The sequence below is a fragment of the Leucopleurus acutus genome (genome assembly GCF_964270905.1).
Source record: "Leucopleurus acutus genome assembly, chromosome: 16".
Taxonomy (NCBI): Eukaryota; Metazoa; Chordata; class Mammalia; order Artiodactyla; family Delphinidae; genus Leucopleurus; species Leucopleurus acutus.
In genome coordinates this window covers 545,969-748,468 of record NC_139158.1, presented here as the reverse complement: position 1 = coordinate 748,468, position 202,500 = coordinate 545,969, and the positions used below count along the sequence as shown (strand labels likewise).

The 202,500-nt window shown below is 57.2% G+C and overlaps 6 protein-coding genes and 1 pseudogene across 12 annotated transcripts; 3 read left to right on the top strand and 4 right to left on the bottom strand.

Annotated features, from left to right (window-relative positions):
- The first annotated feature begins 55,041 nt into the window (after positions 1-55,041).
- Positions 55,042-63,031, top strand: ZFAND2A (zinc finger AN1-type containing 2A). 2 transcript variants are annotated; one of them, XM_082857173.1, is made up of 7 exons: positions 55,042-55,238; positions 56,435-56,533; positions 56,993-57,087; positions 58,709-58,840; positions 61,254-61,405; positions 62,111-62,194; positions 62,519-63,031. In XM_082857173.1, exons 2-7 carry the CDS (start codon positions 56,479-56,481, stop codon positions 62,535-62,537), a joined length of 537 nt encoding a protein of 178 aa, XP_082713299.1. In that variant the 5' UTR covers positions 55,042-55,238; positions 56,435-56,478; the 3' UTR covers positions 62,538-63,031. The 2 variants fall into 2 exon arrangements, with proteins under 2 accessions (XP_082713299.1, XP_082713300.1); XM_082857174.1 differs by lacking the exon at positions 55,042-55,238 and adding an exon at positions 55,468-55,855.
- An 11,261-nt stretch (positions 63,032-74,292) lies between these two features.
- Positions 74,293-172,432, top strand: CHLSN (cholesin). 4 transcript variants are annotated; one of them, XM_082857663.1, is made up of 5 exons: positions 74,293-74,333; positions 84,510-84,639; positions 165,097-165,257; positions 169,341-169,422; positions 171,644-172,432. In XM_082857663.1, exons 2-5 carry the CDS (start codon positions 84,511-84,513, stop codon positions 171,827-171,829), a joined length of 558 nt encoding a protein of 185 aa, XP_082713789.1. In that variant the 5' UTR covers positions 74,293-74,333; position 84,510; the 3' UTR covers positions 171,830-172,432. The 4 variants fall into 4 exon arrangements, with proteins under 4 accessions (XP_082713789.1, XP_082713790.1, XP_082713791.1 ...); XM_082857664.1 differs by lacking the exon at positions 74,293-74,333 and adding an exon at positions 74,366-74,370; XM_082857665.1 differs by lacking the exon at positions 74,293-74,333 and adding an exon at positions 76,932-77,096.
- Positions 112,927-113,991, bottom strand: GPER1 (G protein-coupled estrogen receptor 1; the record flags this gene model as incomplete). The annotated part of the gene is made up of 1 exon (XM_082857661.1): positions 112,927-113,991. One exon carries the CDS (start codon positions 113,989-113,991, stop codon positions 112,927-112,929), a length of 1,065 nt encoding a protein of 354 aa, XP_082713787.1.
- Positions 124,585-125,450, bottom strand: LOC309973420 (homeobox protein OTX2-like; annotated as a pseudogene). The gene has a single exon. The product of its transcript is annotated as a homeobox protein OTX2-like (transcript).
- On the bottom strand, positions 132,906-143,730 carry GPR146 (G protein-coupled receptor 146). Of its 2 annotated transcripts, none has more exons than XM_082857662.1 (2): positions 143,538-143,730; positions 132,906-134,007 (listed from the first exon to the last, which is right to left on the bottom strand). In XM_082857662.1, exon 2 carries the CDS (start codon positions 133,999-134,001, stop codon positions 133,006-133,008), a length of 996 nt encoding a protein of 331 aa, XP_082713788.1. In that variant the 5' UTR covers positions 134,002-134,007; positions 143,538-143,730; the 3' UTR covers positions 132,906-133,005. The 2 variants fall into 2 exon arrangements, 1 of the variants encoding a protein (XP_082713788.1); XR_014326821.1 differs by lacking the exon at positions 132,906-134,007 and adding an exon at positions 140,837-141,192.
- Positions 172,433-178,842: 6,410 nt separating the features above from the next.
- On the bottom strand, positions 178,843-183,802 carry CYP2W1 (cytochrome P450 family 2 subfamily W member 1; the record flags this gene model as incomplete). Its single annotated transcript, XM_082856823.1, is given in 11 exon segments — positions 178,843-179,039; positions 179,167-179,248; positions 179,251-179,310; positions 179,647-179,849; positions 179,896-180,034; positions 180,454-180,627; positions 181,893-182,050; positions 182,118-182,267; positions 182,582-182,744; positions 183,646-183,747; positions 183,749-183,802. Coding segments are annotated over 11 exon segments (1,482 nt in total).
- A 7,629-nt stretch (positions 183,803-191,431) lies between these two features.
- On the top strand, positions 191,432-196,167 carry COX19 (cytochrome c oxidase assembly factor COX19). The gene is made up of 3 exons (XM_082856984.1): positions 191,432-191,536; positions 192,193-192,308; positions 195,223-196,167. The coding sequence occupies exons 1-3, from the start codon at positions 191,455-191,457 to the stop codon at positions 195,301-195,303; spliced, it is 279 nt and encodes a 92-aa protein (XP_082713110.1). The 5' UTR covers positions 191,432-191,454; the 3' UTR covers positions 195,304-196,167.
- Positions 196,168-202,500: the final 6,333 nt, after the last annotated feature.

Here is a 202,500-nt window from a genome sequence, read left to right as displayed (position 1 = left end):
CTTTAGTTGCAGCCCTCGGAAGGCTGTGGCATGGGTGCCGCCTGGACCTAGCTTTGTCTCTGGTGCTGGCGCCCTTGAAGGCTTAGTGGGGGGACATTCTGTGCCTCAGGTGGCCTTTCAGACTACACCGGACTTTTTCAGGGAGGCTGGCTCCCAGGGTCCCTCAGCCCCTGTTCTCCAGGCCTAGCTGGCTGTCCAGGCCTGGGCCCTGGGCCTCGGGAGCCCTTCCCTTAGGAGAGCAGTCTCTGTGAGCAGAAGGTCGAGGGCCCACACTGACAGTCCCCCACAGCTGCAGGGTCTCCTCCCCACACCGAGTGGAGGGCCCTGGAGAACAGGGCCGTGCCGAGCCCCAGCGACATAGGAAAGTCCAATGGTCTGCTGGGCCCAGGCAGGCCGTCCATGCCCGGACGGGGCTCAGGCACGAGGACCAGGACCTGAGGCTGGAAGGAGGTGGACGCTTGGGGACTCGGGCTGTGCTGGGCAGATGGCTGGACGGCCAGGCAGTGGCCGGCCGTCCAGAAGGGAAGTCTGGAGGTGGCCACCTCCCTGCACCCTGCCCAGCAGGTGGCACGGCAGACAGTGTCCCTCCCTCCCTCTCCCTGGACTCTTCCCTCCTAAGGAGACATCCCAGTGACCACTGCCCCGGCCACCCTTGTCCCCTCTCCTGCCCAGGGCTCCTGTGGTCAGGGACTGCCAGGCCAGGGGCAGCCCCTCCCTCGGAGTCTCGGGCACGGAGTGGGGAGACCGGGAAGGGTTAACACGCTTTGTTATCCCTCCTTTGAATCCTCAGATGGGCCAGCGGCTCACGTTGTTCGGATCTGGTAGAGAGAAAGCGTTAACTATTATCTGCTTCTAGCTGACCATCTGCTGTTGCAGAAAATTCAAAACCCTGGAGATCTACTTATATCCACATCGTAAACGAGAAAAGATGTTTTAATTAAGGGAAATCAGGTTAACTTAGCTCTAATTTACAAGCCGCCTGCCTAATGAATTGTCTGGGCTGCTCTCTCTTTGTAGAGAGTAAATCTGAGGGTCCTTTCCCTCCGCAGTTCAGACACTAATTAACTAACCAAGAATTTTAGTAGCACACCCGCCTGTCGCCTAATAGTTTTACCTAAAGCCAGCCCGGTCGCTGCTTGTACAAATTGCCAATTAAATGTGATTGATATAATGAAATTGGATCGTACTTTTCACTTACCTCCTTCCGTCCCCCTCATCCCGCATCATCCTACCCCTCTGTCGAGGGTGGCGGGCACGTGCGTGTGCACACACGCACCCCCCTCGCCACCAGGTTAAACAGAACCGGCCCCCAAGCGGTGTCGGCGCCAGGTCGGAGCAAGTCCCTGTTAAGGCAACATTTCTATTAGTTGAAGTTAACAGGCGTAATCTTGTTTCCAGATATTTATCCACATACCAAGGGCTGTAGTTACATGTTTGAAGTTCGGGGGGGAAAAGTGAAAGATCTAAGCAGTCATTCTAAAAATACATTAACAGTTTCCAAAATCTATATCGCTGCTTAATTAAATATGTTATCCTGTTTATAGGATCTGTGGCTAATTATTTAGAGTCGTTTAATCTACTCAATTTGCACGTTAATTAAACAGCATCGGGTTGCCGAGCCGGCCGCGGCCGGGCGGGAAGCAGCGCCGCCTGGCGGGCCCGGCTCGCACCCGCGGACCGGTCCTCGCGCTGGTTCTGCGAGGCGGGCCGGGGACGCTGATAGTGCGGCGGCCCCGGAGCTGCGCTGTCCCCGCGAAGCGTTCCCAGGCCGTCCTGCTGGAAACTGAGGGTGGCCGGCCGGCCGCCCAGGACCTGCTCTGCGGCTGCTTATGGGGAGGGGATTCCTCCCGCCCTCCGTCCCTCCATCCCTCCGTCCTCCCCGGGCGCAGGGGCGGCGCCGGCCGGGCCTGGTTAACCGCAGAATGATGGAGCCGCGCCCACCCCGCGCTCGCCGCCTAATTGTTCCCGCCGCCCGTCCCCATCTGTCCCTCTCCGCCCTTGTGTGTTTTGGCCTTTGTCTCGCTGCCCTGCGCTGACACCCTCTTTCAAAGCCCACTTCTGTCGCCCTTCACCGATCGCTTCTGCCCCATTAACCCATCGGCACGAGGCTCCGGCAACAAAGGGCCGGAGTCGGGCGGACGCGCGCGCGTCTCCGCATTGTCCGCCGCTGACCCCACGGCCCGCAGCCTGGCCCGGCCTGCCCGACGGGACGGGGATGGGGCTGGCCTTGCAGATAAACAGAGGAGGCGTCCTGCCGGGGCCGAGCTCCGCCCTCAGTAAACGGGGACGGCCATGGGGACACGGACCAGGACGCCCGCCTTGGCAGGGCCGGCGAGCAGCTGCCGCCGCGGGAACCGCGCGCCCGCCCGCCCGCCGGGCAGCTAATCCGCCGCAGGCCCCTTTGTCCCTCGCTGGACGTGAAGCTGGCAGAGAGAACGGCTGGGGAGAGAGGCAGGCCTGCCTTGTGGCCTGGTAAACAAAGACCAAGAACTGTGGCTAAGCGGGGTGGCGGGTTGTCCGGATTCCCCGTGCTGCCCCGGGAAGGAGAGCAGGCCCCCCAGAGCGGGCAGGGGCACTTGGGCTCCTCCGGGGGTGCAGCTGCAGCACCCGCCACTACCTTGGCCTTCCCCGCACAGCCAGGAGCCGGCCCGGGGGCCTGAGGCCGCGCGTAATGCTCACTCCCTCCCACCTGGCCTTCAGGGGGGCCGCACCCGGAAACGCTGCCGAGGTTTCCACTCGCTCGCTACGCCCTAGAGATGAGGGGCGTTAGCTGGAACCTACTGGCAGCTCCTGGGAGGGCGCTGGCATGTGCCACTGGTGTCTCTGCAGCTGTGGTCCCTCTTGGCTCTTCTGGAAGCACTCTGTCTGGCCCAGGGTTCCTTATTCTGACCAGCGAGGCAGGAGGGAGGGGGATCATGGCCCAGGGGCATCCAGAAGGTCGCCCTTCTCTGCAGTGAGTATTGGGGCGACCCCAGGAAGTGGGTGGGCCCAGGCGGTGCTGAGATGCGCGAGGACGCTGATAAACAGTCTACAGTGAGCATTGGGGCGACCCCAGGAGGTGGGTGGGCCCAGGCGGTGCTGAGATGCGCGAGGACGCTGATAAACAGTCTGGTCTTGGCATCAGGCTCCTGGAGACCCCTGCTTTTTTCACCTGGAACCTGCCTGCTTTCATGTGCTATCCCACAAATGCTGCTCAGGGAGCTCAGCAGTGGCCCTTTGCAAGGCCGTCTGCAAGCCACCGAATGTCTCCCCTGGAGACGTCACATGTCGAGGCTAGGTGAAAGGGGTTCCAGTTTCTAAGTCTGCCTAGACTACCTTCTTGTTTTTAAAATTCATTTAACGTTTAAAATAAAGAGACTGCAAGAGAAACAAGAAAGGGCACGGGAAGATCGCCCTAGGTTGCCATGACACCTCTGGCAGGAACTGGCCTCTCCCTGTCCACGCCCCAGCCCTGGTGCTCGTGAACCAAAGGCCTGATTCTGGGCAGCTCTGCTCTTTTCTGCTGCTGACCTAGTGACGGGGAAAGCACGACTCCTTTCAGAGGGTCTGGTGGTTGTCAAGAGTCCAGAAGGAAGGGACCTCCTTGTCTCCTTCCGCTCCTTTGCCTGGAGCCCAAGCCGCGCTCCAGTTTTGCTCCTACAGGGATTTTCCATGTCAGCTTTACAACGTGGCGGAAGCCCAGGCCCTCTCTCTGCTTCAGGTGCAGCTTGGAATACTGACCCAAGGTGGGTCCTGAAGGGCTTCGCACGCGACGATTTGTGTAAATGTTTAGGCAAAAGCAAAGGCTGGCGCGGACAGAGTTCGGTGTGGCCCGCAGGACTGGCAGAGCCACCTCCCGGGCGTTTGCCACTGTGGCCACAGGGACTCGAGGCCCAGGAGCTGGCGCTAGGCCAGCATCGAGAGGCAAGGGCAACTTAAACAGCGGCCTTATTGAGATGTCACTGCCACACCAGCAAATGCACCCTTTGGAGTGTGCAGTGCCCTATTTTTAGTGCATTCACAGAGCCAAGCGGCCATTGCCACTGATTCCAGAACACCAGTCATCACCCCCGAAAGAAACCCGCACCCGTTAGCAATCACTCCCCTTCCTCCGCCCCTCCCCCCCCAGCCCCTGGCAACCACTAATCCACTTTCCGTCTCTATGGATTAGACAAGGATAATTTTGCAAAAAAGAAATTCTACCAGTCTGGGAAGGAGTGTATAAATGAGGAATGTGAGGGTCAGGCCTGAAAACTCTCTCTGTGGAGCAACAAGGCACTTGTCCCCACCCAGGACATCTGTTTTAAACATCAGCTTTTTTTTTTTTCAGTTTACAGATACGTTCTTTTTAAAAATTATGTTGAAGTACAGTTGATTTACAATGTTGTGTTCGTTTCTGCTGTACAGCAAAGGGATTCAGTTGCACACCCATGTATATATATATATTCTTTTCCATTATGGTTTATCGCAGGTTATTGAGTATAGTTCCCTGTGCTCTACAGTAGGACCTTGTGTTTATCCATCCTATATATACTAGTTTGCATCTGCTGACCCCAAACTCCCAATTCTTTCCTCCCCCACGCCCTCTCCTTTGGTAACCACAAGTGTGTTCTCTACGTCTGTGAGTTATAGATATGTTCTTAAAATCACCTCTGGCCCCCTCTGTTTTCTGTCTGCTTCTGTGAGTGCCAGGTGGCTCCAGTGGTGGAGACCACACCTTTCCCTCGGGCCAGTGAGATGCTAACACTGGGGCTGGTTGGGCACCCAGAGTGGCCTCGGGGAGGGTCCTCACAGCCGTCCCTACCTCCTTCCTCCCCAGCCTTGAGGTCAATGTGACATTCAACGGCCATGGTGCTTTGTCAACTATGATTTCGATTTTAATGCACTTAAGAGGTTATTCAGTTCAGAAACTGCCGTTCTGTTTTCCCTAAGCAGAAACTTATTTTTGAATTTAGCCCATTTTTAGCACCAAATCTTGCCATCATCCCATTCTTTACAAGCCTAAACTCCTAGCAATCACAGCATCGGATTTCTAATGAGCATTTTCTTGATCTACAGCAGAAATGAGCAGTTATCTGCTAATAACCCCCGAGTCTGAAATTAAAAGGGCTGAGAAAATAAACCAAATTGCCAAGATCAGCTCTTGTTAAATAAAGGCATCGTGAAAAGACGTAGCACAACATTCTCATGTATCGGATCGACGACACGATGGCTCCTCATTTGAGGCTGTAATTAGTACCACTTAGTAGCTGCAGAGCACTCGCCCTACGAACGTTTAATGGACATTTGTGAATTAGTTCTCAGCAGAGCCCGTCCAGCTACTCTGTACAAGAGAAACTGAGGCAGGCGTTGGAGGTGACAGAACGGAAGTTCCACACAAGAGCGCAGATGCAGGTGGCCCCCTCCCTCCTCCCACCTGCTCCTGACGACTCAGGGCCCCCCCGCCCCCCCCACCCCCGCCCCCGTCTGAGCTCGTTCCTGCCCAGTGATTTATGGCAGCCGCGGCGGGTGACAGGGGGAAGTCTAAATGGCTCTGAAGAAATTCATAAACAAAGGCAGAGTTAAAGGAATTATGTTCCTGCTGCCTTTGACTTAGCTATAGAGTCAGATGTCAGCTTTACTCCACCCACCAGGAGAAAAAACGAGAACAGCTGACAGTCGGAATTAACTACAGTTAAAGGCTACAGAAACCGTGAGTTCGGAGCTGCTAGAGTAGAAATCCGGGGAGAGGCGGCAGGTTCACAAGAAGGAACCACACACCCGCCAGAGTCACTGGCACAAGCCGGGACTCACGCGTATCCTCGCGGATGGCAGCTGAGATGGCAGAGAGACGCCCAAGTTTAAACTTAAGTCACCGTGGGCTTCCTAGTCCTGCCTTCCCACCTGGCCACCGGGGGTGTCCCCAGGCCCCCTCGGGAGCGCGGGAGATTGCTCTCTGCGGCTGTCCTCATTGCAAGAAAGCTGTCCTTCCAGAGACACAAGCAGCGGCAAGCGAGGAGAGAGCCTGGGAGACCCCGGGAGAGGACTTCGGTCCCTAAAGCCGGTGGGGCTGCAGGGACCCCTCCCCGGGCTCACTCCCAGACCCCTCGTTACCGTCCCTGGCTCGGGCATGACTGTCACACGCTCCCCTGCTCCGAGCAGGCCGCTCTGGAGACAGGAGGCCAGGCCGTGGTCCATCTACCCTGACTGGTCTGATTCGAGGATATAGGACCTATCTGATTCCTGGACCTACAAGGAGGAGGACGAGTGCGAGCTGCGGGGCTGCGGGAACCAGCCACCCCCCTTCTCTGGCCAGTCCGATGGGCCCAAGGGTCCAGGGGTCAGGGGCCCAGTGTGTTCCACACGGCGGCTGAACTGTGTCCGCTCTCAAGGTGGCCTTCATCACTGAAGTGCCCTCCTTTGCTTTCATCAACGCGATGGAATCAAAGCGCGGGCAGGACGGTGGCTGCGGGGAGGGCTCCAGCCGCCCCCGAGCTGCAGGGGTGTTTCACGGTCATTTGCCCAGTTTCCCCCCGAAGTCACTGAGAATGACCTTGTGGCCAGGGAGGCTTTGTGTGATGGGTGACGAACGACAGACCTCAAAACAGAGGAGACTCAACGCCCAGATTCAACACCCAGAACTGACCCGACACAGAGAAGAGACCGGAAGTCCAGCGGGTGCCAACCGGAAGGGGCGGGGCCGCCGACCGAGGCGCCGGGACGCCCGTGACCAAGGCCCGGCGCGTGGGGCGCGACCTGAGCCCTCGGCCCCAGGCCTGGCTCCAGGCTGTGACCTGGCACAGCTGCCCTGCTCGCCAGCCGAGGCCACCAGGACCCAGGTGCGCAGGGGTGGCTCAGTGCTCGTGGCCGGGGGAGAGGGCACGCCTGCGACTCGGGGGGCAGAAAGCTGGGGAGCCAGGTGGGCTGCGGGCCTCGGAGGGGCTGGGGCAGGCGCGGGGGCTGCCTGGCTTCGGGCTGGGGGCCGTCAGGAAGCAGGGCTCATTCTGTAACCGGGTGTCTTAGAGAAGCTCAGTGCATCTGCAGACCCAGGAGCCGCTGGATGGGTCGTTTCAGCCAGGAGAGGTCTAGTCCGCTGTGCCTTGCACCGTGGTACCGTTTTTGCCTTAGGCGCGATGACGTGTTTCCCCTCATGTCTTCCCAGAGGGTGACTTTGGCGCTGCTGCTCTGAGAAGCAGTTGACGCCCAACAGGACAGCACAGGGGCTCCTGGGGGTGCTGTCCCTGGATGTCGAGGTGGCTTGTCTTTCCCCCCCAAGAGAAGAAAGCCCTCTGGACTCAGTGTCTCCCAAATTTCAGGTGTTCAGGTCTTGCCGTATCCTCCTATCCACATACCATGATATACTTTCTATTTCTCTTTAAATCTACTTGAAACAGAATAGCCTTTTGTGTGTGTGTGTGTGTTTTCCTTTTTTTATTTTGATCTGTTTCACATATTAGATTTGTTTGAAGAGCAGCTTCCCTTTTTTTTTGGCTGCACGGCGAGGCCTGTGGGATCTCAGTTCCCTGACCAGGGATTGAACCCCAGCCCACGGCAGTGAGAGTGCTGAATCCTAACCACGGGACGGCCAAGGGATTCCCCAGAATCGCCCTTTGACTCAGTCCCATCCTCAACCAAATCTATGACATCCTAAGTTCAATGTGCCTGTTGCTTTCTGTCGTCCGTGTTTTGAGATAAGTGATGGTTATTCAACTAAAAAGTGCTTGTTTGTGTGCCCCCATGGTCATCTCGCAGGCCACCAGGAGCTTGCTGTCCTCCGTTTTGGAAAGTCCTGGACCAGATGACCGAACGACTGATTCTGCATCTTCCTGTGTGAGGCAACAAGGGTCCCAGGGACGGAGGCTGCGCAGGAGCCCTCGGCGTCCCGTCTACCGTCTGAGCGACGCTGGAACAGCCTCCCCTCCTCTCTGAGCCCCACGTGCCCAGCTCCGCCGCAGGGTGAGCTGGCTGTGAGGTCCAAGTGAGTCTAAATCGGGAGCGGGTTGGGAAAAGTGTTGTTATTGTTCTAAAGGACAGTGAAGGCGGTTGCAGCTTGGGCTGAGTATTGGGTTTCTCTGGGGATTCAAGATTTCTTGAGTCTGAAAACAGTGGAGGGGTTGATGATTCTTGAGGACATGATGCTCAGTGAAATAAGCCAGATGCAGAAGGACAGACACTGTGTGATCCCACTTCTACGAGGTCCCTGGGGGAGTCAGGTTCACAGAGACAGGAAGTAGGGGGTGGGGGCCAGAGGCCGGGGAAGGGGGACTCAGTGTGTAACGGGGGCAGAGCCTCAGTTCGGGAAGATGAAAGAGTTCTGGAGATGATGGTGGTGATGGCGGCACGACAGTGTGAATGTACTTGATGCCCCTGAACTGCACACTTTAAAATGATTAAAATGGTAAATTTTATGCTGTGTACGTTTTACTACAATAAAGAAAAAAAGAGTACAGGGGAGAGAGGAACACGCTGGTGATGGGTACTTGGGGAATCCATGCTATTAAGTCTCTCCACTTTTGTTCACGGTTAAAATTTTCCATAATTTTTAAAAGATTTCTCAAGTTTTCCCCCAGGAGGGCTGTCCCCCAGGAGCAGGGTCTCAGAGCTCATGCAGGTGCAGCCTCCCTGGAGGGTCCGCGTCCTGAGGGAAAGTCTGCTGAGGCATTTCTGTGCCTTCCTCCGTGCCTTTCCTCCTAACGCGCTTATTTCTGGGTTTTTTGTTTGTTTGTTTGTTTTGCGGTACACGGGCCTCTCACTGCTGTGGCCTCTCCCGTTGCGGAGCACGGGCTCCGGACGCGCAGGCTCAGCGGCCATGGCTCACGGGCCCAGCCACTCCGCGGCATGTGGGATCCTCCCGGACCGGGGCACGAACCCGTGTCCCCTGCATCGGCAGGCGGACTCTCAACCACTGCGCCACCAGGGAGGCCCTAAGGTGCTTATTTCTAAAGCAGCCTTTCTTTTTCTTCTCCCCCACTCTGAGGGGACAGTAAAGGTGGCCCAGGAAGGACCCACAACTCCCATTTAAGCAGGTGCCAGCGCCTGGGGATGGCGGAGGACAGCCCTGCTCGCCCTCCTGTGGCCACGGGTGCAGGCGGGCGGGGAGGGCCGGGGACCACTCCCTCTGGAGGCCTCAGTTTACTGCCTCTAGCCCCTCGTGGGCCTTGCAGGTCACACTTTGTCTAGCCCTCCCGTGTGTGCCCAGCACAGCGAGCACCGCTCTGTGGCAACGTCGCTCCCCTGTGTGCCCAGCACAGCGAGCACCGCTCTGTGGCAACGTCGCTCCCCTGTGTGCCCAGCACAGCGAGCACCGCTCTGTGGCAACGTTCAGATTCGTTCATATTCCGGCTCTGGCATGTAGCGAAGAAAGCTGACTCAGTTACAACCAACTAAAAGGACTTCCCTGGCGGTCCAGTGGTTGGAACTCTGAGCTTCCACTGCAGGGGGCACGGGTTGGATGCCTGGTCGGGGAACTAAGATCCTGCGTGCTCTGCAGCACTGTCAAAAAAAAAGAAAAAGAAAGCACCTAAAAAAAGGCTTTCCTTTTCCCTATGACTTTCGTTTCCATGCTTCCATCACCTTTTAAAATTTTCTACCAGGGCTTCCCTGGTGGCGCAGTGGTTGAGAGTCCGCCTGCCGATGCAGGGGACACGGGTTCGTGCCCCGGTCCGGGAGGATCCCACGTGCCGCGGAGCGGCTGGGCCCGTGAGCCATGGCCGCTGAGCCTGCGCGTCCGGAGCCTGTGCTCCGCAACGGGAGGGGCCACAGCAGTGAGAGGCCCGCGTACGGCAAAAAAAAAAAAAAAAAAAAATTTCTACCTGACCCCAAACATTGCCATTTGATTTTCCCCCGGAGGCCTGGCCAGCGGAGATGTTCTGAACTGGTGGATGTTACTGGAACCCCTGGGCCATGACACACACTTCTTTAAAAGGATTTCCCCAAGAAGCTGCCTTTCGGGTGAACCCCCATCACGCCTGCAGTCTCCCTACCCACCTTGAGGACCAGGCTGATGTGAGGCCCTGGGAGAGGCCCCCGGGAGAGACACGGCGGTCTTCCGGTCCTGGAAAATGAAGCCTGTTTTTGTTTCCCCTGAGGTCAGTGGTGTCCTCCATCCTTAAGCTCCTGTCACAGTATTGGAAAGAAAAACCAATCTGACAAACAACATTTACTACTAGGAAACCACCCAGAGACTCGGGCCTCTGCTTTCCCTGTGCTCACAGCCGAGTGTCTGGGTTTTCCCAAAAACCTCCCCCTACCTAGTTTCTCTGTGCATATATCACTGTATTTTGGACACTTGGCTCTTAAAATTGTCTCCAAGCCTCTTTGGCATTGGATTAAAATGTCTTCATAATTAGAAATAAGCCAGCAAACAAGGAGCATTCGTTAAGTGTTTGAGAACATTTCCAATGCACAGTGTGAAACGAGAGGTGCGCTCTGAGGGCACCCCTCTCTGCTCCGTCGTCAGGAGCTGAGCGCAGGCTGCGTCCCGTTGTTTGAGCTTTGTGGTCCCGAGCCACTGCTGTTTTATTAATTTTTTTATCTATAATTTTAAACTACTATTGCATTTATTAGAACAATAGGGAAGCTTATTGAGGTGGTATTTTTATTAAAAATTCTATTAACTTTTGCTATCGGTACAGTTGTAGATTAATTAATTTTTACTACTTTTCTAAAGCAAAAAATATTAGAGCTGATCCCAAGTCATTTCAAACGTGAAACAGGCCAAGTCAGAGAAAGAGCAGCTCGGCGCGAGAGGTCTCACTGGTTTAGATGAGGAAGAAGGTTACGGTCGCCGGGGAGTCTGCAGAGCGGATGTCGTCACCTGGGGGCGGTTCAGGCCGAGCTCTGCTTCGTTCTGTCCGTGTTGATTCTCACAGAGAGACGCGTACAGATTTACTCTTTTAGTTTAGTGGCGGGGGTGGGGGGTGTGTTTTGTTTTGTTTTTGGAGTGGGTGCACACTTCTATGAAGTTTTTTTTGGGTGAAATTCACATAATATGAAATTCACCGTATAAAGTGGACATCATTAGTACAGTCCCAATACTGTGCAACCACCGCCTCTACTCGAAGGTCTCTCCTCATCCCCAAGGAAAGCCCGGATCCATTAGCGGTCACTTTCTGATTCCGCCTCTCTCAGCCCCTGGCCTCCACGAATCTTTGTCTCTGTGGAGTTGCCTACTCTGGAAGGTTCACGTAAATGGAATCATACACCGCGGGGCCTTGGGTTTCTGGCTTCTTTCACTGAGCGTCGTGTTTTCCGCGTTCATCCAGGTTGCAGCCTGTGCCAGGGCTTCGCTCCTTTTTACGGGCAGGTCATTGTCCGGTGTGCACAGCATGCCTGTTTAGCCATCACCTGTCGTGGACACTTGTTTCCACCTTTTGACCGTCGTGCTTGGCGCTGCTGTGAACGCGTGTGAATGTGTGTGTGTTTGAGGCCTTGTTTTCAGCTCTTCCGGCTGCAGACCTGCTAGTGGAGCCGCCGGATCACGCGATCACTCTATGCGTTTTCTACTCTCCTGCTCTTGCTAGTGAATTTCCCTCCTCCCCCTCCCCGTTAGGCAGCTGTAGAGTGACACACGGGGTGGTGATGGTGACGAGAGTCAGCTGCCCTGGCGGGGACGGCTCCCCTGAAGGCTGCGGGGGACGGAGACGGGAGAGTCCTCTGCGGCTCTTCGTGTGGCTCCGTATTTCCTGAGATACCCGTGCGTGGGTCTCAGGATGAGCGTCAGGCCCCTCCGGTGTTTTCTGGAAGAGAACGGATACCACTGTCAGCCACATCCATTTCTTCCCCCTAAACTTGCTTCATTTTATTTTTTATTTTTTTAATAAATTTATTTTTATTTATTTGTGGCTGCGTTGGGTCTCCGCTGCTGTGCGCGGGCTCCCTCTAGTTGTGATGAGCGGGGGCCACTCTTCACTGCAGTGCGTGGCCTTCTCATTGTGGTGGCTTCTCTTGTTTCGGAGCATGGGCTCTAGGCGCGGGCTTCAGTAGTTGTGGTGCACAGGCTTAGTTGCTCCACGGCATGTGGGATCGTCCCGGACCAGGGCTCGAACTCGGGTCCCCTGCGTCGGCAGGCGGATTCTCAACCACTGCGCCACCAGGGAAGTCCCTTGCTTCATTTAAAAATGAAATATGTTAAAATCTTCCAACACTCCAAGCAGCAGTACCCGGCCAAGGGGACAGGCGAGGGGGGCGCGCCAGCCTGTGCTGAGCCCCTCGCTGCATCCGGCTCTGCGCTGGGCCCTGCTTCCATTCCGCTCCGTACCCTGGAAAGATGGGTTTGGCCGTCCCTTATTTTCACAGATAGCGATTAGGTGACATGCCCAGAGCTGGCAAGGGTGGAAGAGTCAGACATGCCTGTCCTCCAGACCTGTTACCCTGAGAGGGAGACGGTCAGGCACAGACCCCCAAAGGAAGGAAGGAGGACCCTCCCTGCGAGTTCCCCCGTCGGAGAGAGGCAGGTGCTCCGTGAAGCAGAGCAGATGCAAGGTGGCTTTCACTTTCCATGTCATCCTGGCCTGGGGAACTCCGACGGTGTGGGCACTGCCACGGCAGCCCTGACTTTCCAGAAGTGGCTGTTGGTTAGGGCAGCGTGGCCAGCCGGTGGCTTCTTCACTTACCTCTCTGTGGCTGCGGCGTGGACCACCAGTGTACCCAGCAGCGGCGAGCCCCTCCAGCGAATGTTCACAGAGACAGCAAGGTGTGAACCAGGTGAACAAGCGCCTAGGTCTGGTGTTGGACATCCCAGGCTGATGTCCGGCCACAGCCAACAGGCAGCACGGGAGCCGTGGCCTGCAGGTGGGAGAGAAGGGGGACGGCAGGAAGGCGCTGGCTGCGGACGCCTGTCTTCTGTGCCCCAGCCAAGCAGAGCAGCCCTGGGTGGAATGTGCAGCCCACCGGTCAACGGCAGGCCTCACGCATGAGGCACATCTGGTGCCCAGGTGTTCGGGCTTCTCTCTGGCAGCCAGCCAGCCACAAGGACTCTCTCCCCATCCTCTGGCCGCCCCGCCCTCAGCATTACCCCGGGCGCACTCTGGGGTTGCTGCATTTGGAGAACGAAGCCCAGGGCACTGACTGGCTTCCGTCTGCAAACTGAGGCTTGCTCCTCAGCCCTTGACCCGCTCTCCGCTGGCTGTCCTCTGCTCGGGCTGGGATCTTCAGGACGAAGGGCCAGGGGCATTGGAGCTGATGCCCCCAGTGCTTTGAAAGCCAGTGTGTTGCCTAATTAGACCATCTGGATATGAGAGGTATCCAGATTCATGGAAATGCAAACCCAGTGGTAGGTGGAGACTTCCTTGGGAGTGCTGTGTAGGGAGCCGCCTTCCAGCTTTGGGTGTGTTCCCAGGCTCCGGGACAGAAGCTTCCCTCCAGGCCGCAGACCAGGATGTGCAGGAGGGCCCTACAGGCTGGTGAGGCAGCTGGAAGCCGTGGCCGCCCCATGTCCCCTCCACCTGCCCTTCTGCTTAGAGGGGAGCTTGGGGTTTAGGAAGGGCGTTCACACGCTGCACTTGAAGTTTCTTCTCTCTGGAGAGAGTCATCCTGGAGAACTGATTGCCCGAGGGTGGCGAGGTCCGCCTTCCTGCAGGAGGGCGGTGGACACTGGTGGCCACCAGGGAGCTGGGGTGATGACTTGTCTATCAAAGTGTGGAAGCGTCAGTACACTTATCAGAATAAGTGCTGGCTCATATGCATGGGGCCAAAAATAGATGAGGCCAGGCCTGAACGAGATCAGGCTGACTGCTAAAGGAGAATACAGGACGCCTATGAGAGAGTCTATAGACGTGACCCTGTTTGTTTTATGAGGTTCTCGGGGGAAACGTTTTTAAAAAGTTGAATTCTGGGGCTTCCCTGGTGGCGCAGTGGTTGGGAGTCCGCCTGCCGATGCAGGGGACACAGGTTCGTGCCCCGGTCCGGGAAGATCCCACATGCCGCGGAGCGGCTGGGCCCGTGAGCCATGGCCGCTGAGCCTGCGCGTCCGGAGCCTGTGCTCCGCAACGGGAGAGGCCACAGCAGTGAGAGGCCCGCGTACCGCAAAAAAAAAACAAAAAAAAAAGTTGAATTCTGGGTGTTTGTTCCTGATGTTTCTTTCTTTTGTTTTTTTTTAAACATCTACTTGGTTGTGGATTTCTTTTTAAAATTTTATTTATTTATTTGGCTACGTTGGGTCTTCATTGCTGCGTGTGTGCTTTCTCTAGTTGTGGCGAGTGGGGGCTATTCTTCGTTGCGGTGCACGGGCTTCTCATCGCGGTGGCTTCTCTTGTTGCGGAGCATGGGCTCTAGGCACGCGGGCTTCAGTAGTTGTGGCGCGTGGGCTTCAGTAGTTGTGGCACATGGGCTTCAGTAGTTGTGGCGCATGGGCTTCAGTAGTTGTGGCTCGTGGGCTCTAGAGTGCAGGCTCAGTAGTTGTGGCGCACGGACTTAGTTGCTCCGCGGCATGTGGGATCTTCCCGGACCAGGGCTCGAACCCGTGTCCCCTGCATTGGCAGGCAGATTCTCAACCACTGCGCCACCAGGGAAGTCCCCCTGACGTTTCTTAAAACTAAGTCAAATAGCCAAATGCTTACTGCAACTCTGTGATGAGCGAGGTGTTGTTCTGGAAGCAATAAAGGAATAAAGGGAACTAGGAATAAAACTGAGGTCCCAGTGATTTCTGTGCATGGAGCCCAAGTGGAGACAGGGAGGGTAGGTGGAGGGCAGGGGACTAGGAGGCTGATAATAGGATAATAGGGAAAAGGTGACAGGATGGAGGCCACCAAGGGGACCCAACACCACCTGACAGGTGTCCCAGGAAAGGGCAGGGAAGTGGCGCAGAGACCACATGCAGAGGTAATGCCTGGGGATTTCACAGAAGTGATTAAAGAAATAGCGTCTTGGATTCAGAAGACTAAGTCCCAAGCAGGAGACATGAAAGGAAATCCATGCCTAAGTGCTCTGCGTGAGAAATCACAGGTTACCACAGGCAGAGAGACAATCCTGCAACGGGGCCAGCAAGAAACACGGGCTCTCTGCAGACAAGTGACGGTGACGGCAGACTTCTCAACTGCAAAGTCGAGTCAAAGATACAATGGAATGATGTCTTCAGAATGCTGGTAGAACATGGACTTCAACACAGGACTGTTCAGTCCTTGCTAAACCATCTTAAGGTGAAATAACGACATACAGACACATTCAAACAGACCCTGGCTGAAAGAACTACTAAGGAAATAAGGAAAATCCAGGAGGAAGAATGACGTGCAAGAGGCATCAGCGAAATTTCTTTAAAAAGTTAAACATGAATAAACCTCAATAAACCACATTGACTTCACAACATGTAATAATAAGAAGGGCTTATTGGCGGGTTTAAAAACAAGATGAAAACAAATTCTGGGTGACAGTAACGTGTAACACGACACCTCATTGCAGGGGAAGCAATCTCAGATCCTGGCTCGGTCTAGAGAAGAGTAAAGATTCTGATTAATTTTAGACTTCGTTAATGCAAGCGTGCATGTTAAAAATGGAGTACTCCTAAGATACTTAAGAATAATTTTATAGTAGTGATATCCAGTCTCATTTTAAATAAATTTATTTAAGCTAAAATTAATTTGGTTTAGAGAAACATAAGCAAGTTATAGTTGATAGCAGGACAGGTGATCTGAGGATGTGGCCACAGCAGTGAAGGTGGGATGGGAAGGCCTGAAATTTGGGAAACGCTGCTACAAGTGGTACATGATAGAGCTTGATTTTCATTGGAGAAAGACATGGAAAATATTCTCATTCAGGTGTTTGGGATTTTTTTTTTCTGTGCAACCCTTGAACCCTAGGTCCACTAATGCTATGAATACCCATAATTCTCCAGATATTCAAGTGACACTGAAATCTGTGGGCATATTTAAAACAAAGCGACTGTCTAGTGTCCTAGAGACCAGCTTGTTTCCTTAAATCAAAGTGCACAGCTGAGTGCTCCTGCCTGTGCTGTTCTCTCATCGATGCCACAGATCATCTTTTCAAGTGAGCACAGACCACAGGGGACGGAACCCAGGGGCTCCCACCCAGCCCAGCTGAGGCTGACAGTATACCTGGGAATTCATAACAGCGCTCGTTCCTTTTGAGCTTGCAGAAATGAACACTGAGCTCGTCACACAGCCCAGCAAGACACCTGCTCCCTGCCTGCCAGCAGCTTTCATCTTTCTGGTGAATCAGAGATAGGAGGGAACTTCGTGGTCTTCTGACTCGTCCAGCCAAGGGTGTCTCTCTCTCTCTCTCTCTCTCACACACACGCACACAGCCCAGTGGCTGCCAGGTTGGGGGTGAAACACACACGTGTTGTCCCAGGACCATTGGTCCAGCTCTCCCCGGCCGTGAAGGCTGGTGTCTGAAGTAGAAACAGCAGAGGCCCGCTCTGGGTGTAAATACCACCCCCCCCTCAGCCTCTGGCCGGCCTCATGCCATTTACTTCACTTTTATATGTATTATTTGGGAGTTCAGAGCAAATTACTTGACAAGTCTGAACGTTAAAGTGAATTAGGCTAACGTTCAATCAGCCTAAATCGCTATCGGAATTTCATCCACTGCTCTCTTCCCTCCATCCTGTGGCGTCAGAAAGAGGCGATACGCATCGCTAAAATCTGAGTTTGGCCGTGTTCTCTGTGCATCTGTTCTTTGCTGCTATAACTTACTCACATTTCACGGTCCCCCCACCCCCATAAGCCTGAAGAATATGCCTTCAAACCTTGGAGAGAATTCATTGCTGCCCCTTTCGGTTAAATAGACTCTACTCCTTTCTGTTGTGGCACCCCTTCTGCACAAGTGTGTCTAATTTAAAGTTTCACATATTAATTAACTACGTTCAGGGGCTTCTCAAGCCGACTTTCAGTAAACACGAAGACCGTTTTACTTCGACAAGTGCAAGGTGTAAACCCTGTTCCTCCTGTTCCACAGATTCGAGTTAATGAAGTTCAGTTCTTTTCTCATTAGGGCTAAGGGTAAGAAAAGTAGGGACCCTCCGTTCTAACTGTGTTTTGCGTGATGCCACCGTTTGGGGGAGAAGGAGGGCAGAAGTTGTTAGCTTCTGGCCCCAGAGCCCACTTACCAGCCAGGCCTGTACACGTGGCTTGATGGTGGCAATGGAGGTGGCAGCAGTGGCAGGTCAGTTGCCAAGAGAGCACATGTGGAGTCCCCGTGCCACGTTGCGTGGCCGCCTCCAGTGACAAACAGGGCTGGAGAAGCCATCGCGGACGTCCTGCCGCGTGTGGCTCTGGCGGCAGTAAAGACACACCCACCCGACGGGGCAGTCCACGGTCCGCAGCAGTTCCCAGACGAGAGATGGCGGATGTGGGCTCTGCCAGTAGCAGCTGCAAAGCTTCTGCCTCGTCTTTGCACAGAAGCGCTTCTGCTTTTTGTCGGCTGATGTTAAAAAGCAACAACACAGACTGACTCTGGAGAGTGGGCGCCTCCCTGGGCAGGGAGCCTGGCAGATCGCAGCCCTCGGGGACTAGCCACTCTGCAGCTCTGCTTTAATTGCTTCCACGTGCCATATGCACGGGTGCGCTGTGGAAACAACAACCCCAAACAACAGGAGGTGAGACTGGGCTGCTTGCAGGGGATTCCGTGGCAAGTGGGAAAACTGGCAGCCGGGCACACGCCCGCCCGGGCTGCCGGCCAAGGAGGAGCCAGGGGTGGGCGGGCCCGGCTCCCCGGCCTGCACCCTCCCCCAGGACAGGAGGGGACACGGGGGTCGTCTCCTGGTGGGAGACAGCAGAGGACCAGGATTTGGGGCAGGGAGCTGCTTCTGAGAACTTCGAGCCTGGCGGTTTTGGTAGGTGAGGAATTTAGAAGGAGATAAGCCCCTCGACCCGCGCTTCACTTTAAAAATGGGACTTTCCTTCGTAAACAGTCAACACGCTATCTGAGGCTACGCGCTGAAGCATCCGGTCTGTGTTTCGGCTTCGGTGGCAGATGTCCTGTGTGTGACGCCTGGGAAACCCTGCTCCCCCATAAATATTTACGGGGAGCCGTAATCCTCCACGTTACAAGGGTTTCTGTACTCATGTTACCACCCCAGTCATGCTGGAGTTGGGCTGGGAGGTCGTTTTACCAAATGCGTGTTTCTCACGCTCGGGAAGCCCCTCCCAGAGTGAGGAACAAGGGAGCTGCCAGGGCTGCAGGAGAAGTGGCGAAGCCTCCGGCCGCTGGGCTGCCAGTGAACACGGCTGTCGGCCGGGGGCCCGATTCAGGCCCCGGGCAGCCTTTCTCTGTTGCTGAGATCTTTATAAGAAAGTTTGGGATTTCTGGCTCCATCCAGACGGGCCGCAGATCTGACTGTAGGAAAAATCAAACTGTTCGCCGTGTAGTCTCGCCGCATCGTGAAAGGACTCTCAGTGTGCGCTGGAATTTTAGCTATTTTAAAGCCCTCAGTGTCTCTGCTCTTCTTTGCAAGATGTGAGGGCTTCCCTGTGTTTTCACCAAGGATTTGAGAATAGCTAATTTAATAGTTCATTTAACAGGTTCCTACTGGCTCGAGGATTAGGACCACGTTTCCGATCACGTGGAACTTACATTTTAGGAAAGGAGAATATCCGACAGTACGAAGTGTGAAGGGAATTCAAGTAGGGTGCTCCCAGCTGGAAAGGAGAAGGTGGCGAGTGCAGCCTCGGTGGAGGTGACCTTAAATCTGACGTGTGCACGAAGGGGGCGGTGTCCTGGAGGCACAGCACCCCAGGGAGCAGATGAGAGAGGTGGACAGAGGGGAGAGGGACAACCCAAGTGTGTGAAGGCACTTTGTAAGCTTCCGTGCGTCCCCCCCTACCTTGGGCTTTTGCACTCCCCCGACCCCTGCCGACACACACTCACACGCACACTGTCCCCTTCCTCGGTTCTCCAGCCCAGGAGGGGTAGCCTCAGGACAAGGTGGGTCAGGGAATGACAACCGCAGTGTGGTGACACGACAGCCGTGCATGGGAGGGGTGCAGAGTGGCGAGCAGGGAGGGCAGTTCCCCTCCGGGCGACAGGAACTTTGGGTTGGCGGAGCCCTGACCCCTGGGTGGGATTCTGGCTCCATCGCTTCCTGGACTGGACTCCTGGGGCCCAGCGCTCAGCACCTTCGCCGGCAAATGGCACTGACGGCTCGAGGAGGCTGGATAGGGTGAGGGTTTGGAACTTGGGAGAGGGAGTTAGTGGATGTTTAATAAAAGGAAGGAATTGTTATTACACGTGTGTCAACAATTCCCCAACCAGACAGATTTCTTCCCGAAAGGTATTTAATGTACAGACCGCGTACCCAGGCTGGATTCCTAAGCCCCGGGGGTCAGGGTGCCCTGATCCCGCGTCCACAGGGCTGGCGAGAAGCGCGGGGGAGCCTGGCTGCGCAGGGAGCTGCGTCCGAGAGCTCGGTCCAGGCAGTCCTGGTCTCACCACGTTCTGTGCATTTTCAAAACCCAGATCAGGGAAACCGACGACACGACCAAGGATTTCCAGATCTCTTCTACAGCCAATCCGGTTCCTGGAAGCAGTTCCCAAAGTGCGTGGGCAACCAGCACAGTGCGGTTTGTAGATGTGAAAATCTGTGCTGCCTGCAGTCGGCAAAGCCGCCCTTGGTAGAGGCGGCCTGCGTGCAGGTAGAGCCGCGCTGCCGAGGCCAACGGCTAGCGAAGAGCGCCACCCCATGGCCCCAGCTCTGAAGCGCGCGGCCCAGCGCTGCGGAGCCGCAGCCGGAGCGCCGGCAGACGGTGGCCCCCAGGGCACGAGCCGACTCTCTCTGTCCAGCTCACACTCTTCCACGCCTGCAGCAGCTCGGGGAGCCCCAGGCCTGCAGCAGAGCCTAGAGACTGGCCCCCTTGGGGACCCCTCACCAGCCCTATGAGGAGCCGTCAGTGTTACGATCCCTCTCCTACCGACGAGAAGCAGAAGCAGAGGCAGGATCCGAATCCAGGCCAGTCGGACACCAGCGGCCAGACTCTGACGTGAAAGCTATGCTTTCCCGGGCAGAGATCCAGGCGGGGAGGGCCACTGCCCAAGGAAAGCCCAGTGCAGCTGTCGTGCCCCCGCCGGCCCCTTGCGAATGGATGCAGGTGTCTGGAAGGGGGTGGCAAGTGGGAAAGCCGATTCACTCCCTCATGCATCCGTCCACCCGCCCATCCGTCCATCCATCCGTCCACCCGCCCATCCGTCCATCCATCCTTCCGACAGACAAGCATTTACTGAGTGCCGACCCGCTGGGCACTGCTCCAGGTCCCGTGGCTGCAGGGGCCACAGCAGGGAATTTCCATCGTCCTCAGTGGCCCATACTCCCCCCTCCCCCCTCATCCCTCTGGCCTAGAGGTGGCAGTGGATTCCGGTGGTGTTACCTGCGTGGCCTGTTGATTGCCTCACCTCCGTGTAAGCAACTCCCTGCCTTAAATCCCTTGGCTATACACGCTTGAGTTTGGATCTGTTTGGTTAGACCTTGACTGATATAAAGCTGCTAGGAGTTTCAAACAGGCAAGTGACACGCTCGTGTTTCTGGTTTGGGGGCTGCTGTGTGAAGATGGACTTTACTAAGTACAAGCATGAGGTCCAGTGAGAAGGCTTAGGAGAGAGGATGGTGGCCTAGACTAGGGTGTTACCATGGTGACAGAGATGGCGAGTGGCCAAGAAGTGTGGGATGTTGTCAGTAGGACACGTTGATGGATGGAATTGGAGGGCTGGTGAGGAGAATTGAGGAGTCGATGTCTCCAGGGTGTTGGCCAGTGCAGGTGGGCACGTGGGACTGCCATTTACTGGTGTGGGTAAGAATGGGAAGTGGCAGCTTTCAGGAGGAAAATGGAGGTTTCTAGCTGGGACAGGCTTAGTCCAGGATGTCAAGGAAGTAGCTGGGTGCTCAGTTACTGACCACCAAGGGGAGGGACCACCAGAGGCAACCTTCCCACCTTTGTCTGGGGCTAAGGTTGACCCCACCGTGAAATGCACTTCTGAAGGTTATGGGCAGAATTAGTCCTTCCCAAAAGGCTCACTCCCTAAATCATTCCAGGAAAGCTACACAAGGCGGGGGTTGAGGGCGGGTGTAGTCACCGTCTCTGGTGAATATTAAATTTGTCAGATAGCAGAGCCCTTGGGAGTCCTGCTGATTTTGTTGAACACCTAGAACTACGAATATATTTTATTCCATCATAGGTACCCGGAACAATTTTACAGGCAGAAAAGACTCCTATCTCATATGCATATAGTTCCCTGCACCTAAAAATTACAGTATTTCAAGAAACCACATTTTAGCGGGACAGAAATAAAGTTCGTAAGCCTATGTGCTAAACTTGGTGTGCTGGAGGGGAGATGTGGAACACGGCAGAGACTGCGCGGGGTTGTCGTCTGAGTGTCTGCACCCTCACGGGCAGCAAGGGGGTGGGCAGCATCCCGGGACTCAGGCAGCACTCGGGGGAAGACCTTAAATTACACGCATTCTACCCACTAACTTAGGCTTCCTGCCCCCCGGGATCTGTCCTCTCTGATTTGGGAGCAGCATGTCCGGCGTTCATCCTGGATCGCAGAGAATGGCCGGCCAGTGGGTCCCCCCCTCCCGTGGACAGGTGAGGGAGTCAGAAGGGCAGCCCAGGCCCCCCAAGACCAGAAGCATCTCTGGCAAACACTGTAACCCACTTCTTCTGCACAGAGGAGAAAGACGAGCCTTGCTACCTTTCTGTAAAGTACGGAGATTTATCCCCTGTGACTTCCTAGACTGAATTGAAGGCATCTTTTCCCGTATTTTTATTCGAAGTAGCATATTCACGAGGTAAAAATATAAAAGGTCACAGAAGAGCTTGTAACGAGAAACGGCAGTTCTCCCCCCTCCCCCCTCCCCCGACTTCCCACCTCAGCCATGGACGTGCTCTGTCCCCGTTCTTCGGGGTCCTGGTCGACCCGACGGCAAGGCCCACGGCCTCTCCTGACAGTTTGAAGAAGCACAAAATCCTGGGTGGACTCACAGGTGTCAGGTGAGACACAGGTGCCAAGAGACGGTGAAGAAATACCTTTTTCAAAGCAGGTAGAGCTCAGATGCAAGACATTCATCTCCCTGCAGACCCCTAATTTCACTGCATAAAACCAAGCCGAGCGGGGGCGATGAGAGTCAAACTTTTATTCCCCTGGCGAGTCTGCTCGTGTGCTTGGGAAGCAAGCAGGTTCCTCGGGCCATTTTCCTTCCTTTGTAAGGTTGTGCTTCTTAGAGAGAAAGGGACACCTCTGAGCAGGACTGATACCTGGCGGTGCCTCCAGGAGCAAAAGCCCCGATGGGGGAGTGGCGGGGGCGGCCAGTGCGGCCACGGCAGCGGCACCACGGCATTGCACACCTTCTTCTTAGTTTGGTCGTGGAGCAACAGTCATACTGTAATCTGAACTGGGAAATGTGGGAATCAAAACAGAACATTGCACTCCCCGCCCACCACCCCAGGAGAGTGGCATGTGTGGTCTCCTGCCACTTGAGGGACGGCAGTGTCGCAGGGACACCCCCCCACCCTCGTGTGCACCAGGAGTGGCACCCAGGGATCCGTCTCGCCCCCATCTTACCCGGGACAGCCGACCCACGTAGGTGCCCAAGAGGGCTGGACTCTAAGGGGCTTTTTGATGTGGATATACTTTTGATGTGGATACACTGTATGAACATTGATACAGTTTCCCTGGTTGTGCGTCAGCTCACTTGTGCGCGCCGTGTGCCCGGTGTGTATGAGTTTAGACCCGTGGATTTCGCCCCGTGTGCAGGCCCCTGTATCACCACCACAGTCACGACACAGAGCATCCCCCCACAGGGATTCCCCCTCTTACAGCCACGCCTACCTCCCTCCAGCCCTCCCCCCCAAGTCCCTAACCCCTGACCACTCATCTGTTCCCCATCTCCGTAAATTTCCATTTCGAGAATGTTCTATAAGTGGAATCGTATGGTGTGTAACCTTTGGGGATTGGCTTTTCTTTTATTCAGCTTAATTTTTTTTTTTTTTCTTTTTTGCGGTACGCGGGCCTCTCCCTGCTGTGGCCTCTCCCGTCGCGGAGCACAGGCTCCGGACGCGCAGGCTCAGCGGCCATGGCTCACGGGCCCAGCCGCTCCGCGGCACGTGGGATCCTCCCGGACCGGGGCACGAACCGGCGTCCTCTGCATCGGCAAGCGGACTCGCAACCACTGCGCCGCCGGGGAAGCCCTGTTTGATGGGATTTTAAAGGGAGTTTTAAAGTTTTAACCATCACTGGCCACCTCTCAGAGGAACGGAGATTTGCCCTGCTGAAATTGGTGACACTCAAACGAAGAGAAATTTTGCGTATCTCCAGAATCTTAGAAATCCTGTGAAATGACACATTGCCATTGAGTCCTCAAGAAACTAACGTAATCCTGTATATGGTGCAAAACTTCAGCCAGACTTACCACCTCTTATTTTGCTGCAATTAAATAACGTCTCCCCAAATACCTTAAAGTTACAGAAGTCATCTTTATTATGTCTCGCGGAAGTTATTTGCCCACAGAATATAACTCACACTTGTTGCTACTTCGTTTTCCTTTTCCCTTGGCTAAAATACTGCTCATTTGTCTCTTATATTGGCTTGTCTTTTATTGTGCTACTGCTATAACATATGATCTTTAGCTTATAAGTTTATGCCTTATATTAAATTATCTTCATATAAGATTTGCAAGAAAAATGGCTTTTCAGCTTACTTGGCAATTTGGGTGACTTAAGCTGGCGAAGGTGATTCTAAAGAAAGAAATTACAGACTGAAAAGTAAAGTGTGAGAGGAAAGCGCGGGGTCTTTGAGGAGGCGAAGCAGATGCGCCGCGAGCGCCTGCCGCCCTCTTGGTCTGCAGGTCAGAGGCGCCTGAAGACAGGGTTTTTATCCAAAACGAGGATGTGGTCGAGGCAGCGCTAGAGGAGGGGGTAGGGACCCCCGGGCAGGAGCAGGTGCGGACCCCAGGCCCAGGGGACACTGTGTCTCCCCGAGGATCTCGGGGGCTCTGTCCCGAGGTCTCGTCCGTGCCTCACCGGCTGGGTCAGCCCCCCAGCAGACCCCAGCACTGGGAACCGAGTTGCCTCTGCCCCTCTGCTGGAGCCCCTGTGGATCCGCCCGGCTTGTAGCCTGGCTCAGGTGCCCCCTGCCCGGCCAGCTTGCTGTGCTGGGGCCGAGGGCGGTGAGGAGAGTCAAGGCCACCAGCCACCACGTGCAGCAGACCCCCGCGACAGGGCTGTGGAGGGGTTCCAGGCTTCACCTTGGTAAAGGGCACCACGCTGAGAAGTGGCAGGGAGGGAACCAGAGGCAACGGTGGCGCTCCGAGGGCTCCCTGCATCCTCAGCTGCTACTCCAGCAACTACTGACGGGAGGTCCCACCTGCGTCGACCTGCAGCGCGTCCCGTGAGCCATGTGGAAGGAGGGCGCCGGTGGACGCGGGACCCAGTCCCACGGCTCAGCCGCCGCCCCACCCCGCATGGGCGTGAGAGGACGTGACAGCAAAGGCAGCACAGTCAGAGCAGCTCCTCAGAGGAGTTGCTGTGGAGCCCACCCAGACGCCCATCTGTCTGTAGGAGCAGGCGAGTGACCCGTGATCCTGTACAGAGCAGGATGAGACGAAGCTCGAAGGCACAGCATTGGGGGAAGCGGCCAGGCTCTGAGCTTCCTAGACGCCCTGACAAGTCCGTGGCGTGGAGTCCAGAGCGGGCGGCGGGTCCTCCATCAGCCAGCTTTGCAGAAGCAGTCTGCGTGTAAACCGTGTCACCTGTCCACCAACAGATGAGCGGACAGACTCGGTCCAGCCACACAGTGGACATCACTCAGCCTCTAAAAGGAACGAAGCACTGACACACACTGCTGTGTGGGTGAACCTGGAAAACGTGATGCTCAGCGAGAGAAGCCAGACGCGGAAGGACACAGGGTGTGACTCCATTTCTGTGAGACGTCCGGAGCAGGCAGATCCCCGGAGACAGAACGTGGGTGACTGGTTGCCAGGGGCTGCAGGGAGGGGGCCATGGGGAGCGGCTGCTCATGGGGCGGGGGGTGATGGAAATGTTTTGGAACTACTAGGTAAAAGTGGTGGGCGCACACGTGCTAAACGCCACCGAATCGCTCCCCTTAAAATGGTGAATTTTGTTATGTGAATTTCACCCCAATTTAAAAACAGCTTTACTACGTTCAGCCACGCCCTCGTTCACTCCATCCTCGTGGGTTTTCACGTGCTGGGCCGGCAGGAGCGGACACCACGGGCGTGCGCCAGGGGTTCGTGATCAGCGCACTGGTTCTTAACCTGCGGAGATTTTAAAAATACAGTCGCAACCCCGGAGCTTCTGATTCTACAGGCCTAGATGGGGCCCTGGCAGCTACACTTTTAAGGCATTCTGATGATTGATTCTGATGACTAGCCTGGTCTCTAAGTGGCAGAGACAACCTCTGACCAAGCCACAGAAGGCCCAGCTCTGGGCTTTGAAATATCCTCAGTAGCAGCTGGCCGGCCACACTCTGGAGGGCAGGCCAAATCCTGGCACTTGGCACAGGAGCGGCAGAGCCTGGCTTCTCAGCCGCCTGCGGTCTGGTCCTGTTCGAATCGGCGTCATGCTTGTCTCTGACCACGTGGTGGCAGGAGTGAGATGGGTTTGACTTCCAGGGGCTCCCCAGTGTCTCTGGGAGCAAGTCAAATGGAAAAGCACCCCTAGTAAAAGAAAACTAGGAATGAGCGTCTTCGGAGAATAAGGAGTTTAGCCCTTAAGGTTTATTGAGAGAGTTGGCCATCAGCGGCAGGCCAGTGTCTGTTTCTGAAACAGAGATGTGGTTCTGCTCTGGACGCCTTGGACTTTGGTGCTTTGAGTCTGGGAAGATTACCCAAGGAGGTGAAATTCAAGCCACGTTGGATGAAAGATGGTGTGCAGAACCAAATGGCAACGTGAGAAAGAAAGCACTGATACGGGCTATGTGAAAGAACTTTGAAAATATTGTGCTTAATATAAAAGAAGCCAAAAGACTGTATGATGGTGCTGTGTGGTTCCATTTATACGTATCTGTAGAGATAGGAAGTAGATTTGTGGTTGCCTACGGCTGGAGGACTTGGGGGGATGTGGGAGTGACTGCTCATGGGCAGGGGGTTTCTTTTTGACATAATACAGATGTTCTGGAATTAACGGTGATGCTTGTAGCATCTTGTGAGGATACTAAAGCTCATTGAATGGTACACTTCAAATGAGTGGATTGCATGGTATGTGACATACCTCAGCAGAACTATTTTTTAACTTTTAGTTTTATTTATTTTTTGTTGAAGTACAGTTGATTTACAATGTTGTGTTAGGTTCAGGCATACAGCAAAGTAATTCTGTTATATCAATACATACATATGTATATATTTTTATTTTTCAGATTCTTTCCTTTATAGGTTATTACAAGATATTGTATATAGTTCCCTACGCTATACAGTAGGTCCTTGTTTATCTGTTTTATATATAGCAGTGTGTGTCTGTCAATCCCAAACTCCTAATTTATCCCTCCCCCTTTCCTGTCTGGTAACCATAAATTTGTTTTCTGTGTCTGAGGGTCTATTTCTGTTTTCGAAAATGAGTTCACTTGTATCATTTTTTTTCTTTTTAGATTCCACAAATAAGTGATATATGATATATGTCTTTCTCTGTCTGACTTACTTCACTTAGTATGAATGCTAATGCAAGAGGCATTATTTCATTCTTTTTAATGGCCGAGTAGTATTCTCTTGTGTATATATACTACATCTTTATCCATTCATCTGTCAATGGACATTTAAGTTGCTTCCATGTCTTGGCTATTGTGAATAGTGCTGCTGTGAACATTGGGGTGCGTGTATCTTTTCGAATTATGGTCTTCTCTGGGAACAGGGCTATTTTAAACAAATATTTGAACATTTCTACATACCAGGGTGTTCAAGGGGCTGGGGATACAGCCATGAGCCAAACAAATGATAATCCTTGTCCCACATTCTGGTGGAAAACACATCGAGTCTACAAGGTAAATAGGTAAAGAGATGGTGTGTTAAAGGGTAAGAATTCCTGGAGATGGACATAGGGATACAGGGAATACCGTGAGGGGGTGAGTCTAGGTACGTAGGGCAAGGAAGGTCAGCCTCACTGAGAAGACAGACTTTTTTATTGTGGTAAAATACATGTAACATAAAATTTACCGTCTTAACCATTTTTTAAAATAAATTTATTTATTTATTTATTTATTTATTTATTTTTGGCTGCATTGGGTCTTCGTTGCTGTGCGTGGGCTTTCTCTAGTTGCAGCAAGCGGGGGCTACTCTTCGTAGAAGCGCAGGCTTCTCATTGTGGTGGCTTCTCTTTTTGCAGAGCACGGGCTCTAGGCGTGCGAGCTTCAGTAGTTGTGGCACGTGGGCTCAGTAGTTGTGGCACATGAGCTCAGTAGTTGTGGCTCATGGGCTCTAGAGCGCAGGCTCAGTAGTTGTGGCGCACGGGCTTAGTTCCTCCGCAGCATGTGGGATCTTCCCGGACCAGGGCTCGAACCCATGTCCCCTGCATTGGCAGGCGGATTCTTAACCACTTCGCCACCAGGGAAGTCCCATAACCATTTTTAAGTGTACAGTTCTGTGGTATTATATATTTATACATTCATAATGTCGTGCAGCCGTCACCACCGTCCACCTCCAGAACTCTTTCCATCTTGCAAAACTAACTCTGTCCCTGTTGAGTGTTAACCTTCCCCTCCCCCTCCCCCAGCACCTGGCAACCATGCTACTTTCTGTCTCTCTGTTCCAACTTCTCTAAGTACTTGTAAGTACTCATATAAGTGGAATCATGCCATATTTGTCTTTTGTGACTGGCTTATTTCACTTAGTGAAATGCCCTCAAGATTCATCCATGCTGTAGCACGTGTCAGAATTCCCTTCCTTTTTAAAGGCTGAATAATATTCCATCGTATGGATGGACCATGTTTTACTTATCCATTCATCCGTTGATAGATACTTGTGTTGCTTCCACCTTTTAGCAATTGTGAATAACGCTGCTATGAACATGGGTGTACAAGTGTATCGTTGAGACCCTGCTTTCAATTCTTTTGAGTATATAGCCAGGGGTGGAATTTCTGGATTATATGGTAATTCTATTTTTAATTTTTTGAGGAACCCCCATATTGTTTTCCACAGTGGTTGCATTATGTTACATTCCCACGAACAGTGTACAAGGGTTCAGGTTTCTCCATGTCCTTGCCAACATCTGTGATTTTCTTTTTCTTTTTAAAATTTTGTTTATTTATTGGCCGCGCCTCGAGGCTTGCAGAATTTTTGTTCCCTGACCAGGGATCAAACCTGGGCCCTGGCAGAGAAAGCTCCGAGTCTTAACCACCCCGCCCCCGCCTCCAAGGAATTCGCATTCTTTTTCTTTTTTTTAACAATAGCCGTTCTAATAGGTGTGAGGTGGCATCTCATTGTAGCTTTGATTTGCATTTCCCTAATGATTAGTGATGTTGAGCATCCTTTCATCTTTTTGTGTGCTTATGGCCATTCATGTATTTTCTTTGGAGAAATATCTATTCATGTTTTTTGCCCATTTTAAAATCAGGTTGTTTGTTTTTTTCTTGTTGAGTTTTAGATCTCTATATATTCCAGATATTAATCCCTTATCAGATATATGGCTTGCAAATTTTTCTCCCATTCTCTGAGTTGCCTTATTACTTTGTTGATAGTGTATTTTGATGCACAAAATTGTAATTTTCCTGAAGTCCAATTTGCCTATTTTTTCTTTTTTTTGTTTGCGCCTTTGGTAGCATATCCACAGATTGATTGCCAAATCCAATGTTGTGAAGCCTTTGTCCTCTGTTCTTCTAACAGTTTTATAGTTTTAGGTCTTACATTCAAATCTTTGATCCATTTTGAATTAATGTTTGTGTATGGCATTATATGAGTCCAACTTCACTCTTTTGCACGTGGATATCCAGTGTTCCCAGCACCATTTCTTGAAAAAACTGTCCTTTCCCCATTGAATGGTCTTTACATCCTTGTCACAAATCATTTGACCATATGTGTGAGAACTTATTTATGAGCTCTCTATTCTATTTTATTTCATTGTTCTATATGTCCCTTTATGCCAGTATACACTATTTTGATCAACGTAGCTTCGTAGTAAGTTTTGAAATCAGGAAGTATGAGTCCTCCAGCTTTGTTCTTTTTCAAGATTGTTTTGGCTCTTTGGGGCCTGTTGAGATACCATATGAATTTTAAGTTGAATTTTTCTGTTTTTACAAAAAAAAAAAAACCTTCATTGGGATCTTGAAAAGGATTGTGTTGAATCTGCAGATTACCTCAAATCATATTGACACTTTAATTTTGTCTTCCAATCCGTGAACGTAGGATGTGTTTCCATTTATTTACGTCTTCTTTCATTTCCTTCAGCAATATTTTGTAATTTTCATTGTACAGCCCTTTCAATTTTTTTCTTTTTTTAAATTAATTTTTATTAGATTATAGTTGATTTACAATGTTATGTTAGTTTCTGCTGCACAGCAAAGTGAGTCAGTTATACAAATACATGTATCCACTCTTTTTTAGGTTCTATTCCCACATAGGTCATTACAGAGTATTGAGTAGAGTTCCCTATGCTATACAGTAGGCTCTTATTAGTTATCTATTCTATATATTATAGTGTGTGTATGTCAATCCCAATCTCCCAATTTGTCCCTCCTCCCCGCCCTTTCCCCCTTGGTAGCCATAATTTTGTTTTCTCCATCTGTGACTCTATTTCTATGTTGTAATTAAGTTCATTTGTACTTTTAGATTCCAAGTCTTGCATCTTTTGATTAACTTCATTCATAAGTGTTTTATTCTTTTTGATGCTTTTGTAAATGGAATTGTTTTTGTAATTTCCTTTTCAGACAAAGGTGTATAAGTAGGCGTATCGTGATTTTATTTGTTGACTTTGTATCCTACTATTTTGCTGAATTCGTTTTTTTTTGTAGAGTCCTAGTTGACAGTGTTTTATTTCTTTTAGTACTTTGAATATATTGGCCCACTGTCTTCTGGCCTCCAAAGTTTCTGATGAGAAATCTGCTTATAATCTTATTGAGGATCCCTTGTATGGAACACGTCACTTCTCTCTTGCTGCTTTCAAGACTCTTTGCCTTTTGAAAGTTTGATCGTAATGTGTCTCGGTGTGGGTTTCTTGGAGTTCATTGAGCTTCTTGTTTATTTATATTCATGTCTTTCATCAAATTTGTGAAGTTTTCAGCATTATTTCTTCAAATATTCTCTCTGCCGCACTCTCTCTCTCTTTTCCCCCGGGGACTCCTGTAATGCATATGTTGGTGTGTTTGCTGGTATCCCACACGTCCCTTAGGCTCCATTTGCTTTTCTTCAGTCTTTTTACTTCCTGTCCCTCAGACTCAATAATTCCATTGTCCTATCTTCTAGTTAGCAGATTCTTCTGCCTGCTCAAACCTGCCTTTGAATCCCTCTAGTGAATTTTTTATTTCAGTTACCATGATTTTCAGGTCCAGAATTTCTTTTTTGTTTTGTTTGGTTTGGGTTTGGGTTGTGGTTTTTTAGGTTTACTATTTCTTTATTGATGTTTCCATTTTGTTTATACATTATTTTCTCAACTCTCTCAACATCTTCCTTTAGTTCTTTGAGCATCTTTAAGACAGTTGTTTTAAAGTCTTTGTCTAACAGGTCTTTTATCAGGTCTTTTTTAGGAACAGTTTCCATTGATTATTTTTCTCTTTGATTGGGCCATACTTTCTTGTTTCTTTGTATACTTTGTGTTTTTTGTTGTTGTTGAAAACTGGTTATTTGAGTCTAGTAATGTGGTAACTCTGTAAATTAGGTTCTTTCCCCTCCCCAGGGTTTGCTGCATTTTGATGTTGTTGTTATAGCCTGTCGCTGTGCCAAGGATCACCCTGGGAATATAAACCGAATGTCTTCACAGGTCTTTTCTGAGGCTGTGCCTTTCCCGGGGCATGCACAGTAATGTTCTAATTTCCCCTGTATGTGCAGTTGCTTCTGCATGTCCTTGTCTTTAATGTCTGGCTCCCAAAAGGAGAAAAAATGAAGGAGAGGAGGAAGTGTGCCCTCACTTTAAATCCCCCGGAAGTCCCTTCAGCTAGAAGGGGAGGGGCTTGCAACAGTTGGGAGGGGGAGGTGCAACAAGAGTGACTGCCCTCCTCTTTCTACATCTGTGATCAGAAGCAGCAGTTAGCCACCCGAGGACAGATCCTCGACATTTGGTGGATAGCCACCCTGGCTCCCACGAGCTGCATGCAGGCTTCTCCAGAAACCCATGCACAGGTGCCTGCCACTGGACTAGTGGTGGGGAATGTGTGGCTGATGCCATGTTAGGAGCTGAACTTGACCCAAATGAACTGCAGTTCACTGTCTATGCGTTCTCCTGGAAGTTGCAAGCCTTAAGTAGACTCCAGAGTTCCAAAATAGTTCCGTCAGACAGATTCTGCCAGTGCTGTTGTTGTCTAGGTGGGGAGACAGATCCCTGGTGCTTCCTACTCTGCAATCTTCCCAGAATCCTGCAAGAAGAGAGCTTTTTGAGAGAAGATTTGAAGGATGTGAAGGAGTGAGTCATGTGGGCACTTGGGAAAAAAATGTCTTCCAGGTAGAGAAAACAACAAATGCAAAGGCTTAAGGTGGGAATTCCAGGTTCAGCTGCATGGTTCACTTTGTAAATGGTATTGCACTTTTTTTTTTATTTTATTTTTTTAACGTCTTTATTGGAGTATAATTGCTTTACAATGGTGTGTTAGTTTCTACTGTATAACAAAGTGAACCAGCTGTACATATACATACATCCCCATATCTCCTCCCTCTGGCGTCTCCCTCCCACCCTCCCTATCCCACCCCTCTAGGTGGTCACAAAGCACCGAGCTGATCTCCCTGTGCTCTGCGGCTGCTTCCCACTAGCTATCTATTTTACATTTGGTAGTGTATATATGTCCATGCCTCTCTCCCACTTCGTCCAGCTTACCCTTCCCCTCCCCGTGTCCTCAAGTCCATTCTCTACATCTGCATCTTTATTCCTGTCCTGCCCCTAGGTTCTTCAGAACAATTTTTTTTTTTAGATTTCATACCTATGTGTTAACATACAGTATTTGTTTTTCTTTTTCTGACTTACTTCACTCTGTATGACAGACAGTATTGCACTTTTAACTTCAAACTCTGCTATATAGGAAAGGAATGAACTTTTGTATATTAATCGTACATCCTTCAACCTTGTTATAATTGCTTATTAGTTCCACGAAGGTTTTTTTTTTTTGTCATTTTGGGGGGATTCCTGTAATCATCTGCAAACAAAGACAGTTTTATTTCTTCCTTCCCAAACTGTATACCCTATATTTCCTTTTCCTGTCTTATTGCATTAGCTAGGACTTCTAGTATGATGCTGAATGGGAGTTGTGGGGGGCGACGTTCTGTTCTTTCTGACCATGGTTCATCTGGGTTATATTCATTTATTCTGTGGTTCTTCACTCCTGACAGATAGGCCACCTGACCATGCTCACCTGGAAATCTGGATCTGCTCCTGGGCCCCATATGCCCCTAACAGAACCACAGAGCACTGGATTTGTAGGTCAGAGGACCTCCCACCACACCTGTCTTATTGGCAACCCCGCCCGGATGTCCTGACTTATGGACTCCTGAGCACGTGCTGGGTCTCTGACCTCCTGAAAACCCAGATCCTTAGTGGCTGTCCCCATTTGCCCCTAGGGCCACATTCCCACCTCCTTCCACCTCACCCCTGACTGATGGGAATCTTCATGTGCTCCTGGATGAAGGTTCCCATTGCCCATCAGTGCCTCTGTCTGCCCAGGGGATATTCACCAGCTGTCTCTTCAGAGGACCTCATCCACAGGGAAAGTCTTCACCAGGGACTCTGCGAAGCTGGTTACCTTCATGGAAAGAAGCCCTTGCCTTTTCCAGTTAAAAGGAAGGGGAAAGCGACTCGTTTTAGCAGCACGTAGGAGTCATTCCTCACTGCTTACTTAGGCCTCCTGTTTAGAGAGGTATTGGTGACGCAAGAATAATCCGTCTACTCATGCACATATTAATCCACAAGCACGGCCCTGCTCTGTGTTAGGCTCCACGCACGGCAAGGGGGATAATGGACAAATCATTCTTACTTTGCCACCAATGTAGCAGGAGTGAGCGTCTGCATGAAGATGCAGTGCTTTGGAAATGCAGTATTTCTTTTTACATCTTTTCCCACTTCTTACCTTCAGAATAAATCTTTAAGTAGAACATTATCAAATTCTTCACAGAGGCAGGCTGCACAAAGCATCCTCATTGTCTGTCATAAATATAATATCTTTTAAAATCTCCAGCACAACTTACGGGCGTGTTTCCTCTCATAAATCTAGGCTGCCTGTCTCAGATCAAATTCCACTTTGCAAACAGTTTTACAGCTAAATCCTCCCACATAATTTGTAATAGTTTCTTTACGAAGGACATGAGGCTAACTGTGATCCTTTACTGACTTACGTAGCATTTACCATTTTCCTGTTTTTAGAATCCTTATCCCTTTCAAGTGGAATTCTAAAAATATCAGTTTAAGCCACCAACTAATTTCTAATCCTTGCCTGTATTCATATTGACAGATGAGCAGTTCATCTCCTGGCCTTTGTCCTTACTTGATTAGGCAATTCTAATCTTTTCCTGACAATTTGATTATTGACAATATGACCAAGTCTGACTGAGCACCGGGCAAGAAGGTATTCTTGCAGACGGAGGTCCTGAGACCAGCTTAGCTATAGAAAGCCCTTCAGGTAACTCCTCTATATTTTTTCCTCCCCTTTCCATTCTCTCCTTGGACAAGAAATCACAATTCCTATCCTAAGTGCTGGGTTAATATTTCAAAATGCAGATTAGTTTTCAATTCTCCATTGTTAGGACCCTTCATGATGCAGAGGCGGGCATCCAGATTGTGTTATTGTCTTAAAAGCTCTAACAGCAGGTGGTCTGGGCAAACCACAGAAGCTCAGCCTCATCTGTGAACGGAGAGGGATTCTCTGGTGAGCGACGTTTCTGCCGAGGTGGTGGTGGATGCTGTGTGGCGCGGTCCAGAGCCCTCAAGGTGGAGGGTCGTTGCTCAGCTGCGTCGCTCTCCAAGGGAACTGCCCTGGGCTAAGCAGAACCTCCTCACCCATGCCTCCTCCTCCCGGAAGCCCACGTTGAATGACCAGTTGCTGCAGAGGTGCGGTGGCCCAGCCCCTTTGCCTCACTTGGGACTCCTCTGAGGGGCATCCCAGCTCCAGAACTTCTCGTGTGCTCACTGCTGCACCCAAATTGTGCTTGGACTTCGCCCTCTGCCCTCCCCCACTTCCCTCATGTCCTTTTATAGGTGCTGTTCATGAGTGCATCTCTCAATCAGCCCCTACACACCACTCTCCACTTCGGAATCTGTGTCCAGGGAACCGCAGTTGGCACCAGAGTGATCCTGGGAAGTCGACTCTAAAATGGGCCTTTTGAGGCTTCCCTGGTGGCGCAGTGGTTGAGAGTCCGCCTGCTGATGCAGGGGACGCGAGTTCGTGCCCCGGTCCGGGAGGATCCCACGTGCCACGGAGCGGCTGGGCCCGTGAGCCATGGCCGCTGAGCCTGCGCGTCCGGAGCCTGTGCTCCGCAACGGGAGAGGCCACAACAGTGAGAGGCCTGCGTACTGCAAAAAAAATAAAAATAAAAATAAAATAAAATGGGCCTTTTGAACCAGATCACCTGCCAGCTGGTGATGAGGACCCCTCACTGGAGGTCGTGGGTTGAACCCTGATCATCCCTGGCTTGTGCAGGGAAGCAGTTGTTAAAGTTCTTAATGCTGTCTGACTTCAAGGCTCACTATAAAGCTACGGTAATCATGACAGCGTGGTATTAGCAAAAGATTAGACAAATAGGCCAGTGGAACAGCATAGAGAGCCCAGAATAGACTCACACAAATACAGTCAGCTGACCTCTGACACAGGAACGAGGGCAATTTAATGGTGGGAGAAGAGTTTTTACCACAAACAGTGCTGGAACCATTGGACATCCACAAACCAAAAGAAAAACATCTAGACATAGACTTTACACCTTTCACAAAAATGAACAAGCAAAATGGATCACAACTTAAAACCACATAACTGTAAAATGCAAAACTATAAACTTCTAGAATATAACATAGGAGAAAATCTAGGTGACCTTGGGTTTGGCGATGAAGTTTTATTTACTTTTATTTTTTTAATTTAACTATAGCTGATTTACAATATTGTGTCAGTTTCAGGTGTACAGCTTAAGATTCTTTTCCATTATGGTTTATTACAAGATACTGAGTGTAGTTCCCTGTGCTCTACAGTAGGTCCTTGTTGGTAATCTATTTTATATGTAGTGGTGTGTATCTGCTAATCCCAAGCTCCTAATTGATCCCTCCCCCTGCCTTCCCCCTTTGGTAGCCATAAGTTTGTTTCCTATATCTGGGAGTCTGTTTCTTTTTACAAATAAGTTCATTTGTTGTTTTTTTGTTTGTTTAGATTCCACATGTAAGTGATATCACATGGTATTTGTCTTTCTCTGTCTGACTTACTTCACTTAGTATGACAATCTCTAGGTCCATCCATGTTGCTGCAAATGGCATTATTTCATTCTTTTTTATGACTGAGTAGCATTCCATTGTATATATGTACCACATCTTCCTTATCCATTCATCTGTCGATGGACATTTAGGTTGCTTCCATGTCTTGGCTATAGTGAATAGTGCTGCTGTGAACATAGGGGTGTATGTATCTTTTCGTATTATGGTTTTCTCTGGGTATATGCCCAATAGTGGGATTGCTGGGTCGTATGGTAGTTCTGTTTTTAGTTTCTTAAGGAACCTCCATATTGTTCTCCATAGTGGCTGCACCAATTTACATTCCCACCAACAGTGTAGGGTTCCCTTTTCTCCATACCCTCTCCAGCATTTGTTGTTTATAGATTTTTTGATGATGACCATTCTGACCAGTGTGAGGTGATAGCTCATTATAGTTTTGATTTGCATTTCTCTAATAATTAGCGATATTGAGCATCTTTTCATGTGCCTGTTGGCCATGTGTATGTCTTCTTTGGAGAAATGTCTATTTAGGTCCTCTGCCCATTTTTTGATTGGGTTGTATTTTTTGTTTGTTTGTTTTGCAGTACGCAGGCCTCTCACTGTTGTGGCCTCTCCCGTTGCAGAGCACAGGCTCCGGACGCGCAGGCTCAGCGGCCATGGCTCAGGGGCCCAGCCGCTCCGCGGCTTGTGGGATCTTCCCGGACCGGGGCACGAACCTGCGTCCCCTGCATTGACAGGCAGACTCTCAACCACTGCGCCACCAGGGAAGCCCCGATTGGGTTGTATTTTTATATTGAGTTGTATGAGCTGCGTGTATATTTTTTCAGTCACATCATTTGCAAATATTTTCTTCCAGTCCATAGTTTGTCTTTTCATTTTGTTTATGGATTCCTTTGCTGTGGAAAAGCTTATAGGTTTGATTAGGTCCCATTTGTTTATTTTTGCTTTTATTTCTTTTGCCTTGGGAGACTGATCTAAGAAACTATTTCTCTGATTTATGTCCAAGAATGTTTTGCCTGTGTTCTCTTTTACGAGCTTTTTGGTGTCATGTCTTATATTTAGGTCTTTAAGCCATTTTGAGTTTATTCTTGTGTATGGTGAGAGGGTGTGTTCTAATTCATTGATTTGCATGTGACTGTCCAACTTTCCAAACACCACTTGCTAAAGAGACTGTCTTTTCCCCATTGTATATTCTTGCCCCCTTTGTCGAAGATTAAATGCCTGTAGGTGTGTGGTTTTATTTCTGGGCTCTCTATTCGGTTCCGTTGATCTATGTATCTGTTTTTGTTGGCGATGACATTTAAATACAACACCAAAAACCTGATCTATGAAAGGAAATATTGATAAGTTGGACTTTATTAAAATTAAAATTGTCTGCTCTGTGAATAACATACTAAAGGAATGAAAAGACAAGCCACCGTCTGGGAGAAAATATTTAGAAAGCAAGTGTCTGATAAAGGACTTGCATCCAGATAGACACGGACTCTTAAAGTGCAACAGGAAGGGCTTCCCTGGTGGCGCAGTGGTTGAGAGTCCGCCTGCCGATGCAGGGGACACGGGTTCGTGCCCTGGTCCGGGAAGATCCCACATGCCGCGGAGCGGCTGGGCCCGTGAGCCATGGCCGCTGAGCCTGCGCGTCCGGAGCCTGTGCTTCGCGACGGGAGAGGCTGCAACAGTGAGAGGCCCGCGTAATGCAAAAAAAAAAAAAAAAAAAAGTGCAACAGGAAGACAACCAACCCAACTGAAAACCGGGTGGAAGATCCGAACAGACACCTCGGCAAGAAGATACACAGATGGCAAGGAAGCACGTGGCGAGATGCTCCGCGTCGTACGTCGTTAGGGAAATGCAAGTTAAAACAACAGTGAGACACCACTAGACACCCATTAGAACGGCTAAAATCCAAAACTCGGGCAACACCAAATGCTGTTGAGGAGAGGGAGCGACAGGAACTCCAGTCATTGCTGGTGGAAGACAGGGTGGTGGCTTCTTACAAAGCTGAACGTACTCCTACGGCACGATCCAGTAGTCACGTTCCTCAGCGCCCACCCAACTGAACCGGAAACGCGTGTCCGCGCAAACACCTGCACGTGAATGTTTACAGCAGCTTCAGTAATAATTGCAAAACCTGGAAGCAACCCAGATGTCCCTCAGCAGGAGACGGATAAACAAACTGTGGTCCATCCAGACAATGGAGTATTATTCAGCGCTAAAAAGAAATGAGCTGTCAGTGCCTGAAAAGACATGGAGGAGCGCTAAATGCACATCACGTGAAGGAAGCCAGTCTGAAAAGGCTGCAGACTACGTGATTCCAACTCTGTGACCTTGTGGAGAAGGCAGAGCTCTGGAGACAGTGAAAAGATCAGGGGTTTGAGGGGCAAGGATGCGCAGGTGGGCACAGCGCTTTTTAGGGCAGTGAACCTCTTCTGAATGATCATGTGATTGTGGATACAGGACATTATCCATTGGTCAAAACCCGTAGAACCGGAAAACACAGAGAGAGAGCTTGAACATAAACTATGGACGTTAGTTAATAATAGTGTATCAATACTGATTCACCAACTGTTGCAAATCTACCTCACTAAGGCCAGACGGTGATAATCAGGGGATTGTGCGGGAGGAGGGGAGGGTATGGGAGATCTCTAATCAGGGGGTTGTGCGGGAGGAGGGGAGGATATGGGAGATCTCTAATCAGGGGATTGTGCGGGAGGAGGGGAGGGTATGGGAGATCTCTAATCAGGGGATTGTGTGGGAGGAGGGGAGGGTATGGGAGATCTCTAATCAGGGGAATTGTGCGGGAGGAGGGGAGGATATGGGAGATCTCTAATCAGGGGATTGTGTGGGAGGAGGGGAGGATATGGGAGAGCTCTGCTCAAGTTTTCTGGGACCTGAACTGTGTTAGAAAATGAAATCTAGGGACTTCCCTGGTGGTCCAGCAGTTAAAACTCTGCACTCCTAATGCAGGGGGCCCAGGTTCGATCCCTGGTCAGGGAACTAGATCCCACATGCTACAACTAAAGATCCTGCATGCGGCAACTAAGACCCAGTACAGCCAAATAAATAAATAAATTTTTTTTAAAAAAGAGAAGAAAACAGGGCTTCCCCGGTGGCGCAGTGGTTAAGAATCTGCCTGCCAATGCAGGGGACACGGGTTCGAGCCCTGATGCGGAAAGATCCCACGTGCTGTGAAGCAACTAGGCCCATGCGCCACAACTACTGAGCCACAACTACTGAGCCTGCGCTCTAGAGCCCGTGAGCCACAACTACTGAGCCACAGCTACTGAAGCCTGCACGCCTAGAGCCCGTGCTCCATAACAAGAGAAGCCACCGCAATGAGAAGCCCACGCACTGCAACAAAGAGTAGCCCCCGCTCATCACAACTAGAGAAAGCCCGCGCGCAGCAACGAAGACCCAACACAGCCAAAAATAAAATAAATAATAAAAATTCTTTAAAAAGAAGAAAATGAAATCTATTAATTAAAAAAGCAACTTTTAACAGTGGTAAAGTGGGAAGGGACACAGGTAGAATGGATTACACCAGCTGGTGCGATGTCTCGGGCATCTGGGAGGCATGGGGGAGGGGTCAGTGCAGGGACACGGGCTCTGGTGGCTGCTGCTGGGTATTCCCGGTGGGGGAAGATAAGGAAAGGCTTAGGTTGGCTAATCACCAACTTAGGTGACGTGTGAACCCCCCGGGCTTCTCTGGCAGCCCAGAGAGACCCCACACCTTGCAGGAAGAACTGAGTCAGGCCCAGGACTTAATGATAAGGACAGCAGAGCTCCAGAGAAGTCTGCCTTCTCAGCCCCAGCTGGTCTCCTCTGCCAAAGTCAGGACCACGACTGGAAGGAGTGAGGCCCTGAGACTTGGGATGGGAACAGCTAGGGTGAGGCACCCAAATCTTCCAACCCCAGTCCCCTCTGAACGCTCTGGGCTTGCATGTGTGGTCCATTCCCCCCTGCTGAAGGCTAGCAGTCCTCACCTTCCCTCCTGGCCACCAAGCTGAGAAGCAAATCACTGTATGACCCAGTCAAGGAAGTGCTGGGCCTGGCAAAGAAGAAAGAACTCATGTCCCAAAGGAGCCATAAGACCCAGCCAAGAGATGCCATCAGGATGTGCTGGATCAAGGGGCAGAATATCAGTTGGGGCAAGGGAGGGTTTATCACCATGGAAACGCCTGCCAGCTCGCAGGATTCAACAGCTGGGGCGACAGTGCTGATTTGCTCCTAGGATGGTTTTTGGAAGTTTGGAAAAGGCAATGACCCACACTGATGGAAACATACATGTCGTAACTGCTGTGGCAATGGTGGAGGAAGGAATCAGAAAACTCAGAGAAGTGGATACGCCTACGTGGCCCCCTTAATACTTGGAGATTGAAAATCTCATCATGCCAGTGGGTCATCTGGTCTCAGCCAGTAGTCGTTTCCCCAAATACATAACTGTAGGTGCAGACCTGGTAACCGGAAGAGCCCTAACTTTGGTTCCTTGGCATGTGTGGAACTGTCGTAGGACAAAAAGCCCAGGAGATGCCCTTGACACTGTAGCGCCCTTGCCAAGATAGTGCATCCAAATAATGACGCATTCCTGCAAGACTGCAGAGGTGAGTGCCGTCCTTCAGGGTTTAAAGGGTAAAGGGGGTGGTTAGCAGTCCTCATTGTGTGCCCATTTAAATAATTATTCTGGAACTTCCCTGCTGGTGCAGTGGTTAAGAATCCGCCTGCCAATGCAGGGGTCATGGGTTTGAGCCCTGGTCTGGGAAGATCCCACATGCCGCAGGGCAGCTAAGCCCATGCGCCACAACTACTGAGACTGCACTCGAGAGCCCGCGAGCCACAACTACTGAGCCCGTGTGCCACAACTACTGAAGCCTGTGCGCCTAGGGCCCGTGCTCCGTGACAAGAGAAGCCACCATAATGAGAAGCCCACGCACTGCACAGAAGAGTAGCCCCCGCTTGCTGCAACTAGAGAAAGCCTGCGCACAGCAACGAAGACCCAACACAGCCAAAAATTAACGAATTAAAAATAATTATTCTGGCCCTATGAAAAGAAAATCAACGGTGAAAGCTGGCAGTGGTGTACAGCAAACCTAACTCAGGAGAAGCCCCCAATACAGCTTGGTAACAGACGTGTCTTTGCTGGAGAAGAGTCACTCAGTCTCGGTGCATGATTTCAGCCATCGCGCCGGTGAATGCATTCTCCTCCATCCCTGTCTGCAGGGAGGGTCACACGTGGTCCACACTCGTGTGGTGAGGACAGCAGCCTTGCATCTGAAGTGTGGCACCAGGGCGGTGCTAACTCTCCCATCTTTATAAAGGAGGCCAAGGGGATCTGGGCCAGCAGGACCCTCTGCAGACCATCCCACTGGTCCACTGTATCAAAAGCATCGTGTGACCAGGGCCAGATAAGCAAGAAGTGGCAAGTGTACTGGAGGCCTTGGCAAGACCCCTGCTCTGCAGAGGGTGGGAGAGAAGCCCTGTGACAATTCAGAGGGTCAGAAGAGCAGGGAGATTTTCAGACCTCTCTTAGTCTAGAGCATGTTGAAGAGGCCTTCCAAAGTCAGGTCTTGCACCTGGTTCCAGAGGGAGCATATTTTGTGCTCCTTCCCGTATTGGGGTGACACCGAATGTTGCCAGCTTTGAGCGCCCAGAGCAGCAAAGGGCTGCAGCAGCCCTGCCACTGGAGCCGCACAACCTGGCGGAGCCTAGAGCCCTGGGTATCTGGGGTCAGAAAGGACATCGTCTGGAATTCACGACTCGCCCGATAGGAGAATCACAGTGCAGACTCCCAGGGTTCTGCAGCGAGGCTGGTCGCGCCCCTGCTTCCACGTCACCTGCAGCAGAGACCCCCGCCAACAGCCCTGACAGAGAGGGGACTTCCCACCAGGGACACACAGCGCCTGCAGCCAGAGCTTCCCTCACGGGATGGATTCTGTGGGACCCAACAAGTCAGAGGTCAGAGGGCCCAGCAGTGGTCCTTTCCAGGGTGGGGGGTCCGCATGGGACAGGCTCCCGCAGGCTCCAGCGGCCGTGCCTCTTCCCCAGCCCCCACCTGGGGTCATGTGAGGGACCTCTGTGACCAGCTGATGGAGGATGAAAAGGCTACCCCTTGGTCCACGGACCGCCACTCAGTACCAGGTGCAAGTGAACGTGGGTGGCTGCCACGCTCCAGTCCACTCACAGGCGGCCTGGAAAGGTGAGGGGATCTCCCCGTGGACAGTCTCAGGCAGCAGAGCTGGTCATCCAGGTGGCGGGTGGGTGTCAGTGGCGTGGTCCGGTCAGGGTCCCGGCAGGACAGACTGGAGGCTCAGGTCAAGGTCTGAGAAGAGGCACGTGGCGGACCGCTGGAGGGGTCACAGACACAGGTCACGCGTGGTCCCCCGCGGACGGCATCCCCCACAGAGGAGGCCTGACAGCCAGGAGCAGAGCGGCTTGGCCGGCAGGTAGCCCGCGGACAGAGCGCGTGGAACAGGGTGGAAGGCTCGCGGCCCCCAGCGCGGGCTCCCTCTGCACGGCTGCTCCCCGTGGAGCCCCGACACCACGCCTCCTGCGAGAGGCCGCCCGCTCATCTCTGGGAGGGGGTGGGCACGTGTTCCTGGGGGTCTCACCTTTCCTGTGGTAGAGCCTCGGTGCCACTGCTCAAGGGGTTGCAGGCGTTTGAGCCACTGACACAGGAACACCACAGCACCTAAGAGGAGGGGCCCGTGGCCACCAAGGCACCGCAGGACACACGGGTCCTGTCGCGAGGCTCATTTCCCTGAAGCCCCTGCCCTGACAGTGGCGGAACGGCCTGGTAAGTTACCACTACAACTAGTGTCTGTTTTGTAGTTTCAGCTGCTGGCGCAGAAGGACGCGGGAGCGCTTTCCAAAGAACCGCCCAGGGGTTGCCGGTGCTGCTGGGGCCTTGGTGGGGGGCTGGCAGGGGCTGCTGCCCAGCGGGCTCGCACCTGCTTCCACTGCCCCCCTCCTGAGCACACGTTTTCACCCATCCCCCGCTGCTTCTTCCCCTCAGGCAGAATTCTCTAGATGGAATCCCAGTGTCATGAAATGGTCAGATCAACGCGGTTCAGCTTGGCATGGGCTTGGCTGTCAGCAACAGAGAGACAGGACGATCCCTGATCTCAAAGGAGCAAAGTCTGTGTAAGTAACACTGGGGGTGAACCTGAGTCCCTCTGGGGAAAATGTTGAGGGTCAGGACCTTCCTTCAGATCTCAGACCCATGAAGACTATTTCCCTCCATGACTGTGACACCCAGGGCAGACGGGCACCACCGGCAGTGGCCACTGACCGCTGGCATCGCTGGGATCTGCTCCAGGAGTCTTGCATGCTCTTGGAGGGTCCACATGCTCTCCCTCTGTTCATGCTGCGTCCACAATAGTGACCCTCCTTCCCTGCACCTTTGTCAAAGTCCTACATCCCTCCCCAAGGTCCACCTCATCCCACCACCTCCCAAGGCAGCTCCCTGGATGGCTCCAGCCAGGGACGTGTTCCCCTAGACGTGACATCCTGGGCGCTGGTCTCTGTCATGCATCCTCTCTGCACCAGGCGCTGCTTTGGGTTGGACTGTCTTTTTTTTTTCTTTTTTTTAATGTACATGTTTTCACTCTCCATGAAGCTTACAAGCTCAAATCTTATGCTTTTCCCCACCTCCGACAGCACCCACCAAAGTATGTTGTATGAGCAGGTCTTCAGCAGACCCCTGGCTGGGGTGGCCTGAATGTCCCAGCTAGGTTAAAGGGTAATGTACAGCCCTCCCTTAGGTGTGGCAACCGGAACAAATGACAACCCTCCTCTTTCTCCAGGCTGCACTGGAGATCGGGTCTCTCTCAATTTCAGACTAATATTTGTGGAAAAAAGAAACAATACTGCAGTCCTAGCCAATATGCATAGATTAAAATAATGAAAAAGTCTAGCAGCCAGCCAGCCAGGGTTATTCCACAGAAACTTGGCCGCTGCCTTCAGAATGGAGCTGCCAGGGCTCAGGCAGCTTTAATATTTAATGCAGTGATTTGGGGGTATCAGAGGGGCCAGGCCCGGAAGGGAATGGTGCATTACTGGGAAACCAGGCTGGTTATTACGCATTCAGAACCCACTCAGGACCCAACACAGGGGCGAAGACAAAAGGATGTCTTTGCGCCATTGCTCTTGGTCCTGGGCTTTACCCTGTGTGTTCGTGGGCTTCAGACCGGGAATCCTGAGGCAGTGATTTGTAGTGGCTCAGACTGGAGCGGCGTTTAAACATCAAGGACAACACTGTTGATGTGGAATACCATCAGTGATATAAGGTGAATATTGAAACTGTCAATGAAAAAAATTAATCAGTAGTTGATTTAAGAAATAGAAAATTCTGGGAATTCCCTGGGGGTGCAGTGTTCAGGACTCGGTGCCCTCACTGCCATGGCTCTGGGTTCAATCCCTGGTCAGGGAACTAAGATCCTGCAGCGTGGCAAAAACAAAAACAAAAAGGGAGAGAGAGAGGGAGAGAATGGTATCTCCTCAGGAGGTCTGGTTACTGCAGATGCACAATACACACTGACGGGGAGGGAGGAGGCCCAAACGGGCAAAGGAAACCTTTTAATTTCTATTGTCTTGCATAAACTATGATTTTGTTTCATTAATTCCCCCCCATCTATCACTAATCTTTCGATATAAAGCACAGGTGATCAAATGTTTGGTACCTCGATGCTACGGTGCTTGTTTACCTGCCCTGGTCCATCATGTCCCTTGATGTCAGATCTTTCTTTCCTTTTAAGGGGTTGTGCTAGTAAGATGTCTGGCAGGGACTAATGGTCAATTCCAAGTTGTCCAGTAGGATTTATGCCAATTTTATCTTGGATGTACATTGTACATGTTCATTAATTTATAGAGAACTAGAGATGTGATCCAACTTGACAGTAGGAGTAATGATGTCATCAGTAAAGGTTCAAGCCAAGATTCTCCTAAACCAAACCATTTTCCTGGTATTTTTCCTAAACTGGGAAGAGGATCATTCAGAGCAGAAATCTGATTCTTCACGTGTCTTAAGATGAGTTAACAAATACTGCAGCCAAATGGTCGTACCATTGGAAAATTCATAGAAAGCAGTGTGCGCACATTAAAGGCAGACTGACAGGGGCTGTTTCCAAGGCTATTTGTGGGTGACCTTGAGCCCAAGGGAAACCAATCGTGCATCTTCCTAAGCAACCTGGGTAAAGCCAAGACCATTAACTTGCTCCATAGGTCAACTGGGTCCTGTTAAGTGTCATCCAATATTCAACATCTAGTGAAAGAGTATTTACGGCCAAGTTCAGAACGGGTGTCATTAAATTGGCCAGGTAAGAGGGTCTCACATAGTGATATTGGTGGTAATGTTAGCTTGCATGGTGCTAGAGTTTCTTTCTCTTAAAATAAAATTTCAGGGCTTCCCTGGTGGCGCAGTGGTTGAGGGTCCGCCTGCCGATGCAGGGGACACGGGTTCGTGCCCCGGTCCGGGAGGATCCCACGTGCCGCGGGGCCGCTGGGCCCGTGAGCCATGGCCGCTGAGCCTGTGCGTCTGGAGCCTGTGCTCCACAACGGGAGAGGCCACAACAGTGAGAGGCCCGCGTACCGCAAAAAGAAATAAAATATAAAATAAAATTTCATCCAATTAGAGCCTTGGGGAGGAGAAACCCACCAAGGCAACCTGGGAGTACTGGGCATAGGTAATTGGCCACAAACCCAGCAATCGGATTGATTTGTTGAAACTTGCAGATGATTGAGGCCAAGGAAGAAATACATTTGGTTCATAAGGGAGAGGTGTGAGCCGTTGTCAAAGTAAGTAGCATAAAGGCCTGGTCCAGCATCTCGGGTCAGTTGTCTATTCAGATGTCATCTTCTTCTTGTCCTAGTCTGGCAGTGCTGGTCTTAGTTGAAGTCAGATGTCAGAAACAGGAATTGGAGTTCATTCAGGAGAGACCTGATATGGTACTTTCCAGCATGGCTGTAAAGAGTCCTTTATCTGATGTCTTTTTCCAGTATAAATAATCTCCTGGTTGTCAGTCACGGGGCATCTGATCTTCATCCAAAGACAGATTACTGTGATCAGCTTCAGAAACAAACTTAAAGTGGATTTTAATAATTCAATCAAATTTTACAATGATATAACATGACAGCAAGGAGCTATCTGGGAAAGTAAGTCCCAGGCAGTAAATACAGACCTCAATTAACAAAACTAGGATTTAATAGCCACTGAAACATAATCTTTTTCTCTTTAAAATTACCCTCATTTCTACCAAATATAGCCATATTAAGACTAATTTGTTTCCAAAATAAGTCTGGTTAATTGACCACATAGGCTCTTTTAAACTGGCTGTGCTGGAACTTTTCATAAGAAATCTCAGACTGAACTTTTAAAAGGTCTCTCAAGTCCAGAAAAGCCACACCAAGGGCTTGTCACAGATTCCACCTGTGACATCTATAGATTTGGGTGAATTCCTCTCTTTTTGAGGTCCCCAAATTGCCTTGAGATTCCTGTACCTATTAGGAGGTGGCCTTCCTTATTTACCTGATAAAACTGCTGGGAATCTAAGAGTTTCCAGTTTCTGGAGGGATCAGGTAAAGGGAAAAGATAAATGTTTCAATTCTACTTACAAAGGTACAATTCACCAAATTGCTGTAGGTCATAATTATCTTGAGGGGAAGGGTTTCCTTATATCTGGAAAACACAGATTAAAACCCAGTAATATTTCAGACAAAACCCAAAAAGTTATAAACATATTCATCAGTTTGATCAGTCCTACGTGACTAATCCTTGATTTTAATCTTCTGTTGACAGTTTTATGAAGCCATCAGGTTTTCCATTAGAATTCTTTAATATCACCCAGTTCAGCAGTATGATCTGAAAGTTATCATAAACTTGTACTTGTCAAAAAGTCCTTTCGGGCTTCCCTGGTGGCGCAGTGGTTGAGAGTCCGCCTGCCGATGCAGGGGACACGGGTTCGTGCCCCGGTCCGGGAAGATCCCACATGCCGTGGAGTGGCTGGGCCCGTGAGCCATGGCCGCTGAGCCTGCGCGTCCGGAGCCTGTGCTCCGCAACGGGAGAGGCCACAACAGTGAGAGGCCCGCGTACAGCAAAAAAAAAAAAAAAAAAAAAAAAAGGCCTTTCTATGAATCTTTTTGAAGATGAAGCTTTTTTTTTTTTTTTCTGCAAAAGCATCAGAGTACAATAATTGCCTGTAATTGTGATCAAGATGTTTTTAGCTGCAGTTACAAAAGTTGCAGAATGTTGAAGTTTCGGGTTGACCTATACAGTTCACAAGGTGCTCCCATGTCTCCCCCCAGTAGTTACGAGGGGAAATACAGTCTCACTTCCCACCAAGTAGAAGGGGCAGCTGCCCTTCCTGCTCGGCTCCAGGATACAGTGACTGGGTGCTTTTTCAACAGGCAGGCTTGCAAAAGAAACAAGTTTTATTATCTGCAGACAGAGGCAGCTTCGTTTTCAACTTTTCACACTGAAATCATTTCAGATTGCCAGGATGTTGTTCAGACAGCTCGGAGGATCCCGAATCCCGCCCCGCGACAGCTTCCCCAGTGTCAGCATTTCTGAAAACTAGGAGGTAACACTGGTGGTACCAGTGGTACTAGTGGTAACACTGCTAACAGAACTGCAGGTCCCGTCTGGGCTTCCCACTTGTCCACTCGTGCACGGCGGCCCAAGACTCCCCTGCCTGTCTTCCATGGGCAGCAGGTAGAGGAGGCACACACAGCCCACATCAAGGTCTGCAGGGGCTGGGACTGGGCCCAAGACTCGTCTTGGTGGGAAGAGGAGAATTTCGATCCACTCCCATCACATGAGTGACCACCAGATGGAAAGGATGTGATCCCTGAGCAGCCTTGGTTGTTCAGTCAATGGACGACTGACTCTGAAAGGAGGTTTAAGAAGTCCTTACAAGGGTGAGTGTCTTGACCCCGCTCTCAACGCTCTATCGTTCTTCTCTCTTCTAACATTGTATCGGCATTTCCGCTCATATGCAGAATGTACTGAGCAGCCCCCCACCCCTTACTGTTGGGGACTCGATAGGCACTGAACAAAGGCTTCTGCAGCTCGTCTTCCCTGACAATACTTGGAGGATATTGGAACTGAAGCCCTTGCACCGGTTTATTATCGAATAATGGAGTAGGCAAGAATCATGTGACCCAGATTCCGGGATAAAAGGGGTCCCATAAGCTGGATAACATCACATCACAAAATTAGGGGTTAGAAAAAGAAAACATTGGGTCACCTCTGCTGCATTCAGCGGCTTCCTGCTCGCTTGGGAGCCTGAACGAGTTTATTCTTACTCCACGGGGCTCTGCTTTCTTAAAAACGTGTCGTGAGGCAAATCATGTGCTGCATCTCCTGCATTTATCATACAATCACTTTCCAGAATTAAATTCTCGGTCTAGCTGACTGTGTCTATGAAATATTGGTGCTCCGCACCGAGTCTAGGGGGTACAGAGGTTGGCTTCTGTTGGCAATTCTATCCACGTAGCAATCCCCCCTGAGACTCTCAGGTTTCCTAGGAGGATGTCAGGGAGAGGTCAGAGCACCTCCACTGTCCGAGGCCACAGCCCAGAGCTGCAGGGGTAGCATGCCCCCAACCCCCAAAGCACGCATTCTTCACTAGGAAACCAGGGCTCCCAGGACAGGCTCCAGTAGGAGAACCGGCCTCATTCGGGCTATCCTCATCACTACATCCGTTATGAGGCCGTAAAACGCAGACGTATATGTGGCTACTCAGAATTTCAGAGACACCTTCCTTCCCGGGGAGCCCGTGCCGAGACCCTCCCCGAGGCCTTATGGGAAAGTCCTAAATCATCAGAGCGTCTCTCCCTGGTTTTGCCACCTGACGGCACCTGGTTACCACAGCGAGGTGCGTAAGCGTCACCTGCAAGGGGTTAAAGGGCACAGGAGGCTTGTGGTCTGACCTGAAGAATAGTGTCGAAGGGAGTTCCCTGGTGGTCCAGCGGGTAAGGCTCCCTGCTCCCAATGCAGGGGGCCTGGGTTCGATCCCTGGTCGGGGAGCTAGATCCCACATGGCACAACTAAGAGCCCACATGCTGCAGCGAAGATCCCATGTGCCGCAGCTAAGACCCAGTGCAGCCAAAACAAATAAATATTAAAAAAAAAAAAAAAGTGTCTCTGAGAGAGCAGGCGCCACCCCACCCCACCCCACCCCCACCCCACCCCCGCAGCCTGGCCTCCGCCTCCGCTACTTTCTGGCGGGTCGTTTCCTCTCAACAGCTATTTGCGTTCCTGCCCCAGGCACGTGGGGCCTGCACGCCTGGCCCCTGCGGTTGGCTGGGGCCACTGAGTTGGGAGGCTCGCCTGCAGGAGGACCTGATGGCCAGCGTGAGGCCCCAGCGCCGTGGCTTCCTTTCTGCCGAAGCAGCTAGCGATGAGGCTTCCGACAGCGACGGCTCCATCCTCCCGGGGTGAGGGCGGCGTGGAGCAGAGCCTGTCTGAACACTGAGGACGCGAAGCCTGAGCGAGACATGAGCCTTGATGTTTTCAGTGACGTCTGTTCCAGTGTGACCCAGCCTGTCCCGAGAGCTGCACCAGTGCAAGGAATGACTTTCCCAAAGGTCATCGATGTCCTTCTGGCCAAACGCCTGGAAGGAGCTCCAGTCCCCCTGGATTTCAGCCAAGCGTTTGGCGCTCGGTCCCCTCCCCTCCCCCCGAATCTCCCACGGCTTCTTTCTGTTTCCTCTCCCTCCCGTGGCCTGTCTGCCACTCGCCTCACACTCAACTCCGGCCATTTCTCACTCTCTTTTCTGGAGACTTTATCCATTGTCTTGGCTTCAAGTCAGATTCCAACTCTAATTCCGTGTTCTCTCTATTCATACAACTTCTCCACAGATCAGGGTGACCCGAAGCAGACTTATCTCGTCTGCAAACTGCTACTCTCGGTCACCGCCCTGTTCCTGCCGGCTCCTCTGCTTCCCGAAGCCTGAAACTCGGGGCGCCCTCCTCCTTCCGTCCTCCTTGCCCATCAGCCAGGAAGTTCTGCTGAGAATAGACCCCTTTCCTTCCACCTCCTGCGCACTAGTACCCGCAACGGCTCAGGACGAACTAACAGACCTGAGCTCCCCTCTGAGCCTCTCGAAACGTCCTGCACCTCAGCCCCAGCCTTGTCTCCCGAGCATCGGTCTCACCTATCGATCTCCTGGACCACGTCCTGCCTTTCTCCCCCGTCAGGTGGGGCTCAGGTGTCTCTGTCTGTGTCCGCTTAGCTCCACGTCAAGCACTGAGCTTCCCTCTCCAGTCTTCTCGCCCTCTCCCTGAATCGCCACCTCGCTGTGAATGGTGGACGCGTTCACTTCACGATCCCAGCCTCCTGGCCCATCCTTCATCTGTTATCGGCACCATTACGCTGGAGGAAGGTCCCTCCCCACTGTGTGTGATTCTGGTGGGGTGTCTACCAGGGGCGGCAGTGGCCACGTCAATTACATGTGATACAGGACACTTCGTCTTCTAGTTTTCCTAGCAGAGTCCCTGGGTGTGCCTGTTGTCCCAGCGGAATCACCAACAGCGCCCCATTTTCACTCTTAAAAGCGTCTCAGCATCACGTGTTGCCACCTCACACGTGACCCACGAAGGCACGTCAGCGTCCACCCTAGGACTCTGGCACGGATGCTGGGAGACAGTCGCTCACCCTGCTGGCAGCTCCGTCCCCACCACACAGAGTGGAGGGGCTTTCGGAGGCGAGGGCGTCCAGGGCCCCATCTGAGTTCCTGGATCCGAGCACATCTCGAGGCCAGGAGCCTGTAGACTCCCCTTTGGGGAAAGTCTGTTTTGAGGGGTTCCCCGTCACCCGCAGTCAGGAGTCCTGCTGACACGGCTCTGGCTTGGGCAGCCCTCCCCTCCCCAGCCCACCACCCCACCTCCGAGGGCCAGCAGGAGCCCTTCCTAGACACCTGGCCTCACTCTTCCAGGCTCTCCCTGCGGCTGGTCACCCTGAGTCCCAGTGATGACTGCCTGTGGCCTGCAAGCTCGCAAACACAGTGTTTAGACTTAATGCCCCATTGTTTCAGGAGGGGCGTCTTCTTTTCCTCCAAGATTGAGACTGTAAGCTCATGGGAAGAGACAGGGACCCAGCTGAATCGTTCTTATATTTTCCTGAGGCCAAACAGGGTGCTGTGCACAGAGCAGGCACCCAATAAATATTTGTTGAGGATACGAATTATAAACGTAAGGGTAATATTGACTGTGTCCAGGCCGAGGAGAGAGAGTCCTGGGGGAAACGGGCAGCGGAGAGTCACCTGTTTAAGCAGCTGGACACGCAGGCGGGCAGGGAACAGGTTTCATCCTTTCTTCAGTCACAATGGCTTCTCCTGCCTGTACCCCGCTTCCTTACCACAGACACCATTCTGTCCCCTCTGCTCCTCACCCCGCTTCAGCCTGCCTCGTGCCCCTACCTCTGGGGCCGCTCTAAAGGCAACAGTGACCAACGTGTGACCGACATGTCACAGAACACAGACACGCAGGCTTCCCTCTGTCCCCCAGCAGCAGGAGGCAGGTGACCCATGCTCCCTCCCAGCCTCTCTCTCCTCCCTCGGCTTCCACGAGGCCTTCCTCTTGTTCCCGGTCAGCTAGGCCTGCGCGTCTTTCTCCGATCTCTAAACGCTGGATTCTGCTAAGGCGGACCCTCTCCTCCTCCACGGGTGCCCTTTCCCAGGGCGATCTCGGCACTTATGGATTTAATTGCCATCTTTATGCTGTCGATTTCCAATGTTGTTTCTCCAGGCCAGACCTCTTCTCCGACTTCCACTCATGTATCCAAGTGCTTATTTGCCAACTCTCCCCTTTTGTCCCATAGCAGATACCGATACATCTTAAATTGAAACATTTTTTCCCAAGTGTGAGTAAGAATGCTTTGGCTACAAAAAAAAATTGTCTCAGGTTACAAGAAGCCCAGAGGCGGGGAAACTGATGGTCAGCACAACGATGTAATCAACCGCCCAGGTTCTCTCCACTTTCTGCGCCGCTGTCTGTTTGACTAGATCCTTAAGCTTTGCCCTTCGTGTTAACGAGAGGCCACTATTTTCAAGCAACACAAAAGATTCTTCTAGAAGAGGCCTATGTCCTAATGGACGTCTCTCTTTTATTAGGAAGGAAATCTTTTCCCAGAAGCCCCTCTCCCTGGACCACACGCTGATCCCCTGCCTACAAGGGGAGCAGTGAAGGTGGGTGAGGCTTCTGTGTTTCCATGGTTTCCATGGTGACTGTCCTCTCTGTCCCCTGGACTGCAGCCACAGCCTCTTACCTGCTTGCCCAGCTTCTGCTCCGGCCTCTCCCCCATCTGCCTGTCTGCCACAAACTGGATGAACACGTTTTAAAGTACAGTGTGTGCAGCCAGTATAACGTCAATGTGTTTCCTCTTCTCCATCAGGACTAGGCCCTGGGACTTCCCTGGTGGCTCAGTGGTTAAGACTACATGTTCCCAATGCGGGGGGCTTGGGTTCAATCCCTGGTCAGGGAACTAGATCCCACATGCATGCTGCAACTAAGAGTTCGCACGCCACAACTAAGGAGCCCGCGAGCCGCAACTAAAGACCCAGTGCAACCAAATAAATAAATAAATAAATTTAAAAAACACAAAAAAGGCTACGCCCTGCAGTGACACTCATGGCTGCATGGAAGGGTCCATCTAGACCAAAGAAGTCGTTGCTCAGATTTGAGTTTTAAACCTAAACTTTTAAGAGCTCATAGCAAGCCTTAGTCTTAGAAGCAAGGCTTTCAAGAGAGAGGGAAGGGAACCATGAACCAAAGTTTGTGAGATTCTCCCTTAGAGCAAGAAACCCCAGGCGATGATGTGAGAGAAATGCCCCGCAGCATAAGGAGAACATTACTTCCAGGGCTGGGGAGAGATCTGACGGGCTTTGAAAGGGAGACGCCAAGCTTGTCATGCTGCCTGGGTCCCTGAAAATGGACCCCGGCTCATCCTGCAGCCCTCAGATGTGGGACTTGCAACGATAAACAACCTGGGCTTGGACGGGGTGCTCTGAAGGCGTGGGGCTCCCACCTGTACCTCTGGGAGAGGCACACACCTTCTCTGTGCCAGCACAGGGAGGGTGCAGTGGGTGATGCCTGGGGTGCAGCCAGGCAGGGAGAGGACCTCAGCTGGTGCCCCAGAGCCACAGTCCCCGCACACAAGCTAGAGGGGTCCCCAGCCCTGCGTGCCCTGGCGTGGAGGGCGGACAGGGTCACTGGACCTGAAACCGGGGGTCAGGACAGTGCACGTGATGAGCTTGGGGTCAGAGGTCACGATGGAAGTCCTGACACCGGCAGCAGGTGCCAGCCCCTGACCAAAGGCTGTGGACAGGGCATCACCTGCAGAGGCCAGAGCCTCCACCCTTCACTGCCACGGGGTTATATGCGCACGTCCGAGCCCCGGCGCCACGGAAGGAGACGGGAACGAGGGATTGTACGAAGAAGGCTTGAAATGACTGCGGTTTGAGCGGGACAGTGACCAAGGTCACCAAAGGAACCGGATCTGAACAGACTGGTGACGGGACAGGGCCCGTGTCTGCCGGCGGCAGGCGTCTGGGGCTGCAAAGGAAAGTGGAGGTCAATTTTAGAAAACTGAAAAAGTTGCAAGTATTTTTCGTTCAGCTGTGTAAAGTGTGTGTACTTTATACATATTGTCTCCTGCCCACCCTCAAGGTCATGCTTAAAGCTTTTCGGCAATACCCCTTTGCACTCAAAATAAAGCCCCGGATCTTTTCATGACGCTCTGGGTCCTATGACCTGGCACCTGGCTGCGTCTCCGTCTCCACCCCTGGCTGGTGAAGGTAGCAGAGGGGAGTTAGGAATGTGGACTTGGGGTGGGGTCTGAATGCTGGCTCCTCTTGGGCGTGTCCCTTGTCACCTCTGTGCCTCAGTCTCCTTGCAGGTAAAACAGGGATCACAACAGTGAGCTGTTGGTGAAGGGCATTGTGGTCTCTTGATAGAGAATCACGTGTCTGGACACGCACTCTGGCCTCTTCTCTCAAGTAGAACTTCCTGAGGTTTGCTAACTAAGGCTCCGAGGTCCGCCTCCCCTCCCATCCCCCGGGTCACAGTGGTACAAGGTCCTTGCTCCCCTTTATCGTGATGTGGTAAATTACTTAGGTGGATGGTGGTCACCTAACTTAACGCTTTGGGCATCTCTCTTTGTATGAAGGCAGATGTTCAGTTAGTGACAAAAACACTGCATTTAAAAATTCTGACTGATGGTCTTTTGCTCTCAAGACAGTCTGGTGTCATCTTGGCTGCATCAGGAACAGCAGAGGTGGGCCAAGTGCTCACCTGTGACACCCCCGGGGTGTCCGCTCTCACACCTTCTCCTGACCTTCCCTGATGCTGGGTGTGAATTCTGGTTCTTCGGGTTATAAAGTCAGGGTTAAAAAATAAATGGAGAAGGCAAATCATTCCCTTCTAGCGGAACGCCAACTAATAAATGTAGAGGAAATGATGGCAATTTTCAAAAGCACTGTTTGGCAATGATCATAGGGATCCAGGCAGAAGCGACTGACGGAGTCAAGGTTGTCAGAGGTTCACGAAGAATAACAATGGTGGAATCTCGGAATCGCTCCCTACGAGATACTAATTAATGCACAAATGAAAAAGTGGAGAAACGTAGCAAACAACGGGATGACGATGTCGTCAAGATTAACGTCACCCACGCTAGGAGCGGTTGCAATCCTGTGCCGGCGATGCGCGCAGGACCATTTCTGTGATGTAACCACCAAGAAAGTATGACCCGAGTCTGCTCCTGAGGAAACGTGGATGTACACTGCCTGAGGGTCACGTTATATGAATGAAAGTCTGTGATCTTTAATAAAAAACTGTCGGGGACAGGAAGACACTGAACGGGTAACTGGTGACGGGCTCCTGGAGCACAGAGGAAAGAGACATCGACGACACGGTTGGCAGAAACCTAAATGGGGTCTGCGGGTCGGACCTTAACATAGTGTCACCACTGATTTCCGTGCTGGGTGGCTGGAGTGGTCACGTAGGGAGTATTGGGGGCGGGGGGGGGAGGTGATGGGGCATCGTGTCCACACCACGCTCTCACGTGGTCCAGAACAAGGGTAAGGAAAATGCGCACATACACGTACACACACACGGTCGATCCTTCATGGCTGTGGTTTCCACATCTGTGAACTTGCCCACCCGCTAAAGTTCATCTGTAACTGCAAAATCAGTGCCTGTGTGCGTGAGCCGGCTGGACGCACTTCCAGCGGAGCCTCGCGCCGGGTACCGGCCGCCCGCGCCCCCAGCCTCCGTGGCGCCCAGCGCGGGGTATCCTGCCCCCGCACCCCGGCCCAGCCCGCCCTGACTCAGCGCCCCGCTCCGGGTGCCGGCCCAGTGCGCCTGCGCAGAGCTGCCTCACCCTCACTCCTCAGCCCGAGAAGCCGCCGGACTGTTCGAGAAGAGGCGAGGAGTGGGCGGGCCGACGGGGCCGCGGAGGGCGCGATTGGCCGGCCTAGCGGTGACGTCTAGGGGCGCGCCGGGAATGCCTGGCCGCGGAGGACGCGATTGGTCGGCTCGGCGGAGACGTCGTCGGGGGCGCGCCGGGGACGCGCGGAGGGCGGTGGCTCTCTGACCCGGCGGCTACGAATAAATGGCCGGGAGGTGCTGGCGGCGCGATGCTGGGCTCTCCCGCGGACTCGGACCGGCCTCGGCCGTCGCTCGGATCCTGTTTTCCTCGTCCCTTTGGCCTTGTCCCCCGCGGCTGACCGCGGACAGGGAGACAGCTCTTGGTCTCTGCCACCTTCCGCTCCCCTCTGCGGCTGCGCAGGCCTCAGACGAGGGCCAGGTACGGGGTCGGCCTGGGGGTGCCGGGCGGGGGTCGGACGGGGCCGCGAACCTCGGACTGGCAGGGCGTTAGTGTCCTAGCAGAGCGGGGCTCTCCCACCGCGGCTGCGGCGCCGAGAGCGCGACCACGTCGGGGTTGAGTTCGGCTTCCCGTCGGTCCTCGATCGATTGATTCCCGAACGTCCGCTGGGTGTTGCTGATCCAGGATGGGCAGACCCGACCTGGGCCCTGCGCTTCGCGGAGCCGAGAGTAGGGAACGAAGCTGCAGTGGGGAGCCGAGCGAGCGGGTCCCGGGAAAGGAATTACAGAGTAGAGGACACGCGATTTGGGTGGGGCCAGGTGAGGGTGTTAGGAAAGGCCCCGAGTGACGCTTTAAACCGGGCCCTGAGGGCATGAGCGGGTGTCAGCTGTGGCCGGAGTATCCCAGGCCTCCCGGCAGCGGGAGAGCTGATGGGCAGGTCCGGAAAAGGCCCCGGGGACGTGAATTCTGGGAGGGACAAGAGTTCTGAGAGGTTTGGTGGGTGCCAGATCACGGAGGGGCCCCTGTGAGGCGTGCCGTGGACTTCAGTTTTCTCTCAAGTGCAGTGGCATCACCGTTTGTCCACCTGTTTTCCACTGGTGAGTTAACGACTTCCCCTTCCCCTGGTCAACTCCAGGTTGATTGTCATTAAGGAATAAATTCTGAGTAAAACTCAATGCAAAAGGGAGTTAAAGACAGCAACAGGGGACCGAGTCGAGTGTAGTTAAGTAACGTGACTTAGCACCTGGTAACAGAGTTTTGTTTGTCAAGTATATTCAGTAGATGAAGTTGCGATTTAAAGTTCACCGAGGCTGTAACTTTCCCTAGAAGCTGTGTAGTTGAATATGGGACGTCCCTGTCAATATGCGTCAAAATATGGATTAATGAAAACTTAAATTCGGGTTGAGCTTGATAAACTAGGAATTAAAAGAACTGAAAAACAATCTGTCTGCGAAAGGGTTTGATTCTGAAGGAGCTTTTCTACTTGCGCTAAAAGTCCCATTTTCTGTTTGCTGAAAGACAAGAATTTGTGACACTTAGGCCCCTGCAGGAGCCCAGATGACTTGGGCATTTGATGCTCCCTGCATGTTTACTTATATCAGCTGTGCAGTATAAACCCTGGTGACTGAAATTCGGACCATCCTTGCTTTCCTCCTAATTATTTCTAATTCTTGCAGGTTACATTTCACTCTCTCATCTGTGTTTTGGACATTTTCTCACAATGGAGTTCCCTGATTTGGGGAAGCATTGTTCAGAAAAAACCTGCAATCAGCTAGGTAAGCACTTCTAGGAGAACGTTAACAGGAAATGGGTGTCTTGTCATCTATCTGGGAGAAGAACTGGCCACTGTCTTCATTAGCTGTTGTTCTCTGGGCCTTGGCCTTTCCGGCTTTTCAGTAATGAGATGCTGGCCTGAGTTTTTGGTTCTGTACAGCTAGGTACAAGGCTGGCTGCCAGCACGGAGTGGATTTAAATGCTCTGCTTAAATACGTGGTACGCCGTGAGGTGGGGTCTCTTTGGAAAGGATAGCTATGCCGGTTCTTCAGTGTTGCTGGCATTGTCAAATTCATGGCCCCCAATTTTTTTCTCATGTGGTACCTCGAGGATGTATTTGATAGGCATAATATGAACTCAGCAAAGGTAAATACCTGTTTAATACGATCTATGATTCTTCTGTTCTAGTCTTTCGAACACTTTACTGTTTTTTGTGTGTTTTTTGTTCTTTTTTTTTTTAGATTTTCTTCCGTTAGAATGTGATGCATGTAAACAAGATTTCTGTAAAGATCACTTTACCTATGCTGCACATAAATGTCCCTTTGCATTCAAGAAGGTAATTGGTCATACTCCCTTCTAAAGATTCTCATCCTCACTCTCCAAAACTGCGCTGCGCACGATAGTGGGCACTAGCCACATGTAGAGAAAACTTAATTAAAATTAAATAAATCCTAAAAGTCCTGTTTCTCAGCGATGCCAGCCACGTTTCAGGTTTCCGGGAGCCGTGTGTGGACAGAGCAGCTGTGGAGCTTCTCCATCGTTGCAGAAAGCTCTGGACGGCACAGCTCTAAAGCCACAGATTATTTTCCTGGAATGAAATTGTTGTACCTAAACCTTCAGAGCTTACTTTACATGTTAAAACGCTTAGTTCCTTTTATTCGACACACAAGGAGAAACAGCTCTGTCTTCATGGGGCACAAGAAACGCAGCGCAGCGCTTGATGGGAGCTCTGGTCTGGGCAGAATTGTAAATGCTTGCTTGTCTGGGCAACTTTGCAGCCTTGGCATCCTCCCTGGGTGATTCAGACAGTTCATGGTGGAAGCTGGAGGGTGGCTGTAAGGAAACAGACTTGCCTAAGTCCAGAGGTTTAAGACATTGGTTACTGACTTTTCAGGTGGTCCCAGCCTGAACTCACTTTGTTTTGGGTGCTTCAGGGAGCATTTTCGTGAGCTCTTCAGTCAGCACTCTGCTGCTTCCCCAGGGTGGCAGTTAGCAGTGCGGGTGACAGTGCTACACCCTTTGACCAGTGTCGGCTGGGGTCTGGCCCTTTGCTGATTCATGGGGGCGGGGGAGGGTGACTCATGTTCACCCGGCACCGATGACCAGGCCAAACTACCTGGTCTGTTGCCTTGACCTTCCTGTGTCCCTGGATAGGGAGAGTCTGCCTAGAGGTGACTGAATGATGCTTTATTTCTTAACTTGGCCAGCTTGCCAGCTGCAGGAGCACCCCTGGGTGGCTTTCCAGCTCAGTTCCCAGACAGCTGGCATCGTGATTCTGTGATTACCTGTTACTCGTCCACATGTCACTTCAGTGTTCTTGAGCTAAATTAGCTCAGCTCCTGCCCTGCCCCAGAGGGATTTTAACCATGCTGGGCGTTCCCTCCAGAGCCCCCCAGTGCTGGGCTTGGATGGTGGTTCTGAGCCTGAGAGCTCAGCCTGGCCACGTGCGCCCTTGACTGATGAGCTAGTCTGCCTGCGTGGCCGCGGCGGAAGCTACAAGGAGCATCGGGGAGGCCGTTGGCAGGCGAAGGAGCTGAGGCTCTTCACGGCTGGTGTTTCTTCCTGGCAGCCCCACCCTCGAGGTGTTTGGGCAGCTTCACTGCTCACTACATGGTGCTGGACAGATAGCCCTGCCGCCCTGAGACTGTCCTTCTGGATCGGTTCACCAGCTGCCTTCCTGGGCTGCACTTGACCTCTGTCTCAGGGTCATTTCTGCGGGTGGTTAATAGTCTGTTTCTTCAGTTCTCCTGGGTTCCACTTCAGGCAACTGTCTGCAAGCCCTAGGGATGCCTTGCTGCCGATCCCCTGTGCCAACCACACTCTCCTCTCGTAGGGGGCAGATGTCAGTGTTTGTACTCTGTTTGCTTTTCAGTGTGCTGTACCACTGTGCCTTTGTGTGTGTGTGTGAGGTTTGATTGTCTGAATCTGGAATATCATCTTATATTTGTTATTTTTAGGATGTTCAGGTCCCAGTGTGCCCACTTTGTAACAGCCCCATCCCAGTAAAAACGGGAGCGGTCCCAGACGTGGTGGTCGGTGAGCACATGGATGGAGCTTGTAAGCACCACCCTGGGAAGAAGAAAGAGAAGGTGAGGACAGAGTCTGTGTCAGCCTTCTGGGGGCTGGTTTCTCCTCAGAGGAAAGGTCAGTTATCCAACGAGGCTAATTAGTTTTAATAGTTTTTGTACAGAATAAAACCCTAACAGTTGATCGGTGTTTTCCTGGCTTGTGAACAGCATGGGTTTTTACAGTCACATGAGCATATTTCCTAAATATTAGGGCCTATGTTAGGATTTGCTTTCGTTACAGGAATTCCTCCCAAGATGGAAAGTTAATGTGGTTTTCTAGAATCCTTCTGTTAGTGCGTGGTTTTTCCCAAGCTCCGCCTGGGAAATGTCAGCGATGTAGAATCAAACATGGGCGTTCCTGCTCTGGTCGTCTTGGTGCTCGTTCTGAAGTCCCGCGTCTGTCCGTTTGGGGTCGGCTGTGGTGGAAGGAGCGGCCACCTGCCTCTCCTTAAATACGTGGTGCCATGTGCTTAAGCAGAGCATTGCAATCCAGCTCGCGTTTGTCTCGCTCACCCTGTAGTGCTGGGTGGCGCCCGGTCCCCGCGGCGCGCCGGCCGCTGGGCCGCGGCGCCCTCGCCGCGGCTCGCCGGGGCGGTCGCTGGCGTCGGGGCTTTTCCCGCTTCTGCTGCTGCTCAGGGAGTTCCCGCGAGGGGCCGGCTGTCCTCCTTGTCCCCGGGTGCGGCAGCTTCCCCCTGGCTGACCCTGTCGCCGTCTCCTCTGGACTCCCGCTCCGTGGGGCTGGACCTCCTTTTTCCCCTCAAGTTCCCTTTTCTCTGTGTGACCCACGTACAGGTGGTCTTTCCTACGTCGTGGTCAGTCGTCCCCACGCGCCAGGTGCGCAGCTGACCGCGCGCGCGCGCCGGGCACAGGGCGGCTCTGCCGTGCGGGCGGGGGTCCTCCCAGACGCGCGGCCTCCTCCCGGGCCCCGCGTCACCCGCGCTGCCTCTGCTGCTGTCGATTTCTGAGCCTTCGGGGATCTGTGTCACACGTACGCTGCTTCTTGACCCTCCCTGCCGGCTCATAGTTCAGCTTTTTCATGTCTGCTGAGTCCGTTACTGCTCGTCCACGTGCTTTTTCTAAAATCTTGTGGCTGTTTTGGGCTTCCCTGGCGGTCCAGTGGTTAAGACTCCGCACTTCCACTGCAGGGGGCTCTATCCCCTGGTCAGGGAACTAAGATCCCGCATGCCGCGTGGCACAGGCAAAAAAAAAAAAAAAAGAAAGAAATGAAAATCTCATGGCTGTTTTCTTTTTATCTTTTGCCCTTTGGGGTTCATCCATCCTTTTTCAGAACATCTCTTTGTGGTCACTTTTATAGAACTTCAGGCGGAATCGGAGCCGCCACCTGTGGTCACTTCTCCATCCTCAACTAGAGTCTAAGGAGACTCGGGTTGGACATGGCCCGTGGCAGCTGGTCCACTCCTCGGACTGGAGACTCGCAGCCCTGCACGCGTCCCCAGGCCCAGCCCAGCACTGCACGCTCCCTGGGGCCTCCGGGTTTATTTGGGTGGTTTCCCTAGGATGCGGGCTGCGCTGCCCCCTGCTGTCTTGGCCTTTAGAGCTTATCTCCAGGGCACTGGCTTCTGGCCACCTTACCTCACGGTTTCTATATGTTACACTAAATACAGAACAAATGCAATTATGACAAATAACCTGGAACAGGAGAGGGTGAAGTCTGTCCCTGAGCTTCTATCCCAGACCCTCTGATTGGAGCCCCCCCTCCCCCGACCCCTTCCTGACCTGTCTCCTCCAGCCCGTTGCTGCTGCTCGTGTTTGCCATGCCTCCGAGCCTTCCGGAAGCTTCGGTGACCAGGCCCTCCTCCCTCCTGGCTCCACCCTCACTTCCCCACCGCGCGCTGCCCCTCCTCGTCTTCCGGGCCCCACTGGCACCTGCACTGTTTCCACGCACCCGGGTCACTCGCCCTTCTTGGCCAGAGGGCTGCCCCCAGGCTGCCGGACCCCTCCTCCCTGACACTGTCACCCACACAGAGTCGCAAGTGCCCGGGAGTTTATATCACCGCAAAGACCCCGCAGTAACTAACGGCTGTGCCGGCTCCCCTGCCCCTGGTGGGACACAGCCTGCGCCAGCTGCCTCTAGGGCTGTGCGCCACACCTCGGGCCTGGCCTCCTTCCCTCCCGTGTCCCCGTCCCCTGCCCCCCATCTTGTTCTTTTCCTGCAGTACCCCCCAAGCATCTCACATGAGACCCCAACTTAAAATGCCGCTTTTGTATTTACCACTTGTTAAAACTTTTTTGTCTCCTAAACTAGTATTTCCTTGTTTACCTGACAGAAAGGCATCTCAGTGAAACCCCGGCGCCTTCATTGTGTTTAGCTGGGGGCCGCTTCTAGTTTAAATGCCGATGGTCTTAGGGGGGGCTTGTCGAATGATTGCTTGGTGAGGCTGCTGGGACATTGAAGCAACTTGTACCTTCTCAGATTTTCACGCGCCGCTGCTCAAAAGAGGGCTGCAGGCGGAAAGAGATGCTGCGGGTGGCTTGCGCCGAGTGTCGCGGCAGCTTCTGCATTCAGCACAGACACCCTCAGGACCACGGCTGCACCCGCGGACGCCCCGCTGCCAGCACGGCGGGGTGAGGAGAGGCCCGGCTCGGCCTGCATGGCGTTGGGACAACCTGGACCCGTGCTGCACGCTCAGCTCTTGGTGTTGACCATTCGCTGTAGGGGTTTGGGTGAATATGATCTTAATTAAAAGCGGATTCCAAATCGAAGCCGGATTCTAGTCGTTGTTTGCTGGGACTGCAGTTCTGGAGCCAGAAATGCCTGCTCACCGTGCGGGGCCGTGGGGAGGGTCTCCCCCGACCTCCCTCTCGCGAGGGTGCTTCCCGTAGGCTCGGGGTTCTCTGGCTTGTGGACGCGTCACCCTGGCTTTTCACCTTCCTGTGGCGTTCTCCCTGTGCACGGTGCTGTCCAAGCGTCCCCTTTGCGTGAGGACACTGGTCTGTGGGGTCAGCGCACTGTGAGCTCACCCCCCCTAACCTCCAGCGACCCTCCCTCCAAATAGGTCCTGGGTGTCGGACCCCACCCCACCTTCTGATGGGGGCAGTTCAGCCCCTTCACCGGTTATTTACAGGGAGAACCTTCCTCGGGTCAGTGGAAAGGTCTGCCCCCACCTTCCGTGGGTAGAAATGGAAGCCCGAGTCACCTGTCACTTCCACTCGGCCGTTTCTCATGGTGTCTGTGCCCGAGCAGGGCTGGAGGGTGACCTCGTCCCTGCGTGCGTGGCTCTCGGCACCGGTGAGGGGTTGGCTGAGCTCTGACCTGACCCTTCCGCGCAGGTGCTCGGCAGCAAGGGACTCGGAACCTGGGCCGTCGGGGGCTTCACGCGAGGGGCCTGGTGGCTGGCTGGCTCGGCGCTTCAGGTACTGGTCGGGGGCGCGCGGTGTTGCTGCCCTCGTGTCGGGCGGGGCGGTTCTCCGTCCCGCCGGGGAGTGCTCAGCGCTCATGACTGGCCACCTGGAGCTCCGCGCTCCGTCACAGCTGGATGGGATGGAGGGGGACGCACGCCCGGCCTTGGGCTTTGTCAACCCCGGTGCACACGCAGGTCCCGCCAGCACGGGGTGACGAGAGGAACACTTTGTAGCTGGTTTCTGAAGCACTGTGTTTGGCGAATGTCTTTTGTACGATCACCCGCTTCTGGTTAATCAAGACAAACCTAAGAACATAGTTGTTTTCTTCTCTTTCAGGTGGAGAGTAAAGCGTTGACGTGACTGTATCTGTTCAAACTGGCCTCTTTCCGTCCATGATTTGCACTTTGTGGACACTTTTATGCTCTAGCACTTCCATACTTCCCACCGCGAGCAGCTCTGCCCTGAGCCGAGCTGGTCAGGGGCTTCTGTCACTTAAACCACCGACAGTGGATCTCACTGTGTCTTCCTCACGTGGCATCTGAGCCCAGGCACGGGGGCAGGACTACACCTACCCTGTTAGGGGTCCTTGTCCAGAGGTGGCCCCCAGCCCACCGCTCCTGTTTGACTGAGAGAACAGCCTGTGACCCTCTGACTGCAAGCATTGGGGTGACACCGAGGGCTTTGGGGCCTGTCAGGAGCGCCGTCATCTCCTGGGACCTCAGGGAACCGGATGAAGAGAAATGCCATCCCAGGCATAGCCCCAGGGGCACCCAGCCATGCGCTCCAGACATCCCACTGCTTGCGGATTAACAAAAATCCAAGCAGTTTCTCTTCCTTGTTTGGTTTCATAGCCTCAAAATATAATGGTTGTGACCAGCTAGAGGGGTAGGATAGGGAGGGTGGGAGCGAGGTGCAAGAGGGAGGGGATGTGGGGATATATGTATACACATAGCTGATTCACTTGGTTGTATGGCAGCAGCTAACACACCATTGTAAAGCAGTCATACTCCAATAACGATGTTTTACATATATATATATATATATACATATATATATATATATATATATATATATATAGTGGTTGGGGGGTGTATTCAGTTCCCATCCCACGGGCGGGTTATCCAGCTCTTTCTACGCCCTGTCCTGTTGGTGGCGTTAGATCTGGACCCGTGGTTGTCCAGGTGCACCAGAATCGTGCGGGGCCTGGTAGAGCAGTGCCACCGCCCCCCACCCCACCCCAGCGGAGTTCCTGACGCTGTGGGTCTGGGGACTACGTGGACGGAGCCCTTTCTGCGGTCCAGGGCCAGTGCAGCGGCCACTGGCCGCTAGGGAGCACGTGGAGCCGGCGTCCAGCGTAGCCGCAGAGCTGTCACCTGCATTCAGTCATTAGGAAGCCGTGTTGAGTATGTCAGGAACATGAATATGTGAATCTGGTTTTTCAGCTGTAAATTTTATAAAATCTAAGTACAGATCAGGTCTTTCTCAAGTGAGGTTAATGTCCAAATTGAGACACTGGGTTTGGAAGTCAATGCCAAAAAAAAAGTGAAATATCTCATTGTTAAAAATATTTACAGGTCGAAATAGTATTTTGGATATGATAGATTAAACAAAACATTAAAGTGAGTTTTACCTGGTTTTGTTTTGTTTTTTAATTGTGGGTACTAGAAATTTTAAAAGTAGGTAGACGGGGCCTTCCCTGGTGGCTCAGTGGTTGAGAGTCCGCCTGCCGATGCAGGGGACGCGGGTTCGTGCCCCGGTCCAGGAAGATCCCACATGCCGCGGAGCGGCTGGGCCCGTGAGCCATGGCCGCTGAGCCTGCGCGTCCGGAGCCTGCGCTCCGCAACGGGAGAGGCCACGGCAGTGAGAGGCCCGCGTACCGCAAAAAAAAAAAAAAAAAAAAAAAAGGCGGGGCTCACGTCATACTTTTTAGCGCCATTCTTGATCATCCAAACTAAAGGACAAAAGACGTGCACGTTTTGTCAGGAATTATCAACTTAGGAGTCCACTCGTGTTTCTTAACTGTGATTGGAGTATTTAAGTGTATTTAAGAGTTTTCTGAGAAGTTAGTATTTTCCTTAAGGACCTGTGTGAATAGACACTGAAGTGGCGCAGAGGGTGGAAGGTCAGGAAAGCAGTCAAGGTCACAGGCATCCTTACGGCTGCTGCGTGGTCTCCCAGGACCTGGGCGTGTCATCGCTCCTCTGCCCGGCTGCTCAGAGAGGGTTTCCTGGACGGACGGCCTTGCTGTGCGCGAGGGGGCGTGTTCCAGAGTCCGGCGGAAGGTGCCAAGTTGCCACCCAGAAGCCGTGCCAGCTTCCTCTCCATCAGTTTCCCCACACCCTCAGCAGGCGTTTCATTGGCTTAGTGTTTTCTTAATGTGATGAAAACATGGTGTCACCGTGCTTTAAATGGGTACGTCTTGTATTAGTAAAGTTAAGCATTTTCTGAGAATTGCCCATTCGAGGAGTTTAAGGGCGTCAGTGGGCGTGGCCGAGGGACCGGGAAGCCACAAGTGTATTTTAAATTTTCGTAGAGAGTGCTAACATGAGAAAGTTCAGAGAATTCCTTTGAGTGTCACAGTTTGCATGCATTTTTGAGAGAAGGCTTGGCAGGAAGTCGTGTGGTTTGTGGTCACCCGTCGGGCGGGAAGGGCTCACTTCCTTAGCTGCTGGGGCGCTTCAGTGGAAATGTTTGCAAGACGTGGGATGATGAGGTCGTGGCGCGGCCACTTGATGAGTGATCTTGAGCATGTTGTGTAACCTCGGCTGTAGTTTCTTCACCTACAAATGGCAGCCTCAGGTGGGATGGGGCGAGGCTAACAGGCACTCTAACAGTGCCCGAGGCACAGGGCTCTCCAGGTGTGCAGGCTCTGTCTAGGCCTCGGTGCCCGGCGGTGGGCCCACCACTGCCCTACTGGACGAGTGGGCGTCAGGTCGGCCTTTTCAGGGAGTCCATCGCGTCTCTGGAGAGGGTCTGGCTCGTGGGGAGGGAGAGCCAGGGAGCAGCTGAGCGTTTTCTCCCACTGGCTGGGGTCTTCACCCACGTGCGGCCGCGCCCTCCCTGCCGAGGCTGCGGTCCTGCCTCTCAGTTCCGAGCAGGGCGAGGGGCCAGGCTGCCTGCCCAGTGTCCGGTGACTGGTCCCCCGGCCGAGGTGGTGCGCGGCTGCGGTATCAGAAGTGCCCACAAGGTGTCACTAGAGGGCCTCCCGAGAACTGAGAGCTGGTGGACTAGGTAGGACCTTAGTTCTTGCTGGAAACTGGGCCCAGGATCCTGGGAAGGACAGACACGATCAGCCCGTCAGCCCCAAGTCAGTGTTTGCAGGTCATTCATGTTAAAAGTGATCGGGGGTGTTTTTAAATGTATCTTTAATCCGGCTTCCCCATTCATTCTTGGCAGTAATGCTATGACCAAATCTGAAAGGTAGGTTCTGAAACGAGTTCCTGAAATGTTCGTAGTTTTCCAAGTTTTAAGCTTGAGAATGAGGACCGTGGACACTTACTCACCTTTGCAAATGAGTAAATAAATGTTCATTGGTTTGCTTTATTTCACTGAAAGGCTGTAAGAACAGCAATCAGTTTGCTGTACGAGGTGAGTAGATGCCCTGGAAGAGCCGAGAGGAGAGCGTCGGTGCTGCAGGAGGGGTTAAATGTTGTGTGAAGAGCGTGTTTGCTGTTTGCCTCAGTTTCTTCTCCTTTGAGTTCTCCCTCCCTGTCGTTAGGGCGTCTGGGGGCTCCCCTAAAACCCACGTTTGTAGAATTCACACACATCCCTATCTACGTGACGAGCCGTCCTTAGAATGCGTTAAAAGCTAAGATCTTCTTGCGACAAATGCTACACAAATTACCTTTACAAATGGTCTTTTTCAAATCCCATGCCGATGGCAGAGCAGCTGGTTACTTTCACGTTCTGGAGAGTTCTTCGTCGTTCTGAACTAAACTGAAGCTACTTGTACATTTATGCAGACATTGCCTGGAGAAAGAGCTATTAGCAAGGTCACTGTGCCCGTCACGGTCAAGGAGAAGCTTATGGGACCCCAGGGAGAGGGAGAGCCGCCAGGCGTTGGCATACACCGTGCCCAGTTGTAAATCATTTGCTGGGTGGTGATTGGCTGCCGTTAGCTGAGTGTTTGCTTCCTCACGTCCGCCTACGCTGTGCCACCTGCACTGCCCACGACAGACACGGGCCGGGCAGGCAGCCTGCTTCCCAGGAACCAATAGCCTTCATTCCTGCAAATGATAATCAGAAGATAGAATGGGGGGCTTCCCTGGTGGCGCAGTGGTTGAGAATCCGCCTGCCAATGCAGGAGACACGAGTTCAAGCCCTGGTCCCGGAAGTTCCCACGTGCCGCATCTACTGAAGCCTGTGCGCCTAGAGCCCTGCTCCGCAACAAGAGAAGCCACTGCAATAAGAAGCCCGCGCACCACAACAGAGACCCAACACAGCCAAAAATAATAAATAAAAATAAAATTTATTAAAAAAAAGATAGAATGGAAGAGGAAAATCCAATTTACAAGGGCAGTAAAGATTAAATACTTAGGGGGCTTCCCTGGTGGCGCAGTGGTTGAGAATCTGCCTGCTAATGCAGGGGACACGGGTTCGAGCCCTGGTCTGGGAGGATCCCACATGCCGCGGAGCAACTAGGCCCGTGAGCCACAACTACTGAGCCTGCGCGTCTGGAGCCCGTGCTCCGCAACAAGAGAGGCCGCGACAGTGAGAGGCCCGCGCACCGCAATGAAGAGTGGCCCCCGCTTGCCACAACTAGAGAAAACCCTCGCACAGAAACGAAGACCCAACACAGCAAAAATAAATAAATAAACTAAAGAATTTCATTTCTTAACAACAGAAAAAAGATTAAATACTTAGGAATAAACAAGATATATGCAAGACCTAGATGAGATAAAACTTTAAGACACTCATGAAAGACACAAAAGTAGACACAAATCAGTGGAAAAAGTCCTTGTTCTTAGGAAGAGTCAACCTTATAAGGTGTCTGTTTTGCCTAAATTAATTTTAAGTCTAAGATGATCCCAATAAAAATACCAACAGGCTGTTTTCTGGAACTAGACCAGTCAATACTCAAGTTTACAGGGAAAGTCAACGTGATAGGACAGCAAAGGCAGCCCTGGAAAGGGGGCCGTGAGGGCCCCTGTGGCCTCCGTGATCACGACAGCGTCCTGCTGGTGCAGGAGGCAGGAGGGAGCGCAGAGCCCGGCTGGGTGCGTCAGGACAGAGTGTGTGAGAGGAGGCCTGTCTCAGAGCACTGGGGCCAACATGGATTTTTTCAAAGTTGGTGTTGGTTCAACTGGACAGCCATTTAGAAAAAGGTAAAATTAGACATATACCTTACATCACCCACCAAAAAGGACTCATATCAGAAATCTGAATGTAAAAAATGAAGCCAAGCCAGCCCTAGAAGAAAACACGGGTGGTCTCTCCGAACCTGGGGGTGGGAGGGCTTTCTCACTCAGGTTCGGAAGTCAGGTGAGGGGAAGGGAGGCCTTCACGGGACGCAGAACGCTCGCCTCAGGAGATGGTGTTTCCAGCGCACATCGCAGATAAAGGTGGATTTCTCTAACACATAAAGGACTGGAACATTGAGGGGGAAGGATCAGAAGCCAGATAGAACGATGGGTGAAGGACGTGAACTGACCGGAAAGGGTGGATCCTTAAAGGGGTGTCTGACCTCACACGTGTTGGGAGATGTGAACGGAAACCACACCGGGTTCCTGTTCCTCAGGTTAGATTAGCAAACGTGCTGGCCAGGCTGGGAGGCGGCAGGCGCTTCCACACCCTGCTGGTGGGGATGCCAGATGGCACAACCGCTACAGAGGAAAAGTTGGCAAAATCTGGCAAAATGAATGGTCCCACGTAGTGGTCCCACTTCTAGGAACCCAACCTGGTTTACCACCAGCAATCTTCAGAGGCACGTGCACTGCAGCCTGGTTTACCGTTGCAGAATTGGAGACGATCTCCACGTTTGCCCTCACGTGGACAGTGGTTAAGTGATGGTGGCAGCCCCCCCCCGCCCCACGGGGCACTGTGAGGCCGTAGGAAAGGACGGAGAGGATGTCGGTAAACCGACCAAGATTTCCATGATGTACTGGTGGTGTAAAGGGGTGCGTAGCATGCTACTTTTTTGGGCAAGACAGAGGGGATAAACACCCGAATACCTGCTTACTTTTGCCGGGAGAAACACAGGATAAAGCAGAAACGAATGAAACTGGGTACCTGAGTCGGAGGCGGGGGAGGGACCGATACCCTCCGGTGAGCTTTTTCTGTATTCAACAAAATCAACAAAGGCGCAGAGGGCCGGAGGCGCCTAGAACTGGAGACGAACAGAAACAGATGAACACCGGTCTCTTTCACATGAACAACAAAACCACATTAAAGGAGGAACAAACACTTCTTATTGTAAACACATGAAACTCACCGCTCTAAACATCCTAAAGGGGGTCATTTAGCGCCATTTCGCACATTCACAATGTTGCAGCGCCACCATCTGGTTCCAGAACATTCTCAACCCCCAAAGGAGACACTGTACCCGTTAGCCTTCGCTCCGTTCTCCCCGTCCCCCCTGCCCCCCGCGGCCACCTCCGGTCTCCTTCTCGCCTCCGTGGATTCGCCTGTTCCGGACGCCTCCTAGGGACAGGATCGTACTCTGTCTGGTCCTCAGGACTGGCTTTCTTGGCGGTGTCACCCGTTCCTGGTTCATCCTCGGGGTGACGCGTAGCAGAAGGTCATGCCTTCCGTGGCCCAGTAACAGCCCGTCGGGCGGATGGGGCACGTTTCGTCCCTCCGTTCACCCGCTGGCGGGCGTCTGTGTGCACTCGCCCCTCCCCGCGGGCACCGACGCCTTGAGGCACCGCCGGGTGGAGCAGGGCGTGGCCCAGAGCTGCTGGCTGGTGGACACAGGGTTGGAGTTGACACTGGTCCCAGTGACCTGACAGGGTCCAGGTGGCAAGTAGGGTCCTGGCCCGAGCCTGTCTCACGGTAGGTCCTGTGGCCGCACAGACCCCCTCGGGTCACCCGTCTCTAAATGCCGGTTGATGGGGGGAGTGCTTGCGTAATAGCCGACAGAAGCTTCCCGTCAGCGCTCCGGTCTGCGGAGCAAAGGCCACACGGCAGCCACTCGGATCTGCCCTCCGGCCGGGCGCGTCCGTTAGAAGCGGTACCTGGTCCTAGGTGGAGCTGAGAGGTTGGGCCCCTCAGGTACGAGTGATTTCCAGATGGGTCGTGGTGGGTGGCAGTCAGCTCTGTCAGGCGGCTAAGCGGCAGCCCCAAACCACAGCTGCCACGATTATAAGCTGTGCTGTGTCTGTCCAGACAGAGCACAGCACTGGGCACCCGGTCTGTCCCTGTCTGGGTTCCCGTGGGAGGGACGGAGCCCATGCGTGTGGGTCGGCTCAGGGCCATGGTAAGTCTCTGCTCCCTGTTGGGTCTAATGGACGGGACCTCACCTTCCTCTGGTCACTGTGTTGATGGCGTCAGGCTGGGCGGAGCTGGTGGGGCATGAGTGGTGTGAGCTGTGGATGCTCCCTGAGACGTGTGCATCGGAGCCCCGAGCTTTGCGTCTGCCACATCACTGACGTTTTAGGGGACTGGTGGTCTGGGGGAGTTAGAACACCCCTACAAGGCCAGGCCCCTGCTACTGCACCTTCCACCCCCTAGCTAGGAAGCCTCTCGATACCCCCATGACCTGCCCACTCTTCTGCAACCTCCTCCCTTGCTGCTAGTGAACCAAATGCAGCAAAATGATGGGGTGTCCCCTCTGAGGTTAGGTTACGAGACTGGGACTCCATCGTCTCTGGGCCCCTCTTGCTCGCTTGCCCCGGGGGAAGCCCATGCCGTGCTCCAAGCCTCCCTGTGGGGAGGCCCACGGGGCAGGCGACTCAGGGAGGCCTCTGGCTGACGGCCAGCGAGGAGGTGACCCTCGGCCCCACGAGCTTCGAGGGGCAAATCCTCCCGGTAGCGACGTCCCCCAGGCCAGCCTGCCCAGGAGGCTGTAGGAAAGGATGGAGAGGATGGAAAAATCCCAGTTTTTTCCAATCACCTCTGCCCACAGACCTGGCGGCCGCCTTGACCCCACCTTTGTGGGAGCCCTTCTGGCCAAGGCACAGAGCTAAGTCGCGCCCGTATGCCTGCCCTGCGGAGACTGTGAGCTAATAAATGTTTGTAGTTTTCAGCTGCTAAATTTTGTGCAGAAACAGAGAACAACGCAATCTTCCGTCACGAAGAAAGAGCCCTGCTGCCCATGCTTGGCCCCTTCGGGTTGCAGGCAGCATAGACCACATTTAATATGACCACCACCCATTTATGGGCTGGTTTTGAGTGGGGCCCAAAGCAAGAGATCCAGTTTGTAGTACAAGTGGTCCCGCACTTGGGTCACATAACCTGGAAGATCCAACAGTGCTAGAGGCACACGCGGTGAGTGAGACCCTGGCAGGGGGCGGGGTGGTGTCTGGCACAGGCCCCCAGAGTGTGGAGCAAAGCCAGGCCTCTGCTGCAGAGAATCACACGTCAGGCTAAGAAGCTCCAGGGCTTAGTAGAGACGGAGCCCCTGACCGGGGGCGTCATGTTAGCACGTGACTGTGAGGCCCTGGGTCAGATCCATTTTACCTGCTTCACTGGTCAAGGTCGTCTTTAGACTGCATGTCCTCCAAGCGGCATGGACCCTAAACGATGAGATGCTCGCCTGCGTTGTTTTTCAGGAACTTGGAGTCAGTTGTGTCTGGTTCCAGCTGAGCTGGTTAAGAATGGATGGGAGGACCACCGACCCTCCAATGGCCATGGTCCTCTCCGTGACCTTTTGACGTCAGAGAGCTGAAAACTCCACCCTCAAGTCCGTGCTCCCATCTTTGAACGTGCAGAGGCCTGTGGCTCAGCTCCACCTTTGCGGAACGAGGTTATCCCAGGTTTTTCCAGTCGCCTCTGCCCCCGCCCCCCGCCCTTCCCAGGCCTCAGACCGCCCTGCTTCTTTATCCCGTAAATACCCTGAGCCCCTTGCCTTCAGGGAGGTGGAGCTGAGGCTTGTTCTCCCACCTCCTTGCTTGGCTGATTTCCTGCAAACCGCAGCATCTCAGCGTTTCGGCTTGCTGCGCTTCGGGCAAAATGCACCTGGTCCAGTAGTGACTGGGGCGGTCTGCCTTCGGATCCATGAAGCCACGTTGGGTGGGTGTGTCAGCGATCCCGTGCATGCTGACAGTGGTGGTTTTTCTTGGTTTTCTATCACATTGTCTCCTCGTGTACATAGCTATTTTCTACTGAGCACGGGTCATGCTATATGAGCAATTATAATTTGGGGTATAGGACATTATGGTCTTCTACAAAGACTTTAACTTTTCTTCTTTCAGCAGGCTAGAGGCACCGACAGTAAACCCTGACTCACTTAAATACAGTTTCAGAAATGGAAATGAATTCGGAATGGATTTGATGAAGTTCCTGCAAGGGCTGGTCTCTGTTCATATTCACACCGACATTGTAGCCTTTCAGGGTTTCGACCCAAAGATGGGACAATTACAAGAACCCTCCCCCTTGGCAGCCCTAAGCCCGCAAAGCTGACCAAATTTTGTTCAGGTTCTCAGCCTTTCAGCTGCTTCTTCCGGATTGACTGACCCTTGAGGGAAGAACGGCCCCAACTGGAAGGCTCACTTCTCTGGGCTCCTCTTTCTTCCCGTGTTATTGGCCCCATAATATTTCACTGTCAAATTAGCACTCTGATGTCATCAATATATATGTATTTGTTACATAGATTTTTTTTTTTTTTTTGCGGTACGCGGGCCTCTCACTGTTGTGGCCTCTCCCGTTGCGGAGCACAGGCTCCGGACACGCAGGCTCAGCGGCCATGGCTCACGGGCCCAGCCGCTCTGCGGCACGTGGGATCCTCCCAGACCGGGGCACGAACCCGTGTCCCCTGCATTGGCAGGCGGACTCTCAACCACTGCGCCACCAGGGAAGCCCTGTTACATAGAGTTTTGAACATTTTTGTAAGCTGTTCTCAATGGAAGGCTGACCTGAGTCACCTCTCCCTTTTACTGAACCAAACTTGGGTCCTCTTGCCCCGGGGGGGGGGCGGGCAGCAAAGCCAGGCTACTGACACCGGGTCGTGGTGAAGGAAGAAGCAGGACTCGTTGTACCAAGCAAGGGGCCTGGGAGCTAGTGTTTAAAAGACCTGAACTCTCCAAGTTCTTTCAGGGAAAGGTTTTTCTTGTTTTTTCTTTAACATCTTTATTGGCGTATAATTGCTTTACAATGGTGTGTTAGTTTCTGCTGTATAACAAAGTGAATCAGTTATACATATAGATATGTTCCCCTATCTCTTCCCTCTTGCGTCTCCCTCCCTCCCACCCTCCCTATCCCACCCCTCCAGGCGGTCACAGAGCACCGAGCTGATCTCCCTGTGCTGTGCGGCTGCTTCCCACTAGCTATCTATTTTACATTCGGTAGTGTATATATGTCCATGCCACTCTCTCTTCGTCCCAGCTTACCCTTCCCCCTCCCCGTGTCCTCAAGTCCATTCTGTAGTAGGTCTGTGTCTTGATTCCCATCCTGCCCCTAGGTTCTTCCTGACTTTATTTTTTTTCCCTTAGATTCCATATATATGTGTCAGCATACGGTATTTGTTTTTCTCTTTCTGACTTACTTCACTCTGTATGACAGACTCTAGGCCCATCCACCTCACTACAAATCAGGGAAAGGTTTTTAAAAACAGGGTGAGGGAGAGGGTTGTGGGGTGCATGACCAGCTCGTGGACATTCTTCTGATTGGTTGGTGGTGAGGTCATCGGGAGTCAACATCATCAGCCTTCTGGTTCCAACCGGTCTGGGCTCTACGTGCTCACGGGCAGCATGCAGTTACCTTCTTCCACCTGGTGGGGTTTCAGTATCGGCAAAACAGCTCAAAGGACGTGGCTCAGAATATTATCCATAGCCCTTGAGGAGGAACCAAAGGTCCGTGACTTTAGTGGCTAAACTATTATTATTTTGTCTTGCTTGACTGTTTTCCTTTCTGCCCTTTCTCACTTCTCAGATTAAACTTATTCTTCGACTAAAGCTTTTCTACAGACAAGAGGCAGGCAGAGGACATTGGGCGAGTGGGGTCTGTTCCCTTCCAGGAAGGCTCCATAGAGCCCTGCTTGGTTACATCCCTGCGTCACCAGAGCCAAAACTAAAAGCAAACGTAAGCAATAGAAGGTAAACACTTTTATATTTTATATTCTATATTAGTTAGGCCTAGGCGTGGGTGAGGACTTTCTATTTCAGTGCTCACGGAGCCAGTTGGAGCAGTTTGAAAACGGAATGGTTTTTCCTGGAGTTGGTGAAGTTGGACATGCTTATACCTGTGGCCCAGTCTCCATGTGCCTTTCAGAGACTCTCACGTATGTGCCCAAGAGAAAAGCAGGGTGTCTGTTACTCGATTAGAATCAAGTTAGTTGTCCGTAGAGAGTGGAACTAGAGAATCCTGGCTTGCTGTCGTATCTCCCACCCCCAGAACCTCCCCTCTATGGTACAACCCCGTCCAGCTGTCCCCAGATTCAAAGTCCGCCGCACCCGCTCTCCCTTCTCTCCCGTTTTCGGTGTCGAGACTATAAAATATTTCTAAGAACCGAACAACGATTTAACTCGTGGTTACTTTCACCGGCGTGGCGTAGCCTCCGACCCCAGACACCCTCCGCGGTTGGGCCCGTGTCTGCCTTCATCCCCTCCCCAGGTGACCTAACCTGGGTCTACAGGTGCCTGCAGACACACCGCTGCATTGGCAAACTTGCGCGCAGGTGTAACGCTGGCGACCTCGCAACACTGCGCCCACTTTTTAAGTGACAGCAGTTATAATCTACATCCTGTTTGAGACCAATCCCCGTGGACGGACAGGCGTCGTCCGCTTTGAGTCCCGGGAACCTTGGGGAAAAACCCGCTTAGCCCGCGACCGGAGGGTTGCCTGGCAACCGGCGGCTCCCGGCGCCCAGCGGCGCCCAGCGATGACGCCACAGGCCCGCGCCCGGCCCCGCCTCACCCCCCTCGTGTCCGCCGCTCGCCATTGGTCGGCGGGGAGACGGAGGCGGGCCCCGGCCAATAGGCGGTGCCGCTCCGGTGGGCGGGACCGCGTTACCTGGGCGCCGCGTCTGCCGGAAGCCGGCGTCGGCAGCCACGCGCAGGTAGGCGAGGGCGGCGGGTCTGGGGTGTCCTGCTTGGGTACGAGGCCTGCCGGGCAACCGGGGGCGCGCGGGGGGCTTGGCTGTCCTCCCATCGGCGGCCTGAGGAGGACGCAGGGCCCCGAGCGCCGGCCGCGCCGGACCTCCCCACAGCCCCATGGGTGCCTCCCGCGCGTCCGCGCGACCGGCAGCCCCGAGCCAGTGAGCTCGCCTGGGGTTGGGGGGAGTGGTCCTGATGAGGAAAGGAGACGTTGCTGAGCATGGCGGAGAGAAGTGAAGCGGGGCGGGGCTCCGACCGGGGGAGGGGAGGAGAGCCCTGGGGGAGGGTCCCAGAACTGGTGGGACCTAACCGGCTTAGGTATTTCACAAGCCCTTCAGGATGCTGAGTCGGAAAATGGCCTGGAGGGGCTAGGGGCGGGGCGGAGGCCAGAGGCCAGTTGGAGACTTTCGAATGATCCAGGTGGGAGACGTGGTTGGACCAGGATGCTCGCGGTAGGGGCAGTGAAGGTCCACGTCTGGATGTACTTTGGGGGTGGGGCCCCCGGGGTTTACTGTGGGATGGACGGGTGTTTGAGAAAGAGGAGTTGTGGGTGACACTACGGTTTTTAACTTGAGCTGAAATACGCATTTCACCAGCTGGTCTTTTATTGAGGGGACAGACCCTGCAGGAAGATCAGGTTTGTGGAGGATGATGGGGAGTGTGGACTTGACACGTTTTAGTTTGAGACGATGTGTGTGTAGGTGATACACATGAGTTGACAGTGTAGTTGTGCAGTTCAGGGAGAAATGGGGACGTCATCAGCCTATGGTTGGTGTTTAAAGCCACACGACTAGGTGAGATCTCGGGGGAGTGCTGAGCTCAGGGCCCTTCTGTGTCCAGGGGGCGGGGAGGTGAAGAGGTGGGAGGAAAGCGGGAGAGCGGGGTGTGTCTGGGAAGCGGAGCGGAAAGGGCAGAGTCAAGAGGAGGGACCAGCTGTGGCAGATGCTGCTGGGAGGTCAGTTATGTCCAGTCAGTGATGAACAGAGATGAGCAGAGCCGGACTGGAGGTGGTGTAAGCGGTGAGGTCGCATTTTAATCAGGGGTAACTACTGCAGCGGGGGCCTTGGGCTTGTGCAGGGGAGAGGGCGTTTTAAAGGGAGGGTGAGGGAGTGGCGGGGGGCGGGGGTGGCACTCTGTAGAGTTGGCAACTGGATAATTACAGTGAGCAGAAGGGGGTCGGTGGTGTGAAACCCTTCGGGGCTTGCTGACCTGGGGGGGGCGGTGCTTCGGGAAGTTAGGCTCCTGCCCTCCCACAGGGGTGGGGCTGAGGATGGGGCTGTGTCTTCAGGTGTTGGCTGGATCCTCTTGGTAGCCTTGAGTTTTCTCAGGCAGGAGCTTTTTAGGGGGGCTAGAGTCACTGTAAAGATGTGGCCTTGAGCTGCTAGAAACTTTTCAAGTCTGTACAGGCCCAGGTTGAGGCCTGTTGAAGGAGGGCTTAGAGGGGCCCCGACCAGGCTGTGATCAGAGAGTCTGTCGTTAGCAGACGGGTGTCCTTGGTGGTCGTTGGTGGTTTCAGTAAGAACCATCTGGCCAAGTCAGATGGCAGCCTAATGGGAGAGTGGCTGGAAAGGAGGTAGGGACCGTGCCAGTGGACAGCTCCTGAGGGTTTTCGTGCAGAAAGCACCAGAAACGGGGTGGAGAGCACGTGGAATCAGGGTTTTTAGTTGTGGGACCTTGTAGTTGACTCTGTAGAAGGACAGCTGATGGGGAAGGGGAATTGCTTAGAGCCATGCATGCCCCTGGGACCAGAGCGCGGCAGAGGCTCAGCCCTGCTCGGAACAGGCACGGTTCTGCACTGTCGCACGAGGGAACGGTGGGAGGGTCTGAGGGGAGCTTCTGGAAGCTCAGTGATCAGGAATGAACGGAGGAGGCGAGGATGTGTTGGAGGTCGGAGAGCTTGAGAGGCAAGAGGAAGAGCTGGTCGTCTGGGCGAGTGGCCGGAGTCGGGCCGCGGGGCTTGCTGGGCACCCCTCGAGGCTGGGGCTGTGCCATGTGCAGTGAGACCAACCGCGTGGCCCTGGGGACTTCCCGGCCAGGCCGGAACCAGAGCTAGAGTTGGGGCTTTGCCAGGTGAGGGGCTGAGAGTGTTTGTAAAGGCACGATTGTAATGATGGACCGTGGAAATGAAGTTGTAGGAACGGGAACATGAGAGGTGAGGGGCATTGAAATGTGTAGGGTCAGTGGACTGCGGGTCCTGGTGAGGCTGGAGGATCGCTGAGCCCCAGGGCACCGAGGGGGGCCAGCTGGCAAGATGGGAGGTGGGCTCAGTGGGTGGGATGCTTGGTGTTACGGGGTTTAGGCCACAGGAGGGAGGGTGTGGGGTCAGATAGCAGAAGAGCAGAAGCTGGAGGCCGTTCATCCGAGTGGGAACTTTGAATAGTCCTGGGTCAGGGTGGACAGGAGCATGGCCGTGTCCTGGGCGCCCGAGCTGGGGCTCCAGGCACTGATTCCTGTGGATTCCTTCAGGGGGCCTTCCCTGGACCTGCCGGCTCACATCAGAGGTGACTTAGATGCACCGGGTGAGAGGGGATGTTAGGGGCTACGAGTGATACTTTCAGATTTTAAAAAAGATGTTTTCCCCGAGGCTGATTTCTGGTTTGGGTCCCGCGGAGCCCGGGCGGCCTCCGCCTGTGGGTGCTCACTGTCCTGATCGGTGACCCCAGCCCAGCCCGGCGCTTTGCTGTCTTCCTCCTGTCGGTCTGACCTGGGTTAGCACCTTTCTGCTGGTGAGCTTATTTTGCTTCACTGAACACTTCTGAGCTCACATCTTAAAATGGCTTTTCTTTCTTTCCTTTTTTGGCTGTGCCACATGGCTTGCGGGATCTTAGTTCCCTGACCAGGGATTGAACCTGCGGTCTTGGCAGTAAGAGCGCGGAGTGCTAACCACTGGACCACCAAGGAATTCCCCAAAATGTCTTTTCTTTTATTGTAGAAATTGCTGGAAAGTATAAAGGAAAAAAAGAATACTTATAATTCTACCCCCTAAAATGTTGATGTTTAATGTATTACCTTCTAGTTTTCTCCTTTGTGCATATCTGCATATAATTGTTCTTAAAGACGAGGGTCGTGTTGCACGTACACAGGTTTATAGTCCATCCTTCCACTTTACGTTGTGTCGTGAGCGCCCACTCGAGTGATGGAACAGTTGAGATCACAGTTGTTGATGGGTATATGGGCCCGTCCCCCGGCACGAAGGAGTCAGCCGTTCCTCAGCCTGCTGCTGGACAATTACAGTGTTTTCCACTTTTTAATATTAGAGGTAGTATCATCCTTTATATCACGTCATTATCATCCTTACATAAATCTCTGTCTGTGATTATTTCATGAGGGTAAGTTCCTTGACATGGAACCACTGGGCCAAAGCACTTGATTAAATGTTATCGAATTACCTTGAGAACGGCTGTACCGATTTATTCTCCATCAGCAGGGCATGGTCATGTCCTTTTCATCATCCTCTGGCTAACGCTGAATAATGTAATTTTTAAAAATCTTTGTAAAAGACATTTGATCTGTCAAATTAACTAAGTGATGTGTGCATATGGCTAAGAAACTCAGTGGTCCTGGAACTTACCACAAACCAGCAGGCAGACTGCTCCTCAGAGGCGAGCACAGTTTCATCTTTCCACTGTTTCTACTGGAATTGCTTCCATATTTCTGAATAATAGGCAAATTGGGTGACTTTTTTTGATTTACCAATTTTAGGCCCAATCTGTTGATTTCCCCTGAGACGTGTGCCTCCGTGACCTCACCTGTGTGCCTGCCTCGTCAGTCACAAGAAGTACACGAGCTAACACATGGAAAGCACCAGGAACAGGGCCTGGCACACGGGAAGCTCTCAGTCAAGGCCAGTTTTAGTGATGGTTATGATGCCGACCAGTTCTAATTCCTGCCCCCCAGGTCCTCCTGACCACCAGGGAAATCTTAAGTTGGTGTTGCTCATAGAAGTTAACCTGAGTCACTGGGACTTTTGCAGAAAGGCCGGTAAGGAAAGAAAACACAATAAAGGTCTCAATGCTGTGACACAGCAACGCCAGGCCACCCATGACGGCCAGTGGACAGAGTGAGGGTGGCGAGGTCCCAACAGGCCGGGGGACGCAAGGAACGCCTTTGACGGCGTATGTACATTCGCTGAAGTGGTGGTGGTAGGAAACCGTATTTTTCGCTGTTTATTTTTACAAACAGTATTGGGGCATTATGTGTGTTAATTTACAGCAAATAATTTGGGATTAGAGGTTTTTTTTTTTTTTTTTTTTTTAGCGGTACGCGGGCCTCTCACTGTTGTGGCCTCTCCCGTTGCGGAGCACAGGCTCCGAACGCGCAGGCTCGGTGGCCATGGCTCACGGGCCCAGCTGCTCCACGGCATGTGGTATCTTCCCGGACCGGGGCACGAACCCGCGTCCCCTACATCGACAGGCGGACTCTCAACCACTGTGCCACTAATGAAGCCCTAGAGGGGTTTTTTTAAAGTATATTCACAGGGTGTGCAACCATTACCAAAAGCTAATTTTAGAACATGTTTCTTTTCCCAGAAGAAACCTGGTACCAACCAGTCACTGCCACTCCTCCCCTTGCCCAGCCCTAAGCAAACACTAATCTGCTTCTGCCTCTGTAATTTGCTTATTCTGAACATTTCATATAAATGGAATTATACAGTCTGTAATATTTTGTGACTGGCTTCTCTCTCTTAGCGTGTTTTCAAAACGGTTCATCCATGTTGTAGCAGCTGTCAGTGCTTCCTTCCTTTTTGGCTGAATAATCTGTTGTGTGGATAGAATTCAGTTGTTCATCAGTTGATAGACATTTAGGTTGTTTCCCCCTTATGGATGTTATGACTTACACTGCTGGGAACAACCAAGTTCAGAGTTTATGTGGGTCTGTTCATTTCACTGATTATTTACATCTGTAGGTAGTACTGCGTCACATAACTGTTTGACTTCTTTTTTAAAAAAATATTTATTTATTTATTTATTTGGTTGTGCTGGGTCTTAGTTGTGGCAGGTGGGCTCCTTAGTTGTGGCATGCAAACTTTTAGTTGCATCATGCACGTGGGATCTAGTTCTCTGACCAGGGATTGAACCCAGGCCCCCTGCATTGGGAGCGTGGAATGTTATCCACGGCGCCACCAGGGAAGTCCCAACTGTTTGACCTTTTGAGGAACTGCCAGACTGTTCTGCAAAGTGGCCGCACCGTATTCTGTCCCACCCGCAGCGATGAGCGCTCCAATTCCTCCACATTTTCACCAACGTTCCCTATTATGTGTCTGATTTCAGCCATCCTCGTGTGTGTGAAGTGTGTCATTTGACTTGCGTTTCCCTAATGAGGACCAATGTTGAGCTCCTTCATGGCTTCCTGGCCATTTGTATCTCTTCTTTGCGGAATTGTCTGTTCAAGTCCTTTGTCCATTTTTTGTAAATTTTTTATTTATTTTTAAAGATTTATTTATTTTTATTTATTTATTTTTGACTGTGTTGGGTCTTTAGTCGTGGCACATGGGATCTTCCTTGAGGCATGTGGGATCTTTTCTTGCAGTATGTGGGCTCTTCACTGCGGTGCATGGGCTTCTCTCTAGTTGTGGTGCTCTGGCTTCTCTCTAGTTGTGGCATGCGGGTTTTCTCTCTCTAGTTGTGGCGCGCAGGCTCTAGGGCACGTGGGCTCTGTAGCTGTGGCACGCGGGTTCCAGAGCGCATGGGCTCTGTACTTTGAGGCACGCAGGCTCTCTAGTTGGGGCACGGGAGCTCAGTAGTTGTGGCACGCGGGCTTAGTTGCCCCACAGCATGTGGGATCTTAGTTCCCTGACCAGGGCTTGAACCCACGTCTCCTGTGTCGTAAGGCAGATTCTTTGCCACTGGACCACCAGGGAAGTCCCTGTCCATTTTTAAAGTGAGTTGTTGGCCTTTTTTGTTGAGTTATGGGTTCCTCATACATTCTAGATACAAGTCTCATGTCAGATATGACTTGCAAACATTTTCTCCACTCCTGTTGATTGTCTTTTTACTTTCTTGCTGGCATCACTTACAGCACAAAATTTTCGATTTTCATAAATCCAATTTATCTTTTTTTCTTCTCCTTATGTTTTTGGTGTCGTAATGAAGAAACTGTTGCCTAATCCAAGGTCATAAAGATTTACTCCTATGTTTTCTGAGAGTTTTGTAGCTTTAGCTCTACATTTAGGTTTTTGCTCCATTTTGAATAATTCTTCTGAGTAGTGTGAGGTAGGGGGTCCAGTTTCATTCTTCTGCATGTGGATATCCAATTGTCCCAGCACCACCTGGTAAAAAGACTGTTCTTCCCCATTGAATTGTTGTGGCCCCCTTGTTGAAGACCAGCTGACCGTAAATGTAAGGAAATGTCTTTCCTACAACAAACACTCCTTGTCTCAAAGGTATGAATCACTGTCTCTTGGGACTAAAAAAGAAAGCTTTTTTTTTTTTTTTTTTGGTACGTGGGCCTCTCACTGTTGTGGCCTCTCCCGTTGTGGAGCACAGGCTCCAGATGCGCAGGCTCAGCGGCCATGGCTCACGGGCCCAGCCGTTCCGCGGCGTGTGGGATCTTCCCGGACCAGGGCACGAACCCGTGTCCCCTGCATCAGCAGGCGGACTGTCAACCACTGCGCCACCAGGGAAGCCCAAAAGCTTTTTATAATATGGAAAAGTTTCTCCCCCCTTTTTAGCAAATAGACTTAGTGATTAAACTTTATTTATTTATTTATTTACTTATGGCTGCGTTGGGTCTTCGTTGCTGCGCGTGGGCTTTCTCTAGTTGCGGCGAGCGGGGGCTACTCTTCGTTGTGGTGCATGGGCTTCTCACTGCGGTGGCTTCTCTTGCTGTGGAGCATGAGCTCTAGTTGCACGGGCTTCAGTAGTTGTGGCACATGGGCTCAGTAGTTGTGGCTCGCGGTTCTAGAGCGCAGGCTCAGTAGTTGCGGTGCACGGGCTTAGTTGCTCCGCGGCATGTGGGATCTTCCCAGACCAGGGCTCGATCCCATGTCCCCTGCATTGGCGGGTGGATTCTTAAGCACTGCGCCACCAGGGAAGCCCCCTGATTAAACTTTTTAACGATAACTCTCAGAATGAATGTAGATTTAACTTTTATGGTAACCGGTGTGTAAATATTTGCTAAACTTTTCTTACTCTCCAACAAGGTAATTGGCTGGCAGAGCCCTTTGTCTTTTCAAAACCCTGTGTCAACAGTCTAATTCTTTCAAGATTTCTTATTACACTGCTAATTGAAGCTTGGAGCCTCTGGCTTGGGATACTTTCTTAAGATAAGGCTTAATTAAAGACCTTGGGCGCCTGGCAGTTTTCTGATTGCACAGTAGTGATATTCCTTCGGTGTGCTGTAATCAGTCATGGCCCCAAAGGGGGCAGAGGGGCCCTTCACCCTGGCTCCGTGTCCTTTTCGCCGTGGCCCTGTGATTGCCTGGCCTGGTTTGTGGTGCAGCTTGATACGCTGGTTCACCTTACACGTTCCTTGCTCCAGACGGGAATCTTAAGGCAGTCTGGCTCTTTTTTATAGAGAATGGTATTTAGAACTCAAATCTGGGTTCTGGGCCCTTTCCGCTATGATCACCCTTTTCATGATCACCGTTTCCCATAGCCCTTTCCTTCATTCCTTTTTTTTTTGCCTAGCATCATTCTCATTTTCTGACATGTTTGTCTCCCCCATCAGAATGTGAGCTGCATGTGGGTGGGCACTCTGGACCGCGTGGTCCAGCCTGGAGCCGCTCCTGCACGTGGCCAGCACTCTGCGGTGGAGACGGTGACCGACAAGTGACGAAGTGCAGGGGCCTGTGGGGTGGGGCTGCTGGTGACTTGAGCGCGCTTCCCCTCCCCCCCATGTTGATGTCATTTGTCCGTCTGTCCCTGTGGAAAGTTTTGCTTTGGGGGAAGTTAAGGTCTCAGTAAGTGGTTCAGTGAGACTGATGCCTGGGTGAGAGACCTGAGGGCAGGCAGCTCTGCTCCGGACGCCCCTCCTCCACCTGCGGGCCTTGCTCCTCGGGACGCTACCTGGCCCAGGGCCTCCTCCAGCTCTTCACACGCTGCCTCCTCTGTCTGCCTCTGGCCCCTCAGAGGCCCCTGAGCCGCTCCCGTGGCTGCCAGCCTCGGGGGCGCCTGCTCACTCAGCCCGGTTCTCCTTTCTCGGCAGTGTTTATCTCTGTGTGAAAGCACTGGCTCGTTCACTTAAATAGGTCTGGATCTCACACCAGAAGGAGGCTTCTCGAGATCAAGGCTCTTCCTTCCCTTGCTGTTTGCTCTGTGTCCAGCGTGCAGCAGTGCCTGGCACAGAACTGGCTCTCGATAAACACTTGTGGAGTGAATGAGTTGCATTTTCGAGCATTTGTGGATGGAGTCCAAAATGAATTCTGGTGTCAGAGGAAGAAGGTATCGGGTTTGTGTGTCCATTCCCGTGCAGACAGCCTGGGACAGCGTGTCCGAAGTGAAAACACCTGTATTATAGCGACATGAGCGTGAATATTGTGGGTGTGTGTAACATACATGTTACATGCTTGTGTCTGTATAATACATACAGTACACATACATGCAGATGCAGCCAGTGGAGTGACTTTAGGATAAATAAAACAAAATACATTCTTGTAATTTGTTAGAATAAAAGCTGATACTAGCAGTCCTTGTAGATAGAGTTTTAAAGGACTAGTATTAAAAAAATGAGACTGAGCTGTGGGTGTGGGGGAGTCCCTCGCAGTCCCGTCCCGAGACAGAAAGGGAGAGCTTTGACTTATATCCTTCAGACATTTGCCCGTAAGTACGTGCATAGCTTTCTCTGTTGTTATTTTCTTAAACAAATACAAAAGTGTGATACTACTCGTCGTGTTCTGTTCCATCCTGTACATGTAGCGCTGCCTCATTGATCTCAGTTATTGAGTGATATTCCTTTTCCAGGTTTATGCTGACTTACTCACCCCCAGCTTGATTGACGGGTGACGAGAAGTGCGCGCGCGCGCGTGCGCGCGCGCATGTGGCTTGTACAAGCTGGCCATGGCCTCTGTGCCAAAGCGCCTTCTACCCTGCACCTCGGGGTGCTCACGCTGTAGCTGCTGGGACTCCGAAACTTTCCTGTGTTTTCAGCTCCTTTTGGGCTCCATCCAAAGGGGGCGGGGTGGGGAGGATCCGGTCAGTTCCCGCATCCCCCTCGGGGTGGGCCTGGGGCCCTGCGGGCGGCCTCCCCCCATCCCCAGCCCTCATGACGCCCCTCGGAGGTCCCCGCAGCCAGTGACCCTCGGGTGGAGGCCTCTCCCCCGGCCCCTGCCTAGTTTCTGGTGCCGTGACCGTTTCCCTTGGCTCCCATCATCTGGCCCCACAGGGGAAGCTGGGTTTGCAGTTCATGTTCACGGGCGTTCTTCTGTCCTTGTGCGTGGAGTTCTAGATACTGCTGTGCTTGAGGAGGGAGATGTAATCAGAGCCTCTTGGACCTGTGTCACTCCTTCAATGCGGCCCCGGTTGGGGCTGCTTCCACAGTCCAAGGAGGCCACCCCAGACTCATCATGGCCACCTCCAGCCACAGGTGACCGAGGGCCTAGTGACTGCATGGTGGTCACTGCCAGCCCGTGTGGGGCTGCAGCATCCCTAGTTGATGGGGAAGTGAGTTACTCCATAATAGTAGAAAATGAAAATAATCCCAGATAGTCATCAATTAGGGAATAGACAAATGCAGTTTTCACTTTTGGAAAATTTGGATACTGTCACTAAAAATGCTATTTCTTTTCCTCTTTTTTTTGGTGAGGGGGCCTGCACTGCATGGCATGCAGGGTCTTAGTTCCTCGACCAGGGATCAAACCCGTACCCCCTGCAGTGGAAGCGTGGAGTCCCAACCACTGGACCGCCATGGAAGTCCCTTCTTTTACTCTTAAAAGCTTATGTTCATGTTGAGTTAGAAACAGAGTATATAATCTGTGTGTGATGGCAGCTATGTTAAATAAAACACTCAGAAGAAAGACAGGAAATCCACCACAATGGTTAAGTTGTCCAGAGGTGATGAAACGAGAGCTGGAATTTGTAACAGTGACTGTATGTTTCCCACACTTTCTGAAATAGCTTTGTGTCTGTTATAATGCCCTCCCCTCTCTGTTAATTGAGAATTTTTATTTCCTGTGTCTTTATAGTTTACTTTCTCTGTTGCAGGATGGCAAAACAGAAGAGAAAAGATAGCCAAGTGACAAAGAAAAAGAACAAAAAACTGAAGAAGGCGGTAGCAAGAGAGATGCCTCTGGCACCTGCGGCCCCGCCGGCCACTGAGGGGGCCCCAGCCGAGGTAGGTGACGTGGGCGCGCTGGCCTCGCCTTGTTTCTGGACCTGGAGGGGGACTCAGTGGTCACGTGGCAGGCGTCAGGGGGTGGACAGGCCCCCATGGACATGCCCAGTGCCTTTTAGAGGCAGTTGTAGGGCAAATAAGACTTGCAGTAAACTGTAGGTTGGAACCGCACAACGGCCATTCTTCAGTTACCAGACCTCAGGTTGCTGTTGGTGTCCCCGGTGTGACAGGGTTTCGATGGCATGGTGGCCTGGTGGAGGCCTCTGTTGGCCTGGCCGCAGCCGGGCCTTTGAGCCCGTCAGACAAGGGAGGGCCCTTCACATGGCACTGCGTGGGCCGTGGCCTGGGGTCTGTATTTCCGAGATCACAGCTAAAAGTGGTCAGGCTCCACCACAGAAACACGTGTCTATGTTTGAATTTGTTTGCTGTTACCTCTCAGGTTCTGAGTGTTCATGTTCTTCTGTATTGAGCTGACTCTGCAATTCCTAGTGTGTAGTTGATCAAAACGGCATAAGATGTTACAAATCTTGACAAGTTATTCAACATGAAGTGAAAGTTGGTGGGCGACTCATGTCATGAGGGGCGGCTTTGCTGGGCCCTGAGCAGTGGGTGAAGGTGCTGACCGTGCATGAGGCTTGCCTGGTGTGGCCTCGAGCCCGCATCCCACGTGAGCACCCAGTGACCCTGTGCTCATCCTTGGTCCACGGGGAGGGAAGTGTCGTCGGAGCTGCGCCGCATAGCGTGTCGAGTGACTTGGGGCCATTGTCAGACTTGCCTGTGAGTATCTACCATTAATCGGCGACTAGATCAGGTCCTCGTTTGGGTCTTTCTGAAAGGAAGCGATGGAAATCCCCGACAGGATGGGTGGCGTGTGGCTGGTGGGTTTCATCACTCTTTTTTTTTTTTTTTTGGCTGCGTGGGTCTTGGTTGCTGCGCGTGGGCTTTCTCTAGTTGCAGCGAGCAGGGGCTGCTCTGTTGCAGTGCGCGGGCTTCTCATGGCGGTCGGTGGCTTCTCTTGCTATGGAGCACGGGCTTTAGGCACGTGGGCTTCAGTAGTTGTGGCTCACGGGCTCTAGGCGCGTGGGCTTCAGTAGTTGTGGCTCACGGGCTCTAGGCGCACGGGCTTCAGTAGTTGTGGCTCATGGGCTGTAGGTGCGTGGGCTTCAGTAGTTGTGGCTCATGGGCTGTAGGTGCGTGGGCTTCAGTAGTTGTGGCTCACGGGCTGTAGGCGCGTGGGCTTCAGTAGTTGTGGCTCATGGGCTCTAGGCACGTGGGCTTCAGTAGTTGTGGCTCATGGGCTCTAGGCGCGTGGGCTTCAGTAGTTGTGGCTCACGGGCTCTAGGCGCACGGGCTTCAGTAGTTGTGGCTCATGGGCTGTAGGTGCGTGGGCTTCAGTAGTTGTGGCTCACGGGCTTTAGGCACGTGGGCTTCAGTAGTTGTGGCTCACGGGCTCTAGGCGCGTGGGCTTCAGTAGTTGTGGCTCATGGGCTCTAGGCACGTGGGCTTCAGTAGTTGTGGCTCATGGGCTCTAGGCGCACGGGCTTCAGTAGTTGTGGCTCACGGGCTGTAGGTGTGTGGGCTTCAGTAGTTGTGGCTCATGGGCTCTAGGTTCACGGGCTTCAGTAGATGTGGCTCACAGGCTCAGTAGCTGTGGCTCACGGGCTTAGTTGCTCCGCAGCATGTGGGATCTTCCCAGACCAAGGCTCGAACCCATGTCCCCTGCACTGGCAGGTGGATTCTTAACCACTGCACCATCAGGGAAGTCCCGGTTTGGTCACTCCTACGCCCTAGTGTTTCCAGCTCTGCCTTTGTTTCAAGCCTGGGCCGTGCACGCTGCTGAGACTTGGGGCGCATGTACCCCTTTCATATAGCGGAGGGGCTGGGGCAGGAGGGCCTACCCGTTGGCCAGCACCTCCTCGACTGCAGGCCCAGCCGGGCCCTGGGGTGGATCCCAGGCCACTGTGCTGCGGGCTCCGTGCAGGACTGCTGGTCCGACCCCCAGGACACCGGCTGGCTGGGCAGTTCTGTGCCAGGGGGACGCGTGATGGCACTTTTCCTCCGTGGTGGGTGGGCAGGTGCAGGGCCTGTGCCGACAGAGAGCGGCTCCATTGGGTCCGGGGTCGTCTCCCAGCTGCCACCTCTGGGTGTCGGGGAGGAAGCCAGGCCAGCACTCAGGCCCGTACCTGTCCTGGGTGCCCCTTTCTCTGCCTTCTCTCCGGCTGAGAACCTCAGGTCTGGCGCCACCCGAGCCCGGGCGCCTCTCCCTGCACAGAAGGCCTGCGCTTACAGGACCCAGGTCAGCCAGCCGGACCGCATCGCTGGCCCCCACGTCCTGCTCTCACCCGGGCTCGTAGCCAGTCCCATGTGCCCTGGGCCCCTTCTCGTCGTCCTCGCCTTCTGTGCCACTGGAGCCCCAGTTTTGTCAGGCCTTTTTGGTTTCTAGACCCTGGAGGGAAACTGTTTTTTTAGAGCTATTCCAGTTCCCATTCGGTGGTCTGGCCCCCAATCCCTGCAGAACCTCCAGTACATGTGAATTTCTTGGGCCTTTCCTGGACAGTTTCCTACTTTTTCTAGACTCCTCCAATTTCTTTAAAACGAACTCCAAGTGACTCCAAGTGACAAGTCCTGGTGACCTGTAATTTTGTTATAAATCTCTAGCTTTCTGAGTGGTCTCTGCTTGCCGGCTGCTGGTCACTGGCAGGACCCCCCAGACTGTGTGGGTTTATGATAAGTAATGGCAGAGCTTAAAGGTTCTGCCTGAGAGGGGTAATGATTCTTAAATTCAGGCAATTTTTTTAAAAGTGATTTTTTTTTGTTATTTAAGTACATGTTGATTAAAATAAATTTGGAAAACAAAAGCAGGAAGAAGAATTTGGGTATGTTTCCTTCCAGTGTCTCTTGCTGCCTCGGTTTCTGGTTGGTTGGTTAGTAACTTGTGCACATGGTCCCCATGGGGTCTGTGCTCTGCCGCTTCGCCTTGGTCCCCAGGGGTGCTGGGGGAGCTCGGGTGGGTCCCTGCGCGGTCAGTGCTGGGCGCGGGGCTGGTGTCCTGAGGAAATGGAGTCTGTGCTTCCTCGAGACCACATCCTGGTCTCTGCTCATCAAAATCCTCTTCACCCGCTCTCTCTCCGGTTCTCGGTTCTCGTGGGAAGCTGGGGAGCTGCTGTGTTAGGCCTTTTTAAAGGAGGGACCCTTCCGTCTGCAGAGGGTGTGTGGCCAGAGCCTGGAGAGAGCGTTCCCGTCACTGGGAGCCCATGGAAAAGTACTGCACCGTCCCCGCCCCAGCTCCTGCGCCAACCCCCGCAAGGAGCCCCAAGGAGCCTCTGCCCCCTCTTGGGCCATGGTGCTGTCCTCCCGGAAATGCCCGTCCAGGGACCCTCAGGTCCCTGTGCAGTCACTTCCCACAGCCCAGGCCCTGAGCCTGCGCCAGGAGGGCTGAAGGATCCCCCAGGGGGGATGCTTCACGCACTGGGAGCCCCATGGGGGGGGGGGCTCGGCGGGGGGGCCCCATCCCTCTCCTGTCCTGTCCAGTCCCCGCTGCCCTGGTGCCCTTGTCCACAGCATGTGACATCTGTGTGGCTGAGCCCCCCGTCCACCTCTTGCCCCTGCCGTTGACCCGAGGCGCGTGGGCTGGGACAGTGGAGGAGGGGTGGCCTGTGGTGCCGCCGAGGCGGGGACAAGTCCTCCCGGCGCTGGTTCTGTGGTGCCGGCTGCTGCTCCCGGGAGGCCCTGCCCCGCTCCTGTCCTCTTCCCTGTCCTGCTGGAGGGGCTTGCGAGGTGGGGGGTTCGAGGGTCTTCCCTCTTCCGAGGGTGGTGCTCGAGCACAGGGTTCTCGGAGTTGGCCCATGTCTACCCGTCTGGTAGCTTCTTAACCCTCCCCGTGAGCTGGGCTTAGGGCTGGGCAGATGGGGTCCGGTTCTGTCTTCACGTCCCTGGACCCCTTCCAGAGGAGGCTCCGGCTTGACAGGGTCGGGTGGACTGGTTTAGCGAGCACGGCTGTGTGGTGGTGAGGGGTCTGCAGGCCTCAGCCCCCCCACCCCGCCCTCCCTGGGGAGGTACCGCCCCAGACGCTGAGCCAGACCTGGGGGGTGGGGAGACACACCAGAGCAGCGGTCACCCTTGGAGCCAGTGACTGCCGCCTTGGACGGGCACCTAGGCTGAGCTGGCTGCCTCCTGCTGCTGTAAATACACTCAGGCTGTCTGCAGATTGGGGGGGGCGGAGTGGGGGGATCTTGGGGGGTGTGAGGGGAGCTTGGGGGGAGTGGGGGAGCTGGGGGGAGTGGGGGAGCTGGGGTGTGTGTGGGGAGCTGGGGGGAGTACTGGGGGGAGCTGGGGGTGTGGGGGGGAGCTGGGGGAGTGGGGGATCTGGGGGGTGTGTGTGGGAGCTGGGGGGAGTGGGGGGGAGTGGGGGAGCTGGGGGGAGTGGGAGGAACTGGGGGTGGAGCGGGAGGGGGAGTGGGGGGAGCCAGGGGCTGGTTAGCTCAGCTCTTGGCTCCGGGTCTCACTAAGAAGAACCTCTCATGTCTGCAGAGCACGCTTCCATTCACAGAAGCACTTTGACCTTGGGTTCTGGCAGCCCTGAGATGCCAGGGGCGGAGGTGTGGGTGCGCTGCCGCTTCACAGGGGAGTTGGCCCGAGAGGCCGGGTCACGGTCATGGTCCCTGGGCAGCTGGTGGAGAGGAGAGGCCCTTGCTTGGGTTTCCTGACTGTGGTTGTATAAGGACACGGGCTGAGGTGTCACTGCCCTCCCCGGCCGCCTGGCCCAGACCGTGTGGGGAGTGTGTCCGGCTCGCCCTTGGCTGTAAGCGCTGACGTCCAGGGAGGAAGAGCTCGCACGTGTTGACCAGATGGCCCTCCGTTGGTTGGAGTGACCCTCTGGAGTGGGGAGTGACGCGTACTTTTGGAGGAATGGGCGCCACTTCGTGCCTTTGGAACACGATGTGCGCCACCCCCAAGCCCCTGGCTCCCGAGGGCCCAGCGCAGCCATGTGTGTCTTTCGTGTCCTCGTGGGTCCTGCTGACACGTGACAGGGGCAGCTGGGCTGTAGGAGGCCACGCCGTGTCCTTTGTGTGGAAAGGAAGCAAAGCTCAACATGGGGCATCTTTTCTCCTTCCTTTTCAACCTGGGAAAATCAGAGGAGTTACGTGGGCATTAAGCCCACAAGTGCTTGAAAACCATCAGCCGAGGCTGTGAACTCCATGGCCTTGAGAATTTGCTCAGCAACAGGGCTGCACACCAGTGGCATTTTGCCTCAAGAAACGCTTCTGGTCTGGCGGCAGACTCCTGGCCGCTAAACTAGCCGGGAGGGGCGATCTTTACAGACAGCCCCCTGGGAGCCTGCCTTGTTTTCCTTTAGCAGAAATTCCCTTGTTCCACTGTTTTCCTTTCCTACTTTGTGAGCACTGAGTGCTCGGTGGTCAGCCCGTGGGAGCTGTGAGCTGTGGGCTTGCGGGGCTAAGAGGGGTTCCGAGACTGGGACCCTGAGACCAAAGAGGCTCTGTGATGCCCCGAGGCCCCGTTCCTGCCTGGGGGAGCCAGCCTGCTAGCCCACCCCCTCCCGCCCCGCTCCCGTGTCCCCCTTTCCTTTGGACTCATCACACTGCTCTCTCCATCACCTGGTCTAGACATTTGGGTTGTTGCCAGTGTGGGGCCGTTTTGAGTGTGCTGTGTACAAGGGCCTCTGTTTTCATTTTTCTTGGGTAGATTCCTAGGACTGGGAGGGATCGTATGGAAGTGTGTGTTTACCTTACAAAACTGCTAAGCTGTCCTCTAAGGAGGCTGCGCCACTGTGCACCCCGCCAGCCACATGGAGGGTTCTCGGTGCTGCGCACGTTTGCCACCACTCGGTGTTGTCGGCCTCTCTTGTGGGTGTAGTTGTGTCTTACTGTGTGTGTGGTTTTTCAAAACAGCTTGATTGAGGTGTAATTGACAGAGTAGACTGTATATATTTATTTATTTTTCAGTTTTATTGAGGTATACGATGTTGTATTAGTTTCTGCTGTATAGCAAAGTGATTCAGTTATACATTCTTTTTCATATACTTTTCCATGCTGGTTTATCCCGGGATATTGAATATAGTTCCCTGTGCTCTACAGTAGGACCTTGTTGTTTATCCATTCTATTTATAATAGTTTGCATCTGCTCATCCCAAACTCCCGCTCTATCCCTCCCCCACCTCCCCTCCCCCTTGGCAACCACAAGTCTGTTCTCTATGTCTGTGAGTCTGTTTCTGTTTTGTAGATAAGTACATTTGTGTCATATTTCAGATTCCACATAGAAGTGATATCATATGGTATTTGTCTTTCTCTGTCTGACTTACTTCACTTAGTATGATAATCTCTAGGTCTTCGTGTTGCTGCAAATGGCATTATTTCATTCTTTTTTATGGCTGAGTAGTATTCCACTGTATATATGCACCACATCTTTATCCATTCATCTGTCGATGGACATTTAGGTTGTTTCCGTGTCTTGGCTGTTGTGAATAGTGCTGCTGTGAACATAGGGGTGCGTGTATCTTTTTGAATTAGTGTTTTTCCAGATATATGCCCAGGACTGGGATTGCTGGATCATAGGGCAGCTCTATTTTTAGTTTTCTGAGGAACCTCCGTACTGCCCTCCACAGTGGCCGCACCCATTTGCATTCCCGCCCACAGTGCAGGAGGGCTCCCTGTCCCCACGCCTCCCCAGCATTTGCTGTCTGTAGACTTTTTAATGATGGCCTTCTGACCGCTGTGAGGCGGCGCCTCGTTGTGGTTTTCATTTGCGTTTCTCTAATAGTAGTGGTGTTGAGCATCTTTTCACGTGCCTGTCGGCCATCTGTGTGTCTTCTTGGAGAGAGGCCCACTTAGGTCTGTTTGCCTGTGTGACGCTTCTCTTGGAGACGCAGCATTTGAAACCTGATACATGATGCCTCAGGGCCCCAGAATTCATGTCCTGGCATTATAGCGTGCACTGGGTACCTTCCATCTTTTATTCTTACCAATCTGGTGGGTGAAGAGTAGAATCTGTTCTTAATTTATATTTTCCTGATCCTTGGTGAGATGGACATTTTTCGATTAGTTATTAATCATTTGTCTTCTATGAATTTCCTCATCACCTTTCGCTTGTTTTTCTGTTGAATTGATCACCTTTTGTAAAAAAGGACTTTTTGTGTGTCTAATACATGGACTTTCTCCCCACGTGTCTTTTGTCTCCTGAATTTGATGTTTCCGTGGGGCTTTCAGTAGTGCAGGCGAGTGTCTGTCAGTTTTGCTTTGTGGTGTCTGTTTTTGTTCCCTTAAAAAGCCCTCTCTTGCACAGTTACAAACGTTTTCTTATATTTTTCTCCACTTTTTGTAGTTTTTTTTTTTTTTTTTTTTGCGGTACGCGGGCCTCTCACTGCTGTGGCCTCTCCCATTGCGGAGCACAGGCTCCGGACGCGCAGGCTCAGCGGCCAGGTCTCACGGGCCCAGCCGCTCCATGGCATGTGGGATTTTCCCGGACCGGGGCACGAACCCGCGTCCCCTGCATTGGCAGGCAGACTCTCAACCACTGTGCCACCAGGGAAGCCCTGTAGTTTTTTAAATGAATTGAAATTTGTGTTATGTGAGGCAGGGATCCGACATTTTTTTTCTTAAAGATTCAGTTGTCCCATATCATTGACTGAATATTCTGTCCTTTTGATAGAACATGTTCGACCCTCCAAATTTTCTAGGGTCTACATTGTGTTCTACTAATCTGTTTTTCTTTTCTTGTTTTTTTCTATAGTGCTTTAAAAACAATATTTATGTTTTTATTAGGTAATGCAGGACATGATACAAAATTCAAAACATTCTCCCACTAGGCCAGACTTGCATCAGTTTCTTCTGTTTCCTCGCACTTTTATGGGTGTTAGTCTCTTTCCAGACATTTTTTTGTGCATAGCCGTGTCTGTGCACGTGTTTACACAAATGGTAGCATGTTGTCTGTCCCGTCCTCTTTCTCACTTTATATGTTATGGGTGATGCTGCTATGAACACATGTTTTTGTGAGACGTATATTTTCTTTCTTTCTTTCTCTTTTTTTTACCATCTTTATTGGAGTATAACTGCTTTACAATGGTGTGTTACTTTCTGCTGTATAACAAAGTGAATCAGCCATATGTATACATACATCCCCACATCTCCTCCCTCTTGAGCCTCCCTCCCACCCTCCCTATCCCACCCCTCTAGGAGGTCACAGAGCACCGAGCTGATCTCCCTGTGCTATGCGGCTGCTTCCCACTAGCTATCTGTTTTACATTTGGTAGTGTACATATGTCAGTGCCACTCTCTCACTTCATCCCAGCTTCCCCTTTCCACCCTGTGTCCTCAAGTCTGTTCTCTATATGAGACATGTATTTTCATATTTATATTTCCAGGAGTACAGTTTTTGTGTCGCATTTTCCCCACCTCTCTGCCAAGCCCTGCTGTCCATGGTTGATTTTGGCTATGGTCCCTCTGCTGGGCGTGGGGTGTGTCCCTGGGCTTTGATTGGCGTTTCCCTTGTGACTGATGTTGGGCATCTTTTAAGCTGCTCATTGGCTGTCATCTCTCTCTGGAGAAACGTCTGTTCAGACCCGTTGTCCATTTTTGAACTGGGTCCTTTGTCTTTTTATTGCTGATTTGTAAGATCAGAAGTGTCTTAGTTTCTTTTGAATCTCTCATCCGTCTGTTTATCCAAACTGATCCTGTGGAGGCTTTTTCTAAGCAGACAGTCACGTGTCCTTTTTAGGGTAGTTCTGTTTTATAAAGTGCTGGTTGCCAGGATATTCAATGCATATATTTAAGAATTGAAATGGGGATTGTTGGTGCACAGAGACGGACACAGCAACACTAACATAGGTGGAGCTCAGGAGGGTGTGGTGACTGAATTAAACGTCCAGGATTGTGATGGGAGCTGACAGGCCGGATATAAAGCTAACCATTTTACAGCAACACTTTAGTACACGAACGTGTGACCGTCCCTCTGTCTAGCCACACAACATCGTCCTCACCTGGAGGGAGACCCTGAACTTGCGGGGCGCTCCCTCCTGACCCTGTGCCCAGCCCCGGTTCCCCCACGTTCTGTCTCCCTGGGTTACCTATTCCTGTACAGGGAGCGTACAGTATGTGACCTGTGTCACACATCGTGTCTGAGTCCCCTCACTTAGCATCAGGTTTTCGAGGTTCAGCCATGTGGTCGTGTGTGTCAGAGCTTCACTCTTGAATTTTCGTGGCTGGATAACATTCCTTTATGTGAATACGCTGCATTCTGTTTCGTTACTGGTCAGGCTGTGTCCACCTGTGGCTGCTGTCAACAGTGCTTCTGGGAACATTCGTGTGCCCATTGTTGTTTAAATACCTGTTTTCAATTCCTGGGCTCTAGACCCAGGAGTGAAATTGCTGGACCGTATGGTAGTTCTGTACTTAACGCCTAACCACCAGACTTCTCTGCAGCATCTGCCCTGTTTTACGTCTCGTTCCGCTACCAGCCTCGTGTAAGAATTCCACTTTCTCCACGTCCTTGCCAGCACTGTTCTCTATCTGATTCTCACCATCCTGCTGGGTGTGAAGTGGTGTCTTCTTGTGGGTTTGACTTGCATTTCCTCAGTGGTCAATAGCGTTGGGCATCTTTTCATGTGCTGCTTGGCCATTTGTATATTTTCTTGGGGCAAAGGGTTTGAATAGACATTTCTCCATTTAAAAAATTGTCACATTTGGGGCTTCCCTGGTGGCGCAGTGGTTGAGAGTCTGCCTGCCGATGCAGGGGACACGGGTTCGTGCCCCGGTCCGGGAGGATCCCACGTGCCGCGGAGCGGCTGGGCCCGTGAGCCATGGCCGCTGAGCCTGCGCGTCCAAAGCCTGTGCTCTGCAACGGGAGAGGCCACAACAGTGAGAGGCCCGCGTATCGCAAAAAAAAAAAAAAAAAAAAAAACTGTCTCATTTATTGAGTTTTAAGAGTTCTTTATGATTGCTAGGTACAATTCTTTTATCAGATATGTGGGTTGCAGACATTTTCTTCTGTCCGTTGCCTTTCTACTTTCTCTCTGTTTTGCTTTTTTGTTGTTGTTTCTTTTTTTTTTTTTTGGCTGCACGTCTTGGGGGATCTTAGTTCCCCGACCAGGGATCGAACCCAGGCCCCTGGCGGTGAAATCGCCAAGTCCTAACCACTGGACCCCCCAGGGAATTCCCATCTTTTTACTTTCTTGTCCTTCGAAACACAGACATTTTAAGTTTCGATGAGTCTAATTAATCTGTTTTTTCTTTTGTTGCCCGTGCTTTTGGTGTCATATATATCTAAGAAACCATTGCCAAATCCAGGATCGGGGAGATTTATAGGAGAAGATGTACCTTCTTCTGTGTTTTATAGTCTTAGCTCTTACATTTTAGTCTTTGATGCATTTTGAGTTAACTTTTGTGTATGGTGTGAAGTAAGGGTCCAGCTTCATTCCTTTGCATACGGGTGTCCGGTTGTCCCAACACCATTTGTTGAAAATACTATTCTTATTGAATTGTCTTAGAATTCTTGTTGGAATAGCCTATATCCTCTTAAAAAGTTGTATAATATTCTGTTATCTTGTTGTACCATAATTTAACTTGCTCCTTGCCACACTGTTTAATACTTTAGTTCTTAAAAATACGTTTTAATATCTAATACACTAAGTACTGATTGTTTTTTGGGACAGGGTTCTGGGCCTTTGTCATATTTTCTTTTTGGTTTGAATTTTGCAATCCACTTTCAGATTTCCTGAGAAATCTTTCATGCTTTATTGAGGCTGTTTTTTATGTCATTCAGGAAGGTTTTATGGTTTTCTCTGGAGAGATCTAACGTGTTTCTCAGTGAGTACGTGACCTGGGCAGTGTCCCTATAGCACACCTGGTGTAGACTTCGTTTGTCTGTTTTCTGTGTAACATACCATTAAAATGCACCATTGTGGGGAAGGCGGGTCTGTGCAGGACTGCACGCCTGTTGTGATCCAGGGTGGAAGATGTCCTGGGGTTCTCGGTACCCCCCCTTCTTCCCGTCAGTCCTGACTCAGCCACGTGCTGTGCTCCTCCACCTTCCGGCACATTCCCTCTGCCCCAGTTCCTTTCTGGAATTGATCCTCTTGGCCTGGCCAACCTTCTGATTTTTCTTCTTCTCCGTTTTCTCACATTCTCCATGTTGACCCTTAACCTAACTTTTCTTTAACCAATAAAACTTAGCAGCAGCTCCCTGAGATCAAATTGGGACACGTGTTCAGCAAATACATATTAAAAATTGGGATTTTTGTGCTGCTAAAAACAGATTTTATTTAATGTTGCATTAATTTATATGTAATATAAATGTAATAGGTTGTGGGAGTGTTAATTATTACATCTTTTTTTCAACGAATTCTGATAACCTGCTGAGAGTTTTCTAAAGGCAGGGAATAAGGTGAGGTGGGGAGTGGGGTAGAGGTTAGGGAGCTTCAGGGTGTCCTCCTAGTGATAGTGATTTGCAGTGGCTTTTTCAGCCTATACTTGTAAGCCAAAAAATAGCAGGTATGTCAGATTCTATTCGTTTTTAGATGGAGCTGTGGTTAACTTACCACGTCGCTTAATGTCGGGTTTACAAGCACGTTGGTTCCTGTTTGGGTGGGAAAATCTCACGCAACACAGAAAATCTGACAGCGAGTGGCTTCCGACCGCGGAAGTAGTGGCTGTTTTTCACCAGTTGCCTCTGATTTGCACTAAGTAGCCGACAGCGGGTGGGTGGCTTTGGGAAGCTGAGCCTGGCCACCGGTAGCCCTTAGGTCGGACATGTCCGCGAGGATGGTGGCAGGCTTTTCTGTCCCCACACACGCCTGGGGAGCACGGGGTAAGATTCAAGCTACCAACGCGATGGAAAACACACAACCCCTCCCCTCAATAAAAACCTCTCCCCAAAGAACCAGTTACGGCTTATAAAGTCAGACACATCTTTTCGCATCTTTTTTATCTCAAAAGGTGAGCATTTCTCAAGAAACCAGAGACTTCAGTGTGATTCCGCCAGATCATTCACTCTGAAACGCTGACCGTTGACCGCAGCCCAGCGTGAGACACGTGTCTTACACGTGCGCGCAGTGACACAGGGGCGACACAGGAGCCAGAAGGCATAGCTGGGGCTGGGTGCTTGCAGCCGGTCGGGAGGCATGAGGTGGCTCCAGGGGCCCTCCCGGATCAGTCCCGCCCTCTGACCCTCCACCCGGGGGCCCTGAGCTGCACTTCCGGCCCCTCACCACTGCCGGAGGCCACCTGAGCCCAAGGGCAAACTCCCGGCCCTGCGAATCGCTCAGGCTGGAGCAGCCCCGTGGCGGCCCGTGGTTCCTGGGCTCCAGAAGCCTCCCCTCCTGCCGGCTCTTCGCTTTCCAGAAATGGTTGGTTTTGTACTTCTGTCCATGGTTTTGGTTGCCGTTCCCTCTCCCCCCTCGTCAGAGTCAGTCTAAATCAGCTCAGGATCTGGGGAGCCCCTCCTGGGGGGCATCTGGGGCTCGGCGGCCCGGGGTCTCTGTCGCAGCCAAGCGCTGCCTCCGGGGCAGGAGCCCCCAGGGGCAGGCTGGCGGTGCCAGGCGTGGGGATGACGTTGACGCCCCCAGATTGGCGGTGGAGGGGCCCTGGTCTGACCGGAGTACCCCCCACAGCCGGGAGGACACCCCCTCCCGGGCACCCCGAGTCTGAGCTGCTCCCCGGCTGCAGAGCAGCCCCTCCCCAGCCGAGGTTGCTCAGGCACTAGATCTTTCTGCCCCGAGTTCCGGGCTCTCCTGGTCTCCGACGGCAGGAAACCCTTCCCTGGGCCCGTGGCTTCACCGACCTGCCGCCTCCCCGGGAAGGTCGGGGGCCTCTGGGCTCTTGGCTGCCGTTTGAAGGTTGCCGCGGGCACCGCCCCACACAGGGCTGATGACAGGAGGACCGCGGCACCGGGGAGCACTGAGGTGAGACGCCCGGTAGGCAGGGGGCTGCCGCGGTCCTTCCAGATCTTACTCCACCACGTGTGCCCTGGAGCGTGGCGCTGCATCGCGGCGTCGGGTGGTGTTGGTGCGGACTCTTCTCGCTGTGACAGGAGCCGCGTTCTGAACGCCGGGCTGAGCCCCAGGCCTGCCTGGAGGGTCCTGGACGGGTGGCCGAGGGGCTCAGCGTTCATGTCGAGGGCCTGGGGCTCTCGCTTTTGTTAAAGAGAATTTATTTTTGAAATAACTGTAGGTTACGTAGCAAGTTGCAGAAGCTATAGGGAGGCCCGTGTGCCCTGTGCCCGGTTTGCCCCATTGGTAACAGACTGTGGTGTTGCAGCCAGGAGGGACATCGATGCCGCCCACAGAGCTCGCTCACATGCCATTAGTTTTGCGGGCGCGCGTGCGTTTCTGCGCAGTTTTACCGCAGGTGTCGTGACACAGAGCTGCTGTCACCACTGGCTCCTGGGCCACTGCTCTGCAGCCCTTCGCTGTTCAGTGAAGGACACTCGGGTGGTTTCCCGTCTTGGCTTTCCCACCGAAGTGCTGTGAACGTCCATGAACGTGTGTTCCTCTCTCTGGGGAAGTCGCCCGGGAGCATAACGGCTGGTCATGTGGTCCGTGCTCGTGGCGGTGCTCGGCAGCTGCCCACCTTCGGGGTGGTCGCCCCGTACGTGCCCCTGTCGTGCGAGGGATCCGGCTTCTCTGCATCTCCACTGGTGTTTGGCGTCTCGCTGCTTTAATATTTCAGTCTTTCTGATCGCGGCGCTCACATTGATGAGGACGGCTGGAGTTGTCCTGGGAACTGGCAGGAGCAGAATTAAACTCTCTTTTTTCCAGAGTTTGGTGATATGTGCGCTGTTGGCCTTATCAATTCTGGGTGCTGCTGGGTGGGCCGTACGGGAGAGCCTTCCCGGCCTGCTGGTGGCGCCGTGCTGCTGCGTCCGTGCTCGATGTGGCCCTTGTCATCCCTGCTGTGTGACGTCCTTGTCCCCTTTTCCAGGAGCTCCTCGCGGCTGCGGCCCCAGGGCCCATGTTCTGTTAGGAGGCTGGCTGCGAGCTTGTGTACCTCTGTCTCTAAAATGGGTTTTGTCGGCTCATTTGTTGACTCTGAACCGTTAGGGAAGAGTTGGAAACTGCTCAGCGTCCTGCTGCCGTGGAGACCCATCGCCTTTGTCCCCTCCCCGCCCCCAAGTCCAGCTGTCCACACGTCGGTTTCTAATGCTTTAATTGCCGCTTGGTCAGCCAGGGCTGTGTTTGTGAGCTTTGCTTCCTCGCGGTCAGCAGAAAATAGCTCAGCAAAATGTACTTTTAAAAAAGGAATGTTTATTATTTTTCCTGAGTTATATATACATGGCCAAATGGAAAAAAGAAGTAGAAACATACAGAAGAAACCAGACAGATGAATCCTGCCACCCCGAGAGAGCTCTGGTTTATACTCTGGGGTGTGTCCTCCAGTGGATACAGTGTCTTCTCCGTGCGTGAGGGTGCCCACACCAGATCTGGGTGTCATAACGTCTTTCACGTTTCCTAGTGTGACAGAGAGAAAAAGGTCACTCGTGGTTGTTGTAACTTCGGTTTCTTTGATTGCTACCGTGAACCGTCACTTGTTTTTCTCTTGTGAGCTGCCTGTGTGTTTTTACCAGTTCTGTCACAAAGTTCACCTTTTCTGTATAGATTTGAGAAAACCCTTGTGCTGAGAGCTCTGTCCTAATGGTTCAGATATTTTTCCAGCCGAGTTATTTTTATGGCTTTTGCCCTAGACAGACAGCCCCTTGGCCACTCCCAGGCTGCAGGGCCCCGCTGCCGGCCGCCAGGTTGGTGCCTGTGCCGGCCCTTTGGTTCCCTGGTCAGTGTAGGAAGGTGGGGGGCTCCCAGGAGCGCCAGCTGCTCCGTTTTCTGTAAGATCTGGAGGAACCCCCCCCCCCCCGCCCCCCGTCAGAACATGGCCTGTTCGTCCCCGCCAGTGACCTCTCTCTGCTGCCTGGGTGCACTGTGGTCTGGCTCCTCTCCACCGGTCTCTCACTTGGTCCAGCTGCCCAAAGACCAGCGTGGGGGGCTGCCTGGAGGTGCTCACGGGGCGCGTGTCTGAGCGAGCAGCTAGGTCTCAGGGTCCCTGTCCCCCGGGTAGCATGTTCTCTGGCCGCTTTTGCACTGTCTTCTCTATGGTAAAGGACGTCCTAGATCTGACCGCTTCCCCCCAAGCCCTTCCACTCGGACTGCCCTCCTCCCGACTCTTCTCCCTCCACGCAGCCTGGCCCACGCTCCCTCCACGCAGCCTGGCCCACGTGCCCTGGCCCACGCTCCCTCCGCGCGCCCTGGCCCACGCTCCCTCCGCGCGCCCTGGCCCACGCTCCCTCCGCGCGCCCTGGCCCACGCTCCCTCACACGTGAGCAGAGGCCTCCAGCCTCTGCCTGCCTGTCGGCCTTCCCCTCCGACCATGGGCAGCCAGGACAGATGGCCTCTGCTGTCCCCTCCCCCAGTGCAGACCTGGGACGAGGAGGCAGGTCCTCGTTCTGGCTGGTCCGGGTCTCCCGCTGGTGCCCACATGCGCCCTGGAGTCCGGGAGGTCCTGTAACGTCCCCACGGGCCACTACCCCGGCATCTAAGATCGTGGGAATGAAAGCCCCTCATCCCAGTGAGGACTTCGTGCTGCGTGCCCTGCGCCGCTGTGCCTACTTCCCGAATAAAGAGCGTCGAAATCATAAAGGAAAGTTGAAAAAGGGAAGCTCCCCCCTCCTGCCCCCAGTTCCGCCCTGAAAGCCCCGCGCTCTCCCTCTCTGGCCCCTCTGTGAAGGCCCCTCTCTGGCCCCTCTGTGAAGGTCCCTCTGTGAAGGCCCCTCTGTGAAGGTTCCTCTGTGAAGGCCCCTCTCTGGCCCCTCTGTGAAGGTCCCTCTGTGAAGGTCCCTCTGTGAAGGTCCCTCTGTGAAGGTCCCTCTGTGAAGGTCGCTCTGTGAAGCGCACCTGCCGCAGGGGCCTCTTGGCGCAGGCTCGGTTTGTAGCGTCATTTCCAGCATCGTCCTTAATTGAATTTTCAAAACCACCTTATACGAGCAGAACACACCCACTGTGGGAAACACAGGGAACGTGAAGGAGCACAGAGCGGGGCTGGCCCACTGACTGAGCCGGGGCCTTCCTCCCGCCTGGCTTGCAGGCCTCCCCACCCCTCTTTAGCCCAGACGGTCCGTGACGTGAGTAACGATTAAACTCTCACTGCTGTGTGGTCCTTTGGCCATTTTGGGGTCGGAACCACACTCTGACCTGGGGTCAGGCAGCCCCATCCTTCTGCCGCATCCCTTGAAGCCCAGGGTTGCCCCCCCTCGTCCCCGAGGGAAGCCGGGGCTGGGACCACCCCCTTCTGTGCGAGGAGGGCCCTCATGCGGCGATGGCAGGGCTGCCCGGAGCCTGGTCTCCCGGGGGGCTCTGCTGGGGGGTCTTCTGTGTCCTGGCGTTGGGAGGGGGCCGCAGTCACTCCCTGAACTTACACGTCACTGTGACCCCCTGGCCTGGGGTTCTGTCTCTGCTGAGATCACCTCCACTTCCCGCCGTTGACAGGAAGCCACTTGGTTTATCGTTCTCGGTTAAGTGAGTTGACACCACATTTAGTTCAGGAAGCTTATTTTGTTAGAAGGTTCACTCATGATTACAAGGAATGTTAGTCACTGGTTCATCAGACCACGTACTCAAGAAAGTTCTCCAGTTTGGGGTCTAAAATACCAGAATGGACAGATGAAGCCGAATATTTGTTCAGTCTTTTCAAAAGTATTTTTGCAGTGGAATGAAAAGCTTTCCCAGGATGGGGTGTTCACAGCTGGGAAAACAGTTGCTGCTTTGAAGATGGTTTTCCCAGGCACAGCGCTCATGTCTCCCGCTGTGAGGGGCAGAAGTGGCGTCTGGTGTAAACGTATGGCCCCTGGGGGGCTTCTGCTGGCCGAGGATGGCTGGTCTAAGGTGGGCCGACCCCAGGAACATGCACTGACGGACGTTTGCCCAGATGCACACCTGAGCGCGGCTGTGGAGGTGTGGGTGTCAGGACACACCTGCGTGTACCGGAGGCCCTGGCCTCTAGGCATGGACCCGCTCTGAGTGTGTGCTCGAGGTGATGCCTTAAAAGGCAAAGGAAAGCGGCGGTTGAGGTCCTTGCTCGCCACCAACGCCAGGTTGGGCCCGATGATGCTGTCTTTGCGTCCTGAGCCTCTGCTGGCCTGACAGAGCCCTGCCCGTGCTTGAGGGCTTAGCACGGTGGCCACAAAGCCAGGCGCCTCCACGCAGCAGCTGCCTGGCCTGGAGGTGCGGGACGGCCGGAAGCAGGCCCCACCTGGCACGGGGCAGGGGCTGAAGCGTGTGACTGAGGGACCTGGGCCTGGGGTGTGTGTAGTGGTTCCATGACCGGGAATGGGGCGGGTGCCAGCACAGGGCTCAGCATGCAGGAAGGACCCAGAACTGGACACAGATGGAGGCTTACGGACAGACACGTGTCAGGGCACAGGCCAGCTGCCGTGACGCGGAGACCCCAACATCCAGTGCCGTACACAGGATGGAAATTTCACAGCGCGGAGGCAAGCGGCCCGGGCTGGCGCGGCTGGTTCCTGGGGTCGTCCAGGGACCCGGCTCCTCTGGCCTCGCCGTCCTGACGCCCCTGGGCCGCTGCCCTGGTGTACGGTCAGTGGGAGCCCACCCCACGTGTGCGGTTAGTGCCGGGCGGAGGCAGACAATGAGGGTCAGCGGCCTCATCTCCCGGAGCCGACCAGGAAGCTGCGGGCAGCCTGGGCCTGTGACCTCCAGCTGGGCAGCAAGGAGCCCAGTCAGAACAGGCACCCGTTACTGGAAAGACAGGGGGTGCCGGGGAAAGTGCCCGCCTTTGTCGCTGGCCAGGGCTCGCGCCCCACTTCCAAGGTCAGAGCAGGGCTGTGGGGTAGGACGTGGTACCACTTGGCTCAGGTAGACAGAGGCTTACACAGGGTGCCGGGTGGTTGTGACCTTGGGCACCACGCTTCTCTCTGACACCGTCAAGTGGAGACAGTACGGCCTGATCAACGGGGTCGCCTAGGCTGCCACGAGGTAACGTGCTAAATAGCTGACACGGTGCCTGGAGGACACGCTTGTATGCAGCAGCTGTGTGTGTTCTGTGGTGATGAGAGCGGGAGACGTGTTAGCGTATATCCTTTCTGGAGGGTGGAACTAATGTTTGTGCAGGGGGCATAGAAACTGATTGGAGCAAATGTCTACATTTGTTGGGATTTAGCAGTTTTATGAATTAGTCCTCTGTTTACGCTGAGTTCTGGCTGCGGGGTCAGACCCCCCAGGAGCCCCCGGCCCCCTCCCCCGCTCTGTGCTGCAGAGGAGTCACAGCCTGTGTCGGTGCCAGGAGTTCACGGGAGGGAGGGCAGGGGAGGGCGGTTTGTGTTTTAACATAAGTAATGAATGAAAGTGTGCGTCCTGGACTTCATACCAGGAAGTCAGCCTTGGGCAAGAGTCTCATCAGTAAATGCCTGACGATACAGCTGAGTGCTGGAAGCCAGCGGACAGATGAAGGGTGACTTGTGTGACAGTGACCTTTTGGGCACGGAGCCTCCAGGGGACCACAGCTCGTCTGCCGCCGTGGCAGCCTGGTGGCCGCTGGCGACCCTGGAGGCTGGGGCCTCCTGCTTAGGTAAAGCGCAGTGAGTTCTGTTGGCCCGCGTGCGGCAGACGGTGCTTCTCCACACGGGCAGCTCTTGCTCTTCCTTCGCCCGAAAGAAGGCTGCACCCCGAGCCCTCCAGCCAGGCCGGCCGCTGGCGTCGCCCTGAATGTCTGCCGTGTGGTCAGCACGGGGCCCTCCGCGGTGGGCTCTGTTCGGGAGAGGTCAGTGGAGCACCACGCCTGGGGGACCAGAGGGGGGTTTCGAAATGTGCCTCCTGATGGCGCGGAGGGTCCCCCAGGGCAGGCTCAGGGACCCTGCCAGCCAAAATGTGGACAGCGCACGGGGAGTGTGTGCGTGTGTGCACGTCTGCACGAGCGTGTGCTTGCGGGTCTTTGTCATGAGGGCATGTGTGTGTGGCTGTGTCTGTGTGCACGTGTGTGCAGGCACACTGGCGAGCGTGGGCTGGGCTCCGGCCCTGGCAGAGTCTGTGTTCCCTGGGCATGGACGTGCGTTCCGCCCCATCTGGCCGAGCAGGGCTCCTGGCCCTGGAGCCTGGGCTGTGTAGCTGGTGCCAGAGCCCTGCCAACCATCGGGGTCCCCGGGGTGGAGGCGGGTTTTCTGAGCAGCCGGGCTGCTGGCACGCTCGTCCTCTTCTCTCTGGTCGCCCAGGTGCCCCGTGTGTCTGAAGAGGGAGTGGGAATTTGTAACTGGCGGGGAGGTTCCAAGATTCCCGTGCATGTAAACTGCATTTCCCTGTAGTTTGTAAGAAAGACACTCATCCATGTGCCATTTTCTGTGTGTCTTGCTGCCCCGTGTTCTCCCCTGGCTGGAGCCCTGGGGGGCCCCCGGGGACTTGGGTGGGGCTTGGGTTAAGTCAGTGTGGTGGGCTGCTACCCCCGCACCCCAGTCCATCTTCCTGCCCTGTCGCTCCTCTATTCATGTGCAGCTCTTTCTTCTCAAGCTTAGCCATTTAGGGGAAATTCTTTCCTTCAGACTGTATTTTGAGGCAAAAAAGAATCGCTGTCCTTTTCTCATTGAAGTTTCTAATTCTGGGTCTGGTGTTACCAGCGTCGTATCTAATTTCTAGCCTTTACTTGACCTAACTTTCAGAAACAGGTGCAGGGAGTGTGGGTTAGTGAAGGTGACCACTTTACCTGGGAAATGGGAGTGACTTTCGGTATTAAATTCTGATTTGGGCCTGGAGTTTTAAACTGAGCAGCTGTGCTTTACATGGAAGAATTTCATTTATGGCCGCAGACAGGCATACTTTGTATGGTGGATTTCTTTCCTTCCTTTTTTATTGTAAAGTAAGCAAATAGGAGGTCCATGCAGCTTAAAGGAAACCACAGCTGGGTCGAGAAACAAAACTCAGCGCCTCTTTCATCCCCCTGCTTTTCTTTAGGCTTGTATCAGTATTTCCTGTGATGCAGCCCTAAATAATAGTTTGGTTTTGCTTGTAGTTGAACTTTACATGGTTGGAATTGCATTCTACTTTTGTATTTTGCTGCTTTTTAAAAAAATTTTATTTTATCATTATTTTTTTATACCACAGGTTCTTATTAGTTGTCTGTTTTATACATGTTAGTGTATACATGTCAATCCCAACCTCCCAGTTCATCCCACCACCACCACCATCCCCGCTTTCCTGTATTTTGCTTTTTTTTTTTTTTTTTTAATAAATGTATTCATTTATTTAGGCTGCGTTGGGTCTTCGTTGAAGTGCGCAGGGTTCTCATTGTGGTGGCTTCTCTTGTTGTGGAGCACGGGCTCTAGGCGCGCGGGCTCAGTAGTTGTGGCTCACGGGCTCTAGAGCGCAGGCTAGTGGGATCCGCGGCTTGTGGGATCTTCCCGACCAGGGATCGAACCCGTGACCCCTGCATTGGCAGGAGGATTCCTAACCACTGCGCCCCCAGGGAAGCCCCTGTATTTTGCTTTTCTGGCTAACGTTTATTGTAAGCGTTCTCTATGCTGTTGTTATAGCTCTAGATTGTTACTTTTTATTGGCGCGGGAACATAGTTCATCCATTAGGTCCTCTGAGTTGTTGGCAGTTATGGGTGACGCCCTCATAGGTAGACACAGCTTCTCTGGGGTGTTGGCCTGGGGTGGAATTACAAGGTCTTGGGATTTGCAGGTCTTCGCTTCTGCCGGATAAGCCCTATATGTTAGTCACCTCTTGCTGTGTAACAAATTACTGCACAATTCTGGGGCTTCAAAGAGCTGGGCGTGGCGGTCTGGGTGGGGCCTCTCTACACTGTCTGGTTCAGCCCTTGGGCTGCAGCCTCGCCTGAGGGATGGACGGGGACCATCTGCTTCCACACCCCACCCTCGCTCCCCTTCAGCTCCTCGCCGGCTGTGGACCAAGGGCCTCGCCCACTGTCAGCCACAGGCTGCCCTCCGCTCCTCCCCGAGGGGTGCGCGCTCCATGGCGCCTGCTCCCTCCACATGAGGAGCCCTCTTCTCCCCCCACGCGGCCCCGCGCTCGCCTTGGCATCTTGGCTCCCGGGGCTGCTGCCACATGCCCGGCGTGTATGGCTCCCGCAGACTTTCCGCGTGCGCCACACCTGTAGCCTCGCCCCTCGGCGGACGCCTGGGTGCCTAACTGTGACCTCAGACTTAGCGGCCCAAAATCCAGGTCTCCATCTCCCCGAGCGTTCCATCCACCACCTTCCCCAGAGAAATAACGGCAACATCACTGCTCAGGCAAACACCCTTGTCTCTATTCTTTTTAATTTTATTCTGGTAAACTATGCATAACGTAATCAAATCAACCACTTTAGCCATTTCTCAGTGTCCAGTTCGGGGCCATTAAGTACACTCTCACTGTTGTGCAGCCGTCACCACTGTCCGTCTCCAGAACTTTCTCATCTTCCCAAACTGAGACTCTGCCCCCATGAAACACGGACACCCCCTCCCCTCCCCTAGCCCTGGCCCCCACCCTCTACTTTGTGCCTCTGTGACCCTGACTCCCCCGGAGCCCCGTGAGTAGAACCACACAGTCTGTCCTTCTGTCTCTCATGTTCCACGTCTCTTCCATCCGGGCGTGCTGCCGAGCCCCGCTGACTTCAGAATGTACCCAGAGTCCAGCCGCCCTCACCACGCCAAGTGCCCCCCTCCTGGTCCAAGCCCCGCCCCACTCGCCGCAGCGGCCTCTCCCTGCTCTCTGCGTCCCCTCCTTGGACCCGCTGGACGCATTCATCCAGTTCCCCCTCCCCCACGCCCACCCGCAGCCGCTGCTTTCGAAAAACTGTTAATGGTGTTTCCCAGCTAGGCCCGTGGTGGCTTCACACTCCATCACTCACATCCCCTGTTTAAAGCTTTCTTCCAGAAATTGGTCTGGGAGGCCCTGGCCTTTCCGATTTTCCGTGTCTTTAAGGGGCTGACTTCTACACATGTTGCCCAGTGCAGAGGTTACCACGGCTGTCAGGGTGGGGTGATGGGACTTCCGGGGACCTCACTGGACTTGCTCAGCGGGACGTGCCCTGCAAGCCACTCTTCACGCCCAGGGAAGGCACGGCAGCCGCCCTGGGGAGAGTTCTGCGCTGTGGCTTCAGGGACAAAACCGTGCTGTTGACTCTGTGAAGGGTGAGACTAGCGACCTGAAACCGTGGCTGCTGTGATTTTCCTCATTTCTGGGCGGTTTACATTGTTGAGTCGGCAAAGAAAACTGTCCTACCTGCTGAAGACTGAATGTTCTGAGCAGGGGGTGGGGCCCACCTCCTGTCTGGTTGGCTGTGGGAGTTTGTTGTGACCTCCCTGGAAGAGCCCGAGTCTCCTGGGGGCGGGGGACCCACATGTGTCGGGGGGGGCGGCCCAGCATGGGACCGAGGCTCCCTCCATGTAGCGCCCAGCCCGTACAGGAGGCCCGAGTCGTGCGGAGCCCTGTCCAGACCAGGGTATGGCCCACCCTCTCCCGAAGCTCGGGCGGCAGGAGGTGGGAGAGTGCAGTAGTGGGGTCCAGGCAGAGGGAGCAGTGCGGGAACAGGGACTCTGCGTGAAGGGTCTGTTCCCTCTTCAGAGACCTCGTATCCGATGTCCACTGTACTCGGGGCCAGCTCCCTGGACAGACGGGGACGGCGCTCTTTCTAATAACTGGACTCTCCAGGACTCCCTACAGCTGATTTCTTGTGATAAGTTTTAGATCGATTCCACCCACTTATAAAGGCTTAGAATTACAGTCAGGTTCTCATCCACTTTTGTTCTCTGTTCCTTTGGCCTTTAAAACCCTTGTTCCCGGATGAGATCCCCACCCACTGGACATTGGCAAAAATCAGATGAACTCAGAGCAACTGACCTTTTCTGATGACACTGAACTGGGCGTTGAAGGCAAAGGCTCCAGCAGGTGCCCGTGGGGCGCGTGGAGTGTCCTGGGACGGGAGAGCCTTTCCCAGACTCTCCAGGCCTCGTGGTGCTGTGTCGGCCCCAGCGCCTGCTGTTGAGGAGCCTGGGCGGGTCCTGCTCTGATGGCCGCTGTCCCCACTTCCTGGGGACCCCTGTCTTGCGGACCCACAGCTGTTCCCTGAGGGCCTGCTGGTTGATGCAGGCTGCATCGGGCCTTCTGGGGCCTGCGGGCTGTGCCAGCGGGCAAGGTGGGCTCAGAGGCTCAGACACCTTTGACCAGGAGGCTGGTGGGCACTCAGTGGGGAGCGGGGTTGGCGCAGGTGACTCTGCCCTCCTCCTCCCCCTTTCCACTGTCCCTGGAGTCCCCCCAGCTGCGAGGCTAAGTGCCAACATCATCTTCAGACAGGCCTCGGTGATGCCCCAGAAGGGTGCGTGGCAGGCAGGCCTCCGTGATAACGACTGATGCAGGAGGTGTTCAGGCAGACACCGCACCTGGCCGGAGAGGAGGTGCTCTGTGCGGCCGCCGCGCCCCGGCTCAGGACGCGCTCTATCACAGATAGGAAGTCGCTGGCGAGGAAGTGGCACAGGAGTAGCTGGGACGTGCCTATTTCCCGGGGCTCTGAGCAGGCTGCCCCGGTGCCAGCGCCCCGGCGAGACGGCGGTCGATCCGCACCCTTCTGCCCTCGCGCCCTTCCTTCGTGCCGCAGAGAGCTGGGGTGCCTGGGGAGGCGGTGGGTGAGGGATGCCCCCCTGGCCCTGCCCGGGTGCTGGCCGCACTGCCAGCCCGCAGGTCCCTGGGTGCCCCATAGAGAGTCGTCACAGGGACAAAACCGGCCTTCGTGGCTTGATGACTATTTTACTAGGACTATTTTACTAATTTACTAGGATGACCTAGTAAATTCAGCTGTAGTTTTTACTGAAGTCTTTTTCCCTTTATTTTTGATTTAAAAACATATCAAAAGACACCCCAGATGATTAGTTTCCCACTGTGGAAAAGAAAAGAAAACTTGAATTACTAGGCAGTAAGGAAGAAGAGAGAACTTTATTGAGAACACTTGCAGTACACGTTAGCGGAAGCTTCTCAGATTCCAGACGGCTTAAACCTTAACGTTTTCAGGCCGTGCAGGCTGTCTCCCCTCTGTGGGCAGAAGCGGACGGTGGCATCGAGGCGTGTTGCAGGGCTGAACGTCCAGCGGGGCAGGCAGCGTGGGAGGGCACCCAGTACTGCGCCCGGGGCAGGCAGCGTGGGAGGGGACCCAGTACTGCGCCGGGGCAGGCAGCGTGGGAGGGGACCCAGCACTGCGCCCGGTTCTTTCCAGGAGCAGCTTCCCTGAGGTGCAGCTTGCCTGCGGTCCCCGCACCCTTTGCACTTGGGTGCGACGGTGATTCTCAGGGGCTCACAGCGGTGTGGCCGTCAGGGTCACTAACGAGAGACGCCTGCTTCACCCTGTGCCCGTTTGCAGCCCCTGCCCACCCGTCCCCCAGCGCCGGGCACCCACTTCCTGCTTCCTGTCTGCGGATTTGCCAGCTCTGGCGTTTCACGTCAGCGGACTCAACCCGGTGCGGTCCTTTCCTGACTGGTTCTCACGGAGCACTGTGTGTTCAGGGCTCCCCCATGTTGCAGCAGGTGTCAGTGCTTCATGCCCTCCTGGGGCCAAGGAGCCGTGTGGACGGACCAAGTTGTATTCGCCTGTGGATGAACAGCTGGGTTGTTTCTACCGCCAGCTACTGTGATGGGAGCTGCCGTGGACACTCGTGCACAGTACTTGTTGGAGCGTCTGTTCCGACCCCTTTGAGTGTGCACCCCAGCATGGAATTGACACTGCACACACTTGTCCCAGTTGCTTTGCCGCCTAAAGTGCTCATGCGTTCTCGCTCTGTGTGTGTCCCCTTAGCGTGAGGGCATCACCTCACTGCCCCCAGTGGCAGCGTGGCCCTCCCCGTGGCTCGGGGAGTCGAGCGTCGATGTGATACTTTAGTCTCCTGGGGGGTCCACTTCCGCCAGCTGACCCCCTGCTTGGAGCACTTTTTCTTCCTGGGACCGTCCTCCCCAGGACCACGTTCTGGTTGATGCTCGTCTCCCGACCGTCCCTTAATTTGGAGCAGCCCTCCGCCTCCTTTGTCTCTCGTGACGTGGTGTTGTGGGTGGAGGCTGCCTCCTGTCCCTGTTTCGGACCGGGTGGTGCTTCCCCCCCCGTTAGATTCTGGCTGTGATCCCAGATCCGGACGTGGGGATGCACTCCCTGCTCTGGGGTCTGCGTCTGGACTCCCGTCGGGTGGGCTCCTCGGAAGCCCCGAGTTGCGGGCCGTCCCATCTCTGTGCTGTTGGTCACTGTTCCCCGCAGTAAAGCGGTCGGGCATCCTGCTCCTGGTCCAGCGAGTGCCCCTGCTTTAGCCACGTCAGGGGTCTCGCCTGTCCCAGGCTGCGCGACAGTCGTGTGTGACGAGCCCTCCAGGACCCTCTGCCGGACCAGTCAGCCGGCCTCTGCTCTGAGCAGGGTCCTTCCCGTCTAGTCACTCGCCCCTCCCTTCAGTCCTTCCTCCGTTCCTGTGGGTTCTTGTGTTTGCTTCACGGCTTGGTTTATGTAGGTGATATTACGTTGCTTACCGGATGGACCCGTGGATTCTCATTTTGCAACAGTTGAGGGTTACTTACCCGTCTAATGATCTCGATGCTCAAACTGCCCAGGTCGTCCAGTGGGAACCCGTGCGCTGGGCCCCTGTGTCCTGGTGATGTGACCCTGTCATTGTCCTGATGCTTCTCGCCTCCTGGCAGGACACCCTGTCCAGGAGCCCGAGGCGCCGGCCTCCTGTGAGGGTATGGGTGCTGGAGGCCCAGGCCTGGGCAGGGTGGGCTGGAGAAGGTACAGGTGCCCGTGGCAGTGTGTCCGCACACACCCCGTCCGCGTCTGAGGTGCTCACGCCCAGCAGGCACACGCACACCACACGCCCCCGTGCACGTTCCCGCCACAGACACTGGGGCTGAAGCCCGAACTCCAGTTCCCACCCGCGCCCACGGGTGCTCGCCGCCTGCCCTTCCCCCTCCCGTCTCCGCGTCCGTCAGGGCAGCGCCCTCGCTAATGTGCTCGGTCATGGTGGTTTAGGGTCGTCTCAGAGGTGCCCCAACACCCCGGCCAAGAGGGAGGTTAGGGCCCAGCCTTCCTTCCGACGGGGTGGGTACACAGCCCTCCCGCCAGGGCCCTCCCAGGCTCGGGGGAGTGAGTCACTAAGCGCAGAGGACGTTAGGAAGTCGCGTTGGGCGCTGACACCGCGCCTTCCGCGCTGGCTGCTCTCCACGTCTGTGCTCTTGGTGGGGTTCGGAGAGCGGTGCTGCCCAGGAGCGCGGGGCCACCAGGAAGCAGCAAAGCTGTCGGACGCCTTGCCTTTACCTCGTGCTGCCCCAGCGAAACTCCTGGAGCCAGCCTCCGCTCCCAGATAAACGCCCGGGAAGGGTGTGTGCGCGCCGGCGGGCGGCTGTGCGTGCTCGGAGCCGCTGGGGGCGCTGATCGTGGCTCTGCCCCCGGAGCCAGGGCTCTAGGGTCTCGGGTGAGAAGGGACTCCGGGAGCACCGGGTCCAGCCTCTGGTTCAGTAAGAACCCCTTTTGGTTAAGTCGGGGCCTCTGCCTTGTACCTGCCTTCCCCCCGCTGGGCCCTCGGAGCCGTTGTGCCGCTGGTTTTGCAGGTCAGGAAATGGGCTTCCAGAGCTGAGTGGCAGGTGCTGTGCGGGGGCCTGTGTGACTCATGTCTCTGCCCACAGAGCTCTCGAGGCCTCGGTGCTTGCTTGGGTGTGTGTCAGGTGTGAGGAGGACAGGTTTGCTCTGTGATCTCAGGTGAACCAGGGACTGCGGGATGGAAGCTGCCTCTGATTAGCCAGCGGGGGTGGGGGGTGGTTCTGTGAACACCCAGCCAGCCACGGAGTGAGGGCTGCCCCATCCCTGATCAACACTTTGGGCCTTCGATCGGACGCAGTTCCCCACCCAGATATCCTGATGTCGGGCACCTCTGGGGAAGGACGGGGACTATGACCTCGGGTGGCTTTGCATGGCTTCCGCGTGGTTTGCTCCTACCTGTTGGAGACCAGGGGAAGCCGAGCACACAGGGAGGGGGCCTGGTTCCCGGCTGTGTCGTTACTGCTTAAGGTTTCCAGCGGTCAAGTCAGACTCTTGGGGCCGCGCACGCACCTCCTGGGTTTGCTGGAGGGTCGGGGACAGGCCCCGTTCACTAACACATTGTCTGTCCCTGTCCTGGCCATCACCACCCTCCCAGCGGAGATGAGAGCAAGTGTGCACTTGATGGAGCCCTCAGTGCTGGGGCTCCCGCGATGGGGACTTGCGGGGGTCAGGGAACTTAATAACAGCTCTCACCTCGTCAGATGCGAGTCTGTGTGGAAAGCAAGGCTTCGGTGGGGCTTGAGCCGCTGGAGACGGCGCTTGTTGAACGCAGATATTTCCTTGGGACAGATACTCTGTCGGAGGTTTGCACTCATCGAGAACTGTTAAAACTAAAAATGGCTCGCTTCCTGTCACCTAAACATTGCTCACCGTCCTCCCGGCGAGGCCAGCGCGCCCCGTCTTGTTGTGCTTCTGGGGAGGAGGGGGCCCTGGGCAGGGCGGCTGGGCCCAGCCCTGCAGAACTGCTAGAAGAGCGAGGCTGTGTGATGCGTTCGCAGTAGAGATTATCCTGGCGCCCAGAGAGCGTGCGGCACCCGTGTCAGGCACCGTCCAGGTGCCAGGAGCATCCGGGGCGTGGGCTGGAGTCCCCGGAGTCCTCCGGGCAGTGAGGGCGCCTCCAGACGCTGGGGAGCTTTTTCTTGGTGAGGAAGGGGTGGTCCTGCTGCTGGGGCTCTGAGTGCCCCCCCCCCCGGCCCCTTAGGGAGCTGCTCAGGTGGAGAATTCGGAAGAAGCAGCATGGCTGTACTTTATTGACAAAGACTGGACATTCCCAGACTCAGTTGGTTTTCTTTTTTACGTTTTGACGAGAGGGGTCTGCGTTGTCGTTGTTGTTACCGCTGCGTTCACTCTGCCCTTCAGGAGGCGCACAGCAGCGTCCCTCCCCAGGCTGGCAGGAGGTGCAGGGCACCCGGCGTCCTCCCACTTAGCACACACGCACCCACACACACGCAGGCGCGCAAAGTGTTCCGCCACCTCCAGTTCACGCTAGCTGCGTGAGTTCTGTTCCTCTAAAATGGCAAATTTATGGCACGTCCCAGTGTCCCCCTCCTTTTCGCTCTCGTTGGCGGTGTCAGAAACGTCTGCCACGTGATCCAGTGTGTGCGGGGGTCCGTGCCCCGTGCTCATGACCCAGATGGATGGACAGCTCTGTGTGTGAGTGGCCAGCGGGAGGGTGCCTTAGGGCCGTGCGGGGCACAGTGTCCGGCCCTTCCCGCCCACCCCACCCCCCTACACGGCACTGCTGGACTTCACCTCGGCCTGCTCGGTGCTGTCCGGGACTGCCGCCTTGAGGGCCGCGTGGCAGAAGCGGTTCAGGGCGGACAGGCTGGTCTTCTGCTCCAGGTAGAGCCGCAGCTTGTCTCGGAAGGTCTCCCCGAGGAAGCTGTAGACCAGGGGGTTGAGGCAGCTGTTGGAGAAGGCGGCCAGGTTGACCACGTGGCCGGCCAGCGGGTGCGCGTGGCGGGGGGACCTCTGGCAGGGTCCGGCCCCGGGCGGCGCACGCTGCAGCAGGTGCACGCTGATGAAGACGTTCTCGGGCAGCCAGCACACAAAGAAGACCAGGACCACGGCCAGGATCATGCGCAGAGCCTTCTGCCTCCGCGGGCGAAGCCCATGGTGCCGGTGCGCCGTCACCAGGACCCTGACGATGAGCGAGTAGCAGAGGCCGATGATGGCGAAGGGGACCACGAAGCCCAGCGTGACCTCCAGCCACTGCACCTCCCTGACGTCCGCGAAGCAGAAGCAGACGTCCTCGCTGTGCTGCAGGTGCACGGCGGTGAAGGGCACCAGGGTGGCGGACACAGAGGCCATCCAGATGAGGCCGCAGCTCAGCCGTGCGCGGGGCTTGGTGCGGAACGGGCCGCAGCGCGTGGCCTTGGCCAGAGCCAGGTAGCGGTCGAAGCTCATCCAGGTGAGGAAGAAGACGCTGCTGTACATGTTGACCTGCAGGAAGAGCGACATGAAGGTGCAGAGCGCGGTGATGTCGTAGTACTGCTCGTCCAGGTTGAACACCTCGATCAGCGAGTCTGCCACCAGGACGAGGTCCGCGGCCGCCAGGTTGGTGAAGTACAGGTCGGGGATGGTCATCTTCTCCCGGAAGCGGATGTTCACCACCAGGATCAGGAGGTTGCCCGCGAAGCCGATGGGGAAGAGGAAGATGGTGTAGAGGCAGGACAGGAAGAGCCCGACGGCGCGCTGCTGCTGCTCCGAGAGCGCGGCCGAGCTGTTGGCCAGCGCGCGGGGCAGGCCGAGGCCGCTGGAGGAGCCGTTGGAGGCGCCCGGCGGCGTCTCCATGCTGGGCCGGGCGCCCGGAGGGACAGCCGGCCTCTCAGGATTTGCCGCAAGGCTCCCAGAAACCGTTTTTTAACAGGAAATCCCTCTTGAGAAGGAAAGGGGATGCTCTTGGAAGTGAGCCAGGCATCTGGAAAAGCGGAGCAGGCCCCAGGGGCACTTGTGCAACCGGAGGTGGAGGTCGGCGCCTGCGCTCTGGCCTGTGCTTCTGCCTGGCCTCTGGGTCTGCGGCTGTGTCCACGCCACACCTGAGCCCCTCACTCCCGGGCACCTGGGGAAGCAAGAGCAGAGGATTCAAGCCCGGCGGCTCCAGGGCTTGCTGATGATGCGGGACGGGTGCAGCACACGAGCGCGCGGGGCAGGCCTGGACGTGTCCCCTCCGCTTGGAGGGCCGGCCGGCCCTGTGCTGGAGCAGGGGAGGCAAGCGCAGAACACGGCCCGTGTCCTCTCCCCAGGGCTCCCAGGGCCAGTGGGGTCTGAGTGCAGCTGGCGGTGACTCGTGCTCAGGCCCCTGCACGCAGCTCAGGAGGGCGCACGGCTGGATGTTCGCGTGGAAGCCTTAGGAGGGTTGTGGTCAGGAGACGAAATGGTTTTATTTCGGCGGCTGCTGGAAGAGAACCAAGACGGGAAGGGGAAAAGCGGCCTTTTCTGGAAGGGAGCGGGCCCAGCACGCTTGGTGAGAGGTGGAGCAGAGGTTTTTTTCTTGCAATAATACAGATCAAAGAAGTCTAGCATTTTCGGCTAACCCTAAGTTTGGGTGCCGAACATGGAACTGTTTTCAGAACATGGAATGAGAGAACATGAGAAATAAAGGTGGTCATTGTTTTAGGAAATAAGATTTGAATTTTTTTAACTGTTTTGACAAATTATTGTAAAACCGAATGTATTTCTCCACTGCTGTTTGCAACCTGGAAACGCTGTGACTTGGAGGCTGGGGAGAGCAACCCTCCCAGACCTCTGCTTCTGACCGTCTCGCCCTGGTGGCCGCTCACGCGCTCGGCCTGACACAGGCTCTGCTCAGCGCGCTCCCCAGAGGCTCTGCGGCGTTGACGGGCCACCCTGGGCAGGATCTGCGGTCTCGGGCGTCACGGCTGGGGAGCGGCAAGGTGGCCCCAGCTTTGTGGGGTAGCCCCGTCGGCAGGGCCGGGGCGGAGGAGCCTTAGGGACCACCTTGGAGAGTTTCTGCCTCTCCTGGGAGGTGGCCAGGGAGCGTTTTCAAAGTTGCCAGAGCAGCAGGTGCTTACTGACCTATTGCTTGAAAATAGAGTTTCTAAACAAAAGGAGGAAAGAGATGGATCGGGACCTTGGTGTCAGTTATTTTAAAAGGGTTCAATAACCTCTGCCTCACTGGGGTTGCTCAGCTGGATTTCCTAGTTGTGCTGTGCTCTCTGTTCACCTTTGGTGGGTGTTCCCAACTTGAGCCACATGAATGCCATTGCTCTCAGATTCCATCTGTCATGTTTAAAGCCTCTGTTTTTAAATTTCTCTGTAAAAACCGCTTAGAGTATTTGTTTTGCTTTTTAAACGTGGGAATTTTGGCAAGTTTTGGACTGATTCTCAGGAAACTCCAAGGCGAGCAGAGCCCTTGAGACACACCTGCCCTCCCCTGTGCTCGTTAGGTGCTGGCCGTCACTTCTTTCCCGGGTAAATGGGTCTTTGATCCTTGACCAATGCTGTTTTCATGGTGGTTTGATGAAAAGATAAGCATGAATCTTACTGCTGACACACTTTCCTCATGAAAGTTGGCCACGAATTTGCAAATAGAAAGTTGAGTATAAAGCAGTCAGGTATCATTTTGTTTCAGATTGCCACTGCTTGTCCAGAGCTAGAAGAATGAACCACATTTTGGTCAGATCTACGAGGTATCTTTTGTGTATTAAATTAATCTCGGGTTGGCGGGCATCCTCATTGAGGGAGTAAGTGACGCGCCACCGTCAGAGCCCTGGCGATCTTCTTGGAGAAGATGCTCGTTTGAACAAAACAGGACGGAAAGCAGCTAGCGTTGTTTTCAGCCAGCGTCATGAAGACCCTTCCTGCTGAGCCGCCCTCACTGAACGTGCCCGGTCTGTGCACATCTGCTCTGGCTGTGCGCCGTCTTGTGCTGCGCCCAGCCGAGACATCCAGCCCTGTCTGCCCGGCCCGTCTCCGTCCCGGTGCCGACCCGAACACAGACCCAGAGCCTGGGTCAGTCACGCTTACCTGCGCGGCTGCCGCTGGCCACCTGCATGTGTCCTCTGAGCAGACCCGTCCCCCGTCCCTGGGAGGGCAGCTCAGCCAGCCTCCGGGATGCGCTCACGGCTGGGGGCGGCAGCGATTCTGGACTTGGGAGTGGAATCGGGACCTTCGCGGGACGCCAGAGAGGAGCGTGGAGGCTCCGGAGGCCAGCCCGTTGTCCTCGGCAGGCAGCCCGGGCGGTTGTCGGCGGTTGTCGGATGGTTGGCCCCTGGCGGCCGCAGGCAGGCTTTATAGGCCCGCGGCTGGCGGGCGGGCACCTCCCACAGGTCCGGATGTAACCCCTTTTTTGCTGGGCCTTTTTCTCCCCCTCTGGCACTGAGCTCAGTCCCACCAAAGAGTCTTCAGGGAAGTTTCCAGTTGAACAGCTTTTTTTTTACCCACTGATACAAACCTCTTTTTAAGTTTGAAGGGATTGTAAATGGGTCTTATCTTTTAGATAAAAATCTATCATCCTTTGGTGAAGCTTACATATTGTTGCTTGTTTTAGCAATGGACTGCCTTTAAAACTAAAACTAGATTTCCTAAGTTCGGAGAGTAGTATGTGAATTATACGTAGAGAATTTCACCTAGGACGTTCACAAGACACTTGTAGAAAGAAATGTGAACCCAGCAAGTAGCAGATATTTTCGGCAGGTGAGCTCAGAGTCGGGTAGATGAGTAGCCTCCGCTCCCCTTCCCTTTGCTCCCGAAGTCCCTGGAGGTGCCTGTCCTGCAGGTGTTGCCTAAGACCCCTCTTTTCGCCAGGGCTCCCGCCCTCCCGCTGTGCGCCTGCCCTGGTGCCGGCAGGACCGGCCTGACCCCACTTCCAGTGCCGACTGACCATGCACCCCACCTGCCGGCGGATGGATGTCACCATCGGCCTGGAGAGGCTGGCAAAACCGCCCCAAGCGGCCCCAGACACGCTCAGCTCGGGGCTGAGAGCGCTGCAGGCCCGCCGGCAGAGTTGCGTGGTTGTCATGAGCACTGCATTTTAATCCAGCTCCTACCTTCCTCTTGGGTGTCCCTGTTTTCACCTCGTTGGTTTTTGAAGCTGTGAGACTGAACTCCGAGTGGAGGAACGAAGCACACCGCTGCAGTGTGAGCCCCCGCCTGGTGGGACGGAGTGTGGGGCGAGGGCGGGGTCCCTGAGCCCCGGGGTCAGCGCGCTGCGAACCTTCTGCTCTGTTCCCAGCTGAGTGCGCGTGAGCTTGAAGGTGTTTTTTGAGCGATGCTGACTTAACATCCTTTGGGAAATGTACACGTTTCCACAGAAGACAGTGTTGAATTTTTTATGGAAAAGTACTAGTGTTCAGGGTTCTTTCCAGCTGTGCTTCTAATAGGTTCGCTTTTTAAAGAATGGCGCGATCACATAAATGGGGCTGATTTGATTTTAGACCTGTTTCTGGCCAGCTACACACGCAAGATGGCTTCAACACTAGAAATGCTGGAGACACCATTTTGAGAGCAGTGAGTCATGAGAAAGTACAGTTTCCCCTTGAGTTAAATAAACGACTAAAACGCAAATTCAGACCCTGAAATAGCCGAGTCACGTCACTGAAGCACAGCCGCTCCCTCCTGGCGGGACCCACGGCCTGCAGCCCCGCCTCTCGTCCGCGTGTTCCCGAACTCACCTGGGGCCGCTAGGCCGCGGGCCCCCTTTTCTCGTGGCCCCGGGTGGGTAAGTAATGGTCAACCCTCCTGCAGCTGGTCAGCGTGAGGGCCAGCCCACGGTGTTGGGGGGGCGTCAGGCCACTGAACCCCAGTTGATGTTCGCACGGGCAGGGCCCAGGAGGCCTCGTAGACGTTTTCGTGAGGCGAGAAGCCCGTCTGTACGTTTTAACATCCAGCCTTGAAAGAGCGCTTACTCCGCGCTGGGCAGCGTGGCGCCCACCGTCTCGGAGCCCTCCGTGAGCTCCCTGTCAGGTGAGGCGGTATCCCTGTGTACTGATGGGAAAACCGAGCCCAGAAGGAACGGCACCGGGGCCTCGGAGCTGGGGCTCGGCCCGTCTGAGGGCCTCCGAGCCCGAGGTCTCCTCTCCTCGCCGGGAGCCTCCCACATTGACCGTTGGCCTGAGGGTGCTCGTCTTGGGGCAGAGCTGCAGCTCTTGGGATCTTCCTGTCCATCCCCGAACTGGGTCAGCAGCTGGGTGGTGCCCCTCGCCGCCCCTGCCCCGCCTCACACAGCTCTCTGCTCTGTGTGGGGCTGCGGGGCGGGGCGGCCGGAGCCGCGGCTGGCGCTCCCCTCGCCGGGCTCCTCGCGTCTCGACACAGCCGTCGTGCCCCTGTTGGTGTCGCGAGTCCCGGTCCTGCACGTGCGCAAGTGCGTGTGCCCGACAGCTGCCGGCGTATCTGCGGCCCGGCCGTTTCCCGGAGGGCAGCCCCGTCGTGGGAAGGGTTTGCTGCTCCCCAGCCCCAGCACAGGCGCCCATTGCGCGCATGGCCCCACGGTATTTACGGTATTTACGACTCGAGGCAGCGGCCCGGGGCCCGGCTGGTGTTGACTCTCAGGCAGCTGGCTCCTCTGTGCCGTTGCCAGGAGCCTCCTGGACGTTTCCTTTTGGCCTTTGAGAAGGACCTGCCGGTGGCACGGGAACAGGGGTCTGCCCAGGGAGGGGCTGTCCCGTCCCTGGGGGCTCTGGGTGGAATGCTCTAGAAGGCCAGGCTGCAGGCCCAGGTCCTTGTCCCAGCCCCATGCTAGTGGCCCCAGCAGTGTCCTGGGAGGGGCGAGGAGCCCCAGGAGGTGGCTTCCCACCCCATCAGCCCCGCTTTATCCCACACACCCTCTCCTGGAGTCAGGTGCCCCCCGCCGCCAGAGAGCCTGTGTGTTTGCTTAGCTCTCGGTTGGCTCTGGGGCTCTCTCTCCGGCTCTGTGTGTCCTCACGGGGTGCAGGATGCGGGCTGAGTGGGGCAGAGCCGCGGGGGCGGGGACGGGGTGGGGGGGCTGGGGGCCTCGACCTTCCAGCGGTCAGCCCCGCCCCCCCTCCAGCCAGAGCAGCCCTTTGTCGTCTCAGGCTTTGTTTAAAGAAAGGCTCCTGCTGCTAAAAAGAAAGTTTGGGAGCCACCAGTTTACATTCTTGTGGCGGGTCCTAAGATGGTTCCTTTAGCCGACATACTTAGAAACGCAGCGTGAGCAGCTCCTCCAGGCTTGGCCGCCGTTTCTTCAGGGAGCCCTGCGCACTCGTGGACTTGCCGTCGCCTCGTCTGGTTCTAAGACTGGCAAGCCGTTGGCGTCTGTTACTGGGAACTGATTGATTGAGGTCCTTTCCCTTCTGGCCTGCACTCCTGCCACACACCATAGAAAACTGGATGGACTCTAGGAAAGGGCTCTTCTCGGGTGTTGGCACCACAGGCCGAGCAGCGGGCGGACCTGAAGGGAGGTGGGCTGGGGAGTCTGTGTGCCTGCCCCTGGGCCAGGAGGGGCTGTTCCCGGGCGCTGGGGGCACAGGGCTGGGCTTCTGGGAGGCTGAGCACGGTCCTGGCGGGGAGGGGCCGGGTCTGGGTAGCAGCCCCTGGACTCTGGCTGAATCTGCCTGCGGGGCACGAGCGTCCTTGGAGCCACAGGCTGAAGCCTCCCCTGCCGCCCCAGCCCCCAGAGGCGGCCTGTTCTAGCCCCGCACACCGTCTGTGAGCAGTCATGACAGTGCGCGGAGACCCTAGGATGGACCCGCGTATGAGGCTGCTCTGCGCCCCGACTAACAGCCCGAGCACAGCTCTCCAGAGAGCCCTGCCCGCCCAGGCAGACAGAGCCAGTGCTCTGGAAGGACGGCTCAGCAAGGAAAATGTCACATCCAGCATCTGGTGGTAAGTGTGTCACATGAAGAAGCAGCCTTTCCACGTCGGCGCCGACGCTGCGTGTCCTGCTGATGGTCTGGGTCAGGGGGCGGCCCACCCCTGACCCCCAGCTCTGTCCCTTGTGGGCGTGCTGCATGGGGTCCATGGTAGAGGTTTCACGAATATGTGAGTAAGTGACAGAGAGGTAGTAGATGTCGTTATACACCCAGTGCGCCCCAGTGTAGAGGCTGTACCGGGGCCGTGGAGGTGTGTCAGTGCCGCTTCATCAGTCGCGACACCTGGAGAGGGACGGCTGTGCCTGTTTGGGGGCAGGAGATAAATGCAAAATTTTAAAATTCTTCGTATTTTTGTTGTGAATCTAAAAACTAAAAAAGCAAGGCCTTAATAAAAAATTTAAAAACCGAAGCTGTCAGAGGTTTCATAAAGCCAGAAAGATGCCTTTCCTTGGCGTGTCCCTGTTCTCTGCTCAACCAAGAAAACCATGATGTAAACGCAGTGAGACTGATGGATGTAGCCTTGGAATGAGACTAATTACCTCCCTTGGATTTTTATGTTTCCTGTGTTACTAGCCTTTCTGCACGTACTGTCGAATAGAACAGATGAGGCTTTTGAAACGGCTTTTTGCCGGTCTATCCAGAGCTCCTGGTGACGGGCCCCCGCTGTCCGCCGGGTCACGGACAGCATGACAGGTGTGCGACGGTCACCACGGGCTCACACCCGTCGTCTTAGTGCTGGACACCTGTGCCTGTGGGTGATGTCCTCAGACCCCCAGTGATGCTGCATTAAAAAGACAAAACCAATGTTTGTTCTTGCTGAGATCTGTGCGGCCCCTGCCTCCTGGCAGAGCTGGAGGTCAACCAGCCATGACCGTTCAGGGCCAGGGTATGACAAGCCCATAAAGTTATTTGAGTCATGTTTCTATCTTCAAGATTCCTTCCTTGCCCCTTGGTTGGGGTAGGGGAGAGATGCTGGCCAGCAGACAGGCTAGAACCTTCCACCTGGTCAGGCGTCAGCCCGCACTCCCGCCCCGCGCCAGCCTCAGGTGTGAGTATTGGTTTGAGCTAAGGTGTCGCGCTTTTGTGTAAACGGGGTTGAAAGCCACAAAGCCCGTTTTCAGTAAGCACCTTCCGGCAGCCGCACCCTGTTGGCTCCCAGCGCGCCGCTCTGGTTTCTGCAGGGCTGGGAGAGGCCCCCGCCGGCCTGTGTGGCTTATGTCCACGGGCAGGGGCTCCTACCTGAGCCCCTTCGGGGGAAGCTGTTGCCGGCCTGCCGGGCTTGCACCTCTGCCAGAGATGCTCCGACACTCAGCAGGGCCCAGCCACACGGCTGTGGGGAGGAGGGTGGCCGGGAGCCTGCACAGCTCTCCCCAGGCAGGGCCGGCTCCGCGAGGTTCCCAAGCGGCTCGTCCCTGGGGGAGCCTCCGTCTCTCTGCAGCTCGAGCCTGGCCTGCTGGAGGAGAGCCTTGTGGTAGGGGAGGTGGAGGGCGATGGTGGTTAGGGCGACCAGGAACCACCAGCTGAGCGGAGGCCGCGCCCCCTGGGTAGGAGCTGCCTGCCTGGCCCGCTGGACGCCGAGCAGGACGCCGAACGCCGGCAGCGGGACGAAGGCCAGGCTGTCAGCTGGTCTGCCTGACACAGCCTGGTTTCGCAAAGCTCCCCAGACGTGCCCAGGCAGGGCCGCTGCCCCCGACGGCCACCAGGCCAGCCCCCGCGGACAGGACAGAGGGCGCCACGGCAGGAATGCGAATGGCATCGCCAGCTGCACGTCCTGCGTGTTGAGGTAGCAGATGTTGGACAGAAAGGAGAGGACGGCACAGCCCAGGTCGGCCGTGGCCAGGAAGTCTGGTCGGCCGACGGCCGCGAGTGACAGCATCGTCGCTAGCAGGCCGGGGCTGTGAGGTCCAGCAGGCAGGCTTCTGCCCCCCAGCCTGGCGAGGCCCCGGAGGAAGGTGGTCGGGTTAAAGAGCCCACAGGGACAGAGCCACGTAGCCGCGTAGCCAACGCGACACCTTGCGCGGCCACGACGTCCTCGCTGGCTGTGGACACACGTCATGGGAGCCAGCTCTCACCAGGGGGACCTGGGCTGCCCTAAGTTAGGGACGCCCTGTGACCTCATTGAAAAGTTTTCTGGGTCCCACCCCGATTCCCGAGGAGGGTGGGCGGCCATGGGAAGTGGTGGATCCCGGGCAGGTTCAAGCTGGGTCCCACTGGAGCAGGGTGGGATACAAGGAGCCCCCTCCACCTCCCTCGGTGCTGATGGAGCGCATTCTGAGAATCACTATAGCGCGTGCGCCGCAGAAGGGTTCAGTGCAAGGTTTCCAGGATGGGGTTCAAGGACCTCCATTTCCAGCCCGTCGGCGCGTCCTGCGGGTCTCGTGGGGCCTCTGCCCTCGTGGCGGGAACGAGCAGCCAGAGTCCACGCTGCTTGAAGGCGGGTTGTCGCCGCCTCTGGAGCCAGAGAAGTTCTGACCAGTTCTGGCCTCTCCCTGGGGATGGGGGCTCTGCTCAGGCCTGAGTCCTGGAGAGGGAGGCCTTGAAGTGACAGTGCCCGCGGGCTCAGCCTTCCCGGCTTGGAAATCATCTTGTTGCCACGTAAATGTCTCCCCTCCGCAAACTTCACCTAAATTGATGAGGAGGGAGGGCGCTGCTGTTGCTCAGAGGAAACTGAAGGCAGTAAGCTGGAAACCATTTCCACAGACGCCGAAGGGGGGGCCGGCTCCACCCACGGAAGGGCCGCGGCCGCGCTGCCGGTGCTGCGTGACTCGGCACAGGCCCTGCGTTTGCGACGGCGTCCTCGGGCACACTGGCTGCCTGACTGCGGTCTCTGCATCCACGGGTTTGCTGTGGCCCTCCTCCTTGCTGTCTCTGGCACACGCGTGTGCTTGTACACACATGGCTGTACACGTGTGTGCAACGCCGATGCCCTGCCTGAGTGCTGCTTGGTGTGCTGGCTTTGTTTTGACCCGCAGAGAGCGCTGCCCACGTCCTCACCCTGCTCTCCACCCCACGCGCGGGCAGGGGTGTCTGGACCCTGGAGCCGCTCGTTCCCAGGTATGTGCCTGGCTTTCTCCGTCCGAGAGACACAGTGCATAGTGATGTTTTCCATGTGCCAGTGCTTAAGGCCGTGAGCGACTGCCAGGATGCTGGGTGACGTCAGAATTAAGATTGGTGACCAGACTGAGAGGAAATGAGTTGGCCTGTCTCTTTAATTAAGGCAAATTGGAAAAAAGATCTCGTGAACATCGACCCCAGGTCGGAAGACGGCATCAGGCTGTCCTGGTGTCTGATCTCCACGGCGGCCGGCGTTTCAGGCCCCTTCGGGCATGCGCCTTGGTCCCTGCCGGTGGTGTGGGGTCAGGGCCACGCAGCTGTGGCTGTCAGCTGTCACCTGGTGGCCGGGCAGGGGGAGGGCGTGTGTCCGAACCTGGCCCCAGAGTGCCTCCCGGCCTTCCCTCCAAGGCCAGGGCCTTCCTTGGGTGAGGAGAACCCCAGTTTGTGTGTGTGTGTGTGTGTGTGTGTGTGTGTGTGTGTGTGTGCGCGCGCGCGCGTGTGTGTGCGTGCTAGAACCACTTTAATATAATTATACATACCTGCGAAATCCAGGAAGAAAGGTTCATTCGTGTATAACTTTTCCAGTTAACACCTGCAAGCATAAACAGCGAGGATCTCAGCTTGTAAATTCATCAGGTTCAGAGCAATTGACCAACGTCTCTTTACTGCTGGGCTTACCAGCAGCAAAGTACAGATGAGTTAGTGTCCTTTTGTTTCTCTTCTCTCACTCTCCTTGTCCAGAGACATTTAGTTGTAAAGTTTCAGTGCGGCTCACCTCCGGCCAAAGGTAATCTTTCTAGATAAGTACTCAGTTGCTCTGAATTTGCTTGTAATCATAACCCATTTAACCACAGAAGAACCCCTGCAGAGGCGGAGTTCAAGGTTGCTCTACGATCACAGGAGATCCCCGTTTTGAAGCCTAGCACAGACTAAAAACCGCAGGCGCACCGTGTGTGTAAGACGCGCACTGACTGTCTCGTAAGCACATACTGACTCCTCGTGAACATTATTCTTAAACAAAGCAGAGCGTCTAGGACAGTCGGTCGCACAACTCGCACAGCCTGAAAAGTTTTCAGTGCCAACTACCAGTTGGTCGTGAAGCGTGAGTGAGCTTGAGACCCTGTCCATTCCTAAGATCCACCCAAGGATTGGCTGAGACATTGGAACACCTCTGCTTAAGAAGACTATGTCCTTCCCGCCTTTCCCTCACAATTTCGTTTTGTTTGTTTACCTTTGGTGGTATTTGGTTGCACGTGGCTAGAATGCTTTCGATCGCTTTGCGAATCAGCAAAACCAATGAACTGTAACTACGGTAGGGTCTTAAGCATCGAATGGCTGGCCCAGTTCAGGTAGCTGGCTGGCAGGCCCCTCTAAGGCCTTTCATTTTTCCTTCTCTGCCTCCCGGGACATCGATCAGAGGATGAGTCTGAGCATCACACCGTCTAACGTGTCTAACCAGTGCCTGGTAAAACCGGCTAAAACTGGAATGTCTAGCTCAGCACATTTAAAAATCACCCACAAAAAGAGGTTCTGCAGGTCCTCACAAAACCTGGAATTTCCACGAAGATGTCTATCTTTATAATCCAAGCAGTCAGCATTGAAGTTAAGCTTCCAGGAGACAGTTTGGTCCTTATAATCCAAGCAATCAGTGGTTCAGTTAAAACCCAAGCTTGAAGCTCCATATCCCTGGGTGGAAAGAGAAGCTGGGGACGGATTGAGATGGCTGGTAGACTGCACTGGTGCCCGTGGGACCGAGTGTGGTCCCTCCACGGGAAGCTGGTGATGCATAGGGGTCACATGAGATCCACAGTCCACGCCCCCAGAGTAGGAAGTTGAGCCAGCATATCCTCGACTGTAACCTGAAGCCTGAGTATAGGTCGTGGGACAGGACCTGTGCATGCGGGAAGAGGAGGTGGACGAGGGATCTGACAGTGGGGGGACGGAGGCTGGGCTCCAGATAGACACAGGAGCACTGCTGCTGGAAACGGCTGGGCCTGAGGTGCTAGAGGGGGCAGTGAACTGGCCACTTGTTCCACCCTCTGAGCTCGCTTCCCGAGAGGAGGCGTCCTCTCTCTGGCAGGCCTCACTGTTTTGACCTCCATTCTGCTGCTGCTGCTGCTGCTGGCGGCGGCGCTTAGCGCTTCAGTTCTTCAACCACACCTGTGCCCTGGACTCGGGCAAGTTGATTTTCAGCGCCACCTCCTCCCACGTGAAGACATCTGGGTATCGGGTCTCAGCCAACAACGCTTCCAGCACATCTAGCTGCGCCCGGGTGAACGTCGTCCTCTCCCGCCGCTCTTTCCAAGGGGTGGCCGGGTAGCCCATCAAGGGGTGCAGCAAGTCCATGCCCGACGTGGTCAGACTCAGCCCACTGACTGCGTAAGGCGGTTGCTTAAGATAAGACATCGTGCTAAGGTTGTTCGGAGGGGCAAAGTCGGCCCCAAATCCGGGGGACCCAGCCGGAAGGTCTCGCTTCGCCCAGGGTGGACAGATTCAGAGTCCTGGTGGGTGGGTTTGGAGTGGTGGAGCTAAGGCAAAGCAAACAAACAGAGGTGCTGGTTTACCGCTTTGGAGGACGCAGCTCTTCCACGTTCCACCGCTAACTTAAGAAGAGCGAACCCCAGCTTTACAGCATCATCTTTCTTCCCCCACGCCGTGGGCTTTCTGGCGGGGGGCCGTGGACGTGGGGTCCACAGATGGGAGTTGGTGTCCTGGCGTGGCCACGGCTTGTTGCGCCTGGGCCACCTGAACTCTCGGGTCCTGGCCTCCCCATCTGCACAGCGGACACCAGAACAGCCTCTTCCTAGGCTTGGTAAGCTTCGCGGACAGGAAGACCCTGCAGAGCCCCTTGCCAGGGGTGGGCACTGGGGCGCTGGTTTCCCCATCCGGCCAGCCCACCCGGCAGGGCTCCGTTCCCTCTCCTCCCCAGGCACGCGAGCAGAGGGTAGAGTTCGTGGCTTCAAGTACCTTGCAGACCCACATGGATGCCCACGCCTTCCTTTGCTTTCAGAATCCGGCCCGGGGGCCAGGTGTCCTGGCGGGTGGGACCTGGGACCTGGCTCCCTGAGTCCCTGGTCTTGGAGGGCCCGCCTGGCGCAGCATGGTGGGTCTAGGGGCTCCGAGCCCTCCTCCCAGCGGGGCCCCGGCCACACACCTGACCGAGCGACAGCCTCCTCACCAGCCGGGCTGACCAGCTGTCCTCAGCTCCATTCCTGGGTGTATTTGGGAAGATAATGTGAAACGCTGGAGACGTTTTCTCCGGAAATCGTCCACGATCCCGTCCCACCCCCCGTTCCCACCCCTCTGTAGCCGGGGATCCACTGTAGCCTTGAGGGTCTCCCCTCCCCTTCACCCCCAACGAGAAGCGGGGGGACAGGGCACAGAGAGGGGTGGATGAGCTCTCAGGAGTCGGGGCGCCCACCACGGGCAGACACGGGGCAGCACTTTCTGCACGGGTTTGCCCCGAGCTGGCGGTGGCCCACGAGGCGGTGCAGGCGTGACCCCACCTCACAGCGGAGCTGTGCGCCAGAGCGATGACGCGGGGTCGCTGGTGGCGTCCAGCCCTGCGCCCGGACTGCCGGACCCAGGAGCGGAGCGCGTGTCAGCATGTGCCCACGTGAGCTCTGTCATCGGGGGCATCTGGCTGTGAGCGCCTGGCATCCTGGCGCCGGTCCTCGACGGTCGGCGTCTGGCCTGGCCAGGTGGGGCCGGTTCTCGGCAGCCGCGCGATGCGGCCCGAGCAGGATTCGCCGTGACGTTGGGTCGTTTCTGGGTTTGGGCTCTACGAGCAGAGGTACCATCAGAATTTGTGGGTGGGTTTTCACCTGAGCGTAAGTTTCCTTTCCCCGGTGAGCGCCTGAGGGTGTGCTCGTGGGTTCGCAGGGGAAGCGTTTGAGGCACGTGAAGCAGCCAGCATTCCCCCACGTGGCCGGCCACCCGCCCTCCTGCCGGGAGCCTCCCTTGGAGGCTCTTATGTGAGGCTTGGAATTTCCCGGGAAGACGGACCCCCGGCTTGTTCTGGTGCCAATTTCAGACCAAGGGCCAGGGCTTCTGGGGCCCTTCCCTCAGCCTTGCAAAAGGGTCACCAAGGTCCAGCCCCGGGTTCCCCGGGAGCGCCCGCGGCCCGAGCCCAGAGGATGCTGTGCCCTCCGTGGCAGCTCTTGGCCGCCGCTCCCGACACAGTCCTGAGAGGGTCTACAAAGCGGGCCTCGCTCACCAGGATTGCCTGGGTCAGAGGGTGGGGAGACGAGCCCGTCCCGGTGGTGGGGGTTCTGTGTGGGGTTTGGGTGGTCCTGTGTCTACACGGAGCAGGCTCCACGTCCGGCGGGAGTGCGGCCAAGCGCCTCGGTGCTTTGTGTGCTCCTACGCAGTTTTGCAGACATCTCAGTGGGTACGTAGCTCCGGTAGCGCAGTGACCGTCACTTACTAACCACGGCCTCTGTGGACGCGTGCTTCTGAATCTTTGCCGTCATGGGTGCTTTTGGGTCCCGAGTGTGAACCTGTGCAGTCAGGGTCGCCCCAGTGGTTCTGTGCGTCCTCAGCTGGCTGGGACGGGGCACGGCCTCTGCCAGGCTCTCCTGCGAGCACTTGTCACCACGCTGCCCTGTGGCCCCATCTGACTCGGATGCTGACCTCTTGGGAACTGTCTTGGGCTGCGTCTTCTGAAGGGTCTCAGCACGCTGACTTGTAACCCTGAAGGCGCATGAGACGTGGTGACCACCCCCACACCCTTCGTGTCAGCCTGCTGGTGGGAGGGGGCGGGCGGGCCACATGGCTCTTGCCCTTTCCACTCGGCCAGTCGCTGCCTGCCTCGTGCCCACCGGCAGGACTCGGCCTTTTAGGGCCTTCCTGGCTGCGTACATGTCCGCTCAAGTCCCCTGTGCTACACAGACCGGGGGCCAAGAGGCCGGGTGCGGCAGCGTGGTTGATGGTATGCACGCGGACCCCGGGTCTCTCACGGGTCCTGCCTGGGTTGGTGGCCCTGGGTCACAAGGTGGCGACTTCCTGCTTCTTCTCCTTCCTCCCTCCTTCCCTCTGAGTGTCTGCATAGACTTTTTTTTTTTTTTTTTTTTTTTTGGCGGTACGCGGGCCTCTCACTGTTGTGGCCTCTCCTGTCGCGGAGCACAGGCTCCGGACGCGCAGGCTCAGCGACCATGGCTCACGTGCCCAGCCGCTCCGCGGCATGTGGGATCTTCCCGGACCGGGGCACGAACCCGTGTCCCCTGCATCGGCAGGCGGACTCTCAACCACTGCGCCACTGGGGAAGCCCTGCATAGACTTTTAATTCCACGCTCGCTGTTATTTTTACGCTCAGATAGTCCCAAGCGAGGCTGAGGGGAGAGCTCCCGGTCCTGTTGACACGACCCATTCGTCTTCTAGCTCTTTCTTGCTTTCCGGTGAAGAGAGATGCCCGAGGCCAAATCTCTAAGGAACGCTGACCCTTCGTGTGACCCTCTGTAGATCTGGAAACTTCCTGTGTGCACAGGTGACGGGCAGTCCCCGCGGGGCTGGCAGCTGGCCATCGTAGCAGGCCCCTTCCCGTTGCACCAGTCGCTGTTGCCTCTTTCTCGATAAAAAGTTTTTCTACAAAAGCTCCAGCACTTCTTACACGTCCACGTCCCCTGACCGCTTTGCTCGCTCTTTACCTTCCCGCTGTGGCTCGGCCCCTGCGTGCAGTGCTCTGCCTTAGTGCCCCGACTGCTGGAGGTCAGAGATTCGGCACGAAGTCCAGTGTCGGGCTGCCCCCGTGAAAGCCGGGCCCCATGGGCTCAGTGCCGCCAGGGGCTGTGCGTGTGCGTGCGCACGCGGAGCGGCACCCCATGGGCTGAGCTCACCTCCACTGCTGTGAGGGCGTGTCTTGTAAAAGCAGGATTTGCTGTGAGTCCTGAGAGCCCCAAGGCTCCTGGGCCAGAGCATCTGCACAGCCCGACTTCTGAAGGAAACTCCGGGACGCGGGATGGGGCCTCCTCCTCTGGGGTCAGCGCTTCACGCTGTTAGGAGCTGCCCGGGGCCAGTCCCGCAGGCCCGCCTGCGCGGAGAGTGAAGGGCCGCGGCGGCCACTGGAGGGCGCCCCGCGAACACGCCTGCTTGGGGGCTGGCAGTCGGTCACCCAGCCGCCTGTTGTCCTGCTTAGAACCTAAAAGCGCAGTTCATCAGTCCATCGGCGACCTGCCTCGTGGGCTCACGTGGTGGTGAGGGCGGGCGGTTTTGCAGTGGCCCTGCCCCCTCTCCCCATGGAACAGCTGAGAAACCCACAGGCGTGAAGGAAGCGCTGGGTTCTCAGTGTCCAGGGCAAGGAGTGCTGACAGATGGCACAGCCGTGTAAGCAGCCCTCCGAGGAGCCCTGGCCTCGCGGGAGCCCTGAGCGAGCCAGTGGGTGTCTGTCCCCTTTGGAGGGTTGTGTGCGTGACGTGCAGAGCGGGAGTGAGATGCTCTGTCACCGTCTGTACCGCGGCTTTGGCCCCGCAGTGACGCAGGCATGTGGGATCCGACCTACGTTGGCCCCGTGGACGCACCGTGGGCCCTTGGACGGCTCGGCAGCTGACCCACGTAGGACTTACGGGCCCCACGGCTGCGGGCGTCCAGACCCACGTGGTGCAGGGTCAGCTGGGAGGAGGACAGAGGAGCCACGGAGTAACTGAAGAGGCTGGGGTTTTAGTCACGACAGGAAAAACCTGTTTCTGTGATACTTTCTGCTGCTTGCCGACATGTCACACACCCCTGGAAATACACACATAAGAATTCAGAAGTTGGCTAATAACGAGCAAATAATTTATTCTTCAAGCCTGCGAGTCTTCTTCAGCAGTTTCCTCTTTCTCAGGCACAGGCCATCTGGGTGGATGGAACACGTTAGAAATGACAAAGCCCCCAAATTTCCCAACTGACTTTAAACTCAATAGCTTGATGTGTAGTTTAACTTCTGATTCCTGGTTTATCCTTTGTCAAGTGCCTTTTTTAAAAAATATTTATTTATTTATTTATTTTTGGCTGCGTTGGGTCTTCGTTGCTGTGCGCGGCCTTCTCATTGCAGCGGCTTCTCTTGTTGCAGAGCACGTGCTCTAGGCGCGCGGGCTTCAGTAGTTGAGGGCATGCAGCCTCAGTAGTTGTGGCTCACAGGCTCAGTAGCTGTGGCGCATGGGCTTAGTTGCTCCACGGCATGTGGGATCTTCCCGGACCAGGTCTCAAACCCATGTCCCCTGCATTGGCAGGCGGATTCTTAACCACTGCGCCACCAGGGGAGCCCCTCAAGTGCTTTTTATAATGGAACAAATGTTTGATATCTTGATGTATCTGCTACAATTAGCAAAAGATCCAGTTTCCTACACTAAATTTTATAACCTTCATGAAATAAATTCAAGGTTAAACTCACCTTTGGGATCTTAAATAATGGAGCGTGGCAAGCAAGGTAGGTGACCTTTTGTCTACTGACAAAAATAAGATCGTTAACTTTAAAATCATAGTCAAGAAGTGTCAGCAGCAGAATTAACGACCTTAGAACATAAGCTGGAAAACTTCTGGTATCTTGCAAATGCATTTGAAGAATATAGGACTGGTAAGTTAAGAAAACAGGATTGAGGGGACTTCCTTGGTGGTCCAGTGGTTAGGATTCTGCTTCCACTGCAGGGGGCATGGGTTCAATCCCTGGTCAGGGCACTAAGATCCCACATGCCGTGCGGCCAAAATAAATAAATTAATTAAAACACACAGAGAGATTAAAAAAAAAGGACTGAGTGTACCCTTCACCTTGGCTTTTTCCAAGTAGCTCCTCCTTCTCTTCTAAGTGGCTCGAGTCCACGGCCACAGCACCCCGAGCCCCAAAATCAGAAGGGCTCCAAAGTTCACTGCAGTGTTTGGCAACGTGGCAGGAGTACTGGGAATCAAACCAAACGTACTGGGGCAGCAGGAGGTGACCGAGGTGAATTCAGCATGAGATCGTCAAGCAAATGTCCACAGAAAGTAGGTTCTGTGTTGTGGCACCAGCGGCCGAGGCAAAGGTGGGCTTGTGCCCTGAGGTGCGGGGGCCCTGGGGGGGGGGGATCTGAGATGCAGCACAGGGGCCTGCAGCTGAGACCCCACTATGTCCCTCTGTCACCAGTAGAGGTGGACGCCGGGACGGGGGAGGGACAGAAACGCGTGGCTGCTGCTGTCTAACACCTCCCCACCCAGGAGGCCCCCAGAGACTAGACAGCTTGCGACCAAAGCCACTGAGAAATTGATCAGAAATGAAGTGATTTCAGGCCACCCGTCCTGTTTGGGGAAGACCAGCTGGGCTGAGCGGTGCAGGACTGCAGGCAGAGATCTGGGCGCTGGGGGTTTACCTTTTCCCAGGAGCCGTGGGAGCAAAGAGCAGAAAGGGAAGCGGGGGGTGGGGGGTGGGGGGGGGCTTTTATTCTCAGCTCCCACGGGGCTGCTGTACCTGCCGGGACCCTGTGGGGCGCCCTCAGCACAGCCCACTGCTGGGGCAGCTGCTGGAGGAGCCGAGGGGATGGGGAATTTGAAGACAAATCCCACCACAGCCCGGGGCCCTGGAGGCGGCTGTGCTCTTGTCACCGACCGGAGCCACCCAGACACCCCTTCAGTCCCTCCCTCCCCATCCCCGAGGTTTACTGTGCAGAACCATCCCCAGGGCCACATCGGGCAGGGTGGGGACCATCCCTGGCATCCAGTGTGTGTCTGTGCTTTTCTGCACAGGCTCTTCAGCCTGGAAGGGAAACAGTCTGCACGTAGAAAAGCACTGCAGCTCACTCAGGGCTCAATTTCCCAAGACACTGGGACCAAATGGGGCGATTTCCCCAGTAGATGCCACAGAAAAGAGCCAGCCTCCTCCTCGGGGCAGCTGGGTGGTCAGAAGTGAACATGCATGTATTTATGTGGCAGAAGCCCAGGGGCTGGGGCAGCGCCCACCATCACATTCATCTTTTCTCAGAAAGGTACCCTCGTACCTTTGCTGCGAACTTGAAAAACGAATCTTTGTTTCTAGGGAGTTTGGGGGTTTCAGAACTGAGGGTCAGAGGGTTGTGGGGCAGTAATTTCTTCGTGAAGAGTTGGGGTGGGGGAAGGGAGGCTCCTCTGCGCCCCGCCCCGTCTGGTCAGGTCATCTGGTCTGTACCGTCTCGTCTCTCTGTCCCGGGAGCAGGCAGCACCCTTGTGGCCCCGGTGACGTCCGCCTGTCCAAATCCCTCTTTCCCGTCGGCAGTCCCATCGGCTTTCAGGCTAGATTAGAAATCCTGACAGCACTTTTCTTCCTTCAGTTTATTTACTTTTGTGCGCTTTGGGGACTTGTTTAGGACAGACCCACGCAGGCCCAGCGACAGCGGACGTGACCCGGGGGCACACCTAGGGTCAGGAGAGGCCCCGTCCGGACTCTTCGCCCACCACGTCCACATGGACGCAAGTCGCCAGCAGCTCCGGCCCCGCGAGCCCACCACCCACCCATCCCCCGAGTGCGCTTCCGTGTGTCTCCTTCATTTTAATACCTTCTGACTTTCCTACCAAACATCTCTTCATACACAACAAAACAAGAGGGAGGGGGGATGGAGTATTTTAACAATACAAAGTATAAATAGTGGCGTTAGATTTTCATCACTCATTTGAAAGCCAGACGTGAGGCTGAGGGAAGCAGGCTGCTGCAGGCGTGGACCAGAAAGGCGCCCGTAGGAGACAAGCACACACCCTGCGGGCGGCCAGGTACCCCGATGGCCCAGCTCATCCTCACGCCTGGCACCTGCTGCTCGGACATCACGGCCTCGGCCTGAGGGTGGCTTCTTGTGGGGGACTCGCCTGGCTCTGCCTGGTCTCCTGGGGAGAGGGAGGGATGGAGCGGGTGATGGCAGGGCCAGCAAGTCTCCTGGACGCGGGGGCGGGGGGCAAGCAGCGGGCGCGGGGGACCCGGTCCCTGCGGCCTGTGCCTTCTGCCACGCGCCGGCTGCCCCTCGGTTGGCCGAGGCCCGTGGAGCAGCGTCTACGCCATCGCCGGCTGTGCCCCCGCTTCGTCCAAGGAGCAGCTCTGGGGCCCACGTTGCAGCTTCTTCATCAGCCGCCGGAGTTTGCCGGGGAAGTTTCTGTCCATGTGGCGGTAAAGAAGCGGCACCACAGCGCTGCTGGCGAAGGCCAGGAACCTGGACAGGTCCCTGGCGAGGAGCAGCGCCCCCAGGTGGTGCCCGTCCGCTGGCCTCCCCCGCGCAGCCAGGACCGTGCGCCCCAGGAGCGTCAGGTAGTGGGGCGTCCAGAGCCCGAACTGCACACACACGGTGGCCACCAGCAGCCTGTGCGCCGAGGGGTCCGGCTGGCCCGCGTCCCGGTCGAGTGGTGTGTCCTCCTTCCGGATCCGCGTGAGGAGCACGAGCGCGTACAGCACGGCCAGGACGGGCACCAGGTACCCGCTGAGCAGCATGATGGCGTCGGCCGCCTCCGTGTGCCGCACCTGGGAGCACTCGGCCAGCCTGGCAGCCACATGGCCGCAGATGTAGAAGAGCAGGGAGGAGAAGCCGGTGAGCAGGGCACCGCCCCACACGAAGCCGCACACGTGCCTGGTGTTGTAGACGCTCGACATGTAGGTGCGCGGCAGCGCCCGCTCGATGTAGCAGTCGAGGGCCAGCAGCGCCGTGGAGTACAGGGTCACCAGCGCCGCCACGTTGAACAGCACCAGCAGCGTGACGTGGACCTCGCTGCCCGCGTCCCACACGGCCCAGCCGGCAGCGCCGGGGCCCAGCAGGTGCACAGGCGCCAGGGCGCCGAGGACCAGGCCGGCCGCGGCCATGTTGGCGAAGTAGACGTCGGGCATGGTCATACCGCCCGGGTCGTGCAGGTTGACCAGCAGCAGCAGGGCATTGTAGCCGAGGCCGAGGGGGACGCCGACAAGCAGGTAGAGCAGCGAGAGGGCGGACAGGGCCCGCTGGACGTGCTGGCAGGGGAGCTGGTCCTCGCCGCCCGTGCCGTTGAGTGGGCAGCTCCACATGGCGGGCTGTGGGGAGAGCAGCGCGTGAGTCCTGCCCTCCACCGGACCTGGGCCCCTCCCTGCCCCCTGAACCAGCTGGGACGGCCAGAAACTGCCGCATGCGTGTTTTCTGTGGTCGCAAGGTGGCGTGGCTGGAAGCTGTGAAGACCCTACTGGCCGCGGGAGCCTCCCTGGCCCCGTTTGCCAGGGAAACGTACAGCTCTTGGAGCCATAACGTGCCTGCTGTCACCTTTTGGTGATGGGTGGAGACTGGGTGGGCCACGGTGACAAAAGCCTGGAGAGGAGGGGGGTGGACCCGAGGCCTGGCCTCCCGCGGCCCCGTCAGCCCCCTCGGTGGGAGCTGCAGCCCTGCCGGCGCATCCCTGGTTTCCCACATCAGTCGCGGAATCCTGCGATCACCCTGCTCCACCCTCCCCGCCGTCCTGTGTCTGGGCCGAGGCGTGCCAGGTCGGGGTGACGCAGGTCCCGAGCTGCTGCCCTCCTGCCGGCTCCGTCACATCTGGGAGGGACACGGGTCCTCCCTCCAGAGCCCTGGGGTCAGGGGAGCCGGCGGGCGCTCCAGGCAGGTGACACGCCCTCGTGGGGTCCTCGGAGCCCTCTGCGTCCTCTTCTTGCCGACTCAGTGCTGGCTCGCTCTCTCCCATCTCTGTCCCAAATGCCTGCAGGCTCCTGCCTGCTGAGCCACGGCCTGGAAAGTGGCTGGGGGCCGGGGAGCCGGTCCACCAGAGCGGCCTGTGCATGCTGTGACCAGCCTGCAGCCTGGTCCCCCTCCACTCCGGCCTCACATGGCTCGCAGGGCGTCCAGCGGCCCCTGGGGCTCAGTCCCTACCCTCCTGCCGTCCACACACTCTCACTCTCCTGCCATGCCTGCCCTGCCTCACTCCGGGCCCCACGTCTCCTGGTGCCTGGGCCACATCTCTGCACGCGTGGGCGTCCATCTGTGGGTTCTCGTGACGCCCCTCCTCCCGGGGCGGGTGCAACGGCTCTTCCCTCTCTGTTTCCAGCCAGTTTGAGGCGCGAGGGTTGTGTCTGGAAGGACCAGCGTGTGGGATGGGCAGCCCTGCCCTCTGGCTCCCCCCACGGCCCCACGGCGGGTCCGCTGGCGCCCCCGCCCCTCCTGGGGGTCCCCATCCACGTGGAGGGCGGGCTCAGCCAGGGGAAGTCAACTGAGCAGAGGTTCTCGGAAACCAAGGACAGAAGGGGGGCCCTGTGGGCTCGTGGGCCACGGCCAAGGAGGGCAGGGGGAGCACTGTCGGAGGAGGGGCAGAGCTGCTGCCAGGGGCCCTGCCCTGGCTGAAAAATGGCTCCGTTCTTGGGAGGTGGTCACGTGGAGTCAGCCTACTGAGAATTTCCTTCACACACTCATGTGCTCGAACGGCCGGCTCTCTCGGCCCGAGAGGGGCTGTGAGCGTCTCAGGAGTCAGTGCCGGGTTTTAGATTAAGAACCTGCCCGAGTTTGTGTTCCGGCAGTTCATAAACACAGAACTTAGAAACCCTGCCCCATGAGCTACAAGCAGCTCTGTGTGCGTCCTCTTAGTTATGAACCGTGAGGACACTTCTGATTTCAGGTGCAGATCGCGAGCTCAAAGTACCAGTTTGCACTTGCTTTCCGTCCATCTTTGCTTCTTGTTCCTACGTTCTTCCTGGAGGCCCCTGGTCTCCAGGTGTCATTCAGAGGGCCCAGGGCAGGGACACCTGCTGGGGGGGCCGCCTCATGCACAGAGGAAGGTGCCTGGCGTTTTCTGAAGTGGGGAGGCCCATCCTCACCTGCGTGGGCACGCAGGGTGAGAAGAAGGGAAGGAAGCAGACGGGTGACACCGCTGGCACCGAGGGGACGTGTCACCGGGACACTTGCAGGCCGGGGGTGGGGGGCCACCTGGCTCAAGACTGTGCGGGCGGTGCCTGTGGGCTTGCAGGGGAGCTGGGGGATCTCATTTGGGGACGCTTGGCACGTGGCACTGTGACACCCCCAGACCTGCCGAGCGGCAGTGAGCCTGGCGGGAGAGCAGCGGTCGTGTCGGGAAGTGACTGCCCGCCCCGGCGGCAGGGCAGCCGGTCAGGCCCGCTCGAAGCCCAGCCGGGTATCCCGAGGACGGTGGTGGGGGCGACCGTCCTGCCCTGTCCAGGTCCCGGTGCTACTCCTGCAGGGTGCCCTGCCCTGCTGGCCGCAGACTGGCCCTGCCTCCCCCCCTCGCCGCCTGCGGTCCCCCCACTTCCCTTTGTGCTCTGGTTTTGCAAGTGCAGGAATCTGGGAACAAGACCCTCCTCCCCACCCCCGCACCCCCAGGCCCTGTGAGGAGGGGGCCTGAGAACAATGGCTTGGCTCACCCCCTCCACAGGGCTGGGCTGGGCTGGGCTGTCTTTCCAGTTACCAGCTCTGTTCACTTCCTTCCCGAGAAAGAGGAACTGGAACGGCTGCCAGCGCAGAGACCAGGATTCCAGGAAGGGCCCTCTCTGTGGTCCTGCCCCTCCCAGAGGCAGGAGAGAAGAGGCCAGGTAGGCCCTGAGTGGCTGGGCTCCTTCTCCCCGGTGCCTCGGTGGGCTGTCCCTGGTGGTGCCGAATGTGGAGCGTTTGGCGCTTTTCATTCTGAAAGCTGCCACATTCTCCCCAAGTGGCAGGATTAATAATCCAACTTCTGACGGCCCCGTCACCTGCTGCAGTCCTCTCAGCTCCAGGGGTCAGCGCAAGCAAGGACCCCAGTGGCCTCTTGTCCAGGCTGGCCTTAGGAACAGGCTGGTCCTGTCGCCCTGTCCTTGGGGCCTACCTGACACCTCCTGGTCAGAGCTGCCCGCGCTGCTGCCCGCTGGGCCCCTCGATGCTCCCGGGCCTGCCCTCTTCTGTGCCCTCACTCCCTCCCCCCTCCCCCCCACCCCCGCCAGCTCTGCCCTGTCCTCCCGGCTCTGCCCCGTCCTCCCAGCTCTGTCCTGTCCTCCCGGCTGTCCTGTCCTCCCGGCTCTGTCCTGTCCGGCTGCCCTCCCGCCTCGCCTCCTCCGGGCCCGCCTCCAGACTCGCTGGCCGGGGTGGCCACCTTCCTCTCATGCTTTCGCTGTGTCTCCACTCTCCAAATCTCCCCCATGCCTCCTCCGGCACCAGCACCCAGTTGCAGCGCCCACACCAGGTCTCGTCCACAGCCCCTTCGTCAGACGAGACACCAGGAGTGGCCCCGACCTCCTGTCCTCCCATGGGACTGCACCCAGGGGCCCTCCGTGGACTCCCACTCCTGCCAGCCCGGCTGGGTCCCGGTTCCATGCCCGAACCTCTCTTCTGCCTGGTTGGGATCCTGGCCTCCTCCCAGGGACCCTGCCTGACTTCCCTCCGCTGGGCCCAGGGAACATACAGGTGTGTGCGCGGCCGCCTCTCTTCTGCGGCAGGCGTGCCGAGCCAGGGCTGCAACCAGCCTCGGTCCACAGAGCAGGGCTGCGCCTGACGCGTGCAGGCGTGTTGCCTCGGGGATCACAGCGATGCCAGTGGGAGGACCGCCGAGCCCTGATCATCTGCTCGGCCGGCGTGTGGCCCTGGGCCGGGGGAGCGGGCTGGTCGGCACCAGTGTCCCGGCCCGGCAGAGAAGCGGGAAGCAGCTCCGCAGGCTGGGCCTGGCATGCGCCTCGGGCTGTCCGCGGTGGTCCCGTTACAGCTTTATCCTGTTCCTCCTATAAGGGGATTGATCACTGATCTAAAGGTGACTTGCATCCCCGCTGTCTTGTTTCTGATTATGCTCCTGAAGCAGCAGCCTCGGCCCTGCCAGCACGGCGGCTTTCACCGCGTCCGCTCCCCTGCCTGGTCCCGGCGTGGCTGCTGCGCGGTGGGCGTCTGGCCAGTCTTGTTCGAGGGGATGGAGAGGTCTTTAGCTTCGGGCCAGGGTGGTTCCAGGCTTGGGGCCAGCAGTGGAGGGGAGAGAGGAGGGTGGCCAGCCTGGCAGAGCAGAGAGTACCTCGCCCGCGGGAGGGCACCGCCGGCCTGAGACTCCAGGGTGGACGTCATCTCTGTGGGCGGGGGGCTCAGCTGGCTCAGAACGTTGCCCCTGACACTGAAGCACCTGCTCAGGGTCTTTCTCTGCAGGCTTGGCCGCATGCACGGCACAAGAGGGTAGCCTCGGGAGAGGCTGGAGCTCAAAAATCATGCTTTTTTCAGAGAATCCGAGAGGACCAGGAAGTCGGGCGGCGTTGGGCCCGATCAACGAGCTGGCCTGCGCGTGGCCTGCTGGGGCTGCTGCTTTCTGAGTGTGATGGGGACTCTCTCAGGCCTCCCTGCCCACCTGCTGCGTGTGCGGCACCGGGGGCTGAGGGAAGCCTTCAAGGGAACACAGCCGAGGTCACCACTGCCACAGCACAGAGGGTCCCCTCTCGGGCCCCAGTGGCCTTGCCCTCTGGAGTGAACCAGGCTGAGGCCCCAAGGCCAGAGGTTCACGGTCAGACAAGCTGGCATCCACCTGTGGTACCTGGGCAGCGGCACTGCCACTGACCTCAAGCTAGCCCATCGGAAGGGCATGGTGATAGGGCGGCCACCTCCAACGGGGCAGGCAGGGCGAGCCCTGCTCGGGGCTGCCGGACGTGGAAGTAGTGGTTTTGTCTCCACGGGAGGCCCAGGGCACGGAGCCGTTTCGGGGTTCTGTCCCACCGCACCCGTTTCTGAGGACTCAGCTGTCTCTAGAGCCCCCTCTCTTCCTTGACCCTCAACTGGAGTGAGTGTCATTCATCACAGATGTTCCCGTGCACAGAAGTACTGATAGTTTTCTTCCAAGACCCTCTCCGGGTTCCAATAATTATCTTTCAAGAAGACGTTCTCCCAGACTCTCCAACTTCCAGCCCTGGGAAGGCTCAGCCACCCCGTGGTCACGCTGTGTGCCCCTCGGGTGGGAGCTCCCCCGGCTGTGCTGGGCGGGAGGCTCTTTGGCGGGGTCGTCGGCATGGCACTGAAGAGCTGTCTGCTCCAGGCTCGGGCGGGGAGGAGCGGAGACACCACGAGAGGAAAACCCACGGCCGCCGGGCTCCAAGGTGCATGCTGACATGAGCGCAGAGTGTGCGGCGCTGGCCGAGCACCCCAGGGCAGCTCTCCTGCTGTCTTCAATTCTGGAGAAGATGGTCCCTGCTCTGCTCTGGGCCCTGAGCAGGCACTTCCAGGATGTCTGCCGCTCTCTCTGGCACCCAGGAGGCCGTCGGATGGCCCTGTGGCCTGGGTGGGTACTGGAGTCACATGTGGGCCGAGAGGGTCTTGCGGGCTTAGTGTGGAGGCCCGCTCTAGGTGGGCGTGGCTGGGCCTCAGGGAAAGTGAGCTGACAGGCCAGCCTCTGCTCAGCGGCCCAGGAAGCCCTGAAGCCCAGGAGGGGCCGCGGTGTCCAGGGCGTGGGGGCAGCGCAGTGAGGCAGCAGCTCCCCCCCAATGATCGGTGACTGCGGGGCCCTGGCGGGGGACTGGCCACAGGCCTGGTCAATGGAGCGGAACAGCCGGGGCAGCTGTGAAGCGGTGCCCACCTGGGGACCTGGGGCCACGGGGCGCACGTCCAAGCCCTGCTGCACCGAGGGCCCTGCTTTTATACTTAGAGAATGCAGCTCGGGTGCGCCCCCTGCCTGACTCAGTCCTCCCCTCGGAGGGACCCACACTGCCTGCTGAGAGCTCTTGCCCGAGGGCTGCGAGGGAACCAAGCAGTGGCCTGTGAACTGGGCCGAGGGGCCGAGACCGGGACTCCACATGGCTGAGGACCGGGCTCCCTGGACACCCTGCTCACAGCTGCCTGGCTTTGGTCCCTGGGTCAGGAGGTTGTCGCGAGGGTGGAGTACGTGCGGTCAGCGGATGAGCCTGGCCAGCCCCCGGCGTGCGCAGTGGGCTGCAGTTCCTCATCCTCCTCCACGGTCCGTTACTGCAGAGGAAGCTGCTGCGTGAACTCTCACTCAGACTCTCTGCCAACTGACACGTGGGGAGAGGAAGCTGGCGGAGAGAGGACAGAGAGCTTGAGCGCGGGCACAGGCTGAGTGCGAGTTCTCACGGGGAGAGGCTGCGGGCCCCATCAGACCCCACATCACAGCTCAGAGTCCCTGGGACCCCACTAGGGCCTCGGTAACAACACAGGCGGCGAGTCTCTGGGGCTGCGCTCGCTGAGCTGGGGTCCCAGCCCCATGGGGCTGGTCTCCACCCCAGTGGCACCCCTGCTTACAGATGCTCCGCCGTCCCTTCTTTCATTCTCTGCTGGCAAGGACTGCACGTCAGTTGGGCTAGCTGCTGGAAGTGTTTTGAGGCCCGATGTCAGCGTCTTTCTTCCATGATTTTTTTTTTTAAAAAAAAGAACCCAGAACGGTATAAACCAACCCTTCAAAAGTGAATGTCCACAGGTAACTAAAAACCTTGCTCAAATTCAGGCCTACAGTGCACGGTGATCTCTGTGGAAATTGGAGGATGCCAGGAGCACGTCAGAGCAGCAACCTGGCAGGGGGCGGGGAGCGGGCGGCTGTGGTGGGCAGGGGGTCCTGAGTGAGCGTGTGCGCATGCACGAGTGTGAGCGTGTGCACGCACACAGCCCGCAGAACCAGCTAACTCCCGTCCGAGGTCGCTGAACTTGTCCCACTGCACTCGTCTGTTCCCACCTGCCGAGAGCTCCCTGAAGGGGGAGCATTCCTTGATCCGTGCCCTGCAGCCTGGCTGGCTGTGTCCGGGAAGAGGAGGCCTGAGATGGTGTCACAGGCTTTTCCCCAAAGTGCCTGGGCAGTGCGGCTCGGCCTGGCTTTAGTCCTGGAGACCCGCGCGCACGGTAATACCTGGACTTCGGCTGAATGCTCTGGAGCCCTCAAAATGCTTTGAAAACGACTCCTGAATGTTTATTTCCTTTTGTAACAGTGGATAGAGGCTCTAGCTACAATTAACATGCAGCTGGTAGGAGCCAGACGCTCCGGAAAGGCTGATGTTTTCATAGGTCTTCAATGTAGAGAGCTTACGCCTCTGATTCCTGTCACAGACGCTGCGCCTTCCTGGCTGTGATAAGAAACGGTCCATTATGTAGATGGGGTGTCCTGATTTTTGTAGCCTGTTGCTTTTTAAGGTTCTGAACCGAAGAGTGGTGAGTGTGAACCAGGCAGCCTGCCTCAGGCATAAACCGAGCTGCCTCTGGCTCTCCGTGGGAGAACGGCAGGTCCGCCGCTCGGGAAGGGCTGCAGGAACCAACGGCCCGGGACGCCCGCCCGGGCTCCCAGGCTCTTCACCCTGGGAGAATATGGGACACGTGTTCTCTTGTTTGTGGAGCTCTGGTTTCTTGCCTTTTTCTTGTCCACTGACTACCTTGGTTTGAGGCTAATGCTCCTTCCAGGTAATCTCAACCAGGGGAAAACAGAACCAGGAAGACTCGCTCAGAAATTCAATGGCCACACGGAGAACAGACCGGGCCTCCGCTCAGGCTCGGCAGCCCGGCACCCTGCTGGGCTCCCCCACCCCGCCCTGCCTCTCCCTGGTGTGCTCTCACCTGGGGGGTGCTCGGAGCCACAGATCTTATCGCTGCCCGTGGTTCTTTCCAGGGGAGGAACGCCCATTACACTTGGTGTACTAGCCTTCCTTGGTTCTCATTCAAACTGGGAACCTCCTAGGTGCGCTCCGCCCTCCCACCACGTGTGTGGGAGGAAGGGGACCCGCGGGGCCGCATGGGACAGGCGCCCGTGCCGCCTGCCCCTCCGCTGCTCAAGGGGTGTTCTGTTGGCGGGTCTGGGGGCCGAACTCGGCCCCTTGGCAGCATCGCGTTCTAGCTTCTCAAAGTAGAAAGTTCGCTTTTCCTCCCTACACTGAGTCCCTTCTGCTCTTTGATGCCTGGCTGGTGTTCTGGGGTCCCGGGCCTGTGAGACCCCGTGGACAGACGCAGCCTGGTGTGGCCCAGCCGTGCAAGAGGCTTGAGCCATAGAGCGCTGAGGAGCCGGCGGCGAGCAGGGGGAGGCAGCTGGGCGCTCTGCCGAAGGAGGGAGCAGCCTGGGTGTGTCCTGCGCAGAGCACAGCAGCCCTCACCCCAGACACGCCCTGGGGTGCAACCTGCCGGCGGCAGGTTGTATTTTCAGGGTCCAGATGACATGCTAGGGCCTGGAGGATGGATGCAGCTTGCCCAAGGAGCACCTTGCCCTCCCCGCCCCGGAAAGCGGCCGGTCCGTCTTCCCACCGGCAATCATGCACGCGTGCTTCCTGGCAGGGATCTTTGCAAGCATGTCACTTTTTCGTTATATAATAGGTATAAGCAGCTCTCCGTTCTAACCTAAAACCCCACACGCCCACATCCGGCGGCTATGCGTGCCTTTCTCCCGTCACCTGCCTGCCAGGGGCTTCTGAGTTCCAGGGACCCCAAGTCAGTGCAGAACTAATGCTGTGCTCGTCTCAGGGTGTTTCCCTACCCCCCAGGGAGGCAGGACAGCAGTGGTCAAGGGCAGGGCCCCCCCAGCTTCCTCTCCGTGACTCGGCACAGTACGCACTCACCAGATGAAGCTATGGTTTTTCAAAGCCTGTTATCTTAGAGAGGACTTCTTCATTTAGGAAGATACTAGAGGTTCCGGTGTGGGGAGCTGGACCCTGCAGCGGGTCATGGAGTGTGTGGCCGTCCCCTCAGCATAATTTTCAATAGGGCCTCTTTTCCCTCTCAGTGGCGCCCTGGTGGGGAGCCAGTTGCGACGGTGGTGTTAGTGTCTGGTCCCCCTTACGCGTGGGCGGCCTGGAGCATGGTCAGAGTCTTCGTGTTCACACTCTCGCGTCTGCAGAGGCCTGGAAAGCAGGCTGCTCGCCCCCGGGTGACTGAAGGCCAGCCCCGCTAGATGCTGCAAACAGAGCGGGGAGGAGGGGGCCGCTGCTCGCAGAGGCACGGAGCTGGTTGTCGGCAGGTGGCCTGGAGCTGCCAAGTGAGCGCACATCCAGCGATGGGGGAACAGTCTGTCAGGTCCAGACGCACCCTCTGTCTCCCCAAAGCCCGGACAGACTGCGACACTGAGACCAGGGCCCCACTGAGACCATGAACCCGGCTACCGTGTTCATGTCATTAACTTGGTGTTGGGTTTCTGGTCCTGGGTAGATGGGCGCTCAGAGGCTGGGGCACTGCCTTCTTCTCAAGTTTTGAAGGAGCCTTATGCCCAGGGGTTTTTATCTTTTTATCAAGTGTCCTAGACCATTAACGACACTTGATATTTCCATTTAGACGTTGCTCCAGAAGTTCCTAAGATTTTGTAATCATAAAAGGGGACGAAAGTTACAACCACGGTGACCCAGGAGCAGGCGGTCGGTCCCCGGCAGGACATGTGAGGAGCCGGCGGTGTTGCTGAGCCTCCTACGCGGCCAGCAGCTCTCAGCTGCCCCGGACAGGTGAATGACCGCAGGGCAGCGGCCCCGGCCGGCTGGGCTCTGCACGGCTGGAGGGCAGCCACGGGCGGGGACAGCGCTCCCACCCGCCGGGGGACAGTGCCCGGGCGGGGCCGAGGGGACCCGAAAGTCAGAGCTCAGAGCGGAGCACCGGCCCCGTGCTACTGCCGCGCGGGCCGAGACCCCGAGTGTGCCCATCCGCCCCCGCCCCGCGTTCGGCGCCCACTCACCGGCTCGCTGGGCCGCGGACCGCGCAGTCGCCGCGAGGGGGGCAGCTCGGGGCTCCGAGAGAGGCGGCGGGGCTGACGGCGCGCACGCCGCGCGGGCCTGTGTACACACGTGACCGCGCCGCTCCCGCCCCGCCCCGCCCCGCCCCGGGAGTCCGCCCCGCCCCCGGGGCGCGCCGGTGGCCGGCGAGGTCCTGGGCGGGCCAGATTGCTGAGTCAGAACGCGCTCTCATCCGCAGGGGACAGACACCCCGCCCTCGGAGGTTGTAATCGGGGCCTGCCAGGCGCACCTGCTCCTCTTCCCCAAGTGTGGTTGCGGGCTCCAGGTTCGCCTCCTACTTCCTGGCCTGAGGAATTTCTTTGTAAACAACCGGCCGCAGGAAACCCTTTAAAGAGACAGTGCACTGTTTGCAGCCTCATTAATTCCGTAGCTGCTGTTCTAATTGGGTGTTGGGAAAGTTACAGAACAAGGTCGTTTTCTCTGCTCAAGGCTTGCGCTGCAATAGTGCTCCTGGCAACGCGATCTGGCTCCAGAGCTAAGAACATTTCTGAAAATCCACGTGTGCTGTGTGACCAGGGGCGAACGGAACAGGAATGATGGGAGTAGTAACCAAGGCTGGCCCTGGGTGTCATGGTCCTGCCGGCTGGGCTCAGGGCTCCACCTTGGGCCATCCTGCTTGACAGGACAGCTTCCTGACCAAGGGATCGGAGAGGGAAGTTGGGGGTCAGCTGGGGGACCAGACTGCCTCTCGCTCTCTGTCAGGGTCATGTACAGACCCCTGGGGCCCCCACCCTCCCCTTGGCCCCGTTGTCATTACTGTAACTTGCTCGCCATGCCAACACCAGGTCTTTGTGGCAGCAGGCAGGCATCCAGCCGTGGGAAGGGCTAGTCCCGTCAGTCAGCCGGCACTGACATCCAGCAGCGAGGGACTACGGGCTGTGTGCCAGCTTCTGTTCTGGGCCCTCAGAGCAGCCTTTCAAGGTATATGCGTCATGTTTCATCAAGTCGGGGACTCCGTGTGCGCTGCGCACGCCAAAACGTTATGGACCGCTACAAGTCGGAGACTCCGTGCGCGCTGTGCGCGCCAAAACATTATGGACCGCTACAAGAAAACAGTCGGACGCTGTCTGCTGTAAGAAGCGTGCTGCTCTTAGGGTCGTCAAAGTGAGGAAATGTGCCTTACCATCAACGGAGTACGGCGCCCTGCTCATTTTAAATTGTACTGAGGTTCAGAAAACTTAAGCAGCGTGCCCGGGGTCATGCAGCAGAGTGGAGCCAGAATTTGCACTCAGGCGGTCTCTGCTTTCTAGATCAGGGCTTGGGACTTTGGGTCGTCCTAGCGATCTGCCTAAGACATGTTGTTGTCTACTTTTTTGAAAGCCCTAGGACCCCAGAACTCCTGGTCAGAGTTCCTGGAATGCCAGGCTCAACAAGGTCTGCCCACGGGTGCCCACGCCTGGTGAGCTGCTGATCGTAACTGGGAAAAGCAGGCGTTCAGCCCCGTCCCAGCCCCTCAGCCCTCGGGTCACCCCATTGCCTTATCTGCAGAGAAAGACTTCCTCCACCAAGCAGGCCCCGGCCAGGGAGAATGGCAGAGTCTGTGTGTGTCGGGGGATCTTCAAAGAGGACCCACCCTCCAGCTGAGCCCAGATCAGCGTTCCCTAGCCGGGGAATGTAAACACGCTCCGTGGGGCCCCAGCTCTGTGGCCTGCTGCTAGCTGCTCCCAGAGTTCAGGCCAACTCCTGGGCAAGACCCAGGTGTCTGCAGGGACAGCTGTACCGTCCTGGGGGTGGGAGGTGTGGGAAGCTGGTCCTGGTTCCTGGGTTTCCAAATGCATCGTCTGGTGTTGACTTTTGAAAACCGCGAGGAGTCGGCCTCCCCTGCTCTCTGGTTGAGGCCCCCAAGGAGCAGTCAAGTGCTCCCAGGCCCCAGGCCTCTACCTTTGTAGCTGCACGCGCCGTGTTCACAAGGCTGGTGCCCTAACTGCGCCACACTGTGCAGCAGAGACTCCGGCCCGTGCTCTGCTGGGGTCATGGACATGACTCTCCGTGGATGGAGACTGCTCACCAGTCTTGAGACTCGTCTTCCCCGGTTGTCCTCGAGCGGCAGTCGATCCCACGCGGGGGGCTCTGGACTGCTGGTCAGGGACTCGAGGGTCCCCTGCTGCGGGGGCCGCACTTGGTCCTTCCCCCAGGGGCGGGGAGGGTGACGGCTGCCCTCACCGACAAGGCAGGTGGGCCTTTCTTTTCAGGAGTTCTGCACGTTTAGGAGATGCACCTTTTTAGGAGTTTCACACCTACGAGGAAGTGTGATTCTATGTGCAACGTGGGTCAAAGGCAAGGAACGTTTAAAGTTCCCTTATTAGTTCTTGTAGTGAGGTTATGTGTTTTGATGTCTCTGTGGCTCTGTTACTATAAGTCGTGTTGCTCAGGCCCCAGTGTTGACTTTGGTAAGGAAGCGTGAGGGTCTGGTGAGAACCTGAGTCCCACCCTGGAGGGGCCGGGCGTGGACGTCAGTTGACAGCTGGGCCCGTGGTTCCTGTGTGGTCGTCCTGGGTCGTCACCCTTGTCAGCGCAGTTGCCTCACTGCCTCCCCCTCCTTTCTAAATCCCACCCTACTCGGCCTCTGCCGGCACCTCTTCTGTCCTCCGTGGAAGCAGATCCTCCCCATTATTAATGTGAGAGGTGCCCGGGGAGGGTGTGTGACAGGGTCCCTGCCCTCAGCGTGCAGGGCCTGGCGCGGGGACCACCCAGACTCCAGGAGGGCAGTGGAGCGGCACCCGGTGTCAGCCCTGCCCGAGCTGCGCCTTTCCTGGCCTGGGGGAGACCAGTGGCTCTGAGAGGTCAGCACGCTGACGGGGCCCGCCCTCCAGGAGCCCCAGGCCGGCGCGAGGCAGGCCGTGAGCCGGGGCTCTGGTCCCCGACGGCGAGCACCAGGGACGCCGGCAGTCGGCAGGGGTGTGGCTGGGCCAGCCTGGAGGAGGGCCACCGAGGCTGAGGCCTGGTCCCGGTGCTCCGTCTAGCCTGAGGCCGACGAGCGCCCCGCACACCTAGCAGCCCTGGCACGGCCTTCGTGGTGCTTCTTAGGCCTGGAAAATGTGGCCCCTCCCGAGAGCCCCTGGGCGGCCGCCTGACGGCGGCCGGCTAGGCAATGGGGCAGCCCCTCCGGCTCTCAGGTGTCCCAACGCTCACCCGACAGCGGCCTGCCCTCCCCTGCCCCGTGGCCGTCTTCTCATCCTGGCCTCCATGTGCGAGGGACCACCGACCCACGGTGGTGGGCCACGAGCCTGGCTGTGTCTCTTCCGTGTCCGAGCCGGCGGCTGTGGCGAGGATGCCGCCCTACGGACGCGCCGCACGGGCCCCGCTGCCCACTCCGAGTCCGGCGCCGCACTGCCCCGCGCTGCCGCTGCTCTGCAGCCCTCGCCAGCTCAGCTGCCCCGGCTCTCGCACGGCCGCTCCAGCCGCGGGTGGGGAGACGAGGGCACGCCCCCACCCCCGCTACGGGGCACGCGCATGCAGGGGGAGCACGGGCACGTGGGGGCTCCGCACCTGGGCGCCCCTCCCCCAGCAGCAGCAGCGCGGATCGTTGCGGGGATTGTAGGTTAACCCGCGATGTGCTTAACTGAGGTTCGTCGCGGCCCCGGCTGTTCAGCCACGTCGGCTCTTGTGTCCAAGAGAAACAGGCGCTGAGCTTGCTTATTCTCTGCACCACACGAGGGTGCAGGGCGAGCGGGTAGTCGTGGGCGAGGTCGCCCGCGGTGCCCGCGGGACCTGGGAAGGGGCCCCGATGGCTGGCCTTGTGCCACAGTCTTTACGGAGTGATTTCCTGCACTTGAGTGGGATTCCCAGTGGCCACCAGGCCCGGTTTAGAGAGGCCGGGGTCCAGGGGATAACAGACCCCTGGCCAGAGCAGACAGCTGGGGCTCCGTGCGGCCCGGCAGCCTCATCAGAGCGCCCCCCAGCTCCCGGGGATGCTTCGGCAGCTCCGCTTTGCAGGTGGGAAGACCAAGGCTCCGAGAGGAACTGACCTACACAGGGTCCTGCCACGCTCGTGGGCTGGAGCCCAGGTCAGTACCAGGTCGGTCGGCTTTGGTGGCCCCTCGTGCTCCCTGTCCGTCGTCTGCGGTGGGCGCAGCGCCTCAGCCTTTGTGCAGCCCCGCCCGTGGGCCCCAGGGTGCTCCCCCGCTTGGATAGGGCGGGTTTCCCCGTGGACGTCTGAGCGGTCCTGGAGGAGAAGAGCCAGCGTGGCTACAGGGCCACGTCTGCTCGGTGGTTTTCTCGAAGCTGGATCTTCCCTCGGAGCCGAGGACGTGGAGGAAGTTGATGGTGGGAGCCCGTGCGACGCCCAGTCGTCGTCTGACTTTGGGAGGCCGGCCTCCGCGGTGCAGCGTCAGAGGCTCCTTCCCAAGGAGTCAAGTCAGCGCTCCCAGAGTCAGGGGAGCACGTCACCCAGCTCTGCTGACGAAACTTTTCTGCCACACTTTTAGCCAAGAAGAGCTCACGGTCCGGCTTCCAAATAACGCAATCAATGACGATATTCCGTTACTTAGAAAAAGCTGCTCCGCTGTAGTCACGTGTGCTTTTATTTGTGTGAACTGCGTGTGTGTATGTGTGTGTGTGTGGTATAAAACACACGGATCACATCAGAGCCGTACACTGAAGTGTTCCAGGTGCGTGTGAAGAAATGATGAGACGTCTGGGAGTGAGGGGCGGACGGGGAGATGGGCCACACCATTGGACACAGGGGGTCACCACACTTCCCTTAATAACAGAAAGAGGAGAAAAGAGGGAGGGTGGTGGGCCTGAGCACGTCCCGGGGCCGCCTGCTGGGACCTGCGTCCTGCCCCATGTGCGCTCACCCCTCCACTCCTCCTGCAGGAGGGGGTTCACAAAGCAGGACTCGCTGTCTTGCTGACGGTTGGCGGGGAGCCTCTGTCATGCCCTGTCCCTCGAGGGAGCCCGTCGATCGCTGCCAGACTGAGCACTGCTGCTGCTGCTGCCGGGTAGGACCTCGCAGGCACGCACCTCGAATCTGGGGTTAGGAGGGGAAAGAACCAGAGTTTTTATTCTGGGAGTTTATTTTTTCTCTTCGCAAACCTTTAATCGACATTAAAAATAGTGCACGTGGGGCTTCCATGGTGGCACAGTGGTTAAGAATCCGCCTGCTGATGCAGGGGACACGGGTTCGAGCCCTGGTCCGGGAAGATCCCACATGCCGCGGAGCAGCTAAGCCCGGGCGCCACAACTACTGACGCCCACGCGTCTAGAGCCCGTGCTCTGCAACAAGAGAAGCCACCGCAATGAGAAGCACGCGCGCCGCAATGAAGAGTAGCCCCTGCTCGCGGCAACTAGAGAAAGCCCACGTGCAGCAATGAAGACCCAACACAGCCAAAAATAAATTAGTTAAACTAATTAATTACTTAATTTAAAAAAATAGTGCACGTGACACAGTGCTTCCTGGAGAGCAGGAGCAGGGTCGCTGGAGGGTGCATGGCCCGGGGTTTCCTCTCAGCAGCCCGCGCCGGGGGCATCCCGGAGTCTGCTGGCCACCTGCCATTCAGGCGTGGCCCCAGAAGCCAGGGCGCCATCCCCACTACAGTGAAGGGTCCCAGGCCCAAGGTCTGGCCGAGCCATGTGGGGAAGGCAGTCTGCCCCGTGCCAGGGTCCTGCCCGAGGACTCAGAGGAGGGTGGGTGGGGGTCGGGGGTTTTACCCCACGTGACCTGTGGAAATGATGGGGGCTGGGTCTGGCAGGCTCCCCTATACAGAAAAGCGTGGGCTCAGGGCCGAGGCTAGATGCTGGACATTCGTGCAGGCTGGTTCCCCACCCATGGCCTTGCTCCCTCTGCCTTGGATGGATGGCCATCACTGAGACGTGCAGTAGATTTCAGGGCGCAAGATCAACATACAGAAGTCAACCGTATTTCTGTGCGTTCGCTCTGAATGCTGAAACTGAATTTAACATGGCAGTGTGGTACCATTCCTACCAGCCCAGCCTTGCTGCTGGTTTTCCGTACCCTTTGGGCATTTGCACTCTTCGTGGAGCAGGTTTTTCCACGCAGGAGCTTTTGTTCAGGGGTAAGTTGGGGTTTTTCAGGTGCCTCCTTCCTTATTCTCTTTCCTAACCCTATGCAAGCACCTCTGGCCGCCATCATCTCCTGCGATGCCGGAGGGCTGCCACCCAGGCTCTTGGGCCCAGGGGTAATGCCTCCTAGAGGGAGACCGCACTCTAGTTCTCTGCCGTGGCCTGAGGTGTGGGTGGGCGTGCTTGGTGGAAGGCAGGGGGAGGTGAAGGGGAGAGGTGGGAAGGACTGTTGCTCCTCGGAGCTTGGTAAGGAGGGTGGGCCTAGGGCTTGGCGAGCGCCACTTATGGCAGGTTTAGAAATTTCCAAATAAATCTGTTTATTAATGGTAAGCAAAAACAGACAGTGTGGTATTAATGGAGGGAGAGGCACGGATCTGAATAGAGACCCCAGAAACTGTCCCACGTCCGCACCTTGATTTTCGGCAGAGGTGTAAAAGTAATTCAGTGGAGAGTCTTTTCAACAAACCGTGCTGCAGTAATAAGACATACATGGGAAAAGTGTGTCGATTCCTTGGGCTCTTCTATGTTGACCGTCATGCCATCTATAAATATAGGCAGTTGTATTTCTTCCTTTCCAATCCGAGTGCCTTCGCTTGCACTTTCTTGCTTTCTTGCCCTGGCTGGAACATGTAGTGCTGTGTTGAAGAGCAGTGGTGAGGGTGGGTCTCCTCACCTTGTTCCCAAGCTGGTGGGGGGAGGGGGCAGTTTTACATGTTACATACCAAGTTGAGGAGGCTCTCCTCTATTATTAGTTTTCTGAGAATGTATATCATAAATGAGTTTTGAATTTTGTCACACGCTTTTTCTGCGTCAGTTAATATGATCATGTGATATTTATTCTTCAGCCCGTTGATATGATGGGTTTATTAGATGGATTCTTGAAAACTGAGCCAGCCTTGCGTCTGTGGAATAAACTCTGCTTGGTCATGGTGTATAACTTTTTACTATGTCGCTGAGTAGGGTTTTTGCATTTACATCTATGAGAGATTTTGGTCTATATTTTACTCTCTCTTTCATTCTTTTTCCTTTGGTACTATTTTTGTCTGGCTTTGGTGGCAAGGTAACACTGGCCTCCCAGAGCAAACTGGGAAATGGCTCCTTTGCTTCCGTTTTCTGGAAGAGCTTATATAAAATCGGTGTTAATTCCTCTTTAAGTGTTTAATAGAATTCCAGCGAAACCATCTGGGCTTGGACACAAGGTTCTGGAGTCAGGCCTGCGATAGCTTTAGTGACAGCCAGGCCCTGCGATGGCCGTCCCTGGAGGGGCTGGCGGGCCGGCTGCACCAAGACCTTGAGCAGCACTTTGCTTCCTCTTGTTGTGGCCGACGGCGGACCCTGCTCCCCTGGGGCTGGGGCTCCCCCCATACTCACACGCGCACTCACGATTTCCACCCGCCAAATGCTTCCAAGCAGGGCCTGACCCGCTGGCGGGGCCACGTGTGAGGGAAGGGGTTTGTGCGGGAGCTCTGGGGGCTGCGAGCAGATGCGGGCATCCAGGCGGGTGTTCCAAACCCCCTGCAGCATCTCCTGTGATTTCACCAGTGGTTGGTTCTCGGGAGGTGCCAAGCCCGGGAACACTGTGCTCGCTGATGGGCCGGACGTTCTGGCTAATAATGTCTGCGTGGGACATATTTATTCTTCGCTGAATGACTCCGAATGATCCCCATGATCTTGGGGTGCTGGTTTCGAGAACTTGTTCTTACTGCCTTGGGGGAGGCTTTGGTGGCAACTTCATGCTTCTGGAACACCAGCTCGGCAGAGTTGTTCCACTCTGCCCCCCACACCTCCAGCCATCCTGGCTTCTCCTCTGCTTCACATGGGCCTCTGTGCCCCCTCCCCGGGATGTGGCTGCCTGCTCCCTTTGCCTGGACCACCTCTCTCCCAAATATCCGTGGCTGTGCCCTCACCTCTGGGTCTCAGGTGTCACTGTCCTGACGCTGTCTCCTTGACCTCCGTCCTCCTCCAGCCATTTTAAATGACAATGTAAGTCAACCGACTCTCTGTCTGTTGTCCCTAATTTCCTCCTTAGTGTTATAGCCTTTCAGGGCAGTCTAACTATGGCAGGGGGGGTCTTAGTTCAGGCTGCTATCACAAAATGCCGTAGGCTGGGTGGCTTCTAAGGAACCGATGCCTTTCTCACGGTTCTGGAGGCTGGAAGCCCAAGACCAAGGCACTGGCCGTTTTGGTGTCCGGTGGGTTCTCTTCCCTGATCTCCTTGCTGTGTCCTCACGTGGTGGAGGGGTGAGGAGCTAGCTCTCTTAGTGACAGCCAGTGCCCTCCCTTATGAAGGTACTGATCCCCTTCACGAGGCCCCCATCCTCGGGATCTACTTACCTCCCAAAGGCCCCACCTCCTAGTGCCATCGCGGGGTGGGCGGTAGCATTATGATATAGGAGTTGTGGGGGCACTGGAACATGGTTTGTGGTAGCAGGCGTTCCCCACAGTAAGCTTAGCACTTAGAAGAACATCTCATGTGAAGGTGTTGCTTAACAAATGTATGTGGAATGCATCCAGGTCTGTTATGTACCCATGCTTCCTGGCTGCTGGGCCAAGTTGCATGGGGTTCTAGGGCCTCGGTGGCCCCTCAGAGGTAGACCCAGTGTGCTGCTGCCGGGGCCACACGGCAGGCAGGCCTCTCAGCCACACTGTCCCGCTCCACCAGCTGGACTCTGGCCATGAAGGCCCTCGGGGCTGGACCAAGCGCCCTTTCTCTTGGGGTCCCTACAGGTAGCCCCAGGGTGCACTGAGTGGCCCTGTGCCTGCTGCTGTCTGACACAGGCCAGAGACAGACAACCAGGGGGTAGCACAGCCCAGCAGCACCTTCTGGGGGTGAGCCCCACCTGCCTCTGTGTGAGGGCTTGCGGGGACAGAGTGTGTCCTGCAGGCAGGTCCCTGGGCAGAGAAGGGCCTGGGAAGGAGCTGGGTCGGGAGCGGCAGACCCGGCCCGTTTCACACCCTTTACGTCGTCTGCACAGCGTAGGTAACAGGGCGGCTGGGAGCGTGAGACAAGCGGGCACGAAGCTCCCTCTGCGCTGCGTGTCCCTGTGTGTGGTGTCCGCCCCTCACCCTGCCCCAGGCCAGCTCTTCCCCTCCTGCTCTCTCCTTTGTCCAGCCTCCCACGGTGGCCCATTAGAGTCACCAGAATAGTACCGTGAAGAAACCAGATTGGGGGTTCTTGGGTTGCAGGGCTGACACAGGAAATGCACTGGGAAATCAGTACTCAGATCCTCTATGACTCGGAAGACCCCAAGTGGGGTCCATTCCACGAGACTGGCTTGTGGCTTCGAATCTTGACACTGTTTGTGTTAGCATTTCTGAGTCTCGGTTTCCTTATCTGTAAAGTGAGAATGCCGATGCCAGCGTCCCCAGGGCTTAAACAGGGTCACAGAGGTGCGACTGTGCTGGTGGGCCAGCGAGTCCCTGCCCTGCCCTCCACTCTCCTCCCCCACCCAGCTCTGGCCCCCGCCCCCGCCTCGTGCCTGTCCCTGTCCCTGTCCCTAGCAGCACTCCTGAGGAGCCTCTGTGTGTGGACCAGCCTTGGGTGCTGGGGAAACGGCCAAGAGGAAACGCACAGAAAGATGCAGGCTTGGCTCTGGGACCTTGGGAGGTCCTCATCGGGCTGGGAAGCTGGGACACCCACACCCGCCAGCCAGCGCACGGCCTCAGCACCCAGGGGACAGCGTGTCCTCACGCCAGGGTGCCGGAGCAGCCCCCCGAAACCAGCCCCGCCTCCAGAGCCTGCTGCAGGCCTTGGGCGGGTTCAGCAGGCTCCGGCTGCGGGAGCGTGGTTTTCCTCGGACTATAAAAATTGATTTGCAGTATTGTCTTAGGAGAAGGACACCTTCATTCATTTACTCCGTGAGCCTTTATTGAGCACCTGCTTTTTGCTGGGTGGGTCTGCGGTGGGCAGACCCGGCCTCGCGCTTGTGGAGCTCAGTTTGGGGGGGTGGAGCTCTAGGGGCTCTACACAGCGGGTTCGGCGGGTGAGGCAGAGAAGGCTTCCCCGAAGCTGAGGGTTGACAGGCGCTGGAAGTGAGCGCTCCAGTCAGGGGAAGCGCATGCGCAGGCGCCCTGGGAGGCGACAGCAGGCCAGGTTACCCGGCTGCAGGGGGTGGAGATGGGGGGGGTGGGGACCGAGCCTGTGGTCGGCAGACGCGTCCGTGTTAACTGCACCGCGTGGTTTTCCTGCCTCCCCTGTGGGGACCTGCCAGGGAGCCCGGGCCACCGCGCCGTGAGGAGAGCCACAGGCAGACCCCTGGGCGGGGGCTCAGCGTCTGCCACTCGGCGGCCGAGCTGTGGGCCGGGAAGTGCCCGGAGCCCTGGGCCGGGCCTTCCCCTGGCCCGGAGGTCCCTCCTCCTCCCCTCCCCCTCCCCCGCCCGGGGCCGCGCAGCAGCAGCCGCCGCCCACTCGGCCTGGAGGGGAGGGGTGGTCCTCGCCCCCCAACCCCCGTGCAGGGCCGACCCCGCCCACCTCCTGACCCCGCCCCGCCAGCAGTCCCGCCCACGCGCCCAGCCGCGTGCTTGCGTCACCGCCCAGCCGGCTGGATCTGGTTCCAGCCGAGCCTAGCCGGCCTGACATGCGCAGTGCGCGGGGGCTGCGGCGGCCGGGAGGTGCCGCGCTCCCGGGCACACCTGGCGGCCTGGGACGCGGAGGTCAGTGCGCCGGGCCGGGAGCAGGCCGCGGGGCTGGGGGGCGCGGGGGTCCGTCCTGCAGGGCGGGGCGGGGTCTCGGCGGCGCCCTGGAGACCCGAAACCGGGGTGGGGGCGGGGAGGAGGAGGGGCCCGGCCCGCCTAGTCCCGCTTCCAGACGAGAGGGTCCGGAGCGCCCCGCCTTCCGGGCCCGGGGTCCTGAACCGCGGACAGGCTGCGTGGGGCCGGGGCTCTGAGACGCGACTCGACGCGCCTCCCTCTCCCCGGGCGAGGCCTTGGGTGCCCGCCGACCGTGGGCTGCTTCTTCCATCCCGGGACCCGCGCCAGTCCCCTGGGCTCTGCCGGCCCCACCTTCTCTCTGTAAGAACGGGGAGTGGTCTGGACCACGTCGCTGCCCCCTCCCCCAGGCTGGGCTGTCATCACCGTTGGCGACCCGCCTTCGGGGCCTTTATAGCCGGAGGCCTTAGCCCTGCGAGGTCCACCGCCACGGAGCGCATTGAGTGTCAGGGCTTGGGGGCGGAACCCACCAGGGCATCTACCATTTTGCTTGTGAAGTTACCTGGGTATGCGTAGCTCTTTGCTTGGCACTGTGAGTGTTTAGTTTTTTAATTCATTGTTACACTCAGGAATTCTTACAAAGTGTGGGGGGTATTTTCCTAGTGTGATGAAATGACTTTGGAAGTTACACTTAACAGCGGATGGAGCACAGCGGATGGAGCCGACATCGTGAGGTGCTACCTGCACGTTTAACGAAGCCTTTGGATTTTCCCGTTTCCTTCTTTTGGAGCCACTAACATGTTTTGTTTTGTTTTGTTGCCTGAAGAGCCTGCAGCCTGGTGCCTGTGGGGCTGGCGGGCAGCTGGGCCCCTGTAAGGCCCGCGGTGGAGGTGGGTTAGGACGCGGCCCCAAACGGGTATATCCACTCTGTGCCCGGTCGTGCAGTTTTCTCTCCCAAGGACGCAAGGCGCAGAAGCCGCTGGGGAAGACAGTCCAGAGTCTGCTGGGTTGACACGGGGTGAAAACGTAATTGAAAATCTTGAGCAAAAGTGGGATTGTTTTTGCTTTGAGGGAAGCAGCGTCGGACGCTGTGGGAAGCCTGGCGCCCCAGGCCCACCTCGAGTATGGGGGGGAGAGAGGTCTTTGTGGTCTCGTGGTATGCTTTTCATTAAAATGGCAAGATCAGTACTGTCAGATTAGGAACGACTGTCTGCTAGTCTTTCAGAAGTTGCTGGAAGTTACGCTCTCTATGTGTTAAACGTTATGTCTAGACTCGCAGCTCGTTGGCTTGATGTTCCGCTCAGCTCTGCCCACGCTGGCTGTCCATCTCCCGGAACTGCATTTCCAGGTTACACACAAAATGCAGCCTGAACTCCTGGTCAGTCACACGTTTCCAAAATGGAAGGAAAGCAGCTTCTTGCAGGGAGGAGGTGGGCGTGGCCGGGGCCTACAGAGCCGGGGGCAGCTTCTCTGAATACACGAAGCAGACCCTGTGTGATCTTTGCCTTCCGATAACGGGACAGTCCACATTAGGCTGTTGACCGTGCAGAGCGCAGCTGGGCCCCAAGCCTGTGTTGGCCTCTCAGCAGCGAAAGCGATGGGGAGGGTTGTACATCATCCTCCTGCCTAGAACCAAGGAGGGCCCACGGGCTGGTCCTGCGCGTGGACATCAGAGCTCCTGCAGAGGCCAACCAGCCAGGGCCTGTTTGCTCCCTGCATATGGGCGAGATCAACCCGAAAGCTTAGCCGAGATTCTGGGAAGCAGTGAGAGCGGGTGGCCCTTGGGATCTGGGGGCCACGAAGGCCTGTGCCGTCTGCAGCTAGGAGGGGGTGTGGGGTCCTGGCCCTGGGCCACTGTCCTGGGCCTGCTGGTGGGAGACCTTGGGGCTGTGAATGAAGGTCTCCAGTGGGCAGTGGGGGTGGGTGACAGTCTCTTCCTGTCCTCAGGAGGCCTTAAAGACTGGGTGTGTAGGAGCCAGGTTCCTGCTAAAAGTCAGCCAACGAAAGCCACCTCCCATAAATGCCTGGTAAGAAGAATCAGTGGACCTCCTCAGCCCACCCCCGCCCCGCCCCGGGGCTCATGGGGAAGCAGGGTAACTGCTCTGGAAATGGAAGTGCTGCCAGGGGAGGGGTAGATCGTGTGGCCCTCCTACCAGCTTCGTTCCTGCTGGGCTGGAGCTCTCCCTGATGGAATGTGCTGCATCTTCTCTGTTCTCCTGCCCCCTCTGCCGTGGGGTCTGGGGTCTCAGCTAAGACCTCAGTGGCCCTGAGGTCCCCGTGCCGCACCTCAGCAGCACGTGACCACCCCGCCCCCAGCCTGTGGTGCCCATGTTACACCTGAGCCGGGTGCTCCTCACCCTTCCCCCACAGGCCTGCGGCAGCTCGGCCACAGCTCAGCCTGTGTCCCCCGAGGCCCCAGGCCCGGGCTTGTCGGACACGGTGCCTGGTGGGGGAGGTGCTGGGTGCACCAGGTTCCCGCATCCAGGCCCTGGGCCTCGCGTGCTGGGGCTGACCTGTCCGTGCACCTACTGGCTTTGGCTCTCCTTTGACCACGTGTCCCTGTGGCCTCTCCCCCCGGCTCCTCCCTAGACCGCAGCCTCTGAAGGGAGCCGAGGGATCTCCCCCATCCTGGCTCTCCCCCGAAGCTGTAGCCTGGCTTTGCTCCATTGTCCATCCAAGGGCAGGAACGGATGGACAGCCTGTGAAAAGGTAAAATGAGTAAATATCTCAGGACTTTCTGCTTCCAGAAACGAATTTGATCTCTGTAAACACGGTTCCTGTCTCAGGGCAGTTAAACCAGGCCTCCTGCTGTCTACAGGCCAGAGGGGGTCCTGCCCGCCCCCCCTCCTCTTGCAGGTGTGGGCCTTGCAGAGAGGCTGTCCTTGCTGGCCGTGACCCCCGTCCAGAGGAGATGAGAAGTTGATCACAGTACGGCCTCGGGAGAGCCAGGAATCCTGCCATCATCCAGGCTGAGGCTCTGGGGGACCTTGAGAGGGTTTTATAGGCTGGTCATCACAGCACGGCCTCGGGAGAGCCAGGAGTCCTGCCGTCATCCAGGCTGAGGCTCGGGGTGGTCATCTGCTCCCTGGCTTTGGCACCCCGATCTGTGTTTCGTGTGTCTTCTGGTTTTCCAAGTGCACGGTGGCACGTAACACACGTTCATTTGAATCCTTGGGTTACGAGAGAAGCAGAATGGAAGTTAAGTCTTCTGGTCGCCGATGCCCCCGGCCCGCTGAGCGTGCAGCCGTGCTCAGAGTTTTTTGTTCTGAAGCTGGTCTCTGACAAGGGCCAGTGTCTCCAGCCCAGGTGGGGGGCAGGTCCTGCCGGCAGCCAAGGCCACAGGCTTTGAAATGGTTGATGTGGAAGACCTTTCCCAGAGCCCTGGCCTGTCCGCAAGGGCCACCGTCCCTCGGTGGCACAGCCCCCCCGCCTGGGCCGTGGCCGTGGCGACCCCCCCACCCCTCGAAACCCTCACCTCTTCCTCTGTAACCCAGGAGCTGGGCTCCAGCGGGATCCGCGTGTGTTTCTGGCCAAGAGCGTCTGACGGTTTCGTCATAATGTCCAAGACCCACGTGGAAGGGGACCAGGGGGTGATGGGCTGGGAAGGGGAGAGACGTGGGCCAGGGAAAGGACGCCCTTCCTCCCAGGGCTGTGTGGTGGTAGAGCCCAGGGCTGCAGGCGGGGCGGCGCTGGGCAGGTTTCTTGGGGGCTCCTTCTCACTGATCCTGGGACCCACTGGGGTTGAGCGTTTCCTTGTGCTGTGCGTGTTGACAGCAGACCACAGTGGCCCTGGCGGGCGGGGGGCGGGGCCAGGCTCTCATGTACTGTACGGGGATCTCTCACAGCGTCACCTCACGTGGATCTGCCCTGGGTGCGGTAATGAAGCGCAGAGGCTGTATCCTGTGATCTGGTATCTGTTTCAGCGTGGGCCCCTGTGCTTGTGTATCCTGGTTCAGGCATTTGAAAACGTCTGGTGTCTGCAGCATCTGGATGGAGGAGCTGTGCCCTGCTCTGAACGGCCGCTCAGCCCGGGGCAGCCGCTGTCCCTGTCCTCCAGGAGCTCACTTACCTCCGGCCGTGCGCTCCTTGAGGCCAGAGCCCGTGTCTGCCTCAGCACCGGCACCGGCAGCAGCAGCGGCAGCTCTGCAGGGCACCGGGCCCGTCACCCACGGCCCACAGCGCTCGCAGCGTCCCTGCTTGCCCGGCCCAGCCGCTCGCTGGGTTGATGAGAGCAGCGTCCTGCGTTGTGTGCATGCTTTCTGAAGTTGTTTGGAATTGGGTTGGTTTTTTTTTTGGCGGAGCTGCGAGGCTTGTGGGATCTCAGTCCCCTGACCGGGGATTGAACCCGGGCCGCAGCAATGAAAGCCCGGAATCCTAACCGCTAGGCCACCGGGGAACTCCCTGGAATTGGTCTAGTTTTAATCAGAGTACTGCAAATAAAATGAAGAGGGTACATATCACTGTTTCTATTTCTGAATTAGCAGAGGAGACTCAGCATCACTCACAGGTTGGGGGAATGAGCGTTTAAAGAATCTAACAATTTGTAACTGAAATCTTAGTGTCTCCTGTGTGTTTCTGCTCTTGTTCTGCAGGGAAGCTGTGGGGGGGAAGGCTCATGGCGTCTGTGTTGTCCTTCAAGTTGCGTCTAGTTATTTCAAAACACAAAGTTTTACTTAAATATTATAGGAAACACTCCCTCTTTTGTTCTTCATCGTTTTCAGGAAAGGAAAAAGGAATCGATTGGCTACCATGAGTTTCCCTTTTGACTTTTAATAATTGCAGTAATGCTCCTGGTTAAGGTTTAGTTTTCAAGCTGAAGCAGTGTCTCAAAGGAACTGCAGGCGGGGACTGGGCGTCCTGCCCGCGGATGCCTGGCTTCAGAAGCGGAAGGAAGAGGGGGCTGTGTGGCCTGGGGAGGCGCCAAGTCTGGGACCAGTTTCCTCTTAGGTGCCCTCCCTTCCACCCCTGAGCTCCCGTCGCTTCAAGGTTCAGCCGGCTCCATGGGACTTCCGGGAGAGAAGCCGGTGCTTCTGGCCTCAGCGGTGTTTGGACGGAGACCTGTGGTTAAGGATCACTCTGGGGGGGGGGGGGGTTGCCTGGCGGGGACCTGCGCTCTGACCACCTCTGGAGAGTCGCCGTGCCCTTGGGGACGCTGTCTGGCCTGTGGACAGACAGCTGAGCCGAGTGGCTGGACTGCTTGTGCTGCCCGGGCCCCTGCCCCTGCCACCTCAGGGTCACTTTGAACCTAAACCCAGCCCTCACACTGGGGTCAGGTCACGCCTTACAGCTCATCCCTGGTTCAGGCTTATGTTTCATTGGCAAGAATTTTTAACGCACACTTTTCTAGTCCCCTAATTCTGTGGTTGATGGGTTTCGCCTGGACGGAGTGGGTGGGTTAGGGGCCCCACCCCGGCCTCCGCTGTCAGCAGGCTGGCCGATGACCCTGTCCCTGTGTGTCAGTGGTCAGCAAGGAGCAGCCCCCCCGACCCCGGCCGGGAAGTCCCACCGGGGGGTGGTCCCTGCACTGCTGGCTCCAGCCAAGTGCAGCCTCCTCCTCAAGCACGGCCGCGGCCACCACTGCCCAGTGGTACTTGCCGGGTGATAGAAGGGAAGCTGGGCCCTGACGCTGAGTCCGATGCTCTTTGAAGTAGGAGGCTTCTGAGGAACACGTGGGTGACGGGCACTGCCTTCTCCCCACCGTGTTGGCCCCTCTGAGCCCACGCCCCTGGGGCTCCCCGAGCTCTGCTGGCATCAGGATCAGAGATCCCGTTGTCAGTCGTCCGGCCCCGGGCCCCCCCCCCGCCTCCCAGCTGAGCAGGACCTGGCTCTGGGCCTGAGCTCGGAGGCGGAGAGAACGGCCCCTGCACGGAGCCCCGGCAGCACGGGGCTCAGAACTGCCTGGCTCCCCGCGCTTCTCTTCCTGAGCTGGTGGGGGACCAGAGGGTCTGCAGGCAGGAGACCCCCTCCCGGGCTACACTGTCCCCCGCAGCTGTGTAGTGTAACCTGTGAGCACGAGGCAGCAGGGGCCCCCCAAGCATGGCCCGTCTCAGGCCACCCCAGCTGACCTTTCCTTCCTTGGCTCTCCCACAGACCCGTGACCCCCAGTGTGGAGAGCCAGACCCCCACCCCTTCCTGTGTGTTGGGGCCTCCGGGCGAATCCAGTTCAGAGCCCTGGGCAGGAGCTGATTAGAGGGTCCGAGCCAGGCCAGTGGGAGCCCACACGGGAGGTCGGGGAGGTTGTGGTGGTCTAGGCGCCCCTCCCAGAGTGGGGCCTGAAAGGCCGCGGGGGGAACCACAGTGGGACAGAAGGGTCCCCAGGACCGCCCGCCTCCAAATGCACACACAACTCGAGAAAGCCTGACACGTGGTCGGGGTGCAGGAGGACCCCAGAGAAGGAGAACCGACCCATCTAGTAGACGGGCTCCTCTGTGCCCTCCCGGGCCTGTGCCGGGCCTGCCCCACCCTCCTGGGTCAGCCTTGGTTCATAGAGGAAGACTTTGCTCCCTGAGACTGGAGGGAAGGAAAAAGGTGGCTGGAAGAGAGGCCCGTTTGTAACCTGGGACACCCTCACAAGGCAGTGGGGATGGGGGGCCACTTGTGCCCGGTCGATGGAGCGTTGCAGGACGCCTGCCCTGTCAGTGTCTCCTGATGGCCCCGCGCCCACAGGCCAGGGACCGAGGCTGTGGTGCTACTCCCTGAATCTTGGCCTCAGCCCCCCACCCCCGTAGCGTCACCGGCAGGGGCAGGGCAGGCCTGTCCCCATCACGGAAATGGCTGGGGAGGTGCGAGGCAAGGGGTCCTCCCGTGGTGGCAGCGGTCCCACGGTGACCGTCCTTCCAGAGTGTCCCGTTTTCATCTGCATTCCTGGCCAGGCCTCAACGAAGGAACTGGAGACTGAAGTCCAGTCTGTGGCGCCAGTGGTCGGTGCCAGCCTCGCTTCAAGGGATCACGGAGGGAGAGGGGGTCCCCCTGCACATTCTGCTGGTGCTTCCAGTGCCTTGAAGTTGCAGGACCCCCTGGGCTCCCCGGGGTCCTCCTATAGGGGCAGGGTTGTGGGTTTTCACTTTCTGGTTCTGGCTGGGGTGTGACCGGCGACACTGCCTGTCTCGGGGGCAGGGCAGGGCCAGTGGCCAGAGCACGAGGCCCGCCAGGGGTCCAGGCGCCCTGCTTGTGGACAAGGGCTGATGGGCCTCCTGGCCTGAAGGACCCGAGCCTGTCCTTCTTCAAAGCAGAGAGTTCTCTGCCTGAAGTGAGCCTGTGGAAACCGTTCCAGATCGAGGTCATGCCGTTTCTGCTCTGTGTCTCTTGCCCAGAGTCACGGGGCTGGATGCTTCCTTCATGTAGTTGTGTTTTCTCTCTGTCGCTATTCCCGTAAGAAGTCAGCACGTTTCCTTTTGTTGTTTATTTAGTGCATTTCCTGGATGTACTCAGTGCCTATGTTGCCCAGAGGCCGGTAAGGATTTAAGTGCTAAATGCGCCTTTCATCACCCGTGTGCTGCGTTACTTAATACGGTGCGCGCAGGCGGCGTTCATGCGTGGATGCAATTTGTGCCTGGACTCCAGGGCCCTCCAGGCTCCACCGCGGTCCTCCAGGGTCCCTCGGGGCCCTCCAGGGTGGCCGTGGCTTACCAGCTTGGGTGCACATCCTGCCAGAGGCCTTCCACACCGGTTGACTTGTTTTTGTGCCCTTTGAAACATAGCCTGAAGAGCTCTAATTGGAGAGGGGAGTATGTTGCTGAAGCTTAAGCTTTCACCTCACTTCGTGGGGGGGCCTGTGTTTTGTCTGGAGCAGCAGCGCGGTGTGGTGCTTCCGAGGAGACCCCAGCGGTCAGTTCCCCGTGGTTGTGCTAAGTTGGGGAGATGGGGTCTGTGTTCCAGAGAGCAGTCGTGTTAACAGCACTGACCCTGCTGCCCCCAGGCCTTCCCCAGGAGTGGGCCTGGCCTGTGGGGAGTCCCGGGGTGGCTGTGGTCCGCAGGGCTTTCTGGGGGTGAGGCTTCTCCTTTCCCTGAAACTTGGTCCCCAGAAGGGCCCTCACAGGCTGCGGTTGTGGACTCCTGCGTTCCTTCCAGATGGTCTTGGTGTTTTCGTGGGCTGTCCCCCCGCCAGCAGTACCAGCGGGAGGGGCGGGGGCCCGCAGGCCTGAGTGGGTTTAGGAAAAGGACACAGGTCCCACAGGGGGACCGTCCCTGGGGCTTGGGCAGGTGTGCAGAGCCCAGGGGCTCAGAGGTGCTGGCTTCCTCACGTGGTCCACACCAGGGTTTGGCCCGGTAGCCTACGTTGTTTACTTGGAATAGCCAGCATTTAAAGTTTAGGAGATTCACCTGTAAACATGTGTTTCTAGCTTTTCTTGAGAGTCCAGTTAGCTCAGCGTTTGCCCCGGGCCCCCAGCTCCCCTGGCTGCTGCGCCCCTGTGTCTTGCCTGGCCCCTGGGCCTCATGGCTCTGAACAGCTCCTCTCGGGGGCCACGGAGTGTGGGCTCCCCCCACTGCCACGTCAGGGGCACCACCGGCCAAAGCGAGAGTGATTGAAAGAAGCTCTTTTCGTAGTTTCCAGAGTTGGTGCCTAACACAAGACCTAGATCCTTAACGCTGGACGTGCCAGCAGCCCCAGGAGAGGCAGTTGGACCCTTCAGGTGCCCCCCTCCATGGGACTGCCGGGGTCCACGTCCCCTCCCTCCCAGGCCCACACTAGAGCCCTGGCCATGTCCCCCTCCAGCCTCCCTCCTGTGCCCTTCCGTGGGGACAGTGGCACCTCGGGCCATCACTGGGCCTGCAGAGTACCCCAAGAGCCCTCAGGGAGTGGGACCTGGCTCCCGTCTCTTGTGTGACCAGGCTTAGCCTCGGGGAAGCAGCCAGCACCCCATAGGGTCAGAGGGGCTTGGGCAGCAGGGGCCTGGACCTGGATTTGGAGGATACCACCGTGTCCTAGTGACAGTGGGAGCCATGGGGGGAGTTGCATCCACCCTGGGGGCAGATGCCTCTGACCCTTCCATTCCCTTCCCAGACCTGCCCAACCTGCTGGCCTCCCTCGGGAGTCAGTGTTGGCCAATCCCCAGCCCTGACCCTTCCCTGGGACTTAGGGCCTCTTGGCCGGTGCAGTGCCCCCCTGTGTGGCTCAGAGGGGCAGGGCTGGCCTGCTGCTTTTAGTGCCAGCTTCTCTGTGAGCCAGCGGGTGTGTCTCCTAGACCCCAGTGCACCCCACTTCGGATTTGTGACAACGTGGAAGGGCCTGGAGGGTGTAGTAGTGCTGGAATAAGTCAGACAGTGTGATTTCACTCACGTGGAATCTAAAACACAAGGAGGCAAACCAAAGATGCAGAGATCAGTGTGGTGGCTACCAGAGGGGAGGGACGGGGGAGGGACGGGGGAGGGCGGGGCAAGTTAGAGGCTCAACCCCAGGGTGACAGATGGAAACTAAAGGTTTGGTTGTGAGCACACTGTTGCCTCCGCAGAAGTAGAAATTTACATAACGTTATGAGCCAGTGTTACTCCAGTGAAGAATACCTTGTTTTAAAAATCTGATTTTATTCCCTGTCAGTGGAAGTCTGGCTGATGCTGGCGTTGGTGTTTCAGGCATGGTTGTGATTTTTAAAGCAAACACACACCCTTCGGGCAGCTGTGTGGTCAGAGCCCCTGCTGCCCTGTCCTCCAGGGTGTTCCAGCCTCCTGCCTCTCCCCCTCCCTCTCCCCCTCACTGTCTCCCTGCTTCTCCCCCCTCCCTCTCCCTCTCCTCACTGGCCCCTCCCTCCCCCTCCCTGTCCCCCTGCCTCTCCCTGCTCCCTCTCCCACTCACTGCCCCCCTGCCTCTCCCCCTCCCCTCCCCTCCCTCTCCCCTCCCCTCCCCTCCCTCTCCCCTCCCCTCCCCTCCCCTCCCCTCCCTCTCCCCTCCCCTCCCTCTCCCCTCCCCTCCCCTCCCTCTCCCCTCCCCTCCCCTCCCTCTCCCTTCCCCTCCCCTCCCCTCCCTCTCCCCTCCCCTCCCCTCCCCTCCCCCTCCCCCTCCCCCTCCCTCTCCCCTCCCCTCCCCCTCCTCCCCCCCCCCCCCCCCCCCCCCCGCCCGGCTGCAGTGCAGTGTGGGTCGGGTCTGCGTGGAGCATCCATGCGAGGCGGCGGGCCGCCACTCCTCCCCGGGAGAGGAGCCCTGAGCCCCATACGGAGGCGCCTCCTGGGCAGGTGGGCTGTGCGTCCCGTGTCAGGGCTGCCAGGAGTCACCCGGCGCAGCCCTGAAGCTCCACGGCAGGTAAAATCCCAGATGGTTTGCGGAGGAGGAGGAGCTGGGAAAGCAGCTCTTTGGTTTGAGAAGATTCCGGAAGGAGCGGGAGTGGGGTGGGACACAAAGGTGGCCAGGGATTGGCACTTGTGACGGCCTGCCTGCCGCGGCACGAGAGGGTCCCCGCCGGGCCTTGCTCTCCGGGATGGGGGCTGTGGACGCTGGGTGTGCGGGGCCAGCGCCAGAGGCCTCCCTGGAAGTGCTGGGGCCGTGGCCGGGTCCCCAGGGCTTCCGGCCTGCATCACAGTGAACTCGCTGGGTCTGGCCTCCGGGGTGATCAGGAGACCTTGGACTCCGCTCTTGTTTGGTTTGCGGGGTGGGGGATCGCATCACAGGTCCCAGCGCCTCCTTCCCGCTCAGCCCCAGAGAGACTCTCCCAGGCACCTCCTGCCGCCCTTGGAGCCTGGGGGGGGGGGTCCTCGGCGGGTGCGTGCAGCACCCGCCCCACCCTGCAGGACTTCCCCCGGGATCCCGGGACGAGCGGCCCAGCGTGGGCCACGGGGTCCAGGGAGCCGCGGTGGCACCTGCTCCCGAAGCCCTGATGGTGGTGCCCTTGCTTCCAGGGAGCCGCGTCCCCGGAGGAGCAGAGGGTCCTGGAGAGGAAGCTGAAGAAGGAGAGGAAGAAAGAGGCCCGGAGGCGGCTGCAGGAAGCGGGCATCTCCGTGGCCCAGAGCCCAGCAGCCAGGCGCTCGGGGGCCGCACTGGCCTTGGACTACCTGTGCAGGTGCGCGGCCCCGTAGGGATGCAGGCAGACCGACGCGGGCTGGGGGCTCAGGGCCCCCGGGGTGGGGGGGGCGGGTGGTCGCAGCCTCCGCGGCTGTGTCTGGGGCCAGGGGAGCCGCCTGCTCCCCGCCTGGGCGTCTGGCGCCTGGAAGCGCAGCTTCAGCCGTCGGGGTCAGCGGTGACAGGTCAGTAGTTGCGGGCGCTTGGGCAAGGCTACCCCTCAGCCTCCACCTCAAATCAGCAAAATGCAGGTGAAGGGTCTCACTCACCTGCCCCTCATAGTGTTGTGACAACCTGACAAAATAATGGCCTTGGAGCTACCATGAAAGACTCGTGGGCCCTGTGCTGAGGATGGCATCTCACCACCACTGTCAACCTTGTCACCCCACCTACGTCACCACCCGCACCCACGTCACCACTGTCACCATTCACGTCACCACCACCACCAGTCACGTCACCCCCCCACCATCACCATCCACGTCACCACCCCATCGTCATTGCCGCCATCAGCATTGTTGCTGTCTCCACCATCACTCTCGTCACAGGTCGCACACACCCCACATCTCCCTCCAGGAACCTGTGTTCTTTCGTGGAGTCCTCGAGATCCAGCCAAGGGTTGGGGTTGGTGGCTTGGAGCCGGTTCAAGAGCAGAGTTCCTGGGGGCCCTGCAGAGGATTCTGGGAGGGCAGGGGGGCCTGAGGACGTGTGTGAACCCAGCGATAGGCTGGGAGGGGGCGTTTCAGAGCCCTGTCTTCCAAGAAGGAGATGCTGCCCGGCCGCCCGGGCTCTGTACGAAGCGGAATCTTCCTGATTCCTGGACCGGGCTGAGCACCGATGAGTCAGCTGCACAGGCAGCCCAGGGTCCAGGCCTCCGCCTCCTCCGTGCCCCCGTCCCCCTCCCGCTCCCCCTGCTGTCTCTGAAGCCCGTGAGGTTGTGGCACAGCATTAGACGCTACCCCGCGTCTCTCGCAAGCCTGGGGCCCCGCTGGGCCCGGGCAGGGCTCCCACCTGCTGGATGGACTGGGGCTTGCCATTCCCCCAGCCCCAGCCGGAGCCTGCTCTGGCGCAAAGGGGGCACAAGCCGTAACCGGGACGGGTGCCCTGGGGAGCCTCGGGCCTTGTGCTGGGCCTGCCTGAGCCCCCAGGAGCAGCCCTTCTTCGGCTCTGCTGGAATCTCCGCGCGCGCTGTCCCTTCCTCGTGGGGGCCTGCTCCCGTTAAGATCTGCCCGCCTCCCTGTAGGAAACACACCTTCGATTCAGTGCCTCCCTCCCCGCCCAGGGAAGTCCGGGTGCCTTCCTCGCACTGCAGGGGCCACCATTGGCTGGCCGGTGGGGGCCACGTGGAGCCCAGCGGGAGGGGAGGCCCAGCCTGCGCACCGGCGGAGGGAGCTGCCCGGCAGCCTCCCCTGACCCTGGGCCTGGCCCTGGGCTGTGTTCGGGGTGGGGGGTACGGGGGTGGCCAGCAGGCCCCTTGTTGACACCTGGTCCCGTCCCGGCACCTTTCACCTGCAGCTGAGGTGAGATTTTCCGTGGTGAGCACGGCCGTACAAGGCAGCCAAGAGAGGCACCTGCAGGCTCCGCTGTCACTCGGGGGACTGCTCTGAAGACGGTGGTCCTGGGGAGGGGACAGCGGACCCACTCAGCAGCTCAGACGGCCCTGCCCAGCGCTCCCCAGGGGACCAGAAGCTGTGGGGTGCTGTGGCTTCAGAGCAGCCGTCACATCTGGGTCCTGCACCGCAGGCAGCGCACGTACCTGCCTCTCACCCCTCTGGGTCGTAAGAACATCCTTCGGCCCTGACCTCACGGTGCTGAGAGCCGCGTCCTCATGGGAGCTGCTCGCGGTGCAGCACCCCCTTGAGAGGGTCGGGCTCGGCCCTCACCCCCGAGGCCTGCGCTCCCTCCCTGCTGACCTCTGACCTCTCACTTCTCCTGCTCACCAAAGTCACGCAGATGCTCCATCTGTGGGTCCCTGCCTTCTGGGGAGGTATTTTTGGGCGGGGCTGGGGGTCCCCGTGGTCACTCGGTCATCATTCACGTGGTCCTGGTGTGTCTGGGAGCTCCTCTGTCCGTTGTGGATTTCCGTGGGGCCGCACCACCCCCAGGCCTCCAGCCGGGTGCCCTTTGCTCCCCGTGGGCCCGGACAGCCCATCTGAAGCCAGTCCGATGCTCCAGACACCCGAGCCGCTTCTGGGGCCCGGCGGACCACAGGGTTGAGGTGACCCTGGTCAGAGCCCTGGGGTCAGGGAGGAGGGAGGAGGGAGTGCTTCGGGCCGATGCCCAGCTCGTCTGCGTCACCAATGCAGCAGTGAGGGAGCCAGGCCTGAGGTGGTCCTTCCCTCCCAAACCCTCTGGCAGCTCAGGAGGGACCTTGAGACCCTGGGAAGAGCGAGGTCTTCCAGGGCAGATGAGTTGGCCAGGGCGCGATGCAGGTGGAACGACACAGTAGCTGAACTGGGGCCAGTGCGGGGGCATTCTTTATTATAAAGACTGCTTAGCTGGAGCGAGAGCGAGAGCCCTGTGGAGACTGCAGAGGAGCAGACGTGAGGGGCCGGGCCGAGCCCAGGGAGCGTAGGGGCTCACGGGCAGCAGGGAGGTCACGGGAGCTGCGCCAGCACACTTGCGGGGAAGCGTGCACTGCAGAACCACGGGGGCCCCGTGGACGTGGACACCAGAGAGGGCTGCTTGCCCGCGCTCGGAAGGAAGCTCCCTCCTCCCCACCCCGTGTGTCCAGCATCTTCTGTGTAACTTCGTTCCGTCTGGGAAGGAAGCGTCTTGAAGGGCCCATCTCCACTTTCGCAGGCAGAGGATGAGCGGTGGGTTTGGAGCCGAGAGACAGTTACGTCATTACTGGCAGCAGGGAGCGGTCCCACTGGTGGCGGCGGCCCACACAGAGCGTGCCCTCCCAGTCGGGCCAGCAGAGGAGCCTGAGGAGATGGCCAGGGGCCGCTGACTCCCCAGCCCGGTGGCCCTTCCTCTCTCCCTTTCTTCCTCCCCTCCCTCGAGTCGCCCACCTCCCTCCCTTCCCCCTCCTCCTGGTGGGGCGCCCCTGCGGGTGCAGAAGACTGAGCTGGGCCCTGTCGTGGGCACACACGTTGCCCCGGCCTCGCCACTAAGCGCTGGAGGCGGGACTCCAGGCACAGGCAGGGTGTTGGTCCCCCAGGAGCTGTGGCCAGGTCCGGCTCGTCGGTGGCTGCCACGCGAAGTGCCCATGGTCCCCGGGCAGATGTGGGGCGGGGCCTGGGTGGCCGTGCCATCACGTGACACGGCATGTGGGAAACTCCACAGGCGTGAAGCGTGTGCTTCTGCCTCAGCCCCGCCAGCCACGGGGCCGCTTGTCCTGAGAGAGTGAACCGGCTGGGCGATTAGGGAGGCCGACCCTCCCGCCGTCCTGCAGCCCCAGAGCCCGCACTCTGCCCACTCCACGCCGCCAGCGCCCGGGTCCCAGACACAGACCTCTGTCCGTCTCGGGGCCTCCGCCCCAGCGTCCGGGTCTCCCCTGGGCACTAGCTCCCGACGTGGCCTGCTTCCTCCACCGCGGGCCCCTGCAGCCTGGGCTCCACGGGACCAGCCGCGCTTTGCCGCAGCGTCCTCATCATCTGGGGGCCCGGTGCGTCCGAGGCCCTTGGGTGGTGACGTGCAGGCTGGGCCGATGGGACCCCTGCGTGGCCCTTGGGGTCAGGGCTCCTGGCTCCTCCCTGATGCCCAGCTCATGGCGTGAAGGCCACGCCTGCTCCAGTCGGCGGTCCTGCCGTCCTGCACGATAAACGTTTCTGGAAGAAGGACTGAGTTTGTGAAATTCAGAGTGTTCACGTTAGGATCGTGGAACGATGGCCGTGCAGGGCTGAAAGAAAGTGTCCTTGTGCCCCCTGGTCCTGCCGTCAGGGCCGAGGGCCCCCAGCAGGCGTGCGGGGGCGACGGTCCTCCTGGTGCAGAACCCTGAGAGCCCCCTCCCGCCCTCGCGCTGGGAGGGTCCTCTGCAGGTGTCCCGCCCCCCCAGCCAAGGAAAGGCCACCCAGGCCAGTGGGTGCAGGCCTTCCGGCTCCTCCTGTGCAGTACCTGAGACGTCGTGTCCTTGCCTCCCCAGCTGGGCCCAGCAGCACGAGAACTGGAGGTTTCAGAAGACGAGGCAGACCTGGCTGCTGCTGCATATGTACGACCGTGACCAGGTGGGTGCACACTCGGTGCGGGGGGGGGGTGCCCTGTGGGAGCACCCGTCCAGCCCTTCGTTTTACAGAGATGAAACCCGGGCTCAGGGAGGGACCCGCTCAGTGTCAGGGAGCCAGAACCCCTGCCAGGTTTGCCCAGCGGCCGGACTCATCGTGGAGCTCCAGGCTCCCAGCTGCAGGAGGCGGCTGCGGTTCCAGGAGGGCCACCGTCCGCGTGCTTGGAAGTTCCACCCTCCCCTGTGGATCCTCGTGGGGTGTGGCTATCAGGCTGAGGCTGGGAGCTGCCGTCACCCCCAGACACTCCAGTGTGCGCCTGCTACACGTCAGGGCGTCCTACGGGACAACATCCCAGCCTGAGTCAGGGCTCCGCGTCACGTCACTACTACACGTTCTTGGTGGCATCCTTGGGCGGGGGCCTGTCGAGAACCGCGCTCACCCGGTGTCTGGCACGTCCCTCATCTTACCCTCGTGACCCTGACGTGCTTGCAAGGGCAGTCGTGTGGCAGGGCGTGGCCGGCGTGGTTGGTTAGGTCCCCACCCGGACTCGGGGAAATAAACGTATGTGTTCGTCCTCCTCGTAGCTGGTCCGTGGTGGCTTGGTGTCGATGTTGATCGCGTGACGCGGGTGGTGGCTGTCGGGTTTGTTCCTACAGAGTTACTGATTCTTTCAGTAACAGGCACGTGTCTTTGGGGGCTGCCCGTCTCTCGTCACTCTCACTAGCCCGCTGTGGCCCTGTCTGGGGCTCTTCTGTTCCCTTCATCCCGTCTCCGATAAGGAGGAGCTTCGCCACCCCCGCTCCAGTGGACTGTGGCTTCCCGCTTCAGCGTGGACTCTGCTGTTTTATTCAGTGGCTTGTAATCCATTTATCTGGGGCCGCCGTCACCATCTGTGACGATTGTGTAGCTTTCATTATGATGGTTAAGTGGCTCCCCGGCGGGGAAGTTGAGGGCGGACTCGGCCCTGCGTGCACTTGATGGGGGGTGGGGGACCCTCCGTGGAGGAGGCACCTGTGAGCTGAGTTCTGAAGTCAGGCCGTGGCTGTTGGGCGGGTGGGGGACAGCGGGGTGCAAAGCCTGGGCCGGGCCAAGCCAGCGATGCCGCAGGAATCGGAGCCCCAGGCTGGGGGATGCTGCCTGGGCCTCCTTCCCCAGGACCACCCCCCGCTCCTGCACAGCCCCGCGCCCGCTCCCCACTGGGCCGGCTCAGGGCGCCTGCCCCTCCTCCCTGTGGCCCTCAGGTTTTGAAGTCAGTGTGAGTCACTTGCTGCTTTCGAAGTGGACTTGCAGTCGCCCCTGTTTTTAGCCCCATCCTTTAACTCTCGCTTCCAGCAGCACCCACACAGCCAGTTCCGGAGTCCCGGGCTTGGGGGCGGGGATGGTCTGCAGCGCGATTGGCGTTTCTCAGCTTGAGCTTCACCTTCGTCAGATCTGCTGAGTCACCGTCATTCATCTCCAGCCCCAGAACGTTGTCACGCTTATCTTTCCTCTGCTCTCTCTGTTCTAAGAGATTTATCTCTTTGTTATTTTTTATTATTTTTTAAATAAATTTATTTATATTTTTGGCTGCAATGGGTCTTTGTTGCTGCACACGGGCTTTCTCTAGTTGTGGCAAGCGGGGGCTACCGTTCGTCGCGGTGCGAGGGCTTCTCATTGCGGTGGCTTCTCTTGTTGTGGAGCACAGGCTCTAGGCACGTGGGCTTCAGTAGTTGTGGCACACGGGCTCAGGAGTTGTGGCTCACGGGCTCAGGAGTTGTGGCCCACGGGCTCTAGAGCGCAGGCTCAGTAGTTGTGGCACATGGGCTTAGTTGCTCCACGGCATGTGGGATATTCCCGGACCAGGGCTTGAACCCATGTCCCCTGCATTGGCAGGCGGATTCTTAACCACTGCACCACCAGGGAAGCCTGATTTATCTCTTTAAAAATGTATCTGCTTACTGTTGATTTAGTGGCATTTCAGGAGGGCGTGACAACTGACGTCTGCCAGCCTCTGGAACGCAAGCCGGAGTCTGTGGGGAGAAGAGCGGGGGCCAGCAGAGGACAGCGGGCTGGCCGCCCTTTCCACCTCCCCCAGCCCGTCGTCCTGGAGCAACTCCTCGGGGCCCGGCCTGAGGGTGCTGAGGGCTGGACGGTCCCCTCGCAGGCCCGGGGCCCGCAGTGTGGACATCCTGCATCTCCACGCACCACCCGCCCAGCCCTGACGAGTGTTCTCTGCCCCGTCCAGGTCCCCGACGAGCACTTCTCCACCTTGCTGGCCTACCTGGAGGGGCTCAGGGGCCAGGCCCGCGAGCTGACGGTGCGGAAGGCAGAGGTGCTGATGCGGGAGCTGGACGAAGCGGGTGCAAGCGCCGACGCCCCACTGCCGGGGAGGACCCAGCGCGTCCGGCAGGTGCTGCAGCTGCTCTCCTAGCGGGCGGCGCGGGGGTGCGGGGGTGGGGTCCCTGGCCCTCCTGGCCCCTGACCCTTGCAGGGACCACTGCTCTCTCCTGATTCCTTGGCCAGAAATTGTTTATAGGGGATGACAGTTTTAACCCCTTCACAGCAGAACGCAGTCACTCTGAAATAAGCTGCCCTCCCAGTGGTCCTCAGGCCCCCAAGGAAGTTGCTTATTAAGGGAAATGCCTGTTTTTGTCCCAGGGGTGTCTTAGAGATCACCAGAGCTGGCCCTCCCCGCCCGCTGTGGTCCATCCGTGTGGGGGCTTGGGCCCCCCCATGGGTCTGGCGGCCCCTCGGTGCCGGCCGCCTGGCCACCTGCCTGCGTTCACCTAGGGGCCTGCGCTGTGGCTCATCCATGTCGCCTCCCTCCTCAGGCAGCCACGGCTCCGCTGGCCACTTACAGGGAAAACCTGGGTGTATTTTCAATAAAAACCGGCCTCTGGAGGCCGTGGCTCTTGTCGTGTGACTCGTTCCCTGCCTGTGGGGCGTGGGCTCCGTGGCCTCCCGGGACGGCGTCCAGGCGAGCCCCTCGTGTAGTCTTCTGGCTGCAGGCTGACCCCTGCTCTTCAGGCCATGTTTCCAGTTGTCGGCAGGGGACACGCGCTGCCCTCCCGCACCTGCCCAGCCGGGAAGCACCTGCTCTGTCCCCCATCCCCGGAGGAGCGCGTGCGGCCAGGCCGTCTCCACAGACAGTCAGACGTGGTGGCGGGTGACTGTGCAGTTTTGAAACTCTCCACCGAGTCTGTGATGCTCTGCCCCTCGGGCGTGGTCAGCTTCCAGCCTGGGAGACACATGGGCACCACGTGGCTTCGAGGCTCCCGTGATGGGGTGGGCGGAGCCGCCCCAGGTGACCCCGAGTGAAGCAGAGGGGCCCGAGCCCGGAGTCCTGCTCCGGTTGCAGGTTTGTGAGCCACGTAACCGGGGGGCAGTAGGAAAGCAGAGTCCGAGAGATTGCGTCACGTGGGCAGCTCTGTCGTGAATTCCATGCTGACAGCCCGTGAGTAACGGGGGCCCTTTATTCCAGAATGAGGTCCCGGGCCTTCCTGTGGCCACTCCTGGCTTGGCTGGGCCCCGACCGTGGCCCTCAGGGATCTCGCCTCAGAGCAGCATCCCTAGTTCAGTTCAGTTCAATTCAGTGTCTGAATGGAGGAGGTGGGGGTGGTGGCCCGAGGAGGGGTGACCCGAGCCCAGGAGGGCCACACGTCTCGAGGGCCCGGGCAGGTCCCTCGCTGACCACTTGGGGCCTTTCCCTCTTCTCACCTGTGACCCCGGACTCAGGGTCACGCCACCCCACGTGGCGAGTCTCGTCCACGCCGATGTCTCATCTGCTCCCCCCCATGAGGGGCTGCTGTGCTACTCCCTGAGGGGCCTCTGGCCTGCCCCCGCCCACTGGGCACACACGCACACACGTCCAGTTCTGGGTGGGAGCCACTGGCCAGGCACCTCCTTTGGCCTTGCAGACGTTGGAGACGGAGTGAGGAGGCCCAGCCCTCCTGGAGGCCCTCAGGTGAGGTGAGGTCCCCGACGGGAAAGCACCCTGTGACGACGAGCCGTCGCGGTTCTGCAGGTAATCTGTGGATGATGCAGCCGCCCGGGTGCCAGCCTCACTGTCCCTAAGCTTTGAGGCATTTTAAAAACACGAGAAATAGACGTACAATAAAGGAAGGTCCACAGGACACAGGGAAGGAGCAGGTTCTCTTTAAGGAATCCGGGCTGAGACATAGACGTACAGTAAAGGAAGGTCCACAGGACACAGGGAAGGGGCAGGTTCTCCTTAAGGGATCCGGGTTGACTGATCAAGAACATAGCTCTGGGTTTCCTGGCAGCCAAATCGAAAAGGGAAACGTGGTGGTACCGGGTCCTCATCTGCTGTTAATGGGAAACGGCCCAGGAGAGCCAGGCGCTCCCCTTGTGCACAGAGGCTCTTGGACACCGACTTAGGCGGCTCCCGTAGGGTGTGCAGTGCCGTCCTCTGCGGCGTCCCCCCGGCAGAAGGCGCAGGGGAGGTGATGCATCGCTTGGTGTGGGACCAAGCTCAGGGTGCAGGCGGTTCCTGGGGTCCCTGTGTGGTCATAGGTGGCACTCTGATGGCCCCAGGGGTCAATTGATGTGGAGGGACTGAGCCTGGTGGCTGCACAAGGGTAGTAGGCTCGCCGGCCGCCTTGTCCGTCCGTGGGCTGAGGAGCATCTCCCTGAGGGGGCAGGTGGTGGGGGGCGTCCCGGGCGTCCGTCAGGTCAGCGGCCACGGCACCCCGAGGGATCAGGATGGAGCTGGCGGGGCTTTTTCTGAGGTGCGGCCAGGCTCACTGGCCTGTCAAAGCCTCAGCGCCCCGCATCCTGGTCCTCCGAGGAAGCCACCGCCACGGAGCCAGTAGTTGTAAGGTTATGGCTGAGAAGCAGGTGTTTCCTGTTGGCCTCGCCTGTGGGATGTGGGGACTCAGCTGCTTCTGCACCCCCAGGAGGTTCGCGTCCACTTTGGGTAAACTGGTGTTGAGTGTGTCCCATCGGTCCTGTAAGGATACAGTGACCAGCCAGAGTGTCCCTGCACGGCGGGAAGGAAGCTGGAACGGAGGGGCCTCGGGAAGTTAGACGCCCGAGCCGGGACCCCTGCCCCCAGTGTGCTCTCCCCCACCACGGGTTTGCCCTGCGAGGTGGGTGGCGGCCACGCAACACTGTTGGGTTCTGGACTCACAGAAGAACGTCTCCAGTCAAAGCCCCTGCAGGCCCGGGGGCTGAGACCGCAGCCTGTATGTCTGTTCTGGAGGGTTCGCTTGTGCTTTAGGGCTGATGCGGTGTGGCAGGGGCCAGCCCTGGAACCAAAGGCAGATCTGGACCAAGAGCCACCCGCCGGCCCCCAGAGGTTCCCCCTCAAGAGGCTGGGGCACTGCAGCCTTGGGAACAGACTGTCCAGGGACTGACCAACCCACGTGAGCCCAGTCCTCACGTCCAGCCCACCTGCCCCCTCCTGACCCACGATGCCAGGGGGCCCCTGATGGACGTCTGCCCGCGGACGCTTCTCCCAAAAGCCGCACAGCCAGCGAGAAACAGGATCTAAAGCTTGGCGTGTCCGACGAAGGGTGAGCAGTTAAAAGGTGCTTCATCCGTAAGATGGGCTATGACTGAGCCTTTAGAAGGGAGGAAACGGACACATCGTGATGGACCTTGAGGACATGATGCTCAGTGAAATAAACCGTTACAGAAGGACAGATACTGTGTGATTCCACTCCTGCGGGTCCCTGGAGAGACAGAACGTAGGGGGTGGGGGCCCAGGGCTGGGGGAGGGGGAGGGGAGCTGGTGTTTAATGGGACAGAGTCTCAGTTTGGAAAGACGAGAATGTTCTGTGTGTGGATGGTGGTGACGGTTGCTCAACAGCGTGAACGAGCGAGATGTTCCTGAACTGGACACTGAGAAGCGGGTAGGACAGTAAATTGTGCGTTCTCTCTGTTTCACCACAGTAAGAAAAATACTTTAAAAAATACTTTAAAAAATGTATGTTCTCTATGTTTTACCACAGTAAGAAAAATACTTTAAAAATGAAACAGGGCTTCCCTGGTGGCACAGTGGTTGAGAGTCCGCCTGCCGATGCAGGGGACACGGGTTCGTGCCCCGGTCCGGGAAGATGCCACGTGCCGCGGAGCAGCTGGGCCCGTGAGCCATGGCTGCTGAGCCTGCGCGTCCGGAGCCTGTGCTCCGCAACGGGAGAGGCCACAGCAGTGAGAGGCCCGCATACCGCAAAAAAAAAAAAAAAAAAGAAAGAAACAAAACCAACAAAACCAACGAGAATATGAGATGACTGACATGTCAGCTCCCACCCAGGGGTCGATCTGCACACTGGGTAGGGGGGAGGGCTTCTGCCTTTCGGCAGGGGTCGGGGGCAGCCCCAGGGGCCAGGCAGATGTCCACTGTCCCCAGTTCCTAGTCCCACCTCCCTCGCTGAGGAGCTGAAGAAGCTTTCAGACTGAGTCCGGCAGGCGGGTCCAGGGGTTGGTTTCGTGGGTCAGACGACAGACGTCAAACTTGGCAAAACGTGCTGCGTTCGTGTCGACATAAAGCAGGGGGAAGGGATCGGTTTCCCCAGAGGCCAGGTGCTCTCGGCTCTCCTGGGCCCCAGCCAGCTGGTCCGGCTCTGGCCATTTCAAGGCGGGGGCAAGGGGAGCCTGAGAATGGAGGCCTGGGTCCCCTGCCGAGAGAGGGTGGGGCCCAAGCCCTGGACTGGGGGGGACGAGGGTCTCGCTCACACCAGCCCTCTGCCCAGTGCCCCACAGATGTGCATCTGGACTGGGGTGACTGCCCCCTGGGGTGGGAGGCGGAGATGCTCTGGGGCAGGTGACGAGCAGCCCACCGCCTGAGGGCGCCGAGCCCCCGCCTGATGTCCCAGGCGCGTCCCCCGGTGAAGCCCCATCCTCGCCAGAGCCTCGGCTCAGAAACAGGGTTCCCCAACTCCCAACGCCGTGCACGGACACCCCGGGGTCACCGTTGTTCGCAGCTGTGTCTCTGCCCGCCGGCGCCCCGCCCCCTCAGCTGCGTTCGAGCCGCCGAGGCCACCTGTGGGGCCGGGCTGCCCCGAGCAGCAGCGCGTTTGTATTTTTATTTATTTTTTTTTTAAAAGTTTATTTTATTTATTTTTGGCTGCGTTGGGTCTCCGTTGCTGCGCGCAGGCTTTCTCTAGTTGCGGCGAGCGGGGGCTACTCTTCGTTGCGGTGCGCGGGCTTCTCATTGGGTGGCTTCTCTTGTTGAGGAGCACGGGCTCTAGAGCGCAGGCTCAGTAGCTGTGGTGCATGGACCTAGTTGCTCTCTGGCGTGTGGGATCTTCCCAGACCAGGGCTCGAACCCGTGTGCCCTGCCTTGGCAGGCGGATTCTTAACCACTGCGCCAGCAGGGAAGTCCGAGCAGCACATTTTTAAATCCTTTTCTGCCAGGATCTACCCCTTCCAACCCAGCAGGACGGCTTTTTAAATTTGTTTTTGGCAAATTAAAATAACTGCCGTAAACCGTCAACCAACCAACCAGGTTCTTTTGAGAAAACTTAACATCACCTTTGAAAGTGGTTCATCTTGTCACCTATTCTTGTAAGTTAGAAAATAAGCGCCTTAGTTTCTGGGTCCTGCACCTGGGCCCAGTGGGATGTCCCAGGAGGTGCCGCGGCCACGGTTCCTGCTCTGGGTCCACGGCAGGGAGCAGGGGTCTTGCGATGGCGATGCTAGCATTTTCCCTCCTTACAGCCGTACCCACCTCATCCCACCAGGGCCCGCTGCCAGAAAGCTGAGTCTCTTCCCACAGCAGCTTTGGGCCAGTTCTGTGGCCTCCGGAACATTCTGCCCCCACCCTGCAGAATGAAGCTTGGTACCTCGGCTGTGCCCTGGGCGAGGCGGGCTCCCTGCGCCCCGCGTTCAACGCCAGGTGTTCCAAACCGACAAGAAGAGAAGGACAGTGAACCCTCGCTGCCCTGCCCCCAGCCCCCTCCAGGGATGTGGGGACCACCCTCCCCTTCCCGGGCCCAGTGTGACGTATCGTGGCCACAGCCCTGCCCTTCATTATTAGGAAGCTTCCCCTCCCCACACCCCACCCCCTGCCCCAAGATTTGCGTGCTGACTGGTGCGTCCTGGGTCGTTCCATGTGAAGCCCCTGGAGGGTCACAGGGTGGCTGGCACTGGAAGCCCTGGGCCTCGCTCTCCCAGCCCACCCTGCTCACCAGTTCACATCCCAAGGGTAGCCTCCCCACGTGGTCACTGCGACTTAGCGCGGTCCCAGGCTTTTCAATTTGCACTCATCTGACACTCCGCAGCGTCCGCTCTCCAGGAAGGCCCTCTGGTGCCCAGCTGGGAACAGAGGCTTTTCCTGTGTGCCCCGAGCCCTGTGCCTCCCTCTGGTCCAGGCGGCAAGCTCCGAGCTCCAGGAGGGTGGAAGCCACGGCTTGTTTGCCCCCGTCCAGCTCACGGACAAGGTGTTGGGAAGGCATCGGTGTGATCTCAGCACCTTGTGCAGAATCCGCCAGCATCGCTAGCCTCCTGCCACGTCCCGGGCCCGGCCCTCCACCCACCGCCAGCTGGCCCCTCTGTGCTCTTCCTCGGAGAGGTGACCTCCACGCAGACACAAGGAGCCGGTTCATGGGGAGGGTCTGGGGGCAGATGTGGAAGAGGAGTGGGGGGTCAGAGTGGACCAGAGAAGAGGCTTGTGGAGGCGGCCTCCCTGCAAACTCCTACTCATCCTTCCCACCTGAGCCCCGCCGTCGCCCTCTGGGTGGCTGCTGCCCCTCAACTAGCTTGTCTTCTGCTAAGGGCGTCTCTGTGGTGGCCCCAGGGCTCAGGGGCCTGGCTCCAGGGGCAGAGTGCTGCCTGAGCACGGTGCCCAGGACCCCTGAGAACGGGGTGGGGTCTGCAGGAAACCCGCTGGACCCGGGGCAGGGCCGGGCGTGGCACAGAGCAAGCGGGAACACTGGTCTGAGGCTGGCCTCTGGGTGGACGTCATCCCGGGGCCCAGCAGCCCCTGCCATCTGCCTGCATCCCCAGCTGCAGGTGGGTAGCACCTCTGTGCCTGGCAGGTGTTATCTGGCGACGCTGGCCCTGCTGGGGAACCAGATGGGGACAGTGTGGAGGGGGGTGCAGGAGGGAGCAGTGGGGAGCTGCGGGGAGGCCTGTGAGGATCTGCTGCACCCGTGGGGGGGCGCCCTGGAGGGTCTGCAGGGGGCCCAGGTGCAGACAGGCAGCAGCGATGTCCTAGGGTGTAGGGATGGAGGGAGGAGGGAACCGAGCTCTGCCCTGTGGTGTAGGGCCTGGGAGAGGCAGAACGGGGTCAGGCCTGGGTGGGGCTCTCAGGCCGGGGTTGGGATACGCAGCCTGTGGTGGCCACGGCAGAGAGCCCAGTGGGGGGAGCCATCCATCCTTCCGTCCTGTCTCCATCACCTGCCGAGCACCCCAAGCTGGGAGTGATTCAGACCCTCCCCGGCCCTGGGACTTTGTCCCATAGTCAGGCCAGGCCTCTCGTTGTCAGCGCCCCTGCAGCCTGGGCAACGCACACAGGGCCTGGGCCTGCGGCCGCGTGGTAAAGGCCAGGGCGGGCATGGTGCCCAGGGTGGCGGCGCTGAGGCCGGGTGGGGGCAGCAGGCGGTACCTCTGCAGGAGGCCTGAGAACAGCAGGAACAGCTGCGACCTGGCTAGGCTCTCCCCGACGCAGATGCGGCAGCCTGCAGGGGACGCAGGGTGCGGGGTGGGTGCCGGAGGCCGTGGCGGGGCGGGGGGAGCCCTGCGGGCTTGGGACCCTGAGCTCTCGAGGCCCCGGGGACCAGGCCGCCGCCCGCGGGGCTGTGGTACCTGCAGAAAAAGGCAGGAAAGCCGCCCGTTTCACGAAGCGCCCGTCGGCGTCCAGGAAGTGGCCCGGGTTGAACTGGCGGGGGGGGTCTCCCACTGCGTCTTGTCCAGGAGCACGGAGCTCAGGAGGGGCACCACAGGCGTTCCCTGTGAGGGGCGGCAGGTGGACAGATGGACGCCCCGTCCACCCAGGCGGCCCCAGGCGGGGAGCACAGGGAGGGGGCCCTGAGGCGGGTGGGAAGGCGGGGCGGGGCCTGGCAGGGATCTGCTGGGGGTTCGTGCTTAGCCCCAGGGGACCCCCGTGGTGTGGCCCCGGGTCTGCTGTGAGGGGCTGTGCGGCCGAGGGCTGCCCCCCGATGAACCACCCGTCTCCTGCCTCCTATGGGGAGCCCTGGCATCAGGCACCTGAGTCCCTGAGACCCCCGGCCCCATCTGCCGTGAACGAGAGGAACAGGTCCGGGGTGGGGGGCCTGGCCCTCCCACCTTGGGGGGCAGGTAGCCGCCCAGCTGGGTGTCGGAGGCTGTGCACCGCGGCACGTGGGGCAGGAGGGTGATGAAGCACTGGACCTCGTGCAGCACGGCGTTGGTGTAGGGCAGGGAGCGCTGGTCCTCCAGCCGGGGGGGCCGCCCGGGCCCTGCACCCGGCCTGCGGGCAAGAGGGTGGGCGCCAGCGTCCCGGGGAGCCTCTGCCCCTTGATCCTGGGCCCTGCGGGAACGGGCTCGCGGGCTCACCCTGCACGCTTGGGTGCTCGCCCATCAGGAGGGCGGCCCACTGCAGCGCGGCGGACGTGGTCTCCGTGCCAGCCATGTCCATGTCCAGGGCACAGGCCACCACGTTGGCCTCGGCAAACAGGCCCTCGGGGTCGTTCCCCTGCAGAGGTGGGTGGGGCTGGGCCCAGCTGGAGGCTGGCTCCGTGGACGCCCCCCCAGCCCCAGGCTCAAAAAAGGCATAGAAGACAGAGGCCTGGCGGGAAGGATAGCGCCAGGATCCACCGAGCACCTACGGCATTCTGGGTTCACCGTGGCCTTACGACCGCCCCATTTCACAGATGGGGAGACTGAGGCTTAGAGAGGCTCCGCACCAGGAGGTGGAGCAGTATGGCGTGGGGCCAGCATGGCTGCCTCCCCAGCCCCTCTCCTCCTGGGGGGGGCCCCGGCAGGCCCCCCACCAGGAGGTGGAGCAGTATGGCGTGGGGCCAGCATGGCTGCCTCCCCAGCCCCTCTCCTCCTGGGTGGGGCCCCGGCAGGCCCCCCAGGTCTCCTGGGTGGTGGGGTGGGTTTTGCCCACACCTGGCCCTGCTGGATCAGGGCGTCCAGGTAGCTCCGCACGGGCCCTCGCCCAGGCGCGGGGGGCCGCCGTGCCTCCAGGAGGTTCCTCAGGATGGCCCGCACCACCTCCACCTTCCGCAGGACGGGCCGGTGCAGCTGGAGGAGGGCCCCGAGCCAAGGGTAGATGTTGAACAGCTGGGGGCAGGGGGCAAGACGGCGTGGTTGGGGTTGAGGGCACAGGCGCCACAGCCCCACCTGGTGAGGGGCGGATCTGTACTCCGGCAGCTGTGCTCACCTGTCCGGGGTCCCCTGGCGCAGCCCCAGACCCCAGGTAGAGGTGCCACAAGGGGGCACCTGCTCCCTGCTCACGGGGCCCCTCTCTCGCCCTCCCAGTGGGACCAGCAGCCCCAGGGGCTCTGATGAAGTCGTCTACCTGAGTGCAGGAAGGAGGGGCCGCTCGACAGGTAACACCCCTGGGGGTCCGTGCAAGTCACAGCAGGAGCCTGCCATCATGGCCCCCCTGCTCCCCCACCCACCAAAGCGGGGAAGACGGAGAAGGGCGAGGGCTGCCGCTGTGGAAGTAACTTTGAATGTGCTGGGTCATTAGAAAAACAGGGACTTGCAAACTTCAGAGTTTCAGCTCACGACGTCGTGAAACGGGGCTCACGGCACAGCCTGTCTGACACGGCTGTCAACCGCCCTCTGACTACACTCGCACCACCGTGTCCCCCAGAATGCGAGCCGTCACACGGGGCACAGGCACGGGAGGCCACGGAACATTCTGTCTCCCTGGAGCCCCCGACCCTCTGGCCTCCATCCTCCTGGGGCTCCCTGGCGGGACTCGGCCAGGCTACTCTCGGGCGGAGGCCACATCTTCCTGCCCGTCCGAGCCTCCTCCAGCCGCAAGGGATGACTTAGAACCAGGACCCAAGCCATGAGTGCCCGCCCCACGCCCACGGGCTCAGGTCCTGGAGAGACGGGGCTGAAAAGTACACGTGAGCCACGTGCCAGCATACGTGCGTACCCCGCCTCAACGTGCGTGCCTGAGCACGTTATGGTTAAAACTGGTAACGGGGGCTACAGATGACAACAGTTACCTTCTGGAAAATGAAATGGCGCAGCCCTGGGGGTTCTGAAAGCCAGGACGGATCCCTGGGATTCCTGAGCCTGAGGGAGGACCCCCGGTTCAAGGGCTGGGAGCCTGGGGGACATCGAGCCCCATATCCGGGGAAGAAATGCCCGGGTCCCACCCGCACCTCTGAGCAGATGCCTCTATTGCTGACGGAAGGTGTGGAGGAGGCGGCGAGGACCCCTGCCCCTCGTTTCCCAGGAGCACGGGGGACTGGTCTGGGGTCGCGTGGTCAGTGGAAGCGCGCCTGGGGCCTGCTGTGCTGCTTCCCGAGGCGGCAGCTCGGCTCTCCCTGCCGCCACCCAGCAAGCAGGGAGCAGCGACCTCTCACCTGCAGGCCGGGCGTCCCCAAGAGGACCATGACCTCGTCGATGAGGCCCAGCAGGGACACGAACACGGGATCCCGGTAGTCGAACCGCTGGCCAAAGAGGAGCATGAAGGTGATGTTGGAGGGAGCCCAGCCGAGCAGGGCCAGTGGGAAGGGCCGGCCTGGGGGCGGAGAGAGGCCTCAGAGCTGAGGGGCCCCTGGGAAGGGGGCGCGCCGGCCCCCACTCACCTCCGTAGCTGTCCAGCTGCGCCGTGAGGCACCTCAGCTCCTGCAGGACCTTGTCGGCCACGGGCGCCCTCCCCACGCCCAGGCCGCGGAGGGTGCGCACGGTGAGCTGGCGGGCGGCCCTCCAGCACTCCCCGGAGGAAAAGAAGACGCCTGCGGGCCGGACACCCCCGTGAGCGGCCCGGGTGATGCAGGAGGGAGCAACAGGGGGCTGACCGACGGGGCGGGGGCCAGGCTGGGGCCTCACTCCCTCCCCCAAGTCTGGCCCCTGGAGCTGGCCTCGGCTGGCCCAGCCCTTTCTGGTGTTCCCTGGTCCCCGGTGCGCCCAGCTTGCCGCGTGGACACCCTGGCGCTCCCCCTGGGCCACACTGGGAGCGCTCCCCCAGCTGCCGCAGGTAGGGGGACCGACCCTTCTCCTTGGCCCCTCTCTGCCTGGCGGAAGCCCCCTCACCCCGCCACACACCTACCCCCACCTCCCTGGATGAGCTGGAAGATGGCGATGGGGGGCCGGCCGGCCAGCTCCTGTCCGGTGCCCACCAGGGCCTCCCTCACCGCCTCGTAGCTGGTCAGCACCGTCGTCTTCTGGCGCCCCAGGTGGACAGCGAACACCGGCCCGTACTGTTCCGCGAGCTGTGGGGACAGGCAGGGATCAGCCTGTGGCCCCACCCCCAGCTCCCCTGGGAGCCCCTCAGGCCCCGCCCACCATATGTGGAGGACTCAGGGAGGCCCCTGGGCCTCTGTGTGGGCCCCTCCCCTCTGTCCTCCCGGCACCCCTGCCTGGGACGGGAGGGCTGTTGTCTCCCCACTTTACAGATGGGGAAGCAGGTCTGGGGGTGGGAAGTGAGTTGCTGTGGATCACACAGATGCAGCAGGGCCCGCCACTCCTGCCCACTGCCCGCTCTGCCACCGGCGTGCAGACAGCGGCCTCCAGGGCCCGGCACTGGGCACAGGGCCTGAGAACCCTGGTGCCTGCAGGCTGACTTCGCGGGTCATCGCGGCTCCCCACCCGCCTGCAGGGCCTGGGGGCCACGAGGCAGCCTCGTGGTTGGGTCCTGGAGGCACCCCAGCCAAGTGATCATGGGAGCTGGAGCTCAGTGGAGGGGGCGGTGGGCTGGGTGATCCCCGAGGGCGGGGCCAGGCCTGTGCCTCTGCTTCAGCGGGTCAGCCAGCTCGAGGTGGGCGAGGGTGTTCAGCCTCCAGCCCAGGTGGGAGGAGCCACACCCAGCAGGCGTCCCACGAGGCCGCCCCAAACCTGATCCTCCTGCAGGCACTCATCAGAAGCTGCCTTCTCCAGTGAGCCCTCCGGGCCTGCCACTCCTGGTCCCCTGCTCCTTGGTCCGCCCATCCGTTTCCCTGTGGGGTGGAATGTCTTTCTCTTCCCCGAGGCGACGCGGGCACTTGGGCTTCCTGTGTCCCCTGGGCACAGACCTCCCACCCCACGGGGGTCCAGGAAATTGGGGCTGGGGTGCCTTCAGGGCCGGCAGGGGCCCAGGCGCAGAGCCCAGCCGAGCATGTGCCTGCCCTGACCCACCTCCATCAGCGACTGGTCCTGCTGTGCCACACGCAGCAAATGTAGGTTCCTGACGAGGGGCAGCGGGCACGGCCCCGGGGGCCAGCGGGGGGCCGGGGGGGGCTGTGTGGGTGCAGGTGCGGAGGAGCCCCCAGAGCCCCAGGAGCAGCAGGGCCATGAGGACGGCGGTGGCGAGGCCCCAGCTCCCCTCCCGGCCGCCCTGTGCCTTATTTATATGCGTCCCGGCAGCCCCACCCCACCCCGGGAGCCCCCCACCCCCCCACCCCAAGAACGTGGAATGAACAGTTTGCAGGGGACAGCCAGGCAGCTTAAAGCCACAGGCGTGCGTGGTATGTTAGGGCGAGCCTGTGGCGGGGGCTGGTGGGGCCGTCTGGGGGCCCCGCCTTGCTGGGGAGCGCGCAGCATGGCGGCCAGTCTGCTCCCCACAGGTCTCGGCCCCTGCCCGGTCTCCCCGTCAGAACCAGGGCTCAGGGGCCTTGGGCCCCGTCCTCCCCAGGCTCTGAGCCTCCCCCTGAAGGACTCCTTGGCCTCTTCCAAACCCACCACCACCTGTGTCCGCCCAGCTCCTCTCTGCCTGGAGCCGGGGGGGACACCAGGAGTGGAGCGGCCCACGAGGTCTGCGCAGCAAACGCCTCGAATCCTGGGACTTCAGACGCCCCGGCGGAGAGCTCGCCCGAGTGGCGGTCTGCTCCTTGGTGGCTTTTCGAGCACTGTCACCCAGGCAGGAGGCCCTGGCCGCGCCGGGACGAGGCGGGGGTTCGGGGAGGCGGTGGGTCGCTCAGAGGGGCCCACCCCTCAGGCAGGGCTGGGCGAGCCCCCGCCCGTCTGGGCTACACTGTGGCCTGCTAAACCCTGGTGGCCCAACTGGGAGGGGAGGAGGTGCTGTTTGGGAAACGAGCTCTGAGGGGTGGGAGGGCTGTTGGCACCTGAAATGGCTGGGCCTGCTCTGGGCCTCCCCGCAACACGAGGCTGCGGGAACCACATCCGCGCCCCTGGGCCCCTCACCCCGGGGCCTGTCTCCTGGGGCACCATGCGTACCCCTACACAAACCCCAGAGCCAAGGCAGCCTGAGGGCCCTTACCCGCTCTGAGCCCCCGATTTGCACACCTCCCGTGACCGGGTGCTCACTACCTCACAGGCAGACCGTCCAGATACACAGCCGTGGAGCTGCAGTGAGGGAGGACCCCTCTCTGACTGCTAGGTCTCCGGATCATTTGGGCTGAGCGGCTGGTACCAAGGCCCCTACTGGGTGCATAGGCTGGGGCTCCTGCACGCCCAGGACAGTTCACTTAATTAGTCCTGTGTGCATTTACTGAGTGCCTGTGCGTACCAGGCTCGGCCAGGAGCTAGGGCTACAGAAACTGGTGGCGCAGGGATCCTAAAAGGGCCCTCCCCGTGTGGCAGCGACTTTGCCACGGGAAGTGCCTTGGGTGTCGGAGCTGGAGAGGTGGGTCACAGGAGGAAGGGCATTCTCGCAGAAGAACAGCCTGTGCAGAGCCTGGAGGTCTGAGCTGGAAGGGGCGCTGGGAAGGCCCGGGTCATGGCCACGGGAGCCCTGCCCGGATGACCGAGCGGGAAGGACACTCGTGGTGGGAGGGCAGTGTGGCCGAGGCGCTGGAGACGGACGCAGGGTCCCTGTGGGGGGCCTCGAGGAGCAGGCGGCCCCCGCAGTCGGACGGTGCCGCTGGGGAGGACGTGTCCAGCCCCCGACAGCCTGGCGGGGTCACCCGGAAGCAGGCTCAGCTGGGAGGCATCCCGTCCAGTGCGGGGTGCGCAGCGGGGGAAGGTCACGGGCGGGGCGGAGCAGGGGGTCGGCAGTGAGGCCCCAGGATGTGAGTGCGTCGGGTCCCAGGGAAGTGATTCTGTGGAAGATGGACTGGGGCTGCTGGTGTTGTCCTCCAACTACAGGGCAGGAGATTATCCTGGGGGAACCACAGGGGCCCCGGGGAGGAGGGAGGCCGGCGGGGCGGGGAGCTGGCTCGGGCCTCTGGAACCCGGTGGGGGGCTGGGGGAGGACTTGTGTTTTTAGGCTTCAAGAGTGAGTATCCGAGAGACAGAGGCCACAGCCGATATCTATGACCTGTGACCTAGCCTGGGGTCACCCTTGGAGGAGGGGAGCCAAGGTACGGGGGAGTGGATGGGGGAGGAGCAAGGTTCTGGAAGAGTCTGGGACGGGGAGGTGGACGGTTCTCAAAGGGTCCAGCCCGAGCTTTCCGGGGCCCGTCCCCTGGGGCGCCCGCGCTGCTCTGTCTGCAGCGTCCCGGGCCCCGAGCCTGGCAGTCCCCACAGGCGGGGGGTGGCGCCGGCAGGGCCTGCGGGCATCTCTCCGGCACCACCAGCCCCCTGCCGCCTTTCCTCAGCTCACCTAGCGCCTTCTCCCCGCCCCGCACCCTGAAATAACAGCAATGACAATAATAAAATCCCTCCTTCACGCTCCACTCCTTTCGCAGACAAACTCCTAGAAAGAGCTGCTGCGCCCACCCGCCCCCCTCGCCCCCCTCGCCCCCGCCCAGCCCTCGGAAAGGGTCCTGCCAGCCTCCCAGCGACCTGTGTCACAGGCTCCGCCTGCGTGAGGTCCAGGGGCCGCAGCAAACTGGGCGTTTGGACAGCAGGAAAGTGTCCTCAGCTGCGCGGTGGGTGTGGGCAGGGCTGGTTCCTCGGGGCGAGGCGGGGTGCTCGTCTCCCAGCTCCAGAGGGCTGCTGGCGCCCCTCGGCCGGCCCTGATCCAGGATGGCCTCATCTGGAGACCCTTTCCTTTGTGACACCGGCCCAGGCCAGGCGGGTACATCTCTTGTGGGGCCACCAGTGAAGCCACTACAACCTCCCACACAGACTCTGATGAATGTAGGTATTAGTTGGGATATTTGTCTATTCCAGTAGGTGATAGACACACACCAGCAAAGAATCCGGAAGTCCAGCAAGTCCCTCAGCAAGGTGAGCACCCTCCCCGACGTACCACTTCCTCGTGCATCCTTCAGAGATGCACCCTGTCGTGTACACGCTTTTTTTTTTACAAGTTTATTCACGTACGGTAAACGGCGCATGTAGAAGCGTACAATTGAATGAGCTGAGATGCGTAGACACCCCGGGACCCTTCGCCACATTCAGGACAGTGAACATCTCCATCAGCCAAAGTCTCTGTATTTTATTTTTATGGTAACGATGTAGCCAGGACTGAGCAGGGGCCTCCTTCCCACTGTGTAACTGCTGCCTCGTCGGGCTGGGCCTGCCTGTCCGTCAGTCCGTCTCAGGCCCTTACGAACCTCCTGCTAAAAATGCCTGTGTGGGGCTTCCGTGGTGGCACAGTGGTTAAGAATCCACCTGCCAATGCAGGGGACACGGGTTTGAACCCTGGGCCAGGAAGATCCCACATGCTGCAGAGCAACTAAGCCCATGTGCCACAGCTACTGAGCCCGCGTGCTACAACTACTGAAGCCCGCGCGCCTGGAGCCCATGCTCTTCAACAGGAGAAGCCACTGCAATGAGAAGCTCGCGCACCGCAACGAAGAGCAGGCCCTGCTCGCCGCAACTAGAGAAAAGCCCACACACAGCAACGAAGATCCAACGCAGCCAAAAGTAAATAAATTTATAAAAAATAAAATAAAAAGACCTGTGTGCCCGTCCCTGTGCACAGCTGCCCGGTTGCTGTAAGATAACTTCCTGGCAGCGCTACCCGAGCCAAGGGCTGCTTCTCGTCAGATCTGGCAACGTTCCCACCCGGGGAAGCAGCTGCACCCGCGATGCCCCACACCCCAGGTTGAGGCCCCACCTGCCCCCGCGCCTGCAGGGCCTCAGGAGGAGCCGCCTCCTCCGGGTATCCCTGGTCTCCGCCGCGCCTTCATTTCCTGCCCCCCGATATCTGACACCAAATGCTGGGGGGTCTCCTGAGCTCTGCTCCAGGCCAGCCGGTCCCTTTTCTCGGCAACAAGAGTGATTTTTCAAGCTCGTGACCCCTGAACTTTGAGGTGGCGCCCACACCCTGGAGTCCAGAAGGGCCCCCTGCCTCTGCATTGCATCACCTGAACCCAAGCGTTCTGTGCCTGCTGGGACTCTTCATAGGGAAGAAACCCCAAACTGGCTGGAGCAGGGCACTGGGTCGAAGGGCATCCCGCCAACATTCACACCCACCCAGAGCCTCAGAATAGGACCTTGTTTGGAGGGAGGGTCTTTAGAGAGGTCATCCTGCCCCTCGCGCAGTGACAGAGGCAGAGGTGCAGGCCACAGCCACGAGCCAAGGAGCGTGGGAGCCCCAGAAGCTGAAAGGGGCAGGAAGGACCCCCCCTCCACTGGAGCCGCCGTTGGGAGATGGCCCTGCGACAGCAGCCTCCAGAGCTGACAGGGTGTGAGTTGATGGTGTTTGCAGCCCCCTAGGCTGTGGTCCTGTTAGGGCAGCCCCAGGAGACCGTGGAAGCAGAGTTCAGGAAATTACCCCACTCGCAGAAACGAGGCAAATGGGTGACGTGTGTCCCTTCACGGGGTCACTGTCTAACCAGCCTGCCGGGTGTCGTTCGGCCCGGGAGGGTTGCTTTCTCTGACTTGCCGTTTATTATCGACCAGGCCCAGGTGCCACGAAGCTGGAGGTTACCTTGCGGAAAATAGGAAAAGTGCAGGTGATTTTCCCCCATAAACATGCAGGTGACTTCTGTCTGGCGGAGAAGATAAGCGAGGTTGTGGCTTTATTGTCCTGTTAAGACATTAACCTGACATCGATGTTAGACGTTAACTCCTGAGCCCAGCTCAGCAGCCTCGTTCCGGAGCTCCTTCTCTGACTGCACGTGGATCGTCAGGGTTTGACATTCTTCTTTGAGCCAGCCTTGCCATCTAGACTCGTTCACCTTGTTAACGGGTGAGATAAAATTCTGACAGGTGCTCCGTATATATCTGGCTGAAAGCCTTTTGAAACTGACACTTAGACAGCAGAATGTGTTACCGTGGGAAGATCATCGCTTAGTCTCAGGCAAGGGCAGGCCCAGGGGCCAGATGATGTTACTAGGATTTGGATGGACTCTCCTCGCTCTTGGGTCTGCTGGCTGCACTCTGGGGCGAGTCACGGTGGCCAGACGACAGCCGGCCGCCCAGGCTCGCGTCCTCCTAGCCGCAGTCCAGTGTGCAGTTCCACTGGCTCTGTCCTGGTGCTCAGGCAGAAGCCTGGGGACTGTTCTGGTCAGACCTGATTGGCCAGGCCCCCCGCTGGCCAGGGGTCGCCAGGCTCCTACTGGGGCTTAGGTCACACCTGGCCTTGACACCCGAGGTTCAGGGTGTTCCCTAGAGGGGTCTGGAGTTGCACACACCTGGCTCCACACTCAGCGCTTCCATCCACTTGTTAGCTGAGGCAGACGGCATGTTGCAATGACAGCACCCAGCCCATAAGTTCTTCATATAACTTGCCCTCCGCCCGTGGAGAGCAGGGGCCCTGCCCTTGAATTTGAGTGGGAGCTTGTGACCACGGCGGAGGCAATGCTGTGTAACATTTTTTTTTAATAAATTAATTTTATTTATTTATTTATTTAGGCTGCGTTGGGTCTTCCTTGCTGTGCGCACAGGCTTTCTCTAGTTGTGGCGAGCAGGGGCTACTCTTCGTTGCGGTGCACGGGCTTCTCATTTCGGTGGCGTCTCTTGACCTCAAGCCAAGGGGCTTGGCCTCTCTGTGTCTCTACGTGTGACATGAGGGTAATAATACCTGCCCAACTACGTTCATTCTACAAAAATATTTTTTTATTTTTGTAGATTGATCGATTGATTGGCCGCACCACATAGCATGTGGGATCTGAGTTTCCCTGCCGGGGATCGAAACTGCGCCCCCTGCAGTGGAAGCGCAGAGTCTTAACCACTGGGCTGCCAGCGGATTCCCTCTTCAAAAAATATTAACAGAACACCTACTGTGTTCTGGGCACTGTTCCCGGCCCCGTGACCCCACACGAAACAGCCCAGCGCGTAAGAGGGGTTCCAAAAACATTAGCTCCTTCCCCAATTTTCAGATCTGTGCACTGCTAAACATCTCCTGCAAAGCAATAACCGCTTGTCAGGTACAGACATGTCAGTTAAAAGCTGGCCGTCACCTCCAGGTCACTGGGCCTCTGGTGCTTCACTGGTCCCTCAGGGCCGCCAGACGGAGAGGTACGGGCAGCCCTGGTGGGGATGGGCTGTTCCTTTTACTGCTAAGTGGTACGATCTAGTCAAGTGGAAAAGTGCTACTTGCTGGGTAATAAAAGCTTCCATTGTTCACCAGCCCTGGAAACATATTAATGAATAACCCAGTGTGCGGCCCCTGGCCCCAGCGGTGTGAACGGTTGTTAATACGGCAGGAACAGGTACAATCTTCCTTTTGTAGTTTTAAGTGGGCCCAGAGCCCCAGGTCGACCAAGGCCCAGACAACGGGATGGGCTCTCCCTGTAGACCCCTGTTGTCGGCCCACAAACGTTTGGTGGAGCTCTGTGCTGGCTCTGGACAGAGAATCCAGCCTCAGGCACAGAGATCCGGTGGTGTGCACCACGGGTCGGGGGGCGGGCTTCACGTGGGTGGAGGCAAGCAGATGCCTTCTGGAGGAGGGGGCACCCAAGTCAGCCCTGGAAGGGGGCAGGCCTGTGGGGGAGGGGCTGCTGGGACTGGCTGGCAAGCTCCTGACATTACAAGGGGCAGGGCCTGGGGGGAGGAAAGCTTGTCCAGAGGGGCCAGTGGTGACTCTGTGATGCTAAGGCCCCTCTGTGCTTACGTCTGGGGCCTGGCACACTGGCGGGTGCCAGTGACTGTTATGCAGGTGGGGATTGGAGCTCAGGGCAGAATCACAGACAACAGGGTGTGCTGGGCGGGCGGCCGCCCACTTTCCCCGTCACCCAGATGAAAGCCAGAGGCTCTGCCCAGGGTGCAGGGCTGGGAGGGGCTCGGCTGGGGAGAGCTGGGGTCCCCACTGAGCGCTTTCCCTGTTGTTACTGTTGTCATAACAACAATAATAAATGACCACCAGGGGCTTTCCTGTTTGTGATGCATTTATACTCTCTTATCTGTTGAACTGTGGCCCCAAATTCATATGTTGAAGTCCTAGCTCCCCCTACCTTTTCGGGAACAGGGTCCTTGCTGATGTAATTAGTTAAGGTGAGGTCATCGGGGTGGGCCCTAACCCAATACAAGTGCGTCCTCATAAAAGGAGGAGATTTGGACAGTGACACACAGGGAGAGGCCACATGATGAGGCAGAGATAGGGTGATGCATCCACAAGCCAGCAACCCACCAGCAGGGATGGGAGAGGCCAGGAGTGGACGCTCCAATCTCAGACGACTGGCCCCCAGAACTGTGAGAGAATTTCTGTTGTTCTAAGCCGCCCAGAGTGTGCACTTTGTTATGGCAGCCGCAGGAAGCTAACGCTCCTTCCTTCTCACCAAGCAAGCACCAGGATTAGGCCCTGGTGCCCAGTGGGGAGAAGCCCCTGCAGACTCTCGGGGATACAGAGACCCACAGGCACAGCCCACAGGACCGTGCAAGTCTGCTGTGTGTCCTTGGGCAAGTTGCTGAACGTCTCTGAACTTCCATTTCCTCATCGTGAGGGGGTGACGGCTGGACCCTCTGCCGCTGGGTTGCCCTTAGGGTCATAGGGTCCCGCAGAGCAATTGGCGGAGGGTCCGGGCCTTTTAGAGCCCGGGGGTGGGGCCCTGGTGGTGAGGGCGAGCCCTATAGGGCGAGGGGCGGGGCCAAGCGACCAGGGGCCGTTCGCCGCTCGACGTGATCGGCGCTCCTGCGGGGGCCTGCTCGGCGCTCGGCCGGCCGTCCTGCGTACAGCGCGCGTCGCTCTTGGAGACTCCGGGCGCCGCCATCATGTCGACGGCCATGAACTTCGGGTCCAAGAGCTTCCAGCCGCGGCCCCCGGACAAGGGCAGCTTCCCGCTGGATCACTTCGGTGAGCGGGGCCGGTCGGGGCTCCCCGGCCGGACCGGCGCAGCTGTGGGCCGGCTCGCTGGAGCCGCGCGGCCGGGGAGGCACTGGCGTCTGCTCGCGGTGCGGGCGGGGCCGCTGAGGCTGGGTTCGGCCCGGCCGGGTCCGGTCCCGGCTCAGGGCCTCCCGCCGCGGCCCGAGGGTGGGCGCCGGGGGGGGCCTGGGCCCTCGGAACCGGGGAGGGGACGCGGAGTCCCGGCCTCCAGTCTGGGGCCGGCATTGCGTTGACAGGGCCCTTCGCGGGTGTGAGGCCCGCGGGGTTAAACGGGTGTCTGGCGCGAGAGCGAAGGACGCTCCAGATCGTCGCAAACGACGTGGAAACCAAGGCTTCGGAGATAGGTTTCTGGATGGATTTTTCGCGTGCCAGCATTTTGCTGAGAAGTGTTAGACACGCGGCAACGTCGGGAGAATCCCGCGTGAGCTGCCGGCGCCGCCGCCCGGATGCCCCCCTTCTCCTGTGCTTGCTTTCCCACTTGGTACATTTGCTTTTTCCAGAGTGTTTCCAGCGTGTTTGGGGGGAAACCAGTTTTCAAAGGGGGAGGAGGGGCTCTGCCAGTAAGGCTGCGGCGCGGGCCTGTGTGATTTCACTTTAAACAGGAAACGCCTTTCTGTTTGTTGCAGGGGAATGTAAAAGCTTTAAGGAGAGATTCATGCAGTGTCTCCGGGACAACAGTTTCGAAAATGCTTTGTGCAGAAACGAGTCAAAAGAGTACCTGGAGTGCAGGATGGAGAGGCAAGTACATGCCAGCGGTTATTTATGGCTTCTCCCGCCTCCCGCGTCTCTGGCTAAAATGTTGATTCCCAGGGGCCTCAGTTCAGCTTGTGTTTCGGAACTGTAGGGCTGCTTGCCGCGAAGGTGAGGCTTTTCAGAGATTCAGTTGTACTCCAAGTCGTTTAGCAAAATCGCGGGAACCTTTTCTCCCGTGATAGCATCGGACATGATTGCCCTCCTCCGAGTATTTTCTTCCCAAATTTGGGGGCTACTGACATGTCGTTCAGCTTTCAGAATCGCGCATCATAAAAATGCTGACTGAGTCGAAAGATTTGAAGGTTTGCGGGTGCACAGCTTATTCCTTTAAATATTTTTCTTGGAACATGAAAGTATGTGCTCCGTTGTTTCGTTCCACGTCGGCTCAGAGCTCTTTGCAGCGTGACAGGCGAGACAGTGGGCCCCGTAAGGAACGATGAGCGACGAGTGATTCTTCCTGCCTTAATCAGAATTTACTGGATGTCACCTTTAAAGAAAACAAGAACGCTCTTAACTGATCTGTTGAGATTTTCCTTAAAATAAGTACTATTGTAAACCTTCACGGGGAAAGTGTGTAACGTACAATTACGTCCTTGGGTGGGAACTTTTATTTCTGCCTTTTGAGCCCTTCATTAGTTCACTAAGGAGTCGAGTCATCAGGGGCCTTGTCTGAAGACAGGTTAACATAAAGCTGAGCCTCATTTTCATTTTCCCTTAACAAACTCAGACATTCCGCCCCAGGCAAGATCTGCGGTGCTTCTCAGGCCCCGGTGTGTTGAGGGCTGTCGGGGACACTGGGGCCTTTGAGGGGGACGGACCCTCAGGTGGCTTCCTGAGTCGCGCAGGCTCGCGGCGCTGGCATCTGACGACGGGCCGGCCCCGGCCCCGGCCCCGAGTAGCGCATCAGTCGGATCTGCACGTTCCAGTCACTCTCTTTCAAATTGATGCGTCTTCAAAACACCCGAACTCCTTGAGTTTCTTCTTGGTATGGCCACGCCTCCGAGACTGAGTTTGGAGCTGCTCTCCGCCCTGTGTGAGGGTGTGAGCAGGTCGCCCGCCTCCCCGAAGCGCGGGTCACCGTCCCTGGGTCAGTCATCCCTGGGCCAGCACACGGCCCAGCAGCTCCTGCGTGAGGTTGCTCGGAGGGTTTGGCTGGTTGGGTCCCAGAGCAGCTCCTGCTGCCTGACCAGGGCTTCCAGGCTGGGCCAGCAGAAGCGCCCTCTTTTCCCCATTTGCCCCTGGGAGGGAGCTGCCCGCGTCTCCATGTGGTGGCCCCTCACCCAGCGCAGCTTTTGGGCACCATCCTCCCTGGGCCACTGAGGACGTGGGGAGACGGACGCGGCCGGCCGCTCTGTGGGTCCCACGATTCAAGTGGCTTCACTGGTTGGTCAGGCGACGTTTGGATGAATGTACCGGGATGTATGTGTTTCTGACTCGGTCATTTATTTTGACTGGAGACTTTCAGTTTGTTTTCAATGAAAATCCTCAAACGTACAAAAGCAGAGGATCGTCTAGATCTCCATAACCATCACCCAGATTCAGGATCAAGGTTTTTCCCATTTTGCCCTTATCCATCACCCTTTTTAAAAGCCTCTTTTCTCCTCCTCTTTTTTCCTTTCTGCCGACATTCCAGACCTTATTTTGCCCCTACCTACTTCACGTGTGTCGTTTTAAAAACCAGACCGTGGTAGGGTTTGCAGGTCGCCTCACGAGGACTCGGGCCCTGTCAGCCTGAAGTGGACGTGTCTGCGACTTAGGTGGGGGCACGTTTTCTCACAGCAGCAACTGTTAAAATTGGGGTTGCACTGTCGGCAGAGACCCAGCAAACACACGTGTGATCCCCGACCTCAGGTCCGGTTCCCGCCTGAGGCCGGGCCTCCTGACCGGGTGCCAGAGGGTAGAGCAGACGGTCCTGGGAAAGCCCTCTGCCCGACCCAGGTGCGGGCAGGTTCCCTCTGGAGGCGCCGTCTCCTGGCCTGTTCCAGCTCCCAAGGACGCCACGTCCTCAGCCCGAGGCCCCTTTCTCCCCCCTCACGTTCCACAGGGCTGCATCTGGCCCCTTCTCTCTCCTCTTTACGTTTTTTCTCTCTGACCAGAGCCAGCAAAGTTTCTCTAATTTTAAGGATTCATGGGATTAGGTTGGGTCCACCTGGATAATCCACGGTGGTCTCATCTCCAGACTGGCTGATTGACAACGTTATTTTCATCTTCAGCCTTAGCCCCCTCCCGTGTAAGGTCGCACTCACAAGCTCTAGGGAATAGGGTGTCCTTTGGGAGTCGTGGTCCTGCCGACCGCAGTGGAGCTGACAGTCAGTTGTAAGAGCTGTCGGCCAGTTGTACTCTTTTGGCAAAGATGTGGGAAGGTTTATCGTTATTTGCCTGTTTTGGGTTTAAGGAGTGTCTTGTGCATCCCATCACTGTACAGTTGGTTTAATCTGCTGCCAGGTTAGATTGTGCCACCTGGGGTTTGCGATTCTGGGGACATCGTCTTAAGGACTGTTGCTGGGCCACTGGGTTTCGTGCGCATGGCAATCGGGGGCAGGTAAAGGGGGCAGGAGTGGAGGGACTGCACCCCGGAGCTGCCAGGCTCTCCTTCACCCCTGCACCTCGACGCGCTCTGCCTCTGGTCTCCTGCTGGCTGTCTAGGTGGCCGGCCCCGCGAGTTCCAGGGCCACGTGACGAGGGAGGTGTGGCCGGGAGCACGGCGGGGCTCCTCTGTCCCGGCCTCGGCTGCTTCCTGCCCCTCGGGGGTGCAGGGCTAAGGGTACCGCTCGGGGTCTGTTCCCAGGACGGAGTGGTTGGGGGTGAGATGGTGGCGGGTGCCCAGGGCCTACCTCGGCCCCGCGTGGACAGGGCTTGTACTCCCGGCCACCCTGACAGCTCTCACTTTTCCTTTCAGGCAGCTGATGGTACCAGAACCCCTGGAAAAACTGGGATTTGGAGATTTGATAGATGGAAAGTCAGAGACAAAATCGGAACCGTGATGGGAAGAAGCCCGCAGGGCTGTGTGGGTTGTCCGATGACCTGCCGCCCCAGCAGCTTGCTTGTAGGTACCGTGGCTCAGGAAGGGGCTTTGGTGACGCCCGCGAGGTGCCACTCGAAATAAAGACAGACACCCCTCCCTGATCATGCGCCTCGTGTCTGGGAGATGGCTCGTCTTCTGAAGCTCCCGAAGGGATTCTGGAAAACCGTTGTCCCTTTTAGATCCCATTTTCCCCCAGGAGTGTTAGGTTTTATCTTTAAGTTCAGGTGTGCGATGGGGCTCCCGGGAAGGTGAGGTGCCGGATGACGTCCGCCTAGTGAGTGGACACCGCAGGTTCCTGTGAGATGCTGGATTCGCATCACGGGTTCTGCGTGTCTTTTCGGTGCAAAAGTGATAAATGTTCCCGAATTGTGGTCTGTCACGTAGACAGAGATTATCAGGAAAACGTTTCCTAGCAAATGCGTTTCTCTTTGTACTCATAAATATACGTGCCTTTTCTTTCTTTTTCTTTTTGAGGATAAGCTTGGAAGTGGGAAGCAGCCTGGCTTTTGATTTTTCTGACTTCTTGATTTTTTTTTGCTGATGCACAAACACCACGTATCTTTCTAGTCCAGGGGCATTTTCTGATTTGGATCAGACGATACTTGTTAAACTAGATGGTTTAATTTTAAGAACTCATTTGCTGTAACTGAGAAACAGAACGTCCCCCCGTCGATCGATGTGCACAGTAGCCTCCAGTGCTTTTACTCCGAGGAAGCCCCCGAGACGGCAGCCATCCCTGCTTCCCGGCCAGACGTGGTCGGGGCAGCGCGTTCCCGCTGAGAGCTGCCCAGGGCGCTGTCAGGACAGACCTCCTGGGGGTGCAGACCCCGCGATGGCGTTTCTGGGGCGCCTTGTCATGTGGGCTCAGAACCACAGCAGAGCCCCCGGACCTGCCCTGTGGACTGCCTTCCCCGGCCCCCCAGTCAGCTGGCTTTTGTCCCAGTGTGGCCAGTGCTGGGAGGATCCAGGTGTGTCCCCGCTGGTGGGGACAGCCGGCCCTGATCCCCCCTTCTTCTGCCTGGCTACCCAGGCCAGGCTCCGGGAAACCCTCGTGGTCTGCTCCTCGGCTGTGTCCATTTCTCTGTGTTCACGTCCCTCTGCCTCGGTCCTACGGTGATGGCCATACTCGGTCAGGCCCTCCCTGATGGTCCCTCTGAGGCTGGTCCCATCTCCACGGGGCTCCCCAGCACCAAGGGCTTCATCTGTGGTTTGTCACTGTTCAGCATTGGCTCTCTGTCTGTGCTTCTAGTTGTTCTGCAGGTTGTTTCCATATTTTTAGCTAGGTTATGAAAAGCCGTGGTTTCTATCAGCAAAGTGAGCCACGAAAATATTTTGTGTTTTCCAACAGTGCAGCGTCACACACACACAAGGTTATTTATCGCAGCATTGTCTGCAATTGGAAAGCATTTAGAGACGGGGCCCTGGGCGGCCGCAGGAAGGACTGGGGGAGAGAGAACGGAGCGCCCCGCGCTGCCCCGGGGTGGCTCACCGCGAGCAGGCTCCGAGAGGGAACCAGGGCCCAGAGAACGTCGTGGTGAGAGGGAGAGAAGGAACCAGCACAACACCCGCGTGCCTGAGCAGCAGGAAACTACGGAAGGCAAACTGGAAACCAGTGAGGGTGGTTGCCGACAGGTGTGGGGGTGGGGGGCAGCTCTCTGAGTGCTTCTGACTCGGAGCCATGTTCTTGTTTTCCGTGCTCAGAAGATAAACCGGGACGTGGGGGGGCCACCGTGGGACAGCGGCAGTGACCCCGAGCCCAGCCGTGTCGCAAACGCTGACTCTGCCCACGGCAGAGGGGCCGGTGGGACGGGACTTGTCCAGGTAGCTTTGGAAAATAGTGTTTTGATTAAAGCTAGAGACAAAAAGACGAGATTTGTACCCTGGTTAGTATGTTTGTTCTTCACGTGGACAGTGGTTCTGAGGCTGTGAATTTTAAGGTGGAAAAAGCTGGAGCTGTGCTGTGGGTGATGAGAGCCGGGGCTGTGGAATCCGGGCTCTCGGACATCTGCCAGGGCAGCGGGTAGAGAAGCAGACGTGTAAGTGTGTATGCGTGCGCGCGTGTTCGTACGGACGTCCCCTCGCTCTGGGCACCGAGGGACCAGGGGCAGTGACCCCTGGCAGCACGGATCTGAGCCTCTCTCCAGCAGGAGGACCCAGGGGCAGGAAAGTCCAGGTGAGCCTGGACCCTCTTGTGTCAGAAAGTAAGGAATTGCTGGAACCATGATGGGCTTGTCGAGAGGACATGCGATGGAGTTCCCAGTGGCCCGATCGGGGACCAGTGGAGCAGAAGAAGGAAGGACTGCTGTGGGCTTTGGCTGCAGAATCAGTTCCTGTCCAGGAGCCCCCGTTGATGGAAATAATGAATGGGGTAAACGTATCAGTGCAGGAAGGGACACCCCTCCTCCGGGTCCCAACCCACATGGAAGGAAGGGGCGTCGGTGGTCCTGAGGTTGGTGGGCAGCGTGATGTGGAACAGGTTTGCCTGGTCTGGAGGGCGCCCCGCGAGGCACTTGGCAAGCAGCTGAGGCTTCTCAGCGTGGCTGCCTGACTGCCCGCTCCCCACAGCGCCTGCCCCGCCGATGCCCCGAGCAGGCGGCATTGCTTCTGCCGTTGTCTTCCCCGGAGTGCCTCACCTCAGTCTGCTGAGCACACGCAGACACACCTGACGTGAGGGGCGGGCTGCAGAGTGAGGAACAGCGCTGCCCAGAAGGGCCGCGTCCTGGACAACAGATGGAGGGGCTGCCCCGGGCCAAGGGTCCAGGGAGGCTAGGGCCGCCGGGGAGCCCGAGGGCCCGCATGTCAGCCCAGCACTTCTTGTCCTGTGCTCGCAGAGGGTGTCGTCGGGAGAAGCAGGCAGACAGAACTGGCCTGTTTCTGCAACTTTCTGGAAGTCCGAAATTATTTTGGAATCATTTTAAAAAATGTTTTGTGCTAAGCTCTTTGTAGTTGAACTTTCTATATGCGTGATTGGGTAAATACTCACTTTGAGACACATTCACGAATCTCAGATAGAATGCAGACGTAGTGGTTTCTGCGTCAGGAGGGGCGGTCGGGCTCTTGACAGGGCAGCAGCTTCCCGCGCTGCCTGCTGTCTCCTGGGTCTCAGTTGCTAAAAACGCCAGAACGCCAGGCTCGGGGCCCAGACGTCCTGTCTGGCGCTGCCAAAGCTCCTGCGAGACACTTTTAGTTGCCCGCCACTTGCCACGCAAGGATGCCTTGCATTTCTCTCACACTCGCCACGCCGAGCCGGCGACAGTATTAGAAGACAATCTCCAGAATGTTTTCCAAGTGTCCTCCTTAGGCAGGAGGTAAGCCGGAGCAATCAGGTCAGACCTGGGCCCACAGCTGCCTGCCCGGCAGGCGAGGCCAACGGAGCCCCTTGACCTGGCTCTCACTCCAGCCCCTGGGGCGGAAGCTCGGGGCGCAGGGCCAGGCCACCCTCCGGCCACAGCCTCGCGCAGGCCTCCACTCTGCTGGCTGGGCCCCAGGTCCTTTTAGCAACTCTGTGAAAACCTCAGGCAGCACACAGGGTGGCTGGAATATGTCTACTGTTAGGAAGGCAGTGTCTTTATTTTTTAAAAAAGGCAAGTCAGGTTTCTTCCCCACTAACAGGTCAGCACAGACTTGGTGGCTTAAACAACACATCTGTGCCCCAGCCCGGAGGCCACACGTCCAAAGGGGAGGGTCCGTCTCCTCCTCTTCCAGCTCCTAGAGGCAACGCGGTTCATGGCCCGAGGCCGTCCTCCATCAGAGCCAGTGGCTTCTCTCATCCCCGACTCGGCCTCCTCCCCACACCTCCCTCTGGCCCTGGCCCTCCCACCTCCCCCCTGTTAGGGCCCTCGTGATGACATTGCCGCCGCCCCCCCCCCCCCCCCCCCGCCCTGGCATAATCCCGCCTCCCTTCTCAAGACCCTTAACCACAGCTGCACAGTCCGCTTTGCCACGTGGGGCCGCAGAGTCTCGGCTTCTGGGACCAGGACGTGTGCACTTGAGGCTGGTCCTCTGCCGGCGCTTTGGGAGGACGCTGGGGCGCGGGCACGGGGCCGAGCGGCGGGAGGCTTGCTCGGGCTTCAGAACGGCCGAGCGCCTGTCCTCATGATGCGCAGCAGCCCGGGTGTGGGTCGAATTTTCTCAGGGCTGAGTTTTAAATCCCTGTGTTTTTCGGAATCTTTGTCACTGGCTTTGCTGGGCTTGTTGCTGGCAGACGGCGAAGAATGGGTATGTACTTAATAACCGGGATCGGAAAGTCACTGCCAGCGTGGCGTGTGGGACGGGGCCCCCCTTCTTGTCAGGTGTCTGTCTGGACGTCCCCTGGTTCTCTGCAGGTGTGAGCGGGTTTGGAACCCTGAACAGCAGATGTTCAGGACGCCTGCCAGTCCGGGTGGTTTCCTGGTATTTTTCTTTGAGAAACTTTATTTTCCGTCAACCTATTTCCATTTTAAGAGTTTGTGGAAGAACAGCTTAAGACCGCTCGGTGGCGGTTCCTACCCACTCAGTGGCCTGAGCAGCGGGGAACCGCTGAACGGGCACAGAGGGCACCTGCACACCTTCGGACCAGTCCGCCACCTCAGGCTGAGCAGCAGGGAACTTTCTTTATGGCTGTATTTTATAACATGCACGTATCCTTTTTATAGAAACAATAAAATCATTAGTTTAAAAAAGCTCATTGTGTTCAGTTGTATTTTATATCTTCTACAAGTTGCGTGCCCGTGGTTGTAACTTGCTGCGGCCCATGAGCAGAGACTGTGCTAGTTTGTGTGTCGGGTGCCGTGTGGCCTTGCTGGTTGAGGGCAGGCTGGCCGCCACCAGGGCGTGGACCCTGTCGGCTCTTAAGGGAGGGGCCGCGTTGGTTCCCCGTGGGAAGTGGGAGCTCCGGCAGTGACCCCGGGGCGGGGGACAGGCCGGCCCCCACGAGCATGTCTTCCCGTCTGCGGTGCCGCTTCCCCAGCCTTTACTGGGGAAGAAAGGGCTCCTGTCTTTGGTGTCTGTCATTCTACCTGCCTGGTGCTTGAAGTCAGTCTTTTAGTGAAATTAGGTATTTATGGACTAGATAAAATGGGGCTTTATTGTTGCAGGAGGCATGAGGAACGTTCTGTTAACCCGTGGAGCAAGTGACCTTGTCTTAACACTGTGAATTAAAGTCTCTCCTGGAGGGATGGAATCAAGTCTCAGCTGTGCTTGTGGAGTGGGGGGTCCCTCACCCCAGGAACAGGGCCGAGGGTGCTCTTGCAGAGCCCCGAGGGGAAGCGGACGTCGGGGAGTCTCAGAGCAGCGGGCTTCCTGCCGTGTTCCCAGCAGGGCCCAGCGATAAACCCGCGACTTCCAGCACCTTCCGGGAGCCTCCATCTGCAGGATTCTGCCAGCTGCCCTTGCGTGGGATTTACAGAGCTACGTGCGATGGCAGATGAGGACTCAGCTTCCGGGGGCCCAGCGGTGTCTCTGATGGCCGCTTTCTGAGTGTGAAGGGAAGCAGATCTCTTGGGCACTGGGGACAGAGTGAGGCCCCATGATGGGCGCTGGGGGCTGCAGACTGTGTTGGGGGAACAGGCAGACCCTCCCGGACGGGGAGGGTCTCCTGCACCTCGGCGTGGGGGGACAGAGCTTTCTGAGGGTGCTGAGCCGCGTCACCACGTCAGGGCAGGGGTGGGGGCGGTTAGGGTTGGTTAGGCCAGGGGTGGGCCGGCCTTGCTACCGAAGGACAGAAGCCTGGGGGCCTTCCCCTTCTGGCGACCGCGGTCCTGGTGCCTCGGGGACAGAATGTGGTGGCGTGGCGGCCCCTGCTGGACGGTGGCGGCACTGCAGCGCCTGAGAGAGACCTGTGGGAGGGCTGTCCCCGGGGGGCCCCCCCGAGGGGACAGTGTTATGTGCAGTGGCCTCCACACTCCAGGACCTAAAGATTGGACCAGGGCTTTGCATGCCTGAGGCCCCAGGTCCTGCTGACACGACGGCCCAGCTGGGGGGCCCTGAGTGCAGTGGGGGCCCCAGCTGAGGCTCGTCAACTCCCCCTGCCCCCCAGCGCCTGGGCCGGCACCCTGCCCAGCACGGGCTCAGCGACGGCAGCAGGGGCCTCGCCGTCCACACCCACGGGCTGTGTGCCAGAGGGCGGTGGAGCCCCGTCCAGAGGAGACCACCCTGGGGCACAGGGAACTGGAGGAGGGCTTGCGCCGGGCCTCCGTTCCCGGCCTCACTCTGACCAGAGAGTCATGGGCGTGATGGCTGTGGGGCCGGCTTTCCAGAGACCCCCGTGCCCTCGCTGGGTGGCAGCGCCCCATACTTGGCTTCTGACCCCAGCATTCGATGGTTGCCACCCTCACGGCCCTGGGATGGGCTGCGGTCAGCCGGGGGTTCTCACCAGGTGGTGGCTGAGGCTCCCCGAGGCTGTTCCGCGTGGCCAGCACCTGAGCGGAGGGGACTCAGGCAGAGTGGCCTCCACGGGGCCTCGGCAGGAGAGCAAGACAGAGACCGAGGCAGAGAGCTAGAGAGACAGACAGAGAGAAGGAGAGACACGCAGAGAGGGAGAGACAGTGCGCCAGGTGGAAGCTGCAGCCTTTCCCGGCAGCCCCGGAAGCGCCGTCCTCCGCGGGTGGGAGTACTCCCGGCTCCCGCCCCAGGTGGGGGCAAGCAGGTAGGTCCCACCTCTCAGTGGGAGCTGGGGGGGAATGTCAGTGACGTGGTGCGAGATCCTGGGGGAGGGGAGATGGATGGATGATGGATGGACAGGGTGGGCACAGACAGAGGACCCCTCTCTGGGAAATCCAGGACCCCTCACGCCCCGCCCCATCCCCCTGTCCGAGGCCTGTCCTGACAGGTTGGGTCAGAGCCCGGCCCGGCTCTGTCTGCAGTCTGCAGAGCCTGGTGAGCTGTGAGATGCTTCCAAAGGGCTGCGGGCTTCCCCGCCGCCTCCCTCTGGGGGTGGGGGGGGGTCCCTCGTGCTCAGTCCTCAGGCCTGTGGTCTGATCCTGGAGACAAGCCTCAGGAGGCAGGTGACCCAGGGCCTCCCCGTCACTAAGGGCTGCTGAGGGGCGGAATGAAGGACCCCTCCGTTCAGTGGACCCAGTGGGCTCAGCACAGGGGCTGGGACTGTCACGTGGAAATACTCTTCAGATCCGAGGACTCACATGAGTAGAACACACCCTGCCGTTTCGTGGCTGGGTTC

Excerpts from the sequence above, each read along its gene's own strand:
- ZFAND2A (XM_082857173.1), top strand. The coding sequence starts at position 56,479 with ATGGAGTTCCCTGATTTGGGGAAGCATTGTTCAGAAAAAACCTGCAAT. Across the intron at positions 56,534-56,992 it reads AAAAACCTGCAATCAGCTAG|ATTTTCTTCCGTTAGAATGT; the intron begins GTAAGCACTTCT and ends TTTTTTTTTTAG. Across the intron at positions 58,841-61,253 it reads CTGGGAAGAAGAAAGAGAAG|ATTTTCACGCGCCGCTGCTC; the intron begins GTGAGGACAGAG and ends GTACCTTCTCAG.
- CHLSN (XM_082857663.1), top strand. The coding sequence starts at position 84,511 with ATGGCAAAACAGAAGAGAAAAGATAGCCAAGTGACAAAGAAAAAGAAC. Across the intron at positions 84,640-165,096 it reads CTGAGGGGGCCCCAGCCGAG|GGAGCCGCGTCCCCGGAGGA; the intron begins GTAGGTGACGTG and ends CCTTGCTTCCAG. Across the intron at positions 169,423-171,643 it reads ATATGTACGACCGTGACCAG|GTCCCCGACGAGCACTTCTC; the intron begins GTGGGTGCACAC and ends TGCCCCGTCCAG.
- GPR146 (XM_082857662.1), bottom strand. The coding sequence starts at position 134,001 with ATGTGGAGCTGCCCACTCAACGGCACGGGCGGCGAGGACCAGCTCCCC.
- COX19 (XM_082856984.1), top strand. The coding sequence starts at position 191,455 with ATGTCGACGGCCATGAACTTCGGGTCCAAGAGCTTCCAGCCGCGGCCC. Across the intron at positions 191,537-192,192 it reads CTTCCCGCTGGATCACTTCG|GGGAATGTAAAAGCTTTAAG; the intron begins GTGAGCGGGGCC and ends TGTTTGTTGCAG. Across the intron at positions 192,309-195,222 it reads AGTGCAGGATGGAGAGGCAA|CTGATGGTACCAGAACCCCT; the intron begins GTACATGCCAGC and ends CCTTTCAGGCAG.